General features: G+C 48.5%; 3 protein-coding genes, 3 long non-coding RNA genes and 1 other non-coding gene across 17 annotated transcripts; 2 read left to right on the forward strand and 5 right to left on the reverse strand.

Annotated features, from left to right (window-relative positions):
- The first annotated feature begins 22,505 nt into the window (after positions 1–22,505).
- Positions 22,506–160,154, forward strand: PPP2R5C (protein phosphatase 2 regulatory subunit B'gamma). Of its 8 annotated transcripts, none has more exons than XM_054715781.1 (17): positions 22,508–22,706; positions 23,643–23,708; positions 40,784–40,943; positions 109,816–110,015; positions 127,405–127,515; positions 128,487–128,579; positions 128,662–128,792; positions 133,478–133,537; positions 135,342–135,450; positions 137,074–137,127; positions 141,928–142,098; positions 144,038–144,165; positions 147,285–147,386; positions 148,622–148,694; positions 153,073–153,189; positions 156,033–156,091; positions 157,778–157,866. In XM_054715781.1, exons 1-16 carry the CDS (start codon positions 22,680–22,682, stop codon positions 156,078–156,080), a joined length of 1,650 nt encoding a protein of 549 aa, XP_054571756.1. In that variant the 5' UTR covers positions 22,508–22,679; the 3' UTR covers positions 156,081–156,091; positions 157,778–157,866. The 8 variants fall into 8 exon arrangements, with proteins under 8 accessions (XP_054571754.1, XP_054571756.1, XP_054571755.1 ...); XM_054715780.1 differs by having other exon boundaries at positions 156,033–156,104; positions 157,778–157,864; XM_054715779.1 differs by lacking the exon at positions 156,033–156,091 and having other exon boundaries at positions 22,506–22,706; positions 157,778–160,154.
- Positions 154,133–165,201, reverse strand: LOC129149094 (uncharacterized). Its single transcript, XR_008556037.1, has 3 exons — positions 165,128–165,201; positions 154,454–154,555; positions 154,133–154,254 (listed from the first exon to the last, which is right to left on the reverse strand). It is a non-coding gene; the product is annotated as an uncharacterized LOC129149094 (long non-coding RNA).
- Positions 165,202–174,849: 9,648 nt separating this feature from the next.
- On the forward strand, positions 174,850–247,432 carry DYNC1H1 (dynein cytoplasmic 1 heavy chain 1). Its single transcript, XM_054715784.1, has 78 exons — positions 174,850–175,234; positions 185,841–185,928; positions 188,441–188,614; positions 188,843–189,098; positions 189,433–189,619; positions 191,516–191,787; positions 191,878–192,105; positions 200,319–201,395; positions 202,081–202,260; positions 203,915–204,064; positions 205,549–205,695; positions 206,879–207,019; positions 207,760–207,936; positions 208,061–208,171; positions 208,249–208,368; positions 208,918–209,157; positions 210,618–210,773; positions 210,896–211,009; positions 211,206–211,316; positions 211,390–211,599; positions 211,779–211,925; positions 212,124–212,290; positions 212,371–212,544; positions 213,083–213,248; positions 213,328–213,516; positions 213,608–213,802; positions 214,371–214,653; positions 214,883–214,983; positions 215,783–215,942; positions 216,908–217,151; positions 217,307–217,490; positions 217,663–217,875; positions 219,095–219,333; positions 219,485–219,641; positions 221,288–221,515; positions 221,954–222,184; positions 222,311–222,451; positions 222,677–222,910; positions 222,990–223,196; positions 223,274–223,395; positions 223,851–224,016; positions 224,883–225,046; positions 228,109–228,238; positions 231,064–231,197; positions 231,581–231,695; positions 231,787–231,948; positions 232,032–232,246; positions 232,344–232,548; positions 233,516–233,689; positions 233,784–233,903; positions 234,107–234,227; positions 235,222–235,417; positions 235,813–235,930; positions 236,011–236,226; positions 236,776–236,988; positions 237,096–237,223; positions 238,763–238,916; positions 239,384–239,530; positions 239,622–239,772; positions 239,906–240,159; positions 240,246–240,380; positions 240,467–240,561; positions 240,695–240,869; positions 241,031–241,106; positions 241,623–241,783; positions 241,873–241,984; positions 242,087–242,147; positions 242,230–242,353; positions 242,460–242,573; positions 243,591–243,761; positions 243,913–244,130; positions 244,217–244,320; positions 244,898–245,109; positions 245,457–245,610; positions 246,142–246,284; positions 246,411–246,579; positions 246,742–246,869; positions 247,071–247,432. The coding sequence occupies exons 1-78, from the start codon at positions 174,982–174,984 to the stop codon at positions 247,197–247,199; spliced, it is 13,938 nt and encodes a 4,645-aa protein (XP_054571759.1). The 5' UTR covers positions 174,850–174,981; the 3' UTR covers positions 247,200–247,432.
- Positions 203,958–228,169, reverse strand: LOC129149095 (uncharacterized). The gene is made up of 3 exons (XR_008556038.1): positions 228,091–228,169; positions 225,323–225,507; positions 203,958–204,041 (listed from the first exon to the last, which is right to left on the reverse strand). It is a non-coding gene; the product is annotated as an uncharacterized LOC129149095 (long non-coding RNA).
- A 1,463-nt stretch (positions 247,433–248,895) lies between the features above and the next one.
- Positions 248,896–265,183, reverse strand: LOC114227495 (uncharacterized). Of its 3 annotated transcripts, none has more exons than XR_008556039.1 (8): positions 265,121–265,183; positions 264,192–264,259; positions 261,996–262,100; positions 254,535–254,690; positions 253,482–253,621; positions 252,802–252,852; positions 249,496–249,950; positions 248,896–249,020 (listed from the first exon to the last, which is right to left on the reverse strand). It is a non-coding gene; the product is annotated as an uncharacterized LOC114227495 (long non-coding RNA). The 3 variants fall into 3 exon arrangements; XR_008556040.1 differs by having other exon boundaries at positions 254,535–254,589; positions 265,121–265,181; XR_008556041.1 differs by lacking the exon at positions 265,121–265,183 and adding an exon at positions 264,985–265,043.
- LOC114227517 (U6 spliceosomal RNA) lies at positions 254,093–254,197 on the reverse strand. Its single transcript, XR_003613573.2, has one exon. It is a non-coding gene; the product is annotated as a U6 spliceosomal RNA (small nuclear RNA).
- A 5,414-nt stretch (positions 265,184–270,597) lies between the features above and the next one.
- On the reverse strand, positions 270,598–276,289 carry HSP90AA1 (heat shock protein 90 alpha family class A member 1). Of its 2 annotated transcripts, none has more exons than XM_008154763.3 (11): positions 276,208–276,289; positions 275,529–275,690; positions 275,067–275,433; positions 274,594–274,727; positions 273,677–273,997; positions 273,353–273,518; positions 273,006–273,196; positions 272,751–272,898; positions 272,262–272,530; positions 271,652–271,985; positions 270,598–271,373 (listed from the first exon to the last, which is right to left on the reverse strand). In XM_008154763.3, exons 2-11 carry the CDS (start codon positions 275,688–275,690, stop codon positions 271,264–271,266), a joined length of 2,202 nt encoding a protein of 733 aa, XP_008152985.2. In that variant the 5' UTR covers positions 276,208–276,289; the 3' UTR covers positions 270,598–271,263. The 2 variants fall into 2 exon arrangements, with proteins under 2 accessions (XP_008152985.2, XP_054571760.1); XM_054715785.1 differs by having other exon boundaries at positions 275,529–275,795; positions 276,208–276,280.
- Positions 276,290–284,715: the final 8,426 nt, after the last annotated feature.

Genomic DNA, 284,715 nt, shown 5'->3' on the forward strand with positions numbered 1-284,715 from the left:
TGTTAGAGGGCCGGCATGGTGCAACACAAAGGTCCCCTGGGTTTGGGGGCACACAGGAACCCTCCAGGCCCCCTCCTGCCCGCCAGGGTTCGCAGGGTCCTGATGGAAGGAAGGAGCGGGGAGAGGTGGAGAGAGGGAGGGAGCGAGGCCTGAGGCAGGGGGTCTCAGACGGGCAGCACGGTCCCCTTAAGGACCTGTGGGTGCTTCCAAGAAGCTGGCATGAGGTGGGGGGGGGGTATCTGTGGCCGGCAAAGGGCCTCCCAGGAAGCTATGAAGGAGCCTGGTTCCCCCCCCCCCTTTATGTTTGCAAAGCCCTCGCTTAGGACCTGGGTGACCACCACAGCGTGTGCCCACGGTGACTCCCGCACGGTGGCTCAGAGGGGGAGCCGAGGGGGCCGGGTCCACAGGAAAAGGGAGACTTGCTTCCGTGGAGGCCTTTCCGGGGTGAGTCAGGCACGGGGCGTGGACCAGGCGTGTGGGAGGAAGATGGGCTTCCCTGCGCCCTGGGCGCCCAGCGGGGACCGGCAGCGGCACCCACAGGGCTCAGGACACTGCCCTCCGGCAGCCCCGCCTCCTCGGAGAAGGCCACCTCCATAGTTTGGACTCGGCCGCCCTCACACGCTAAGACCGTGGTCCTGTCACAGAGAGACCTCGGACTTTGCATCGACGAGGCGGGTCACATTCCAGCGCTATCTGTTCCCGCCTTATCATCATTTACAGGCTCAAAGGTGCGGTGACTGCGGAGCTAACTAAGCTACCGGCGGGTCCCCCGCTCCCGGGGCCTCCCAGGCCCTGACGCCCCTTTGTCTTCTTCTTCCTTTTTTTAAAAAAAATATGTTTTATTGATTTTTTTACAGAGAGGAAGGGAGAGGGATAGAGAGTTAGAAACATAAATGATGAGAGAGAAACATCGATCAGCTGCCTCCTGCACACCCCCTACTGGGGATGTGCCCGCAACCAAGGTACATGCCCTTGACTGGAATCGAACCTGGGACCCTTCAGTCCGCAGGCCGACGCGCTATCCACTGAGCCAAACCGGTTAGGGCTGTCTTCTTCCTTTTTTTAAAATTTTCTCTTTTAGCCCAGCCACTGTGGCTCAGTGGTTGAGCATCGACCTATGAACCAAGAGGTCACCAGTTCCACTCCCAGTGAGGGCACATGCCTGGATTGCAGGCTTGATCCCCTGTATGGGGCATGCAGTAGGCAGTCAATTGATGTTTCTCTCTCATGGATGTTTCTATCTCTCTTTCCCTCTCCCTTGCTCTCTCTCTAAAATTGATTTTAAAAAAAATTCTCTTTTAAACATAGCAGGCAGCTAATATTCTGATGAATTTCAGACATCTCTTAATTAGGCTCTAGTGAATTGGGGGGACGGATACTTCTTTTTAGGTTTTATTCATTCCTGCAGCCTGGGGACTGGTATCTTCCACAAATGCTTAGGAAGTACCTTTGTTCCCAGCGTTTTGCCAGGAGGCGGGGAGATAGCTTTGAACCTCCCTGCACCTATGCAATGTATAGGCTAGTGGAGAAAACGGGTTTACCGCTCAGCAAATGTCATCTGAGATTCGAGGAATTAAAACTTCAAACCATGACTTTTTATGGTGACCATACGGGGAGGAGAAAGAAATTAGAGAAAACTGCTCGAGTGACTCCCGGTTCCATGAGCGAAAGAGAAGCCTAATGTTACACTGTCTGTTTCAGCAGGGGCTCCCGGACGGAGAGGTTACTGGGTACCGTGATTTGGCCGAGGGGGCGGCTGTCCAACTTGTTAAGTGCCTTTGTCTTCTAAAAGGTATTTTCCCTTCAGTGAGCCTCCTGGTGTGTAAGCTTCGGGGCTCAAACTGGATCCACCCCGAGGTCCGGGCCACCTCCCTGGGGTAATCATCACCATCCTGGAGGGTTGCTCTAGAGCAGTGGTCGGCAAACTCATTAGTCAACAGAGCCAAATATCAACAGCACAAAGATTGAAATTTCTTTTGAGAGCCAAATTTTTTAAACTTAAACTTCTTCTAACGCCACTTCTTCAAAATAGACTCGCCCAGGCCGTGGTATTTTGTGGAAGAGCCACACTCAAGGGGCCAAAGAGCCGCATGTGGCTCGCGAGCCGCAGTTTGCCGACCACGGCCCTAGAATGAACAAGGTTGTGAGTAACCATCGTGTCCCCGGGAGGCGTGAGCGCTGGTGTCCGGCGGGCACGGCATCACCTTGACCAAGAGCTCCTGCATCATTCGGGTTCCTCTCTCCACCAGGGGCTGAGATGGAAGTCAGGTGTCTCTGCCCGCACATCTCCACAGCTTTCTGAAGGAACGTGTTTCAATATTTGGATACTGCGGTTTTCTGATTGGTGCTGGGACGCAAACACCAAAAACTCAGCCCGCAAAGGGAGAAGAGGAGAAATCGGCAGGTTTATTATTCCACGGATCTCAGGGGAACATGCCCAGCAATGCCCGCTTAGCTACATTATGTTTGGGGCCCCAGCTCCACCATGATCTGCATGTCTGTGCACCCCACACCCTCCCACCTCAGAGAGCATCACTGTGAAGTGAGCGGGGCAGATGCAATTATGTGCCGAATATGCAATGTTGTGTGTGCGTGTTGAAGCATGTCATATGTTAACAACAATGAGAATGTCACAATAAGTATGTATTACATCACCACCACCCCCATTCTGGGGGTGCTGACTGGGCTTAGCTGGTGGTCCCTGATCGGGCCCTCTCGTGGGGTTCAGTCAGTGGCTAGGGTTAGAATCATCTGAAGACTTCCTCACTTCCACGGCTGCTCTTGCTGCTGCTGGAACACCCACACCTGGCCTCCTCGTGGGCACGGGGCTTCCTTACAGCATGGAAGCTGCGTTCCGTCCTGGTAGAAAGCCGTTTACGACCTAGTCTCAGCCGTCACATAGTTCTACACCCACCACAGTCACAGGCCTGCCGGGTTCCCAGGGGAGGGAACATATGTCTCTGCTCTAGGCAGGAGGAATGTCATTGTCACACTGTAAAAAAGAGTGTGTGGGGTGGGAGACCTTGTGGCCACCTTTGGCGCGTAACCTGACCTTTGAGCACAGAGTGAATCATTGCATTCTCCTTTATTTCATCTCTACAAGGCCTGATAGGTGGTCCTCTGAACCTGGTTGTCATTGCTGTCTGGATTATGAACTTGCAGCTAATGAGCATGCATTTCTTTGAACAATAATCTAATTCTGACTTTTTGCTATTCAAGGTCATCTTCCCACTTTCCCCCAGTAAACGCGGTTCTGCCATACGTCAAGGCACGTTCGCCCCCCAGTCATGCCGGCTGCTCCTGAGGCGGGGAGTTTTGCACCACGTACGAAGGCGGTGCCCCAGTCACATGGGTTAGCGGTTGGGGCAGGTGTCTCCATAAGCCGGGAAACCGAACACAGTTGAAGCTCAGTTGCAGTGGCCTGGGGCAGGGGCAGGATTCGGACACAGCTCACAGGTCCCTGCCCAGGCGACAGGCAGGAATGGGGCGGAGCAAAGAACAGGGACTAAGGGAGCCCAAGGAAGTTTGCCAGGCAGGTGATGGAGAAGGAGAAGCCCCCAAAGAGTTAGCCGGACGGGTGAGGGGATGGGGGGGGGGGGCAAGGATGGCCTCCGGGGCGGGTGGGGGCTTGTAGAAACCCAGGAAAGGAACTGTGGTGGGTCTATTAAGGCTGGAGTGAGGGAGTGGGGTGGGGGAGCAAGGTGGGGGTGAGGGCTGAGACTGAAGAAGTCAGTGGAAGCCAGGTGGCCAAGTGCCTGGGAAGCCGTGCCAGGGGGTTGAGCTTCATCCTGGAGGCACTAGTCAGCTCCTAAAGGGATTTCAGTAGGAAAGGGACTCCATCCGATTTGGGTTTTTATGGGTGTTTCTGGCCGCTGGGCACAGGGGGGTTGGAGGAGAGAGGAGTGAATTTTGGGGCCGTGTGATGGGCGCTGAGAAGCAGCGGATCTGTACTTTGAGAATCCTTCCCCCTGTCCCCCCCGCCCCTGCCATGTGCATCAGATCGGACGTGAAACACACCCACCAGCTACACTGGAAACGCAGTTCTGCCACGCCGGCAGGTGTGCATGGTCCCCCTCATCTGCTCTTTCAGTTCCCCACAGTCAACTGCAGTCTGAAAATACCACATGGAAAATTCCAGAAATAAACATTCCATGAGTCTTAAAGTGTGCACCATTCCCCCAGCCCATGTGAATTCTCCCTGTGCCCAGCGTCTCCGGGCTGCGGACAGTCCCTGCCCTCCGGTCACTCAGGGGCCGTCTCAGAGATGAGAGCGGCTGTCGGGATCGCATGCTTGTGCTCACGTCACCCCTCGTGTCCTGAACAAGGCCCCAAAGGCCAAGAGTGGCGATGCTGGCAATGCAGACCAGCCACAGAGAAGCCGGGAAGTGCTTCCTTTAAGTGAAAAGCTGAAAGTTCTCCACTTAATAAGGAAAGGGGGAAAAATCGTATGCCGAGGTTGCTAAGGTGTATGATAAGAATGAACCTTCTCCCCGTGAAATTGTGAGAAAGAATGTGTGCAGGACAATAAGGTGTTTTGAGGAAGAGAGAGTGACCACACTCACGTAACTTTTATTACAGTGCGAGTAGCCCTGCACACGAACCCGTGCACCAGTCGCTCTCTGCGGGGTTGGCCGCTCCGCGCCTGCTGCCCAGAGGCTCTCCACGGCCCAGAGGCCCATCTGCAGCTGGGCGTGGAATGCTTGCCTCGTCACCAGGGCGACGAAGCAAGCATTCTGCCAGGCCGCTCACGCTGCCCGCTCTCAGCAGGTGCCCACCCCCCCCCCAGGACTGGGGGACGAACTGGCGGGGCTGACAGGACTGGGCGCCACCACCTTGTGGCTATGGGCACCACCATCTTTGTGATGGAGTGATGGTTAATTTGCATATTACCCTTTTATTAGATAGGATATTGTTATAATTGTTCTGTTTTCTTATTAGTTACTGTTGTCTTTCTGTGCCTAATTTATAAATGAAACTATCATAGGTGTGTATGTATAGGGGAAAAACTAGTATATGTAGGGTTTGGTAGTTTCCGCAATTTCAGACATCCACTGGGGGTCTTAGGACATATCGCCAGTGAATAAGGTGGGGGGGAGCCTACTGTATGTGAAAGATGTTTTAAAGTTTGTTTTTGAAATTCTTTGTTTGTGAGTAGCCCGTTTCATTGACTCTGGGCTGTGACTTATTGTGTGTGCCTACAGACCCACTTCTTGTATTTGGGGGTTAGGAGCAAGAGTATAGATGGAGACTGGCCACATCTGTGAGGGCTTCGCACACGTGGCCATGGACATCCTGGCCTCCACGTCCAAGATCCACTCCCCTGCCCCTTAAACAGTTCCCTCTCCCCTTCCTTGTGCCTCTGCCCCCTGGGGCTTTCCTAATCGGACACAAGCCCTTTGCAGAGGAGAGGCAGCCTGGCATCGCAGTCTGCTGGCAGTGGAGACCAGGGAGGTGGGCAGGAGCCTCTCCCGGCAGTGTGACCAGCCCTTGGAGGGACCCTGGAAAGAGACTTAGATTAGGGTTTGGGGACAAGGTATTCCAGGATCCCAAATACCCAGAGTGTGGCCTTGAGGGGGTGGGATAGGCTGGTGGCCCTCAAAGCCAGGTGGCTATGTTGGAGGTGCTGGGCAGCGTGGAGCCCTCAAAAGCTCAAGGCCCTGGGCGTGGACCCCCCAAGAATAAGGGTAGCAATGTGTCCTGAGGGATCCTTCCAAAGTAGGAAAATCGAACCCAGCAGGCGGTTTTAAGATAGCTTTATGTGCCCTGGCCAGTGTGACTCAGTGGTTGGAGCACCGGCCTACATACAGAAGGGTTATGGGTTCGATTCCCGGCATACACCTGGGTTGCAGGTTTGATCCTTAGCCCCAATCCGGGTGTATTCGGGAGGCAACCAATAAATGTGTCTCTCTCACATCAATGTTTCTTTCTCTTTCCCTCTCTCTCTCTCTCTCTGTCTCTCTCTCTCACCCCTCCCTTTCCCTCCTTCCCTTGCACTCTCTCTAAAAATCAATGGGAAAATATCCTCAGGTGAGGATTAACAACAACAAAAGATAGCTTTATGTTAATACGCAATTTAATCGATTAATAAATTTGGCATAACTCCAACGTAGCCTATGTGTGTTTTTCTGGTCCCAGAATTTTGTGGAGGCTCCCAGTCCCTGTATCCACTGATGAGGTGGCCTGGCTGGGACCCCATGGTGCTCAGAACACCACCTGCCTCTGCCCCCTGGGGCTTTCCTAATCGGACACAAGCCCTTCGCAGAGGAGAGGCAGCCTGGCATCGCAGTCTGCTGGCAGTGGAGACCGGGGAGGTGGGCAGGAGCCTCTCCCAAAAGGCCCGGATGCCACTCAGGACGCTGGGCACACTGGGTCTCTCTGAGCTGAAGCTGCCCTTGCTAGAGGAATGGCCCACAGTCCATTCCTGCCCAGCGCTCTCGTCCTTCTGCCCCCTTTTATCACCTTCGGAAAACCTTGGTCAGCTGCCAGGTTGGCAACTTTGAACCCTTCCAAAACTCGCAACCTTCGAGATGTAGGGAGTTGCCTATTTTCTCATAAACTGCCCCCACCTCCACCTTTGGACTCCTGGAAGTCACTTTCTCCCGCACGTTCACCGCCCAGTTCTTCTTCCCCATCCCCCACGCCACGCATCGAACAGCCTGATCGCCAAGCATGTCATACCTGACAGACACCATCCCCACAACCTCAGTCTCAACATGAGCTGCCTCAGCATGTTGGGAGTGTCATGTAGACCCCACTGCCTGGACCTCCCCTCCCTGAGGTTCACGCTTCCTCCAGCCTTCTCTCTGCTCCTGGCCCTGCGCCCCTCTCCCTAGTGTGGGTGGAGGGGCCTCAAGGTTACAGTGGGAAAATCTCAGGGTCTCCAACCAAAAGACCCTGATGTAGGCTCATCATAGTCATGTGATCTAGACAAGCTGTTAACTCTCTCTGGCCCCTGGTCACAAGGTCCCCTTCTCCTGCTGTGATTGCCACCACCCCACCCCCCCAAAAAAAGATGCATTGGAGTCCTAACCCCTAGGACCTCAGAATGTGACCTATTTGGAGATGGGTCTTTATAGAGGTGATCAAGTCAAAGTGAGGTCATCAGGGTGGGCCCTAATCCAATGTGATTGGTGTCCTCAAAAAGAAGAAATTGGGACCCACGCAAGGAAGACGTTGTAGAGACACAGGGAGAACACAGCCATCTACAAGCCAAGAGCGGCCTGGGACAGACCCTTCCCTGCCGACACCTTGATTCCAGACTTCCAGCCTCCAGAACTTCCCGGCTTGTGGCACTTTGTCACAGCAGCCCTGGGACACTAATCCCTCTGCCCTGCCGACTTCCTGAAATGGAGTAACCTCGTGGAGGTGCTGTGTAGAGGACAAAGGCCAATGACTCACTCATGCTGTGAGCAATCATTGAGCACTTACAGTGTGCAGGGGCCACGCCCGAGTGCTGGGGTCAGCATGGCCAACTCGCATAAGTCCTTTCTTTGTTTCCTTTACTCTCTGGGCCACCTTTATTAAAAAAAAAAATGTTTTTATTGATTTCAGAGAGAAGAAGGGAGAGGTAGAGAGGGGGTAGAAACATCAATAATGAGAGAGAATCCCTGCACGCCCCCTACTGGGGATTGAGCCCACAACCAGGGCATGTGCCCCAACCAGGAATCAAACCGTGACCTTCTGGTTCATGGCTCAATGCTCAAACACTGAATCACACCAGCCAGGCTCGGCCACCCTTTAAGTGAAATCCATCTCCAAATGTTACAGTTTTGCAGCTCCTAGATAATCATTAAGGTGCATAGTAGGTACATAAGAAATGCCAATAGAATTGATTTCATTTAGATTTGTAATAGCTGCAAATGATCCAATGGACAAATCTGTATGTGGGCGTGCTGTATATTGTCTAGTCTTCAGCAGCATCAGGAAAACTAATCATAGTTTAGGCCCCAAATAGCCTCATTTATTTTGCACCATGATGGCCTGTCTCATTCTTTAGGGCATAGGATCTCGGGCCGTACAAGACAGCATCTATTTGCTTTCAGGGCCTCATCCCACCTTGCTGGGCACAGGTCATGGCTTTGGAGAGTGTTTTGAAGTGAAGTTACATCTTCTTGGTGTAGCCGACTGTAGATAAAAGGCATTTCACACATGAAACATGCAGAATCTTAATAATCCCAATAATCCTGTAAATCATTCTTGATAGACCTTTTAAGAGCTCTACTTTATTCTTCAGTAAGAAAGGAAGGGATGGAGGGAGGAAGAAAAAAACATACTTGGGGCAAAAGCAGTCCCTGCAGTGTGTGGACACCCAGTGATGCTGGACAGAGGGTCTTCAGCATGAAGAGATGAGCATACCCAGCACACAATTTAGACTGCCATCTTTTCCTGCAAACAGTGAGTAATTATAGATGCCGAGTGTCTCAGGGAAAATCTGCTGGGCAATGGTCCTTTTGGCCTTCATGCCACTTTTCTTTGCTCCTTCAGGGTCCAAAGAAACCATGAATTTGCAGCTGGCCACAGCATCCCAACCCATCTATACTAATAAAAGAGAAAGATGCAAATTGACCGTACCTTTGCAACGCCCACCAGCCAATCAGGAGTGAGTATGCAAATTAATCCAACAATGATGGTGGGTTAATTTGCATACACGGGCACCAAGTGTCTGGGCAAGAGGCGTCATCGCCATAGTGACAACCCAGGCGTTCTGCACCGCCCCAGCCACTCCGGGCTTCTGGGCAGCGTGGGAAGGCAGAAAGGCGGCTCCAGGCAGAGCAAAGGCAGTGCCAGCAGCCAGGGGAAGGAAGGCCCATTCTTGCACGAATCTTCGTGCATCGGGCCTCTAGTGAAAAATAAATGAGGAAACGTCTTCAAGTTCTGGGGGAACATGCTTCCATGTTCAATCCAAAACACATTTACTGAGTATATGGTGTAAGGAAGGGTCCTCATGAAAGGAGTGTGTAACCTTGCCTGACAGCCCAGCTCCACAATCATTCATCAAGTCATTACTGAATACCAGGCACTGTGCTCAGTTGTGGGATGGGGGGGGGGGGGGGGGGGGCGCGGAGACCAAGATGAATATGCCAAGATTCCTACCCCTAAAGGGGTGATAGATTCATGAAGAATATTTACAGAGTCACATATTTTCGTGCACCAGGCCTCTAGTCTATAATAATAAAAGCCGAATGACCTTCCGGACATCAGACATCATTCCAGACATCCTTCCTGACGAAGCCACAGTGGCGGGGCGAGGCAGAGGCGGTTAGGGGTGATCAGGCAAGCAGAGTGGTTAGGGGCGATCAGGCAGGCAGGCAGGCCAGCGGTTAGGAGCCAGAGTTCCCGGATTGCAAGAGGGTGCAGGCCAGGCTGAGGGACACCCCACCCACCGCATGAATTTATGAATTTCGTGCACCGGGCCTCTACTGTTGACTATAACTGTCTTATTTCCATTTCCTTTGCCCTCAACCTTGGCAATCAGACGGGGCATGTTGTAGCGATAGAACTGGTCTGACACGCTGTGGTGGACGTTTCAGACATTCTGGCTTATTAGTGGCTTTATCAATAAGATGAAGGGATCTTTGATTGCAACTTTTTGGTACCTTCTGTCTGGAGAAGAAGAGATGGCATAAACGACTGCAAGAGCTCTCGGTCTCTGACATGAAAACGTTTTCGCCACTGAGGCTGTCAGCTCCTTGCTTGTATGTGACATTCCCCCAATACAGGTACCAAGGGCTGCGCAACAGCTCGTTTTCGTCAAATAAAGACATAAACCCAACGCTGCTCGCTGGGACTGGGATGAAGTGAGGCGCGCTGGAGCCGGAGTCCGAGGAGGGGCGGCGGAGGAGGAGCTCAGCGAGCAGCGGCCCGGCAGGTGCCCAGCAGCAGGGAGGGTTGCCCAGCGACGTCCCAGGTCCACACCTTCCCCGCCAGCCAGCGGCCCTCGGAGGTCGAGGAGGCGGGGAGGACTGGAGAGGTGTGCGGGGCCGCCACCAAACGGTACACTTTTAAATGGTTAGCAATGGTGGTTTTTATGTTGTGTGTAGTTTACCACTAACATACCATGAACATTTGTTTAGCCCTGATCAGTGTGGCTCAGTTGCTTGGGCGTGGTCCCAGGCACCAAAAGGTCACTGGTTCAATTCCCAGGCAGGGTGTGCGCAGGAGGCAACCAGTCCATGTTTCTCTCTGTGTCTCCTTCTCCCTTCCTCTCTCTCTCTCTAAACTCAACAAACAACTTTAAAAAAATGAGTAGCGTAAAGTTTTTTTTGTTTTTTTTTTTAAAAAAGGCAGTCTTGTTCCCTTGCAGTTAGTTATAACCTGGGTGGCAGTTCCTGCGAAAGGCCATCTTTCTATCTCCCAGGATAGACATCACCTGGTTATCCGGGAGGGGATTGTGCTCACTGGAGCGGGGACCGCAGAGTTCCGTCCAGATGGACAATTCCTTCTTCAAGGAAGTCTGCAGGCACAGTTCTGGCCTCACACCCACTCGCTTCTGCTTTGCTCACAGTAACACAGAGGGGCAGGGTGGTGTGTCCTAGCGTTTCACGCGGTTTAGACCAGGCTTGCTCCACGCGCACTGCTGACACCTGTGGCAGGAGGAGTCTGTCGTGGGCTGTCCTGTGCACTGCAGGATGTTTAGCAGATCTAACCTCTAGATGCCAGTAGCCCCCTCAGCTGTGACAACCAAAATGTCTTCCAGGTGTCCCCTGGGAGAAAGCATCGCCCCCATTTGAGAACCATTGATTTACAGGGTTTGAGCCAAGGCCACAGCATCTGCACATAGACGGAGTCTTCTCAGTCATCTCCCATTCCTCCCACACACAGACTTATCCTCCATTAAGGCCCCCTGAGAGCCACCGCCACCCTTCTTGTCCCTGCTTCATCCAGGGAATATCGCTGGCCTCCTGGCCCTCTGGCTCCAGGTGGCTGGGCCAGTGGGAGGCACAGGTGAGAGAGGCTGGAGTATTTCCCCTCCCTCCCTCCCTGCTTCGTTCCCTCCCTGCTTCGTTCCCTCCCTGAGCACTGGGTTCTGATGGCAACTCAGCCAGGTTCTGGGAGCACCAATGCCTCCCTCTGCCCAGTTAGGCAGAGGAATGGGGCCAGTTCCCAGGCCATCAGCCCGGCGTGCTGTACCCTCTGCAATCATTTGCTTGACCCCTGCATACCTCTGCACATAGATTTTTCATTAATTTACTTCCAGTTAGACGTTCTTGACTGGGCCATCTATTTCCTGACTGTTAAAACCAATAACCCCAAACTTAGGACAAGAACTCAAACTCAACACCTAGCACGCTGCAGCTATGCATCCAGGCCTTGCTTCCAGCGAGTTTCTGCCACCTGCCCCCCAAGGAATGTGCCCTCCCCCCTCGGAAGCCTCCTGACCCTGGGTCACTAATGCTCTTATGCTCTATGCCTCCCCCCACCTCATCCTGCCTTATCCCTGCGCCTGGACTTAGTGATTTGGGAGGAAAAAGAAAGTAATTGTATTTCACCCTATATACTGAAGTATGGTAGCAACCATACTTCGGTAAAAACTGCTGTTTGAATTTTAACCCTGCTATTCTGGCTTCTGCACGCACTTACTTGCTTAAACAATAGGGTAGTTACCTCAGCTTCCAGACTGAGACCTGGAAACTCACAAAGGTAATTTTCCTGTGCCCATGGACCAGAACTGCAGGAGATTGATTCCCACTGGCTCAGTAGCTCCAGGAGTAGAAACTGTAGATAACCTTTAAAGATTACTAACTCTGCTTGACTCTGCCTCTGTAAACCTGCTTTCGCAAGATAGGGCCACATTCCAATGTCCAGCAGGACAAAGGGAAATTCTTGTGGTTTAGACCTTTAAAAGGACTGCCTACACCTGGAACGGCGCGGTCGTGAGTGTGGCCACCTGTGTGTGGTGCTCTCGCGGCCGTCCTGGCCAGTTCAATAAATCCTTGCCTGCTTTTTAATCAATCAGCAGCCTCCAGTGGTCTTATTCTGACTCCAGGGTTTGACCCCACAACATTTGGAGGCCCCAGCGAGATACCCGAGAGAGAGGAGAGAGGGACCCCTGAGAAGGGGCTGAAGGCTCTCCCTCCCGAGAGAGGAGAGAGGAACCCCCCAGAAGGGGCTGGAGGCTCTCCCTCCCGAGAGAGGAGAGAGGGACCCCCCAGAAGGGGCTGGAGGCTCTCCCTCCTTTCAGGGACCTTAGCCGGAGACAGGAGCTGCAAGGATTTATTGAAAACGGGGAGACTGGTCTCAGGAGGTAAGGCGCCCAGGTTGAGATCTCAAGGGTAAGAGTCTGTCGGAGGGCTGGACGCGGCATAACCTCCAGACTCTGGCCGGAGGACACGACGGTTTCCTCAGCCCAGTGAAGGTGTCTGGACTGGTTGTCTTGTGTTTTGTCATGTTGGTGTTGGAACTATTTGTTTTGTCTTTTTGTCTTGTGTTTGTCTGTCATATTTGGGCCCTATGTGTGTATTATTTGTTGAGTTTTGATTTGTCAAGGTTTTGTCAGTTTGTTCTCAGTTTGTTGAAATCCTCTTGGAGGACATTGAGTGGTTCTTCCCTTCCTGTTTAACCTGACTGTGTGATTGGATTACTGAGCTTTTCATCAAGGTTCCTTACAAGGTTTTGCCTCTCATAGAATAACGCTCTATGTGTAACCTGTCCCTCCCTGACTAAGCACACTTTTTCCCAGGTCAACGCCGGACTGTAGGATAACTTTCCCCTCACAGTTCCTGTAGTATTAGTCTTGTTTCCTTTGTCCAACATGAGTCGAGAATCCTGTCCTGGGATGTGGGAAAGGGAGGTCCCCATCAGGGGACTTAGAGGCAGTGTTCCTGTTATCTGCTCAGATCCCCAGACTGTAAGAGTACTTGTTTACTGAAAGGGTATAAGTACAGATGTTTGTTTGATATTTTGTTTGTCTGCCTGGGTATAATTATTTGTTCATGTTAGTGTGGAAGTCTGTAAGAAGAAAAAAGAAACAATTAATTTATTTAAGGCTGAGTGCTCTGACAGATAGCAACCCCCCCCCCCCGAGTGGCCACTGGGATTCCTTTTTCCCAGGGGTTCTTGCTCTCTGTCAGAGGGGGAATTGGCCTGCCTAACAACATTTCTGTCTATGTTTATTAATTTGAAGGTATGAAGTTGTAACAATTGTGGTCCAAAGAGGTTAAAAGCAGGGACAAAATTTTAAAGTTAACTAGTTACAAGAAGGAAGCTTGAGCTGGCAAAGTCACCAAGTCTGCCCAGCAAGCTCAAAAACTAAATGAATCTTATTTCTGACACTTGCCGCCACCCAGTCTTAATCAGTGGTGGAGGAATGATTTCAGGACTGTTTGTCTCAATTGGCCATTTAAATTTGATGTGATTAATGATTACAATACATTGTAAAACCTTCAGAAGGAAAGGAAAATATTTTGTGGGCCACTTGGTCCTTGTGTGTGTGTATCAACTCTTAAGTTATAGTTTTAAAATCAGTACTTTTTAATGGAAACACACTCAAGCAGAGGAGTTTTTCAGAAAGGTCAGGGAGTCTGATTGCAGTGTCAGGGTCACCAGTTCCACCCATGCCACCTTCGTTGGCAGGAGGTAAGTGCTTTTCCCAGTGGGAACAGAGAGTGGACTGCCAGATGAAAACGCCTCGGTGGAAGCACCTCCTTTGCCACCTGGGACCCGCGCCGCACTCCCTGCCTCCGCCCACCCAGCGTCCATCCCCTCCAGGGGTTGTTTTGAGTAGCTGGCGGCAGCGACGAGGAGGGAAATTCCCTTGTGACCCCTTGCGCCCCAATGATATCCAAGAACCCCCAGCGACTCCTGGGACACTTTTCACCGTGTTCTGTTAGGGGGCATAAAGGCGACAGCTAGAAATTCCCCCATTCCCCTTTTCAGGCTTATCAGAAACTGAGATCTTTATCTCTTAGGAAGAATGTGGCATTTTGAATGTCAAGCAGCTGGAGGCCTTGGAACAGGGTACTGGACCTGCTCCCTCCTCCCTCTGCCTTTTCTAAATATTTTAAAATAATAGAAAGTTTGAAAGTTAATTTGAAATTGTGAAGGTTTTTGTGAAGGTTGTACATGTGATGAGAAAGGGGAACAGAGAAAGGGTTAGAAGAAAGGCCAGCAGCAAATAAGAAGGAATTAGTATGCCTATTATAGGAAGCAGGGGCACTGCAAGAGAGAATGTCCTGGCAGGTTAGCTAGAGAAGCAAAAGGGAAGACTCAGACTCCAAGGATCTTTAACTTAGAGGAAGAGGACTGATAGGACCGGGGCTCCTTTCCATTAAGCCCCCAGGGTAACCTTACAAGTGGGGGGTGAACCTGTTAGTTTCCTGGTGGACACTGGGGCAGCCTATTCAGTCTTGACAGAGCCGATGAGACCCGTTACCTCTAAGAAGACACCAGTCCAGGGAGCCACCGGACAAATTGCCTGTTTTCCTTGGACATCAAAAAGGACTGTGGACCTCGGAAGGAACACGGTAATGCATTCATTTCCGGTCATGCCAGAATGCCCGTACCCCCTGCGTAGACGTGACCTCCTACAGAAACTATTTGGACGTGCTACCATATCCTTTGAGGGGGACGGAGCGGGAATTCCTAGGGGCAGTTGGATACTGCAACCTGTGGATACCGGGGTTCGCGGAAATTGCTAACCCTCTATACTCAAGTACTGGGGGAACGCAGCCGCTGAACTGGGCCGAAGTGGAACAACGGGCCTTTGAGGAGCTAAAGAAGGCTCTCGTCTCAGCACCTGCCCTAGCCTTGCCAGACGTCGCGAAGCCCTTCCACCTCTACGTGAGTGAGGTAAGGGGCATTGCCAAAGGGGTTCTCACTCAGACTCTAGATCCCTGGAAGAGACCTGTAGCCTATCTGTCTAAGAGACTAGACCCCGTGGTAGCAGGGTGGCCAGCGTGCCTCTGGGCAGTGGCCGCCACAACATTGCTGGTGAAGGAGGCAGATAAGCTGACTCTGGGTCAGGAACTAGCCCTGACAACACCCATGGTGTGGAGGCCCTCCTTCGAGGTGCTCCAGAGAGATGGATGTCAAACACCAGGATCACCCAGTGCCAAGCTCTTCTCCTGGACCAGCCCTGCATCCGGTTCCATAAGACACTGGCCATCAACCCTGCCAGCCTGCTCCCAGATGATGATCCAGAGGAACCCATTCATGATTGCATAGAGGTAACAGACACAGTACAAACAGCTCGCCCAGACCTGACAGATGCCCAGCTATCATCACCAGATGAGGTACTGTTCATGGATGGGAGCAGTTATGTTCAGGATGGCATCTGATATGCAGGGGCAGCGGTAGTCACCCTGGACTGCACCATTTGGTCGCAGTCCCTGAATAGGGGAACCACGGCACAAAAAGCCGAACTTTTGGCCTTAATCCAGGCCCTTCAATGGGGACACAGTGCCATCCACCAGGAAAGAGGGTTACCAACTTCAGCCAAAAAGGACATTAAAAATAAGGAAGAGATTTAGTCTTATTAGAGGTCATCTGGCTCCCAAAGGCAGTTGCAATAGTGCACTGCAAAGGACATCAGAAAGGGGAGACAATTGAAGCCAGAGGAAATAGAACCGCAGACCAAACTGCCAAGGAAGCCGCCCAAAAACCAGTGGGGCCTTTACAAGTTTTAGTAACCCTGCCAGACCTGGACCTACGGCAGACCCCCTCTTACACCAAACAAGAGGAGGAATTGGCAGAACAGAAGCAAGCCATCAAAGGACCAGATGGTTGGTGTACCCTACCAGATGACAGACTGTTGGTCCCAGAGGCTCTAGGTCGGACGTTAGTTACACCAGGCTACCCACTTGGCGTCACCAAGACTTCTGAACTTCTGCGAGGCAGGTACTACCAAGCTTAGATAAGGTAATTAAAAGCATAGTCACTAGAAGTACTGTCTGTTGTACACAGGTAAATGCTAAGCAAGGTAAGAGGGTCCCCCTGGGAATTCGGGCCCCAGGAAAATTCCCTAGGAGAGCATTGGGAGGTGGATTTCACAGAGATTAAGCCACCAGCGTCAGGGTACGAGTACATGCTAGTTCTCATAGACACCTTCTCGGGTTGGGTTGAAGCATATCTCACTAGGAGAGAAACTGCCTCTATAGTTGTCAAGAAATTACTCCAGGAGATTATACCTAGATTCGGGCTGCCAGTAGTCATAGGATCAGATAACAGCACTGCCTTTGTAGCCAAGGTATCTCAAAATATGGCTCAAGCCTTAGGACAGGCATGAGCAAGACTCTAAAAAAAAGTTTAACTAAATTTGTCCTAGAAACTGGTGAAAACTGGACCAACCTCCTGCCCTTCGCCCTCTTATGGGCCAGGTGTACCCCCTACCGGGAGGGGTTCCCCCCTTTTGAGATCATGAATGGTAGACCTCCCCCCATCCTTCCCAGGGTCAGGGAGAAACTAAAAGCTGAAATTCATAACCATTCCCTTGCTCAGGTCCTTACAGGCTCTGCAGTATACCCAGAAAGCCACCCATAAGCTTGTTCGAGATGCACTGCCAGTGCCCACCGCGGACCCTGTACATCCCTTCCAGCCCGGGGACTCGATGTGGGTAAAGAAGTTCACTGCCCAAGGACTCACCCCAACCTGGAAGGGACGCTACACTGTTATCCTGAGCACGCCCACGGATGTTGAAGTAGACGGCATCCAGACCTGGCTACACCACTCCCAGCTCCTGCACCAGGAAACGGCCTGGATCCTGGCAACCAGCGGCCTCACCCGTGAGATCCCTAGCCTGGGCTCCACGCAGGCCAGGAGGGGACTCGACGCCTGCAGGAGGGGAACTGGACTTCAGTGAGGACAGTACTGATGGGGACTGTAGTACTAGGGGCCTTAGTAACTGTAAAAACATTTTTTGCTAGCCAGTGAGAAAGTCCAGGGCTAAGTAAGGCTAGATGTGCTAGGGGACGGGAGAGCAGAAACAGAACAGAGAATGCCCTTAAAGCAGTGATGGCGAACCTATGACAAGCGTGTCAGCACTGACACGCATAGCCATTTCTGATGCCACGCGGCCGCTGAGACGGCCGCATGCCGAGGATGAAACATTTGCTGCTCCTGAGGATGAGACATTTGCGAAATAATGTTTTTTCCTCAAAGTGACACACTACCCGAGTTATGCTCAGTTTTTTGGCGAAGTTTGACACACCAAGCTCAAAAGGTTGCCCATCACTGCCTTAAAGGAAGTAGGATGAGTCCATGATTTGACTCATGCACATAAAACCAGTGGGGAATGAAGTATGGTAGCAACCATACTTAGGTAAAAACTGCTGTTTGAATTTTAACCCTGCTATTCTGGCTTCTGCACGCACTTACTTGCTTAAACAATAGGGTGGTTACCTCAGCTTCCAGACTGAGACCTGGAGACTCACAGAGGTAATTTTCCTGTGCCCATGGACCAGAACTGCAGGAGATTGATTCCCACTGGCTCAGTAGCTCCAGGAGTAGAAACTGTAGGTAACCTTTAAAGATTACTAACTCTGCTTGACTCTGCCTCTGTAAACCTGCTTTCGCAAGATAGGGCCACATTCCAATGTCCAGCAGGACAAAGGGAAATTCTTGTGGTTTAGACCTTTAAAAGGACTGCCTACACCTGGAACGGCACGGTCGTGAGGGTGGCCACCTGCATGTGGTGCTCTCGCGGCCGTCCTGGCCAGTTCAATAAATCCTTGCCTGCTTTTTAATCAATCAGCAGCCTCCGGTGGTCTTATTCTGACTCTAGGGTTCGACCCCACAACAACACATGGACATGGAATTATATTCTGTGCTCCTTCTCATTTTCTTCAATTCTTGGATATAAAACTTATTCAAATGTTTTTAAAACATTCTTTAGAACTTTCATAGGCTGTTTTAGAATACTCGATGACATTCCCTTTGTTGTTGTTTTTTTTAAATATATTTTATTGATTTTTTTACAGAGAGGAAGGGAGAGGGATCGAGAGTTAGAAACATCAATGAAACATCAATCAGCTGCCTCCTGCACACCCCCTACTGGGGATGTGCCTGCAACCAAGGTACATGCCCTTGACCGGAATCAGACCTGGGACCCTTGAGTCGGCAGGCCGACGCTCTATCCACTGAGCCAAACCGGTTAGGGCAACATTCCTGTTTTGCACCTTCATTTGGTTTTCGTAGAAAGTACGCCAGGCATGAGCTGCGGCGTCGGTGGAGTTTATTCCCAACCGGCAGGGACTGGTGCATCTTTCGAAGCTCTTCGAGGGCCAGGCAAGAGGCTTGCCTTCATGTAACAGAGCTCTATGGGTGCCCTTGGGCCTTGAGGTGGTGACTTTTGGATGTTTCCTCGAAAGTGAATAGCACATCACATCCAATCTTTGTCCACTGGAGGGCCACAAAATGCACTGAGCACTTGCCGTGAGCCAGGCACCGTGGTCAGCAGCATTTACATGGACAGTTTCAATGTAATATGACTCCAGTTGGTCCCTACTCCCTCACCCCAAATCTGCAGGCAAGTTTGTAGTGCTGAATCAATAGGCCCACATTTAATAAGAATGTGGAAATGAAACGAGGAAAAGATGAAGGGAGGAGAGCAGTGGAACTTCTCGGGTGGGGAACGCCTCCGGGGTGGCCTGGAAGAATTCACTGTCCAATCCAGGCCATGGGCAGCCCCTTTCCAGGAGAGGTGGGGCCCAGGAGCTGGGAGGCTGGTGAGGCTGGTGGCGGGGACAGAGAAGAGGGGCTTGTAAGCATCCCCCAGGCTGAGGGGGAGACAACAGCCTAAGAGAAGCAGCAGGAGGTCAGAGAGCAGTCTAAGGTGTGGGCCAAACCACAAGGAGCAGCAGAATCAGTTGCTTCCACAATTGCCAAGCACCAGGATGCATACAGGAGAGCGGTTCTCTGGTTGAGGAGACCACAGCAGGCAGGGCTGGGTTTGACTTGGCCCTGGAAGAGACACCTATAAAGGTAAGTGTTAAAAAAAAAAAAAAAAAAAAAGCCTGGCTGGTGTTGCTCAGTGGTTGAGCATCGATCTATGAACTGGAAGGTCAAGGTTCGATTCCCAGACAGGACACATGCCCCGGTTGTGGGCTCAGTCCCCAGTAGGGGGTGTGTAGGAGGCAGCAGTTCGATGATTCTCTCTCATCATAGATAGTTCTATCTCTCTCTCCCTCTCCCTTCCTTTCTGAAATCAATAAAAATATATTTTAGCCCTAACCGGTTTGGCTCAGTGGATAGAGCATCGGCCTGCAGACTCAAGGGTCCCAGGTCTGATTCCGGTCAAGGGCATGTACCTTGGTTGCGGGCACATCCCCAGTAGGGGGTGTGCAGGAGGCAGCTGATTGATGTTTCTCTCTCATCAATGTTTCTAACTCTCTCTCCCTCTCCTTTCCTCTCTGTAAAAAATCAATAAAATATATATTTTTAAATATATATATATTTTTTTAAAAAAAACATGTTTTAAAAAAATGAGCAAGTGGGAAGAAGGTAGGCACAGGGAGGGCACGAGTGTGGGTCCAGGGCCATCTTCTCTCTGCCCTCCTTTGATGGACCACTTCTGCTCCCCAGAGTGAAGGAGCAGGACTCGACAGGTCTGTGGCTGTAGCTACAGTGCAACCAAAGACCTAGATCCTCTGGGGACCTTCCTGGTCCTCCAGAGAGACCTCAGAGCATAGAGGAAGCAATCTACTGTACAGAGAAGCCAAACATGGGAAAAGTATGGCTAGATTACTTGGGGCTATCTCAGAAAAGTGTTCTAGAAGGGTGAGGGAGGGGTCTGTAAAACAGGGGTGGTCTTGCCTTTAAGAACATGGGAGGTGGGGCATCTCAGAAGAGGCAGGCACACGTGTACATGTGCACACACACATGCACACACGAGTATGAACCCACATACACTCTATCCCATTAACAGCCTAATTTGTATCCCTTCTTATGAGAGCAGGAGCTCCACCTATCTTTAATGTTCCTGTAAAAATGCCACAGCGGCCAGGACACTGCACCATACCCAGTGTCCCCTGTGAATGTCCCATAACTGATGTTGGCCATGGGATGGCCCTCTCTAATGTGGGCAAATACAAAACAGGTCAGTGGCCAGTGCGGAGCACATGTGCCGTGTGATGGGGTTGGTTCTAATTTCTCTGACTACTATGGTTTCAAGTCATTGGGTGGTAACTAGGCAGCTTTCCTGGTATCTTGTCCCTACACTTCCCCTCAAACTCAAATTGACCTGATAAACACCTAGCCTGACATGCACTGGCACTCTACCCTGAGGATCAGATCTGTATTTCCGTTTGGCACCTAACACACTTCTATCGGCATGTGGCAGACACAGCGCAAACTCAACTTGTCCCAGGAGTTGACATTTCCTCAAAAACTTGCCATCTGCTTGAATCCCTTTGTCATCAGTTTGTTGCCCAAACTACAAACATGGGCATTAGCTTTGTATCCTGCATTCTGGCTCTCTCCCGCCTGAGCAAGTCTACCTCCTGGGTATTTGTGATCCTCCCTCTTCTTACTGCCAGAGTTGCCTCTCACGCACACACCTGAACCATAACCAGATCCTGGTTCTCTCCTGGCCTCCTACCTTCACCCCTAATCCCCACATTCCTGCCACGGATGTCTTCTAAAGTGCAAATGTGAGTATGTTTAATATCCTTCAAGTACCCTGAATTGCATCCAAAAAGAGGTGCAATTCCTTAGTAAGGCCTCCTAGAATCTTAATTGGGAGCCTTTGTTCCTTCATTCTAATCTCCAGCAGTAACAAAATACTCGTGTGTACACAGTGCTCTTTCATGCTTCCAAGCCAGACCACCCTCACCCCAGTCCTTGGCGACTTGCCACATGTCATGTTCTTCTGATTGCGCCCTGTTCACCACGGGATCCCTTGCACTGTGCTTTGCATATTGTGGGCATCCAACAAATGTCTGATGAAGGAAGAAGGAAGGAAGGAAGGAAGGAAGGAAGGAAGGAAGGAAGGAAGGAAGGGAGGGAGGGAGGGAGGGAGGGAGGGAGGGAGGGAGGAAGGGCTGCATCAGGGGCTGTGTTGCAAGAGTACTGGAGGCATGGACTTGTCTCTTGAGAAGCTCCCAGCCCCCTTAGAGCTTTGTGATCATAGTTTTAGAACTACTTCTTTTTTATATGGATTTATACTGGGTTTATTATATTGATAACATGCATTTTATTTTTAAATGAAATATTATTTAATTAACGAGGGCATTGCTCTGCACGTCCTATTTTTTAACTACTTGTTTTGGAGAAACTATTAACCCACTTAAAAGACTAATCAAAACCCATTTCTTCTGCACATATAGCTGTTCGAGGTTGTGCAGTTCATCGGCAATTATTTCTCTGAAAGCCCACATTTAGACACCTGCAGGCGGAACTTACTTTCAGGACCTCCTACACACTCCTCACTTTAGGTCCCCCCCACCCCCGCCCCTTTTCTGCCTCTTAGCTTTCCCATTGCAGAGCAGCACAGAATAACCCAAAATGCTCTGCCTGGCAACTTTCAATGAAAAACGAAAACCGGGACCTCAGAGAACGCAATGAATTCCAAGTGCCCAGTTAAGATCCGGCTCCTTAATCATCGCGGGTGATGCTCCAATACGTCTCAGAAGTGAAATCCGTTCACTGCTGGATCTTACCGCCTCCTGTTTCTTCAATCGCCATGCCTGTCATCGGGTCTCCAGTAAGTTTTGGCACTGGACAGAATGTGGAAGTAAACAGTATGCACAGCATAGTAAACTCATCTCCTCAGAGTCAATAGCGAGGTAAGAGAATCTTGTGACCAGTGGTCATAATATAGAGGTTTCCTCGCATGGCTGCCAATTAAAGAATTGAAGTACACTGGCGCTGCTGGAGCCAAAGGGATGGGCATCGGTGGGCGGGGCCTACGCTGGAGGAGGCGTGGCTGACGCTGGAGGAGGCGGAACGGATACAGGTGGGCGGGGCCTAACGGGGCCCCGCGAAACCGCCGCTCCGGCGATTTCCGGGCCTCCCTGCCGCCCCGTGCACTCGCGCGGGCGCCTTCGAGTGCGGCGAGCACCACAGCGAGGGGGCGAGGCCAGGAGGCCGCTGTTCGCGCCGGTCCGCGCCCCGCCGACTGCGCTAGTTGTTGCCATCCGTTTCAAACGTGCTCTTTCCACGCCTTATCTGCCCCCTGCCCTCTCCATCCCGCACCTCCACCGTGAGCACCGGTCTGTCCCTGCAGCCGCAGCCCCACGCCCCCTCCTCTGACTCGGCTCGGCTCTCCGGGCCGGAACCTCGCTGCTGCCGCCGCCGCCGCCGCCGCCGCCACCCGGCCTGAGACTGACGTGAGCCGGAGCGCGACAGAGAAGAGTGAGACGAGGCCCAGCTCAGGGAGCAGGGATGCGGGAGAACGTTAGGGCACGTGAGGGCGCCTTGGCCAATGGTAGGCCGCCTAGCGGGAGGGGCGTGGCCTAGCGGGGGCGGGGCGGGCGGCCCGGGCTCCGCGGGCTGGGAAGGGGCGGGGCCGCCCGGGGGAGGGGAGGGAGGGGTGGCCCGGGGAAGGGGCGGAGAGACGCCGCCGCCGCCGCCGCCGCGGCTGCCGCAGCCTCTGGGAGCCTGGAAAAGGGGAAGCGGGAGCGAGCGAACGGCTCAGTCCCCGGGGCGGCGGCGGCGGCGGCCGGGAGGGCGCGACGGCCGGGGCGGGGGCGCTACTGCTGCTGAGGGGCCGGCAGCAGGAGCGGCAGCGGCGGCGGCCCGCACCAGCCATGCCGAATAAAAACAAGAAGGAGAAAGTGAGTCGGGGCCCGGGTCACGGGACGGGCCGGCGGGAAGGGGATGGGGCCGCGCGGGAGGGCGGCAGGGAACTGCCCGGGAGCGGGGCGCGGCGAGGCTCGGGGTCCTGCGCCTTGACCCCCCCGACGCCGGAGTCCTGAGGGCTCTGGGGGCGCCGCTCTGCCCACTCCCGGGGTGGGGGCGGGGGCGGGGGCGGGTCGCGCCGGGGCGGCGGTGCCCAGGCGGGGGCGGGGGTCCTGACGGCCGGCGTGGGCACCCGGGGCGGCGCGCGCGGTGGGCGTGAGGGGGCAGGTGCGGTCGCGGAGGTGGTTGACCCAGCCTCGCACACCTGGAGTGGGGCTTCGGGGTGGGGGCTGCAGACGCCTCTGAGGGACCCCGGCCGAGGAGAAGGGGAGCGGATGGACCCCGTTTAATGCTTACGAAGAGCGGTCTGCTCGCCAGAGGGCCGCCCTGGACTCTGGAATACTACCCTTATCGGGGTGGCGGCGGGGACGGCTGTGAGCGTGTGTGCTGCGTGTGCATGGGGGGGTGGCGGGGTGTTTCTGCTTCAGGTGGAGCTCTAGCGTTTCGGTGTCACCCCAGAAATCCCCGCTCACGGGGCTTATCTGGGAGGGAAGAAAGGGATCAGATGGGGATCTTTCAAAACGCCGACGGCGCTGTATAAATGTGGGTTTATCTGTTTCTGCTTAAAGTTTTCAACCCAAGTACGCAAAACCAGGGGAATCTGAAAATGAGTGTGTGTGTGTGTGGGGGGGGGGTGGTGGCGTCGCAATACTGTATTTCTAATGAAACAATATGATGGAGAATTTCTAGACGGTGTTGATTAAACCCATTGTCATTGTATGGATCCGTTTTTAAACTGCATTTTGATTTGTCTGTTGTTTAGCAGTCCAAAACTTTGAGAAGCCCAATTAATTCTGCTTGATGTTTCCCAGGAAGTACCAAAAGCAGGAAAAAGTGGAAGAGGTTCAAAAGAAGCACAAGACACAGTAGAACCAGAGGTAACTATTCTCGGATACTCACTTTCCGCTTTTTCGTGAACAGCTCCGAGCTCAGGATAGAAAACCCGAGGCTGATCAAACTTAGGGTTTTGTGATGTTTCCCTACGTGAGATTTTTTTTTTCTAGTGTCTTTCATCACCCTCGTTTTAAGTTACTTTGGTTTTTATTATTCTACTCTGGGTAAATATGCATGTTTCTACGGCAGTTGTGCGAATTGGTGCTGCTAGTAATTTCAGTTTCGTTCCCTCCACCTCAAATCCAGCAGCCATCCAGCAGAGACTGGTGTCATGGGCTCTCTCCAGCTGGAGTTGTGCATGTTCCTTTTAGCTTTCATCCTGCTCCTCCTTTGCAGGTGCCAGGTCCCTCTCTCAGCAGCTCCTTCTCCTCCCACCACCTTGCTGTGCCGGATGCTGCTGGCTTCCTGGGCCAGCTCTTTGATGTCTGATCCCCTTAGCCTCTTTCCCCAATAGTGGTTGCTATATTTTGGTTTATCTGGTTTGGGTATATTTAGATAGTCTTCTATCTTTCATGTTTTCTTTCTGTCTGTATTGGCCAGTTGTGACTGCTTTTGCTTTCTGACTTTGGGATCATTGTGGAACAGCTGAAATGCCCAGTGAAGGTTGTGTCCCCAGTGAAGTCAATGTATGGTCCCTGGCACAGTTGTGCTTGGAGAGCATTTGCAGAGCCAGCCCCTGGCTTTGCCTTCTCTTCCTTGTGACTAGGCTAAGGGTCCAGGGAGCGGTCTGGAGCCAGGCAGAGCTAACAGGCCCTTTTGAATCATCGGGAGCAGAGAAGCTGCTTGATGCGGTGGCCTGGTTCTCCTCCAGAGCCGGATCCGGGAGGTCTCTGGTCTTATCACAGATGGCATTAATTTGCCAATGTCAGACCCCTTCCTGTAAGCCAAATTAGAATGAGTTCAATTCTGTGTGCCCATTATTTGCAGTATCCTTTTTTTTGAGCCCCAGGTTATCTTGGATGTATTCTAAGCATTCGGCAGGTGGTTTATTTGAGCAAATCTCTTGCCCTCCCCAAATCAAAAAGCAAAAATCCTAAAGATTCCTGAACTATCTGTAGTTAGGGATTGTCTGTGCCAGTCTTTTCCTGCCCTTTCCTTATAGCAGACAATCAAGTTTTACTGTTCTTGCATTTGACTTGCTTACTTCCTCATCACTTTTGACTACATTGACTCAAATGGAATTTAGTGTCTCTGAGAGGGTGCTTTTTGTTTTCTTTTTATTAGTTTGTGGATCTTTCATTAAAACTGCTAAGACTTCCTAGTTCTCCCCAAGCCTTTCTTGCTCACATACCTGCTCCTCTCACTGTTCTCATCACAAAGCAGTATCAGTGGGTATGGTTCTTTTATTCCTGTTTTAGTGGAAAGAACCTGGCTATAAGGATGGATAATATGAAGTTTGAGCCTGAAAAAGCCATCAGTAACTGAAAGATACCAAAGCCACTAATATGTAAAATGTTTTTAAGGTGGATTGAGTTCCCAGAATGTCAGTTGAAGAAGACACTTGAGGTGTGCCCTGCATTGTCTGATGTGATGCCCCAGGTGTCCTTTTGTGTTTTTTCTGTTGCTACTGTCTTGAGAGGCGGAGCTACAGAGCTTGAAATTACCCCTACAAAACACTGACCTGCCAGGTCCTTCACTACTTCCTCATAAAGATACCAGAGGCAACATGGCATATTAAGCATGACACTAGGCAGATGACTGTGTAAATTATTTTGCAGGAATACAAATTGAGGCACTTAAGTTCATCTGAACTTTGAGTCGAACCTTACTTTTTTATTGTTGTTTTCTCCCATAAGTCTTCATCTCGCTTCTTCACATCGAGTCCCACCCACTTAGCAAACATGATTGACTCACACTCTTCCTCTCCTGCCTCTCAGTATTACCCCTGAACTTGAATATTTTCACCTGAACGATTCAAATCAGTTTGCCATTCCCATGTTGCTTTTCAAGCCTTTTTAATATCACATCCTCTTCAGTCAGCCCTTTGCTCAGGTTACCCTGTGAACGCACTTCTGTTAGGATGGTTCCCACGTTCGGGGCTACAACCTGAGAGTGTGCAGAACAGGTATCCAGCCAGGTCAGGTTGACCAGATTTGGGTATAACCCCCACAGAGAATATGCCCCAGAACGTGGCCAGCGGTTGAGTTACTACATGGATCTGAGTGTGGGAAGGTTGACACTATAGTCCTGGCTAGTTATAACCTAGCCCAGTGATGGGCAACCTTTTGAGCTTGGTGTGTCAAACTTCGCCAAAAAACTGAGCATAACTCGGGTAGTGTGTCACTTTGAGGAAAAAACATTATTTCGCAAATGTTTCATCCTCAGGAGCAGCAAATGTTTCATCCTCGGCATGCGGCCGCTGAGGCTACGCGTGTCATAGGTTCGCCATCACTGATCTAGCCTCACAGGCTTACATTGCAGAACGTTTTTGTGGTTCAAACAAGGAACATCTGATGGCCTGGGCTTTTAGTAAGGAAATGAAGTCCTGAGGTAAAGGATAGAGTGGTATAGGGGAAGCATTTCAGCCTGGGGATTGGATGATGAAAATACTGATCCCTGATGGTTGTAATCAATGACCTAACTGCTGTGGCCCTGTTTTCCTCACCTCTAAAATGACTTGGTGAGTTTCAGATTTGGCCATTTTTTTACTATATGGGACTAGGTGCGACCCCTCTTGAAACAAGTTTTCCCTGTAATATGTGTGACAAGCTATAGCTTTCAGTGCAACAAAATACCAGTCATAACTACTGCTATGCAGTTTTTGCCTGTTTCTCTTTCAAAAAGAATGTTTACATTTGACTTGCTTGTCCAGCTGTGACGTGTCCTGGAAATAAAAATTTCTGCCCAGTACCTACTGTTGGTTCATTTCATGGCACACTTTTAAGGAGTGAGGCCACAAATGGGCTCATGGACCACTTGTAGTGGGGTACTCTGGAGGTTGACGGAGAAACTCACCTTGGAACAGCTGTTCTTGGTGTAACAACTCACATCTGTGGAAACATAACTGGGGACATCTTATGCATATTTAGAATCTTAATAAGTTGCCCAGAGAGTCCTAAAGGCCATTTTGGAGGACTAGGCCATGCGATGGTGTTGTTTGTTTTTTAATTTGTGTGCTGTGCCCAGAGTTAACGATTTAAAATGCTAATGCTTTGCCCAGCTGGCATGGCTAAGTGGTTGAGTGTCATCCTATGAGCCAGGAGGTCACGGTTTGATTCCCAGTTGGAGCACACGCCTGGGTTGTGGGCTCTATCTCCAGTGTGGGGCGTGCATGAGTCAGCCAATCAATTATTCTCTCTCATCATTGATGTTTCTATCTCTTTCTCCCTCTCCCATCCTCTCTGAAATGAATAAAAAAATATAAATAAGTCCGGGTGGCGTGGCTCAGTGGTTGGACATTGACCCTTGAACTAGGAGGTCATGGTTCAATTCCCAGTCAGGGCACATGCCTGAGTTTCGGGCTCAATCCTCAGTAGGGGGCATGCAGAATGCAGCTGATCAATGATTCTCTCTCATCATTGATGTTTCTATATTTTATCTCCCTCTCCCTCTCCCTCTCTGAAATCAATAAAAATATATTTTAAAATATATATATAAATAAAGTGTTCATGTTTTTAAAGTGATTTGCTTTAAGTATTTAAGGTTGTACAAGTGTTGTTCCCTAGTTGTGCATTTGACATATCCTGCCTCAGCTTAGTTTTTGTTTGAAAGTCTCTACAGCAACTCTTACATAATATCTGTTGCTGGAAAGAAAGCTGAACAATCCATTCTCCAACTTGATTGCTCATTTTGACACTTACCTTTGGTAATAACTTCTTCCTCTTTATAATCTGTCTCTTTACATTCCCCGGCCTCCACCCCCTGGTATCCCAGAGACAGGGAGCCAGGCTAGCTTAGGCCCATAGGTGTAGGGCGTGGAGCCATGTTTTAGAAAATAACACTGAAAATTTGAAAATATGTATTAACTCATGTAATAATAGCACCTGTTACATGTTAACACAAATAACATTTTTATGGAAAATACCTTTCCAAGAAAAAGTTTTTGACTTTCTAGTCACTTGTCTCTGTAGCAGGAATTTTAACCAGAGTTGGAAGAGGACAAGGAAAGTCGTTTTGTTGGCAGGTGTGTTTTCTGGGGAGGCAGCTGTGACTGTCACCCTGGGAGAGTAGAGTCCCTGATTCCCCGCCCCAGAATACCAAAAGCCACTCTCTGTGGGCTCAGTTCTGAACTCGGGGTTCTGTTGGGGGGCCTCCCACAGCACATTTTCAATCGTTCTCTTCCCCATACAATCCTAGATTGAACTGTAGAGAAACTCAGAAATGACCCAAGGAATAGTACTTTATATATTTTTTTAAGTTCATGTGTATTTAATTCCCCATTTTTAATTGGTTCACTCCCCCCCAGCAGCTCCGTTGAGGAAAGATGAGGCTCTGCAGAGAAGAAGGTCAGGGATGGGAAGGTATTTGAGTTTGGCGGAGGGGAGCCAGGAGCTTACCTCCCTTGGGGCAATGGGGAAACAGTTCTTCCCCGAGCTGTCCCCTTTCTAGTGCCCATTCCTGTCCTGCTTCCAAGCTGGATGCTTGGTAGACCCTGGGTGCCTCCCGTGAGATCTGCTGCTCTGGGGCAAGCATCCCACCCTTGGGAACCTGTGTGGGGCCGGTGCTTCCCCGTAGTCCTGTGCTCTGTAGGAAGTTCACCAGTGTCCTTGTCCTTCCCCAGGAGATGCCAGTAGCCCCCCACCTACTCCAGTAGGACAACCACAAGTGACTTCACACATTACCGGATGCCTCCTGGAGGGCAAAATGGCCCGCTGTAGAGATCACTGCTCTAGAAAGACCCCTCCACAGAGTACCTTAGCTTATAAGTCATGCCCAGCACATATATGTCTAAGAATAATGTCTCCTTCCTTTCAAGCAGCAGTGCTCAGGCAGAAGGGGTGTCAGCACCTTTACAGTCTTAAAAGTTAGCAAGGACCCAAAGAGCTTTATTTAGTTGGTTATAGTGTCTGATAGGTTTCATATTGAAATTAAAACACATTTTAAATATTCATTAATTCATTTACTAATAATAATCACACACCCATTACATGTTATCATAAATCACATATTTTTATGAGAAATAACGATAAAATTCACTGAGAAAATGGCATTGCACTGTTTTTGCAGGTCTCTTTAATGTCTGGTTTAATAGAAGAAGCTGGCTTCTCGAGTCTGCTTCTGCATTCAGTCTGTTTTGGTCACTTGTCTTGTAGCCAGTGAAAAATCAACATGATGGTTGTAAAGGCAGATTGTGTCTTAGTACTGTCATAAAAACAATTGACCCCAGAAGGGGCCTGAGGGACCCCACTTTGAGAACCACTGTGGATCCTCTTCCAGTCCTTTGTATTGCCCATCTGAATCCTTTCATCCTCTTAGCTGCAACTCAAGTTCATTTATCCTGAGATTTGAGGGGGATTTTTCTCCCCATTTTGGGTCATATTTTTTCCATCTTTTAAATATGAGTAGCACTTATTTGTTCTGCTGATTATCATTTGTACTGCCTGGGACACCTTCATTTGTACTTCCTGGGACACCTTCATTTGTACTGCCTGGGACACCTTCATTTGTACTTCCTGGGACACCTTGATTTGCCTCGCTAACTAGATTAAGTCCTCGAAGACAGCATTTAACTTGATGCTTCTTTGCACTTGCCATTTCTGTTAGGGCCTGGAGGCAGGAGGTGTGTATGGTGGGGAGGAACCCTGCTGCATCTGTGAGAGCCACCAGCATGAGTCATGGTGACATTTTCCTAAGTCACAAGGAAATTTCATCTGAACGATTTCAGCTATAAAAAGCTCCACGATTCTCTAAAACATTGGGAACCCACCAAGGTCAGGGTACCAAGGTGTCTGCTTCGGCACAACATCATAGGTAATTGTCTTGCATTTTCTAGTCATTGTCTCAGTTTTTGTTCAGCAAAGACTGCCCCGCTTTTTTGTCAGGTTGGAGAGCAGCCTGTGCGGAAGTGCCACTTCCCAAACCCAAACCCACGCCATCTTTGTTTTCTCCACCTGGGGGAGCAAGAGAACAAGCCTAGAAAGTTAAACTCTCCTGGAAAATGCAGTATTGGTTGAGGACCTTGGATTTTTTTGTTTGTTTTCAGATGAGGTTTATTATGGCTCTAAAGGGGAGTTGCTCTGAGCTTGTGCTGTGTTTGCCAGTGGGACTGTCCAAGTGTCTGGGAGCTCTGCTGTGTTAGATCTGTGCTGTGTAAGACGTCAGCCTCTGTTTGGCACGTGTGTCTGTTGAAATCAATGAAAATTAAATGAACTTTAGAAACTCCGTTCCTTGGTCATAGGAGCCACAGTTCAAGTGCTCAGGAGCCACATGTGGCTAGTGGCTGCGCTATTGGTCAGCAAATATAGAACATTTTCTGCTTCATAGAAAGTTCGATCAGACAGAGCTGCCTTCTACCTAGCAGTGTTTTCCAAAATATTTATAATGTGAGTATATTTAACTTTGTTAGCTATCACTTTTTAATATGAAATATCAAATTTAAGGTTAAATTTAAAGGAAAAGAAGATACATTGGCAAAGGAGAAGAAAGTGGATAAAATTAGGGAACGGAGGAAGGGGAGAAGAAAAGGGAATCAGTGGTAAGATGGGAGGGAAGCCCTGTCATCACTTAGTCTGGTACCCTCTACCTTCTGAGGACCTGATATGCAGAAGATCTGCCATTCCCACAGGAGTGGGCCTAGAGACCCAAGGGAAGTGTCCCTCTCGACTTCCTTTTTAGACTTTTTGTCTTTATCAAAACACAGGGTTAAAAAATGAAATAGTTTTGCCCCAGCTGGTTTAGCTTAGTGGTTGGAGTGTCGGCCTGCAGGCTGACGGGTTCTGGGTTCGGTTCTGGGTTTGATTCTGGTCAAGGGCACATACCTCGGTTACAGGCTCAATCCCTGCCCCTGTCAGGGTGACACATTGATGTTTCTCCCTCTCTGTCTGTCTTTCTCCCTCCCTTCCACTCTGTCTATAAATCAATGAAAAAAATATCCTTGGGTGAAGATTAACAAATATATTTTAAAATTTAAAAATATGAAAAAAAGTATGAAAATTTGTAGTTCCCATGTCACCTAATCCACTGTCAGCACATGGCAGAGCAACTTCTTTCTACTGTGTGCTGATTGGCCCTACATCCAGGATCTCCTTCCTCCTCCCCCGGGAAGCAGAGTGTGTGGTAGAGGGTGGGCTCTACAGCCAGACCCTCCTGCTCATGGGTCTTTCTTTCTGCCTCTCTGTCATTCTCCCTTTATCTTGGCCTTTCGCTTTCACATTGCAGATTGTGTGCTGCATGCCATTGTGGGTGCTGGGGATTCGGTGCAGGACACAGCAGGGTGCCAGAACCCCAGTGGTTTACTTTCAGTGAGTGCTGTGTGCACTAGTTTTTCTCAGGGGCACTGGTGACATTTGGTGTGAGGGCATCTCACACTTTGCAGAGCAGTGGCTCTGGGGCTCTGGACACCAGTAGCTCCCTCTGGTCATTGTGTTATCAAAACTGTACTCAAGTTTCCAGAAACCCCTGGTAGGGCAGGACCCCCTCTGGCAGCCCCTTTGCTAGAGACCCAGGTGGTCAGAGATGGTCTCGCCAAGGTGATGATGTTAAAGGTGGGAGCAGAATGTGAAGAAGGAGCCAGTGGTGCAAAGTGTGGGAAAGGGAGGTCCAGCCAGTGGAAGCAGCTAGTGCAGAGGCCTTGCGGCACAAGGGAGCTGGGTATGTCCTCCAGAAAGAAGGCTAATTTGGCTGAAGAGAAGTGAGGGTGGCTCAAGCAGGAGGGATGAAGTCCGAGAGATGGGCAAGGCAGGGTCCAGTAAGATCTTGTCAGCAGCCATTGGCAGGGTTTTGGATTTTTATTATAAGGATGATAGGAAACCATTAAGGAATTTTGAGCAAGGAAGTGAGACAATCTGACTTAAACATTTAAAAGACCTCTGCACAGATTTCTGTGTAGGAAATAGAGGGGCAAGAATTGAAGCAAGGAGACAACTAGAAGACAAGTCCCGCTCAGATGCCTGGTATCTTGTCTGCACTTGCAAAGATGAGGCCCTGGTACAGCTGGCTGTGGGTTCTGGACTTGGGTGGCTTGTCAGCTGACTGCTTGCTTTACAGGCCTGAACTGAGAGCTGGCTTTGTGGCTTCTGACTTATAGAGACCAGAATGCAGAACTTTGCTCAAAAGGAGCAAGCTCCAGCATAGCAGCCTTAGTTTTCCCTAGACAGTCTCGTTTCTTTGAAGAATACCTTTCCTCTCCTCATAAACACCTGGTTCACCTGTTGTGCAAATGTTCAGTGGCTGTGGACAGGTCATTATTCAAACCAAAGACTAAACTCCTTTTCCATTCCATGACTTATTCCTGCCCTCCAGAGTTTCTGAGTCCTGAGCCTCTGGGGCCTCTGTGTGGGCAGATCACCTGCCTTCTACACCTAGCCACACCCACCTCTCCGTCTGCTTTCTACTCCCAGATATTTGTTGAATGCTCTAGTCCTGAGTTGCACCAACGACTCCCCATGCAGATTTTTCGTATTGGAGGTTTTAACTTCCCCATTCTTTCATTACCACTTGTAATGGGGCCTCACATGGTTTGCTGATTGGTGTGAGTGCATGGTCAGTCTTGATCAGGAAAATCCCTTATTTTCACCTCTCAGCCAGGGATTGTTGGCTTAATGTAGGGGCCAGGAAACTTTTTCTGTAAAGGGCCAGATAGTAAGTATTTTAGGCTTTGAGTGCCATACAGTCTCTGTTTCAACTACTCAACTTACTGTTGCATCAAGTGAGCAGCCATAGACAGCATGTAAACTAAGAGCCATGGCTGTGTTCCAATAGCACTTTTTTCACAAAATAGGCAAGGGGCCAGATATGGCCCATGGGCTTTAGCTTGATGACCCCTGGCCTAGTGGAATCCAAATCAGGTTCAGTACTTAGAGGAACTTTGGCAGAAGCTGGGCACTGTTGTTACTTTGTAGGTCTCTGTGTGGCCTCTTACCTGAGACGAGCAGTGGTTATGCTCTGTGAAAGAAGTATCCCTTTGTTTTGTTTTTTTACTCCATTCACCATCTGGAAGCTATTGAGAGACCAGTGGTTTGACCTGCCCAATCTATATATGTAAAAGGCTAATATGCAAAGTGTCCCCTTGGGAGTTCGACCAGGAGTTCGATCGATCGCTATAACATGCGCTGACCACCAGGGGCGGCACAGAACATGGCGGGCGACCAGCAATAGTGGCAGAGCACTGAGGGAAGGAGGAGGCGGGGAGCCGGGAGGAACCTCTTGGTGGCTGCATGGGTGGTGAGGGAAGTGGGGGGCGGTGGCACCTGATCGACCCTGATCTCCAGCCAGGCCTAGGGACCCTACCCATGTACGAATTTCGTGCACCGGGCCTCTAGTTGAACAATAAATGTCTTACATCTCATTGTGAATATTTAGACTTGCAGTGTTTGACTGGAAGGGAAGAGGTACTGCTTAGTACAGTGATCCCTTTTATGGGAAAACATATAGAAATGAGGGTTTGTCACAATTTCAGGTGCCTACTTTGTTGTTTGAAGGAAATATCTCAAAGTACAGAAAACCTCCCAAACACTTGGGATGGTTTTTTTTCACTCTGAATTTATGCAGGTGCTATTGCCTGGCTATATAGAAGGTTGGGGGATGGGGGTGACTGCCAGGCAATGGGATGTGCAGGTTTGATGCATCTTTTTAGAAAGTGCGTGGGTCACTTTTTCCTGAGAGTGAAGGAAAGCTTCTAGAATCTTGTTCTCTCTGCCTACCAATGTGCAGCCATGCACAGTGGCTGCTGTGGAAGAATTGGGAAGATGCCTGGCACCCCTTAAGCCAGGGGTAGGGAGCGTCCAGCCCACGGGCTATATAAGGCTCATGAAATCACTTGATCTGGCCCTGCCAAGGCATTAGAAATTAGTTAATTCAATGTTTGACCAAATCTAGCAGGGTTTTTTTGTGTGTGTGCGTGTTTTGGGTTTTTTTATTGATTTCAGAGAAGAAGGGAGAGGGAGAGAGATAGAAACATCAATGATGAGAATCATTGATAGGCTGCCTCCTGCATCCTCGCCCCCCCCAAACTGGGGATCAAGCCCACAACCTGGGCATGTGCCCTTGACCGGAATCGAACCTGGGACCCTCAGTCCACAGGCCGACGCTCTATCCACTGAGCCAAACTGGCTAGGGCAGGCTAATTTTTAAGTTGATAATTTGTATGGCCCACTAATCCTATATAATAGTCCTATATAATAAAAGGGTAATATGCAAATAGACCAATGGCAGAATAACTGAACAACCAATCAAAGCGTAATATTCTAATGATATGCTAAGGCTGCTCAACCGCTCACTATGAGATGCACTGACCACCAGGGGGCAGATGCTCTGACCAGTAGTTTAGCTTGCTGCTGGGGTCGGGCTGATTGGGACTGAGCAAGATGGGCTGGACATGCCCTGGAGCCATCCCGCGGTCCCTCCCCAGTCCGATTGTGCACCGGTGGGGTCCCTCAGCCTGGCCTGAGCCCTTTTGCAATCCGGGACCCCTCCAGGTATGTCGGAGAGCTGGTTTCAGCCCCATCCCGCAGGCCACTCCCTTTGGGAGGGTGCCAGACGCAGGGCTAATGGCTGGAGAGCGCTGCTGTGGCAGCTCGAGCCTCTCCTGATCAGCTCCTGATCAGGACTGATTGGGTGAGCCCGTGGCAGGCACAGTGGGGCCGCAATGAGCGGGAGTGGCAGGTAGGAGCTGCAGGCAGCGTTGGACTGTGGATTTTGGCCCGTTCCCTGCAGGCTGGCCAGAGAGACCCCACCCGTACACAAATTCGTGCACTGGGCCTCTAGAGATGTTATAAATATCCATATGGCCCTTGGCAGAAAAAAGGTTCCCCACCCCTGCCTTAGGCAGACAGTGTTTTTGCCTCTGTACCTCCCTGTGGGCCCGGCACTGTGCAGGTTGTGTACAAGTTTTTGTTTGAACACTTGTTTTTAGTTCTTTTGGGTATTTACCTAGGAGTGGGATTGCTAGGTCCAGACCTGCCAGGGATTGGCCACTTCCCCGCCCCCTCCTCTAAGACCCCACTGCCAAAGCTTCAAGGATCCCAGCGCCCCACACTGACAGACCCCTCTATGGAAGCGCACAGCTCTCACTTCATTGGGATAGCTTCAGTTTGAGTCTCAAACAGTTTTTCAGATCATCCCAAAGCCCCCACATCCTGCCTAAAAAATGCAGTTGCTTCTGAATGTGGTGGGGAGCCGCATGCTTGCTCAGAAAGTGGGGGGCTGCGACTTGCAGTGACAGGAAAAGGTCAGCCATTTTGATTTGGGATTGATACCTAATACTGACTTTGGTAAATAATTCCCCGTCACTGAGCCCAAAATAGAGGCTACAGTAGATCCTGAGCATCTGTCACTTCACCAAATGAGTAGGTAAAAACAAAACTGCCATACCCTCCATTCCAGGAGCGACAAAAAAAGGAAGACCTAAGTCCGTTTTAGATTTTACCCAAGTCAAGTAGCTAAACATGTTCATACTTTTTTGCAAAACTTTCTTGTCATCTCAGGATAGATAAGCCAGTGTCCATGCTGTGAGTAAACACCTAAACTGGAGCAGCACAGCTGTTGTTTATCACTAGTGTCCCGCTGGCGTTCATGCCTCCTCCAGGCTGGGCACAGTCCGGCCTTCGAAACAGGCATGCTCCTTGGCACCCAGGGCACCTGCTGTTTGCATCCGCCTCCAAGAATGAAGGGGGACAGAGGGTGGCACTGGTTAGCAATGGCAGGCTAGTGCTTCCTTCCTCCAGTGGTTTCCTCCCTTGCTGCTGTGTGCCTGGCACTGGCCTTGACACTGGGTTCCTAGTTGAACTTTCAACCTCCTGTCAGAGAGGAACCCACCATCCCAGTGTGAGAGCAAGAGAGCTAAGGCCACCCAGCTGGTGTGTCTCAGCGCTTGAACTTTGACCCATGAACCAAAAGGTCACCGGTTCTGGATTCCCAGTAGGGGGCGTGCAAGAGGCAGTCGATTGATATATCTCTTTCATTGATGTTTCTATCTCTCTATCCCTCTCCCTCTCTTTTTAAAATTAATAAAAACATTTTAAAAAGTGAGAGGGGAATGCCTGGCTGATGTGGCTCAGTGGTTGAGCATTGACCTATGAACAAGGAGGTCACAGTTGCAGGTTTGATCCCCAGTAGGGGGCATGGAGGAGATAGCCAAACAATGATTCTCTCATCATTGATGTTTCTATCTCGCCCTCTCCCTTTCTCTCTGAAATCAATAAAAATATATTTTTTAAAGAAAACAAAAAAACAGAGAGAGAGCTAAGGCCAATTTAGAGGTCAGAGGGGTAACAGAAGAAGGAAGCTCCTGATTGTGCCTGGGGCAGTGCGAGGCGGGGTAGGCGGGGGCTCTCCTGAACAAGCAGAGCTGGAACAGATGAAACAGATGAAACTTTTATATGCAGTGAAGTACACAGAGCACAACAGTTACCACTAGTGGCATTTAGTATGTTTACAGTATTGTGTAACCATCCCCACTGTCTAGTTCCAGGGCATTGTCCTCACCCCAAAGGAAACCCTTACCCATTAAGCAGGAACGCTTCAAGTCCTTCCCCCAGCCCCTGGCAGCCTGACTCGCCTCTTCTCTTTGTGGAGTTGCCTGTTCTGGGCATTTCATGTCAGTGGATCATACAACATGGGGCCTGTTGTGTCTGGCTTCTTTCACTCAGCATCACGTTATCAAGGTCCACACACATAGCCTATGTGAGTACTTCATTCCTTTTTATGGCTGAATAATATTCCATTGTTTGGCTGTAACACAGTTGTTTCATCAGTTGATGGACACGAGTCATTTCCATCTTTGGTTATTTTAGTACTGCTACTGTGAATATTAGCTAGGGTACGAGTTTTTGTTTGAACACCTGTTTTCAGTTCTTTGGGTATGTACCTAGGGGGAGGATTGCTGGATCCTATGGTAACTCTGTGTTAAACTACTGAGGAACTGTTCCACCATTCCGGCAGTCACACCATTTTTCGTTTCACCAGCAGTGTATAGGGTTCCAATTTCTCCACATCCTCCCCATCACTTACCTTCCATTTAAAAATATATATTATAGCCACCCTAGTGGTTGCAAAGTAGTATGTCACTGTAGTTTTCATTTTCATTTCCCTGATGGCTAATGATGGCGAGCATCTTTCCATGTGTTTATTGACCATTTGTATAACTCCTGAGTCACCACCATTCAGCATATTCAGACCCCTCTCCTCCCTAATGCACAGAGAACATCCTCTGACTCTGCTTCTTCCCCTGGTGCCCCGCCTGCTTCCTTCTCCCACCACACTTGTCTTAATCCTCACCAGAGGATATTTTTTCTATTGATTTCAAGAGAGAGTAGAAGGGAGGGGGGAGGGAGGGAGGGAAGGAGGAGGAGAGAGGAGGGAAGGGGAGAGAGAGAGACCGATGTGAATGAGACACATCGATTGGTTGCCTCCCGCATGTACCCCAACCAGGGCCAGGGGTTGAACTGTAACCCAGGTACCTGCCCTTGACTGGGAATCGAACCCATGATCCTCCGGTCCACATGCTCATGCTCTAACCACTGTTCACACCAGCCAGAGCCCTACCACACTTTTCAAAGGTGTTGTGGATCCTCTGGGTCTTCCTGCTGCGTCCTCCGCTCCCTCACTCAGCCCCCACAACCTCTGAGATATGAGTCCAGCAGACATTTGGCTTTGGTGGCATTTGGTGGAGTTGACCTTCCTTCCTTCCTGAACAGCTTCTTCCCTTGGCCTCATGATGCCCCCACCTTCGTTTGCTTCGCCAACCGGGTCTGTGCAGCTCCCTTTGTCACCTCCTCCTTCACCCCTCTCTGCTCACTGCATGCTCTTGGACTAGGCGGTCTCATTCATCCCCTGACCTCGGTGACCAGGTAGAGAGTTGACTCCAGGTTGACATCTTGGCTCAGAGGATGGTTTCCTGAGTGCCAGCTGTGCGGCACCCAAGGTGGAGAAGGCACATGAGGGCAGGCCAGTCTTGCTGTCTCCAGAGCTGGTGGGACAGACAGTAACCAAGGAGGATGACACTTGGTATAACAGACAGAGGAGGAGAAAGAGGCAGAGGAGTCCCTGGAACTCCTCATCCAGGACAGTGGCATCGCCGTGGAGGCATTTCCAACTCAGCACCTTCACAGCTTCTTTCCCCCTTTTCTTTCCTATTTCAGCGACTGTCCCACGTCCCCATTCCTGTGTCAGCCAGAGGTCTGGGAGGTCTCCCTGACTCCTCGTCCTCTTCATCCCCCACTTCTAGTCCATCCTGTCAACTAGCGCCTTGATTTTCCCACAGATTCTCTGCTCTGCCCAGTGTTCCATTTGCCATCCTCATCTCTTGTCTGGAGAACTGGAAAACCCTCCGGTGGCTCCTCTGCTTCCCTAACCATCCCGACCGGACGCCACGCTGGAGCCTTAGGGGCCTTTCCGAGGGAACAGTGTTTGTGTCATTGCCCCACTCTGACCCTTTCGCTTGGCTTCTAGTTTCCCTTGAGATAAAGGTCACATTCTTTCACCTGGGCTGGTGGCTCTGAGGCCACCCCAGCCCCAGCCTGTGCCTGCCTGACTCTCTGCTGTGACCTACGGCTGTGCCCAGCCTCTCGGCTCTCAATGACACCTGCCCGGACACTTCACGCACACGCATGCACACATGAACATACACGTGCACACGCTGTCAGAGGAGCCTCCCTGACCTTGCAAGTTCCTTGGACAGGATGTCATGTATTGGGCGGCCCTTTGTTTTTCACAGAACTGGACAGTGTGGTGTCTAGGCCAGACAGGCCTGTCCCCCAGGAGCTGACAGTCCTCACTGGGGGAAGACATCCACCTTGTAATCAGCAGGTGAGCGTAAAGTGACAGCACGTTGGTGACAAAGGAGAAGCCTGCGCTGAGAGCTCCAGGGCACAGGAGGGCCTGGCCCCACCTAACAGAATGGGGGTCATGGGGAGATGGGACCAGGTTGCCTTTTCTGGAAGTCACTCTGCCAGCCTTGAGGACGAATGCTCGGGAGGGAGACGCGGGAGGTGAGACCAGCAGGGCCCGTGGGAGAGGAGGTGTGTGGAGTCAGCAGGTCTTGGGGAGAACTTTGTTTTCTCAGGCAGTGGGAGCCTTACTCAGTGTGCCCCACGGTGGGCTGTGGATACCACAGATTTCGTTCTGTTTTACGACTTAGCCAGATTGCCACTTGTAGTGTGAATGCCATTCTGTCCAGGGAACAGCAGAGAGCTCACCTGTTCAGGTTTGACCGAGTCGGCTTCCAAGGTTGTAATGTTGGTAGCACTGGATTCGGCATTACAAAAAATAACAGGCCCACGGAAACTTCCATCTACTGGACACGTGTGTGTATCATTTAAAAGAAGAACATCTCCTGGGAGGAGCTGTTTGTGACTGGGGAGTAAGTAATACTAGGCTTTTCTGGGGCATCTGGAGAGAACCCAGCAGGAGAGTTTTAACATGGGGAAGCCCCTGGAGGAGGAATGATGGATGGGGTTTTCGAGGAGGAAAGACCCATGCTTTCATGATCATGTGAGAGAATGACAAACGTCAGGGATAGAGCCCAAGATGCCCGTATTGAGGAAGAAGCTCAGACTGTGGGCAGTCAGGGAGCCCAGGCCCTCGTCCCTGTGCAGGTTCATCTGCGTGTGGAGCTCCGACAGCTTGCAAGCATCCCGGGCCCGGCATTCTTAAGCACCTCAGTGAAAGGTAAAGCAGCGCTTGCTTCTTAGTAAAACTCCCAGTCAAGGAGGAGAGTCAATAGTTAGGGGTCTGAGTCGGTAGGTCTGCTCTCCTTGGCCCTGAGTGATTGGAGGGGCTTGTGGGTTTGTGTTTCTAGGATGAGTTTGATGGGTACAAAGTCCATTTCTCTAGGCAGACTGCAAGGTGGGAGAGTGAGCATCTTCACTGCACACATAACCTGGGTGGTCCACACTCACCAGTGCATCTGTCAGCTGTCATCGCCTTGGCCAAGCACAGCTGAGCTCCTCAGGCTCCCTGGGCCAGCCGGTCCCCCCAGGCCTCCCTGGGAGAGAGAGGGCCCGTCCTGCTGTGTGTGCCCTCAGCACTCCTCCACCTCTGCTTGAGCGCTGCTCCTCACTTGCAGGGGGGCTGTGTGTTATGGGACAGCCGAGCTGTGGTGATGCACTAGGGAGACAGGCACTGAATCTGGAGCCCGGAGGTGAATGCGAGGAGAGAGCAGCTAGAAAGCACGTTCCGCGGCTCTCCTGTAGCCTCTCCTGAGTCCTGAGGCTGAGCGGTGCGCTGGTAGGGAAACTTGTCATTTATGAGCTGCTCAGCATATTAGTTTCCTATTGCGCTGCACCAGTGACCACAAACTTACTGGCTTAAAAGATCATCAGTTTTCTATCTTACAGTTCTAGAGGTCAGTAATCTGAAATGGGGCTGAAGTTAAGGTGTTGGCATGGATAGTTCCTTCTGGAAGCTCTAGAGAAGAATTTGTTTCCTTCCCTTTCCCGACTTTTAGAAGCTGCCTACACTCCTTGACTCATGGTCCCTTCCTCCATCTTCAAAGCCAGCAGTGTGGCGCCTGCCAGCCCCTCTCTGACCTCTGCTTTGTCATCTCATGCCTTCTGTCTTGTAAAGACCTGTGTGGTTACCTGGCGTTCACCTGCTACCACAGGACCCTTCACCTCATCACATCTGCAGAGTTCATTTGCCCAATTGAGGTCCCAGGATTAGGGTGTGAACATCTTTGGAGGGTCATTATCATCAGCCTTTTTTCATACCAGTCTGTATGGTAAATATTTAAAAGTCAAAAGGAAGATAAGGAAATTAGGTAGACCCGTGATCTCTCCAAATCGAGCATTGCCAAAGGTGGACGGAGCCTCACAGTCCAGAAACTGTGAGGAATTAGATTGTTTACAGTGGAGTGGAAGACACTGTCCCAGGGTGGAACTTTTATGCATTTTTTCCATAGCCTAATGGTGCTATAAAATAAACTCATTTGACATATTTGTTTTTGTTTTTATTTTGTAAATAGATTTCCAGCAGGAAAAGCAGCCTTGGTTCTGTGTCTACAATATCTAGTAAAATTAAGGTGCCAGCCACTCAGTCCATAGTGAAGAAAGACAAACGGCAAAATTCCTCCAGGTTTAGCGCCAGCAATGATAGAGAACTTCAAAAACTACCATCTTTAAAAGGTAATTTTTATTATTTGTCTTTTAAAATTAACTTTTGCCTATTTAGGGAGGAGTAATGTTTTGATAGTTTGCTAGCTTTTTGTACCTTTACTGTGTTTATATTCTGTAGGGTCATCTTTTCTTCTTTATGGAGTTTTTGTTTAGATTGAATGCCATTAACTTATTTACTCAACCAATATTTTAAACACCAGAGCTACTTAAGATAAAAATCTAACCATAAATGTATTGTAGGTATAATATACTAAAAAGTAACAGAGGAAAGACTTAAAAGCTTCTCATATTAATTATAATTAAGCTAGCCAATTTTTCTTTTAAGTAATTCTTCTCTTTCATCTGTCTCAGAACTCTACAGCTCAGAAAGGAGCCACTCCAAGTCGAGTAATTGTGAAGACTATGGTAGAACCCCTGTGTTTTTCTGATGTTGGAGGAATGAGGTCTGGAGTATAGTCCTTGATGGACTTCTCCTAAGAGTCATTGGGCATTATTCTACCCAGAGATTTCCTGTTTGAGAGGAGTCAGGGAATGGAGCTCTTTGCTTTGAATTTCCCCCAGATGCACAGTTACCCCTTTCTACCTGAGGGTGTTCAGCCCTAAAAATGGTCCTCCAGGAGATTTTGAGATTGAAGTCCATAAAACCATATCAAAGAAAATAGGGTAAGGGCCCAAAATTCAAATGTGATTTGTGGTAGATAATATACATTCTAAGTCATTTTTGAGGAGTCTTCCCCTCCCAAATAATCCATGACTTTCTGGGGCTATTCATTCATTTAGCAAATACTGTATTGAGTAACTACAAAAACAGGCCCTGTTCTAGGTACTGGGGAACAGCATCAAACAAAAACCAGGGCCTGCTCTGCTGGAGCCAGCTTCCTGTCCCAAGGTGGGAAACAGCCAGTGAGAAAAGGAATGTGTGCCCGTGACTCCTTCCAGTACCCTTAGGACGCTGGCCACCATACATGAGATGTCTGTGGTGGAGAAGTGTCCCATAACCATTATTGAGCCTTCTCTGTCCAAGCCCCATCCCTAATAGCCATCATGAGTATTAGGCTTGGCTTCTGCCATTAGGGCCTGTGCCCGCGCTCAGGGCACCATGCAGAGGCCCAGCCCTGAGGCTTCCTTTGCTTCGTCCAAGGATTCTCTGCACAACCCTCTTTCTCTAGGTCTTAGTTTGTGATTCTCAACCTCCCTTTTCTCTTTTTTTCTTTATACCAAGTAAGAATGGCATGCAGTCTGCTTGCACTATTCTCAGAGGGATCAATTTTCTGTTGTACATCCACATATCCAGGGAATTCATACTGGTCAGGTCATTTCCCTTCACTGATTTTGTTAAATTAGTCTTTCCTGGCTATTCTGAAACGTAAGTGCTTCTGCAGATATGTTAAAATAATTTTCTCTAATTCAGAAAAATAGGAGTTGATTGGAATAATATTGAAGTTGTATGTTAATTTGGGGAAGATTGATTGACATTTTTATGATACTCTTTTCCCATCGAGGAAGATGATATATCGCTTCCATTTTTCTGGGTCTTGTGATTTTCTTTTCTTTTCTTTTCTTTTCTTTTTTTAATATATTTTATTGATTCTTTACAGAGAGGAAGAGAGAGCGATAGAGAGTTAGAAACATCGATGAGAGAGAAACATCGATCAGCTGCCTCTTGCACACCCCCTACTGGGGATGTGCCCGCAACCAAGGTACATGCCCTTGACCAGAATCGAACCTGGGACCTTTCAGTCCGCAGGCCGACACTCTGTCCACTGAGCCAAACCGTTTTCGGCGTGATTTTCTTTTAAGTTGCTACCTTTTCATTAAATTTATTCATAAGTACTTTATAGTTTTTGCTACTCTTCTGACTGGGTTATATTTTTTTCATTTCTGCCTCTAATTAGTTCTCACTAATCTAATGAAAAGCTGTTGGTTTTTTAACATTTTCTTACTCTGTTATCTTACCAAATTTTCTTATTAATCTTAGTAATTTTTTTTTACAAAAGTTTGCATATATAGTTCTGTCATTTGTAATTAGATACTTTTATCTTTCCTCCAATATTTATACCAATATATATTAGTTATTTTAACTTTAGGACCAGTAAAACATAGATATCAGAGATGAGAGCAGGCCTCCCTGTTTTCTCGCATTTTGGTAAAAGGCTTCAGCATTTCCTGTTTCTTGTGAAAATGACTCTTGGTTTCTGGTAAATGGCCTCCACCCAGAGTGTAGATGGTCCGTGGTCTACCTTCACATGGCTGTTACCGCCCCTGTGCTGGCTGGTGGGTGCCGTGCACTATTGCTGAGCTTTATCCGATGCCATATGATTTTTCTCCTTACGATGTTAACATAGTAATTGTGTGTGGATAGATTTTCTGCTTTTGAACTCTCCTTACATTACTGGGATAAATCTCAGTATTGCACAGTATATGGTGACTTTTATGTGGTTCAGTTTACTAATTTTCTGCTTCTGTATTTATCACATGGAGCTGGCCTGTTGTCTTCCTTTTTCGTGTTACTGCATTTTACCCACTCTAAGAAGTGCTGATACCGGCCCGTTGTGATCTTTCCCAGAGGTGGCCTGCAGGTGTCCTGCGTCTCTCTTACGCTGCTGTCCAAAGGCAGGGACTGTTCTGCAGTAATCAGACGTGGAATGACGTGTGTGCTCTCAAAGTCCAGAACACAGGGTTGAAGGTTGACTTAGAACTCAATGGGCCTAGTGCTTTTCTCAGTGATAAATCTGTAGATTCCTTCTGTGTTGGGTCATTTTAGAGTACATCATGTGTTACCTTGTACATTATGTTCTTAACGAATCTTTTCATGTCTTCCACATCTGAGGTGGTAATGTCTCCTTCGGAGCTCATTTGTTCTTTTGGTTATTTTGTTTTCAATATCATTCATTTTCACATATATCTTTAATTATTCTAGTTTGCTTTATTTTATTTTTCTCATTTACTAAGTTAAGTACAGAGTTCACTTATTTTAATTTGTGTTTAATAATAAAAGAATTTAAAGATGTGTATTTCTCTGAATATAACTTCAGCTGTATTCATAGATTATCTTTTTTTCCAAATTATAGACTTTTTTTAGTCCTATTGAGGCATAATTTACATGCTGTAAAATCCACTCATTATTATGCAGCCATTACCACAATTTGTTTTAGAATATTTCTATTTTAAAAAAGTCACCTTGTACCATTTGCCATCAATCCCCACTCCTATCCCCAGCTCCAAGCAATACTGATTGGCTTTTTGTCTTGGGATTTGCCTTTTCTGGCCATTTCCTATCAATGAAATCATGCAGTATGTAGTCCTTTACATCTGGTTCTTTTGCTTGGGAGGTTCCTCTATGTTGAGTGTGTTTCTTTTCTTTTCTTTTCTTTTCTTTTCTTTTCTTTTCTTTTCTTTTCTTTTCTTTTCTTTTTAATGTATTTGGGTGCTCCTGTATTGGGTGCATATATATTTACCAGAGTTATATCCTCTTGTTGTATAGATCCCTTTAGTATTATGAAGTGGCCTTCCTTATCTCTTGTTATGGCCTTCACTTTGAGGTCTATTTTGTCAGATATAAGTATTGCTACCCCAACTGTTGTTTTTTTTTTGTTGTTGTTGTTGTTTTCATTTCTGTTTGCCTGAAATTTTTTTTTCTATCCCTTCACTTTCAGTCTGTGTAAATCCTTTGTTCTGAGGTGGGTCTCTTGTAGACAGCATATATATGGGTCATGTTTTCTTATTCATTCAGCCACCCTAGAGTAGTGTTTCTTTTTTCTTTTTTCAAAACATCTTTATTGATTTCAGAGAGGGAGAGAGAGATAGAAACATCAATGATGAGAGAGAATCATTGATTGGCTGCCTCCTACACACCCCCTACTGGGGATCAAGCCTGCAGCCTGGGCATATGCCCTTGGCCAGAATAGAACCTGGGACCCTTTAGTCCGCAGGCCGACGCTCTATCCACTGAGCCAAACCAGCTAGGGCTAGTGTTTCTTTTTTAATGCTGAATAATATTCTATTATATGAACATCTCACCTTTTGTTTTTCCATTCACAAATTGATGGACATTTGAGTTGTTCTTTGGCTATAATGAATAATGCTGCTATGAACATCTGTGTACAAGTCTTTGTTTGACTATATATTTGCCTCTGTCTTGGGTTGATACCTAGAAATGGAATTGCTGGATTGAATGGTAAGTTTATGTTTCTTTCTTTTTTTCTTTTTAAAGAAATTTGCCAAACTGTTTTCCAAAGTGGTTGCACCATTTTACATTCCTACCAGCCACATCTGAAGGTTCCAGTATGTCCACATTCTTGCTAATACTTGTAATTGTATGTCTTTTGGATTATAGTCTTTCTTGTGGGTGTGTAGTGGTATCTTCTTCCTTATAGTTTAATTTGTATTACTCTAATGATTGTTAATGTTACATACCTTTTCATGTACCTGTTAGCCATTTCTATGTCTTCTTTGCTGAAATGTCTATCACAGCTTTTAAATTGGATGTCCTCTTATTATTGAACTAGGGGCCCAGTGCACGAATTTGTGCACCTTGAAAGAAACTGTGGGCTGCGAGGCTGTGGTGGGCACAGGGGCGGGTCTCAGCCCATCCTCCTCGCCCCTGCCCGACCCCTCTCGCCAAGGCCCCCAGTCCCCTATCTGCCCGCAGCCCTGCTCCCACTCGCTGACATTGCCATCCCCACTCGCACCTGCTGATGGCACAGAGCAATTGGGGCTGGCGCCAGCAGCGGGTGCAAGCAGTGGCTGCTGCCCCAATCACCCCTCAGGAGCAGGGAGAGATGGAGAAGCACTCAGGGGTGATTGGGGCTGGCAGCCGCCACTTACACCTGCTAACGGCACCGAGCCATCGGGACCGGTGCTGGGTACTGGCAGCGGGTGTGAGCAGTGGCTCCAGTGCTGGCACAGGTGCGAGTGGGGCCAGCGCCAGCAGCAGGTGTGAGTGCCGGGCAGGACTGTGGCGCGTGGGAGCAAAGAATTTTCAGTAACCACCAGAGGCTCACCCCGATAACAGCAACTGGCGCCCTGCCTTGGTCTGGCGCCCCTGCTTACCTACTCCACCATCCCGCCTGCTGCTGACGCCCGCCATGTTCCATGCGCACCCCTTGGTGATCAGCACACGTCATCGTGACCAGTTGTTCGGTTCTGCCATTTGGTCTATTTGCATATTAGGGTTTTATATATATAGATTACAGTTGATCCTTAAACAACATGGGGGTTAGGTTTGCCAACCCCCTTGTGTAGTCGAAAATCCATGGACAACTTTCGACTCCCCAAAGACTTAATTACTAATAGCCTACTGTTGACTGGAAGGAAGTCTTACCAGTAATATAAAAAGTCAATTAACATGTTATGTATTGTATACTGCATTCTTACAATAAAGTAAGCTAAAGAAAATAAAATATTAAGAAAATCATAAGAGAAAATATAGTATTTATTGAAGAAAATGTGCATATAAGTAGATCCATGCAGTTCGAACCCATGTTGTTCAGGGGTCAACTATGTAACAATTATTTATATATCCTTTATAAGGTATATGATTTACAAATACTTTATCCCAGTTTGTGACTTGTCTTTTTGCACTCTTTTGTGTGTCTTTGTAGCATAAAAGTTTTAAATTTTGATGAAGCCCAATTTATCATGATTTTCTTTTATAGATCTTGATTTTGCTGTTGTATATGAGAACTCTGCCTAACACAAGGACACAGAGTATTTTTCCTCATGTTTTCTGTAGAAGTTTTATAGTTTTATATTTAGGTCTGTGATCCACTTCCAGTATAATGTGAAGTAGAAGTACCAATTCATCTTACTGCCCGTGCATCGCCAGTTGTCCCAGCACCATTTATTGCAAAAGTGACTCTTTCCCCATGGAGTTGTCTTGGCAGCTTGTCAGAAACAAAGTGAGCATAAATGTAAAGATTGATTTCTTCCCCTTCCCCTTTTTATGGTTTTGCTCTCTGCTCATTCTGGGCTCTCAGTTTTATTCCATGGATCTGTATGCCTGCTTTATACCAGAACCACACTATTTCATTGTGCCATCTCATTGTTTTACTTTGCATTTCTGTGATGAGGTCAGGTATCTTTCAAATGCTATTTTCCACTGGGCTGCCTGACATTTTCTTAATTTTTTAAAAGAGTTTTTTGTTTATTCTGGATATGAACTCTTTGTTGGTTATATGTGTTTTGCAAATACATTTTTTCCACTATAGCTTGTCCTTTTCATTTTAGCCATTCCAGTGAGCTAGTTCAATTTCTAGTTAATTGATGATGGATGAAGTCCAACATCTCTTTAGGTGTATAGTCTGTTCAGATAACTTCTTTTGTGAAGTACCTCTTTAAGTCTTTGGGCTTATCTTTCTATTAGGTTGTACCATTTCTTAAAAATTAGATTTGTAGGAATTTAGCTATAGGTCCTTTGTAGATATAAGAATTGAAAAATTTTCTTCTACTCTATTTTGAATTTTCACTCTCAAAAACATTATCACTTTGAGAGGACTTTGTATGTCCTCTTTAATTAATCTTTGTCTGCTACAAAGTAATGAAGATGTTAGCCTGTGTCTTTTCCCCCCTTAAAACTTTATTTTACCTTTCCCATTTAGCTGTACAGTCCATATAGAATTACTTTCGTATCTGTTGTGGTGTTAGAAGTCAGATTCCGGTTTTTCCTGGTGGCTCTCTGTTTGGCACAGCACACTTGGAGGACAAGGTCCTCCTTCACTCATTGCAGTGTTACCTTTGTCTTAACTAAGTACCATTGGAGTGTGGATTCATTCCTGGGCTGTCTCACCTTGTATCAGTACAACACTAACCATCCTGGTAGGTCTTTTTAAAAAAATATATGTTTATTGATTTCAGAGAGGAAGGGAGAGTAATAAAAACATCAATGATGAGAAGAAACCAAGATGGCAGCATAAGGTAAACACCTAATTGTTGTCTACCACAACAATTTTGAAACTACAACTGGAAAACAGAGCGCACACCGTCCAGAACCACCGGAAAACTGGCAGGGTGGAAAACCTACAACTAGAGAAAAACAGAGAGGGGGACACTGAGCCTCAGGAGCTGTGGAGGTGCGGAGATCCGTGAGTGCGGAAAGGGCGGGCGGCTGAATACGCGGCAGGCTTGCTCGCAGCACGCGGAGAGGGAGGGCAGCAGACGCTGCGTGGCTAGCTTTCTCGTTTGGGAGAAAAACAAACCTCCCGACTGCACTGAAATCCAGCCGCGGTCGGGGAGAAACTGGGCTGTTTGGCAGCAGGCGAGGCTTGAGAGCAGCCTTCTCTCAGAGGCGCGCAGCCATTAATTCGGGCACGGAGAAACCGGCCCTCTTAGGGCAGCACGGACGGAAACCAAGTTTGTCTGCGCCATTCTGAGACTCCGCCCCATCCAAGCTGAGCACAGCCCTCCCAGTGACTGGATATCTCGTTCAGGAGAAAAACAAAACCTCTGGTCTGCACTGAAATTCAGCCCCAGCTGGGGAGAAACTGGTCTGTTAGGCAGCGGGAGAGGCTCGAAAGCTGCCTTCTCTCAGAGGCGCGCAGCCATTAATTCGGGCACGGAGAAACCGCCCCTCTTAGGGCAGAGCAGACAGGAAGCCAAAACTTGTCTGTGCCACCCTGAGACTCCGCCCCATCCAAGCAGAGCACAGAAGCTCTCCTAGCGGAGACACTGCTGATCCTCACAGCCAACTGGCTTGGCGATCAACTCCCGCCAGTGATACCAACAATCCCAACCACTCTGAACTCCAGTTTCTGGGGACACGCGGGGGACCCAGACGCCTACGGGACTCTCGGCCATCGGTCGGAGAGTGAGAGTGACTTTTCTATCAGTGTGGACGACACCAGATTTCAACCACTCTCATAAGGGACACATTCAAGAGACAGACTCAGTGAGCACCAAAGCCCTACTGTGTCTCCAGCACAGCAATTCTTCTGTTATAGACACAGCAGGCCCTCACAACCAATTGGACCAGAGGTCAATTCCTCCCAGTGTACCAACAGCAATCAGGGCTTTTAACTACACCAAGACTTTCCACTCAGCCCACAAAGGGGAGTACCAAGAGCAACCACCTAGGGTGATTGGGGAAACTGAGCTACCGGCCCCTATAGGTCACCGACCACACAAAGCCACTCCATCAACACAGGGAGGCAGCCAAAATGTGGAGACACCTAAGTATGTCACAAGTAGGAGAAATAGATGAAAGTAAACTAATGGATGACACAGTGTTCAGAACCATAGTTATAAGGTTACTCAAGAATCTTCTAAAAACCGCTGAGAAACTTGAAGAGACCTTCAAGGACCTAAATGAGAATACCAAAAAAATGGAAAAGGACCAGTCAGAAATTATGCATACACTGTCTGAAATAAAGAATATACAGAGTAGACCACCGCACCCGAAGAGTCAAACCAAAGATCTGGAATATGAGGAAGAAAAAAACACCCAACCAGATAGGCGGAAAGAAAGAAGAATCCAAAAGTGTGAGGATAGCATAAGGAGCCTCTGGGAAGGCTTTAAGCGTACCAATATCCGAATTTTTGGGGTGCCAGAAGAGAGAGCAAGATACTGAAAACCTATTTGAAGAAATGATGACAGAAAACTTCCCCTACCTGGTGAAAGAAATAGACTTACAGGTTCAGGGAGCACACAGAACCCCAAACAAAAGGAATCCAAAGAGGACCACACCAAGATACATCATAATTAAAATGCCAAGGGCAAAAGACAAAGAGAGAATCTTACAAGCAGCAAGAGAAAAACAGTTAATTACCTACAAGGGAGCACCCATACGACTGTCAGCTGATTTCTCAACAGAAACTATGCAGGCCAGACGGGAATGGCAAGAAATATTCAAAGTGATGAATAGCAAGAACCTACAACCAAGACTACTCTACCCAGCAAAGTTATCATTCAGAATTGAAGGGCAGATAAAGAGCTTCACAGATAAGAAAAAGCTAAAGGAGTTCATCACCACCAAACCAGTATTATATGAAATGCTGAATGGTATTCTTTAAAAAGAGGAAAAAGAAGAAAAAAGTAAAGATAAAAATTATGAACAACAAATACATATCTATCAACAAGTGATTCTAAAAATCAAGTGAATTAAAAATCTGAGGAACAGAATAAACTGGTGAACATAATAGAATCAGAGGCATAGAATGGGAGTGGATTGATAATTCTCAGGGGGAAAGGGGTGTCTGTGTGGGGGGTATGGGAAGAGACTGGACAAAAATCATACACCTATGGATAAGGACAACGCGGGGGAGGGAACCGGGTGGTGGGGAGATATGGGGGGAGAAAAGGAGAAACAATTGTAATAATCTGAACAATAAAGATTTATTTAAAAAAAAAAAAAGAATCCAGTCACAAAAGACAAAAAAAATAAAATAAAAAACAAAACATCAATGATGAGAGAGAATCATTGATCAGCTGCCTCCTGCACCCTCCCTACTGGGGATCGAGTCTGCAACCAGGGCATGTGCCCTTAACCAGCATCAAACCTGGGACCCTTCAGTCCACAGGCTGATGCTCTGTCAACCAAGCCAAACCAGCTAGGGCCCTAGTAGGTCTTGATATCTGGTAGTGTAAACCCTTCAGCTTTTCCTTCATAATTTCCTTGGCTCTTTTCATTTCCTTATAAATTTGAGAATCAGCCATTTCACTAAGTCCTGGTTTCTTTTAGTGGGGAATGGTATTTCAAGACTACAGTCTAGGTGCTAGGATTCTCATTACTATTGGAATGGTCATTTTGTACAGGCCTTTTATCTTATATCTTCTTTTTGCCACCCCAAGATTTCTGGTTCTCAAGGACATCAGAGATCATAGAACTTAAATATCGGGTAATTATTTACTTCACCCCATATTACACACAAAATATTCTCAGTAAAATAAAACCAATATAACCAGTGTGATGATTGAAAGGTTAAAATTTTTTGCATTTTTAAATGTTCTTCCCCCTCCCCTTTTTATGGTTTTGCTCTCTGCTCATTGTCAGACACTTAGCCATTGCAGACTGTTCTAGCCCTCCCATCCTGTGCAAACTTCATTCCCACATGAGTGTAGAGTTAGTGCTCACCACCAGGCTCAGTGCCGACACTGCTCCTCTGGAGTAGGCTTCAACTTCAAACTTCAAAGAATGTCTGGCTAGGAAATCCTGGGTTAATTTTTTCTTTTTATGAGAGTCTTAGGGCTGTTCCTCCATTTCCTCTGTAATAAAGCATTGCTGTCAGAAGCTGATGTCACTTAAGTTTTCTGTCTCTTACGGATTACTTGGTCTTTTTGCTTTCATGCCTAGAGAGTCCAATTTCAGAATGTATCATTCTGGGTTGGTTTTCCCACATACATGTTCTTTCTATATGGATTATTACTTTGAGGATTTGTTCTGTTTCCTTGCTTTCATTTTCTCCTGTGGCGACTCCTATTGTATAAATAGAGACTCTTCTTTGCCTCTTTTTATTCTTGTTGTTTCTCTCTTTGTGCTTTTCATTTCTTTTTCATTTAAATTATTTTTTTTCATGTACTATTCCTTGTAAGGCATTTTACATTGCATTTATTGGCTCTTGTATTTCTTGCCGTTAATTTTCATTTCTGAAATTATTTTTATTTTATTTTTAATTATTTACAGAGTTATATTACCTATTTCTGAGTTTTTCTATTGAAGATTCATGTTGTCCTTTTACACATTATATTATTCCTTTAATGTCTTTGGCTCGTCTTGAAGCATTAAGTTGTAGTTTTAATATCTTTTGTGGGATGTCTTTCTGACATGCTTTTACTGTCTGCAGAGATGTCAACCTGTTCCTTGTTCTTTTCCTTATAATCACTCTGTGTGGGACTTGACTTTGATCCCTCCTATTGAGAAGGGGGAGGGGACTAGAGAGGAGAGTTGGGTTCTAGAGCTCTAGCTTAGGTTATTTTTGTGAAATTTTCAAAAATATGGCAGCTCACCTTCTTAGTGCCCTGACTCAGTCTTTTCTATCTGGACCTACTTTTCCCATTTCCTCTCTGTCCCTGCTGCTCAGTTGGGATTCTCTTCCCAGCAGTTTCTCCCCAGAGTGGCCTCGTTCTGAAAGGGAACCTCAGCTGCTGAGTTTTGAGGGTCCTGGGCTCAGGCAGGTTCAGCCTCCTTAGACTTAGCCGTGGCCATGTTGCTCTCACCACTGGAGGGTACAGCCGCTTTTGTTTGCACTGCTGTTCTCAGGTGGGCTCACCCAGCTCTCTGTTTGAGTGTTTCTGCGCTGTTAGCTCCATAGGCATCTTCCTTGCAGACGCCGATATCACGCAGGTCTTATAGCTGCTGGTAGTCTAGCCCCATATGCTCATGTGTGTATAAGAACACATTGTCAGCTAATTCTGTTGTAGATGTTGGCCATGAGCTTCTGGTTTTGCCATCTTAGTTGCTCTGGATGATTTTATGTAAGAATTTGGAGAGATTAAAAAATTATGCCATACTTTTTTCATAATTTCCAAAATTTGGAAGCCACCCTCCAAGATATCCTTCAGGTGTTGAACGGATAAATAAGCTGTGGTCCATCCAAGTAATGGAATATTGTTCAGCAATAAAAAGAAATGAGCTATCAGGCCATGAAAAGACATGGAGGAATCTTAAATGCATATTACTAAGTGAAAGACACCAAGGCTGCATTCTGTATGATTCCAAGTATATGACATTCTGGAAAAGGCAGAACTATGGAGACAGTAAAAGGATCAGTGGCTGCCCTGGCCAGTGTGGTTCGTTTGGTTGGGGTTTTGTCCCATGTACCAAAAGGTTTTGGGTTTAATTCCCAGGTGTGAGGGGGGCGCACTGACGGCAGGCGATTGCTGTTCTCTCTCACAGCAATGTTTCTCTCTCTCCACCCCCCACCCCCCTCTCTTCCCCCTCCCTCCCTTTCTAAAATCAGTGAACATGTTCTCGGGTGAGGATTTAAAAAAAGTAAAGCCCTAACCAGTTTGGCTCAGTGGATAGAGCGTCAGCCTGGGGACTGAAGGGTCCCAGGTTCGATTCCAGTCAAGGGCATGTACCTTGGTTGCAGGCACATCCCCAGTAGGGGGTGTGCAGGAGGCAGCTGATCGGTGTTCTAACTCTCTATCCCTCTCCCTTCCTCTCTGTAAAAAAATCAATAAATATATTTTTTTTAAAAAATTAAAGATCAGTGGCTGCCAGGGGTTGGGAGGAGGGAGGAATGAACAGATATAATGCAGGAGAGGTTTAGGGCAGGGAAACTTCTCTGTGACACTATAATGGTGACTACATGGGTGGTATTTTGCATTTGTCAAAACCCACAGGATGTACAACTGGAGTGAACCCTAATTTAAATCGTTTTTAGTTAATAAAAATGTTCATGAATTACAACGAATGTACCACACTAATGTAAAGGTTAATAATAAGGGAAACAGAAGAGACCACTTTTTTTAAGTGACTTATGGGGGATTAAATTAATTATGGACTCTATTTCTTAAGGCATTCTCCCTATTTTAGAAAAGAAAGGCTTGGGAGAAGTCAGAGTTATAATAAAACAAGGTAGGACTTAATAACAGTTAACTGAAAACCATGGGACAGAAATTTAGTTGCTAAGTATTTGGTGTTTTGGGAAAGAAGTTGCCACATTGTTGGGAGAGTTTACTAGAATTTTTTTAAATTGGCTTTTGAATGGCAGTTAAAATTTTATGTTTCTCCACCCCCACACCCTTTTGTGAAAATACAATACTTCAACATCATTCAACACAACCTTTTTCTTATATAGTTGAAAGTTTTGCCACCATGTGGATTGTTTTCCTGCCTAAAAATGAATTAAAGGAACTTAGTCTCTTGCCCATTAGTTGAAGAATAACAGAAATGGAGAGAGATGTTCCCAGAGCTGACGCTGCTTTCATCCGTCTTTTCTCCTCTAGTCAAGTCATGTCTTCTATCGTGTTCTGATTTCTGTGTCTTCTCCTGACACAGGAATGAGGGGAAGGAGCCTTGGGTCTGGTGAGGCAGGTGCCAGTTCCCAGTAAATATTTACTGGCCACCTGGGTTGTGTGGAGCATGGGGAGGTGGTCAGGACAATAATGGACCTCATTCTGGCCCCTCTTTGTGTGGGATCCCTTGTCACGTCCCGCGTGTTTCAGAGATCCCGTTCGGGTCCGGTCTCTGGAGAAGGCCGCAATCAAAATGAAGAGAAGCTAGAAAAGAATCAATTTGGGAAAATGTGGGGCCAGGCGGGAGCCACCTCTAGTGGGAGGACTCCAAACTCTGGCCTTTGCTCTATCCCTTTTATTAGAGTTCTGAGATACACCCATTGCCCTTAGGCAGTTAATTCCAGTAACAGACAGATGATCTTATCAATAAGGATTTACATGATTATTTGGTGGGGAAGTTGCCTCAGTTACCATCGTCTCAATTAGATAGGGAGTGGTTGGCTCTGACCTTTAGCTTCAAGGTTGACCAGCCTTGCCGGGTTCCCTTTTCACATAACTACCAAGTAACAATATTCGGTTTCCGGCACCTCTTGACTGCTTTCTGCCAGCAGCTGGGCAGCAGAGGTGCATCCAGGGCTGCTCTTGTGAATAAGTGAGAGGTGGTCTCATGTCTGACAGCCTAGCCCAGCGGCAAGTCGCAGCCAGCCCAACCCATTCTTCTTGGGCCACAACGAGGCTGTTACTCCAGGGTGAGTCTCAGGCCTCTGCTTGTCATACTCTGCGAGACCCTGTGGGCAGAACCTGGGGTTTGGTGTCAGCTGGCAGCTGTAATCACAAATGGAATGTTTAACGCAGGCCTTCCCCAAACCTCACCTGGATTTCTCCCAGCATCTTACATTCATTCATATTCTCTCTCTCTCTCTCTCTCTCTCTCTCTCTCTCTCTCTCTCTCTCTCTCTCACACACACACACACACACGCACACACATTGTTCCTAGAATGGTCCCATCTTCTTTCCAGTCCCTCTGGGGCCCTGGGGCCCTGAGTTTCCTTGATGCCCTACCTTCCCCAATGGTGGTCTCCCCGCTGCTGGTTCTGTCTCCTCCAGTAAATATACAAAGCATAATATTTAGCATTTTTACCATTCTTATGTGTTCAGTTTAGTGGCATTAAATACATTCACAATGCCCGTCACTGTTGTCTATTCACCATCCCCACCAAAACCATGTGCTATTAATCCTCACCCCAGCCCCTGGCAGCCACCATCTGTCTCTGTGATTTTGACTCCCCTAGGTCCCTCATAAGTGGATCCTACAGTGTTTGTCCTTTGGGGAATGGCTTATTTCACTGAGCATGATGTCCACAAGGCTCATCCACGTTGTAGCATCTGTCAGAATCTCCTTCCTTTTTGAGGCTGAGTGGCATCCTCTGTGTGGATGGACCTCATTCATTGTAGACACTCAGGTTGCAGAGCACTCTGCACACGTGACTTCGCCCACCACACGTTTTCTGGAGCATCCCCATGGGCAGAGGCTGTCTGCATGTTTGCTGTGGTGCCCAGTCCAACATCTGCCAAGAGCCCCAGCAGACGTTTGATGAAGGAATGGAAAGCACTTCAGGGCCCCCTGCCTGTTCTTTTCCACAGAATTGCTGTGGTGCCCCCCTCTCATAGGTCAACTAGGACCCATCCAGGTTCATCACTCCCCCTGCCTCAGGTTCTTTGTAAAACGGATTTGTCATTGAGAGTTGACACGAAAGCACTTCAGTCGGTCACGTGTTCTCTGTCTACTCTGTGCGTTTCCCGCCTCCTCAGGACAAGGAAGGGCTATAGGGACCTGCCTGACTGCAGGTTCCCCAGCCCAGGTCCCCTCACAGCGCTCGGGAAACTTTCGTCCGTCCACTTCACTGCCTTCTGCTGGCCTGCCCTGGGGATGACCTGGTCCACCCTTCTAATCACTCGCAAGACTTTCTCCCATCAACAGGACAAATGTCTGTCCCTCTGTCCTTGCTGTTGGCATCAGGAAGTCCTCTGGCAACCTTTGAACACAGCTGAATGCCAGGTAGCTTTGATCTGCCTAAGGAAAATGTCTATTTTAAATCATAAGTGAAGCCAAAATTTTTAGGTTAGATTCTTACCCGACAAAACATATATCGCCACACTCAGAGAGTTTCCAGTTAAAGTGGTTACAGTGCCAGTGCCTGCGGTTAAGATGCCTGTTGTCTAGGTCCAAAAAGACAGCTGCCTCTTAACGAAACAGCCGTAGAACTTTTTCACTAAAATGGAGCATATTTAATTTGCCTACAGAATTACCGGGGATGTGAAAAATACAGCCTTTGCTGAATTTAGGAACGAAAATTTGAAAGTTTTATTCAGAAATGCTCCTTAGAAATAAAACCAGTGGGAGGTGTTTATAAGTCATTTGTTTTTAAATAAAGACCGAAACGAAGTGACAGAGAATGAAGGATAATTCCTTTCTTGAACTTTCATTTTGGAGCAGTACAGAGATGCTGTGTCTGTAATGTCGCGTGGGAACGCATTGAGACCTGGGACTGTTTGCCCACCTTCCTTTCTGGAAGGCGCACTGCCCTGAGCCATAAGCCCCTGTCCTCAGCGTTAGCTCAAGCCCTTCCCAGTGCGCCTGGTGAAGGAGGAGAGGGGCTGGTGTCACAGACAGGCGGTGAGGCCACAGAGGGCAAGGAGGGCCCATCACAGCGGCCGGAGTGCGCGCTGAGAGACTGGACCTGGCTTCTGTGTTGGGGGCGGTGGTTCTCCAGGTGATGAGGTGGCACATTTCTCTGAGTTCTGTGCTACAGAGAAGGCATTTAAGAGTAATAAGAGAGCTTTGTGGAGTCAGAATTGGGCATTATTGCTTGATCATTCGCTTAGTAACTTTGGTTGCACACTTCTGTGCCGAGCACTGGCCAGGGCCTGGGCAGGGAGGGAAGAGGAAGGCCTCCTGGAGGGGTTAGTCCAAGCCAAGCGCCCTTCTGTGGCTCTGCCACACCCCCCACTGAAGCCTGGGGGCTCCTTCTAAAGGGCACCAGTGTCCCCTGCTGCCTGCACTCACCTGTCATAGCCAGAGTGACCACGTGTGGTTGGATCCTGCGTGGGTCAGCTGCTTTTTTCTGAGCTCTCCATTTCACCTCAGCAGAGTCGTATACTCCTGACAAGCGAGGAGTAGGGAGATCACATAAACCCCTTTTGCAGATGAGGAAGGACCTCCAGCCCCAGGGTTTGTCAAGACGGCCTCTCCCAGTGCCAGCGAGAGGACTGCGTTCACGCCTCTCCTAGGTGGCACTGCTGAGTGCTTGCTTCATCAGGGAGGGACTGAGCCCTGACAGCCTAGGTGAGCACGTAGATTCCAAGCAGCGGTGACAGCCTTGCAGTAAAAGAAGTTGTCCATACCTGATCGATCCTTCAAGACGGAGCTGACATCCTCTAACTTGTTGGTTCAGTTTGTCACACCTGATGAGGCTAAGTTTTGTTTGTGTTTTTACATACATGATCTCCTTTGTGCATTGCAAAAGATCTTTCTATCCTGTTGCCTGGCTTCCCATCACAGTCCTTTCTCTATTATTAGCCTACTGCTGAGAGGCAGCGGACAGTGAGGGATTCTCCCTGCTGTAACTTAATCTGTGTTTTTTCAAAAATAATTACTTTTAATTTTCATTTAAGTATTATATGCTTATTTTAGCAATACTGAAAAAATATAGAGGGGTTTCAGAAAGCAGAAAACATTTCTAGCTATAACACTCAACAGTGATTACTGTCGATATTTGGCGAGTATTTTTTATGATTATACTATTCCAAAAAATTACACCTCTTCACTCATTTTCATTTTATGAATTTATAAATATTTTAAAACATTTTTAATGATTTCACAGAGGAAGGGAGAGGAAGAGAAAGATAGAAACATCAGTGATAAGAGAGAATTACCCATCAGCTGCCTCCTGCATGCCCCACACTGGGGATCCTGGACATGTGCTCTGACTGGGAATCGAACCATGACCTCCTGGTTCATGGGTCGACACTCAACCACTGAGCCACACTGGTCAGGCTAAATATTTTTTACTAGAGGCCTGGTGCATGAAATTTGTGCATGGGGAGGGTCCCCTCAGCCCAGCCTGCACCCTCTCCAATCCAGGACCCCTCAGGGGATGTCCGACTGCCGGTTTAGGCCCGATCCTAAACTGGCAGTCAGACATCCCTCTCACAATCCTGGACCGCTGGCTCCTAATGGCTCACCTGCCTGCCAGCCTTATCTCCCCTCACTGCCTCTGTGTGCCGGCCTGATCATCCCTAAATGTACCCCCTGCCAGCCTGATCACCCCTCACTGCCTCTGCGTGCCAGCCTGATTGATTGCCCCTTACTGCCCACCCTGCCAGCCTAATCACCCCCAACTGTCCCCCCAGCCAGCCTAGTCGCCTCTCACTGCCCCCCCATCAGCCTAATCACCCCCAACTGCCCCCCTGCCAGCCTGGTCACCCCCAACTGCACCCATCCCACCCCTCACAGCCCCCCACTGGCCTGGTCGCCCCACACAGCCTGATGTTCAGTTGTTTGGTCGTCCCTCACTAACCCTCCTGCCAGTCTGGTCACCCCACACAGCCTGCTTATTCAATCATTTGGTCATCCCTCACTAACCCCCCTCCTGGCCTGGTCATAGATAGCCATCTTGTGAGGGTGTGATAGTCAATTTGCATATTACCTCTTTATTATATAGGATGGGTGTAGTTTTTTACTGTTATGTAATTCCTTTTAATTAAGGTAGTTTCTGATATTTCAGAATCATAAATAAAAGTGTGATGCCCTTAAAAAGAATAAAATATTTAGGAATTAACTTAACCAAAGAGGTGAAAGACTTGGACATTGAAACCTACACAATCTTGTGAAAGATATTAAAGAAGACACAAATAAAAAGAAAGACACCTATGTTTGTGGGTCGGAAGAATGAACATTGTTCAGACATCAGTACTGCCCAAAGGAACCTATAGGCTCAATGCAATCACTGATAAAATTCTGATAGTATTTTTTTTCTAAAAATAAGAAAATCCATCCTAAAATTCACATAGAATCTCAAGGGACCCTGATAGCCAAAGCAATCTTCAAAAAAGACAAACAAAGTAGGAGATCTTACACTTTCTGATTTTAAAACTTGCATAAAGTTACAATAATAAAAACAGCATGGTACTGGCATAAAGACAGTCATGTAGAACAGCACAGTGGAATAGAGAACCCAGAAATAAACCTTCTCATATATGGTCAAATGGTTTTCAGCAAGGGTGCCACCCATTCATGAGGAAAGGACAGTCTCTTCAAGAAATGGTCTTGAGCTCAGCCAGCATGGCTCAATGGTTGAGCATTGACCCATGAACCAGGAGATTACTGGTTCAATTCCCAGTCAGGGCACATGCCCAGGTTGCAGGTTCAATCCCCAGTAACAGTGTGTAGGAGGCAGCTGATCAGTGTTTCTCTTGTCATCGATGTTTCTATCTCTCTCCCTTTCTCTAAAATCAATAAAAGCATTTTTTTTAAAGAAATGGTTTTGAGAAAATTGAGTATCCACATGCAAAAGAATGAAGTTGGACCTTTACCTTACACCACACACAAACACTAATTCAAAGTGGATCAAAGACCTAAATATAAGACTATGAACTCTTAGGGGAAAACAGAGGAAAAACTTTTTGACATTGCATTTGTCAATGATTTCTTAACTATGACACCAAAAACATAGGCAACAACAATAAAAAGGATAAATTAGACTACATCAAATTGTAAAATTTCTGTGCATCAAAGGACACAATCAACAAAGTGAAAAGGCAACCCACAGAATGGAAAAATATTTGGAAATCATTTATCTGATAAGGGATTAATATCTAGAATTTATAGAGAATTCCTACAACTCAACAATAAGAAAACAAATGATCCTATTTTAAAATGTGCAAAGGATTTGAATAGGCATTTCTCCAAAGAAGAAATACAGATGGCCAATAAGCACATGAAAAAATGATCAACATCACTAATCATTAGAAAGATGCAAATGGGGATCACAGTGAGATACTTCACACCCATTAGGTTGACTACTATAGATAGATAGATAAATAGATAGATAGATAAATACTAAATAGTACATACCAGGCACATACATGCTTTGGCAAGGATGTGGAGGAATTTGAACCCTTGTGCACTGTTGGTGGGATTGTAAAATGCTGCTGCTGCTGTGGAAAACTACATGGTAATTCATCAGAAAATTAGAAATAGAATTACCATATGATTCAGCAATTCAAGTTGTCAGAATGTACCCAAAAGAATTGGAAGCAGGGACTTAAATAGTTTTTGCATACCCATGATATAACAGCATTATTTACATTAGCCAAAAGGTGGAAGCAAACCAATGTCCATCGAGGGATGAATGGAACAAGATGTGGTCCATCCATATAATGGAATATTATTCAGCCCTAAAAAGGAAAGAAATTCTGAGAATGTGGATGAACCTTGAGGACATTGGGCTGAGTGAAATAATCCCATCACAGAAAGACAAATTCTGTATGATTCCACTCATAGGAGGTCCTTAAAATAGTCAAACTCATAGACAGACCGTGGAATGTGGGTGTGGGGCTGTGAGAGGGCATGGGGAGGTAGTATTTATTGGGGGACCAAGTTTCAGATTTTCAGGATGAAAGTGTTCTGTGGATGGATGGTGGTGATGGTTACACAACAATGTGAATGTATTTAGTGCCACTAAACTGTGTACTTAAAAATGGTTAAGATGATAAATTTTATGTTATGTGTATTTTAGCAAAAATTTTTTAAAGTTAAAAAAATGTGCTCACTCATGGCTACTGTATTTCTAGAATGGATTCCCAGAAGTAAAATTACTTAAGGAATCTTGACACATATTATCAAATTATTTTCCAGAACAGTTTATAGATTTTTTTTGGCAGGGTTATAGCTTGCTTTTACCAGTATTGCATAATTATAATTCTTAAAAATTATTGCTGATTTGATAGGCGAAGAAATATTTTTTCATACAATTCTTGATAAAAGTTCTTTTGTGAACTAAATCATTTAAACATTGAGGCCTCAGTTTTTTTCTAACCATTTATAGTATATTGTTAACTCCTTGCATTTGTAGCATTTATATTTCCTTTTGGTATTCAGAAGAAACATACAGAAATTTGAATTTTTTTAATGTGAGCAATATCTCTTAGGGGTTCAGTGTTTTTAAATTTTTGTTTCTGCTTGAAAATTGATGTTCACTTCCCTTTTCTTCTAAAGGCTATGGAGACTTAGGGTTGTCATTTCCATCTATTTAACTGCTTAACCCAATTCAGGTCTTATTTTGGTATGAAATTAAGACTTAAGTTGATTTTCCCTTACATATAGCCAACCAGTCATCTTTGATTTTAGATTAATTATATATCCTAATATTATACTTATATAAATATATTTATTGGTTTGGGACTGTTGCTTCTGTCCCATCAACTTGCCCCCTAAGCCCATATCACACTGTCATTAATTTATACACTTTATAGTTGGTAGAACTGGCCTTTTTTATTAGAAGTGTTCTCATTCTTCTTGCTTCTTATTTTTCCTGGTGAACTTAAGGATTATTTTGTCAAGTTACCAGAAAAATAAAGAGACCCAGGTGAATTTTGACTACAAACCAATTTGGGGAAGAATTAACACCAGCCTATTTATAGTATTTACTAGAGGCCTGGTGCACAAAATTCGTGCACTTGGGGTGGGGGGGTCCCTCAGCCTGGCCTGTGCCCTCTTGCAGTCTGGGAGCCCTCAGGGGATGTCTGACTGATGGCTTAGGCCCACTTCCTCTGGGAGCGGGCCTAAGCCATCAGTCGGACATCCTTAGCGCTGTAGTGGAGGCGGGAAAGGCTCCTGCCACTGCTGCTGCACTCACCAGCCATGAGCCTGGCTTCTGGCTGAGCTGACCACCAACGGGCAGCTCCTGCGTTGAGCATCTGCCCCCTGGTGGTCAATGCGCATCATAGTGACCGGTCGTTCCACCATCAGGCCAAACCAGCTCTCCAGCATCCCCCGTGGGGTCCCAGATTGTGAGAGGGCGCAGGCCAGGCCTAGGGACCCCACTGGTGCACAATTGAGGCCGGGGAGGGACATAGGAGGTTGGCCAGCAAGGGAGGGACTGCGAGAGGGCTCCAGAGTGTGTCCAGCCTGTCTCAGTCCCAGTCAGCCGGACCCCAGCAACAAGCTAACCTACGGGTCAGAGCATCTGCCCCCTGGTGGTCTGTGCACATCATAGCGACTGCTTGACTATCTGCCCCCTGGTGGTCAGTGCACGGTCATAGCAAGCAGTTGAGTGACCTTAGCATATCATTAGTATACTAGAGGCCTGGTGCACAGAATTCATGCATGGAGGGTGTGTGTCCCTCAGCCCAGCCTGCACCCTCTCCAAGCTGTGACCCCTCAGTGGGATTGGGCCTAAACGGGCAGTCGGACATCCCTCTCACAATCCAGCACTGCTGGCTCCCAAATGCTCACCTGCCTGCCTGCCTGATTGCCCCTAACCCCTTCTGCCTGTCAGCCTGATCACCCCCTAACCACTCACCTGCCAGCCTGATCGACACCTAACTGCTCCGCTGCCGGCCCAATTGCCCCTAACTGCCCTCCCCTGCCGGCCTGGTCACCCCTAACTGTCCTCCCCTGCAGGCCTGTTCACCGCTAACTGTCCTCCCCTGCAGGCCTGGTTGCCGCCAACTGCCCTCCCCTGCTGGCCCGATCACCCCTCACTTGGCCTCCCTTGCCAGCCTGGTCGCCCCTAACTGTCCTCCCCTGCAGGCCTGGTCGCCCCCAACTGACCTCCCCTGCAGGCCTGGTCCCTCCCAACTACCCTCCCTGCTGGCCTGATCGCCCACAACTGCCCTCCCCTACCAGCCATCTTGTGGCGGCCATCTTGTGTCCACATGGGGGCGGTCATCTTTGACCACATTGGGGCAGCCATCTTGTGTGTTGGAGTGATGGTCAATTTGCATATTGCCTCTTTATTATATAGGATTACGCTTTGGTTGAACAGATGACTGGACACTTAGCATATTAGGCTCTTATTATATAGGATGTTTCCAGTCCAGAAATATACCTTATCTTTACTTGTTCAGGGTTTTTTTCTTCCCTATATTACTGATTTTTTTGTTTCTATTTTAGAGTGTGTTTCATTGGTGATTTCCAGTTCACAGTCTTAGTTCTTTAAAGAACTACTTCATATGCATAAGGCTCAAAAGAGCATGTGGAGTCACTAAGAAAGTTGAGATCCTTTGATCTGAGATCATTAGGGAAAAATACATCAGGAAATGTCTTCACTTTTTCTTTGACTTCTAGTCTGAATGTTTTATATAAAGACTAGGGGCCCAGTGCACGAATTCATGCACCTTGACAGGAACTGTGGGCTGTGAGGCTGTGGTAGGCACAGGGGCAGGTCTCGACCCATCCTTCACGCCCCCACTTGGCACCTCCCGCTGCAGCCCCCTGTCCCCAATCTGCCAGCAGCCCTGCTCCCACATGCTGATGGCGCGGAGTGATTGGGGCCGGCGCCAGCAGCGGGTGTGAGTGGTGGCTGCTGCCCCAACACCCCTCAGGAGCAGGGGGAGGAGGAGAAGCTATCAGGGGTGATCAGGGCCAGCAGCCACCGCTCACACCCACTGATGGCGCCGAGCAATCGGCACTGGCACCAGAGGCCGGCAGCGGGCCCCAGCGGCAGCTCCGGCACCAGCTGTGGGTGCAAGCAGGGCCAGCGCCAGCAGTGGGTGCGAGTGGCGGTTCCGGTGTCAGCAGCGGGTGTGAGCGTGGTCATCGCCAGCAGCGGGTGCGAGAGGCAGCTGCCTGCCCCGATCGCTGCTCAGGAGCAGGGAGAGGTGGAGAAGCCTTCAAGGGCGATCGGGGCCGGCAGCCGCCACTTGCATCCACTGACGGCACCAAGTGATTGGGGCCAGTGCTGGCAGCGGGTACGAGTAGTGGCTCTGGCACCAGCAGCGGGTGTGAGCAGGGCCGGCACTGGCAGCAGGTGTGAGTGCCAGGTGGGACCACGGGGCGCCGGAGCAAAGAATTTTCAGTAACCACTAGAGGCTCGCCCAAATGACAGCTACCGGTGCCCCATCTTGGTCTGGCGCCCCCGCTCACCTGCTCCACCATCCCACCTTGGCTGGTCGATACCCACCATGTTCCATGCGTGCCCTCTGGTGGTCAGCGCATGTCGTAGTGACCGGTTGTTCGGTTGTTCCGCTGTTCAGTCTATTTGCATATTAGGGTTTTATATATATAGATTCTAAGTGGTTTTCCTCCCTTATTTCTGCATTGTGATTCATCAGCACAATCTTAGGACAGGCACTTTCCTCAGCTTGTCTCAAATAAAAAATTAAAGTATTTGAGGGCAGGTCTCTATCTTTTTAAAGTACAGACCTGCAGTAAGCATGTGCTTCTGGACCCATTACTGAGCCCCCTGTACCCCTCTTTCCTAATCGTACTTAAGTCTGAGTTCATCTGGCATCACTCTGTGGGTGAGGGGGTGATGGGGAGCCATTTCATCATGGGGAGCCATGGTGAGGGTCAGCATCCAGAATCTAAATTCACATCACCTGACTGCAAGCACAGGCTGTTTTTGTTAAGCCACGTCTGCTGTTCAAATGGCAGAGGAGCCAGGCAGGTGTGAGGCCCCCTCACCAGTGCCTGCTCCCTGTTGCTTGTTATAATTTTGTGGCCAGCTGTAGACTCCAGCAGCATCCTCAGCTCTGTGGAAAGAGGGGGTGGGGTGGGATTTGGTGTGTTTTTACTTGTTTATTTGTTTTTAATTCTCACCCGAAGATGTATTTTTATTGATTTTGAGAGAGAGAGAAACATTGATGTAAGAGAGAAACATCAATCAGTTGTCTCCCAGTCTCACCCGGACCAGAAACTGAACCCTGGTATATGTGCCCTGACTGGGAATTGATGTAACTGCTCACCCTAGTCGTGTTCTAGGTGTTTCTCCTTATTAATATAGTTAGGGACCAAAGGGTTTTTAAGTTCTTGTTCATAAGTGAGCAAGAGGGGTGGGAGAGTTGTGTGAGAAATTATAAAAAGAGGTATGTGGTTCCGACAAATTTAGTTGTACATGTGAAGAAGTGAGGAATTTCTTAAGTTCTGCCTGCCAGAGAGATTATTCTTAGAGTTTACTTGTTTTTATTTGGTGCTCATATGATATTTCTTGTGTAGGGAATCTGTCCAACCCTCCCCTACCCCCCCAGGACATTCCAATTTAGAAACTATGTCTTTCTTCTTGGAACAGCTTTTTCATTAACCTTTTTTATAAATATGAAATTAAGACCTGAGCAATAGCTTTTAATACTAGCCCCATAAAAATAATTTTAAAATATTTTTAATTTTAAATGTAAACAAAATATCTAAAACATAAAAGTATCTAATATGTTGACATCTTTAAAATACAATAAATACTGCATTTTGTTTTGTCTTTCTTAACTCCTACTTGCTAGCTATTAAAGAAGTTTTCATTTTCCATATAATTTAAATTTTAAGTTTTAACTTAATTTTTCCAATAAAAATTAGAGCTCAGGAAGAACCAGTGTTTGATGATTATAAGTTTATAACTTGGTGGTAGAAGAGGTTGACAAGAGTCCAAATTTATGAATTGGGACTGTGTAATATTTGAATACCTGTTTGCTTTAAAAAAAAAAACAAAAAAAACACCTGGATTGCCAAGATGCTAAATAAAATACAGACATTAAAGTCATTAGAACTAGAAAATAGAAGGCGGCCAGTGGGTATAAAATCCATTGACTTTGGGGTACCAATTAGGGGACTACTGAAATTTCAGGTTCCGGTACAGATACCCACACACACTGGTTTTGGTAGCTCTCAATCATGTTTACAGTCTGGCGGGGTTATGGCCTCAGACCTGCCCCCTAAGAGATGGGATCTTTGCCTAAAAGTTATTGAAATGAATACCGCAGAAAGCCAAAAATGCCCAGGCTTCCCGTGCACGCTGACAGCCAAACTGAAGGCTCTTTCCATTTGCAGGTTTTTTTTAGTGTCATTTTAAGTTGCAGCTTCCGGCCAATCGGCGGGCTCCGTGCCTGCTGACATCACGCGGCAGCCAGTTCCCTCCAGCTGCAGAGCTTCAGTTTGTCTTTTTTTTAAAACTAAAATGGAGGCTGCTTTCTTGCCTTAAGGAGTCCATTGCCTTCCCCGCCGAGTCTAGATGTTGACATGTAATAAAGCGGGGGGCAGGATGGTGGTGGATGCGGCCAACTCCAATGGGCCTTTCCAGCCCGTGGCCCTTCTCCATATTCGAGGTAAGTTATTGTGCGTTTCACTGAGTCGGAACCTTCTGTGGCTAGTTAATAAATGGCTATTGTGCTTCAGATAAGACAAGCAGGAAGTCCTTTCCAGCAGAATTCACGGTTTCACTGCAGACTTAACCAGGGGCGGCTGGGCGTGTCCCTGCAGTTTGGCTTTTTACGATCTACTCACAGAATTTGAGTCTTGAGAGAGGCCTTGCATGCATAGTTCAAAGCTGGTTTTTCTGCTTTCTGCTCGCTCTCCCATCCCCCTTTCCGAGCTGTGCTGATGTCAAAGGATGTGAAGTCACCGCCTGGGGAAGGTGTTGGGTGGGGGGAGGAAGGGGAGGCGGGTGGCAGCGCCTGGCCAAGTTGTCTGTCCGTCCGCAGAGTTTCTGTTACATCTGTGTTGCTTAATACTGCAAAGGTTTCATCGGGGACACATCCCTGAATTAAAGATGAATTGCAGTAAGAAAATGTGCAGAAACCAATAGGAAAGAACTTCCTTTGAAAGGATTGTTTTTATTCTTGCTATGGAGCCTAAAAGAGACATATACTCCTGCTCTGAAATATCAAAATCCATTGTGGGTCCTAATTTCTGAAATATTAGTGCTTTCGTAGACACCTAGGACATATTTTGCATTTAAATTGGCTCTATCTTGCCATCTGCCTTTAATATTTAACATGGCAACAAGTTTTCAATGTGTATATAGGTCACTTTTAATAATTACAGTTTGCCTCTTACAATTTATACAAAATTTGGCTTAAAAAAACAAACTTAGCTTAAAAGACAATTCCTATAGTAATTAATAATTGTAACATTAAAATGTGTCCCTGTAGTAGAATGCTTATTCTTGGTATTTTAAAATATTTGTTATGCAGATTTTTGTTTGGGTGAAATAGAACATGGATGTTAAAAGCTTCTTCAAAGCACTTCAAAATGTATATCACAGCTGTGCCTAACCATTTGACCTGTCAGAATCCCCCTCAGGAAGGGTGGGGGCACGTTTTCTAGGTGACTAAATAGTCTGTGTGACTAAAGAGCAGGGCAGGATTTTTCAGAACCCAGGGTGGACCCAGGGATGATAAATGCAATCAGTTGGAATAAAATGGGTGTTGCTGTTCTCTCCAACCCTCTTTACTGAAGCTGGTGGGAATGAGTGTCCGCAGTGACCAACGTATAGGTCAGGCTGTGAATTCGCTGTTTTGCTGTGAGCCCAGGAAAGAGCAAACGCCGCCGAGCGTGGCATGTAGATAATTCAGCTGTAAGAGCCAAGTGGGCAAAAACAAATGCAATTGTGATTGAAGTTGGCAGTACTTATTTTAAAGTATCTTATAAATAATAGACATTTTTGATTTGTGAGTTTTCTGATTTTATTAGACACTTGTGTACCAGTTATTTTTTGAACTATGAATTTATTCTGAAATGAAATAATTTTATTTTTTATCTTATACCACATTGATTTTGTTTTTTTAATTCCAAGACTTTGTTATGGCCTATTTGTACTTTCTGCTGTTGGGTGAGTGGTTGGTTGTTTGCTCTCTAACCTTCGAGGGAAAGGAGTGGTGTGCATTAACTTGAAGGGACTTGAAGGGGTCACGTGACCTTTAGGGACCTAAAACTAATTTCTAATTCAAACAGTGAGGGTGCTTTCTAATTTCAAAACTTGAAGAATGCTTCATTTACTATTAAGGACTTTAAAAGAAAAAGCATGTTAATTAGAGGTTTAGCAAAGTGTTTTATTTATATTGGCTTTGAGAGTCTTGATCAGTTTTACATCCGGTTAGCAGCTCTGCTGTGTGTTCAGTGCCGAGGGTCATTAAACATGACTGAGAGACAGCCCCACCACAGAGGAGCCCAGGTTCAGTGGAGAAAACCAGCAAGGCCCCTGGTGCAGGAGAGACACCTGAGGAGCCAGCTCTGGGCTGGTGCACTGGAGTGCGGGCCTGATGTAGTGATGCTGGGAAAGGGCCCAGGAGCAGCACCGAGAGGCTCCTCTCACCCTGGAGCACCATGGTTCCCACTTAGGGAGGAGGGTCTTCCTCAGGGACGGGAACAGAGCCTGCCCAAGGTCACATAGCCTGTAAGTGGCAGGGCCAGGCCTCAAACCTGGCTACGTTTAGATCATTAAAAAAACCCCACCTCGTTTAAAATTGAAATTCGGGGGGTTTGTAGAACCCTTGCCACAGGATTAATAGCAGTTTTTTCCAAGGCCTTATCAACATCCATCTGTTTCAGTAGCCTCTTTTGTATGACAGTTTTGTACCCAGGACTGACTTCTTCATTTATTATACAAATATTTGTCCAGTCCCTGCCTCCTCCTGCCAAGCAGGGCCCTATGAAGCAATGGCGATGGCCCAGCTTTCCTAGAGTTTACGGGAGGGGCTGGGGAGCGGGGGAGCAGACAAGTAAACAAATAAATCAATACTATCACTACACTGATTAGTTGTCCCAATTGGCTTGGTGGTTTCCTTGTATTAGATAGTCTAACATTTTCCATTAATATGGTGAATTAGCATATTCTAAAAAGTTCAAGGGTGAACGTGACATACTATTGAACATTTCTGCCTGTAGAAAGAGGGAGGTGCCTGGACCCCAATGGCTGTAAATTTAACTTCCTGATTGAAATCCTGTACTTCCAGCGCTGTCCAAGAGAACTGCTCGGTGGCAGAAATGTTCTCTGTGCTATCTATCCACTGCCGTGGCTCCTGGCCACATGTGACTGTTGAGCACTTAAAATGTGACTAGTGCAACTGAGCAGTTGAATTTTAAATTGTATTTTATTTCAAATTTAAATAGGCACATGTGTCTAGTGACTGCTGTATTGGACAGCACAGCTCTGGATGGGGATTGACAATGTTGGCAGTGTCCTGGCAGTCACTGTTTTTGGCTGTGATGAAAACAGCCACAGACAATAAGTAACAAAGGGGCGTGATGATGTTCCAGTAAAGCTCTATATACAAAAGCAGGGGGCAGCTTAGATAGGCTATTGCTTAAATTTTTTTTACTAATCCTCACCCAAGGATGTGTTTTTATTGATTTAGGGGAGTGAGAGAGAAACAGCAATATGAAAGGGAAACTAATCAGTTGCCTCCCGTACAGGCCCCAACTAGGGATCGAACCCAAAACCTTTTTGGTGTACAGGACAAAGCTTCAACCGAGCCACCCGTCTACGGCTATTGCTTGAATTTTTTAATTGCCTGTTAAGAATAGTAAAATAGCCTGGCTAGCATGGCTCAGTGGTTGAGCATCAACCTATGAACCAGGAGGTCACGGTTCGATTCCCGGTCAGGACACATGCCCAAGTTGCAGGCTTGATCCCCATTAGGGGGCATGCAGGAGGCAGCTGACCCATGATTGACTCTCATCATTGATGTTTCTCTCTCCCTCTCCCTTCTTCTCTGAAATAAATTAAAAATAAATTTTTTTTAAAAAAAGGAATAGTGAAATAGGTATCATGTGGTCTTCCCTCTACTTGATGGCTTGGTGGGGTTTGGGGAACTGGGCCCTCCATAGATAGAACCCACACTTATGTCCAGGGCTGGGCTCAAAGCAGGAAGAGCCAAGCCAAAATGACATTCATGGCCAGCGGGGAAGAAAGCTATCTGATCCTTTTCCAGGTGGCTGTTATTCTGGCCTCAAGAAAGTTGTTAACTGCTCTAATCTTGTTCTAGTCCTTAGCAAGCTCACCCATCTATGAGTCTGTCTTTGAAAGACTGGTAGGGAGCCAGAGAGCAAATTGCTCTTCCTGGGAAATGGAGGTCTGATGATAGAAAAGTTTGGTTTCTCACGAGTCTTCCTGGATCACCGGTTAAATGGAAATCTTCCCCTTAGAGAAGAGGGTGCAGGAAGGCTATGTGGAAGTGGTGTCATTTCCTGCTACACTCAATCTAATGGCTTAGCCAGTACTACTAGTAAAACCTGTACACACTCACGTGGGTTCCTAGATGGAGAACACACCTGTGTGATGTGCAGTCAGTAAAGACTAGTGAGGACGTGCCTAGGATGATCCTCACTCCCCTAAACTAGGAAGGAAAAGTGTTTCGGTGATGACCAAAAATAAAAAACTCTCCAAAAGATCAAGCCAGTGACTCATTCCCTGAATAGTGCAGCAACTCAGGATTACCTCACAAACAGCTGTATGTTGCGTAACTGTCGCACTCTGCTGTGACTTTTTAGAAATGTACCTTTGAAGCTCACTGGTAGTGACCCTCTATGTAAAGATGTTTCTTTTGTGTTCCTGAGGTGTGGAACTTAACTAAAGTACCACGGTGCAGGGGGAGTGCATGTTTGTGTAAAGCCTGCCCATCATTGTTAATTGGTCTGCCCTTGAACTTGGGTACAGTGTCTGCTCAGGTTTCTGGTCATGATTCCTGCCTTGCAGCAAAAGCTAAACTCCTAGGATTTTTTCATTAGAATATGTTACTTGTGTTGAAGAATAAATAAACAAAAGGAAGAGTTAGTAGTCAAGAAAAATGTGTACATTTTTAATCCTAGGAAAAGGCAGATACATCACAGGCAGCGTGGTTGGGATACATGCTACTTCTGGCCCCATGGCACAGTGGTTTCTCTAACCCTACAACACAGCCTACTGAGAGTGAGCAGGATGGGTCCTGCCGTCTCTCCCCAAGGTCACCAGCCTGTGCGGACGACTCTAGGCCCCAGCCCCCTACCCCAGTGGCTGTCCCAGAAGGAGAGGCAGTGTGTATGGAGCACCTTCAGTGTGCGGGGGCCAGGACCAGGCCTCCCCCTCTGTGCTATCACTGAGCCGCCAGCACTGAGACTGTGTTACTGGCCTGTTTTAGTAAAGCAGGAGCAGCTCTTTTGCCCAGGGCCACAGCGATGAATGAAGTGGGCGGCAGCCCAGCTCCCTGGGCTCCAGGGCAGGGTGTTGAGGGGTGGCTGTAAAAGCTCCGTCACGTGTACCCTCTGGTGGTTATGCTTTCTATACTGGAATATATTTCAGTGTCTGGAGTTCAAACTCGTCTCAGGTTTAAGGGAAAGTTCGTGAAGCTCCAAGCATCCATTCATGTTGTGAAGGGGAAGTTGAAGATGTCCTTCGCTGCTGTCCCATTTCACTTACCCAGTCGGCCAGGTAGTCATCACGGGTTTAATTTTATTTCCTCCATGAATCATAAGTGTCCTGGGGAAGGTCATGGTCAGCTGGTTATTTCTCATGACGTCTGAGACCACCTCTGAGTGTAAGCACTGGTGGGTTGAAAATTAAAAGTTGTCTCTCTGAATGACCACTCACTCAGAGAACAGTTACTGGTGTGTTTCTTAGCTAATTACTTGGTCAGTCAAATAGTACTTGTCAGTCTCATGAGAAGCTGTACGAGGGACCTGGTTGAAAAAGTTGACCACAGGTAACCACTCTGCCTTGCCCACCTGATCTCCTCTTCCCTGTCAGATGGAAATAGCACCACCAAGGATGTGGAGACAGGAAAACTCTAAAAAATGGGGCAAATCGCTTCTCTCGTGATGTGCTTAAAGAAAAGTCTTTTGAATCTTGAAAACACATTGGCTCAAGCGCACGAGGACCAACTGCTGCTACAGCAAGTAAGGTCTACTTTTGCTTCCAGCTCTTGAATTCATCATCCATAAATCAAAACCCTTTCAACTTAAAAAACAAAAGGGATGTAATAGTGAAATACAGTGAGCAAATCTGTATAGGATCTTTCTTCTAAAAAGACAAAATCAAAGCACAGAAGACATTGCTGGGGCAGTTGGCGGATTGTGATCCTGTTCTCTGCGCAGGTGTGGCAGGAGCTGTGCTGCCGGGCCGTCCTGCTCTGGGGCTTGCAGGAGGGTCCTAGGAGGACCTAGCATGATCTCCACAAGCACTTGAAACATCAGAGAAAATTCACCATGCCCAAGTGTGCTCAAATGCAGACACCTGCCAGTTCTAGGGCAGTGGGTATACAGGTGTCCTGTAGGTTTAAACTTTTCTGTCATGTTTGAGAGAAATATCTTTAAAATGTTCTGCTTTAGAAAAAGTGTGCAAAGGAAATGGCATTACTTAGAATTGTTTCCTTAATCGTGAGCAGCAGCCTTTTATGTTCAAAGTTCAGCCTTTCCTGTGTTTTTTATTTCAATGTTGACAAATTAGCCATCTGGGTGGGCAAGGTTGAGACCCAGCCGATGCTGGCAGCGTCCGCAGGGGTACCCCCACCTGCTGGCACAGTCTCCTCCTTGCTAACTCGAAGTGGCTGCATAGACCGCTGCACCATCTTACCAAACGGTGTTGGGGGTGTACACCTTTTTTAAATGTTTATTGGCATTTTATTGGTCTTTTAAAGGGTAACAGCCTTTAAGGCACACTCTGAGAGAAAGCTAAGGTTCCCACTGAACTTGAGAGGCAGGGTGCTTGGTGGTTGAGTGTGGGGGAGGCCTTCTGAAGCCACAGGGCTGGGGTGAGCTTCCTCACTCACCCCACCCCTGCTCTAGTCTTGGGCAAGCGACTCAGCTCTCTGGGCCTGGAAATAGGAATGACATGAGAACAAGGTGGCCCACCTCTGGGTTCTATGAAGTTTAAATGAGTGTGTGTAATCCGTGTGGAAAATGATGCTGGCCACGGTGTAAGACTCGGAGTGTTAGTAGTCGCCGAGGTCATCCCTTTTCTAGGTCATGTGTGGCACTTCAGAGCCCAGTGCCTTAACCGCACTCGCTTTATTTATTTGTATTTGTTCCTCTTGTCCTTTCACCTCCTGAAGAAATTAGCGCCATCATGGTCCTGGAGTGTGTGCTGTGTGCTGTGTGCTGCTGGTGGGTTGTGTATGGAATGTCCTCACAGGACGAGCCCAGACTCAGTCTCCAGGGCATCTCCAGAGTGTAGACTGTTCCCGCCACTTCTCTTGGGTCCATCTATTTTTTTTTTTTTTAATATATTTTATTGATTTTCCACAGAGAGGAAGGGAGAGGGATAGAGAGCTAGAAATATCAATGAGAGAGAAACATTGACCAGCTGCCTCCTGCACACCCCCCACAGGGGATGTGCCCGCAACCAATGTACATGCCCTTGACCGGAATCGAACCTGGGACCTTTCAGTCCGCAGACCGACGCTCTATCCACTGAGCCGAACCGGTTTCGGCAAGGGTCCATCTATTAAGTAAAATAAGAGACCAGTATTTATACCCATTCCTCCCCTCCCCATTTTAGCTCTTGTGAAGAAAAGAGTTTTCACATTATATGTGAAATAGACATTATATGTGATTATCACAAATAGGATGATTTCACTTGTCACATTCCTTTAGTTGTTTTTAATACAGATGTTCCTTTCCATTTGTAAGTAACTTGACTTCCTAAAACATACTGTCTTATTGTCAAACTAGAGGCCCAGTGCACAAAATTCATGCACTCGAGGGTGGGGGGAGCTCCCCTCAGCCCAGCCTGTACCCTCTTGCAGTCCGGGAGCCCTCGGGGGATGTCTGACTGATGGCTTAGGCCCACTCACCCCAGGGAGCGGGCCTAAGCCAGCAGTCAGACATCCTTAGCACTGTCGTGGAGGCGGGAGAGGTTCCCACCACCACCACTGCGCTCACCAGCCTTGAGCCTGGCTTCTGGCTGAGTGGCGCTCTCCCTGTGGGAGCGCACTGACCACCACCAGGAGGCAGCTCCTGCATTGAGTGTCTGTCCCCTGGTAGTCAGTGCGTGTCATAGCGACCGATCGTTCCATAGTTTGGTCGATTTACATATTAGACTTTTATTATATAGGATCCCATAATATTAAACTCCTGAATTCCTTTTTTGTGTTAAGATTTTTTTAATTGGGATAGTGTTTGAACTGTGTTTTTTATTTCAATGTTGACAAATTAGCCATCTGGGTGGGCAAGGTTGAGACCCAACCGATGCTGGCAGCGTCCACAGGGGTACCCCCACCTGCTGGCACAGTCTCCTTGCTAACTCGAAGTGGCTGCATAGACCGCTGCACCATCTTACCAAACGGTAAGTTACTCCCCCCTCCCCTAGTGCATGAATTTTGTGCACTGGGCCTCTAGTTTGACAATAAGACAGTATGTTTTGGGAAGTCAAGTTGCTAACAAATGGAAAGTAACATCTGTATTAAAGTGGAATCTCAACTGTAACTTTAGATCTTATTGTTTTAAGTTTTAATGCTGTGGTATTTTTCATAGAATTTGAACTTAAACACTGTTTGGGTAGGTTTTTCCGTCTCTGTCATTGATGTATGTGAACTTTTAGTGCAACATTTAGATTCTTTTTTTTATTATTGATTTTAGAGAGAGAGGAAGGGAGAGAAAGAGAAACATTGATTTGTTGTTCCATTTGTTTATACATTCATTGGTTAATTCTTGTATGTGCCCTGACCAGGGATCGAACCCACAACCTTGGAGTATCGGGATGATGCTCTAGCCAACTGAGCTACCCGGCCAGGGCACAGCATTTGGATTCTTGTCTACGGTTGTGTTACTCATGAGCAATATGCTCTAATTACAGTATTTTGACTTACAAAACTATGGAGAAGAATAATGTTTCACTCTTGGAACAAGCTCAATTCTTTCTAAGTAACTGGTCCCTGATTCTTGGTGGTGAGGATGGCACATACGTGTGTGTTGGTGGTTGTCCACCATGTCTATACATATAAAACTGGGACTGAGCCTATCCAGGGGTAGCACTTGCTGGCCATGTTCTCAACTCGGAAGCTGTGAAGGGGTCCTCAGTCTTTACATAGGGCAGCATTCACAGTAGAATCCCAGAGCCACTTTCCAGGGATCTGCAAGGCCACAACTATCTTCATAAGAATACCAAGGCCTCCGCTGCCCTTTCACTGTGTGGCCATTTGCCCGCATGGTACCAAGGCAGCAGTAGCTATGTAGGTTAGCTCCTTACATAGAGCAAGGCAGGGTGTGCAACCAGCGGCCACTGTGTGCTCCACCAGATGCATGCAGGTCTGACCTAAGAATTCTGGGTGAAGCATGAGGTGCTAGGTTTTATTAAATCTCAACCCTGCATACTCAGCTTTTCACATTATATGATAAAGGCGAAGTCCACATAAAGCCCTCAGTATGCGGGAGCACAGTGCTGTCTCCAGGGGAACTGTGCAGTTGTTTGTTTGAGTTGCAAGCTAAACTAGCCACTTTCTCAGGAACATCATTTTTACTGGAAAGAATAAAAGTCAGACAAACTGGGTATTAAGATTTAAATATTTGACAGCCATTTCCTCAAAAAGAAACCAAGTGAGGCTGTCAACTCAAGGGAAACAACAGTGACACCATTTGTTGCACATGATAAGTTCAAGCTTGCAAGAAAAAAATGTGAATTTTGGAGAACTTGAATTTGCCAATGTGAGATTGACCACTACCAGTGGTGAATGGGTGATGCTGACAAATGGGTTTCTTGACATGGACAGGGAAGGGAAATCTGCCTGACTCCACGCCAGCAACAGCCAAATGCTGCCACAAAACAGGCGTGGGCAGAGGAGACATTCAAGTGCAGGACACACCCAGGAGTTGACGTAACTGAAACACCCACCAGCACGGTTTCAGATTCCACACTGCAGCCAATCTTTGAGAAACTACCACTTGTCAAATCTTAATGTAGAAGCAAAGAACTTTTTTTTTTTTAAGCCATTGAAATACCTGCCTTTTGTAACTAAACATGTCTGTATGAGGCTGGCTTTTTACTCAGAAACTTCAACCAAGACAGCATATCAAACAGACATGCGAGTGTCCCTGTCTTCTGCCAAGTCAAACACTGAGAGATGTTCCACAGTGCAAAAGAGTGCCATTCTTCCTATTTTTTAATGAAGTTATTTTCCTAATGATACTTAGGTTAACATGAAATGAGCCTCTTCTTGTTATTTTTAATGAATTAGTAAGTAAATATTTTTGTCATAGGTATAACCCATGTAACCTAAGCTCTTCTGGCTCCTCCATACTTTTTTAGAGTACACATGGATCCTGACACCAAACACTTGAAAATCTTTGGCCCAGGAAATCTCTCTAGTGTGGGCAAGATGTGTCCCTGACCCAGTTTTCACAAGCCTCTGTATTTTTTCTCTTCCCCCCTCAAAAAAAATTGCCTAAATTCACTAGTCAGTTAATAATGCAAACAGGCCTCAGGGGCCACAGTGAGAGGCAGTACCTGGATCCGGCGCCTGTGGGGTGGGCAGTAGAGTCACCCCAGGACCCGGAGCCACCCTTTCTGCCTTAGTCAGCTGCCTTTTATCTTTTTTCGAAAATTTCTATGTGAAGATAATCACATTTAAATTTTTAAAAAATTACAAATAAAACTAAAATTCTCCCTGGCTTTATCCCCCAAATCAGTCTCCTGTCTTTCCTGGCCATCTCAAAGTGAATCGTTTAGAGTTTGCTGTGTATCATTCCAGACGTGTGTGTGTGTGTGTGTGTGTGTGTGTGTGTGTGTGTGTGTGTGTGTTTTCACATAAATATTATTTATATACATTTATTCACAGAAAGTATATAGTATTTTTTATTTCTTAAGAAAAAAATTGACAAGAGCAGTTTTCAAAACCTAACATTTTACATATTTTTAGTCTCCTGACAGTGCTCTAAAATGATTTGTGATGCTTGAGCTAATTTGTTACATTGTGTCATCCTGTAATGTGCTGTATATACACGGGCATGGCATACTAGTAAACTCTTAGTGTGTCCTCCTAAGTCTGCTAACTCGATTTAAACTCTCAGACTAAGTGGGTATCTGGGAGGAGTGGCTAGTGGAGCACCTGCTCTTGTGGCTGGGATGGTCCCAGACACTTCACTTCCACAGCCTGGCAGGAGAGAAGCTCCATGCTCAGTTTTATAGTTGTCTAAATGAGTGTCCACAAGTGGGCCTAACCAAACCGTGAGTGCCGAGGCCAGAAGAAACCTGGTGCTGTCTGGCTAAAACTTAGGCTGCTCCTGCTACACCAGGCTGTGGGGAACGCGGGGTTCTGTCCCTGTGCTTAAGACCTGGTCTTCAGGAGATTTTTTACTTCAGATAACATCAATAACCCTTCTGTACCTGCTTTTAAAAACATTTTACTACTAGGGAATATAGTCAGTAATGATGTAATTATTGTGTACAGTGTCAGGTGGGTACTAGACTTATGGGGTGATCACTTCGTAAGGTCTATAATTTGAAATCACTGTGTTACACACCTGAAAGTAATACAATATTGTGCGTCAACTATAATTGAAGAACAGATTTTAAAAATATATTTTACTAGATTTGAAAACATTGAGGTCTTGTTAATTTAGTTACCCACCTCTCCCCTACCACCTATACACACCCCTTCCTAAATTAGATTCAGTCACACCACAATCTGGAGCTGTCAGATCTGGGTTTAAGGCCTACCTAACAGTGTCCGTTATTGGGATCCTTGATTAAGTCTCAATCCCTTCCTGGACCTGTGGACATTTTATTAAATTTCTTATTTTCAAGGGAATTGAAAGGAAGAAGCTTAGATTGCCACTCCTGGTATCCCTAAGGACAAAAAGCACAGTGAGAATGCACAGATTTCTCCCTTTATTTTTTCCTTGGTTAAGAGTTAAAATGCCAGTAGAAACCTGAAGTGACTGTCCAGTGAGTGAGGGGTTCTTTGTAAGACTAATAAATTCAAAAGTTTTTTTTTCTTTGCAAATAAAGTCACAAGTGACATTGAAAAAGTAAGAAGTAACCATTTTAAAGAGAGGTTAACTTAAATTTACACTTTAAGCCACAGCTAAACTATGTTCTGAAATTTTTTACTTCCTCTCTTCCTACTTCCTTCCCTTAAGCCCTTCTTTCTTATTTTATCTCATTTATTTTCCAGGTGAGGCCTTCAGGTATTGAAACTGACCTTTTCTAAAACATGTGAACTCTCTTATTCAAATAGTGCAATGTCAGTGGTTATGAATCCTGCATTTTTATTAAGTTTTGTGCATTCATTAAATGCATATTAATCTTGAATGTTTGCATTTCTTATATGAGTTGCAATTATCGGTATCCAATTAAATGAATATAGATTGTCCTGCCTACATGAGTTAGAAAAGTATATTTGGGGGGAGTACATGTGTGTGCATGTTGTGTTTATGTGAAGCCAAATACCAACTTATAAAAACCAGTTCAGTCTGTAGTCTTATTTAGTATAATTGATGGGCTTCAGCATTGTTTATTTCAGCCTTTTCTTTATTTTTTTTTTTAAAGAAGGAAAGTCTTTAAGTAGAATGTAAGATAGATTTGGAGTCCCTAAAATGATTTTTACACTGTGCTTCATGTTTAAATGTTAAAAACAATAATAAAGGGAAATTTAAGAAGCCTGTTCAGTAAAGCGTTCTTTGGCAGGAAACAGGAACTTATCAGCCTAATAGCTTTCACTGTGGCATCCATAGTAACTACAACATGCTGCCCGAGTAAATATTTATACCAGCTCAGTTTGTGTGCAGCTGAGGCGGGCAGCCCAAGAGCTGATCAGCTCAGTGTCTGCCATCTTGCACAGATCTGCACCAAGCCTGGCCGTCACTCATGTCTTCCAGTTTTTCACAGTTGTTTGAGAAGAGCAGATTACTGGGCGCGCTTGGTACTCCCAGTCTTCAGCACAATGGACGCCCAAAGGAGAATGCTTGGACGAGTTTGTCATTAGCACCCAGGAACCTTCCTAATCTTCAAAGCTCCTTGCAAGTGTTCATTAACCATCCTCTTTCCTGTGAGTTGCAAACAGGTATTGTTAGTCCCCTTTTTACAGTTGTGGAAACCAAAGCAGAGAAGCTCCCGACTTGCCTGAGGTCCAGGAGGAATTGGTGACTGAGAGCAGGCGAGCACTGGGGTTTTCTGACTCAGGCTGTGGGCTCACACCTCTGAGCGCAAGCGCGCACCAGCTGCTCCTGCAGGTTCCTTTATCACCGAGATCTAGCCACGCAGTACTTTGTGCTCTCGGTTTGTACTGCGGTGTAGAGTGCAGTGCAGCTGAAACCAGGCTAGTTGATCTTATGGTGTCATCTAGAACAACAAGAGATGCAGATTCTGGGTCACGAAGGTAAGGCTGTACCTTGGGGGTTCGTGGTTGTGGATGAAATTAACTCAGCTGAGCCTTACATTGTCTAGCAACCCGAAGGGCCCCTTGTTCCTTAGTATAGCCCAGCAGCTCTGAAGACACACAGCCCTCATGACAGTGCTCCACTTGGGTTGAGGATTTTGGACATCTTGAGGGAGTCATGTTGAAGTTGCATTTTCAACATAGCCAAGGAGAGTATTTCAGTGCTAAACATAACCTGGCTACTACTAAAGGTTCCTCATGAGTAATCTTAGTTTGGTTAGATATATTGCCTTGTTGGTGTAAGGCAGGAGAGAGCTCTTGGGGAGTCAGAGAGAGGCATGCTTTATCTAAAAACTGGCTGTTTTAGGAGAGGCATTTATCCTAGGGGAGCCGGTACTAAACAACTATTTCTTGATGCTGTATTCAATTGAAGGGTTGTTTACACTGTAGTAAAAAAAGGTCTATGATCCTGTTTCAGATTTACATAAAGCTTTGCAAATGTTCCCCTTCCTCATTCTTTGCTTCTGCGCACTCAGCATGTGTGCTCTTGCTGATGTAAGCCCTGGTGGTATAGCAGCCCTACATTCTTTGTTGTGCCAGATAAGGTCAAAATTAAGACCCAGAATTTTTAGTTAAGCTGGTTTGACTAAGCTGGGCTGATGCTCTCAGACTGAAGAGTCCCGGGTTCCATTTTGGTCAAGGGCATGTACCTCAGTTGTAGGCTCAATCCCGGCCCCAGTCGGGGAGCGAGCCAGAGGCAACCAATCAGTGTGTCTCTCTTAGGTCAATATTTCTCTGTCTCTCCCCCTCCCTTCCACTCTCTCTAAAAATCAATGGGAAAAGTATCCTCGGGTGAGGATTAACAAAAAAAACACACAAAAACAAAAAATTTAGTTAATGAGTTCATTCAAAAGGCAGGAAAACTTTGTGTAATATACTGAACATAGAAAGGAGAACACAGTTTAGCTTTGACCTTCTGCCTTACAAAAGCCACTGAAAGCTTTGTTTCATTCCTTAAACACATATTTAGAAGTCACTGCCTTGGACGTTGGCTGTGCTCAGCGCTGAGCATCTGTGCCATCACAGGCACGGCACAGGGGTGACAGCAGCTTGTGGGCAGGGGCGGGGCCTCCCAGGAGTCCCACTCGAACAGCTCAGTGGTGGATCACCTCAGTGGTGGTCCCAGAAAGCGGTTGGGGACAGGGGTGACTCACTCAGCAGGCTGGGGAGTGTGTAGTGTGGGTGTGGCAAGAAGAAACGCTGGAAAAGGGTTTATATTGAGTAAGCGATGACTCTATGGACCTGTAGCATCAGGGAGCGACTGAGTGGAGTGGGCGGGGGGGAGTGCGGAGTGGGGACATGAGCCACCTTGTCACTACAGGGGCTGGAGGGACACAAGAAATTAAAAGTGATCCCTGAGCTGGTGGGATGGAGGGTTTTCACTGCGTGTGTATTTGGCCAGGTAAACATATTTTCTATTCATGAAAGTAAATAAGAAAGGAGAGCACTCAAAAGTGAGAGGCATGACCTGATGGCTGGTCCTCAGTCAGAGCCACAGGGTACTCTCTCTGCACCTTTGAATCATCGCTGTGCTTTCAGTCAGTTGACTGGCTAGAACACAGCATCGAAAGGCTGAGAGCTTGGGCTTGGATGTGAGACCTGGCCAAGTGTTGGTCATTTAAGAGGGCGCCATACGCAGACGCAGCGGGAGGGGGCAAGGCAGTCACCCCATAACATTGTACTCAGGGCCTCACTCAGATGGTATCATTCTGGTGAAGCTGACCTGTCATTGTGTGTCATTTAGTTGAAGGAACCAGTTTTGCTATATTTCAGACATTGTCATTCTACAGCAAGCATGTCAAACTCACGGCCCGCCAGTTTGACATACTTGCTTTACAGTCAGCCCTGTCCCTTTCTTCTCTATGAATTAAGGCTGTGAAAACCAGGTCTGCTGAAAACCGGAAATGGCCCTGAAGAGAGTCATCTTCAAGAGCTGAGAGGGTTTTCACAAATTTCTGGGGCAGGAAGGGAATTTAAAAAGGAAGTTGGTGAAGGTAGGGCCTAATTGATTTGGTTTTCCTAGTGGCACAAGAGAGGAGGCCTGTGCAGAAAATTGAGGAGGGAGGTAAGGTGGGAAGTGTGGAAAATGAAGAGGGAGCTGACCAAAGACTGGGGAGTGTGGAGTGGCCTGAAGGGCATGATCCAGGGTGGTGATCGGGACTTTGTCACAGCTAAGTCTTCAGGGTGGGGCAAACGTAGTTTACAGTTGTTTGTATAGAAAATGGTACAATAATTAATACTAATACAAGAATAAACTGTTTCATGTACTCACAGTTGTAAATCTACTTTTGCCCCACCCTTTATCTTGATGCCAGTCCCTTATAGATAAGCATAGAAAATATTTTCTCCAATCTGTGGCTTGGCTTTCACTTTCTTGATGGTATCATTTGCAGCACAAATGTTTTTAATTTGGATGAAGTCCAAATTATCTAGTTTATCTTTTGTTGCTGTGTTTTTAGTGTCATATCTAAGAAACCATTGCCTAATCCAAAGATTTGCTCTTATGTTTTCTTTCAAGAGTTTTATAATCTTAGCTTTCATATTTGCTCTTTAATCCATCTTGAGTTAATTTTTGTATATGGTGTTAGGGAAAGGTCCAAGTTCATTCTTTTGCATGTGGATATCCAGTTTTCCCAGCACCATTTGTTGAAAAGCATGTTCTTTCCCCGTGAGTGGACTTAGCACGCTTGTGGAAAATCAGTGGACCATAAATGTGCGGGTTTATTTCTGGACTCTCTTCTATTCCTCAGTCTGTATGTCTGCACCAGTCTTGATTCCTGTAGCTTGGTCAGAACTTTTAAAATCAGGCCGTGTGAATCCTCCAGCTTTGTTCTTCTTTTTCCAAATTGTTTTGGTGTTCGCTTCCCTAGCATTTCCATGTGAATTTTAGGGCCAGTTTGTCAGCACTCCTGGCCTCTTTCTGGAGCCCTGTGTGCACTCAGGTTGGATAGATGGGGACAGTGTGGCGCAGACTCTCCCTGGCAGAGCCTGACTGAGAGGAGAATCCTTGCTGTAGGGAGCCTGGGCCTTGGCCCTTTGTGGTCTATTAAGAACCCCCAGAACCTGTGTTTCTGAAATCTCAGGATTTGTCATTAAAAGCGAATTGAGCCCTGGCCAGTTTAGTTCAGTTGTCAGAGCGCCAGCTTGTGCACCGAAGGATCGCGGGCGCCATTCCCGTCAAGGGCATGTACCTTGGTTGCGGGATTGATCCCCGTCCCCAGTTGGGGCAAATGCAGGAGGCAACCTATCGATGTTATCTCTCTCACATCGATGTTTCTCTCTCTCTCCCCACCTCTTCCCTCCCTTTCACTCTATCTGAAAATCAGTGGAAAAAAATAGCCTTTGGTGAGGATTTTTTTAAAAGCGAATTGAATTTTGCATTCTATTTCATAACTATAGTTTAATGTAAAAATACTTAACATGATTGAACTGCATTGTAAAACTGGTATTCTAGGAAGTATATCACGTTTACCCTATGGCTTTATATACCCCCCAAATGCATATTCTAGTTTAAATGCCCAGCTGGGGAAACCTTCCTCTGAGAGCTCTTGTCCTTGTCAAAGTGGCTTCTGTGGCCATTGCCATCTTGCTTCTCCAGCCCCCAGGCGCACGCGGCCATACCGGCAAGTAGTAAGTCCTGACTCACACGCAGATGTTGGTGTCTCTTTCGAAGCTGCTATCTTTTCTGTGGACTCGAGATAGGCTTAGATCCTGTCAGCCTTGGCATTCAAAAAGATTTCATTCTTACGGGATAAAGTCCATTTTGTTTCAAAGTTATCTTTTTTGGAAAATCAAAGTTCTTGGCCAGGGAGCACACATACTTAGTTTGTTTAGGTGCAGAAGTCCCAGAAGCAGTCCAGGATCAGGGATTCCCAAACACCTGTGCCGCTCTGTGGCAACGCTTTTACCCATCCACAGCAAAAGTAGAGGTGATGTAGTGTGAGTTTTTCACAAAGCTAAATTTACTTCATATATAGGACTACTTTTTATTCTAAGATTGTCCTTTTTAGTCTTAAAATATCCTTTCTGTGTGTGTTTTTTAATGTTTTTATTTGTTAGGTTGGTAAACCAATGTCAGTCTTTAAGATTCTTTACAAAATTTTACTGATCTGTGAAATCCCAACTCCAGAACAAAATTTTAAACCACAAATACCAAATTTTTACCTTGTTTACATTTGGAATTACCACATAATATTTCAGATATCTTATATAACTTAAAAGCCCATTTTTTATTCCTTTTATATGAAATGTCCAAGATGGGCAAATTCATGGAGACAGAAAGCAGATTAGAGGTGTCAGGGCCTGAGGGGAGGGGAAGATGTGGAGTGATCACTTAAAGGGTACAGGGTGTTATTCTGGGATACAGAAAAAGTTTTTAAATTAGAGAGAGGTGGTGGTTATTCAACATTGTGAATGCATTAAGTGCCACTGAATTGTGCACTTAAAATAGTTTATTGTGTATTATGTGAATTTCACCTTTCTTTTTAAGCCCACTTTATTCACTAGTATAATTATATATACTAGTATATATATATGGAGTGGGAGGGGGAGTGTTTTATTCAAGTTATATATATCCAGGTGAGCACATGATACATGCTTATACACACACATTATTCATGCTACACATACATTATTCACTTGTATCTCAAACCATAACCATTAGAAGCTATTAGGTAGACAGACTTTCTGCTTTGGGATAGCAGGAAGGTTTGTTTTAACATTTTACTGAGACTCAAAGATTTCCCTGTTCTCAACCTCAGAAACAATACACATCCACCAACATTTTCCAGCCTCTTACACTGGAAGGTTGAAGTTTTGAAGTCACCTTTTGAAATCTGTAGTTTCTCTTCCCACTCTGTAGTGGATCTGTTCTTGTTTACTGGGACGCTGGCCACCAAGCTGAGGGCAGGGAGCCAGCCAGCTCTGCTCTGTAAACCCTGAAAGGCAGCATGAGCTCTCTCCTCCCCTCCCCCAAGAAAGAAAGGAATGGAAAAGAAAAAGACCCTGCATTATGTATAAGTGAGTAAAATCTTTATTATGAATTCTGAGGGCAGCATTTTTTAGACTTTCTCTCCCTGCTGCTTCCAGAAGGAACCCACAGAGGGGAAATGCTGGGTTAGGGCCCCAGCTGGACTTGGGGTTCAGGGCTGATCTGAACATTCATTACTGTTCATGTTTCTGGTTTCCTAAAATAATTGAGCTTGTCACCTTAACTTCACCTAAAATACTGACTGAGCTTTACTTTCCATAGAACATTAAGATCTCATAATATTTCATAAAGTTGGAATTTTTCAAGAAAGATGATTTTTTTCACTTAACTTGGATTGTGTTTGTGAATGTGTTATGTGTTGTCTGTGTTTAGATGGTTTTCTGTGTACAGACCCTGGTCACAGGACAGTCTTGCGTACCCTGGTCACAGGGAGGAATTCAGACACACAGCTCCGCGTGGTGGCAATTTCTGGCCCCCAAGTCCCATCCCATCACCTTCAATTGCGCCTTCAAATTGCATTTCCTCAGGGGCGAGCAGTTCAGTCCCACTTTTGTTGTTTTCCTTTTTGCAGGATTGAAATTGTGCTCCTAGAAACCGAACACTGGTTTAGTGTCCATAGTGATAAGCAGAAAAGTTTTCTGAAGTTGTCTCTTTAGTCCCCTGCTGCCACAGCTGGTTGCTTGATGTTCTTGCCTCATAAGAGCTGGAACTGAAATTAGGACATGCATGGTATTATCTGAACCTCAGAATCTGCGAGTAATAATTTTGTAAAGAACGCATCTGCTTTTTCAGGCCTGTCATTGAGACAGAAGATCTTAGTTAGATATATTTATGACCGAGAAGCACTGAAGTGTAATTCCTAACAATGCCAAAGTGTTCTCCCAGTGTTCTTTTTTTAAAATATTTTTTTATTGATTTCAGAGAGGGAGAGAGAAATAGAAACATCAGTGATGAGAGAGAATCATTGATCGGCTGCCTCCTGCAAGCCCCACATTGGGGATGGAGCCCACAACCCAGGCATGTGCCCTGCCTGGGAACCAAACCATGATCTCCTGGTTCATAAGTGGACACTCAACCACTGAGCCATGCCGGCTGCACTCTCCCATTGGTTCTTGAAGATTCGTTGTGCTTAGTCCATAGGAGAGAGAATTTCCAAATCCATCAGCCCAGGTCGCTGTTACAGCTCATATTCACAGCCCCTGCAACACGTATTTCATTGCTGTCTTCAGTTATCACAGGGGAATTGCACAGACCTCTAACTTGACACTGCTCTCACCAGAACCGGAGGCAAGTCCTCAGTTGTGACTTGAAGGTTCTGACCCGATTTGGTCCTGCTTTGAGGCTGACCCGGGTCAGCGGAAGTTGGAGCAACAGAATGTTGCCCCAACTGGGGTTCCTGATGGGGTGTGTCTGGAAGGGACCTGGCAGCAGTATGTCCGATGAGGTGGATCATTCTAGCAAAGGTACTTAGTGAAAATTCAGCATATTGTGTTATTCTGTTAAACACACGATTTCTGTTAGTTTGGCTGAAATTATAGGTACTTGAGTTTAAAGGTGTAAAAGAAAAATTCAAGAACATAAAGTAAAGAATACAAATATAAGCCAGAAAGCCTGTCCTCAGGAAGTATGCAACCCAAGTGACTAGAAGGACACAAATATCAATAGTGGAAAGTCAGATGGGAGCAACTAGAGGGGCAAGAGGCTGAAGAAATGCTAAGTGTCCCTGCAGGATTAGGCTTCGGAGGACCAGGCAGGACAACGGGTGGACGGACAGGGTGCCAGTAGTGTGGCACATTGAGCCCTTGTTGTAAATGTGTTTGTTCCACACATATTTCTGAGCACTTGGTGTCTGATAGCTGTCACACAGGTGAAAAGTGTGAGGCCCACAATCCATGTGCGGAGAAGTGTGTGTGTGTGTGTGTGTGTGTGTGTGTGTGTGTGTGTGTAGGAGAAGCAGCTTGTGCGGGGTGTGGGCCGAGCCCCAGGAGGGCGCCAAGCTGAGCTCCGCTGGGGGGCGGGGGAGGGGGACGGACGAAGTGCTGCTTCTTGTTTATTTGTTTGTTTGTTTTACCACAATTGAAATACAGTTCTTGTTGGCATCTATGATGTCTTACTGTTTAAGACATGCTATGCATTTATATAGGACATTATTCATATCTTGGCTCCTTCCACCAAAGAATTTTGATATGGCCTAAAATGTTAGAATATATGCAACATATATTAAAAGAAAAAAGCTTACTAAAAACTAGTTTGGAGGGCCAGTTGGAGTTTCAACACAGTTTCAGAAAAAGTGTATGCTGCTCATGGGCCGGTGGGCACAGCATCTTCTTGGCTCCCTTCTAGTTTGTGATGCTAAAACCCTTGCGCAAAGGAACATCCTAACCTCCTGTGTGACTCAAGATGGGACGTGCTGCCTATCATTGTACGTCCTTTATATAAGTAAAAGAATGAGCCTGTTAAAGTTGGGTTTAATTTGTCCAAAGATACTCTTAAATAGCTGCAATATTACAATGTAAATACGAAGGCAAAACTGAAAAGAACTAATTGATAGCCTGAGATTTGTGGAGAGATTCCAACACTGGGTTTCTAAACAGTTTCAGTTTATAGAACTAAAGACTGGCCAGGGGATCAGCAGACTGAGAGGAATGGTCTGTCTGGCTGTCCTCTCAGTCAGAACGTATAATAAGGGTAGAATGATCCTGCTCCTCTTTTAGGCCAGGCGAGGAGACTCCAGATCCTGCACTGTGTTGACTGGTAACAGTCAACTAGAGAAATGTATGAATTAGGGGAATTGGGGGTCCTTGTTCTTAATTCAGTAGGTGGCCCCAGATTCCCAAGCATGGGGGATGTGCACCCCACCAGAGGTACAGGAGATGATTCAGTGATCAGAGTTGAACATTGTTTTAATATTTGTCTATTGATGAATATAAAGTATATAATTAGCAAATCAAAATCATGATTCTTGGATTACTATTGCTTAGGTCAGAGCTTAGTAAAAAGTGTGTTCATTTAAAGAAAAGCACCAAGTAAATAATAGCACAACTGGTCACAGTTGTGGCAAAAATCGAGAAGCCATTGGTGAATGCCTAGTGTGGGGAGCCCTGGGGCCCCCCCTCCCGTTCACTCCTTGAAGACTGTTCTAAAGAGCCCCTCCAGTCTCCAGTTTGGTTCCAAGCACAGGAGCCCTGCAGCTGCACTTGGAGGCTGACAGCCAGGATCCTGGCAGCCTGGGGGAGGGGCACTGGCAGCGCAACTCACAGCTCCCTCCCTCTTTGTGGCCTCCATCCCTGCCCCTCCACTTCCTGGCCATTCCCCCGGTAATTTCTCTGCCTGTCTCTTCACTTCTGCTCCAAGGTATTATGGCTAGTGCCAGTTACTTAACCTGCTGAATACCTGCTGCTTCTTTTGCAAAATAGGAATAATAATTCTCCCCCTGGAATAGTTGTGTGTTTTTAATGAGATGAATGTGAGAGAGCTTGGCAGAGTCTGGAACACACTAAAATCCATAATGTTAGCAGTGACAGTGGATGATTTGATCTGCCTGATTCTTCCCATGTTTCCAAATTCAGATTCCAGTTAGTGAAAACGGGTGGTTGATAGCTTCAGTTTTCAGGAGAAAAGCTTCAATTTGGCCAAAACATTGCCCTCTAATCAAGTTGTTTGTTTACTCTTGGCCCAACCGGCCTGGTAGGGAGGTCCAGGTGTCGCAGAAACCTGCGGCTGGGCCTGCCCCTGTACGCAAGGTGGACACCACTGCTAACGGCTGGTGTTGGGGCTCTCATTAGCAATGGCAGGGAGGAGGCTTCCTGCTCCAAGGCAGCCTTCTAGTGTGGGCAGTCTTGGCCAGCTTGGTCTGGCTGGAACAGATGTTTTAAGGAGATGGGTTACTGAAGGTCAGCTAGTAGATTCCTAGACTCAGAAAGTTTTGCACAAGTTGTTACGTGATCACCAAATTGCCTAAGACAACTGATTTAATTATGTGGTTTATTCTTCAGAAACTACCACCTGTGGTAGTTTCAGAAACCCACTGTGCTTAATTTTGCATTCATTCTTGGCTCTGATCACCCAGCCCCAAAGACCACTCCTCCCTTACTTACATTTAAAGAGGACACAGGGTGATGGCGTGGGAGGACCTGAGTTTGAGCTCTGTCTCTCCCAACTATTGTCAAGTGAAGTAACTATTCCAAAACGGAGTTTTCTCATGGGCTTGTGAGGAGGATCAGGCAGCATGATGTTTGTAAACATGCTGTCTAAAGCATTGAAGTACTACAGGTAGGTTTTCTTTCAAATTTTCTAATACAGCTGGGAGTGCTTTGGCTTAACTTCTGTCTTCATTGATTCCAGAGTTTGAATGGTCTAGTCCTCTGGCTAACCAAGTGGTGCAATCAGGACGGTTATGTCACACATGAGGCTAGAAGCAGTGACAGCCATACTAAGGCCAGTTTCAGGAAGAAGAAGTGGTCTTCAGATCTATACGAAAAATAGTCTTCACAAAAAAAGGAGATGAAGAAAGATTATGACATGAAATGATCCTGATAAGGCATCTAGGTGTAGCTGTTGACGTCTGCGGCCACTAGTAATTTAACCTGGATAGGTATTTTCCTCTGTGGTTCAGGCGGCGGTTCCAGGACAAATGGCTCAAGGGAAACACACTTCCCAGACTCTTGTAGGTGAAACGTCAGTCCTGGCATCCGAGTCCCTTCAATTACAAGGTCATATAATGGCTGCTTAACCTCACAGACTGTCAGGTTGCTTCGAGCATTTGTACAAAGGATTTATGCATAAGATGCTAATTTGGTTTATCAGGAGTCTGAATGGGGATTAGAGGAGTGAATCTTGATTGTATGCTGGGAAAATCAGAAATTAACACTCTAGTAGACTGCCACTAGCCTTTCCTCTTTCAGGGTGACTAGGCTAAAAAGCTCTGAGAAAAAGTCCTCAAATCTTGGAGATTCACTTTCTTAAATTCAGCTCCTGTGAGCATGTGATAAAAAAGCCTCAGAGAGAGGTTAGGTCTGGCAGGAGCTTCTGTTTTGCTTCCCTTTCTTGCCAGATTCCTAGAGAAGCATGTTGCTCTCAGGAGTGTGTTCGACCATGTGAGCAGTGAGGAAAACATGGCCTTTGTCTTTTAGGCTTGGAAATCTCTGATTCCGCCTGCTGATGGCCTGGAACTGTTCCTTACAGTCCAGGGACCATGGCTCCTTGGCTGGGACCATCAAAGGGAGACTGCCTGGCACATGCAGGAATAGCGATGTTCTTAGCCCTGAAGACCAAAATCACAGATTCTAGAATCTCACACACGTTCATAGCTAGTTTTTGTGATGTTCAATCCTTATTGTAAACTAGTGCCCCGGTGCACGGATTCGTGCACATTGAAAGGAAATGAATTTGAAGGTGACCAGCGGGGCGGGACTGGGTGAGATGGGCTGGACACACCCTGGAGCCAACCTCACGTGGTCTCTCTCAGGCGGCTGCACCTGGAGCAGCGTGGTGGTTCGAAGGGTGTCTGCGGAGTGGGCGGGATCCCTCCGGAGTGGGCGGGGTCCCTCCGGCAGTTGGGGTCCCTTGGCCTAGCCTGTGGGATCAGGCCGAAACTGGCTCTCCGACATCCCCCGAGGGGTCCCAGATTGCGAGAGGACGTTTCTCAGGTGACACACCTTGGAATTGGGCTCCCTCCTCTCTGATTCTGGGGTGCATCACCCAAGAACCGCCACTGCAAGTCACCTCAGCTCGGCAGCTCCTGTGTTGAGCGTCTGCCCCGGGTAGTCAGTGCGTGTCATACCTACCGGACAATCGGACAGTTGCTTTGCCTTTTATATATAGATAGATGAGTCATTCTGCAATTTTGGAAATTTTTATCTCAAGGATCTGAAGATCTTTTCAAAATGCTATGTAAACTGAATAAATGTATTTAAATGTAATATCTAATGGGATATTAAATACATTTTTCTAAGGCTAGCAAAATTTAAGGATTACTTCCATAGATTTAAGTTACGTTTATCCTTATATGTGCACTACTCTATGTAACTAATTGAATAAATGTAGTTCAGACTTTGGCCTTAAATCCTAAAATGAAGTGGGTAATATGCAGAAGGGCATTAAAAAGAATATAGAAGAACTATGGAAATGAAAAAAATATGTTAAGCATGTTAACCTGAAAATAAAAGGCCTTTCATAGTGAGAGGCAACAAGTATTTATTTGAGATCAAGAAGAATGGCTTTTCCTAACACACTGACTCGGGCAGAAGGCCAAATAGTGTTCCGATGAGGAGACAAAGGCAAAGAGAGGGAAAACAATTACATCCATAGAAGAAGGCATTTCTATTGGTGTAGATAAAGCTATCCCAGTGATGCTAATTCTAAACAGTTTAATTTTCTGTCCAGTTCTCATCAATCCAGCAGTCGTAATATCTTTGCAAATGGTTCTTTGGGTCACAAGGTTGTTTTGGCCCAGTGCAAAGGTTATTTTGCCTGCTTTAACATTCTGCTGGTGTGGCAGCTCTGGCTCCATGTTAAAGTAGCCTGTGGTATTGTTGTGGTTTGTTTGACAGGCAAATGCAAAAGAAAAGCAGAGGCCAAGACCTTCATTCTGAGCAAAGGTAAATTCAAGGCAGAAAAAATGTAGGCAGTCAGGAGAGCTTCCTCACACTAAAGCACGGTCCACAGGATGACAAGACCACCATGAACATACGTGGCCTAGTGATTGAACGGCAAGAGCTGGAGGGACACAGTCCCTGAGGCCAGGGATGGAGGGAGACGTGCCCACTCCCAGAGCGGATGGTGACCAGGAGTTATTAAGTGAAACGGGGGACTTCCCAAAACAGGTGCTCACCAGGGTTTTAACATACAATCGTTCACAGAGAAAGACTACAGTTTCTCAAAATTTGAAATGAGTAGAAACCATATTCTCTCATGTAATGCAATAAAAATAGGAATAAATGCGGAAGTAGAAGCAGGCCTCCTGGTTGGTGCTGGGCTGCCTGGCTGGAGCTTCCGCGGGCATGGCCCTGCTGGTTCCTCTTTATCTTCCATGTTTCAGCCGGCACTCATCTTCAAGGACAGGCTCCCAGCCCCATCCAACCCATCACTAGGATTTCTTCTTCCCTCAAATTGTTCTGTTGGTGTTTTGGTTTTGTTTTTACTTGCTGTCTCCCCCACTTGAGTGAACCCTCCATGAAGGCAGGGACCTTTTCTGTTGGGTTGAAAGCTTTATCCTCAAAGTCTAGAACACTGCCTGGCCCTCAGTAGACTGAACAATGTTATCAGATGAACAACAGTTAGTGATAGGAACATTATGCTGTAAGGACCATCCTGTGCACTTACACTATTACCATAGCTACTCCTTACATTCACTCCGAAGGAGGCATGGCCAGTGTCCCCATCGTCCCGTTTGGAGTCGAAGCCTAAGCTCAGCCCCCCACCCACAAAGTGACAGCAGGTGAGCCAGAGGACTGAGGTCTGAGCAGGGCTGCCTGACGTGGGCTGTGCTCTCAGATCCCAGGCCACCCCTGTCTCCGTGAATGACTGTGAATTAAGGTGACGTGTCTTACAAAGGTAACATGTAAAGACAGTTACTAAATAAGGATGAGAAGAAATCATCTAAACACTTTTTTAAAAAGATAGAAAAGGACCAAAATAAATTAAAGGATTTCTGTATTCTATAAAGACAGAGGAGAAATGAATGAATTAGGAAACTGAAAACAAAGAAGGATAAAACCAAAGAGCTGCTTTGGAAGAGGGTGGGCGGTGGAGGAGGGCAAAGGCAGGCACAGAAGGCTGTGGTGGAAGTCGCCGCACTGTGTCACAGGTCAGAGGAAAAACGGGAGGGAACATCTCCATGAATCTGAAGGTGGCTTTGGTAAAATTCAACTTCCGTTCCTTAATTTTGAGGTATGATTGTTTTTAACTTTTTGAAATAATTTCAAATGTATGGAAAGTTGTTGAAAAGTACAAAAAACTTTATCAAGTTTCACCCATTTGTCAGTGTTCTGCCACATTGACTCCAAATGGGACAATGGGGATGCTGGCCATGCCCCCTTCTGCCACATTGTCCTTCCGCTCATGTACAGATTTACCTTCAGGGAGACTGGGGGTCCAAGCAGCCCCTTCAGCCTTCAAGGGCCCTGGTTCCTTTCTGCCTCAAGAAGGGCAGGGTGACCCCAGGGCTCACCCCCTTGGTTTCTTTTGTCTTATCTTCTTGAACCTATAAATCCTCACTATTTTGTGAACTTATTGGTGCCTTTAAATACATTGTTTTAAAAAATATTTTCTCAAGTTTTTCTCACTGTAGAGGAGAGACCTTATTAGCCTTTGTAATCTTAGGGAGGGGATGGAAGCCAAGAGGTCTGCGGAGGATGACTGTTAAGGACCTTTCCCCACTCTGCTGTCCGCCCCCCTGCAGCCTGCTTTGTGGGGTCTGTGACCATTCTTACCAGGGCCTTTGGGGCCTCACCAGTGTGTTCAGGTTGCTTCCCCACCATCCACAGCCACACTGTGTCTTGTACCCCTCTCCCTGCTGGCCGGCCAGCCTCCCTCCCCCACCTGCTCTCCGGCCAGCAGTCCCATTGCCTTGAAGGTGTGAGCCCTTCAGAGTTCACTGTCCTTTTTAGTGAGGTTTTAGATGGGAGCAGTACAACTAGATAAGTGAGTTCCGTCTTCCACCTGTAATCACAAATTAAAGCATTATTTGTAACCTTTTTTAAAAGAACACTGAAAAAACTGGTTTAACTTGTTAAATTATAGCACACATGTACAGTGAAATTCCAAACAATGTTGGATGATGTTGGTCTATTTATTGATCTACGGGACATTCCTGAAGCAGTTGAGGGAGGCAAAACTGGGATGTTAGGAAGCCTGATGCCCAGTAGCTTGTTGACGCAATTCAGCACGTGGCAGGTGTGGAGACCAGGTGGGCGTGGAGACGCTTCTCTGCCTTTCCCTTTTGTTGTTGTTTGCTGTTCGGGTTCTAGAGTGGTGCAGCGCGAGGGCAGCTTTATGTTTATTAATTTTAGAAAAAGAGGAAAGGCGAGGAGAGAGAGAGACAGACAGACAGACAGACACATCTATGTGAGAGAGAAACATAGATCGTTTGCCTCTGATACGCGTCCCGACCTGGATCCAGCCCGCAGTCTTTTGATGTATGGGACAATGCTCTAACCAACTGTTTAGATTTTTTAAAAATTTCACAGTGAACATGTGTCATTTTTCTGAAAACAAAATTCTTCAAAAATAGGTAATACATGTGAATATATCATATATTAGCAATTAAATATTAAGTTCCAGTTTTACTGAAAGGCCAGTTATCAACCATATGCAGAGAGAAAGATCTCACATATGGGTTTATGCCCTTGGCTTTTTATGTTTCCCGCTGTGTTACCCACTATCAGTTCCCGCCCTGGATTTAGAGAAGAAAAATCACACGGTTCTTGCCCTGTTCCTGTCTGGAGACCCTGATGTGTTTTTGTCCTGACTGCTGCCGGCACGCTGGTCTCTGAGAGGCGTTCCTTCACATCTCCTGGAGACTGAGGCCCAGAAATCTCAAGGAGCTGGTCACAACTGGGTCACCACGGTGTCTCCTGCACCCTGGTCTGCTGGCCACTTCCCAGTTTTACTGATCTTCTTATCCTGTTAGCTTCTAGCCCTACACCCCCCCCCCCAAAAAAAAAGCTCCACTATAATCCTTTATAAGCCTATCAAACTTTAAGGATATTTTTCCATTCAAATCTAGTTATGCCTCAAATTGATAGAATGGAAATGTCTGTGAATCCTCGGAGGATTGGCTCCTCGGTGACCTAGCAGACACATGTGCTGTAATTGGATTTGGTTCGCTCAGTCTCTTTCACCATGTTTAAGTAGCTGCCCTCGCACTGCACCACTCTAGAACCCGAAGAGCAAAGCGGGTCCCTATGCTCTGTGGCCAACACAGCCACGTAATTGAGTTACGCACAGCCAGACACCGCCAAATCGAAGGCCCACCTTTTGTTAGGGACAAGTGGAGTTGCTGAGTACAGTGCATTGGTGGCCTGTGTGGAAATGCCTGGGGAGGACAGATGGCGCTGCTTCCATAATGAACATGTTTTTAAGGACAGAGCATAAACAGTATTGAGTGATAGAAGCTAAGAAGTCTCCTGATGCGCAAAAGCTAAAGCCTGTAGTGTTTACTGCGGACATATTCTATCTGGGACATTGCCCTGAGCACAGCACACACATTTGTTAGTTCACAGGAACCCACTAGGGACAGCGATCCCCATTTTCCAATTGAGGAAACAGGCCCCAAAAAAGTAAAGTACCGTGCCCATGGTCACCGGAGTAGGAACAGGTGGAGCTGGGATTCCAACCCAGGTATCCCCACTTTCCCACCCAAGTTCTGACCCCTTTGTTCTGCTGCCAGTGTCTCAGGGACTCGCTTAGTGTTTGTAAGCGAAGGAGTTGGCATCAGAAACCCAGAGGCAGCTGCACCTCGTTATGGCCGCAGAGTGCCATGAGCATATGTTGTTTTGATTTAACTATAAAACTTGGGCCATAAAGAACAAGTTTTTCAGAATGCTTTTTACAGGGACATAGAATTTATAGAGGACTAGACCGTGGAGATTTCCTGAAAAGGCACCAGCTTAGATCACCACAGTCAACAGGCGGCTCCAATGTGGGGCGCAGGGTGGCATCCTGCTCCAGGTCCCATAAATGTGCTGTGTCTAGCCGGGCACTGCCACTGCTGGGTACACCAGCGTGGCGTTCGTTTGTAATAAAACCCTCCGGTTTCAAACACAGAGAGCAGTCTGGAGTAAAGGTTTCAGGGGAGGGAGAGGAGGGGAGCATGGTGGCCTGCCAAGGGGGGAAACTTGGAGACCAAGGGAGGCAGCAGGCCAGGCCAGGAGCAGGGCCCGGGATGGGCAGGTGACCCAGAAGCTGGTATTTCCCAGGAAGAGCACATTCAGTCGACCGTCATGTTGTGCCCATCGTGTCTCAAAAACCATTGTGGCTACACTCCCAGGGGAACTTCTTACGTATGGTTCCTCTTGGCACTGCTGGAAGGTTGGCACTGCCTGCAGTGGCTGCCTCTTGCCATCCCCACAAGAGAGTGGACAGTGGAGCTCCTCTTCCCAAGCCCAGGACCAGCTCACATAGCCTGAGGCGGAGCCCCGCTGTACTAGCTGACTTAACCCTTCCCAAACCCTGCCTCCTCAAGAAAGGAGGAATTGAAGGGAAGTGTGTACATATATGATTTGAAGTGTAATTTCAATTTCCTTTGCAATTAAAACAATTTATTGAATTCATTGGATGACATTGGTTAATAAAATTATATAGGTTTCAGGTGTACAATTCAATAATACATCATCTGTGTGTTGTATTGTGTGTTCACCACCCGAAGTCGTTTCCTTCCATCACCATTCATTCCCCCTTTACCCTCTTCTACCTGCCCCCACCGCCTTTCAGTTTCTTGTGCAATTTGGGATAAAATAAACAGAAAAAGAATTAGTTAAATGTCTTTCAACAGATACCAGAAAATTAGAGTATTTCTCGTTTTAACTAATAATAAAAACATCAGATGTTAAAGTGGCATGTTCTTCTCCAGGGTAGTGGGCCCTGTGGTGATGCACTAAATGAATTACAGTTGTGTGTGATTTGGGCAGCATGATGAGCTCAGGCCCTTTTATAAAGTGGCGAGAGGTGGGCGTCTCCAGGGCCAGAGTCCTTTTATCAGAGGAAGGCAGGGGCCACTACACTCCAGGCTGGTGACTTCGCTTAGTAGTTAGCTTTGTGCAGCTGGGGAGCTGCCACTGGAGAGTTTCCTAAAAAATAGCAGTGAGCTTTGCTTTTGTCCTCTCTGTGTGCTCCGTCCAAGGACCCACCTAGACTCGGCCTCAGAGCCGTGACTCCCCTTGTGACAGGGATGTCAGGGAGGGTTTCATCACAGAGCAGTGTCACCACTAATTACCCCTGCCATAAAGAGGCGTGCTCTGGGGGGTGCAGGTGGGAGTGAGCAAGGTGCTGAGTGTCTCCCCCAGAATTACCCTCCAGTTTCACAGACCTGGGACCAGGCCCTGGCCGGTCACACCTGCCGGGCAAAGGTGGACAGGCCTGCTGTGGGCTTGTCTTCCTGCCAGAGGAGCCTTGCAGTGTTTCTGTCTTACTGTATCCAAGCTCTTGAGTTTAAAGCCTTCTCTTTATAATTTATGTATTAAGATAGTAAAGTGGCAGGCGCAAGCAGTGTGAAGTTTCCCTTTAGTTTATGCTTCAGGATTCTTTCTTGCCCTCTACACTGGGCAAGGGGTGAGGGGACCTGTCTAAGAGGGATGCCTTATGCAGGAGTGTGGAAATCACTGGTTATGAACACCTGCAGTTTTGTCCCATCAGCATCATTAGTTTATGTGACACATTTGTTGAGCACCTGTCATTTGCTAGGATACAGAGGAGGTGGAGGATGCCATACCCCCTCTCAGCCTCTGTTCCGCCTAGGATTACAGTGAGAGTCAGGAGGCCCCGGGGAACGCTTGTCCAGTCCCCAGGAGGCCATAGGCCACTCCCCACCACCAGGAAGAACTATCATTTTTCTTTATTGGCTTGTATCTTTACACTGTTGGCCTCCTACCAGGATTAGTTGATGACCAGGTGAAATATAGAGTGGAACCCAGCATAGGTTAATATTAACACTATTGCCCTAGCCAGTTTGGCTCAGTGGATAGAGCGTCAGCCTGTGGATTTAAGGGTCCTGGGTTCAATTCTGGTCAAGGGCATATGCCCGGGTTGCAGGCTAGATCCCTAGTAGGGGACATGCAGGAGGCAACCGATCAATGATTCTCTCATCATTGATGTTTCTATCTCTCTCCCTCTCCCTTTCTCTCTGAAATCAATTTTTTAAAAAAATGAACACTGTTAACTAATACTAATCCCACAGGGGTGGAGATGAGGAGGTCAGCAGATTCTGGGAATGGGGACTAGAGGGATTTAGCACCAATTTTCATCTGTTCCACCTCCCCAGGAGAACACACATGGTCCCTGATTTTGTGGTTTCCTGTACGTGTCATGATGCCTGTGTCACTTTAGGGCCCTGAGTCCCAGGGTTCTCTCCCAGGTCTTGGCACACAGGCCCTGAGGCTTATTTCACTGTGTTGTCCCTTGATTCCCCCCTGCTGCAGCCCTCCAGAATTCATCATAAAAGAGCTTGTGTCCAGAAAGAACCCCTTGTATCTGTCTGAGACACAGAGAAAGGAAAGGGGGTTTAAAATAGAAACTGAAAAGAATGTGTGTATATTTTCAGCATGTCCTTCCCACAGCTCTACACTGTTCTGTCTGCTGGTAAACATTCAAATTTTCGGAATCTTCCTTGGCAGTTCCTTGTTCATCATATGTGATAAAACCAGCTATTTTTCCTGAAATGGTACCTGTTCTTATGCTTTAGATAATGAGCTATGTTGGTAATTGATCACCATTTACATACAGTAAGATTAATATTTAGTGTTTCACCAAAAGTGCTAGTCTAAGTGGAAGTTGAAATGATATGGATCCACTCAAGGTGTTGAACTCACTTGACCTAATAGGGAGTGTCTAGCTGTTCCCCACAAGGCATTCCAGAATGAGGTCTAAACAGGAAACAGGGTCCTTGTCAACAAGTCAGGCTGTTTGGGGATTTATATCTTTACTAGAGGCCCGGTGCATGGATTCATGCACCAGTGGGGTCCCTCGGCCTGGCCTATGGGGATCGGGCCAAAACCAGCTCCCCGACATCCCCCGAGGGGTTCCGGATTGTGAGAGGGCAGTTCTTGGGTGACGCACCCCGGAATCGGGCTCCCTCCTCTCTGGTTCCAGGGTGCATCACCCAAGAACCGCCGCTGCCCAGTCACTGCAGCTTGGCAGCTCCTGTGTTGAGCGTCTGCCTCCTGGTGGTCCGTGTGCATCACCAGGTCGACAGTCACTTAGGCTTTTATATATATAGATTCCTAGGAGTCTGACTCATCTTCATCTTTCCCAATAAAAAAGCCAAGGCTTCAAATTCAGCTAAGACCACTTGAATTTCTCTTACGTGTCAGCTGTCCCAGGAGATGAGGACATGTTTCTGAACGTACATGTGGGTCTACAAGAGGTCATATAGCTTAAGGAACCTGAGGCTTAGATTGTCATGACTTCACCCTGTTTGACTATAGTGGAACCTAGACTAGAAATCATTTGTTTCTTCCAGGATACTTCTTCACTGAAAAATTCACTTGCCTTAAGAGCTTTTCTGCGGAAACCAGTCTCTCCTGGCCTTCTCTTATCTCAGTGTGCCGCACTCCCTCCCCCCAGTCCCTGGTGAGGATGCCAGTTCTCAGGGGCAAAGGGCGAGGCGAGCTAGACCTTGGCTCCAGTCACTGTTTTTTTAAATGGAAGTATCTGTCTTATAAAATTACACTGTAATTTTTGAGAAAGGGGCAGTGGGTGGGAGTTGGTGGGGGTGGGGAGGGGAGTTATGAGGAAAGTGAATATCACCTCTTTCTATATGTGCAAATAAAGGTGAGCTGAAGAATCACAGAAAAGCCGAAAGGGAGGGCATCTGTAAAGGACATCTCTAATGTCCGAGGAGGGAGGAGAGATCTTCAGGTTTGGGGCAACGATCTGCTCATCCTGAGCTGGTTTCCACCCTAAACTTGGCCCCTGATGGACTACAGAGTTGGGTTTAAAGGGAACACTCAATGGATTTTTAGATACTGGTTGTCTCTAAGAAAACATTATTTTAAGACGAAAGCATCCATGTAGAAACTGCTGGCCAGCCTTACAATATTACCACATTTCTATGCAGATTAGCGTAGTAGGCAGGACACCTGGAAAAGGGGCCAGAGTGCTGGGAACGGAGGAATGCTCCCTGCTTCTGACTCTTTCTCTTGGAACACTGGCTAACAGAAGCTCCATGCAGGTAGCCAGCAATGGCGTTCTTCAATAGTGAGCACTCCAGTCTGCTTTGAGTCACCACTGTCACTCCATCTCCTTGACATTAGGTCATGTAGACGGTGCTTGGGGGCTTGGTGTTTATGAAATAACTAGAGACCTGATGCACAAAATTTGTGCAAGGGCCTTGGCCCCCACCGCTGCCGCAACCCCCGCCTGCTGAGGCTTTGTCCGGAAGGAAGGACGTTCGGTCTAATTAGCATATTACGCTTTTATTATTATAGATAACCGCTGAAGCCTAACCACAGTGTCTCCTCAAGTCTGAGTGCTACCAAGCAGAGGGCAAACCATTTTAAGGGTCACCAAGAAGGAAGGAGACAGCAGCTGTCAAGTGAAAGACACAACTTGATTTGGGGGACGTTCACTTGGAAAATGTATATGTTAGAACGGACAAACTGATACCTGCATTTTGACATTGAGAAGCTTATTGTCATTTTGAAGAACATTGAGTTAGGAACAATTGAGTTAGGAATTAACTCAAATTTGAAATTATGTGGATGCTAAGGGTCAGGGTAGAAGTTAGTCTTATTGCTTCAAATACATAAAGTGAATATTTCATTTAGTCATGTTCATCTTGCTTTCAAGTTGTAGACGTTTACATTTATAGGGTAGGAGTTCATTGTTACCAACGATGACCCATTCCTGCCGGGCCCACCCCTGAGGAACCAGAGCCCAGGCCTCGTGGTTGCCTCCTGAGAAGACTGGGAAACTGGTTTCATGGACCAGCCTTCTCTTTCAGAGTAGATCTTCGTGCTTCCGGCATCTTAATTTCAGTCCCTCAGTCCCTTCTGAGCAGATCTTTCTTATTCCCAGATCAGGTTGTATCGCTCATCTGGTAAAAGCCCTCTGTGATTCGAATCTCTCTACCCCTAGTACTGCTCACATTTCTCCATCAAAGCGCCTGTGGCTGTGAGATAGATCCAGAGTGCTAAAATGCCCGTTACCAGCAGTTTCTTTGAAGACCTTGGTTTTATCTTAAGTTTTTGTAGACTTTGCATTCTACTCTGATACTTGTGAATATAAATAGGTTTTAAATTATGCTACCTCTCAGTTAAATTACCTGAATTTGTTTCCTTCGGGTTGATTTGTTCATTCAACAAATATTTGAGGTCCCACTGTGTGCTTAGCCAGTGTTAGCTATGAAGGCTAAAGTGGTGAATAAGACAAAGGCCCTCTTCTGTGTGAATTTCTGATCAAGGATCCTGTATTATTAATTTAGGGCTTGTGAAATAGAATCAGTAGTGTCCTAATTTAAGGTTCTGTCTTTTGGGGAAGGAATTGATTTTCCAGGAAAAAGCACCCTATTTCATTTGTCCAGTAACTTCCAGGCCCTCTGGTCTGAGAAGTGGGCCCCGATAGATAATATCTTCCCCCTGAGGGGACTTTGGTGCCTCCACAGCAGGCCTCAGCCTCATGGCTCCTGCCCCCAGGAACTGCTTCCCTCAACCTGCATCCCCGTCCCCCAGCCCCTGGATCCCTACTGTACCTCACATGTCTCGGTCATAGCACTTCCCACAGATTTTAGTTGTTTTCTTTTAGATCAAGTACAGTCGCCCCTCCTTATCCACAGAGAGTATGTTCCAGTATCGCCAGTGGGTGCCTGAAACTGTGGCTAGTACTGAACCCTACCTATACTATGTTTTTCCTTACATATACCCCTATGATAAAGCTTGATTTATAAATTATGCACCCTAAGAGATTAATACTAGCGAATAATAAAATCGAACAATATACTGTAATAACTGTGAATGTGTTCTCTCGAAATATTGGTATTGTATTTTTCTCACCCTCCTTGTAATGACATGAGATGGTGCCTATGTGATGAGATGAAGTGAGAGAATGACGTGGACATTGTGACAGAGTGTTAGACTACCGTAAAGGAGACTTGAACACAAGCTACCTCGATACCACAACAGTTCATTTGATAACTGAGACAGCGCCTAAGTGACTAATGGGCTGGTAGCATGTACAGCGTGAATATGCTGGACAAAGGGATCAGTCATGTCCTGGATGGGACAGAGTGGGACAGCGCAAAATTTTATCAAACTACTCAGAATGATGCACGATTTGAAACTTATGAATTGTTTATCTCCAGAATTTTCAACAATATTTTTGGACCTCAGTCAGCCACAGGTAACTGAAACTGCAGATAAAGGGGACTACTATATCATGGTTTAATTTATCTCTGTGTTGTCAATGTCTAGTACAGTGCCTGGCATACATGTTGGATAAATTTTTTAATTCCTATGATACAGGCTACGTACTCAGGATTGGAGCCCACTCAAGCCTGTTTCCATGTCTCAGTTGCTTCACACCAGATGCATTAGCTCTGATAAGCAAGTCATACCCCCAGTTTATATTACACATTTGGGATCATAATTGCTTATCTTTTCTTAGAAAAAGAGGAAGAGGGAGAAACTTTATATAAATAGGAAATAATTAGAGATCACTTAGAACTTCATCTTGATGGGGAAATTTTTTTCATGTAAAAATAAAACACAACAATACCCAGAACTTAAATTCTTCAACATAAACACATTGTAGAGGAATGTTAGAAAATGTGTTGGGAGTGCGCGTGTGTGCATGTGTTTCAAGGTTAGTTTGGAGGTTTTCAGTGTTGAGTCATCTAGAGCATTGTGAAAAGGCTTACATGTACATGCAGTATGCCTGGGCTGTGTGCATGGAGCAGCTCTGGGGACACACCAACTGGTAACAATGGGTGCCTTTGGGAGGAAAGAGGGTGTGGGTGTTTTTTTTGCGATATGCACATTATGTAGCCTTTTTAATTTAAAATATAACTCACATACAGAAGCATATAAAACAAGTACAATGAATAATTATAAAGTAAGTGCTCGTGTAACCACCAGCCAGACCAGGCACACAAAAGCCCCCTCTTAGGTCCTGCATTGGTTTCAGGATGCCATTTCTATGCTTTATGTAAATGAAATCATACTGAATTAATCCTTTTTATCTCCCCTCTTTCACTCAACAGTGTTTTGTAAGATTTATCCTTATTATGTATAGCTGTTCTTCATTCATCTCCATCATTTTGGAATATTGTAAGATATCCACTACTGATGGACATGGGGCTGCTGTGAACACTCACTTACCTATGTTGTTGAGCACGTGTGTGTGAGCCTTATTGAGTGGGTTATGTGCCACAGAGCATGTGTCTGCCCTGCACTCCACCCGACCTGCAGCCCGCTCAGCACCTCCCAGCACTGTGCATCTTCAGACAGTTTAATAATTGTCGATCTCTTGGGTGTCTAATGGTATCTCATTGTGGTTTCCGGTTGCATTTCTCTAGTTATTAATGGGTGACGATCTTTTCATACGTGATTAGCCATTTGGGTACATTTTGTGAAGTGCCTGGTTAAGACTTTTGCCTACTTTTCTCTTGATACTCTGAATTTTTCTTACTGATTTATTGGAAAAGTTAATATATTCTTCATATGAATTTGTTGGCTATATGTATTCAGGTAGTTCCCCTACTCTGTGGTTTGTCTTTTTATTCTTGGTGGTGTCTTGATGAAAAATAAAATGTTTGATTTTATATAATTCAATTTATCAATCTTTTAAAATTCCTGTTTTTATATCTTAAGTTCTTCTCTACCTCGTCCTTTACATAATAATTTTTCTGTATTATTTTATAAAAGCATTTGAGCTCTTTTTTAGATTTAAGTCCTAACCTTCCAGGAGCTTATTTTATTTTTATATGTAACTAGAGGACTGGTGCACAAAATTCATGCACTGGAGGTGGGGGGGTCCCTCAGCCCGGCTTGTGCCCTCTTGCAGTCCGGGACCCCTTGGGGGATGTCTGCCTGCTGGATTCCCCCTGGGGATCAGGCCTAAGCTGGCAGGCGGACATCCCTCTCACAGTCCAGGGTCCCTCTCACAGTCTGAGACCCCTTGCTCCTTACCACCCGCTTGCTCGCTGCTCCTTACTGCTCAGCTCACTGTTCCTTAGCACTGCCACGGAGGCTGGAGAGGCTCCCACCACCGCCACTGCGCTCGCCAGCCATGAGCCCGGCCTCTGGCTGAGCAGCACTCTCCCTGTGGGAGCACACAGTCCTGCGTTGAGCATCTTTCCCCTGGTGGTCAGTGCGCATCATAGCAACCAGTTGTTCCGCTGGTTGGTCGATTTGCATATTAAGGTTTTATTATATAGGATGTAATCCAACTTCCTTTCCTTTTCCTTTTCCTTCTTCCCCACCCCTCACCTCTCCCTTCCCCATCCCCCTTCCTCCCCTTCTTTCTTTTCTTTTCCCTTCCTTTCTCCTTCCTTTTCATCCCTGGGTACCGGCTTGTTCCAGCATCATATATTTAAAGACTGGCCTTTTTTCGCTGCTCTGTAATCCACTTATCATAAGTCATGTATCCACATGCGCACAGGCTTGTTCTGGACTCTGTTCTCTGTGGCATTTCAGGCTTGGCTGTCTTCATTAGTGAAGCTTTACAGTTAGTCTAGATTTCTGGAACAGCAAGGTTCCCCCCCCCCCCACACCACCACACACACACACACACACACACACACACACACACACACACACACACTGTTGTTCTTCTGCCAGGGACCTGGCAAGTGTTGACCCTCTGTATTTCCATGTACGTTTTAGAAGCCACTTATCCAGTTGCATGGTCTCTGTTGAGATAGGGATTGGAATTGCACTGAATCTGTATGTCAGTCCCTTCATCTGGAAAGTGTTAATCCACAGAGCCCTAGTGCAAGCATCGAACTCAGTGGTAAAGCAGTGAGAGCTTCCCTGGAAATGGCCAAGAGGTGAGGATGCCGCTCTGGACACTTCCTCACAGCTCAGGCAAGCAGCAGAACAGCGGTGGCATTTGCAGATGAAATGACAGTATACACAGAAAACCAGAGGACTGACAGATACTTCTTAGGATTAAGGCTAAGCAAGCTAGCTGGATACAAAAGTGATAACCAAAATCATTTTTTTTTTATATTGCAGCAGCAGCTAGAAAATGGTCTTTTTAAAGATACTATGTTTACAGTAGCATCACAACGTAACAAATACCTAAGAATAAATCTAAAAAATTATGTGTTGCAAAGACCTCCACTCTCTCCAGATCGATGTGGGAAATATAAAAGCCATGAATAGCTGAGACATGGAGCAGAACAAGGCAAAGGGCAGAGTCTAACAGGCAGTGAGTCTTACTCCAAGGCTCTGTGGTGCAGGTGTGGGGAGCAGTGACCGCTACCAAAGAGTGCCCACGCCTACAGACACGTGTCTAGGCCAGAGGACACACAGGAAACGGGGGGAAGTGGTCAGTACAGTAAATGGTGGGTGAATTTTCTCTTTCATAAACAAAATCATATTGCCGAACAGTGTTTTCTTAGTGGGGGAAACATGCCATCTGCTAAGTTCCCTCATATAGGAAATCAAGTTAAGTGGAATTTAGTACATTTTAATGAAGAATACCAAATTTACTCCAGACTGTTAGTAGTTGGATATAACTTTATTCCTGTTCACTTTGTACTAAGAATAAATGTATTAGAAAAACAAGATGACACATAGCTGCAGGTTTGGCTCTGTGCTTTGGAGAGATTGCTCGTTTGTTTTCGTTTACTTTCAGAGGCCCCACACACTCAGCTCTTGGGAAGACAGAGTGAACACTCAGATGGTATGGTGACACGAGGTCTCCGTGAGAATCGAGCTGCTGCCGCTGCTTAGCCAGTAGCATGTGGGTGACCAGGCAGTAGTCTGTGCCCTCCTGAGCGTACCTGTGGACCTCTCCTGAGTTGGCATCCTCTAGGCTGTGGTGTTTGCAGCTCTGTCTCTGTTTCACTGGGGTCAGGGTTATTTGGGGAAAGCCATCATCTCTGCACCAGAACAGCCTGGTTCTGCTATCTTTGGGCAACTGTCCCGCAGAGATCTGGTCCTTTTGTATCTTGGAGTGTTTCTTTTCACCACCAAAACTCGTCATGCGGAAGTGGGCGTGGCTTTTTTTTTTTTTTTTTAATTCTTCTGTCACCAACAGAGTGCACATGGTATCTCTTGATATATACCAACAGTTCGGTAATTCAGCCTTATCATATTACGGTGTCTTATGTCATGTCTGTCAGTCCCTCTGGAAGTGTTGTACACATTGCTTGCAGCACCTGTGCAGGTGGTGTGATATGATGGGTCATTTTGAATTGCCGTGTACAAACTATGAGGCTTCTTATTGCCTCTCATGGTCTCCAGACTGATCACACATGCTTGGCTGCAGAGCAGTCTCAAGCACACACCTCCAGCATGTATCAGTTTATATAGTAAATGTTAGCACCTCTGACTTTATTCTTTGTAGCAGAAGAAAATAAAGTGGAAGTTTGTTGTCACCTTGGGTAACCGGGGCTTGCCCCCACGTTGGAGGTCAGAAGTCAGTGGAACAAGCTTGCTCGGTGCTACTGATGCACTGTGGGACCAGGAACACCTTCCGAGCCAGAAATGGGTGCTCCCTTCTGCTCTAATGGTAACCTTCACTAAGCATCCGTTCACCGTTTGTTAACTACAGGATTCCCTTTAGTAAATACGTTTTTAAAATAATATACGTACATTCTTAAATCCACCTTCTTTGTGTTATTTCCAATGCCATGGTCAGTCTTCTTCCCTTCTCCCCCTACAGCTTTTGCACAAGGATACCCATACATTTTGCTCCTGATATCATTAAGGATTGGCCTTGAAATAATTGGAAAGTATCCCAAGTTCACCATAGCAAATCAGTGAAAATGCCAGGGAGGGGTAGGAGGGTAAAGAGACTTATACAAACCTAAGATGCTTGTGGTAGTATTTGTGTAGAAGAATGTTACAGCTCTTAACTTTAAAAATAATAAGAGGAAGTATTAATGAATATTAAGACTATTAGCCTAAACTCTGTGATAGCCTCTTTAATGTTCCTCTTTCTGTAAGATCAGTAGTTTCAGCATCGTGTTGGACTTTTGGGTGGTGTCATGGGGCTTTTCCTGGCAGGTGTCCTTTTTACACCCCTTTCTAGTCCAAGAACCCTGTCCATGAGCCACTCCAACAGGCTGCACTTGAGTATGTTTTGGAACAACTGTGTCAAGGTTATTACTCTGTGTATAATTTAAAATTAAAGTAAGCCACTGTTATTCATGGGAAGAATTTAAAAAAAAATTTTTTTTTTAAATTTTGCTCCAAGAGGTAATTGGAAAAGTTGGGTCAAATCTTAAGGTCATGATTGATTATGTAAGAGTCAGGCAGTCTTGGATACCAAGCACGGAAGTGTAATATACCAAGTATCAATCCTGGTTAGTTTCTCTCATTTGGTTCCCATCACATGGGCAATCGAAGGAGTCAAGTACAGGTTATATTCTGTCGTACCTCTTTACCTCCTTCAAGATTAGCAGTGCTAATTTATAAAGACTTTATTTTTTAATTACAAAAATAACTCATTTATACTGTTAAAACATCAGAATATATTGAGGCCAAAAGCCTATTCTTTCACCACCTGCACTGGTTTTTACTCCCCAGTGGTGCAGTCCTATTAACAAAGCAGAAAGTAAGACTTTTCAGTACACTGACCAATAAGAAGCTAAATTAAGTGGCATTCAGAACACATATGGAAATATCTGACAGGGATTAGGGATGTTATTGTTGTTGTGCTCAATTTTTTTATGATGATACAGATTTTTTTTTAAATAGTGAAATTGTAAAAATAGCCAAATGAGGTTTTAAAAAGTAAAGAGAGCCCATGAGATAATAATCACAAACTTTTATAAACTATAAACAAAAATAGTACAGTAACATCTTCACTGTTTGGAACCCTGGAAGAATTTATATAATTTCTACAAATTTGATATTTTCTTGCCTTTTTTGAGGAATTTTAAATAGAAATTTTATGGGGGAAAAGAGGATTTTAATTTGCTCTTCCTTCTTAATTATAATGGATTCCTTTTCGTGTTTTGGTGACAACTGAGTCTTCTTTTGTGACTGTCGGTTACTGTCCTGTGTTTAAAGTGGCTGATGCTTTCAGGACCTTTTAGTGCATGTAAGACTTAGATGCCTGGAATGACCCCAGCATCACCTTGCCTTCCGATGCCCTCATGTTAGAGTATATTGTACAGTCACGTCTGTGCTGTGCCACTTAGCGATGCGGTGGCCGTGAGCAAGGCATTTGGGCTCTCAGTGTGTGTGTGCTCTCATCTCCACTTGGTACGGCGGTGTCTGCCTGGCACTGTCCTTACAAGGTCCATGGAGTGTGCTTAGAGGGCTCACCTGCCACTTCTTAGAAGCCACGCAGTGTCATGGTGTCAGGGTGGCCCTTCGGGGTAAATACAGACTTCCCTGCAGTGCCAAGAACGTGAGAATACCCAAAGGTTCCAAATATACAAGCTGTGACTACAAAATGAGCTCATAAGGCAGTGGTCGGCAAACTGCGGCTCGCGAGCCACATGCAGCTCTTTGGCCTCTTGAGTTTTTAGCAAAGGCCACCTTAGGAGTACCCTAATTAAGTTAATAACTTAATACCTATATAGTTTAAGTTTAAAAAATTTGGCTCTCAAAAGAAATTTCAATCGTACTGTTGATATTTGGCTCTGTTGACTAATGAGTTTGCCGACCACTGTCATAAGGTAATCCTGCAAACTGGAGGCTGAACAAAGGGTATAAAAGTGAGTGAGGGTTGAAGTCAGGCAAGGAGGCCATTCAGAAAATGAAAGCTTTTCATTGGAAAAGGCTGGATGTTTTAATGGTAAGAGACCCAAACATTATAATGACATTACTCAGTTAAAATGGTTGCATAGTCACTGAGTGATTACAGTATTTATGAATCAAATTTTGATTCCTATGGTCTCCTAAGTATCCTGTAGGCCTTAATGCCCTTGCCCTGCTACATGCAGTATAGGAAGTAAGGGAGCCAAAATTCCCCACAAAGTGGTTCAATTCAGGCTGAAAAACATCATAACCTGGCACCTGCCCTCCAAAAGTGTCTAGTCGGGGCAGATAGCTACCTGTTTAGAGCAACAGGAAGTGCCAAGTGGCCAGCTCAGAGTAACACATCTTCTCTAACTTGGAAGAAGGAAAGGCCTGTAGAAGAACCCTGAGCAGGAGGTGGACAGTTAGGGTTGGAAAGAGGAGCCAGAGGACTCAGTGGGAAAGAGGTGGTGATCCCAGCAATGGAAGCCCTGCGGGCACGCCCCAGGGGCAGGCTGGTGTGGGCCAGTGGTCTGAGCACCTTCCGTCTCAGGACCCCTTCACACTAGGAGAAAGTATATAGGACTCCACAAAGCTTTTGTGATGTGGGTTTAGCTACCAATATTGACCACATTTGAAATTAAACCACACAAAAAAGGTTTAAGCATTATTCATTAATTCATTACTAAAATGACTAACCTATTGCATGCGAACAGAAATAATATACTGTTATGAACATAGCCATGTTTTCTAAAACAACTCTAATGAGAGGGCAGCATTGATTTATTGATTTATTTGTTTGTTTGTGTATTTATTTATTTTTTCAAATCTTTAATGTCTGGCTTCATAGGAGATAGCTGGATTCTCCTGGGTGCCTCTGAGTTCCGTTTGGTTGAAGTGTAAGAAGGCATGACTGGGAAGAGGAGTATTTTAATAGCCTGTTCAGATTGTTGTGGATGTTTTCTTTGATATTACGCCAAACTTAACAATGGGTAGTTTCCTGAAGTAACCTGCAATGTGGAATCTAAAACCATATTAATAAGCTGTACATTTCATCACATTAAAATCCAGAGGACTATCTTGCACTTTGAATGGCTCTTTTGTCCTTGAACGATATTGAAACACCATTTATTGATCCCTTGGAAAATACTGGTCACTGAGTTACACAAATCTTCTAAGACAGTTGGCAAATCATGGACAGATTTCAGTTCCTGTATCAATAAACCCCATTGTTAGTATCCCCCTGATCTCATCCTTACCCCAGGGAAGCTGTCAAACTCGCCCTGGCAGATAGTTTTCCAAGCTTCCCGGAATTCTGGAAAGACATACAGAGCTCCATTACTTTCCAACTCTACATTGACCCTCTAGACCTATTTCTTAATCTTGTACCATCCTAAAGGATAAGTGAAACCAATGTGTAAATACGTGGAAAGCTTTTAGGATGGCACCTGACCCAGGTAAGCACTCAGTGAGTGTTGTTATTTGCACTTTTCTGTGTCGCTGTCAACATATGTAACATGTGTTGACCATAGCCCAAAAAGAGGAGTGAAAGGTGCTTTGTGGAGCACCAGGGTACAGGCTCCTGCTGGGTGTGTGCAGCAGCTCCTTTGGGCAAGCTTCAGACTTCCCCTGTAGGTTACAGCAGCAGCAGACCTGAGGGAACGTCTTTGTCTTCCATCTTTCGTGTGACCTTTTCTTACCTTGCCTGCACCTGTACCAGTTGTCATGTTGGTGTGAATGTCCATGCCCCTCATTTGCCTCTTGTTCCCTTGCTCACATGGTGGTGACTGGTGCTCAGATAATATTCAAATGAATGCATTTAGAGGGCATTTGTTTTGAACAGCACTCAACGTGGTTTTAGACTTAAGAAGTATAGAAATGTTATCATATGAGCATATGATCTGAGCAGTGACTAGAGTGTTTTTTTTCTTTTCATTTATTTAAGGACTATTTAACCTCTGTTCACCGCATCCCATTTCTTTTTTCTTGAATATCTATTCAGACTAAAAATAGTAGAAAACTTAAAGTGTTTCACAATAATTTGGGGTTAAACATTTTTGCGATCAATATACTTTGCTTTCTGCTTTTCAGATGTTCCTCCTGCTGAACAAGAGAAGCTTTTTATCCAGAAGTTACGTCAGTGTTGTGTCCTCTTTGACTTTGTTTCCGATCCACTAAGTGACCTAAAGTGGAAGGAAGTAAAACGAGCTGCTTTAAGTGAGATGGTGGAATATATCACCCATAATCGGAATGTGATCACAGAGCCTATCTATCCAGAAGTGGTCCATATGGTAAGTGATTGCAGCTTAACCAGCGTGTCCCAACCCTGAGCTACACCAGGACTCTGACATCTTAGAATAAGCTGAGATACTGGAGCCTAACACAGCACTTCCCACAAAAAGTCCTCCTGTTCCAGAGTTTGTGCTTGCACCTTGAAAAATGGAAATCCTTGCAATGTCCCTGGATTATCGTGATGATACCAGTGAGGGAAATCAGGTGCCTTCCTGGGACCCATTGAGGAATTAATTTATTTAATCCTCACAGTCACCAAATGGGGTAGAAATGTTAGAATTTTTATTTCTACTTATTATATTATCCTCTTTAAATTTTTGTGTGTGTTTTAACATACATAACCTTAATATAATAATGCCCATACATAATATAGAAGTAAACATGTTCTCCATACATGTACAGGAAAATTCTAGTGGTGAGTTCAGTGCAGATAGTGATGGGACCCAGCTGGTATCAGGATAGTACATCCTGATTGGCTGAGCCAGCCTCCATCTGTCAGTGCCATGTCAAGACACACCCAACTCTGTCCTACAGTTAACTCATGGCTGGTTTCATTCAGCCCCCAGATCTCAGTCTCTGCTGTTTCCTACTTTACAGCCTGTTTCAGGTTCTTTGCATGCTCTCACTGTGACCTCAGTGGGTACTACCTGGAAACATTTCATACGAGACCTCAAGTTATTAAAACTTACTGTTTGGCACTGAACCCGTTTCTCATTCTTTTTGAATTATTGATATTTTATCTGCCTTTGAAATTAGTACTCCTCAGTTATTAGGGGGTCCTTGTTGCTTAAGATAAAATTTTAAATTCTTACTTTCATTGAACTCCTTACATTCAGTGATTCTTCCCTCCCCCTGCCGAAAGCTATATATTTCAGAATTGACTAGACTTGTCCTAAAATGTGTTCATTTCTCACTTTTGTATGTTTGCTTTGGAAAAGAAGATTAAAGTAATGTTCTTTTTGTAATTCACAATCTATTATGTCAGGAATTGAGATCAACTTGATTATTTTAACATATTATTGTTAACTCTTTAAAGTTCCAAATTTACCAGTGTATTGTCAGACTAGGGCTGTGAAGACTGAATAGGTTCCTTCCCCAAACTCATACCTGAAGAATAGTCACAGGTACATATACTGAATGGTAACTACTCTAAAACCTTAACCATTTACATTAAGGAAGATTGGGGAATATCTTTTTTTCTCTTATTAATTTCAATTCTCAGTTACTTTGGAAGGCCTCCCAAATCACAAAGAAAAATCTCTGATATTTTCTCCTCATACTTCCACATTTTCTTGTTCACAATACACTTTATAATCCTCCTGGAATTTTTATTTATTTTTTTATAATACTGTGAGTTTTATTTATTTTTTTAACCTTTAACATTCTTTATTGTGGTATGTAACATACATACAAAAAAGGTAAATATAAATACATATATAGTTTAAAGAATAACAAAATAAGCATCCATGGACCTACCACCTGGCTTAAGAAGCAAAATATTGCTAGGGCTATGAAGATTCTTTTTTTTTTAATTCTTTATTGTTTAATGTATTACATATAGTATTACATATGTCTCCTTTATCCCCCATTGACCTCTTCTGGCCACCCCCACCTCCCAGCACATTCCCTCACCCCTTAATGTCTCTTCCATTGGTTATGCTTATATGCATGCATACAAGTCCTTTGGTTGATATCCTCCCCCACCCCCTCCGCCCATCCTCCCCTGCCTTCCCTCTGAAGTTTGATGGTCTGTTCGATACTCCTCTGTCTCTGTATCTATTTTTGTTCATCAGTCTATGAGTGAGATCATGTGATACTTATCCTTCTCTGACTGGCTTATTTTGCTTAGCATAATGCTCTCCAGGTCCATCCATGCTGTTGCAAATGGTAAGAGTTCTTTCTTTTACAGCAGCGTAGTATTCCATTATGTAAATGTACCACCGTTTTTTAATCCACTCATCTGCTGATGAGCACTTAGGCTATTTCCAAATCTTAGCTATTGTAAATAGTGCTGCTATGAACATAGGGGTGCATATGTCCTTTCTGATTGGTGTTTCTGGTTTCTTGGGATATATTCCTAGAAGTGGGATTACTGGGTCAAATGGGAGGTTTCCTTTTTAATTTTTTGAGGAAAGTCCATTCTGTTCTCCACAGTGGCTGCACCCATCTGCATTCCCACCAGCAATGCACGAGGGTTCCTTTTTCTCTACATCCTGACCAGCACTTGTTGTTTGTCAATTTGTTGATGATAGCCATTCTGACAGGTGTGAGATGATATCTCATTGGCATTTTGATTTGCATCTCTCGGATGATTAGTGACTTTGAGCATGTTTTCATATGTCTCTTGGCATTCTGTATGTCCACTTTCGAAAAATGTCTAAGTCCTTTGCCCATTTTTTGAATGAATTGTTTATCTTCTTTTTGTTAAGATGTATGAGTTCCCTATAAATTTTGGAGATTAGGCCCTTATCGGATATAACATTGGCAAATATGTTCTCCCAAGCAGTGGGCTTTGGCTTTATTTTTTTAAATGGAATAGAGTAGGGATTAAACTTTATCGTCTTCTAAAATAATTGAAAAATTACTCATCCCTACCCCATGTATTGAATTTTTCATTTCCCACATTGATTTAAGTTCTTTTAAATCAAATATATTAAATTTATTTTATTTTAAATAAAATTTATTAATACATTATGTATTAAATTTATAAACATATACATTTATTCTATGTTAAATCACGTGTATGCAAGTTTTTCTGTTCTTAAGGAGTCTTGGCTGCTAGCAGCCCAAGTCCCATCCTTAACCCAAGAGAGTAGATTCTGCAGAGAACAGGATTGGCTGGCCCGGTTTAGATCAGGTGCCTGCCCTTCACCCAAGTTCGGGCCCACCTGCTGCATCAGTCTTGCACTCACATTTCACGGTGGCAGTGTGCACTAGTAGAACCACTTAGGGTAGTTAAGTCCTAAAGACTTTTAGTTTTTTTTAATAATTTTTTATCACTTATTTTTTTATTCCCATTCCCACAAGACATTTCCTAGATTAAATACTCCCCACTTCTCCTCACCCTGTGAAAATCCTGTTCTAACTACTAGATTATCTTCCTGCTGTCTTCACTGTGTTCCCGACCCTGAAATTCATGCTTGATTTCGGTGTTGGACAGTTTGCCTTCCACAGCACTTAGCAGACACTCAGTGAGCACCCACCGTGGCCCAGGTGGGTGAGGAAATAGAGCAGTGGACCAGATTTCTGCCTGCCCAAAGCTTTCCTCCACGTGGAGGACAGGCCTAAAGTGAGCTACCCAACAGTGCGTCACTTAGGTTACGGTAATGCTGTGAAGAAAGTAACATGGGAAGAGGACACACGTGCAAGACTGCCATGTGTCGTGTGGGGGAAGCAGGGTGCAGAGAGAAACCTTGGGCAGGATAAATTGGATCATCGCATGAACATACGTGCTCGTGGGGTGCTTTTCTGTGTCACTGAGAGAACGGGGACAGTTCGTTCTTCCCTCCCTGCTGTGACGAGGGAATGCAAGGGAGAGCATGGCCTTTCTCTTTGGGGAGCTTCAGGGGTGAAATGAGGGATGGGGCAGATAGGATTCAGGGTTTTACTTGCTGGTGTTGTTTTGCTCTACAGACAGAAGGCATGGATGAAAGGAGAGAGTGTGGTGGGGTGGTACCGGCAGTGGTTCTGATCCTCTCAGTAGAATTTGAGCATCCAATAGGAGGATAAACTCTGGCGTGCCCGGTGGAAGAGATGTGGGACCCTCAGTTCCATTCACATACCTCGGTGTGCTGGCCTCTGAAGCCAGGCTTGCTTGAAGGAGGGAGAGAGAGAGAGAGAGAGAGAGAGAGAGAGAGAGAGAGAGAGAGAGAGAGTGTGTGTGTGTGTGTGTGTGTGTATGTGTGTGGTTTTGTTTTGTAATAGTATTTGTATGTATTTATTTTTTATTTAAATTCTTTATTGTTTAAAGTATTACATAAGTATCCATTTTCCCCCATTGACCTCTCCCCAGCCCCCCTACCCCGCAGCACATGCCCTCCCCCCTTCCCCCCCGCCCCAGTCTGTGTCCATTGGTTATGCTCATATGCATGCATGCAAGTCCTTTGGTTGATCTCCTTCTGTAATAGTATTTTTAGATATTAATTTCCACTTACTTTGAAGAATCCAAAGCTCTAAAGATATTATAATCCTTATACTTGCTTCTTACAAATGTTAAACTGGAGTGCTATATATTTTTTTCAAATATATATCTTTATTGATTTCAAAGAGGAAGGGAAAGGAAGAGAGAGATAGAAACATCAATGATGAGAGAGAATCATTGATCGGCTATCTCCTCCACGCCCCCTACTGGGGATCGAGCCCGCAACCTGGGCATATGCCCTTGACCAGAATCGAACCCGGGACCCTTCAGTCTACAGGCCGATGCACTACCCACTGAGCCAAACCAGCTAGGGCTGGAGTGCTATATTTTTAATAGATTTATTGAGAGAGAATTCACATACCATACAATACGCCCATTTAAAATGTACAGTTCCATTATTTTTAATATATTTACAGGATTGTGCCATTGTCACACCTAATTTTAATACCATTTTCATCCCCCTAAAAGAAATCCCATACCCTTAACATTATTGACATATCTTCCTAACCCGCACCCCCAGCCCCTGGCAACCACTCATCTCCTTTGTCTCTGTGGATCTGACGAACCTGGACATTTCATGTAAGTGGAATCATGCAGTATGTGGCCTTCTTTCACTTAGCATAATGTTTTCAAGGTTTATCCATGTTGTAGCGTGTGTCAGAACTTCTTTTTAATGCTAAGTAATATTCCATTATATAGATAACCACATTTGATTTATCCATTCATCCATTGATGAAGGGTATTTCTGCTGCTTGGCAGTTATGAATAATGCTGCTGTGGGCATTGGTCTACAAACTTTTGTGTGCAGATGTGTTTTCATTTCTCTTGAGTATTTACCTAGGGGTGAAACTGATGGGTTACATTAACTCTCTGTGTTTAACCTTTTGAAGAACTGCCAGGCTGTTTTCCAAAGTGGCTGCACCAATTTACAGTCCCCAACAGCGTATGAGGGTTCCAGAGTCTCCACATCATCGCCAACACATGTTATTGTCTGTCTTTTTGATGACAGCGTCATGGTGGGTGTGAAGTGGTGTCTCACAGGTCTGGATTTGCACTTCCCTCAAGGCTGTGTATTTTTATATATTATAGACTTTAGCCCTGAAGTTTTACAGAACCTTACCGATCATCTAGCCTGACCCTTTTTCCAGATTTAACAAATTTAGGTTCAGGGAGATGAGAATGAAAAAGAGCAATACCCAGAGGCGAAAACTCTTGACATCTGGATTCTCAGGCCTAAATTACACCAACTCAACTATCTCTCCATTTCAGGCACTTTTAAAATATAACCCCCATCTGTTTTTCCCCAATTAGATTATCTAGTTAATCTGTTTTTCAGACTGTCACACTTTTTTTTCTTTTTTGTTATTTTTGTTTATTTGTTAAACCTCACTAGAGGATATTTTCCTTTGGTTTTTTTAGAGAGAGTGGAAGGAAGGGGGAGATACAGAGAGAGAGGAACATGGATGTGAGGGAGACACATCAATTGGTTAACTCCTGCATGCATCCAGACTAGGACCAGAATAGCCAGCCTACAATCGAGGTATGTGCCCTTGACTGAAATCGAACCTGTGACCCTTCAGTCCACGGGCCAATGCTCTGTGCCAAACCGGCTAGGGTGCTTTCATACATTTTTTACAGTTAAAACACTGATAGCAAAACCAAGTAATAGCATAGTTGTTGTTTTTTTTACAGAATACCAGTTTTACTTAAAAGGATGACTGACAGAGAAACTGCTTATTCAGACTTGAATAATTAGCAAGCATTTTCTCAAAAATAAAATGAGAGTGTCACTTTAAGGAAAATAACTGACAGTGTTTGTGTCCATGACCAATTAATTCAAGCTTTCCAGTGAAAATTTGAATTTCGGAAAACTTTTATTCACTGATGCAAGCTTCCTGGTACCTCAGTTTTTCCTGTCGAGATTGGCAGCAACATGAATGAATGGACTCTCATAATTCAGTGACCAGTATTTTCCAGATGAGCAATTAGTGATGTTATAAAACCGGTTATGGGCCAGAGAGCCATTCAAGTGCAAGACAAGACAGGTGTAAATCACAATTACCTTATGTGATTGAGTCCAGACCCTGGTTGATAAGGTTTCAAACTCTACATAACAGTGGGCCTTTCATAAACTATCACTTGTCGAGTTTTGGTGTAATATCAAAGACGTCCACAGGGCCCCCAAATGATGTGGCTCATTGGTTGGGCATCATCCCATGCACCGAAGGGTCACCGGTTCAATTCCCAGTCAGAGTACATCCCTGTGTTGTGGGTTTGATCAGTGTGAGGTGTGCAGGAGGCAGCCGATCAGTGTTTCTCCCTCTCTCTCCCTCTCGCTTCCTCTCTTTCTAAAATCAATAAAAACATTTTTTTAAAGATAGAGAATAGTCATTACCCTCCCAAAAAAAGTGCTATATGCTACTCCTTTGTAATCAGGCCTTCCCCTTCTCCATTATCCCTGACCACCACCCATCTGTCCTCCAGTTCTGTCATTTTGTCTTTTCCAAGATGTCATATAAATGGATTTGTACAGTATGTAGCCTTTTGAGTCTGGCTTCTTTCACTTGGCATAATGTGTTTGAGGGTCATTCATATTGTTGATGTATAAATAATTCATTCCTTTTCATTGCTTGGTAGTATCTCATTTTATAGAAGTACCAGAGTTTATCCATATTCTAGTTGAGGAAAAGTTGGATTACTTAAGAGTTTTTGGCAATAAAACTATTATAAATATTTATGTATAAGTTTTGGACATAGGTTTTTATTTTACTTGGGTAAACAAGAAGGCGTGGGATTGTTGGTCATATTGTAAGTGTATGTTGAACTTTCTTAGAAACCACCAAACTGTGTCACAACGTGGCTGTCCCATCTTTGCTCTCCCACCCCCAGTGTGTGAGTTCTGGTTGCTCCACAGCCTCCTCAAAATTTGGTGTCATCAATCCATTTGTTTCAACTTGGCTTTCCTTTGCATTTCCCTATTTATTAGTGATGCTGGGCATTTTGTTCTGTGCTTATTTATCATTTGTATAGCTTCCTTGGTAAGGTGTCTATCCAGATCCTTTGCCAGGTTTTTAATTAGCTTGTTTTCTTGTTACTGAGTTTGAGACTTCTTTACATATTCTGGATAGAAATTGTTTACCATTTATGTGATTTGCAAATATTTTCTCCATCTGTGGGTTGTCTTTTTACTTTAACAGTGTCTTTTACAGAATTTTTCATTTAAATAAAGTCTAATTTATTATTTGTTTCTTTCACGGATAATACTTTTATCACATCTCAGAAGCCTTTGTCTAACCCAAGTTCACAAAGACTTTCTTCTAAAAGTGTTAACAGTTCTGTATTTCACATTTAGGTCCATGATCCACTTTGAGGTTCATTTTTTTGGTATGTGGATGTCCAAGTATTCTATTTGTGGAAAACTGTTGAAAAGATTAACCATTCTCCTTTAAATTGCTTTTGCACCTCTCTCAACAATCATTTGACCATATTTGCAAGTCTTTATTCTGTTGCATTGATCTCGGGATCTACTCACTGATACCATATTGTCTTCATTATTGTCACTTTATAGTAAATATTGAGATCAGGTAGTGTGAATTCTCTCACTCTCTTCCAAAAATGTTTGTCTATTCTAATTATTTTAACTTTCCATATAAATTTTAGAACCAACTTGTCATTGTCTACAAAATATCCATCAGGGGTTTTGATTGGATTGCATTGAATATGTAGATTTGGAGAGAATTGATAGCTTAACAATATTGAACCTTTCAGTCCATGAGCACAGTATATCTCCCCATTTTGTTCTTTGTTTTATAGTTTTCAGCATACAGATCCGACATGTATCTTTTTAGACTTATAAGTAAGTTTTTTATTTTTGGGTACTGTTGTAATTGAGGCTGTTTATTTTCTATTTCTAATTGTTTATTGTCTATTTTTTCTTAAAGTTCTAGCAGGTTTTACTTCATGTTATTTGGTATAAATATTAGTATTATTTATTAGTTGAATTAACTTCTTTATCATTATAAAATGATCTTCTTTATCCCTGGTAATATTATTTACTCCAAAATCTATTTTGTCTGATGTTACTATAGCCACTCCAGCTCTCCCTTGACTAGTGTTAGTGTGATATGTCTTTTTCCACATTTATTTTTTTGGTTGGGTGTTGGGGTTTTTTTGCTTTTTTTATTCAGTCAGACAATCTCAATCTTTTGATAAGAGCATTCAAGCCATTTACTTTCATTGAGTGTATTGATGTGTTGAGTTGAAATCTACCATCTTGCTATATTTTTTTCTATTTGTCCCATCTGTTCTCTGTTCCTTTTTTCTTTTGTTCTACTTTCTTTTAGGTCAGCTGAGTACTTCTTATGATTCCATTTTATCTCCTTTGTTGGCTTTTTAACTATAACTGTAATTGTTTGATCTCATTTATTTAACTTTCCTCAAATACATCTTTAAATTCCCTCAAGCGATAACATACTATTTCACATAGAATGTAAGTTTACAGCAGCACACTTCCATTTCTTCTCTCCCAGCCTTTTTGCTATTGTTGGCATACATTTTACTTCTTCATATATTATAAACCCCACAATATATTAATTTTTATTTTTAAATAATTATCTTTTAAAGAGATTTAAGTAATTTTTAAAATGTATTATACTTCCCCGATACTTACCTTTTCAGTGTTCTTTTATTTTTTAATATATTTTTATTGATTTTAGAGAGAGAGGAAAGGAGAGGGAAAGAAATATCGGTGAGAGAGGGAAACATCAATCGGCTGCCTCTTGTATTTCCCCTGCTGGGGATCAAGCCCGCACTCTGGGCATATGCTCTGACCAGAGATGAAACCCACAGCTCTGGGCATATTGAACCAGCCACCTCTCAGTGCACAGGACGATGCTCAACCAACTGAGCAACACTGACCATGGCTATTTTCAGTTTCTTCACTCCATTCTCTGAATCCAGAAATCCACCTGGTATTAGTTTTCCTTCTGCCTGAAGGACTTTCTTTAATATGTTCGAAAGTCTTTCTTTTGCTTTTGATTTTGAAAGGTATGCTTATCGAGTTGAGGGGGGCCTCTGCAATCTCAGTGTTCTCTCTCTGCAGCTCTTCTCTCTGGGTCTTTGCCTTGCAAGTTCTAACCACCGTTGTCTGCTGGGCTCTCCCTGGGTTCTTTCTCCCTGTGCTGCAACCTGGAAGTTCTATCCAGGCAGGAATCTGGGCAGTCGTCGGACTCACCGCACTGTTTCCCAGTTCTCAGGGTCTCTATCCTTCACCTGAAAGCCAGGGTCTTGAAAGTCATAATTCCATATATTTTTCCCAGGTTTTTGGTCAGGAAGTAGGGTAAATCCCATTCCTATTACTCACTCTTAAGTGTAAGTCTCTGTTTTACTTATAATAATCAACACAACTCCATGCAGCAATGACTCTAAAAGGATATACTGATCAAAGGCTACTTGTATAATTTGTAATTCCATAACTATATACATAGAGTATATGGTTAGGGACGTAGCATGAAAATGGTTAGCTATACATGTATGACTAGGAAATCAGTACTTGAGCTCTGAAACTTCCCTTTTCAGTTTATTTATATAATGTAGGCCACAGAATATATAGTTTTGCTATTTTAAAGCATTCCTAAACTTTCTCACATTTTACTGCAAAAAAAAAGATCAGAATATATGGTAAAGCAAATATGTTAGAGTGTAAATGTAAAATCTAACTGGTGGCTACTTAGCTATTCTCTATAAGATTAAACTTTTTTGATTGGTATTTTTCATAACAAAATATTGGGGAATATACATCATTCAGAATCTATGCGTAACTAACCTTTGGTCCAGAGTAAATCACCTAAGAGAAACTTCCAAATTGAGTGTTATCTTTACCACTAATTGAATTGAATTAAAAGTACCTTAAGTCCTCACTTAATGTCATCAATAGGTTCCTGGAAACTGACTTTAAGTGAAACAATGTAGTATAACAAAACCAGTTGTACCCTAAGCTAATGATATAAGCAAGAGTTAAGTTCCTGTGGCATATTTCTAGTCACAGAAACATCACCAGGTTTTTAAATGAAGACCCAAAACATTTCTAACATTAAATATTGAAATAAATGTGAGCTATACAGACATCTAAGAACAGTGAGTAAAAACGAGTCAGATAATCATTTTTTAACCCACCAATTTCAGTTCAGAGTCACAGGTAGCTGGAGTTTCTCCTGGCTGCTCAGGGTACAAAGATGGGTCCACTCTGGATGCCCTCCCATCGCAGGTGACCTCACACCCACTCACACTTATACTCACACTGGGACTGTGTAGACACACCATTCACCTCCCATGCATGGCTCTGTGATGCAGGAGGAAACCGAGTTCCTGGAGAAAACCCATACAGATCAGGGACACCAGGCACACTCCACAGACAGTGGCCCCGGACAGGAAACAGTGTTGTTGTTTTTACTCAAAAACATTATAACAAAACAATGTGGGGAAAAAATGATGTTATTGAGGGAACTGCTGTATTACAAGTCATTGCTTATCTTGTGTAAGTAATCTAATTTTAAACTCAAAAATTAAAATTAAAGAATAGCCCTAACCAGTTTGGCTCAGTGGATAGAGTGTCGGCCTGCGACTGAAGGGTCCCAGGTTTGATTCCGGTCAAGAGCATGTACCTTGGTTGTGGGCACATTCCCAGTAGGGAGTGTGCAGGAGGCAGCTGAATCAATGTTTCTCTCTCATTGGTGTTTCTAACTCTCTATCCCTCTCCCTTCCTCTCTATAAAAAATCAGTAAAATATTTTTTTTAAAGAATAAACATACACATAATTATAAATGACTAGCATATTTTCATGCTTATCTGAAGACTAGAGGGCCAGTGCACAGATTTGTGCACCGGTGGGGTCCCTCAGCCAGGCCTGCGGGGATTGGGTGGAAACCGGCTCTCCAACATCCCCCGAGAGGTCCCGGATTGCAAGAGGGTGGTTCTCAGGTGACACACCCCGAAATTGGACTCCTTTCTCTCTTCTCCCAATATTATGTCACTTTCTGTATCTGAATCTCTTCTTTCATCTCACTTTACCCTAAGTTTGGCCATAACTGACCACTTGTGAGCATTTAGCTGCAAAATGCAATTATTTAGCAAACAGGATTTACTTAGCCAAGAATCTAGTCAGCCTAGGGCAGGACCCTGCTCAGTGTCAGGTTCCCGCCCAGCCCTTCCGCCCAGGTGGAGTCCTGTGGTTGTGGGAACCTCCTCCTTCCCACCTGAGCTGCTCCTTCGCCTCCTTCCCCTCCCAGATTGCAAGAGGGCAGTTCTCCGGTGACACACCCCAGAGTCAGGCTCCCTCTTCTCTTTCCAGGTACGTCACCTGAGATCCCCAGCTGCCAAGTCACCACAGCTTGGCAGCTCCTGCATTGAGCATCTGCCCCCAGGTGGTCAGTGCACGTCATAGCTACTGGTCGTACGGTCCAACGGTTGCTTAGGCTTTTATATATATAGGTAGTATTGTACATTTAGTTGTGAAGTAGTCATAAAATTAAAATAGTCTTTGTTTTTAAAAAATGAGACTAAATTTTCTTTAATAGGGTTTTAGAGTTTTTTTATTTGTAGGTTTTTTATTTCCACAATATCTTTTTTTATATATATACTAGTGGCCCGGTGCATGAATTTGTGCACATTGAAAGAAAATTAATTAGAAGAAATCAAACCAGAGACCCTTCATTCCGCAGGCCGATGCTCTATCCACTGAGCAAAACTGACTAGAGCTCCACAATATCTTGAACTTTTACTTAAGAACATAGTTGAATGATTATAAAAATAAGCTATTCAAAATAAGAATTTAATAATAGTTCTTTCCTTAAATATCACACTCTGGCATCTACTTGGAGATAAGCTATGTGATTTGATGGCTCTTGCCCAGTAATTTGTTATGAAACATACCAATCAAAAATTGGCCATGTTGCTTTAGGGAAAGGGGGACCCTGCTTAACCCCCTGTTTACTGAGTGCCCGTCTGTGCCACTCGGGCAGTGTGATGACCTGGGAGGTGGCACTGGAGAAAGACGTTAAACCAAGAATGACCCAGCCATCCAGTTATATTTGAGACAAATATCAGGAAGAAAATGTACTGCCTAACAGGTGAGCTTAAAATCAGAGACCCAATTACATCTGGGCTCGGGCCTGCAACAGGGATCTCAGGTGTCAGCGGAAAGTGGTCACAGGTTTTAGTAATTATGTGGCATTGCATTTAATAAGGTGAGTGGCAGCAGGTATTGAGGACCTCGAGGGTGACACCCTGCTGCAGGTGCTGGAGAGTAGGCAGTGAGTGAATTGTGGCACGTGTCCTCAGGATGAGAGCTAAACTTGGCCGGGAAAGCAGATTTGGTCTAAGTTTACAACTAAGAAAGAGACAGTCTCTCTCTCTCTTTAAGATTGCCGCTAAGACTTTTATTATCCACCTAGAGTTTAAATTACATCCATTGAGTTCATTAAAAAACCTCAATAAGAATTGTGTTTCAGATTGTATTTGGTGTATGAGCTACCTCGTGGAGAAGCGGCATCCCCCACCCTAGAGAATGGCCAGTCCCGTCACCAGTCGGGGAGCTCTTCAGTGCCCGTCGCTAGGGTTGGTAACTAACTGGCCATTGTAGTGGCTGTGTACCTAGATACTCCTATCGGCTATGTTTTCATGTTGCTTATTAGAGGTGAGGTTGTTGCCATTAGGTTTGTATTTTTGGTTTTTGTTGGGTTTGCATCCGTGGCCATGCTGAGATATTCTGTCTGTTACCTCTGTTGGTTTTTACACATACATTGTAGTATTTATAAGTAAATATAATTTTTTTTATATATAGATTTTATTGATTTTTTTACAGAGAGGAAGAGAGAGGGAATAGAGAGTCAGAAACATCCATCAGCTGCCTCCTGCACACCCCACACTGGGGATGTGCCCGCAACCAAGGTACATGCCCTTGACCGGAATCGAACCTGGGACCCTTCAGTCCGTAGGCCGATGCTCTATCCACTGAGCCAAACCGGTTAGGGCTAAATATAATTTTTTATTTAAAAAAATTGTAGATGGGCTTCCACTGCTCCCCACCCCAAATGTGTCTCTTAGCAGCCTGACTCGGAGCTTAGAATTTCTATTACAGCAGGAAGAGTGTCTGGAGGAACTATAATTTGGCCTTTGGTGAACTCACCTTTATAAATCCTACTCACATGCATAAAACAGCATCACTGTCATAGTCTTGTGGTTGTGAGCAAAGAACTGAATAATCAACCTTTCTTTCCTCTTCATCTCTGAAATTCGATTATCAGTGTTCTCTGGAGTGAATCCCTTTATAATTTACACCTCTACCTGTCCCCTGTGCTGCAGTGACCTCTGATCTGAATGTGTTAGTACTTCCCCCTGGTAGTGACTATTACAGTGATAGAAAGGCTTCATGATACTACAGAATCATGAGGATTTTCCATAATTTGGTTTCATCTAATTCAGTAAATGTAGCAATTTGGTACTGATTTTAAGTACTGAAAGTGGGAGTGTCAAGAAAGCTGTAAAAGCAGGTGCTTCCTCATATTACAGTCAGTCCACGCCACCACAGTGGCCGTGTAGACCACAGGCATGCGCCCACCCATGTGGTGACTCTATGCTTAGTGCTTTTCCACTTCACCTGTGCCCAGTGCAAAGAGGATTTACCTTCTTTCAACAGATGAGGAAACTGAGGCTTGGAGTGCAGGATTTTCAGTCTAGGGTCCTGCTTCTGGGTGGGAAGAAGCCTGGGGAGGCTGCCCCCCGAGTCCATGCTGCTCTGTGTGACCTGACTAGCTGCATCAGAGCCCCTCAGCTGAGCGGGACAGTGGACCTGTATGATCCCACCAGACTTCTCAGACCAACAGTGACACAAGGTTCCCTTTGGCTTCCGTGGCATGACATTGACAAAGGTCACCTGTGTTTCCCTCAGACAGAACTCCACGCATCTGGACAGCACGCTCCCTTCGAGCACATGGACATCAGCACCACGGCACTCAACAGTATTTGACCCCGTAGCTCTTGTGCTAAGAAATGTTGCTAGGATAGAAACCCAAGAGTAACTCCAAGTGGCCTCCTGTTTGCCTTCTTCTCTCCTAACCTTTTCTAGATATGAGAATTAAGTTAATGCAATGTACTGTGGTCGGGAAAGTGGGTGGAAATTACGGTGTGAGTGAGATTTGTTGCCTAAAATAAATAACTTTTTATCAGTTAGAGTTGGCTAATAATGACACTTCCTGGATCTAGGGTGATCATCCTTCAAGAATACCGAAATGGGGACTTCTGCATTAAAAGCAATTTGGTCCACATCCCCTTGCAGCCTCCTAGCTCAGCATCTAGAATTCACTGAAGGTACAGGTGCTGGGGATGGGCCAAGGCTGTCAGAATGCTGGGCATGGGGCTTCACCCTGAAACTAGAGCCAGCCCACCGCTGAGTCTGTCAGAGTGCTGCCAGAGAGCAGACCAGTGGGGTAGAGAGAGAGAGAGGTTGATGGAGCATTCAGGGAACTGTCTTCTACCTGTGGAGGTAACTGGGCGAGGCAAACGCCGTGGGGCAGGGCTGACAGCTGTTCACATGGGATTCCTTCTTCCTCAGGGACCACAGTGTCACTCCTAAGGTGTTTCAACTGACTGGGTGAGGCTCACCCATATTCATAAGGGTGATCTCCTTAAAGTCAGCTAATTGGATGTTAACTACTACCTACCTTCACAGTGACGCTCACATTACTGCTTGATTGGATAACGGGGTACTCTAAAACTGACCATTGTCTTTAACCATGACTTGTGGAGTCTTCCTTTCCTGCCCCTTTTTGTCATCTTGGTTATAGCTGTCCTACCTAGCTTAACGCTTTAACCCCAGACTCCAGCCTCATCTGTGCCCTCCGGTGAGCAGCTTGGCAGGTGAGGCACCTAAAGTGGGTGAGGCAAGGAGTGGGCACTAGCCCAGGTCCAGCAGCGGGGCAGCGGCTGTGTGTGTGCTGCATGCTATCTAGGCTTCTACCCATGTGGTGGTCCTTCCTGCACATGATGTCTGTGCTCCGGAGACCCCCCCAGAGGGGCAGCCTTCTCCCCTTTTCTTCAGACCTCTAGCCCCCATCTGGGTGAACTGACCGCTCCCTAGGCAGTTCCTGGGCATCCCCACTGCTCCTCTTATCCCTCCACCCGTGTGTTCCTCTCCAGGTGCAGTGCACCCCGGAGTCACAGGCTGCTTCAGCACATCTCTTGCCTCTGAAGGCTTTGAGAGGCAGGCAGTGTGTGTTCATAGACACCTCTGCCACCAGGGACACTGAGCTTACGGCTGTCATCCACCAGCCCCCAATCTCTGAGTGACTCTCTTGGAGTCCCCCAATCATTTGGCCTTGAGGGAGAGGTTAGAAAACCCCAGATCACAAATGACACACTCCTCATGAAGGCCACAGCCTCTGCCTCTCCTCTGTGCTTTCTTAGCCCTGGAAGGCACCCCCTGGAGGTGACGGTGCCCACCCAGGGTGTGGCCTTTGCTTTGTGGGGGGGTCCTCTCCACTGTCTTGTATGGGCTTTGGGATCAGGGTGCCTGGAGGAGTGCCCTGGGGCCAGTGATTGAGGACGTGCCCACTACCTGGTAACACCTGTCACAACCTCTGTTCGTTAATCACCTGTTGTCTGGGAGGTCCTTCCCTAGTGAACCCTGTACACAACCTGTTCACAGGTTCCAGACTTCTTTCGCTTTCTACTGTGTCTTAGGAGCATTACTCATATTTTTACTACAAGTGTTTTTCAACTATTGGTTTCTGGATTTCCAACCATTTTTTTCCTCCCTCCCCTCACCTCCTGTCCTGTCTCTGTGCCCCATCAGTTGCTCTGCCAGAGCCCATCCTCCAGATGACACAGAGAACTAACTTGGTGCTCGGGGCTGTTACAGCAATGGCTAAAAGAGCAGACATTTTTCTTCATGAAAAATGATGTTACCGTTTGGGGTTCAGAATCAGTAACAGTGAAGACAGGATGAGCTGGATGGTGGCACATGCTGGCCTCTCCTCCACAGATACATTCTAATTGTTGTCATGGAGTTGGGCTCTGGTGCTTTGGGGAGTGATGGGGCCAGGGCTTTTTCTGATCACCTGTAAGAGCCCAACTCTGTAACTGGCAGGTGGTAGGCTCAGACTCAGTAAGGTAGCTGGTCATATTTTAACTTACTGAACTTTTTATTTATATCACGAATGTGTCAATTATGTTGTGCTTTATTTAGAGAACTAACTTTTCATATTAACCATACAGGCATTAAAACACCTGTGCTCCAAATAACCCTAGACTTAATGCAGAAAACCTCTGTTCTAAAACACATTGATTCATTTTCATGAAGTTGAAAATAAACGAAGCCGGAATGGGGGACTGGTGAAGGGTGATATAAAGATGGGGATCCAAGAAAGGGGTTAGGAGTCCTATGAGGAAACCATCCTAATCCCAGAGAATTTTCTTCTTAGCTGTCGGGTCTCTGGGCACTCAGCCGGGCTGTCCTGTGATGATTCTTGCAGCCTGTCTCTGGGAATGACATTCTAGCCGCCCACTCAGAAGTTCTCCGTCTTAACTGTCTCGGTCGGTGTTGATTGCAGAGGCTCTGTGTCAGTCACAGGATGTCCCAGCACCAAGTGGCATTTGCCATGTACCACTGTCTTCAGTCCTTAACCCCTGCTCTTTCCTTGGTAATCTCACCCTTTTCTTGCTAGACTGTGAACGTTCTTTTTGCTTTTGCTCTGACGACATGATAAAGGCCATCACTGCCCATCAACATTTGTAGGTGCTGTTTGTCTGTGAAAGTCGACAGCTCAGAGTCAAGCGGGAATCTTGGATCGCCTGTCCACAGCCATGTTTCCTGCTGCAGGTGTTTTGTTTGTTTTTTAATCCTCATTGATTTTTAGAGAGAGAGGGGAAGACAGAGAGAAATATCGATGTGAGAGAAACACATCAATTGGTTGCATCCTGCACGAGCCCTGACCAGAGCCCGTGCCCGGGAGGAGCCTGCAACTGAGGTACATGCCCTTTGGTCCTCAGGCTGACACTCTATCCACTGAGCCAAACTAGCTAGGGCTCCTGCTGCAGTTTTGACCAGAATCTCATTAGGGGCCCACGCTGCTTCTGAATTTTGAGAATTCCACTGGAATCAGCTCTCTTTAGAATTACTTAAGATTATTTTTAATGTTCTTTGTAAATATTTTTAATGTCCTGGTTATAATTATAGACTATGTGGATTTTAGTTTGCAGTTAATATGTTTCGAACATTACCACCTTCCTCCAATCCTACGGGAGCAGAATTTGACCCTGAGGAAGACGAACCAACGTTAGAAGCAGCCTGGCCTCACCTACAGGTACCGAACTGCGGAATGGGTCAGAAACCGGCCTAAATGAGATGTTAATGTCCGAGGGGTCTTCTGGCACAGGTGCACCGGCCTGAGGGCCTCATCCCAGCTGGTTGCAGGGGGACCTCTGATCATACTGGCATAGGCCTTGCACACCTCTGTGTACATGAAAATGTTTTAGCAGAAGAACGTTCAATGGCTTTTCTTTGTGTAGATACTGTATATCAACTACAGAGATATGGAATTGTCGGTATGTCTTTGATGGAAATGATTACTTTGCTGACAGCCATTGAATTGAGACCTGGAGGACTCACACGGCATTTCCCAGTTTGGGGTACTTTGATTTAATGTGCACCTGCTATGTGCCCCAAAGCTCACCTGCTGGCAAATGCCTTTCTCAGAGCATTTGTAGAGCAAGAGGTTGATTGGGATCATGCCTGTGGAAAGGCACTGAGCCCACCCTGAGCAGAGCACTGGATTGGGAGGTCTGGGCGGTCCGAAGAGGGGAGATGGAGAGATGAGAAACCCAGCAAGGAGCCAGGCGGGGAACAGACGGAAAAGGAGGGCTGTCTCGGCAGCAGAGCATCTGGGACATCTGCTCGCCAGCCAGTCCCAGCTTCTGTCGGCCTGCCTCTCCCAGGGCACTTGGAGGTGACAGGCTACAAATCCACCCAGAGCTTGGTCTCAGCCCAGCTGTGGCTGCTGTGCATTGGGGTCTCTGAGCAGCATGATTGAAGCTTTGGTGACATCCTTTTGTTTAAATGCCATTTAAGGAGATAGTCTATGGTTCTTAGCAAAACCAAACAGTTACCACCATCAGTTACAATTAAATTAAGCCATGTAATTTAGCATTAAATCTACAGATACATGACTTTTGTAAGGCTAATATACAAAGACAAAGATTCAACTCATGGTGTATTTTTAATCTCCATTTAGTAAAATACCATGTTTTTTGACTCATTGTTCTTTTTTCCTCCTAGCTTGTTTATGAATTTTTCCTAAGATTTTTAGAGTCTCCAGATTTCCAACCTAATATAGCAAAGAAATATATTGATCAGAAGTTTGTATTGCAGGTAAGGCACAAATTAGCTGAAACCACAAAAGCCCTACTTTACAGAGAATTCCAGGTCACTAAGTGTCTTTTTCTTCTTGAAGCTTTTAGAGCTCTTTGACAGTGAAGATCCTCGAGAGAGAGATTTTCTTAAAACTACCCTTCACAGAATCTACGGAAAATTCTTAGGCTTAAGAGCTTACATCAGAAAACAGATAAATAATATATTTTATAGGTAAGTCAGCATGGGTGACATTTCTCTCTTCGCGTGGTGATGTTTCTTTGCATACTTAATGCCCCCACTTCATCATTCCTTTGACAAGTGACCAAAGAGCACTAGTGGCTGTTTCTGAGCAGCCAGCTGGTCATGTCCAGGTGGCTCCAGTCTGCACCTGCGTCTCCGTGCCAGGCTGGGGCTGGCCCGTCCCCCTTCTCCACCCCACCCCATGGCTCACTCCCAGCATCCCACCACACACCCTCCTTTATTTCGGTTTTTACTAAAACGAGTGGTTCCCTCTGGAATGCGGACAGAGTGATCTGTCCAAAGCTGGCTGTTCTTTCCCCCTGCCTTTCCTTCATTCTTCCCCATTGCATCTCAGTGAAAGCAGGAGTGAGGAGTGGATCTGGAGGAAATCTGAGACTTACATTAGAGGTTTGGGAATTGCCCTGTGCACCCAGGGAAAAGGTGGCCCTGCTGGGAGCAGCATATGATGAGGCGGCAGCTTTTAGCAGTCACAGCCACCCCACCCCTAGGCCTGTAGGACCATGGAAACTGGGAAGTTGGTCACAAGAGTTTACAAGGAGGAGAGCACAGCCCCATGGCTCACGAGAGAATGTTCCAAGTACAGTGTTCACCTTGACCCCAAACCCTTCCCATCCCAGTTTCAACACCCCTCCAAACCTTCGTCTCTGCTGCTGCTGCCTCTGAGTCACCGGCTGGCCGACGCCCTTTGGGTGAACAGGTGTTAAGTCCTGGGTGGGGCCCTGGGTGTCACAGGTCTGGCTCCTCATAGTTGGCTCCCTGCTCAGCTTCAGCTCCTTCCACACCACCACCTGGCAGCCTTGTTTGATCCTCCATGACATTCTTTTCCACCAGCCCTTCTCAACCTCCCAGGCTTCTGGAAGCATCTGCTTGCCAGGAAAGCCTCCCTGGCCTGGAGGACGGGTGCGGTCTCCCTGTGAGGGCAGGCTTTGTGTCACCTGCTCTGTCACACACCCAGTACCAGCTCGTGCCCAGCCATGGTGGCACCAAATAAATGTCGATGGGTGAAATACTTAATGTAGTTTCTTATCTGGCCCTGGGAGGCTCACTAAATTAGTAGTTTGTTCTGTGAATTGTGGCTTCTCGGGAAGACTGACCCTGAGGCCCCCAACTCCAGGATGGCTCAGGGCCAGGTCCTAGTGAGGCTAGGCACAGTGTGAGAGTCTAGCAGCAGTGCCAGAGTGAGAATGCTGACCCCGCCGAGCACCGCAAAGGCCAGGCGGGCCCGTTAGACACCATGACCAAGCAGCGGGGGAGAAAAGGGCCAAGAGGGATTGGTCTGATGGAAACCAACAGCCGCTCTGGGGATTCTGTCACCGGTTCCTCTCGTTCCGTCACCAGCCTGGCCCTAGTGTACCACCCAGTCCTTGAAGTCTCGTGGCCTGCACTTCTGCAGTCATCAGGGTATAATCCTCTCCCTTACCTTCACACTCAGTACGGCACTCCGAGGTCAGAGCTTCCAGTGTGGGTGGGGCTGCCCTCTGAACTCCTTCCAGGTCCCCAGCGTCCATTTCTGTAGCAGCCCCGGGGAATGGCAACGCACCCAGGTGGTGATGTGCTTCCTGTGCATGTTCCTGGTGTATGTTCTTGGTGTCACACTCCTTGTTAACAAGATCATTACTTGGCTAGTGAACTTATCTATCAACACAATAGCCATTACTTAAACAAGAGGTGCAATTTATAGTCCAGTCTTCTAGGTTTAACAGTAAGCTCCACCGAGGTGGGTTTTTTGTCCTTAAATGTAGGTTTTGTTCGGATAACAGAATCACAAGTAACACCCACATTAAAGAATTAAAAAATGTCTCATATCTTAAAGAGTTCTAATTTAGAACTGAAATACTTAAATAGGTTATTGAAAAGTTACTACACAGTTTAGTTCAGCTCTCACTAAATGCTCAATGCAAGAGTGTGGTATATTTTTTCCCAATTATCTTTTCTATAGTTATAATTATTGATACATGCAGTCAAAAATAAGCATATCATATGGATTCCATATTGTTTGAGTCTTCACCCTCAATACCACTTCCTCGTCATTTCATGTGAGAAAACAATTAAAGAGGACCACCTTGGGAGAGAGATTCAGCTCATCGAAGTTCTTCCTAGTATCTTATAAGAAAAAGAATATGTCAAACATATTTGCTTCAACTTACTCAAATGTTAATGGAAAGTTCCTGTTTCTGTAGTTTCTCATTCTCATCAGCATTTCTAAGATGTGGTTTATAGAGAGCTCTAGATAGCGGTAACGCCTGTTTGGGCAAACAGTGGACCCGGAAGGTTAGGTGTCTATGGTGGGGCCAGGCTTCAGTCCCCTACTGCTAACAAACCACCCCACATCTGAGTGGCCAAAAACCACAGTGCATTCTTTCTCACAATTCTTACACTGGGGCGCATGGTGTCCACGAGGGCTGGGATGGCCCCCAGCAGCTCCCAGGAGAGGGAGGGGGGCTGCCAGGGTTTGAGGGTGTAGCCGGAAGTGGTTCAGACCTCCAACCTGTGTTTTGGTCCCAGCCACTCATGCCAGGACTGGACAGCACAGACTCAGGAGCAGAAAGTGGTTCCACCTCTTCACAAGAGGGCAGGACTTATCCCACAGGGAGGAGAGGAACCCATGGGTTTAGAGAGCCCTAATTCCATTGTTGCTGAAAGAGTGAGCAACCCTCTTGCCCCCTCTGCATGGATCTCCATGGCTTCCCTCCCGTTTTACACCCTGATTTTTGTCTCCCACTGGAAAAGTAAGAAGGAAAACTACTTTTCTATTTTTTATTCCAATTTCAAATTGTGTTAAAGTAATGAGAAATTAAGAACTTACCAATAAGAAAATATTGTTGACTTAGGAAAACAAAATGGCTCAAAAGTAAAAGTCATCCCTATTTAAACATTAAAGCAGGTGGGGCCAGATCAGAAGCAGTGCAGGGGCGAGGGGGTGGGCAGGCTCCTCCCAGGTCTAAGTGAGAGGAGTTGTATCAAAAGTTGCTAAGTGGTGCTATATGCAAAGCTGTAGCTTTGTGCATTTAAACTATTTTGAATATTTCAAACCAGTGACGCAGAAGGGAGCCTTCAGGTTGAGCTTCATGAGGCGGTGGCAGTGAAGGGATTTATCTACCGGTGGCTCGGCCCCTTCCTTCCCGCCCTCATTCATCCCCCAGGCTGCCATGTTCCATTCGTCACCTTCCTGCTCATCTTCGTGCCACCACTAGATCCACTTGCATGTATGTCACTGTTTTGCTGACCCTGCCACTGTGGGCTCGGATCCGAGTGGGTCTGAGCTGACCTCCAGTCTCCAAGGACCCTGCCCACCTTCCTGCCAGTTGCCCGCTACCCGGTCCAAGTTATAAATCTTTGTTCCAGCCAAATGAGTTCTCTCCCCACTCCACACCCCCGTCTTTAAAAATCTGTGGGAAGCCTACCTCAGGGCTCAGTTCAAGAACTGACCCCTCAGTAGTATACAGGTGGGCAGAAGTAGGTTTACAGTTGTTCACGTGGAAAATAATACAATAGTTAATACATAATACAAGGATAAATTGTCCTACATAATCACAACTGTGAACTTACTTCTGGCCCTGTAGATGCGTTAGGCACATCCTGCAGGATTGTTTTACATCCTGTGGGTGTTCGGCCAAGTTCCCAAACAAGGACAATAAAATTGGAGTCACATTCTTTATAAATCACAAACTCATTTTTGGCTTAGAGCAGTCTCTAAACTAGGTGTCCATCTGGTGGGCAGGAACCGTTTCTTACACCCCTTCCTTCAGCCGAATCAGCCCGCATGGTGGTGGCGAACCTTTTTTCTGCCAGGGGCCATTTGGATATTTATAACATCATTTGCGGGCCATACACAATTATCAACTTGAATGTTAGACTCTTATTTTGGTCAAACATTTAACTCTCCCCTAATGCCTTGGCAGGGCCAGACCAAATGATTTCTCAGGGCCAGCCGTTCCCCACTCCTGGTTTAGACTGACTAACCCAGGTGAGCGCGTGTGAGGCAGGGGCCGGTGGTTCCTGAGCAGATCCTTTGGGGAAGAGACGTCGTCCTGTTTTGTGTCCCTGTGCCCGCTCATTGTCCCAGTTTATTCAGTGACGTGTTTGAAGTATCTGATGGATGGATGGCAGGCTGGGTTTCAGCAAGGGGATCGAGGTCTTCAGGTTGCCCTGTGCAGGAAGCAGCGCAGGGGTGGGGCGGGGCGGTGTCAGAGGAAGCCACAAGGCGGCCCAAGTGGTCAGGAAAGAGCTTGTACCTTTGCAGAGACTAAATATTGGAGGCATCGAGATTAAGATGTCCATTTATGTTGAAATGCAGAAAAAAAAAGATGAATTATAGAGGGCTGGGTGGATGGATCTGATAAGGCAAACATCAAAATGTTCATCCTAAAGTCTGGGTGGTTGAAACACAGGTGCTTACTATAAAATTCTTCCAACTTTTTGTTTGAAAACTTTCAGAATAAAATGTTGGGGGAATTTTTGAGTGGCAGGCTACAAGGAGTTTATTGATGACAAGAAACAGTGCCCCTGGGATGGTTTTTACAAAATCGATGTGCTTATTGTTGCCTGGCTGCATGATTTTCCCCCTAAAAGCACTGTTTTCTTATTCAAAGGATTTTAGTCTTCCCAGGTGTTATTTCACTGTCTAATTCTACATGACAAATTGCCTTTCCCAGGTTTATTTATGAAACAGAGCATCACAATGGCATAGCAGAATTACTGGAAATACTGGGAAGGTGAGTCTTTGTGTTATTGATAGCGATTGGCTTTAGATGGAATTTATAGCAGAATGATCCAGTTCATTAAATTCAACCACCCCCTCCCCAAAGCAAGAAAACTTAAACCATTCTCTAGAACTTAAACAAGAGCTCACTTATGGAAGAGTTCAGGAGCTCTTGGATGAGAACATGCTAGATGACAAGTGTCTTCCATTTGTGTGGTTCAGTATGTAGACTCCACCTCCTACACTCAGGAGCATTCTGTGGAAACACAAGTTCAATTGTTTCCTCAAAGGCAATGCTAAAAATAGTCACATTAAGGTTTATATTTGACACTTAGAAGAATAGATCATTTATACATTTGAGGAACTGAGTAAATGCTAATATTTCAGATTGCTTTGATTTTATAAATTTTTCATATGTATAATTACAAAATAACATTTCAAAAACTTTTATCTTAATGCAAGTAAAGTTCTTGCTTGCTGTCATTTTTTAAATTGATGACTGTACATTTTGTGGCAGGCCTCAAGTCCTCAGGGTTCAGTGGCCGAATAAACTTGAAAGGGCTGTTTCATTGGCTCCCTTCTTGGGGATTCCATGCGCATGGACAGCTAGAGGTTCTGAGGAGTCCTGCAGTGAAAACTGCCTGGAGGTTTTTGTTTAATGGTTTCCAAAACTACTAAGAAGCTTTTCTCAAAGAATGCTGGTCATCCTGTGGCTCTCTGGTCCTGCCCCATAGTTCTGAGAAAAATTATACTTGCTGTTGTAGACATAATTTGAAAAAAATGTTAGTCCTCATGGAGATTTCTACTTCGACTAGTGTCAACACACTCAGTGGGTCTCTCTCCCTCGGTGGAGCATAGGAAGCGGATAGGTGGGTGTCCCTTACAGGTTGTATGACCTTGGGCAAGTTACTTACCACTCCGCATCTGTTTCCTTATCTGTGAAATGGGAAGATAAATTTGATTCACCTGCTGGGTTGTCGAGAGGCAAGGTGAGCTCTCTGCAGTGTCTAGCACAGTGCACACGGCCTCCTTGTCCTCCCACAGCTAGGCTTGATTACTCGATCCTTCCAGAAGAGGGATCTGATCTTGAGGGTTCCCCCAGGTGAATGAGCATATCGCCCTTGAGGGCCACTTAAGGCTAACCCTGCCTGCAGGGCCCCTGTCCCTGAGGTTTGTGAATGATGGGGGAACAATTTAGAAAATGCTTTAACTGCTTTCATAGCTCTTGGTAACATTTACCTGCAGCTGCGCAATTATAAAACCAAATGGATAAACTACTCGATGTTAGAGACAGAAACTTTGGTTTGCAGGTTAAGAGTAAGACCCTCCTTTCTTTGCAGAAGGGAACGGGTTTCTTGCTGATTTTTAACCAAAGCCGTTCTGTGCACTCAGACTCTGTTCTGCCAGCAATAGAATAATGAGCCCGACTTTCTCCTGGAAAGGGAATTCCTAAGGATGGGTGAAGGCCAAGGGAAAGTGCTGGGTGTGGGCACCCTGAAGCTGGGGGTGCCAGCTGAGCTCCCTGGTCTTCGTGGCCTAAGGAAGGAGGTTTTGTCCCCAGAGACTTACGCTGTTCCATTTAACACCCTGTAAATCCAGAAATTTAAAATTGCCCTGTAGTTACAGAGACAAAATTAACCTTGAAGGTATTTAATTTTCTTTTAAATTTCTCCTGATGCTCTCTCTTTTGTGAAATGCATCTTTTTGCTTGCTGGTTTTCATGATAAAAACTAAAACGGGGGGAAAAACAGCAAGATACTTTTATTAAATCTGGAATTTATAAATATTCAAACTGTACATGAATTCTGTTTTCACAGTATAATAAATGGATTTGCCTTACCACTAAAAGAAGAGCACAAGATTTTCTTATTGAAGGTGTTACTACCTTTGCACAAAGTGAAATCTCTGAGTGTCTACCACCCCCAGGTAAGGGCCTCAGTCGTGCCAGGGGCTCGGTAGCACGGCGGTCTTCCCTGAACATTACTGAGTGATATGAAAGAACATATCTTTCATAGGCTCTGGTGATATGAAAGAACAAGAGGGTAAAGAGATTCCTTTTAGGAGAATCAGAAAAATCTCAGGAGTGGAGAATTTCACGTGAGTTTTAAGCATAGGAAAGGGAGTGACAGGCTTGATGAAAAGGGCCAAGGAAGACTTCTCAGAGGAAGTTAGTCTGTAGTGTCATTTAAAATCTAGCCCCTTAAAGAAAGGGGACCTGTACATAGCACCTGTACATCCCCAGCCAGTGAAGTGGCCAATGAAAACATTTGTTTTTAAACTATGGATTTTTACACCTTTGTAAAAATCTAAGTACAGTCATACTGAAAAGTAGGTCCATGTGTGGTACCCAGGAGATCTGGTTTTTCCTTCACTCTTATTCTTCTAAGGTCCATGTAGACAGACCTCAGCGAGGCTGATGGCAGGGTGCTGGCTTTGGGCGCTCCCACCTTCAGTAGCCAGTGTGTTCCAGAAGCTCCGCTCTGAGGGCCCCACTCAGGGAGCTTGCAGTGAGGGATAAATTGCAGAAAGAACTGTTGACCCTTGAACAACTCAGGTTTGAACTGTGGGGGTCTCCTCAGCTTGGATTTTTTTTTTTTTTTTCAATTGAGTCACATAGTTCAGACCCATGTTTAAACTGCCACGCGTCCAAAACGGAAACCATCCGCACACGCCACGATATTTTGAATTTAATTTTTAAAAATCAATTTGCAATGAATATTACAAACATAAATACAGATTACTCACAATTCGGGTGTTCTTGAATATTTTCAGCTGAAAATTCTCATGGAAAATGATTTTAAAGTTGGTCAGGGCTGCCACTTAGGGAAAACTTTTTTTTTATAGACGCGCGGGCATGTGAGGAAGGTCCGCCTCTTGCGTCTACAGATGCTTATGGCGCACAGTGGGTAAGTAAGGTCAACTGGTAGTAGGAATCTGCGTGTGCGGAGGGCTGGCCTGAGTTACACGTGGATTTTTTGTGTGCAGGCATTGGCCCCAGCCTCTGCGTTGTTCAAGGGTCAACTATATTCTTCAGATGATTCTAACGACATTGGCCTCCTGGGAAATATTTTGCTTAGAGTTTTTTTTTTTTGTTTGTTTGTTACTAACTGGTGAGATCTTTACATTCAGCCCCGTTGATGGCATATTAATTGTTCTGTATTAGAAATCAATACTTCGGAGATTGAAGGTGGAACCAGATTTTAATTCGGTTTTTCCCATTTGTCATATTACTTGTTCATTAGTCTCCAAAAAACCACAGGAAAAATCCCCATCAGACCGGGGCTGACATATTGGTGTTAGCCCAAAAGACAGTTTCCTGATTTCCTCAACTTTCGTTGTACCCTCTGCAGTTGATGAGGGGGAAGAACCTGTGCTGGCCTGCAGTGGGGCCCGTCCCGCCTTTCTGGGACACCCCCGGGGCAGCACCTGAGCGTGTCAGATCCTTGTCTCAGCAGAGGAAAGTGTTAACCGTGATGCTAGGATCCTAGAAACGCAGCGGCACTTCCATGTTAAAATGTAACGTTAATGCTTTTCTCCTTTACTTGTCAGCTGGCGTACTGTGTTGTGCAGTTTCTGGAGAAGGACAGTACCCTCACGGAACCAGTAAGTGGTCCTGCGCTGCCCTGTCGCCAAGAGCCCCACACACACACACACAGGGTACTCGGTGTCGACACCCCACTGTCTGCTCAGCACACAGCTGTTCAGCTCTTTCCTCTTCAGCTATAGCCCTAATGACACCACTCAGTGTTACGGGTTTTCCAGGTGTAGTGCTTTAGTGACAGGTCCCTGGATTGTAGTGGATTTATGCCACAATGTCACCTTGTCCCTCACGTACTTGGAACTCAGAGTGCTGGGTAGTTGTCACCAGTAAGTTGTGTGCAGCTTAACACTCCCCGCTCTTGGTTTAGCAGCACATGTAACTGACTTCAGTCGGAGGGACTATAGTGAGGGTTCTAGTGCTGTACCGAAGAGACTTTGCTGTCAGTAATAGTCGTTCCCTGTTAGAGGGTAACTGTTTCCTGATCATTGCTTCGTAAGTGAATGTACATTGCTGCCATTCAGTGCTTAGATTTCTCAATTTCTTGGCATATTATCTCTATTAAAAATACAAAAGCTATTGTAGCCTAGATTAACAAAGTCGGGCATGTCAGGTGCCAGGGGAAGCATTTGAAGAAATTTTAACAGCTTTGTTGAGATATAATTCACCCATTTAATATGTACAGTTCAGTGGGTTTTAGTACATTATGTTATTAACTATTTTTTTATTTTTTAAATACACACACACACACACACTAGAAGCCCGGTGCACAAAATTCGTGCACTGGAGCGGGGAGTCCCTTAGCCCAGCCTGTGCCCTCTCGCAGTCTGTGATCCCTCTCACAGTCTGGGGCTCTCACAATCCAAGACCCCTCGCTCCTTACCGCCCGCCTGCAGCAGAGGCAGGAGAAGCTCCCACCACTGCCACTGCACTCTCCAGCCATGAGCCCAGCTTGTGACTGAGCAGCGCTCCCCCTGTGGGAGCGTACTGACCACCAGAGGGCAGCTCCTGCGTTGAGCATCTGCCCCCAGTGGTCAGTGTGTGTCATAGTGACTGGTCATTCCCGGTCATTCCACTGTTTGGTCAATTTGCATATTAGGGGTTTATTATATAGGATATTTTTTTTCCAGAAAAGAGAGAGGAAGAGAGAGAGAGAGAAACATCAATGATGAGAGAGAATCATTGATCAGCTGCATTCTATATGCCCCCTCCTGGGGATCAAACCTGGCATGTACCCTGAACAGGAATTGAACTGTGACCTCCTGGTTCATAGGTTGACGCTCAACCACTGAGCCACACCGGCCAGGCTGTTATTAAGTTTTTAAATTGTGGTAAAATACACATAACATAAACTTTGCTGTTTTAGGTGTATAATTCATTGGCATTAATGACATTCACAAAGTTGTGCAACTGTCACCACTGTTTCCAAAACTTTGTCATTACCCCAAACAAACTCTGCACGCACTCAATACTAACTCCCCATTCCCCTTCCCCAGCCTCTGGTGACCTCCGTTCTCCTTTTGTCTCTATGAATTCCCCACTATAGGATTTGTCCTGCTGTGAGGCGGTTTCTCTCAGCATAATGTTGTCAGGGCCCTTCCGTATTGTAGCAGGTGTCAGAATTCCATTTCTTATTATGGCTGAATAGTATTCCATTGTGTGGATGGACCACACAAATAACTCTCCAAGTGCCTGCTTTCAGTGCCTTTGGGTGTACACCCAGAAGTGGAATTGCTGGATCTTATGGTAATTCTAGGGTTAGGTTTTTGAGGAACCACCAAACTGTTCTCCACAGCGGTACACCATGTTACATTCCCATCAGCAGTTTCTCCACTGCCCATGCTTTTTTCTTTTTCTTTTTTTTTTAAATACAGATCCTGCTTTTTGTTGGGGGGAGGGTGGTTTCTGTGGTTTTTGTTGTTATTAATCCTCACCTGAGGATATGTTTTCCATTGCTTTTCAAAGAGAGTGGAAGGGAGAGGGGGGAAAGAGAGAGAGAGAAACATCTATGTGAGAGAGACACATCGACTGGTTGCCTCCCCCCACTCATCCCTACCAGAGACAGGGAGCAAACCCAAAACCCAGGTACGTGCCCTTGACCGGGAATTGAACCCACGACTCTTTGGTGCACGGGCTGATGCTCTAACCACTGAGTAACACCAGCCAGGGCCATTGCCCATTCTTTAATTGGGTTGTTGTTGCTATTGAGTAACAAAGTAAGAAGTATTAGGTGCAGTCTTTTAGTTTTCTTGTGAAAAGACGTGAAAAAATCCTAATACTGTGTCTTTGTGTGAAACTGACTTCTGATCTCTGCTTTCTTTTGAGCTTCTAAATGCTGTGTGTAGACTCCCCTACCTCACACACGAATTCAGGACCAGCTCTGATCACATCCCTCAGCTGCTGCCTGTAGAGGTGACAGGCATCCCCTTTCAGAGTGACTCTTCCCTGCGCTGTCCTCCCAGGGTCTTCTCATGCCTCTGCCTCAGCTCTGAGATTCTGGAAGCTCCCAAGGAAATGTTCAGACTCCAGAATTTTTTTTCCTTTTCTTTTGTTTTTGTTTTGGGGCTCCAGAATTCTTAAAGTACAATCCATTTAAAAGTCAATTTTTGCTCCCATTTGTAATCTGTAATAAATATTTTTTATTTGCAAACTGTATACAGTGCTCAGTGGGCACGTCGAGCACGGACAGTATTGTAAGAAGAACAGAAACTCATCAGGAAGTAAAACCATGTTCTTGTTGCCCACCTGTCTCTTTAGGCCTCTACAGCCTGGTGAGAGCTCTCTCTTTCCCTAATGTGCCAGGTCAGGAAGGGGACTCCCAGGATGCCAGGCAGGGGCCACTGGCACACACCCCAGGCTTGCCAGTCCTCTCCAGCAGCCCATTGAGTTTGCAAAGGAAAGCCCCGTTCTTGAAGTGTTCCCAGCAGCGAGCGGCCATTGTGGCCTGGTATTAGCATTCCCAGAGCAGACGTCCTCTTCTGCAAAAGGCTGTCGCACTCTGAAACAGTTGGTTGTTGATCTGCTCATCGGTGGATGCAAATAGTGTGAAGAGTCAGGGTGTGACTCTGATTCCAGAAAAAATACCTTTCCAGCGACATGAGTAGCTACATCAGTTGTTCTGCAGCTCGAATATTAATGCGTTTCTCCTATAAAATTCCATTTGTCAAATGACTAGGAGCCGTGGGCTGCGCAATGATGTGCATCTGCTGTACTCTTAACAGTGGTTCCCATACATACAGGGAGTAGTAGGTGCTTGATAAATGTCTATTAAGTTATTTTGAGCAAAAAGGAGGAGGAAAGTCATTAAGTGATGCATTTTTAAAAATAATTCCTTTTTAAGATAATTGTGTTGTAAATTATGTCAGCCATCCAAACTAGGAGTGCTTTCTTTTTTATAAATTTTGGAGTTTTATAAAGTGCAATATCAAAGATTATCCAGAAACCTAAATGCCACAAGCATCAAAACAGAATTGTTCTATATGGATGCTGCTCAGAGGCCACCATGTCTCTAACCACAGTGGTGACTTGTGTGGTCTTCAGGCTGGAAATGACTAGAGGTGGGACCACCAGCCAGTACGCACGAGCCGATATTGTGGTGACTTAGCAGCAGTCCTAACGCTAGCGGCTGGCTGGTGCTTCAGAGGCTAAACAGAGCTTCCAAGTAGTAGGTTACAGTCGTTCAAGGACATGTGCTTACATGTAAATGCTGGCTCTGCATTGTGCTGTTTTATTTTATTTATTTTTATTTTTTTTTTTTGCATTGTGCTGTTTTAGACTTAAGGTGGCTAACCTCTAGGAGCATTATTAATACTTACTGGTCTGATTGTGGTAGGAAATTTGGAAACTGTAGGAATATGATAAAAGAAAGATTGCCCAGCAGAAACTCTACCTGTCTGGCTTGGGCAAGGAATGGAACATCTGTCATCCACAAATCAGGAAGCCACTGCATGGGACTGAATGTGCCTTCAAGGGTGCTGTCTAGGTGGGGTCCTCGCTACGGCCACACCGCCGCACGCCTACGGGCCAGCAGTTCCCAGGCAGCTGTGTGGATTTTACAGTCTGCTCCCCACAGCGGCCCCAGGGCAGAGGTTGTTGTACCCCTGGTCTTTGATGAAGGCTCTGGGACACCAAGGGATTGGTGACCAGTCCAAGGTCATGTACACAGAAGGCAGTGTGGGCCCAAGCTCAGATCCCTCTGCAGCCTCATGAAGCATGAGCTAATACCAGCTCATTTTTGTCTCTTTGATATGTTTTAGCACCATTGAAAACACTATATATAACCACACACGTGTTTGTGTATAAATGTATATGAATAATCAATTAATTTGAGAAAGAAATGGATTCTGTACATGTGTCTGTGTCACCAGCAATTTTAGAACGGGCCACTTTGACACTAAAACATGTAGAATTCATGTGCTCTGTGTTTGTCCATTGGTCTTTTCTCTCTAAGCTCTCCTCACTGCCTCTTCGTTTGTTTTTACTTTTTTAAAGAAACTAACACTAAAACGGGTCAGGAAGAGTGAGTGGGTCACATACATTAAAATTGTGGTTCTAAAGTGTATAAAATGCAATGGAATGGCAAAGGTCTGGGGCAGGGTGGGAACCATGTGGAGGGGGCGGGTGGGGAGGGACATCTATAGTGCTCTCAACAGTAAGGATTAAAAATAAAATAATAAAGTGTATAAAACTTTACCTGTTTCTCTAATTATAAAAAACTCAGCTAGTAATCGACTGAATCACTGTTTCTCCTATAAGGGAAAAAGCACCACCTTATTTTGTTGCTGTGCAACAGGGACCGAAAACCGACTTAATTAACGAATGTTGGGGCACCGTGGACATCACACTGTGTTCTCTTTCTCCCATAGGTGGTCATGGCACTGCTCAAATACTGGCCAAAGACTCACAGTCCAAAAGAAGTAATGTTCTTGAATGAGTTAGAAGAAATTTTAGATGTGATTGAACCGTCAGAATTTGTCAAGGTCATGGAGCCGCTCTTCCGGCAGTTGGCCAAGTGTGTCTCCAGCCCACACTTCCAGGTATGGACTCGGGAGGGGGCAGAGGGCGGTGAGCAGCTGCAGAGTGGGCTCCTGTGGGGGTGACAGATTTCTGGGTGTGGCCACTCATGTTGTGCTTCTCATGTGATGTGAAGGTAAACTTCAAGTTTTCACTTTAATCGCACCTCAAAATAAGATGCTAAGACTTTAATTCTGTAAAATATACTTTAGTATCTTGTTCCCATCACTAACAACATTTCTCAATAAGAACAATTTTTAAAAAAAAAAAGCAATTAAAAATGGCTTCTCGCCCTGGCTGGGTGGCTCAGTTGATTGGAGCATCGTAGCAGTGCACCAAGGTTACAGGTTCAGTCCCCGGTCAGGGCATATACAGGAGTCAGCCAGTGAATGCATAAATGGGTGGAACAACAGGTTAATATCTCTCCCTCCCTCCCTTTCCTTCCCTCTCTCTTTGTGCCTCCCGCTCTCTCTCTAAAATCAATAAAAGTTTTTAAATGGCTTCTCTGTAAAACTATCTTTGTGTTCAGCATGTTCCAAAATGCATAAAACCTTGTTTTCCACAACTGACTGAGTAATCGATATTTATAGGTACTATGATGATAAAACCTTCAGCTCTGAAATTTCTCCATAAAGCTCTTTGTTTCTGACATCATATAAATTCATCACCCTTCACCCTTTAGAAAAACCTATTAGTCCTGTTTTTTGTCACTACAGAATTCTCAATCAAGTCACTTTCCGCTTTTCCATATTTCCTTCTTAAACCCTTCAAGGCTCTCAAAGGTTTTCCCCAGTAGCTTTATTCGGCTACTCTGCCAGCCCATCCTTAGTGTCGTTGAACAGACATTTATTGTAAATTCATCATGAACAAGGTAAAAATCTAGCCACAAACTGAGCAAAACCTCACAGTCTCCAGGGAGTTGGTGACCCAGCGGAGGAGGAAAAATGTGCCAGCACAGCTCCACGTGACCTGTGCACATGTTGCCCCAGCCCTTCCCATCCCTCCAGCCAGTGCCCTCACCGCCCTCGGGGACCTGCTCCATGACCACGTTTCCCCCCACACACACAGCACTCCATGTCCCCTGCCCCACCGCTGTTCACCACATGATGTGTCACTTCTAGCGGATTCAATAATTCACCCACCAATGCCTCGTCCCTGCTGAGCTGTGTGTGCATGGGCAGCGGGTGGCAGAAGGATTCATTTGACTTGTGTCCCTCAGCATATAGCCCAGGGTCTGGCATGGATGTTGAGTAAGCTGTGCCAGTGTTCTTGGTGCCCAAGGAACCATCTGCCTCTTTGTTGAAGGCTCTTTAGGGTTACAGTCTAGGGCAGCGGTTTTCAACCTTTTTCATCTTGTGGCACATAAACTAATTGCCAGAATTCTGCGGCACACCAAAAAAATGTATTTTTTGCTGATCTGACAAAAATTAGATATAATTTTGGTTGATTTACAAAAATGATTATAATAATAGTAATTGCCTACCCTTTTTGCTCCAAAGTGACGTTTTTAAGAAATCTGGTGCCTCTGTTGTATATAAGTATTTCTGGTACCAAGAATTAACCAGTCAGATGTAACTTTTTTTATATTTTACAAATTGATGAGACCAATAAGATGCAACTCTATAATATGACCTGTATACCAGTATTTATGGTTCAAGACAGGGCATTCACACTGGTGGCCACTGTTGTGTTGGCCGTTGTCTTTTTTCTTTTTTTTTTTTACCATCTAAGGGAAAAGTGGTCAATGCCCCTGACTGAATAGTCAGGTATTGTATGTTTTAAAAATTCTTGAGGCACGCTGGTTGACAATCGCTGGTCTAGGGTTTTGTGAATTTGTAAAAATAATCATAGTTTTCTAAGGCAGTATACTTCATTATCCTACTCACAGGTGTGGTAGGAGGGATATTTGCTGAATGATTTCAGTCATGACCCGGAACAAAGCGTGCACTTCCTGTCTTCCAGGTGGCAGAGCGAGCGCTGTATTACTGGAACAATGAGTACATTATGAGCCTCATCAGTGACAACGCGGCCAAGATCCTGCCCATCATGTTCCCGTCCTTGTACCGCAATTCAAAGACCCACTGGAATAAGTAAGCAGGCTGGCCATCGTCACATCTTCGTGTTTTTATTTATTTGTTTTTATTTTATTTCTCAATTACAGTTTGCATTGAACATTATTTATATGAGTTTCAGGTAGCAGTGGTTCTCAACCTTTTTAATGCCGTGACCCTTTAATACAGTTCCTCATGTTGTGGTGACCCCCGACCATAAAATTATTTTTGTTGCTACTTCATAACTGTAATTTTGCTGCTGTTATGAATCGTAATGTAAATATCTGTGTTTTCCGATGGTCTTAGGCTCTACAGCAGTGGTTCTCAACCTGTGGGTCACAACCCACAGGTTGAGAACTGCTAGCAGGGTCGCCTAAGACCATCGGAAAACACAGATATTTACATTATGATTCATTAACAGTAGCAAAATTACAGTTATGAAGTAGCAATGAAAATAATTTTATGGTCGGGGGTCACCACAACATGAGGAACTGTATTAAAGGGTCGCGGCATTACAAAGGTTAAGAACCACTGAGGTATAGTATCTATATGTTTTTACATTTGCATAGTCTGCTCATACTTCAAATCAGTTAACATTGAAATCCAAGTCTGAAGTATCAGTTAAGGAACGAGATATTGATGTCTTATTGGACTTGTAGTTAAGTGGAAGTATGGCTTTAATTTGCCTCCTTACCCCCAGTGCCCACATGTTCACAGCCACCATCCCTGGCCGTGTGAGTAGCAGCATCTTGTTAAGTTCCCTCCAGAGGAGTCAAAGGTCCCATCAGAGCTCCCTGGGCACAGCCCCGGCAGGATGGCAGTGGCCACTCCATCCGTGGGACCCTTGAGTTCTGCTGTCACACACAGTCTGTGACCTAGAACGACCCACTGTGCTCCCTGCCTGTGGAGCAGGTGATCTAAACCCAGCCTGAGGAACCTCACATTTGCTCTGCTTCTCCTGTCCTTTCAGGGAAGGGCAGGAATGGACTGATTTTCTCCAAAAAATAGAGAATATTATCACCCAGCGTAGTGTTTTGTGATGACCAATCAAGACAATGTTAGAAAACAAGCACACCTTGCTTTATTGCACTTCACAACGTGTTTTTTACACTTTGAAGGCAGGCCCTGGCCAGTGTTGCTCAGTTGTTGGATCATCAGCCCAAGCACTAAAGGGTGGCAGGTTTGATTCCCAGCCAAGGGCACATATACTGGGTTGAGGATTCATCCTTGGCCCTATTGGGGCACATGCAGGAAGCAACCAATCATCATTGTTTTTCTGTCTCTCTCCCTCTCTCTCTCTTCCCCTCCTTCCCTTCCACTTTCTCTAAAAATCAATGGAAAAAATATCCTCAGCGAGGATTAACAACAAAAATGAAGGCAGGCCGAAACCGGTTTGGCTCAGTGGATAGAGCGTCGGCCTGAGGACTGAAAGGTCCCAGGTTCGATTCCGATGAAGGGCATGTACCTTGGTTGCGGGCATATTGCCAGTGGGGTGTGTGCAGGAGGCAGCTGATTGATGTTTCTCTCTCATTGCTGTTTCTAACTCTCTATCCCTCTCCCTTCCTCTCTGTAAAAAATCAATAAAATATATATATTTTAAAAAATTAAGGCAGGACCCTCCTCCAGCAAAGAGATGATTACTTGCTCTATGGTTGTGGTCTGGAACCAAACCCACCATATCACCTAGGTGTGCCTGTACTACACAAAACACTCTGCTTTGCAGGTGACCTTCACCTTGCTGTGATGGTTAATTAAGGTGAAGTTTACAAGTCCTAGTGTCTGACCACACCCATGACCGCTCACTGCAGTCTTGGGGCTGGAATCGTCCTTGGGTAGTCTAGTCATTGTTAATGTGTTGACTTTTAACAACCTCTTTGTAAAAGGTTTTTTTCTTTTTTTATTACTTTTTCTTATATGTTTTTATTGATTTCAGAGAGAGAGAGAGAGAGGGAAAGAGAGGTAGAAACATAAAGGATGAGAGTCATTGATCAGCCACCACCTGCATGCCCCCTACTGGGGATCGAGCCGCAACCTGGTCATGTGCCCTGACCAGGAATCGAACCATGACCTCCTAGTTCATATGTCAACACTAAACCACAGGCTGGGCCCATTTTTTTAATTGAGTTTAGCGGGTGATAAAGTTCCTGTACATGATTAAGCATGATTCCTGCCCAAGGCCAAGGAAGAAAGGTTCTGCTAAGTGTTGTCTAATTATGATTTGGGTTTTATTATAAGGTGAATTAAAAAGTAGTTATGATCTGAAAGTTCAGTTTTTGGTTTGGGTTTTGGTTTAACGCCTATTTTATTGTTGCTCGCAATTCCTTGGTTTGCAAGGCTGTGCTGCGCAGTTTCTCTGCCATCACTGGAGGGTCGCTTATGTGGCTCCACAGATGGCAGCTGGGACTTGAGTCATGGGGCTCCACTGGGACGCAAAGCAGCTGGGCTCCCCTCCTGTGTGTCAGAGCCTGCAGCTGTTGGACTAAGCAGCTCTGTGGCAGTTTATGTTCTACCTACCAAAGCTCTACAGGCATTATTAAAATTAATTTTTCTGTCCTCAGTGAATAAGATGGAAAAGAAACGAACATTTATAGGAAATAAAATGCTTCCATTATTGTCTCCTATATAATTAAGCTTATCTTAGTTACACTTGTTCAAGTTTCAACATTTTTTATTCAGTTTCCAATTAAGGTGGCTTTTGGCTCCGAAGGAGGTTACAGGCTGTATGGCGGACTATAAGAAAAGGAACAAAACAAAAAAGAAAATGAACAAATGGTCTGGCTGGTGTGGCTCAGTGGTTGAGGGTCAACCCATGAACCAGGAGGTCACAGTTCAGGGCACATGTCCAGTTGCGGGCTCAATCCCCAGTAGAGCGCAATGCATGAGGCAGCTGATCAATGATTCTCATCATTGATGTTTCTAGCCCACTCTTTCTCTCCCTTCCTCTCGCTGAAATCAATTAAAAAAATATTTTTATTTTTAAATAAAAGGAGCAAATGAATCAAAAGCAGCAGCTTCTTTACTTTAAAAGTGCAGGAAACTTGTGAAATGAATATTGAAATAGCCTGATAAGTTTGGATGGAAATAGATTGTAGCCCAGGAGGAGGGAGAGGGTAAAAAAGATCATGCATTCTGAGTTTCAACGTGAGTTTTATATCTAGGACAATACATGGCTTGATATACAACGCACTGAAACTCTTCATGGAAATGAACCAAAAACTATTCGATGACTGCACCCAACAGTTTAAAGCAGAGAAGCTGAAGTAAGTGGCTCTTTTCAAAAGTTACTCTTTTAAGGATTGTTCTCCTTAACCCTGAATTAACCTCTCGCATTGGTTTGTCCTAACATGTTATCTTTCACTTTAAAGCAAAATCAATCCTTTCATACTTGGAAAGCAAATAAAAACTTCCTTATGATAACTTATTTTCAGAGAACACATTTAAAGTCAGCTATTTCCTCCATTATGCTACTAGTTTAATCATTTAACTTTCAGAATTTTTGCTTTTCTCAGGGACCCTTACCGACTAATGTGCAGTAATTTTTCATGTTTATTAGGCAGGCATTTGAATTACATTTTGTAAGGTTGGTATGAGAGAGCAAGAATCTTCCTCGCCACAGGACTTAGTTCTAATGTGGTAACGTCCGTGCAGCCGGCGTTCTCTGAACTCTCACCTCTGTCCGCAGAACCAGGGCCCTGCGCTCACGCTGCCTAGGGACAGTCTGGTGACAAGGCACTGTCCCAGTGGTTACTAGTTAGACCCCACTTCAGAGTCCAGTATAAACTATTGGCAGAGTTTATTCTTGGCTTGTCACTTGAAACTGGCTCAGGCAGATAAACTTGACTGAATGTAATTCACCTTGCAGTCTATAGAGCTGGTGGTCACGTTTGTTCTATATACAGCATGGAAGTGTTTACCTGTATGCTAGGCCCTGTCTTAGGTTCTGGCAACACAGCAGTGAGTAAAGCAAACAAGACCCTTGTCTTTGGGATTTATGTTCGGGGCAGTGTGGAAAGAGAGACAGGCAAGTATAAACACGTGAGATGTGGAGTGTGAGACGATCGTAAACAGCAGGGCAGGGCACAGGGGGCTTTCTTTACCCTTCAGGCTGCCTGGTCCCTTCTTAGCTCAGCAAACGCAGTGATCAGATGTGAAATATATAAACATCGGGCTTTGCTGATGGCACACCTTCTCATAGAGTATCACAGTCTCTAAAAGGGAACCTAAAGATCTTATAGCACATTTTCTGGATTTTCAGAAAAGTTGAGTTCAGTGATTGACTAAAGGTCATGTGACTCATTATTGGTGAACATGTTGAAGTTTTAGCATTTATTTTTATCTTTTTCCTCTAAGTCTTGTTGTTTTTGTATTTTTTCATGCCCCATGTATTGTAATTCCCCACTGTGAATGAGACAGGACTATTCAGTGTTTTCCCCTTTAACAGTTTCTTGAATTTAATTCATTTCTCTAATACCAATGACATTTTACTGTTTTTCAGAGAGAAGCTAAAAATGAAAGAACGAGAAGAAGCATGGGTTAAAATAGAAAATCTAGCCAAAGCAAACCCCCAGGTACTACAAAAGAGAGTAACATTACTTGAAGCCTTCTAGGGTGTGACTGAATGTTTTTATAAGTTAGGCCTGTGGCTTCATCATGGGAAGGAGGGGAATCGTGTTCACTAACATTGTTTATGAAAAGATCCATAATAAAAATACTTTCCAACTTTTGTACAAGTACTTCGTTTGCCCCAAAAAAGTTTTTACCACAGGATTGACACGTTTTCTTCTGCTTTTAAAATAATGTATGAAATTGATGAATAGACTGTGGTAAAAAGAAAACCAGGCTACAGGCTTTATTTGGACCAAGATTGTAATTTGCTTTCTCTTGCAAATATCATAGATGCTGTAACTCAAACTATATTTCCTTCTCTTTAATATCAAATTTTAAAAGAAATTAGATTTGGAATAGATTAAGTATAAAGTTTATGTCCTCTTCCCTAAAATTAGGTGTCTGTGGGCTGAGCCTTTTGTCCTTAAAAAATTTCCTGACTTCTGCCATGTGAGCACCTGCTCTGAGCCAGGAGGGCCCTCTCGCTCTGTTGGTGAGCACAGGTGCCCTGCCTTCCAGAGAGGCCAGCCGTGGAGCCGTATCCTACGTAGCACTAACTCTTGGGCTGGCTCCCAGGGTGCCAGGCCCTGGGGCTGGAGTTGTGGGCTCTGGCGTTCTGTCTGCGGGTCCGGGTGACTGGAGCACTGTCTCTGCAGACATTCCCCTGTCAGTCTTCACAGGGTTTGGCAGTCATCATGGGGCTGTGCTTCCTGAAAAGCGTTTGTGTGGATCTTTGCCACGTTGAGAATTCTCAGGCTTTCTCCAACTGCCCAGAAAAAAAAAAGATTTTTCTTTATGAGGAGAGCTGCTCAGCTTACCCCCCAAATCCTAGTAGCTTCAGTAAGGTGAACTAACTGATAAGCCATCTATTCCCTTTGATGAGAGGGGCACATAAGTAATTATTATCCAAATTGGTGTGTAGTTTTTAAATCTCTCACATTTAATAAAAAGCAATACATGAATACAAAGATACATTCTATTTACCCATAGAATCACATATTGATTTGTATTCCCTTTGCTAAAACTACGGTCAAGAGACTTGAGCCATAGGAAAACTAAGTGACATTCTTAAGTGAATCCTGATTCTGCCTAACACCAGCAGCCAGCCTTATTCTACCAGAATACACCCCATGCTGCTACATCGATTGCTATCTTAAGATTACTGTGGAACTGTATAGTACTTAACTTAGATAGATAGCTATGGGTATCTACTTTAAAGAATGGGATTTATGCTCTAGCCACTTTGGCTCAGTGGATAGAGCGTCAGCCTGCAGAATGAAGGGTCGCAGGTTCAATTCCGGTCAAGGGCACATGCCCTAGTTGCAGCTCAGTCCCCAGTAGGGGGGCGTGCAGGAGGCAGCCCATCAATGATTCTCTCTTATCATTGATGTTTCTCTTTTTCTCTCCCTCTCCCTTACTCCCTCTCTGAAATCAATAAAAATACATTAAAAACAAAACAAAAAAAGAATGGAATTTATGTTGAAAGTAAGGTTAAAATACATTTGTTTTAAAGCACAGGAAAACCATAATCTGGGCAGGTGTAAGTGCAAAGGGCAGTCAGTCCCAGCTGGACTGTCAGAACATAACCATAACCCTAACTGTCACATACTGGAAACCAGCACTCTGGAAACATGTAACATAGGTACAAATCAGAGTGTCTGATCTAATTGGTTTTAGCTGAAATATAGAAATAACCTCATGGGAAGTTTATGAACTTTAGCATTACGAAGGGGGCTTGCTGGTGATTGTGTTACCAAGCTGTTTTACCTCGGAGCTGTAACAGGTTTTCCTTCTGAAATATGGATTGTTCTGAACTCTCTGAGCTTTCTGACATCACATTTCTGTTCCCTGCTCTCTTTACAAATGTCTCGGTGACCAGGACAGTGCACTCACTGGGGACCCGCACTCTGGTCTGAGCACTGTCCTGACTCCTCATCTCTGTGTCAACACCATCTGTGACTCGACCCCAACAGACCTGTCTGTGTGCAAACGGAAAATACTTCATGACTAATCTCAGGGCTAGAAATCAGGGCTTTGGACTTGTTTTAATTCTCTAGAGAGAATATCTTCTGAATTCTAATCACTGCTTGCCATTCACAGCAAAATGTAAATAATTTATTTCTTATCTCTGTAACAAAAATAGTTGGGGTTTTGAAGCTTGGTTCTTGATCTCAAATCTGCCTTTTTGAGAATTGATTTAATAGCTTCCTTTTTAAAGATGGATTCCCAGTAATCCACTGTGTTTACTGACATGTATCAAGAAGTCTTCCGGACGGTCCCTATTTTTTTCAAACCATGTATTAGGAGTTCTCACCAGTGTGTGTGCCGTGGGACCCTGGGAAAGGGTTCTCAGTCTGTCTGACCTAGCAGTGGTGGCCGCTTCGTGGGGGTTTTATTGTCATACATGATTTAACTTTTTAAATCATGAGATGGTGAAGATTTCTAATATAAATGTCATTTGACTACTTATTTCTCCCTGACTTGCATGGGCCTCGTGGGAAGTGCTGACAGCATCTGAACTCTTAGTGTAGCTCTGGTGTGCGACCCTTCACCCTTTGTGAACTTGAGCCTTGATGGAGGTGTCTATCCCTAGTAAGGACCCTGTCCTGCCACGGGACATTGGTTTTGCTGTGAAGGTTTCGTAGCACCTGGTTGACACTTTTCTCTGCCTTGGGCCCAGCGAGGACCTTGCCAGGTTCCGTGGAGCACACTCCGTTTTCGCTCAGAGGAGCCAAAGCTGATGCTGGCTCAGCGCAGGCCCTGCGCCGCCTGAGTGTTACAGTTATTGTCACTTCTGTCTGGCCCAGCGGCTGCGAGCCCCGAGAGGACGAGGCACTGTGCTGTGTCACTAAGCATGGAATTTTCCCAGTACAAAGATGAGAACAGGGCACAGCCCCCGGCTTCAAGGAGCTAACGGCCATGAGGGGGCCAGGCAGGGCCAGAGTTCAGTTCAGGCGGTCAGATTGTAACATGCCGAGTGATGATGGCGGGAGGCACTTGAGGAAAAGATGCAGGGATGGAAGGCCGTAGTCCAGGGCTTGACCATTCTGAATCCATGGGAGTGTCTCAAGTCAGAGAGAGGACGGCAGGGAAGCCGAGCTGTTCAACACAGGTGGCCTCTGGGCGGTGGAGGGGGCTCTGGCTGCTGCATTCCAGGGCCAAAGCTGGAGACGGGACAGAGTGTGGGCTTTGTTTCCAGAAATGTGTGCAGGTGTTAGTGTCATGAAGAGCAAGGTGGCCCGGTCACACTTGCCGTTCAGAGACTCGTCTGGCGGCAGCGGAGCGGCCTGGAGGGCTGGGCGCTTAGGAGGGGCTCTGCTGGGCACTGAGGGGACCGGGAGCCCGCTGGTGTTGAAGAAACAGCGAGGGTGTGGCCCGAGTGAGTGAGTGAGTGAGTGAGCGGCCATTACAAGGACAGGGTCCAGGGGGACATGGAAGGCACGGTGAACAAGGTGGGGTCGAGATCCCACAGGGCGCGTGAGACAGGCCAGCACTGTCATCCAGGGACGGTGGGAAGGTAGGAGGGGAAGCTTCAGCGATGGTGGTGGACAGGTCCAGGAGGATAGAAACCACAAAGAGATGGCACCACTGACAGCCTGGTGGCCGAGGTCCCATCACAGAGCTGAGGGCTCAAAGCAGGTGGTGAACTGGGGTGGGGGGGGTGATCTTATCCCCGTGTTACACTCAGATAAACACAGGCTGGAAGACCCGTCTGCAATTCATACCAAGCCCGGAGCCCAGGGCCAGTGGGGAGGTGACAAGGGAGCCGCTGAGAAGCCTGTGGGGCTGGGCCCGGTGGACAGGAGGTCCTGGACTTGGGGGTGCACTGGTCCTTCTCTGCAGTGCCAGCTCGGGGCAGCAGCTGTGCATTCTGGGTGTGGACAAAGGATGTGGTCCATGGTGGGGCTGAAGCAAGTTAGGAAAATGGGGTAAAGGATCCAGAAAGGAAGGTGGGAGAGAAAAGGGTGCATGTCACCAATCAGCAGGTGGTGTGCAAAGGTTGGGAGGTTAGAGGTGGCGGTTTCAGTGTGCAACAGGCCCTGGTGACCAATCCAGGTTGTGCCCTCACCGCTTATGTGGGATCAGGACACCAAAGGCTGTGAGGCAGGTGTCACCACCTGTCCCCCGGCCCCAGGGGCCGGGATGGTGGAGCGACCACTGACACCAGCTCTGCCCTCCTCCTGCGTGTGACCAGAACTGTAGGCACTCCAGGTGGTCAGCAGCAGGTGGAGGCAGCAGAGGGCCGGGGAGTGTTGGTGGGAAGTCGTGCCCAGCCAGGAGGAGACCCTGGCGTCGGACTCCAGGCGCTAACAGAGAGTGATTCCACACTTTGCATTGCAGTATACAGTACATAGCCAAGCGAGCACCATGAGCATCCCGGTTGCAATGGAGACAGATGGGCCCTTATTTGAAGATGTGCAGATGCTGAGAAAGACAGTGAACGAAGAGGCTCGCCAGGTAAACGTGCGCAGAGCTCAGCTGAGAGGCGCTCGCTGTAGATTTGCTTTGAAATGCACATGATGTAGTAGGTGAGGTGCTGTCCAGCAGTCTTTGCGAGCCAGAGGTAAAAATTAAACTTTGGTAAGCTTACAGGAGACATTTATCTGTACATCCAGTGATCAGTTTACTAGAAACAGTTTTTAAGAATGAAGTATGTGCCTGCAGTTTGTCTATTCGTTTATCTTAACAGTAATCCCCACCCTTAAATGTCTTTCAATGTTAACTTGAGCAAAAAGTCAAAAGCTTCGCAGTAATGTCTTGCCACTCTTTTCCCTCCCTCCCTCCAGCTTCTCTTGGTCCCCATTAGTCATAGTTACGGCCAAGCTCAGCAGCCCAGACACCAGGGTGGAGCCTTGCCTCCCTCCCCTCGAAGAACCGTAGGGCCCGTGAGGCCTGGGCAGGGCCCGGGCTCTGTTGGAGTTCCCAGGGCTGCGGACTCTGTCGGAACCACCGCACGTACTACCTCGCTCGAGTGGTTTTGTTTCCACTATATACTGTCCAAATATAGACCCTTATTACTGAACAGGGAATACAGTATATACAACGTGGGCTACAGAGAGGTGACGCACTAGCTCCCTTCTGCGTGCGCAGAGCCTTGCGGTGCTGTGCCTCTCTGTCCACGGGAGCTGATGTGGTCCTGGCCTGGCTGGGGCTCTGGGCTGGCTCTGACTTTGAACTTGAATCCCCTCCGACCAGCAAGAGTTTCCAAAGACACCAGCACTGGGATTCTGGCACGTGAACATTGAGTGCTGGAGTGACACCGTGTCCTGTGTGCAAGTGGTTCCTAAGTGCTCGTGTCATTCGGAACGCAGTTAAACACTCGGGGCGGGGGTTAATCTGTTTGATTTTAATTCAGTTAAGTTGTATTCCCCACCTGGTCAGATAGGATCAGACGTTTCCCAGAGCATACGATCCAGACCATATAGACTGTGCTGTCCTACCCACAGCCACGTGGCTGAGCGCTGAAATGTGGCCATCAGCACTGCGTGTGCCGTCACTCAAACTCAGGAATTCCCAGGCTTACTGTGAGGGAAGGAATGTAAAAACATTTCATTTGTCATTTTTTTATTATTGATTATTTGTTGAAATTATAATATTTTTAATATTATCCTGGGTTAAATAAAACATTCAAATTAATTTCACCTATTGCTATTGCTTTTTACTTTTTTGACGTGGCTGCTAGAAAATTTGGAATTACTAGTACACACGTAGGTGGCATTACCTTTTCATTGGGCGGCCCTGGTCTGGACTCTTTTTCTTGGCGCTGCAGAAGGAGGTGCCCACGCTGACCACGGTCACGCCGCTTCCGCCAGCCAGCTCCTGGCTGTGGGTTAAAATAAAAGGCAGGTGAATTCGGGCTTTTTTCAGCTCATCAAATCTTGGAAATACTAAAAATACAGTGGTAAAATTCACTATACCCCTAGTAACTTATTTTTTTACTTAATCTAATTGCATATCATAATTTCCTCACAATTAATATTTTTATCAATGAAATAGATTTAATAAAAAGCATAAAATTCTTATATTTTTCTCCATTTGTGGGAGTATTAATTTTCTTACTTGATTTTTTTTTAGTTTGGAAGGAATTTGAGGTCCTCTTTTTGATTACCATTTTGGTTCTACGGCTTAACGTGTGCTAAGGACAGGACAGCCAGCCTGTCACCTGCAGACACCCAGAGGAGATCAAGCCAGTGCCCTCGCCCAGGGAGCCTGCCTGTGACTTGTAACCACATGTTCGTTTTGAAGTCCATACAAAGCTGAGAAGGAAACATGATTCACGAGCCAGTTCTTTCACATTAAATGTTTTAGGGTTGGAGAGTTTTTCTTTTCAGTACATTCTCTGACTTGATAATGAAAGCTGGGAAAGAGCAAACAGTGCCCAGAATGTAATGAACATAACACGTAATTGTGTGATTGACAGGCTTCTTTATGACTGAGGGCCTCCTCTGTAGCATGTTTGTTCTCATGACCCTTAAATTAGATTACACGACTCATTGTTTTGTGTGATTGACATTCTTACAAAAATTATTCCCCCACCCTTACCTTTAGGTTTCTATGGATCAGGTTGAAAGACTCGATACCATTAAGATGCCAGTTCTCCCCAAATTAACACAATTGCAGTCAGAATCCCAGCAGACTTTTTTTTTTTTTTTTTTTTTTTTTTTTTAGAAATTGATGAGCTGGTTCTAAAATTCATATGGTAATACAGAGGACCTAAAATAGCCAAATTAATGCCAATAAAAGAATAAGGTTGGAAGATTACCACTCCCCAATTTCAAGACTTATAGTTTTGTATGGATCAATTGAAACCCCCTCCCAATCTCAATCTATCTAGATGAAATATTTTTAGTGCAGTCTCTTAGGTATAATATTTGATATGATAGACCATTCTTAACTTGAAAATGTTTACAGTCCTATTCCTGAAATTCTCAAAAACACTGTTGTTAAAGCAAAGAGAAGATCCCGAGATTCAGGGGGAAAATGTATGTGGGTGATTTGGATACCAAATTGACATAAGAAGCTTTAGCTAAAAATGACTCAAGTGCTGGCTCGGCGTGACACGTGAGGCAAATGACAGCATTGTAGGAGGAAGGGGGGGTGGGTTCTAAGGCAGTGGAAGGTAACTGGTTGGAATATTGTGGAGGAAGTCAACTGTATGCTTACCTGTCAGACCATATTTGCATTTCTTTTGAGGAACTTGTATAATTCTATATAGAGCATCCTAAGAAAACTAGTAAATTTCATGTGAATGACATTTCTACCAGAGACATTTAAAATGTTTACAATTCTCATTTTAACAGTCGGTCGGGAGAAAAGCAGTGCCAGCCATGCAAATCAGGAAGGTGTAGAAAGACGGAAGGTGGGAAGTGCAGGTATTCTTTACTCAATCTATAGAGTATTAAGGCCTTTCTGTTGAGGAAAAGAAGTGACATGAAGTATTTTCCCTGTCATTCCAGCTTGTGATGGTGAAGACCAAGGAATCTGGTCCCTTAAGAAATTTTTATTAGTTCTGCCCTCATTTGAGGAGTAAAGCCATGCACAGTCTGTGCGCCCAGCCCTGGTGCTCTGTGACCACTCACTGTGTAAATGCAGGCCCTCAGCTCTGCCATATGCTGAGGAGCAGGCCGTGTCCTCCAGCTGCACCCATAGCAGGATGTCATGGTCATGTCTCTCCGTCTGTCTGTCTGTTCTGTGTGTCTTGTATGTTCTATCCACAATCAGCATGTCCGCCAGCACGTCCCCTCCACCAAGCATTACTCACCTCGGTGACCATCTGCATGGAGCCCCATGCTCTCCTGCTCCTGTTCCTCTGACCTTTTCCCCGGTGGTTTGTGCAGTTATTCTCTGCTTTACACATCAATTTACCAAGCCTGCGCGGAGCGGCCCGCTGCGCCAGCACGCCTCTGCCCTTTCCTTGCAGAAGCCCGGGTCTGCGTTCCCCGTTTGCATCTGCTGCTCCAGCGCCAAGGTGTTTGCTGGTGCCTCTTTCTCTGGAATGCCTGTCAGCAGTCAGGAATACTTCAAGTATATAAAGTCTTGGTTTTGTTTGGCTTGGCTTTGCGTTCTTTTACAGCTCACCCTGAAGTGGACATAAAACTCAGGGCAGAATTTCCCTCTGAGTTTCCCATGGGTCGAAGGCAAATCCGCTTCACAAACAAAAGCACTCTTACAAGTACTGTGACTGCGGCAGGCGGGTGCCCCTCTGTCTCTGACGTGGGTGGCTTTCCTGAGCCATCTTACACCAGTTTCCAGGAGAAACCAAAACGCCTTCCTTTACCATGAATGAATATTAATATTCATATAACATTTTAGAAATCATCTAAAATGATGTCACACAAAATTCTTTCTAAACTCTGACAGTATTGCTGTTCCCGTAGATAAATTTGCAAAGAGCCCTGAGACACGTTAGCTCTGCAAAAAATGGGAACGTTTCATGTATGACTTTTGCAGGTCCTTGAACTTTTCATTAAAGTTAAGTATACTTTACAGGCTATACTGTAAGGTATCTGGAAACTAATGAGAAGTTGTACCGTTATATTCTTTTTGTTGTCAAATTATTGACTTAACATATATTTTCTCTGGTAGACACTTGTTCACCTTTGCCAGGTGACTTATCCTCTGTACGCAATGTCTTCTTTTTGATGGAGACATTAGGTAGGAAGGAAGGCTTGGTTCAGGCTCAGGTTTCTGACCAACAGTCCTCTGCATGTACATGGTGATCGGATGAGTTAGATGGTTTATTGTCATGTTTCCCAAATACTGCTGTTAACGCAGTGGCCGTGGGCTTGACCAAACTGGCAGATTGGCAAAATAGAGGTATTGAGTAATCTGTGCAAACCTATACATTTTAAAAGACAAAACACAGTTGTGTGCACACCATCCTTCACACTGGTCCTGGGATTATTTTTAATAGACGTGGCATTTTGGGGCAGTTGCCACAAGAGGAAATACTTGCCTCTTTGCCTGTCCTTCAGAGTGCAGAGGGGCCCTGGGTGTGTGGGGACAGTGTGGTTTGTAGTCAGCGCCCCTGCGTTTGTGATTACAGGCACAGAAGGACCTGAAGAAGGACCGGGCTCTGGTGCGCCGCAAGTCCGAGCTGCCTCAGGACCTCCACACCAAGAACGCCTTGGAGGCTCACTGCAGAGCCGACGACCTGCTGTCCCAGGACGGCCGCTAGCCGCCCGCCTGCCGGCTCGGTCCTGGATTCTGTAGAAAACACATACTTTTGTGCCATACAAATCAGTTACACTCAGAGTCAGAGCTTTCTTCGCCCCCGTCCTGTAGGCAGTAACGCACTCCGTCCCCAGCTCGAGATTAGGAGTTCAAACAATGGTGACTCAGACCCAGGCAGAGCCGGCCACGGTGTCCCCGCCACGGTCCCAAATATGACAGCGAACCAAAATCAGAGCTAAGGCAGCACCCTGGTCATCACCTTCACCTTCTACCCAGATGGAATTGGTGATTGTTTAAAATAAATAGTTAAAAGAGTATCAATGTTTTTCGAATCAAAGAAACACTTAAAAAAATTGCATATTTTTAAGACTTAACAACCTTTGAAGTTGTTTCCATGTGATTGTTTACACCAGCAATGTCTTTCTGTTTTTGATGTGTGTTTTTTTCAATTTCATTGAAATGATTTTTTGCTGTCATTGTTCTAACACAGGAAAAGTGACAATCCTCAGCCGCTGTTTCTTCCTGAGGTGTCCTTCACTTTGAGCAGCGACATGTACATCATGTCTGACTTCTTTCATGTATTTCTAAAGCCATATTTGCCCGTCGGTGGTCTGGCACCAGGACTCCAGGAGTAAGCTCATAGGAGAAGTTGGTTTTACAAAGAGCTCTTTCTGCCTCGCTTGGCTAGAATTGGGATTTTTAAAACGATGTGTTCATTTTTGGGTTTGCAGATTTTCTTTTTCTGTCCTTACACGTTGTTGCCCTTTAGCAAGGCTCTTGAATTAATAAAATTAGAGTCTCTAAGAATTCCACACTTGATAGAAGGCTAGAATGAGAACATTTGAGTTAAGCCAGTTCTTGGCCGGATGCATCCTGCAGCTGCCTTTGGGCAAACAGCAACACCGTGCACGCGGGCCGCTGGCGTGACACTCATCAGTGTGTGACGAGGCTCTGAGAGCCGAGAGGGCGGGACAGGAGGATGGCTTCGGGTGAATCCCTGTGTTGAAACGAGCACACATTATATGCACTTCTGAGGAAAGTACCGTGTCTGAGTTTTCATCAAATGCTGCTATATATTTCCCAGACTTCCTTGCATGTGTTGAGCTTCTCGTTTTCGATGGAATAGCACGAGGAAAATTCTTTAAACTTAGTGCTTTGTATGTTTTATTTCTCTCAGGGTGGCCAGTATCTTGACTTATTTATCTGCTTGAAAGCTATTTGAGATGTGTACTGCTCTCCTAAACAAGTGATGATTCGAGGGTGTTTTTGTCTCCAGCATAAGATTATATAACTAATGTTAAATGTCTTTATGCATAAAAGATGCAACGTGGCTTCTTTTAGGATCTGTCTTCTATTCGAGGTCTTGGTATCCACTCAAACATTGTAAAAGCAGACTATCGTTCCCTGCCACTTAAGTCCACAGACTATGTATGTCCCGTGTCTTGGGGGGAGGGGACTCCCTGTGTGGAGCACACGTGCTGGATTCAGAGTGCCCAGCCGCGAGTGGAAAGCCCGCTGCGTGAGCAGACACACTTCCTGAGAAACTTGACAAGCATCTATCCATTTTACCATTATGAAATTTGCAATTAAAAAAAGATTAGATGCCTTCTCCTTTTGAGGGAAAAAGGGTGCTTTTTATTGTATAAAGCAGCATCTTCTGTATTTTGATATACCATTGTTTGAACTTCCGTCTTTGGCTGACAGATGCTCAGATAGCCTTGATTTTGGATGTTCAGTGTGTTTGTGAGAGAGCTTTCTGGAAGACTCTTTTGCCCTAAAAAAATAGCAACATTTCAATGTTTGGGTGATTGTGTAAAGCTCAAAGAACATCTTTTGTCTAGGTTTTATTTCTGCTCTTTATTGAAGACAAACATTCACCAAAAAAGGGAAAAAGCGTTTTGAGAGAAACTAATTTTCTTTGACAAGAGTATTATTTAATATTTTGGCCTATTAAAGTTTTCCTAGTTAGTATTCAGATGCCCTGTGCTAATTGTTCAACTTATATATTATTATATAGATACATTGTTTATTCTGTACCAACTGATTTCAAAAGTACTACATTGAAAATAAACTGGTGACTGTTTTTCTTCATAAAGTTCTGCGTTTGGCATCTTCACTCTTTCCCAGATGTACATCAGAAATGTCACTATTCCGAGTGTCTTTTTAGTGTGGCTGTAGTATGGCTTCCTTTTAATATTGTACATACATTGTATCTTTGTTTTATGGTAATAATAAAAATGTAGACTTCATATTTTGTACAAAATGTCCTATGTACAGAATAAAAAAGTTCATAGAAACAGCAAAAATAGGTAAGTGGCACAATTATTTTTCTTTAGAAAATATCTGTAACTTTATGCTTTAGTGAAATGTTAAGTACCTACATATTTTTTAACATTTTGTAACTCAAAACTTTTTGTTTTGACATTGTTTATGAAGAGAAACTTCATACACTTGCCATTTAATATGCTCTTTTATCTAATTTTTAAAAACTCTAAAAATGGTGTATTATATGGACTAAATAAAGAACATGTGAATTTTAATGCTCATCATGAAACTAAATGTAGCCATGGTGTTGGGCCAGCTGCTTCTGACCATCATCGAGTCACTGCCAGGGTCGGGCGGCCTAGCCCCGGACACTGGCTGAAGGTGGGCAGGCATCGCTGGCGCAGCTCCTGGCTGGTGCCTGCTGTGCGGCCCACGATGGCAGGTCCTGCCCCAGCGTTCTGTAAACTCATTTTCACTTCTCCTCGGGCAGAAGTAGAGGTGTTTTCATACCGACCACCTCTCTTTCAGCCAAATGTGAATTGGAACACAGTTTGTGGAAATGATCACGTTTAAAATGATTCTTGAAGCGTCTTGGAAATAAGAGTAGACTCACTGAGGATAGGAATGTGGGGACTTAGGAGACCCGCCTCCTGTGTGGTGGAGCTCACTGTCCTCACCGAGGCTGTTGCTGAGAAGCCGCGAGAGGAGGCCGGGGATGGAGGAGGCTTCACCTCCCCAGTGCGCCTGATGGCCATTCCAGCAGGTGGTGTGCGCTGTGCTCCTTAGTGGCCTCATCTACCAGGCGGGGTCTGTGACTCCTCCCAGTGGGAGAGGTCACGCTGGGAGCTGGGGTGCAGTAGAGACCGCCCCGGGCGGCAGGCGGGTGGCCCGGGACCTCCCTGAGGGTCTGTGGCCTGAACGTCTGGTAACCCTGTGGAGGAGTTTGGGAACCACACAGTCCCCGCCTCCACCCCGGAGCAGCTCCCAAAACACTGTTTCCTCCGTGCAGCGTCCTCGTCTCCCATCTTGGATTGGAGGAAGCCAAAGTGTTTAGCAACTTCTTCAGCTCAAGAAGAATTCTCCAGAGAACTTAAAATAGACGCAAGCTGCGGGTTAAGTCCAGCTTCTTGCTGTACTTGCTTCACAGTAGCAAGAGGCCTCAAAGCAAAGTTGAACTGGCCTTGTGTCTCCCTCCATGAAGATTGGTCTGACACTCAACAGTAACGACAATAACCGATTCCTTGCCACCACCTTTATGCCACAAGCTGGTGTAGGTGCCTCATTTTCCTGTGTTGGTTAATTCTCACAACGCGTTGACAAGTGAGGAAACTGAGGCACACAAGGATTAAGTCACTTTCCCAAGGTCACACAAGCACTGAATGCAGCCAGGTTTACACCCAGAGCATTTTAGGGCAAGGCCATGAACATGTGGGGCCCCAGGATCGCCAGAGAAGCCTGCAGTGTCGGGTGGCCATGAACACGGGGGGGCTTCTGACCTAGAACTAGAACCTCCGACACCATCTAGTCCAGTGGCTGCACTCACTTCAGAAGCTGTTTTTATGTCAATTACATTCTGTAATATTTTACTTAAAAAAAAAAAAACATATACCAAATTTCAACTTTGGAGACCAGCAACTCATTGGCTTCTGTTTTCATTTAACTGTTACTAATAGGAACCTATAAATTTTTCAAAAATTCAGCTCCTATTTGTTTAATAGATGAGTGGTTTATATAAGATCCATTGGGGGGGGGCAGAATGGGTTTCACTACCACAAAATTTAAAATCCACTAAGATAACACTTTTTTAGAGAAAGAAGTAGTTCCGAAGGGTGAAGAGACGAGTGTTCCCCCCACTCTGGCGTGCTGGCTCATGTTTTTCTGCTTTTTCCAAAAGCTTTATGTAAATTCTATAGACTGGGAGTGGGGAGGGGAGTAAAGAAACTAACTCATCTTTTCTGTCCAAAGCTTTTCCTGATCACATCCGGGAAAGTAGGGTGAGCCACGAGCTGGGACACGCTCCCACTCCGTAGGCATCTAGGATAGTCGGGTTGGCTCGGACATGCTGGTAAGTGTAGTGTCTCAACATACACACCCTGAAGTGATTACTACAATAAGTTTAGTTCCATAATTACCATAAAAGTTAGTTCCTGCAATAAAGCAGCCAGTAGCAGGCACTTTGGGTAACTCAGCAGTCGGGATGGAACGAGAGCAACGTGGACTGTGAGTGACTTTACCCCAGACTCAGGAGTTCCCATGGACCCCCTGGAATTATATCTGTATATCTTTTCTGCAGGAATAGCTTTTATCAAATGGGTATGTACCAGAAATTTTGCCACACACACACACACACACCATGATCCACACGCACGCACAATTAGAATACGGACTTGAGTTAGGGCGGATCCTCGCATTAAATTGTGATATCAAGAAGTCTGGTCTCACCCTAGCTGCTTTGGCTCAGGCGATAGAGTGTAAGCCTGCGGACTGAAGGGTCCCAAGTTCGATTCGGGTCAAGGACACATGCCCAGGTTTCAGGCTCAATCCCCAGTAGGTGGCGTGCAGGAGGCAGCCAATCAATGATTCTCTCTGATCTTTGATGTTTCTATCTCCCTCTTCCTCTCTGAAATCCATAAAAATATATATTTTTTTAAAAGGCTGAACTCTCAGCTGTGGTACCTTCATTAGAGTCTTCATTTCTGTCTCCAAAATGTGTCTTGTAGAATTGGCCTGAGTTAGGTGTCAAGGTCAGGGCACCAGGCCAGTGACCCTTTCCTCAGGGATCTTCTGGAGCCCCAAGTTCCCCAGACAGGTGAGTGGAGCCAGGGGCACCTGTTCATCACACACTTGTTTAGAGGGTGTTTAGACCTTATTGAAAAGGGCTCTTCCATCCAAAGTTACCCGGAGCAAGCATTATCACCAGAGAGGGAAGACCAGAGGGAGGCCAGCTCCTGAACAGAAACGGGGCCTTGCAAACCCCCATGTTGGGCAGGGGTCAGCCTGGACGTTGCCACAGACCCACACAATCCAGGCTGACCCCCGCCCCATCCCGCCACGGCCATATCACTGTCTGGTCTTGAGCTGAAAGCAAATAATACACCAAGTATGATTACTGAATGAATTGTTTTAATGCTTTTTCTCAGTGTTGTCAAAGTCCAGGTGATTCTAGAGTGAAAGTTCCTGCAAGGAAATCTAGAGGTTGCTTCTTCCAGAACTGATTATGAGTTTCAAGACTGGAACAAAAAGCCTGCTGATAGAATGAAACCAGTGAAGCCCAAACACTGGCGTGATGGGCAGAGGAGAGAAGCAGGCTTTCCAGGTGCTCTAGGGATGTCAGTGGGAAGGGGGCTGCCTAGTTCAGGGTGCCCCCAAGGCCACCCTCAGGTTCAGTAATTCCCTAGGAAGCACAGAAGTGAGCACAGCTGTTACACCTGTGGCTGCGATGCAGGAGAGGGAAAGGATGCACAGGGCAGGGTCATGGTGACCGAGACCAGGCTCAGAGCTTCCAGTTGTCCTCTCCCTGCGGAGTGTTGTCATCCAGGGAAGCACACCACAGCCCTAGTGTCCGCAGTTTTATTGGAGGTCAGTCACATTTACATGGCTGACCTTAGTGTCCAGCCCCTCCAAAAGGTGAGCTGATATTGTGCAGCCCAAGACCCAGTGGGTAAATCCCACTGTTGGCATTGACTCTCCAACATGGCCCCAGGTACACAGACACTCCTATCGGGTTCAGGGGCAACCTGCCAGAAGCTGGGAGCAAAGGGTGGCCCTCTCTGTGCAGAGTGAGTCCTTCACTGTCTAGCAACGTAGAACAGTGCCTGGGCTCGTGTGGTTCACTAGGCTCCAGTATCTGGCGCTGTGCCCGACTCCCTCACCCCAAACACATAGGCTCAATCAGTATTTGATGGAAGGACGAATGAATGAGCATTCCCGACCGAAAAGCACGACCCCGGCAGGGAGGCGTGCAATCAAGTTGCGTGCAGGTAATAGCAAGTATTCCTGCAGGAGTACATTGAGCCGAGTGCAGAGAGTAATTGGGAGAAAAAACGTTAGCATATTCTCCTCGGTCTAATAAGCACGTCTTTGAACACCTGTGCCAGGCCCTGCGCTGACAAAGCACACAGACCTCGCGGGGCCCCGATAGTCCTGTGGGGGTTCTCAGCATGAGTCTCATGGAAGCCTCTCCCACCCCAAATCCACAACTGCACCTACACACCCTATTCTGCATATAATCTGAAGGGGAGTCACAGCCCCCGGAAGCCCAGCCAAGGACCGCGGCTTAAATACCCCTAGTCTGGCAGCAACAAGAGCAAGCAAGCGAGTGCTTGGAAGGCAAGCCAGCCCACGACAGGACATGAGGAAGGAACCGAAGGTTTCAGAAGCCGCGGGGACAGGGGCCTGGAGGCAGGAAAGGTCGGCGGTGGGAGGCCCTTGCGTCCACGTTATGAAACTTGTCCCAATTTTCCATGCAATGGGAAGCCGAACCAAGGTTTCAGGACGAGAAGCGCCATTAACTCAAGGCCGACTCAGAAAGATGACGCAAGCGGCGCGCGAGACGGTGCCAATACGCGCTGCCTCACCCCTGCCCGGTGCATTGTGGGGCTTAGAGTCACCAGCCGGGCCTCGGATCTCGCGAGCGAGCGAGATTCACGCGGATGACAGCATTGGGCCGGGAGGGGCTATGTTTCCCCCTCCCCGGAGCAAAGTCCCGCCCCCTGGCTGGGATGGGCCAATCCTAAGGCTTCCCAGTCCTAGCCTTGGCGATTGGTCCGAGCGCTCACATGACCGAACGGGACACGTGACCACGGTGGCGGCTTGCTTGAAACCGGTTACTATCTGTGGCGGGAGGGGGCTGGAGAGACAAAGACCCCAAAGCGGGGCTCGGGACGGTGAAGCTCGCGGCTGCCTCCGGTTCCGGCTTCCGCACGCGGCCGTCTGCAGGGCGGGTTCGTTCACTTACAAAGTAAGAAGCCCGCCCTCTGCGTCTGGACCTCGGTTCCCTCGGCTGTGCCGTGGACACAGTGTTGCCCGAAGAACAAGGTGGCCCGAGGCCTCCGTGAGGCAAGGTGCGTGGAAATGCACTGCCGAGTGTGAAGCGGGGACCCCGCGCCAGCTGCTCAGAAAGCCGACCGTGAACCAGGTTGTTGCGCAAGGCAGAGCCCCTGCCCTCGGCTGACTTCAGCGACCCATTGTAGATAGGTACGTGGCGGTCCTGCACCCTCTGGGTGAGGGCCACTTGCCTTTTGTTACCTTAACTAAATCTACGTCAGCAGTGAGGGTTCAGTAGCGTCCGCGAGGCCCAGAGACTGGGAAGACTTTGCTGAGGCTGCACAGCCTGGGAGTGGAGGAGCCAGGATTAGACCTGCTCACCCCGCACACCGTCCGCCACTTTGCACCCTGAAAAGTGAGGGTGGGCAAACCAACTGGGAGCACACACGCCCTCTTTTCGTTCAGAGTCACCCAGGCCCCGAGGACATACCTTTTCCCTACTGCTTCCTGTTCAAAATTTGGTTGCTGGAGGATGGAGCCAACAGCTTCCCAGTCTCCCCTCCCCACCGGGCAGAACTGCCTGGTGTCTTGAGCCCATTACAGCGGGGGCAGTTGGGTGTCAGGCAGCTCCTGGAAAAGAAGGGGAAGGAGGGAGGAGCCTGGAAGCCAGAAGTGGAAAGCGGGGGGGGGGGGGGGGGGGTGGGAAATGGGACAAGGTCCAAAGAAAAACAATCACCACAGCTTGGTTCATTCAATTCAACGAGTGCCTATTAAACACCTTTCTAGGCACTGCAGATCTAGCTAAACAAGAGAAGTAGAAATCCCTGCCCTCAGAGAACTTACTGCTAGTGCAGGAAAAAGACAATAGACAAGGTCAACAATATTCATACTATGTTAGAAGTGGTAAGTGCTATTGGGGAAAAACTAAAACTGGGGAGAGAGATGGGGAAGGTCTAGGAGGTGGGGACAAATTTACATAAGGGGCAGGTGAGGCCTTACTGAGAGTTACTTTGAAGGAAGTGAGGGAAGAGCATTCAGGCAGAAAAGCACAGCACATGCAAGGGCCCTGGGGTAGGAGGGAGCCTGCAGTGGAATGGGCGTTTGAATAGTAGGAGATAGTCAAAGATACAACTGGTGGCCAGGAAAAGATTTGGAATTTAATTCTCAGTCAGATAAGGCCTTTGTAGGATTGTGAGACAGCGTCCCCACCACCATCCCCTGCAGCCTCTTTGCTGTGCTATTCTTCTTTTTTTTTTTGAAAAATTTTTAAAAATATATCTTATTGATTTTTTACAGAGAGGAAGGGAGAGGGATAGAGAGTTAGAAACATTGATGAGAGAAAAACTTCGATCAGCTGCCTCCTGCACACCCCCTACTGAGGATGTGCCCGCAACCAAGGTACATGCCCTTGACCGGAATCGAACCTGGGACCCTTCAGTCCGCAGGCCAACGCTCTATTCACTGAGCCAAACCGATTAGGGCTGCTGTGCTATTCTTAACCAAGCTAGATACATCCCAGGGCAGGAAGGCAGTATGCGCTCTCCTCCCCAAACCTCACTGGCATCTCTGTCATCTTCACCCAGAGAAAGGGAGCAGCCCCAGCTCATGACCCAGCCTCCAGCCCTCTTCCTTCCACTTTGGTTCTCCCATTCCTGATCCCCACCCCACCCTGTGGCATCTTCATGGGGAAAACCTGGCCCTGACTGGTACGTCGTCACAGCCCAGGTCTCTGCGCTGCAGGCTTCTACACAGAGTTCCCTAGGTGCTGAGATGGCCAGTGGGGATGAAATCACAGCACTGTGTGTCCTAGTGGAGCTGCTGCACACAGGTGTGTTTTCACTGCACACAGAGGGGCCTGCAGCTTTCCAGACTGGGCACAGCCAGTTCGGAACTCCCTCTCCCCAAGTCCCAAAGCTACCTGCCAGCCCCATCAGCCCCTCAGCATGTCTGGTCCTGAGGTTCCTGATCTGGCAAGTTCCTCATCAAGGGACAGAAGATGAAATCTTACCACCTGCACCTGCAACTTCTGCTACAGTTGTCAGAGGCACCCAGCACATGAAGCTGTTGGCAGGTCTCGCATTTAATGACAAGACTATATGCCACTTCAGCCCTGGCTAGTGTGGCTCAGTTGATTGAGCATCGTCCCATACACCAAAAGGTTGCCAGTTTGATTCCTGGAGTCAGCATATAACCAGGTTTCAGGTTCGATCCCCAATTGGTAACCGATGGATGTTACTCTTTCACATTGATGTTCTTTCTCTCTCTCTCTCTCAAATCAATAAAAACATATTTTGGGGGGGAAAAGCCTATATGCTGCTTCAGTATAAAAGTGAGTCAGATGCTGCATTCCAGCACTGAAACCAGTGTGTTGCCATTGCTCACACGAGGGATTTGCCGAAAGTTTATCTTTGTGCCACATCAGAGGCATGGGTGTTGGGCCCACTGGTCAGTGGAGGACTTGCCAATGGAAGTCTGAGACAACTCCATTTTCTGGCAGATGGAGTCTTGGTTCCCTTCCATCCGCAGTCCTGAAGCTTCCGTGGTTCAGGAGTCGGGGTGCTGGTCAAGTTACTAAGCTCTGTCTGGGACACCGTACTTCCATCCTCTAGGTCTGCTGTGGTAAGCTACCCCACACCGGGTGGCTCAAACAGTCCAACTTCCTCTCACAGCCCTGGAGGCTTGACCTCTGACATCCAGGTGTCGGCAGGGCCGGCTCCTTTGGAGACAGAACCTGTTCCAGGCGCCAGCCCCTGGCGTTGCCAGCAACCTTGGTGTCCTTGGCCGGTAGTGCTCTTTCTTCCCGTGTAGGCCTGTGTGTCGGGGACCACATTTCCATCTTATAAGAACACCAGTCAGAGACATGGAAGCATGCAACAGACTGACAGATTTCAGAGGGAAAGGTTAACCAAAGAACTGACATGCATATATGCATAACCCCTGGACAGACAATAGTGCAGTGAAGGTCTGGGGAGAGGGCGGGAGCGAGGAAAGGATCAAGGGGGGCGAGGGATGGGGAGACATCTGTAATACTTCCAACAATAAAGATATATTAAAAAAAAAAAAAGAACGCCAGTCATTGTATTTAGGTCCTGCACTAAATGTAATGACATCTTCATTACATCTGCAAAAACCCCTTTTATAAATAAGGTCACATTCACAGATACCAATGAAGCATAGTAATTCCTCCTTTGGAAAACTGCTGTTTGAACTACTCTGTTATTCTTAGTCTATTATTCTGTAGGTCAACTCTGTTATTTTTAGGTAGTCCCTTATTCAGTAAAATAACTTTTAGTTTAAATAATAAAAAAATATAAAAACTTAGGTGTCTAACCTTGCAAGCTAGCCATCTGATATAACAGGCTAATACTGGTACTAATAATAATTCCCATATTCTTATGCCAAGTATTGGTTCATTATGTATTCAAGGTTACAAACTGTAACAATAACCTACACAGAGCTCTTTGTGAAATCTGCAGATAAAGAAGCTCAAAAGGTATAAATACGGGAAACTTCCTCTCTGTCGGGGCTCACAAATTTGGAAAACACCTCCCTCTGGGCCTGCGCGAATAAAGACTCCTAATTAATTGGCTCATCAAGGCGTCTCGTATCTATCTCGCTGATTTACGACACAACACCAGGTGTTAGGACTTCAACATTTTGGGGGACACCATTCAGTCCACAACATGTGACATCCCAAACCCCCAGCTGTCCAATGCAGTGACTTCATGAAGGTGCATCGAGAACTTTGTACGTGTCTCCTCTTCTCAGTCTTGAGGAATGAAGGGGTGCATTGTGGCTGCCACTGCAGCAATGGATGGTGATAAACTGCAAAGGCCTGGGAAGGATTAGACGGGGATGTAATGCATGTGCCACGGGGTGCTTAGTGCAAGTCTGTAATATAGAAATAAGCCGGACCGTTTCTTTATCAATTGGCTTTGATGTGTTTATCTGTAACGGTTGCTGAATAATCTGCTCATCTTTAAAGTTCTATCCTTTTAGAATTACTCTGCAATTCACCTGGACAGGAGTACTCTGTTTACTCCTGACCCAAAGATTTATTCCACCCCCACAGCGAGCAGGACACGGGTTCAAGCAGGGACACATGCAAGATTTGGTGTGAATCAGGGGCCGTCCTGGACTGCATGGAATCACATTCCGGCTGGGGGTGCCGACCAGGAACAAGAAGCACACGTGCGTGTCGCACCAGGAAACATGCTCGGGAGGAAAACGGAGCGATGAGTAAAGGGGAGAGCGGCAAGGGCGTTACTTTGGAGAAGGCGGTCACAGAGGTCCCTTCTGAAGTGTCACACTTGAGCAGAGCTGTGACTTAGAAAAGGGGCCAGCCAGCCCATTAGGACCCTGGAGGAAGAGCATTCTGGAAAGAGGAAAAGACCCTCAGGCTGAGGTGTACCTTCTGTCATTGGTGGCAACAGGAGGTCGGCAAGCCCAGGGGACAGAAATGGGAGATGGGTCTGAGGGAGAGCCAAGGGCCAGGTCACTCAGGGCCCACGTGGGCAAGCCAAGGACGTCTTTCCCTCTGAGATGACAAAGAACAGTGGGACAAATATAAAACAAATCCAAGGTGGTGACTTAACCTGGCCATAGCAATAATTCTTCCAAATACAGGGCAGGAGTTGTTAGAAAAGGTTTTTTAAAAGCAAGAGCCAACTTTGTACACGGCCCATAAGAAGCCACTTTAAATATAAAGGCCCCAACAGGTTAAAAGTAAAGGATGGAAACGGATATATCACACTAACACGGATCAGAAGAAAGCTGGAGTGCTTGAATGAATGAATCCTTGTAGATTGGGCGTGCTAAAATGAGACAAAAATAATTATAGGGTAAATGCTGCTACTAGGAATAAAGAGAGACATTTCAAAATGGCAGAGGGGGCCCTGGCCAGGTAGCTCAGTTGGTTAGTGTCGTCCTGATATGCCAAAGTTGCTAGTTCAATCCCCAGTCAGAGCACATACAACAATCAACCAATGAATGCATAAATAAGTGGAACAACAAATCAATATTTCTCTTTGTTGCTCTCTCTAAAATCAATCAATTTTTAAAAATCATAATAAAAGGTCAGTTCATGAAAACGGCATAACAATGCCTTATGTTTATTCATCTAATAACGGCCTCAAAATGCATGGAGCAAAAACAGATTAACTACAAGGACAGAGATGAATGCTCAGTCATAATCTGCAAGTTCAGTGCCTCTCAGTGATCTATAGAACCTGTGGGTAGACAATCAGTAAGGATGTAGAGCAAGCATGTCAAATTCAAAGGCTAACACAGGCCAAATAAACGAGGTTTAAGTTTATGTGGGCCGCAAAAAAAACCCAAAAGCTTCAATTTTCATAGAAAAGTAGGTTTATTCCGATAGAGACATGCTGAATACAAAGGACTGAAATAAATGAGTAATCATTAACATAAAATAATAGAACATTTTAACAAAAATTAATATTTTTTCTTGAACATGAACTTACCAGACATTGAATAACTGCACAAATTAATAAGCGTAACACAAATAAACCTTTTTTCTTGTTCTCCGAAAGCGAAATATTTCCTGTTGCGCTCACCAAACAAGTCAGTCCAAGACTAATGACGTGGCCATCGGCTGCTAAAATATTCGCTGCTGGTATTAGTGGAGAGAAATGGTGCGCCTGCGCGGAAGGCACAGAAGGGAAATGAATGCAACACAATTATTGTAATCAGTCATTAGCGAATGTTGTAGTTCGTTATTAATAATTATAACAGATGGGGGAATAAGGACACATATGTAATACCTTAATCAAAGAAATTTTTTAAAAAATCAATATCCCCCCCAAAAAAATAATTGTAACAGGATATTGTAAAAGTTAAGTTATGAAAATTTAATTAAAATGTTTCTTACATACCATTATATTGGCTAAGCTGCAAAAATACTCGTTGTGGGCTGCATGCGGCCCGTGGGCCACGCGTTTGACATGCTTGATGTAGAGGACTTGAGCCGAACTTTCAACCAACGTGGCCTACTTGGCAATTCCTAGAACACTCCACCCAACAGCCGCAGAATGCTTCCTGGGGTGGGAGTCACGTGGAGATGTATTGAAGGTCACAGGACCAGGAGGCCCCCTGGGGAGGAACACAGATGCCATGGAACACAGCGCTGATGGAACAGGTGCCATCTGAAGACTGAACATTGGGCCCCTCCAACCTGCAGGGGTTGGAGAGAGGAGAGGATCCAGGAAAGCAGATGGAGAAGGAGCCGTGGTGAGGAGGACCACCAGGAGAATGTGGCCACCAAAAGCCAGGTGAAGAAGTGTTTGGGGCGGGGGGGAGAGGAGGGTGTTAATCCTGTCCAATAATCAGCAAGATGAGGACCAAGGGCTGCTCGCTGGATTTGGCCATGGGGAGGCGTGGTTGACCTCCACAGGAGCACCTGCTCAGGAACGTGGGGGTGGGCTCAGAGCACCCATCGGTATGTTCAAGGCTGGTGAGAGGCAGGCCCCACGCAGACTCACTTTCAAGGAGTTTTGCTGAAAAGGGCAGGAAGGTTGGGCAGGGTTTTCTCCTTTTCCTTTTGAAAGAAGGGATGCGCTGGACACCGTTGGGAAGAATTTAGGAGCGGGGAGAACATTTGGGAGCAGGAGGAGGATTTCAGAGGCGATGTCCATCCATGAGAGGGGGTGGGGTCCAGCGCTCTCAGAGCCCGCAGGGTGGCCTTGGCTGGGGACACAGTTCTTACGTAAGAGAAGGGGCCAGGGCACTGTCAGGGGTTCAGGGAGCCTTTACTAATGGGCGGGCGGTGGGATGCAGGCTGAGCCACGGGCTGGCATTGCTCTGGACGAGTGACTCGGGTGACCTTGGGAAGGTGAGCCGAGGGCGCCTCCGCCATGGATAGGGAAGCTGGCTAGGGAGGGCCCTCCTGCCCCGGGAGGAAGTGCCATTGTGGCGTGCTCCTCGGCGCCACCAGAGGGCGCCAAGACACCGCACCGTTCCGGTCGGGGTGGCTTCCCCTCCAGCCCTGCAACCTTCCGCAGCTGGTCCCAAAGCCTCCAGGGTCCCTTTTTGGTTCCAGCCTTACTTGGGGTTCTGGACTGGGAACCAAGAGAGAAAAGGGGGTGGATCCTGGGAGGAGCTTCGTAAGAAAGCACCCTGTAACCCTGTGCCCTATAGGTGGGTGGAGCCCCGCGCTGGCAGCAGCTGGGAAGGTCAAAATCCAAAGTGTGCGCTGCGGAACAGACCCTGCTGCCACCGCCAGCACCGCGTTCCCCGGGGGAGGGCATAACCAGCGCCCATGGGATGAATGAATGAATGAATGAATGAATGATAGGCCCAGCCCAATGTGGAACTTTGGGGAAGAGGAGGGGAGATCCATGGGGCAGGTCCTGAAAAGTGCTGGGCCCGCGGGGCTTGCGCTGAGGCGCTCGGGCCATCTGGGTTGGGAGCGGGGGAGGGGGAGGGAAGGTGGAGGTGAGACTGAAGGATTCGGACTTGAAGAGCCACCAGCGCAGTACTTTAAAGAGTGCATGCGGCCGCCTCCGTGTAGACAGCTCATCTCCAATTTCCGATAAAATACAAGTTCCTCCCTAGCAGCCATCATTTCCTATCAACTTAGAACGAATCCCTCCCGTCTCCGGCCCACTGCCAATTAAAGGATGATCCCAGCCCTGGCTGGTTTGGCTCAGTGGATAGAGCGTCAGCCTGCGGACTGAGGGGTCCCAGGTTCGATTCCGGTCAAGGGCATGTACCTTGGTTGCTGGCACATCCCCAGTGGGGGGGTGTGCAGGAGGCAGCTGAATGTTGTTTCTCTCTCATTGATGTTTCTGATTCTCTATCCCTCTCCCTTCCTCTCTGTAAAAAATCAATAAAATATATTTTTTTACAAAAAGATGATTCCACTAGGGACAAGAGACAGCTGAGATACCCAATCCGCTAAGCAGTGGGAGCGGCCAGGTTTGGGCTGCAAATCCGGAGGCTGTGGCCTGTTGCCCTGGCTGGGGGCCAGGTTGCAGATGCTGGAGTCGCCTGGATGCTGGAGCGGCTGTCTCCAGGTCGGTGCTGACTCACCCTGCAGCCCTCCAGCAGCCTCTCCCTCTGCCAGGTTGCTGCTGGATTTCTGGGTCTCAGATGGTGTGCAGTCAGTTCACATTCCACTGACTTGCGCCTAAAAGATTTTCCTCTGTCCCTGTCCCTACCCCCCAAGGACATGGGGTTGGGAGAGAACTCAGCAGAGTGCCCAGCACTGAGTGAGTGAGCACTCTGCTAGCTGTGGGTGGGGTGATTATCATTACCGTTGTGATCATAGTGCAGACTCGTTGCAGCTGCTCTTATTGTTCCCGGAAGGCTATTTCTATCTGCTTGGGCCTATTACCCAAGGGTGGACTGCAGGGCAGGAGGGCAGGATATTAATCTCTCCCTCCATTAGCTCCTTAACGTCAAGAATCTGTTTAGTCTTCGTGTTCCAGCAGCTGCTGGGGCCTGGCACCTGGTGATTGAGCAAGGATAATTTTATGTCTTGAAGTTTTCCAAAGATGATTTGGGGAAATCAAATCATCCCACCATCCTTCCACCAATCAGGACTCAGCTCTCTGACTGTGCACTGTGACATAAAAATAATGCCTTCGGCTTCCCTTCCTTCACGCAATTTAATAAGCAAGTTACAAATTTGAACTATCAAAGGCCAATTTAAAGAAACTGTCGTCTCTAAACCAAGAATGTGTAATACACAAACAAACAAACCAAGAATGCAGGCCACCTAGATTCTGGCCCTGATGTCATTTCAGTGTAAGGAAGGAGGTCCAGGTGGATGGGAGCCGGGGACCCTTAGCCCGCAGGCCTCTCAGCCCCACCTTGTGTGGACCCAGATGCTGAGGCCCTCGAATGACAGTACCAGCCCCCGCTGCAAGTGGAACATCACTGTTCCAGGTGGATGCTCGCACATAGGGTCTCCCTCTTGGTCCTCACAGCATCCTTGGGGGAAATTATTTTGTCATTAGCAGCCCAGAACCCACAGCTTGGCTTTACCCCGCCGCTCAGGCGTCATCTCTCAGCTTCACCTAACATTGCCCCTGCAGTCAGGGCTCCAGTTGCAACCTTCAAGCCCTCTGCCCTTGTAAAGGCTATTTTCTTTGCCGGGAGTGCCCCTCCCAACCCCCCTCCTTCCAGCCTAGCCACCTGACTCCTGTCAGGACACGCCCCTCATCTCCTCCCACCCTCTTATAAATGTCCTCACCCTCCCAAATGTATCTAGTTATACATATGTCATGACTACATATTTTAGCTCTTAACACATCGTAGTCATTCATTTGTTCAATGAGAGAACACTGGCTAAGTGCTATGTCGGGCACAAGCTCAGTGCTCAAAATACGTTAGCTCTCATCATTAACACGATTCCTTCGTTCATTTAATATTTGTGGAGAGCCTCGGCTCTACGCTGTTCGCAGCAGCCACAGCAGTAAACAAGAAAAATGGTAGCTCATGCCTACCCTACACCGACCCCTGCGCTAAGTCCCCATTCTTAAGGGCTGGAGGTGCGGAACTCTGGGTCCCGCCCAATGCTGGGACTACAAGTCCCAGAAGTCTGCGCATCCTCGCCGGGGGCACCGCCTGTGCGCATGCGCTACGTCGTGACGCCAGGGCCGCGAGCGGGCGCCAGTGGCTGCGGCGGGCGGCGGGCGAGGCGGGGCCGGCGGGCGGTGGCCTTTAGGGCGGAGCCGCTGCTTGCTGGTCTCAGTCGGCCGCGGGTTAGCGGCGGTCGGCGTCCGGTACCCGTCTCTCTGGTTCGCCAGCTCTCGCTGGAGTTCGCCCGCTTTCTCTGCACTGCCTGCGGGTCCCGAGCGCGGCGTCATGTCGGATCCCGGGGGCGGCGGCGAGGACGGCTCGGCCGGCCTGGAGGTGTCGGCCGTGCAGAACGTGGCCGACGTGTCGATGCTGCAGAAGCACCTGCGCAAGTTGGTGCCGCTGCTGCTGGAAGACGGCGGCGAGGCGCCGGCCGCGCTGGAGGCGGCGCTGGAGGAGAAGAGCGCCCTGGAGCAGATGCGCAAGTTCCTCTCGGACCCGCAGGTCCACACGGTGCTGGTGGAGCGCTCCACTCTCAAAGGTGCGGCCCGGCGGCGGCCGGCGTAGCCCGGGTGTCCCTTCCGGGTGGCGGCGGGAGGAGGGCGTCCCCGTCTCGCCGTCACCCCCAACAATGGCATCGCTTTGTCTGCCGGCCTCAAGATGGCCGAGTTGGGTGGAGACAGCGTCTCCGGGCTGAGCGCGGCGGGCGGAGGCCGCATCCCGGCCTCCAATGTCACATGAGCTTTTCGGTTTCGATTTGTGTCCAGGCGCCTGGATCTGGGGGGACGTGGGCAGCTGGGGTCTGGCCCTTTCGCTCTCCGGGCGGTCGGAGCTGGGTGAGCGGCGGCCGGCGGGCATCCCCGCCCGGGCCTGGTGCGGACCCGGACGCCGGGCCTCCCGGAGTGACAGGGCTGCGAGCCCGGCTTCACTTGTGGGTGGATGCGTGCCTGCAGCTCCGCCTCTTGGTCCTCACAGCGTCCATGCGGAGTGGGTATCTATCTCCCCATTTCACACGCGGGGAAACTGAGGCTCCGGTGAAGTGAGCCAAGGTCACCAGCCAATCCTCGTCCTTAGACGCAACGGCTCGGTTTCCAGCCCACGCTAATCATACCTTGTAATTGGTGTAATGCCTACATGATCCCAATGGTGACCCAGGGATATTTGAGTCTGTCTGACAGATTTTAAAGAAGAAAGATTCGGTTTAGGCAGCCGGGGGTGTGTGGGGGTGGGTGAGGAGGCAAATGGTGACCTTCCAACAGCCAGGCTTGATTGTCTGGAGAGGAGAGCTTGCCTTCAGGGAGGGTTTCCGGAGACCACTTGGTAGAGGACGGCGATGGCACCACGCGTATGGGTGTGGCGCCGTCCATCTGGGAACCCAGGGGTGATGTGCAGGAATCTTTGAGCGTCAGTCCCAAAGAATTGTGCTTTGTCAAAAAGCTTCCCCAGCAAGCTTCTTATAATCTCAAAAGGCTGCGTGGTCTGTTAATACGAGAACCCATGCGATTGGCCTCACCCATTTGTTTCTTTGTGATAATTTGTTTCTTTCAAAGACTAGTGTTTTCAGGAGATGCTTCATTGTGGCCCCTGCTTCTGCAGGAGGGTTGAGGGTCAGAGTGTGAAAGAATAATGTTCTTAGGTCCACAGGGAATGTTAAAGCAAAGAAGCCATTCGGGCATATTTAGGTTATTACTGTTTAGGGTTTTCTGTTATGATTGAGTTTATGTTTTACCGAATGGAAATGCACTAGTGTTTTTTAAAATATATTTTCATTGATTTCAGACAGGAAGGGAGAGAGAGAGAAACATCAATGATGAGAGAATCATCCATAGGCTGCATCCTGCACAACCCACACTGGGGATCCATCCCACAACCCGGGCATGTGCCCTGAAGGGGAATTGAACTGTGACCTGGTTCGTAGGTGGAGGCTCAACCACCAGCCATGCTGGCTGGGCCCCACTAGTGTTTTTTTATTATTATTCATTTATTTAAGGTTCCACTTATATGTGAGATCATATGGTATTTGTCTTTCCCACTAGTTTTTTAAAAAATATATATTTTATTGATTTTTTATAGAGAGGAAGGGAGAGGGAGAGAGAGTTAGAAACATCAATGAGAGAGAAACATCAATCAGCTGCCTCCTGCACCCCCCCCCCACCCCAGGGATGTGCCCGCAACCAAGGCACATGCCCCTGACCAGAATCAAACCTGGGACCCCTGAGTCCTCAGGCCGACGCTCTATCCACTGAGCCAAACCACTAGGGCCCCACTAGTGTTTTTTAATAAAATACATTTAACTCATATACTCTTTTTCAAAAAGAGCACATAGTCATGCTAGAAAAATTTAAAGATAAAGTTAGAATCACCTTCAATCCAGCTGTAACCACTATCAGCATTTTTGGTGTCCGTTCTTCTGGTCTTTTTCCATTGAATGCACATTATTTTATTAAAATATATTTTAATCTTTGTTGTTTAAGGTATTGTATTTTGAGTTGTTTGACCTTGGCTAATTCTTGATAATATTTTCATTGAACAGTTGATTAATTGAGATCAGTGATTTCCATGTTGAGTCTTTAATTTCTTTTTTGTTTTTTGATTGTGTTGTTCTTTGCTTCTAGAATGCTCACAAGTACTTCACTTTTCTCAAACATCTTAGGATTGGGCTTTGCTAATTATTAGGTGGAACCCTATTCCTCTAGGATGTGTTCTAGTTTGTGCAGATCTTGATGGGCACATTTTCTTTCAGCGAAGCGAATATCTAGGCATCCACATCTTGGCTCCATAATGACTTGCACTTTTGAACATTGACGAAAGAATGAGACAGTCTAAAATTGAAATCCTACCTCATTCCTTGTTTATAAAAATCCCTGAAGCCCTGGCTGGTGTGGCTCAATTGGTTGGAGCGTCACTCCATACACCGAAAGGTGGGGCGATTCCCAGTCAGGGCACATACCCAAGTTGCCAGTTTGATCCCGAGTCGGGACACATACAGAAGGCAATCAATCAGTGTTTTCTCTCATCTCTTTCCCTCTTTCCCTCTCTCTCTCCCTCCCCCCCTCCCTCCCCCCCCCCCTCCCTCTCTCTCTCTCTCTCATCTCTCCCCCTCCCCTTCCGCTCCCCCCTCTTTCCTCCCTCCCTCTCTCCCTTCCCCTCTGTCTAAAATCAATAAGCATATCCTCTAGTGAGGGTTAAAAAAATCCCTGAAGTATTTAAAGTAATTCAGCCTGCCTGTAATTTATTTTCCACTTACAAAAGGTCTGAGGAAAGCTATGTGATGCCATTAGTCTTAGCCATTAGCCATTTTTCTACACTAGCCTAATTGAGATAGACTATAGTCCCAGGTCACTTGGTGAGAGGGCTTTCTTCCAGGTGGTTTTGTGAGTTGGCTTTGGCATTTGTACATTTAAACAAATAGGAGCATCCTGTAATAGTGTGAAAAGGTAGGCTTGCGTTATAATATGGAAAACAACTTGGAATTATTTAAACTGAATAAAGACCACCACCAACAATGAAGTCATATAACTTATTTAATGAGGAGGACAAATTGCTTTTCTTTTACCCCTCCCCCCTTTTATGGAAGGAGTTTTCCAAACACTTGTGATTGAATATAGAAGTATTTTTATATGAAGATCTCTGTATTTTTTAACTACCCCAGCCTTATCCTATCTAATGAAGAGGGAATATGCTAATTGACCATCACTCCATCACAAAGATGGCTGCACCCACAGCTGAGGCCAAGTTCCCATGAGGAGCCTTAATGAGCAATCAGCAGGGACCTGAGGCTACACCCTCCCCCACCCTGTGGGGCTTGACAGGGGACCTCAGGCCACGCCCCCCACCCAGCGGGGCTTGATGGGAGACCTCAAGGTGTGCTTCCCGTCCTGGTGCTGGGCTAGGGGACCTCAGACGGCGCCCCCTACCAGGTGGGGCTTGACAGGGGACTTCAGGCTGCGCCCCTCACCACAGCACCAGGCTGGGGAACCTCAGGCCGCACCCCCCACCCCAGCACCGGACCAGGGGACCTGAGGCTGCGCCCCCCTGCCTGGGGGGGCTTGAAAGGGGACCTCAGGCCGTGCTCTCCACCCAGTGGGCTTGACGGGGGACCTCAAGGTGTACCTTATTGCTGGGTCAGCGGAACTCAGGCCACGCCCCCCACCCAGCAGGGCTTGATGGGGGACCTCAGGCCATGCCCCCCACCTGGCAGGGCTTAATGGGGGACCTCAAGGCACGTGCCCCGCCCTGGTCTGGGCTGGGGGACCTCAGGCCCCGCGTCTTCCCCCCCCCCCCCCCCCCCCGGCCCCTGGCCAAGGGACCTGAGGCTACGTCCCCTGCCCAGCAGGGCTTGACAAGGGTGGGACTGGCTGGGTCTGGATCTAGCCCAATTGGGGCGGGGGGGGGGGGCGCAGATCTGGGTCTCACGCGATTTTGAGGCGCATGTGGGTGGGCTGGGACTTGACTCTGGGTCCCGTGGTGCGCCCCAGACTCTGACAGGAGGAAGGTTTTCATATATGTTTTACTAATTTTCTTTTATCTCTGACACTTCTATTATAGAGAAAGGACAAATAGCAATATTAAATTATTTCCTCTAATTAATCCCCTTTTAATGTGCATGAATTTCATGTACCGGGCCACTTGTGTGTGTGTGTGTGTGTGTGTGTGTGTGTGTGTGTGTGTGTGTATACACATGTATATACTGTTGAAAATACTTTCAACAATAAAGATATACATATATATATATATATCTTTATTGTTGAAAGTATTTTTTGTTGCTGTTAAGGTAGCATTCCTTAAAATGTAAAATAAAGGCTGTGAATTAAACAGTTTATTTTGGTAGTGAAGAACTGGAGAATTTGTGGGAAAGGGACAATTAAATTGTAGCTCCTCTTTTAGAAAGAGAAATCTTTCTGTAATCTCTGGCATGTAGAACCTTGTTTTCTTTCTCTTTTAACATTGTTTTCTTCATAGTGTACTTCTTTTTTATTTTATTTTATTGATTTTTAACAGAGAGGAAGGGAGGAGATAGAGAGTTAGAAACATCGATGAGAGAGAAACATCTATCAGCTGCCTCCTGCACACCCCCTACTGGGGATGTGCCCGCAACCAAGGTACATGCCCTTGACCGGAATCGAACCTGGGACCTTTCAGTCCACAGGCCGAGGCTCTATCCACTGAGCCAAACCGGTTAGGGCTTCATAGTGTACTTCTGAAATTATGACCAGATGGAGCTCATTGCCGAACAGGCGTTCTTGGTGTGAGTGGTGTTTATAGCAGTTTTACTCAGGAGCATTTTGGGCTGTGCTCTGTCCCGTAAGAGGCGGGGTGGTGACGGAGGAGAAGGCAGCAGGTGCCCCCGTTTGCAGTGGTGGAGCTGGGGCCCGGGACCTGTGTGTTGCTCCAGCGTGTTAGTGACCAGGCCGGGATCAGGTGCTGTGTGTGTTGTTTTTAAGGTCTAAAACGTTAACTTAGAACTTGAAGACTGAAAGAGTGGCTGCCTTTAGCCAGCACTTATCCTGCGCTTAGAATTCTACTTCTCCCTGGGATACGTATCGAGGGGCCGACTCCTCTTCATTAGTGAGGAGGCAGGTAGGGGCTGGAGTCTGAAGGCAAATAGTGCCTTTTCCAGCGCTCAGCTTCTTAGAGCTGGAGCAGCCTGGAGAGTTGTGTGAGGAGTGTGTGTGTGTGTGTGTGTGTGCACGCTTAAAAATTATTTGAGGACTTAATTTCCCTAAAGCACAAAGAAATGAAGTAGATGGATGACTAAGAAGTATTTGTTTTTGGTCTTTGCTTAGCTCCCCCCCCCCCCCCCCCACCAAATGGCTAATAAAATAGTTAATAAGTTAACAGGAAGAATTGCCTATGGCACCACACTGTATTGGCACACAGGCCAGGAGTCCATCCACCTGGGCCCTTATAGATCTGCGACGCGGTAGGCGGGGCCTGCACCCGTCGTAGGGCAGACCATCTGCAGAAGATGGTGTGAATGCAGTGTAGCAGAGTAATAACGAACAGCAAAGGGAAAATGGCCAGCACTTCTTTTTAAACAGTTAAGGTGGGTGCAAGTTCTGTTTATCAGCAGAACTTGGTAAGTTGGTCCAGCCTCCTGTCTTCACTGAGAAACTGAAACCCAGGGTTTGAAGATCCATTTGAGAAAAAGATGTTTTAAGAATTCAATTCCAACCTGGGGGGCTCAGTGGTTGAGCATTGACCCATGAACCAGGAGGTCACGGTTTGATTCCCACTCAGGGCACGTGCCCGGGTTGCGGGCTGGATCCCCACTCGGGGCCATACAGGAGGCAGCCCATCGATGAGTCTCTCTCATCATTGATGTTTGTATCTCTCTTCCTCTCCCTCTCCCTTCCTCTCTGAAACCAATAAAAACATATTAAAAAATAAAGAATTCAATTCCTTGGTACCTATTGAAATAGGAGTGTTTGTTTTCCTTTATTTCATATCATTTATGTCTTTTGAATTAGTATTAGCTTAAAAATATTAAATCTTGCCACTCTCCCTCCCACCTGTGCCTTTCCCCTCTCCCAGGGTGTTGTTTTCCGTGTGTGTGTGTGTGTGTGTGTGTGTCTGTGTGTCTGTCTCTGTGTCTCTCTCTCTCTCTCTCTCTCTCTCTTTCTCTCTCTCTCTCTCTCTCCCCTAAGCTCCAAGGGCCCTTCTTTTGCTTCTGTAACTTGTTTCCTGACCCCATTTCTTCTACAGCCCAGTTTTTCTACCTCTGTAACTTTCTAAATAAACTTTCTCTTCTTTCCCTGGCTGGTGTTGCTGAGTGGTTAATGTCCGCCCAAGTACCGTGAGGTCACTGGTTTAATTCCCAGTCAAGGGTCTGTACCTGGGTTGCAGTTTGATCCCCAGTCCCAGTCAGGGCATGTGTAGGAGGCAAACAATGGATGTGTCTCTGTCACACACACCCCCCTCTCCCTCCCTCCCATCCTTCCACTCTTTCTAAAAATCAATGGAAAAAATATCCTCGGGTGAGGATTAACAAAACAAAAAGATTAAATCTTAAATCCCTTAGGCATTAGTAACTTACTAGTTTTCAGTTCCTTATTTCTCTTTTATTTTTCTGGAAATATCAAAACGAGCCCCAGTTTTACATTATGTACAATATTATGTGGGGTTTAGCCCTCCACATTCCTGTCACAAAGGGAAAGGAAGGCTTCGGGTTGAAGGAACCTCTCAGACTTCCTCCCCGGCCTTCAGCCTTGTCCCGGAGCCAGGAGTGGCTGTGGCAGGGAAGTCACAGCCCCTCCGGAGGATGGAAGGGTGGCTGTGGAGGTGACAGGAGAAAGCACCAGCGCCGGGAAAGGGGAACTAGAGCCACCGCCTGAGGGGAGGGGAGGGGAGGACGTGTGGTAGTGATGGACAGAATCACGGGGCGCTGGCACGGTTTGGTTTTAAAGGAAAAGAAGATGGAAGCCAGAGAACCAGGAACATGTACCAAGTAACTTGGTCGTGTGTGTAGGCCAAAGAGAAGGGCTGGCTTCATTCCCCCCTGGGAAAGAGACTCGTCCTGTGGCTGGAGGAGGCTGGGAGGGAAGCATGAATGCTGGGAGCCAGGCAGCCTCACCCCTCCTTCACCAGCTTAGCTTTGCTTTAACCTTTTCCAACTGTTCGTCCACCAAACTGTGGAATCATCCCGGTCTACCCACGAGAGGTAGTTTGAGTCTTAAAGGTCATTGAATTTGCACGTTTTCCTGTTCCATTAAACAAGCATAGTGCTCGCCTAATGCACAGTGTAATGTTATAAATCACTCATGGTTTGCCCAGCCGGTGTGACTCTGGTTGAGTGTTGACCCATGCCCCAAGAGGTCACCGGTTTGAGTTTGATTCCTGGTCAGGGCACGTGCCCAGGTTGGGGGCTCAATCCCCAGTAGGGGGTGTGCAGGAGGCAGCCAGTCAATGATGTGTCTCTCTTCCTCTTTCTAAAAATCAATAAAAACATGAAAAAAAAATAAAGCACATAGTTTGAAGTAAACTAGTCCTTCAATAAAAGCATACAGATTAATGCTAAATGACACTCTGAACATCTCTAGAACGTTGGCAGTCTCAGAAGTTAGGCAAAGAAATGCTCACAGCTTGCTGTTACGGGCAGCCCAGCACACCCAGGTCCTTCGGTTCTCTGTCTTCTGCTGCCTTAACTGGCAGTGCCGTGTCGGCCATTGTGTGTTAATCAGTAATACTCAGCAGTGCTAGGAAATTGACTCAAATTTGACTGACAGACATTACCTGATAAAACACAAAGTTTGTGCCGAAACCGGTTTGGCTCAGTGGATAGAGCGTAGGCCTGCGGACTCAAGGGTCCCAGGTTCAATTCCGGTCAAGGGCATGTACCTTGGTTGCGGGCACATCCCCACTAGGGGGTGTGCAGGAGGCAGCTGATCGATGTTTCTCTCTCATTGATGTTTCTAACTCTCTATCCCTCTCTCGTCCTCTCTGTAAAAAATCAATAAAATATATTTTAAAAAACCCCCACAAAGTTTGTGTTTGTATATAAGCTTCTAGATATAGCAGGATTAATAGCCTCCTTGTTATTAAGAATTAACTAGCAAGTGTCTTTCCTCCTCTGAACAATCCTATATAATAAAAGGCTAATATGCAAATTGTCCCCTTGGGAGTTCGACTGCTCGCTATGACGTGTGCTGACCACCAGGGAGCGGCGCGGAACAAAGGCAGCCTGGGGAAGGAAGATCCCAATTGGTCCTGATCGCAGGCTAGGCCTAGGGACCCTACTCTTGCATGAATTTCGTGCACTGGGCCTCTAGTTTTTAATATTTCTGCAGAAGCAAAATGTCAAATTGTTATTTAGAAGATGGAATCATTTATAGAGAGACACAAAGGTTAAGTTATTAGATGGAAGTTTATAAAAGTCATAAATTCTTTAACTCTATGGGAATCAGACATGCTCAGACTTCATTTAATCTCTGTATTTATGGGGAATGAGCATTTAAAAATGATTCCAAAATGTGTTCTGTGACTGATTAATCGCAACTTCCATTAGTTATTGTCATCAAGAGGAGGTAGGCTTTTGCAGGGCACTTGGAGAAGACCCACTTGCATGTCCGTGTCTGGGGATTACGTCAGCGGGTGTGCCTGCTGAGCCGCAGCTGCGCCCTGCCGCACTGCAGTGTCCTGTGGGAGCCGGGCGCCCGCAGAGCCCTGACTCATCCCCTGGCCTGGCCTGCTGCCCGCTTCCTGTAACCCGGCCTGCTTAGGAGGTGCAGGCAGCACCCTTAGATGCTGCAGCGTCCAGTCGAAGTCCTTTTGTTTGCATAGATGAGGAAACGTTAGCTGGGAGGAAGAAATGATTCAGAGTTAACATGAGGTGCTTGCTGTTATGTCAGTAATCTCCTTTGGTGGGTCCTAGACTGTGACTTTTCTTTTCTGTACGTGGTTTGGGTGCTTTGATAATGTGTCTTACATAAACTATAGAAGAGCATTAAGGAAAGTTCAGAAACTGAAGAGAGGAGATCCTTCAGCGTGCCGCCACCTGACAGCTGTTTGTTCCGGTGTTCCCTGCTGCTCTTGGCCCAGGTGCTCCACAGCACCGACTGAGCTACGTGTGGCTGGTGTCGGGCAGTGTGGCTCTCGTACCTGTGCCATAGCCACATTTCGGTAGTCAGAACACCCAGCTGATTTGTCTAGTTGGTTTTCTGTTTCGTTTTGTTTTCAGTTAGTCATTTTTTAAAAACAACTTGTAAGTATCTGGCATACTAGAATGTTCTGCCATTCCTCCCCTTCCTAAAATTATACCAAAAACAGTATTTTGAAAGAGTCATTGTCTTATTGACGTAGTAATATTTTATACACTTGAAGCGTGGGTTTTGTCTCATGTTAAAACTAATGAAGTAGGGCTTTTGCTCAGGCCCTATACGCTCAGCTTTCCTAGTGTTTAGCCCTTAAAGAAACGGGACATCTCATGTAGGCCTCTTGACTTACTACCCCACCCCCTGCTGCCCGCGTCACATTGTGAATTTGAAGCCCAGAGGAGGAAAAATGGCCTTCCCAAGATCACTTAGCTCCGTCTACTGCCTTTGCTGTTACATCACGGAGGTGAAAGTGAAGGCGAACCATGTTAAGTTAATTTTGGGGTAATGATTTCATATATATAATGTTAGATTAATCCTGGGATAGTGATTTCTGCTAGCACACGTTTCCGTGTAACTTATCATTGCGGAAATAATTGACTAGAGCATCCAGGCCCCTGGTGGGTTGGTGCTACACCTACAGGTTTGCGTTATTTCCATTCTTACACATTTTTTATTTTAATTTTTCTGTTTTGATTTTCAGCCATTTAGAAATTGTGCTCACATGTATATTGAGCTATCTTACTATTAAATCCAGTCAGCTTTTCTAAGGGCTCCTGGTCATCAAGAGCCCACCATAGGTGGGGGGGCGAGGGGAGTGCATCCCTAAGTCAGTCCCCCAGCAGCCCAAGAGAAGTGCTCCAGGAACAGAGGGGAAGGCGAGGGGAACACCTCTCAGGGACCCTGGGATGATGCTAGACAGCAGTTTGCCCTGGGGGCCTGGATGAGGGAGGGGCAGCCTGTGTACTGGTGAGGACACTGGGTTTAGAGTCACTGACTTCTGAATTCTTAGGTTGTCCCTTTCCAGCCACGGTCTGAGGACAATTTGCTTACATTCCTTACCTGGAAAACGGATAGTGATAGTCATGCCAGTCCCCATAGGTAGTAGTTAGTTATGTCAGTAATGTCAGAGGGTTAAAGACATGATGTACCTAAAGTGCTTAGTAAAATGCCTGTCACATAGTAAGTGCCGAGTTAGCAACTGAGCAGAATGGGGCGGGGGAGGAAGGGAAGAGGGAGGTAACTTATGTGTAGGGAGCCAAGGTGTGGGAATGGGTGGGGCCTGGAGAACTGGCTGTAAGGCACCCCGCTCCCCTAGCACAGCACACCTGCCCACCTGCAGCACTGCCCAGCAACAGCTCCTGAATGTGTCCAGCAGCCCAGGCACAGAAACGGAGGCGCAGAGAGGTCCCCCCCCACTTGCCCAGGATGATGCAGCAAAGGAGGGCCCAGGGCAGGAGTCAGAAAAAAACGGGTAGGAAGGGGAAAATAAGGAGAGCTGACTCAAAATTGGAAATGTTGACAAGAATGTGATACAATATTTATTATAATTTGTAGAGGATGTTGGTGATGAAGGAGAAGAAGAAAAAGAATTCATTTCCTATAATATCAACATAGACATTCATTATGGAGTCAAGTCCAACAGGTGAGTAGTGTTACGATAATCATAATCTCGGGTTCTGAGCTTGAGAGAATTAAACATCAGTCTTAACTGACTCAGATGAAGACGTTAAGAAAACACTCAAAGGATTTCTACTGTATAATTTCAGTATCTTACCTTTGATTTCATGAATTCAAGTTAAGAGGGTTTCCAAATTAAGATAAATTCTAAAATATTTTTACTTTAATCTCCATGTCATGGCACCCATTGTAACATATCTAATAATGCCCTCAGATTATATCTGAATCATCATTATTATAAATTAGAGGCTCGGTGCATGGATTCGTGCACTGGTGGGGTCCCTCAGCCTGGCCTGTGCCCTCTTGCAATCCGGGACCCCTAGGGGAATGTTGGACTGCTGGTTTCGGCCCAATCCCATAGGCCAAGCCGGGGATCAGGCGAAATCGGCAGTCCAACATCCCCCTTGGGATGTAGTAGTGCACGAAGCGGCAGGTGGCCAGGGAGGAGCCTGAGCCCGGGCTGGGCGCCCTTCAGTCAGCTGAGCGACCGGCGCTCCTGCTGTAGGAGCCCACTGACCACCAGGGTGCAGCTCCTGCATTGAGCATCTGCCCCCTGGTGGTCAGTGCATGTTATAGCGAATGGTCGTTCGGTCATTTAGGCTTTTATATATATAGATAACTGGTAAACACTGTTAGGTACAGGTCTGAGTCTTTGTAGGACAAATCCCTAAAAGCAGTGTCACAGGTTCAGACGTGGTGCATCTACATTTGCCTGTTAGCAGATTTTCCACCTTCCAGAAATGTTGTGCCAGTTTATACTCCAGTAGATTTATCCAGATTTAAATATACAGATGTTAAAATAGATTGTGTTGGCTTTTAAAACTTGTTATTTTGAATAATTTCAAGCTTACAGGCGTTTCATGACTAGTAAGTATATAGAACTCCCAGGTATCAGCTGTTAACATTTAGCACGTTTGTATTCTCATTTTTTCCCTGCACCACTTCAGAGTTTTTCCCTAAATACTTCAGAGTATTTCCTAAGAACAGGGACATCCCCATCCGTAGCCTCAGCCCAGTGACCAGCTTCTGGAAATGCAATATTGGAACAATACTGCCCTTCAGATCCAGTGTTCTGTGTTGGTCATGCTCCTCACAGCAGTTCTCCCGGGAACCAGAATTCAGTTCTGTGTCTGTCTGTGTTGGTCCTTTGTGTCTTTCATGACGTTGACCTTGATAGGGACAGATGGTGCTCTACGGCACATCCCTCAGTTGGGTTTGTCTGTGTTGTCCATGGTCAGATTCAGATTGTACATTGTTGGCAGGATGTTGGCAGGAATTCTGTAGCAACCTTGTTCCTCTCATGGTGTCACATCAGGAAACCTCATTGATGTTTTAGAATATTAAGTATTGTATATAAAATAATGGCCTGGGAACAGGAAAATTCAAATATTAATTTTCTTAAAGATATTAATCCAGCCACCTTTGAGCTCCTGCTGTACATAAGATACGCAGTAGGTATGTAAACCATTAAACCTGGGTCCCGTTCCCAAGAAGCCTGTGGTCTTTGGGAGGAAGGTGGTGAATACACAGCCAGCTCTACACCTGCCGGTCTTAGCGGTGCGAGCTGCCATGAAACATGGCGGTCGGCGAGGTTGCTTCTTACTAGGGAAGGCCCTGTGGAAGAAGCAACGCAGGAAGCGGTCTTCAGGGTTACTTGGAATTTCAGCAGCTGAATATCGATTTCTTAAGCAAAGACACAAAAGCACGTGACACGTTTGGAGAAAGGAGCATTTAGCTTAAGTAGTGACCCGAGGCAGGCAGGGAAGGGAAGGGGTGCACAGCAGGGATGGAACTGGGAGAGTAGTGGGGCCTGGAATGCCCACTTGCACTTGAACCTGGGAGTGACTTTGTTTATTCGAGCTGATAAGGGATTTAAGATCAGTGTAAGATCAGATTTAAGTATATTATGGCTTGTAACCTGCAGTTGCTAGGAAGGTTAGTGTTAATGAGGCCAAGGTTATGAATGTAACCCATTTATAAGACAAATGAATTTTGCTTGGTTTCACGTTCCCTTGCTATAACCATAACCTTGATTTGATTAGTTCTCATGTGAGTGAGTAAAAATAAGCACTGTTTCAATATTAGAAAAGCAACTATTTATTCTTAATAGGATTTTTAAATTGAAACATTCAAATGAAATTTTTGTTGTTAATCCTCACCATATATTTTTTTCTATTGCTTTTCAGAGAGTGGAGGGGAGGGAGGGGGAGGGAGGGAAACATCGATGTGAGATCTCACATCAATTGGTTGCCTCCCACACTGGGGAGTGGGGAGCAAACCCTAAACCAGGTACGTGCCCTTGACTGGGAATCAAACCAGAGACCTTTTGATGCACAGGTTGATGCTCTAACCACAGAGCGATACTGGCCAGGGCCAAATGAATTTTTAATTTGTATGCAACACAGAGAAGGCCACAGTTGTCAAGACCAATTAGGAATGAGATTTTGTGTTCTAATTTCTTCTTTGCTTTCTTGTAGCTTGGCGTTCATTAAACGCACTCCAGTCATTGATGCAGACAAACCAGTGTCTTCCCAGCTCCGCGTTCTCACGCTCAGCGAGGATTCCCCATATGAAACCTTGCATTCTTTCATTAGCAATGCTGTGGCTCCTTTCTTTAAGTCCTACATCAGAGAGTCTGGCAAGGCAGACAGGTAAAAACCATTTTCCCTTTGTTGGTTTGAATCATATTTCACTACGTCTTCACAAGACATTGGAAAATGATGTAAAATTCAGGAATCGGGAGGTAGAGCTAACAACCAAGAGGATGTAAATCTGTTGCGTTAATAAAATGTAGATTATTATTTGACGGACCTGAAATAAGAGCATGTCTTTGGAGACCAATAGTGCACTAAGTTTTGAGGTATTTTCTTCCTTTTTAGGGATGGTGATAAAATGGCCCCTTCAGTTGAAAAAAAGATTGCGGAACTTGAAATGGGACTCCTTCACCTGCAGCAAAACATTGAAATTCCAGAGATCAGCCTGCCAATTCATCCAATTATTACAAATGTCGCAAAACAGTGTTATGAGCGTGGAGAAAAGCCAAAAGTTACAGACTTTGGAGATAAGGTTGAAGACCCAACTTTTCTTAATCAGCTACAATCCGGAGTTAACCGCTGGATCCGAGAAATTCAGAAAGTAAGAGCACAGGCTGACAGTAGTTGTGAAGGCTTCACGCTCTTGTTATCTGTGAGATAAGTTCTTGGGTGACTGTTGGCCGTACCTGCCCTTGGTGCTGGGACTGCTCAGCAGGCCTGCCAGACCCGGGGAAGTGGGAGACGCGCACCATCACCCTGAGCCTTCGTCTGACCTCTTTCCTACCTGTGATCTCAAGTTCAACTACTTGTCATTTACAGGCTGGAAATCCACTTGTAATATGGAAATTAAATTGTAATGCATGTGTTTACTTAATGATACTTTCTCCACCTTTGTTTCAATGTGAATGCCCTTCAATGTTGTTTTATGTTTAAAGGTGACCAAACTTGACCGAGACCCCGCCTCGGGAACGGCCTTACAAGAAATCAGTTTTTGGCTGAACTTGGAACGTGCATTGTACCGCATACAGGAGAAACGCGAGAGCCCAGAGGTTCTGCTTACGCTGGATATCCTGAAACACGGCAAGCGCTTCCATGCCACCGTCAGTTTTGACACTGACACAGGTAAAACTAGACCTGATTGTCGATCAAGTAGTTAATCTGCCTTTTGTGAGATCTTGCTGGTAATTGAGATGAACGTTAATATATGCACCACCTTTTCTTTTCCTCGTGCATCTTGTCTCATATTTCCCCAGTTCTAGGTAATGAAAATGACTTTTCCACATTCCTCCCGTTTGCTCCCGGCGTTTTGAGGACACGGCCAGTTTCTAGGCCTGAGTGTTGAGAGCCGTGGGAGTTCCATCCTGTCCCTGTTGCTCAGTCCCCTGAGCAAGCTGAGCTTTCAGTGTGAAGTCAGTGTGCCCCAGACAGGCAGGCTGCGGACAGGGAGCTGCTCGGTACTTTCTCTTCCTCCCTCACCTGCTCCGTCCTGTTCTCGGCTCCCCTCCCTGTTCTGAACGGGGGGGCAAGGAGCCTTTAGTTTTCTGCGTGGGCCGCCGTGAGTGGTGTTTCGTTAGCACCCAGTGGACACATGGATGTTGGAGCGCTTGGGCACGGTTAGCACGTGTGTACGACTCCATGCCCATGAGGCCCGTTAAGGCCAGCAGCCAGACCGCAGTCGTGGCAAATGTTAGCCTTTTGCACTCGGATGTCGAGTGTGACTCGACACGGTTAGCATCGGTAGCAGCTCGTATGTCGAGCCACACTCGACTCGTAGTTTCACCGCGGGGGAGAGGGGGGATTTTTGTCTACCTTTCCAGTATCTTTTCTTGTTTTCATTAGCATGAAAGGACAAGTAAAATGTAAATGCCGTCTCAACTGATGCCACCACCTAAGCTTCACCAATGGCATCTTCAAAGGCTATTTGTTTCTAAGACACATCAGTCACGTGAAAAAGGTTAGACCAGTACACTAACTTCCAGGGGTAGATTATTATCCACTAACTTAGAGCAACGTTTAGATGGAAAGCTCCATATAATCACACCTCACCCTAACAAAAAACACAAAGATTGTGTTGTTTGTTCTAACAGAAAAATCAAAGGAGGAAGAAGAGAGACGATTTATATTTGCGAAACATGTGAATGTAAACCAGGTCTTCATGTGGGTGAATGTTTCAAAAAATATCACACCATGAAAAATTATAGAGATTAAAATTACTCTTTGAATGTATCAATAATTTGAAATATAAAAAAATCCAAATAAATAAGTTTGTATGAAAAGAAACTCCAGTTTTTTATTCTACTGCCGTGCTTTGTAAAATCTGGGGTATTTAAAAAATTAAATCCCGAGTAGGAAAAAGGAATCGAGAAAAAAGCAAGCAAGTGCAAAGGGTTAGAGGAGATTTCGGGTGGAAATCGTCCCATTACATTGATCACACTGTACACGTTACCTGGGCATTTACTAATGTGGAAAAGTATACTTGAATTTTCTGTAATACCTCCGAAACCTTTGTCTTTCTAACATGTTTTTAAATATCTCGTGCCAGAGGAAGTAGAAAACTAAACTAAACCCAGGTGTTTCTGTGATTGTGTCAATAACATACTCACCTAACTTGTGTCATGGGCATAAAATTTAAATTCTAGTGTTTTTAAATATGATAAAATTCTAGTTTTTTAAACTTGTTTTTAGTAGAACATTTAGATAATCTAGAAAGCAGAAAAAGATGAACTGTGGTGGTATCCCTAACACTCTTTAACAAGTGGAAATGAGGCTATGCTAGGATCATCCCATTAATGACAGTTTTTCCCCCCAAATATCAAATAGTTTCTTTGTCAGTAAATCTTTTGCAACATCAAACTGTCCCATCATGAGGACACATTTCAGTTTACTTTCCCAGTAGGAGGCCTGTACGGAATATCCTGTGGTTGCATTACTTTTCAGTTGAGGTAAGATTGACATCTACCATTCTGTTAGAGTTGTTTTACTTTATATGAAAACCATTAACTGTCTCTCTTAATCTAGGTCTAAAACAGGCTTTGGAAACAGTGAATGACTACAACCCTCTGATGAAAGATTTCCCTCTGAACGATTTGCTCTCTGCCACTGAGCTGGACAAGATAAGGCAGGCTCTTGTGGCGATTTTCACCCATTTGAGAAAGATCCGAAACACGAAGTATCCCATCCAGAGGGCCCTGCGCTTGGTGGAGGCCATTTCAAGAGACTTGAGTTCCCAGTTACTCAAAGTGTTGGGCACTAGAAAACTAATGCACGTTGCTTATGAAGAATTTGAAAAGGTACATTTTACTATATCAGAAACCAGCCTCGGGGCATTGAGACCAAACTGTGCTGTAATAACAAGCTTCCTTTCTTAAATTACATCCTAGGTTATGGTTGCGTGCTTTGAAGTGTTTCAGACTTGGGATGATGAATACGAGAAACTTCAGGTGTTGTTGAGAGACATTGTCAAACGGAAAAGGGAAGAAAATCTGAAGATGGTGTGGCGAATCAACCCTGCCCACAGGAAGCTTCAAGCTCGCCTAGACCAGATGAGGAAGTTTCGACGGCAGCACGAACAGCTGAGAGCGGTCATCGTCAGGGTCCTGAGGCCACAGGTGTGATTCCCATTCCAGAAATTCACGCGTGATGGTTTGAGAATGAACTACTTGTTTCTGTTTTGCAATGTTATTACTTCTTTAGCTCCGTCTTGTGGCTGTCATCTTTAGGATCTAGTGATTCTGTATTATATTATTTCAGTCCAAATCTTTAATGTTCTCCACCCATTCATTCCTACCCTCAAATTACATGGACCCTAGAGCCAGAACCTGCAACCCACCGCTGAACTACCTGTGTGACTTGGACACATTATTTAACCTTTTCTCCAGATTCCTCGTCTGCAAAATGTGAATAACAATTACATATGCCTGAGAGTTGTCAAAATAATTAAATGACTCATTTTCTTCATACATTCTTTTTTCCCTTCTCAGTTCAACTTTCCCTTCTCTTCATCAGTGCTATTCTTCCCTTAAAAAACCCAGTCCAGAAATATAAGGTGCACTGAGATATATAGGTAGAAGGATTGGTAAATGGATCGATATGATAAAGCCAATATATAGCAAATGTTAATTGGCTGAATATTAATTAATGCTAGACGGGTATATAGATAAATCTTTTCAACCCTCCTGTAGTTTGAAAATCTTGCAAAAAAACACACCAAAAAACAAAAAACGTTACGGGGGCTCCACTCTGGAAATTGTGCAGTCCAGGAGGCTTCACCACTGACCGCGGTGCCTGCTGTTGGGGGTTGAGTGCTTGTTAATAGTGAGTCCTCAGCAGCTTTTTTTTTTTTTTTTTAGTTGACCAAATCTCTTTTTCTTTTATTCCCATTTTTTTAAGTATTACATGTGTACCTATCTTCCCGCCCCCAACTCCCTTACATGCCCTCACCCCCCAGTGTCTTGCGTCCATTGGTTATGCTTATAGGCATGCATACAGGTCCTTTGGTTGATCTCTTATCTCCCCCACCTCTCCCTAACCTTCCCCCTGTAATTTGACAGTCTGTTTGATGCTTTACTGCCTCTGTATCTATCTTTTTGTTTATCAGTTTGTAATGTTCTTTATTATCCACAAGTGAGTGAGATCATGTGGTATTTTTCTTTCATTGACTGGCTTATTTCACTTAGCATAATGTTCTCCAGTTCCATCCAGGTTGCTGCAAATGGTAAGAATTCCTTCTTTTTTATGGCAGCATAGTATTCCATTGTGTAGATGTACCACAGTTTTCTGATCCAGTCATCTGCTGACAGGCACCTAGGCTGTTTCCAAATCTTAGCTATTGTAAATTGTGCTGCTATGAACATAGGGGTGCATATATCCTTTCTGATAGGTGTTTCTAGTTTCTTAGGATATATTCCTAGGAATGGGATTACTGGGTCAAATGGGAGTTCCATTTTCAGTTTTTTGAGGAAACTCCATACTGTTCTCCACAGTGGCTGCACCAGTCTGCATTCCCACCAGCAGTGCACGAGGGTTCCTTTTTCTCCGCATCCTCGCTAGCACTTGTCGTTTGTTGATTTGTTGATGATAGCCATTCTGACAGGTGTGAGATGGTACCGCATTGTCATTTTGATTTGCATCTCTCGGATAATTAGTGATTTTGAGCATGTTTTCATATGTCTCTTGGCCTTCCTTCTGTCTTCTTTCGAAAAGATTCTATTTAGGTCCGTTGCCCATTTTTTTATTGGATCATTTATCTTCCTTTTATTAAGTTGTATAAGTTGCCTGTAGATGTTGGAGATTAAATCTTTATCAGTGATAACATTTGCAAATACCGTATTTTCTGGCGTATAAGACGGCTTTTTAACCCAGGAAAATCTTATACGCCCAGTCGTCTTATATGCCAGAAAATACTGTATGTTCTCCCATACAGTGGGCTTTCTTTTTGTTTTGTTGATGGTTTCTTTTGCTGTGAAAAAGCTTCTTATTTTGATAAAAATAAAAAGTCCCATTTATTTTCTCTTTAGCTTCCATTGCCCTAGGAGCAGTATCAGTGAAGAAGTTCTTTCAGCATATGTCTGAGATTTTGCTGCCTGTGGATTCCTCTAGTATTTTTATGGTTTCCCGTCTTATGTTTAAGTCCTGTATCCATTTTGAGTTTATTTTTGTGTATGGTAAAAGTTGGTGATCTAGTTTCATTTTTTGCATCTATCTGTCCAATTTTCCCAACACCATTTATTAAAGAGTCTGTCTTGACTCCATTGTATGTTCATGCCTCCTTTGTCAAATATTAATTGAGCATAGTGGTTTGGGTCGATATCTGGATTCTCTATTCTATTCCATTGGTCTATATGTCTGTTCTTGTGCCAGTACCAGGCTGTTTTGAGAACAGTGGCTTTGTAATACAGCTTGAGATTTGGTATTGAGATCCCACCTACTTTATTCTTCTTTCTCAGGATTGCTGTGGCTATTTAGGGTCTTTTTTTTATTCCAGATGAATTTTTGGAGAGTTCTTTCTAGGTCTGTGAAATATGCCATTGGTATTTTAATGGGGAGTGCATTGAATCTGTAGATTGCTTTGGGTAGTATAGACATTTTAATGATGTTGATTCTACCAATCCATGAACATGGTATGTTCTTCCATCTGTTTACGTCTTCCTCTATCTCTTTTTTCAGTGTCCTGTAGTTTTCCCGTATAGGTCTTTTACGTCCTTAGTTAAGTTTATTCCTAGGTGTCTTAATTTTTTTGGTGCGATGGTAAATGGGATTGCTTTTTTTAGTCTCTCTTTCTATAAGTTCACTGTTGGTGTATAGAAATGCCATAGATTTCTTGGCGTTAATTTTGTATCCTGCTACATTGTCGAACTCATTTATTAAGTCTGTTCGTTTTTTGATGGAGTCTTTCGGGTTTTTTATGTACAATATCATATCGCCTGCAAATAAGGACAGCTTTACTTCTTCTTTTCCAATTTGGATGCCTTTTTTTTCTTCTTCTTGTCTAATTGCAATGGCTAATACTTCCAGTACTATGTCAAACAGGAGTGGTGAGAGTGGGCATCCCTGTCTTGTTCTGTTCTTAGGGGAAATGGTTTTAGTTTTTGCCCATTGAGTATGATGTTAGCTGTGGGTTTATCATATATAGCTTTTATTATGTTGAGGTATTATCCTTCTATTCCCACCTTGTTGAGAGTTTTTATAAAGAAAGGGTGTTGGATTTTGTCAAATGCTTTTTCTGCATCAATTGATATGACTATGTGATTTTTAAAAAAATATATTTTATTGATTTTTTACAGAGAGGAAGGGAGAGGGATAGAAAGCTAGAAACATCAATGAGAGAGAAACATCGACCAGCTGACTCCTGCACACCCCCTACCGGGGATGTGCCCGCAACCAACGTACATGCCCTTGACCAGAATCGAACCTGGGACCTTTCAGTCCACAGGCCGACACTCTATCCACTGAGCCAAACCAGTTTTGGCGACTATGTGATTTTTATCTCTCAATTTGTTTATGTGATGTATCACGTTTATTGATTTGCGGATATTGTACCATCCTTGCATTCCTGGGATAAATCCTACTTGGTCATGGTGTATGATCTTTCTGATGTACTGCTGGAGCCGATTTGCTAGAATTTTGTTGAGGATTTTGGCATCTGTGTTCATGAGGGATATTGGCCTGTAATTCTCTTTCATTGTGTTGTCGTTATCTGGTTTTGGTATTAGGGTGATGCTGGCTTCATAGAAGGAGCTTGGGAGTGTTCCTTCCTCTTGAATTTTTTGGAATAGTCTGAGGAAGATAGGTTTTAGTTCTTCCTTGAATGTTTGGTAAAACTCTCCTGTGAAGCCGTCTGGCCCCGGGCTTTTGTTTGCCGGGAGCTTTTTGATGACTGCTTCAATTTCTTCCATAGTTATTGGCCTATTGAGCTGTTTAGATTCTTCCTGATTGAGTTTTGGAAGGTTATATTTTTCTAGGAATATGTCCATTTCCTCCAGGTTTTCCAGTTTGTTGGAATAGAGTTGTTCGTAGTATTTTTTAACAATCCTTTGTATTTCAGTGGGGTCTGTTGTTATTTTACCTCTTTCATTTTTGATTTTGTTTATTTGGGTCCTCTCTCTTTGCTTCTCGGTGAGCCTGTCTAGAGGTTCATCAATCTTGTTTATCCTTTCAAAGAATCAGCTCTTGGTTTTGTTGATCTTTTGTATTGTTTTTTTGGTCTCTATGTCTTTTATCTCTGCTCTGATCTTTATTATTTCCTTCCTTCTGCTTACACTGGGCTTTTCTTGTTGCTCTCTTTCTAACTCTTTGAGTTGTAGGGTTAGGTGATTTATTACCATTGTTTCTTGTTTTTTACAGTAGGCTTGTAGAGCTATGAACTTCCCTTTAAGACTGCTTTAGCTGTGTCCCATAGATTTGTGGATTGTTGTGTTTTCATTGCCATTTGTTGCCATGATGTTTTGTTTGTTTGGTTGGTTTTTTAATATATTTTATTGATTTTTTTACAGAGAGGAAGGGGGGAGGATAGAGAGTTAGAAACATCGATGAGAGAGAAACATCGATGAGCTGCCTCCTGCACACCCCCTACTGGGAATGTGCCTGCAACCAAGGCACATGCCCCTGACCGGAATCAAACCTGGGACCTTTTGTTCCACAGGCCGATGCTCTATCCACTGAACCAAACCGGTTAGGGCTGTTGCTATGATGTTTTTTATTTCTTCCTTGATCTCTCTGGTAACCCAGTCATTGTTTTTTTTTGTGTGTGTGTGTGTGTTTTTTAATATATTTTATTGATTTTTCACAGAGAGGAGGGGAGAGGGAGAGAGAGCCAGAAACATCGATGAGAGAGAAACATCAATCAGCCGCCTCCTGCACACCCCCCACTGAGGATGTGCCCGCAACCAAGGTATACGCCCCCGACCGGAATCGAACCTGGGACCCTTGAGTCCACAGGCTGACGCTATATCCACTGAGCCAAATGGATCAGGGTCCAGTCATTGTTTAATAGCATGCTGTTTAGTCTCCATGTGTTTGATTTTTTTTGGATTGTTTTTATGGTAGTTGATTTCCAGTTTTATGCCACTGTGATCTGAGAAGATGCTTGATATGATTCCTATCTTCTTGAGTTTGAAGAGACTTTGCCTATGACCCAACATGTGGTCTATCTTTGAAAATGACCCATGTGCACTTGAGAAGAATGTATATTCTGTGGCTTTGGGGTGAAATGTTCTGAAGATGTCAATTAATTCCATATGGTCTAGTGAGTCATTTAGGATTGATGTTTCTTTGCTGATTTTTTTGTTTAGAGGATTTGTCAAATGGTGATAGTGGGGTATTAAAGTCTCCTACTATGATTATATTGCTATCAATCTCTCCCTTGATATCCTCCAGAATTTGTTTTATGTATTTGGGTGCTCCTGTATTGGGTGCATATATGTATACCAGAGTTATTTCTTCTTGTTGGATTGCTCCCTTTAGTATTATGAAGTGGCCTTCCTTATCTCTAGTTATGTCCTTCACTTTGAGATCTAATTTGTCACATATAAATATTGCTACCCCAGCTTTTTTTTCATTTCCATTTGCCTGAAAAACCTTTTTCCATCCTTTCACCCTCAGTCTGTGTGCGTCTTTTTTTCTGAGGTGAGTTTCTTGTAGACAGCAGATATATGGGTCATGTTTTCTTATCCAATCTGTTACCCTATGTCTTTTGATTGGGGCATTTAATCCATTTACATTTAAAGTTATTATTGATAGGTACTTATTTGTCGCCATTTTTATTCTTTATCCCTGTGTTCCTTCTTCACTTCCTTTTTTTTTTTTTTTTTTTTTTTTTTACAGCAGACCCTTTAGCATTTCTTGCATTGCTGGTTTGGTGGTAATAAATTCCCTTAGTCCTTTTTTGTCTGTGAAGTTCCTGATTTCACCTTCAATTTTGATTGATAGCCTCGCTGGGTACAGTATTCTTGGATTCAAACCCTTCCTTTGCATGACTTTGTATATTTCATTCCATTCCCTTCTGGCCTGATGAGTTTCTGTTGAGAAATCAGTTGCTAGTCTGATGGGAGTTCCTTTAGAGGTAACTTTCTGTCTCTCTCTGGCCATTTTTAAGATTCTTACTTTGTCGTTGGTGTTTGCCAATTTAATTATAATGTGCCTTGGCATCGGTCTTTTGGGGTTCATTTTGCTTGGAACTCTGTGAGCTTCTTGGATTTGTGTGGGTTTTTTCTTTCCTATATCAGGAAAGTTTTCTGTCATTATTTCTTCAAACAGGTTTTCTATTCCTTGCTCAGTTTCCTCTCCTTCTGGAAGCCCTATTATGCAGTTGTTGTTTTGTTTCGTGTTGTCCCAAAGTTCCCTTAGGCTCTTCTCCTGCTTTTTAATTTTTTTTCTAGAAGCTGCTCTGCTTGGGTATTTTTTCTACCTTGTCTTCTAGCTCACTGATGCAGTCCTCTGCTTCTTCTAGTCTACTCTTGATGCTTTCTATTGCGTTCTTTACAGCAGCGATGTCATTTTTCATTTCTTCTTGTTTCTTCTTCATTTCCTCTTGTTTCTTACTCATATTGTCAAATTTGTCTTCCATTCTTTTCAGCCTCCTTATGACCATTTCTCTGAATTCTTTCTCTGATAGGTTGCTTGCCTTCATTTCGTTTACTTCCTTTTCTGGTGATGCCTGCTTTTCTTTCATATGCAGGTAGTTTCTTTGTCTCCCATGGTCTCTCTTCTCCGGGTGTCTGGTTATGTAGTTCTCTCTCTCCTTTCCGTGGTGGAGTGTAGAGCTCCTCTGAATCCGTGTGTTTGCGCCAACTGGGGACCAGTGTTCTGGGGTTCGCAGCTGTTCGGTGGTCGCCGCTGTTGTAGATTTTCAGGCTTCCAATAACATCCACTTTCCCCTTCAAGATGGCGCGGTCTCCGAGTCCGAGCCGGTGGCTCCGGGAGGGAATCCAGCAGCAGTGGGGGCTGTCTGGTCAGGGGAGCCCCGTCCAGCAGTCCCCCACCTTCTCCTGGAGTATAGCTGTCCCTTAACTCGCCAACAAACACTCCCCGTGCGACCCTCAGCTGTTCTTTCTATCTGCTCCGGGACAAGGCTTGGGACACCTCTGTCTATTCCACCGCCATTTTTTTCTCCCCCAATTCCTCAGCAGCTTTTCACTCGGCATGGTACTAGTGTGTGCACATGTGTGTTGGCATTTAACGTTCACCCTTTATTTTACCCGGAGAGTTTTGAGAATAGTGCCGAGTCCTTCTAGTCTAAGATTTCTTAACTTTTGCCAAGTATCTCCTCTCATATATCATTTGTTAAAGAGCATTGTATGTTTTCTTTTTGTGTCATCATGTGGTCCACATCCTTCAGCTCAGTAGAGTGTGTAATAAATGTGTGTATGTTGCGTTCTCAGCATGTTTTATCACTATGTGTAGTCTGTTCACTCAGTGCAGTTATCGATGTGGTTAGACTCACACCTGCCGTTTGCTCTTGTCCACTTGTTTCATTCTTGTTCCTCCCTTCCTGACGGCCCTCCTTGTGCTGTTTGTAGTATATCACTTTAATTCCTCTATAGACTTGTAGCTGTAGTTCTTTGACTTCTTTTTCTTAGAGATTACTCTTCGGATTACAATGTTCATCTTTAATGTATTGTGACATACTCACACTGACTTCCAGCAGCACATTGGGAGAGAACTGAATGGAGGTTCTGATGTTACTCTCCCACTTTAGCCGTTCCTCTGCTGTGTGCTTCCTGTGGGCTATAACCTAGAGTTTTAAGACTAAGAAAGGAAAACTGTGTTGGACACTGAGTTTGTACGTAGCACTCCTGTGAATTACTACACTCTCATACACAGTTCTAACTGCCGATTAAACATTGAAAAGGGAAGTGCCCCAAATCCAGGTCTAACACATGTTAATTTCGTGCTTAAGCAGAGAGACTACATTGTCAGAAGGTCTGTGCAGTGCAGAGTTAAAATGTACTGTGCCGTGTTTTACTTGGCTTTGCTCAGTCAGGGCTATAAAATGTTTAACTAGTCTTGCTGGGGTGGCTCAGTGGTTGAGTAATGACCTGAGCATCAAGAGGTTACTGGTTTGATTCCTGATCAGGGCACTTGCCCAGTTTGCAGGCTTCATCCCCAGTAAGGAGCATGCAGGAGGCAGCCAATGGATGGTGTTTCTCTCTCATCGATGTATCTCTCCCTCTCCCTTCCTCTCTCTTAAAAATGTTTTTTAAGTGTTTGACTAGAGCCAAGCAAGCGTTACCGAGGCTGACTGGTAATTTGTGTGTGTGCTCTGCTGGTGTACAACAGAATACAGCCTTCATTGGTAACCTTGTCATGAATCCTTCCCTTTCAGGTCACAGCGGTTGCACAGCAGAATCAAGGGGAGGTCCCTGAACCCCAGGATATGAAAGTAGCTGAGGTTCTCTTTGATGCCGCCGATGCGAATGCTATTGAGGAGGTAAACCTCGCCTACGAGAATGTCAAGGAAGTGGACGGACTGGATGTTTCCAAAGAAGGCACAGAGGCATGGGAGGCCGCGATGAAGAGATACGACGAGAGGATTGACAGGGTGGAGACCCGAATCACTGCTCGCCTTCGGGATCAGCTCGGCACAGCCAAGAATGCTAACGAGATGTTTAGGATTTTCTCCAGGTTCAATGCACTGTTTGTCAGGCCTCACATCCGCGGGGCCATCCGTGAATACCAGACCCAGCTAATCCAGCGCGTGAAAGACGACATCGAGTCTCTTCACGACAAGTTCAAAGTCCAGTACCCACAGAGTCAGTCGTGTAAGATGAGCCACGTGCGCGATCTGCCGCCTGTGTCCGGGTCCATCATCTGGGCGAAGCAGATTGACAGACAGCTGACCGCCTACATGAAGCGTGTGGAGGACGTCCTGGGCAAGGGCTGGGAGAACCACGTGGAGGGGCAGAAGCTGAAGCAGGATGGTGACAGTTTCCGCATGAAGCTCAACACCCAGGAAATATTTGACGACTGGGCCCGGAAGGTGCAGCAGCGGAACCTGGGCGTCTCGGGGCGCATCTTCACCATCGAAAGTACCCGGGTTCGTGGCCGATCTGGGAACGTCCTCAAGCTTAAGGTCAACTTCCTCCCTGAGATTATCACACTTTCAAAAGAAGTTCGAAACCTCAAGTGGCTTGGTTTTCGAGTCCCTCTGGCGATTGTGAACAAGGCTCATCAGGCCAACCAGCTCTACCCGTTTGCCATCTCCCTGATTGAAAGCGTGCGCACCTACGAGCGCACCTGTGAGAAGGTGGAGGAACGGAATACCATTTCTCTGCTGGTGGCCGGCCTGAAGAAGGAGGTGCAGGCCCTGATCGCAGAGGGCATCGCCTTGGTGTGGGAATCCTACAAACTCGACCCGTACGTGCAGCGGCTAGCAGAGACTGTCTTCAACTTCCAGGAAAAGGTGTGTTCCGAGTCAGTCCTCCCATGGCCCGGGAACAGCTGGCTCACCATGTCGGTCTCCCGTGGCATGCGGGATTGATACACAGGAGGCATGGGAGCTGAAAGGGAGAGGAGGACCACTGGGCTGCTGGACGTGATCAGGGCTTTAGGGAGGCCTTTGAATAACTGACACCTGAGTTTAGAAATCAGTAGAGAGATGACAGGCACAGGAGTCAAACAGCGAAACGAGAGCTTTCTTCCTGATAAAGCTGCCTGGAGAGCGTGGCTCTCCATCTGCAGCCAAGCCGCTTGCTGTCGCTCCGCTCTGACCTAGACTTGCGCCCAGGCTCCCGCGCATCTGGCCAGTGTAGGCCTGCTGGTCCTGCACCTGCCGCTGCAAGCAGGCCAGAGTGCGTGCGTCTGGTGCACGCTGGTTCCTGAGGAGAGGGTGGAAGCCAGAACGGAGCCCATCTTACTTCTGCTCCCAGACTTATCAAGCAGAGGCCGTTCCTCCCGTGAGCAGGAGGGAGGAGGGGCAAGATGACAAGTCTCCATACATTTCCCTTCCCTCTCACCCAGTAGGATTAGCTGTTTATGGAAAAACTTCTCTGCCTCGAGCATTTGTTAATTGAGAAGAATGTACATAAAAATTAAGGGATGGAGTAGAGTGAGTAGATGTTTTAAATATTAAATATACTTCCCTTTAGGTGGATGATCTGCTGATTATTGAAGAAAAAATAGACCTGGAAGTGCGTTCCCTGGAAACCTGTATGTACGATCACAAGACTTTCTCAGAGATCCTGAACAGGGTCCAGAAAGCTGTGGACGACCTGAACCTGCACTCGTACTCCAACCTGCCCATCTGGGTCAACAAGCTGGACATGGAGGTGAGGCTGGGCGCTGAGTGGGTCCACACTGATATGGAGGTGAGGCGAAGAGACAGAGAGAGACAGACACATCGATTGGTTGCCTCCCACACACAAGATCGAGCCTGCAACCGAGGTACGTGCCCTTGATGGGCATGTAACCCAGGACCCTTCAGTCCATGGGCCAACGCTCTATCCGCTGTGCCAAACTGGCTAGGGCTTTCCTTCCCTTATTTTCATTCTTTTATTTTTAAACATATTTCTATTTATCTCTGAGAGTAAGGGAGAGGGAGATAGAAACATTAATGATGAGAGAGAATCATTCGTCAGCTGCCTCCTGCACACCCCACACTGTGACCTGGTTCATAGGTCGATGTTCAACCACTGAACCATGCATGCCGGGCATGCTTTCTATCCCTTTTAAAAGGGTAAATCAGTGGCGGTATATTCACACAAAGGGAGACCAACAGAGGGAAAGCTGACAAAGCCCGCTCTACTGAATCCACTGAAAGTCCCAGCCTTCCTCACGGCCACCCTCACAGCATCCCAGGTGGTCCCATGGCCAATGCCAACTTTTCACAAAGACACACAGGCTTTCTGTTCGCAGAAACTTACTTGTCTCATTCTAGGTTAGAGAGAAGATTTTGTTCTTTACTTGTAACAAAGTGGTCATCATGGAGATGTTGACTAGACTATTGTGATCATTTTGCAACATACATAAATATCTAATCACTAGTGGCCCGGTGCATGGATTCGTGCACATTGAAAGGAAATTCATTAGAAGGTGGCAGGTGGGGCGGGACTGGGCAAGATGGGCCAGACACGCCCTGGAGCCAACCTCCCTGGGTCCCTACCTGGCCATCCGCACCTGGGGCAGTGCTGCGGCTCGAAGGGCATCTTCGGAGTGAGCAGGGTCCCTCCAGCAGATGGGGTCCCTCAGCCTGGCCTGCAGGGATCAAGCTGAAACCAGCTCTCTGACATCCCCCAAGGGATCCCAGATTGTGAGAGGGCAGTTCTTGGGTTCTCACCGAGAACCACTGCTGCCAAGTCACCGCAGCTCGGCAGCTCCTGCATTGAGCATCTGCCCCCTGGTGGTCATTGTGGTCATAGCTACCAGTCTGGCGGTTGGACAGTCGCTTAGCCTTTTTTATATATAGATTATACTGTGCCTGAAACTAATGTAACATATATGACAATAATACCTGAACAACAAGAAAAAGAAAATGTTTTAATTTTCAAATTATAGTTTTCTAGTTTTATCTCTGAGGCGACCAGGAAAACACTTTTGTGAGTTTTCTATTATATTAAACAGTATCAAGACCTTAATTGCATGTCTGAGTTTGTGTTAGTCTCCTTACCACATGTATTGGCGACTCGGCCCTCAGTGGGACAACACACTGAGCCTAATGGAGACAGTTACCGGAGGCTGGGAGAAAGCGCCGGAAGCGAGACTCAGAATAGAGGGAGGAGGGTTGTAATTAACTCTTTATCTTTGACCTAAAGCCTCTGGGTTTTTTTTGTTTTTTGGGTTTGTTTGTTTGTTTGTTTTTGGGGGGTTTTTTTTGGAGTAAGGAAAGGTTTATTGATCAAGAAGGTTCCTCTGCTTTCTATTTAATGTGCTCGGTCAGCTCCAGTTAGGAAGACTCACTGTTCTGCAACACTGCCTTCTCTGTAGATTGAAAGAATACTGGGTGTCCGCCTACAAGCTGGCCTCAGAGCTTGGACCCAGGTGCTTCTTGGACAAGCTGAAGATAAGTCGGAAGTCGACATGGACACAGACGCGCCACAAGTTAGTCACAAACCTGGTGGAGAGCCAAAGATCAAGGTGAGTATTTCCCAGAGCATCCCATGCAAGTAAATGAACTTCTGCCCTGAAACGTACCAATGAACAAACCTTCACCATGGAGAAACTGACAGACATCACCTCACCCGGTGACCCAGGTCAGCATCCCCTGTTGGTGTGGGACCATGTGCGGTGTGATCAGAGGGTGCCTGGCCCCCAGGATCTCTCCCAAATCACTCCGCTGCATTGAGGGTCATTTTGCACACCTGGCCCGTACTCTCCAAGTGCCAAGGTCAGGAGAGGAAGAAAGGGAAGACTGGGAAAAGTCGTGTGATGGGCTCTGGACGAGAGCCTGCACGTGACTGAGCCTGTGTAAAGGTCGTGGTGCTGGGTCAGTGTTAACTTCTTTGCTGTGGTCATCGTGCCGTGGCCGGCGTCACGTCAGAGCAGGCTGGTGAAGGGCGCTTGGAAACCTCCTGCTTTCCTGGTGACTCTCCTGAAAGTCTAAACTTAGTTCAAAAACAAGTTCTTAACAAATGAAAAATAAATTTACGCAGAAAAATATAACCCTCTGCTTTCCAAGCACACGTGCAAGAAATCATTTCAGGGACTGAATGCAATCTCCAAGTGGAGTTCAGGCTATGACACTGACCCGTCCCTGTCTTCACACGAATCTGAGTGGGAACTGCATGGACGAGTCGGTAATAACTCGGTGGTCACGCCCTGGGCACAGTCTGTCTCCAAGCGCCTGTTCACATTCCTGCGACGATGTGGTCAGTGGATCCTAACCAGCTTCCTGGAAAATTCTGTTAATTCAAACTGTGCAAATAGGCCCTGTCTCCTGATGTGGGAGGTGGTCAGAGAGATGCGCACCTCACAGGAATCTCCTAAGTGCCGCGTTGTTTTATGTAGTTTGTGTAATTAGCAGTAAGAAAGGTATCACGGATCAGAAGCCTACAAGAACTGCAAGTAAAACTGATCTGGGAGAAACATTTGGCTTTTTTTTTTCCTTCCCAGACTTGATCTTCTCAGGTTTTTTTTTCTCTTAATGCTTGAAAAATGTTTTCACTTTTGAATATTACAGGTCTGTATCCCCAGAGCATATTTTTTAAATACTGAGATTCAGGAAAGCAAATGAGTGTGTCCAAGTGATAGAGTCAGGTGGAGATGGGATGGGAGTTCCTGACCAGCTCCCAGCCCGAGCAGGTGGCACAGGCAGACCTGCACCAGTGAGCGGGAGCCCAACCGTGAATGCCAGCTCATGTCCCTGCTGCAGCCGCGCTGGTCTCGGGTGCACGGCCCAGCGGGTGGTGCCTCACTGGGCACCCAGGCCTGAGGGACCCATGGGGAGCCTCGGCCTGCCCTCCGACTTGCATCCCTGGGGGAGGGCCCACACTGCAAGCATGGCACTGCAGAAGGTCGTGGTTCAGACAGCAGCAGCTTAGTAACTTAGAGAAAGGGTGACGCATCAGAACCATTTTGTTGAAGCAGATCGTGGAGTAAGACATGAAATCTTTCCTTTTCAGAATGTTGTTCACGAGCTCAGAATAACCAATCAGGTCATCTACTTGAACCCGCCCATCGAAGAGTGCAGGTACAAGCTGTATCAGGAAATGTTTGCCTGGAAGATGATCGTGCTGTCTCTCCCCAGGATCCAGAGTCAGAGGTACCAGGTGAGTCTCCTGGCCAGGCCACCCAGTCTCTGCGACCACCTCGCCCGGTCTCCTTAAATACAGCTCTGGGCGTCTTTCCAGCTCCCAACTTGAGGCCCAGCTCTCAGGGGAGAAGCTTGTGTGCCTGACTTTTCTCGCAGCAGCTCCTTTTCCCAGGAGTTGTGTTTGCAGCTCAGGTCTCAGTGGCTCTTAGAAAGTCCCTCCATGAACTTGGAGAATTTTACATCCTGCTTCTTTCCTCCACCCCCACTTTTTATTATGGAAGTTTGCAAACATCCACAGAAGTAGAGGGAATTTACATCACCTTGCTTTATCAACATGTGGCCAATTTTGTTTCATTTGCATTCCCCTGCACACACCCCACCGGATTATTTTAAGACAACGCCCAGGTGTAACATAATCTTCTAGAGCAAAAGGAAAACTCTGCTGACCACTTGGTCCCGCCTGGGCCTCTAGGCACATTACTTCGAAACAGGACTGGTGCTGTCAGATGAGCAGCTCCCACAGCCTCTGCTTTGACAGGCTTGTCTAGAGCGTACTGGTCCTCTTAGGAAGTGTATCTCTTTCCTAACTTTGAACACTGACTCAGTTCTTGAGAGATTTTTCTGCAGTAGCAGCTGCCCATGGGCTCACAGTCGTGGCAGTGTGAGCCCAGACGTGGCAGCGTGCACCTGGTAGGAACGAGCTGTGGGTGGTGCCTGCCCCTCGGGTCTGTGCCATCTTCCCATGTTTCCCCTGCCTCTTGCCAGCACACTTGTGTTTGCAGTTCTCCTGTTTGTCTCCCCTGGAACGAACTAAAGCCAGCCCCTCTTGAGCACTGATCCCCGCACCGTGTGGCCCAGCAGTTCCTCCCTCTCTTCTCAGTCTTCCTGTCAGTGAATAAATTTGACCTCGACCCCCTCCAGCCACCTAATTTCCCTGCTCCTCTTGGCAAACATGGAAGAGCTGCCTACGTGGCTGCTCCTGGGCCCCTGCCCCTCAGACGTGGTTGATCTCTTCCTTTGAGTGGCTTGACGAATTAAATATAAGTAGGCTTCTGGTCGCTTGTGACTGGTGAGTGGATGTTGTCCCTTAAATGCCATTTTCATCGTGGGCTGGACTTTCAGTTCACTTTTACTGAGAGGTGCCCCTGAGATGAACAGTGTTGCACACGCTGCGTTCACATCCGGCTTTGCTTGGTTAGGTGGGCGTACATTACGAACTGACGGAAGAGGAGAAGTTCTATCGGAATGCTTTGACACGGATGCCGGATGGCCCCATGGCCCTGGAAGAGTCCTACTCTGCAGTCATGGGCATCGTAACTGAAGTCGAGCAGTACGTCAAGGTAAGAGGCTCCCAATTTCCATCTTAGACACTTAGGAGCAAGAGACAGAAGAATATGCCGAAACCGGTTTGGCTCAGTGGATAGAGCGTCGGCCTTCGGACTGAAAGGTCCCGGGTTCGATTCCGGTCAAGGGCATGTACCTTGGTTGTGGGCACATCTGTGCAGGAGGCAGCTGATCGATGTTTCTCTCACATCGATGTTTCTGACTATCTATCTCCCTTCCTCTCTGTAAAAAATCAATAAAATATTTAAAAAAAAGAAAAAGAAAAAAAGAGAGACAGAAGAATATGAAGCTAAAAGGTCTTGACTAAATGTAATATGATTCAGTAGATATTTGCTATTTTAATGCAAAGAAAAATATTGGACAAATCTTATGAGGTATTATCATTTTGGAGGATTGTAAATTATATTAGTTTTTAAAAAATATATTTTTATTGATTTCAGAGCAGGGAGAGAGAGACAGAAACATCGATTATGAGAGAGAATTATTGATTGGCTGCCCACACTGGGCATGTGCCCTGACCGGGAATCTAACTGTGACCTCCTGGTTCATAGGTCAACGCTCAACCACTGAGCCAAGCTGGCTGGGCAGATTTTATTTTTTGTGTGTGTGAGAATTTGAAGTGGGAATTTTTTTAATGGTAATGAATGGACGTGAACCTTTTTAACAAAACATGAAGATATATATCAACATTCTCCGGAATGAAAGGCCAAACTGTAGTCTATGTTCTTGTCTGCAGGTTTGGCTTCAGTACCAGTGCTTGTGGGACATGCAGGCCGAAAACATCTATAACAGACTCGGGGAAGACCTCAACAAGTGGCAAGCTCTGTTGGTTCAGATAAGGAAGGCCAGGGGGACCTTTGACAACGCGGAAACCAAGAAAGAGTTTGGGCCCGTGGTTATCGATTACGGCAAGGTGAGCCCTGCTGGCTTGTTGAAGGTGCTGGTCGCGCTGAGGCGGCATCTGGGTCTGGCTGAAATGAAGTGGGAGTGCAGCATGCCCTGAGGCGGACGCTCTGTCTTGTGCTCGCTCACTGCAGGTGCAGTCCAAGGTGAACTTGAAGTACGACTCCTGGCATAAGGAGGTTCTCAGCAAATTTGGGCAGATGCTTGGATCCAACATGACAGAATTCCACTCGCAGATCTCCAAGGTGAGGGGACAGGACCTGTCGGCGCAGGGGTCTGCGGGTTGACCTCGGCTCCAGCTAAGCGCTGTGCTCTCTCGCAGTCTCGCCAAGAGCTGGAGCAGCACTCGGTGGACACCGCCAGCACCTCGGACGCCGTCACCTTCATCACCTACGTGCAGTCTTTGAAACGGAAGATCAAGCAGTTTGAGAAGCAAGTTGAGGTGAGTTCTAGGAGCAATTAAAATTCTCACCGAGGGCTCTGACTCACCACCAGCTCTTTAGGTGCGGCCGCCGGTCACCTGTGTTGTCACACCTGCTGCGCTGTTGATGTGCACATGTGGCATCCAGGCATCTGCATTTTAGCTCTGCAGGTGGTTCCTCTGCACACCGAGGTCTGAGAACCACTGGCTGTTGACTTATAAGATCTGTTATTTTAGTTGTTGATCTTCAAGTCATCAAACTTGAATTTCCTTTTTATAATTTGGGAGGGGGTGGGGTGAAGCAGCATGCAGAGGGCCTCTCCAGGGCTTTCGGGATGCAGCGAGGTACATAGCAGGACTGCCAGGGAGGCTCTCGGGGCACTGCCGCTGACCACAGCACCCAGGTGACCGCACACTCGGGGCGGGAGGCTTCTAGAGAAGGGCAAACGTATCGATGTTTTATATTCTGTTACCACCGTGACTTCTCTACCATAGACCCTGACGGTAGAGACGGTAGTTTCTATTATTGTTATGGAAGGAAAAATTCAATTTACTTCTTACCTCTCAAAGCTCTACCGCAATGGTCAGCGCTTGCTGGAAAAGCAGAGGTTCCAGTTCCCGCCCTCCTGGCTTTATATTGACAACATCGAGGGCGAGTGGGGGGCCTTCAATGACATCATGCGGCGGAAGGACTCTGCCATTCAGCAGCAGGTGGCAAACCTGCAGATGAAGATCGTCCAGGAGGACCGGGCCGTGGAAAGCCGCACCACCGACCTGCTGACCGACTGGGAGAAGACCAAGCCTGTCACGGTGAGTCTGGCCCTGCGAACCCTTAAGCCAGCAGCATGAGCTGGTGTCTGTCTGTCAGACGAAAAGGCCTGGCTCTGGCTGCTTTCTGGTGATGAAGACTTTCTCTTCTGTAATTAAGAAAGCAGAACTTACCGATAGAGCCGTTGGGAAACTCGAGTGCCCGCTTCCATCTCTCGACCGAGAACCCTCCCTCGTGACAGTCCCTTCAGTCAGGAGATGGTTTTAAAGGTTTTCTGTTCTCACGTTATCCTCTTAAACAAACTCAAAAATGGGAATTTAATTTCTCGTGGACGCAGGTCGAGCCTCATGCTGCTGCAGGCTCTCTGTCATCGACGTCACGTTAGTGACTTCTGCTCCCAGGACCTGCCATCTCTGGTCCTCTTGGCTCGTCCAGTATTTGTCGAGGTCCCTGTGTTCCGGCGTCATGTGGGCGTCGGGGTACAGCAGTAAACAGGAAGACAGCGGCCTCCCTCTCGGAGCCACGCTCCGGGGGGAGAGAGATGATCAATACGGGCAAGCATGTACTTAGTCTGGTGCCATGTGCTGTGGGAAGGTGGGCCCATGGGAGAGGGTGTGGGTGGTGTGCTGCTGTCAGGGGAGGTGCCATCTGCGGGGAGCCCAGACGAGGGGAGCTGGCAAGTCCTGCAGGCGCCTGAGGGGCAGGGGGTCCGGGCCGAGGGGAGCGCGTGTGAGGCTGGGTGAGAGGGTCGCGTCGGCGATGAAATCTCACTCGTTGAGGGATGTAATGTAAGCATAGACAAGAAGGGTGTTAAAGTGCCCTGAATGTTAACCTGGTCTTGTGTTTGAGGATACAGGTTTTCCACAGCAGGCCTGCCAGGTGGCCGAGGTAACCTCCCACCATCCATCAGACAGGGCTCTGCCTGCCCTCAGCCCTGTCCCAGTGGATGGGCCCAGACATCCTTGCTTATGTTTGACTGGTTCAAGGAGCCCTTGTTCTGAGGTCTAGTGAGGAAGTGAGCACTGGTCACCAACACCTGAATGGCTCTCGTCCTCACCTTGCTGGTGATGTGTCGTAGTCAGGATGGTAATGGACGTTTCAGTCATTCCCAAGGTCATTAACGTGGGAGGAAGTGTGTGGAGGGTGTGAATGCTGAGCGGAGGCCGTCCCAGGGAGAGCCGTGCGTGGTTTCTTGGGCTTCTCTCAGGAACCGATGGGACAGCTGCGTGATGGGGACGGTGTGGCTGCAGGCCCCTCAGATCCAGTGTCCCCGGGTCACTCTTCTCTCCCGTCCCCCAGGGCACGTCATGAGCCGATGGCTGAACTGAGAGGTGCCCCACTTTCCTTACTTATATTTTTATTTGTCAGATGTGGGTGTAAGCATGGCACTCGGAAGTATAACCACAACGTCCAGGACTCCAGCAGGCTCCTGCCCCCCTTGGAGCCGCAGTGTCCATCTGTCCTGGACACAGCCCTGCAACTCTCTGCCCTGTGCTTTTAGGGCAATCTCCGCCCGGAGGAGGCGCTGCAGGCTCTCACCATCTACGAGGGCAAGTTCGGCAGGCTGAAGGACGACCGGGAGAAGTGTGCGAAGGCCAAGGAGGCGCTGGAACTGACGGACACGGGACTCCTGAGTGGCAGTGAAGAGCGTGTCCAGGTATGAGCCACCTGCGGAGAGGCAGGGACGCGGCTCCTCGTCCTGTCTCTGCCCTTGACCTGCTGCATTCTGACGTGGTCTGTGTTTCCACAGTCTCACTGCCTTACTGTTCTGACTCACAGGTGGCCCTCGAGGAATTACAGGACCTCAAGGGCGTTTGGTCGGAACTCTCCAAGGTCTGGGAGCAGATTGATCAGATGAAGGAGCAGCCGTGGGTGTCGGTGCAGCCTCGGAAGGTACGTCTCAGTAGTGTCCGTGTGTGCCTTCAGGCCCTGGAGTTACAGGTTTCCCGAGAGACCCACCGAATGTCACCTAACCCCCGTGTGTCTTTTGCACTGCTCCTCCACCCTAATCTGACATTTCTTTTACAACCGTTTTTTAACACGTGGAGGAAGGCTGGCTAACTGGGGACCATGGTTTTTCTCACAACAGCTTCGACAGAATTTAGACGGCCTCCTGAACCAGCTGAAAAACTTCCCCGCCCGCTTGCGGCAGTACGCGTCCTACGAGTTCGTCCAGCGGCTCCTGAAAGGCTACCTGAAGGTGGGTGCCTGGCGCTGCAGTCGGGGGGCCCACTGGGAAGCGCTGCTCCGGGTGACTTGCTGGCTCTCCACAGATCAACATGCTGGTGATCGAGCTGAAGTCCGAGGCCCTGAAGGATCGTCACTGGAAGCAGCTGATGAAGAGGCTGCACGTGAACTGGGTGGTGTCTGAGCTCACCCTCGGGCAGATCTGGGACGTCGACCTGCAGAAGAACGAAGCCATCGTGAAGGACGTGCTGCTCGTGGCGCAAGGAGAGATGGCATTGGAAGAGTTTTTGAAGCAGGTGAGTGAATACTGGGACGGGCCGCGCCTCCGGGTCACGTTTCAGGCTGCCGCGTAGACTCGCGCCGTGTAACAACGGAGCCCCATGCGGGGTCCTCTGTGTCCCTGTCAGCACGTGGTAGCCGTGCAGGCGGTGAGTGCCACACAGTGATGACCTGCATCTCTCTGGTTTTGATGCAGATAAGAGAAGTGTGGAACACGTACGAGTTAGACTTGGTTAACTATCAGAACAAGTGTCGCTTGATTCGCGGCTGGGACGACCTCTTCAACAAGGTCAAAGAGCACATCAACAGCGTCTCTGCCATGAAGCTGTCTCCGTACTACAAGGTACCATGTGGGGGAACATCCCCTCCCCCTCGGGGCTTCCCCTGCTCTGGCCCTGCAATGCCTCAGAGGGCAGTCCTGGCCTGCTTGTACATGTGAGCCAGGTAACCTGGCAGTTCTTGCCCTGCGTTCTCCCTGAGGCTGCATGTCTGCTGGGAATGGAAGTGAGTGGTTGAGCTCTTCCTTCCGCCTGTCCACCAGGTTTTTGAGGAGGACGCCCTGAGCTGGGAAGACAAGCTGAATCGCATCATGGCCCTCTTTGACGTGTGGATCGACGTGCAGAGGCGCTGGGTCTACCTGGAAGGCATCTTCACGGGCAGCGCGGATATCAAGCACCTGCTGCCCGTGGAAACCCAGCGGTTCCAGAGGTAGGGCCTCCCCACGGGTGAGGCGGGGCTGGGAGCCACTCCTCACACCAAGGCTGACCTCGGCTTCAACCCGACTTTAGCATCAGCACGGAGTTTTTGGCGCTCATGAAAAAAGTATCCAAGTCTCCTCTGGTGATGGATGTGCTCAACATCCAGGGGGTGCAGAGGTCTCTGGAGAGGCTGGCAGACCTGCTGGGGAAGATCCAGAAAGCACTGGGCGAGTACCTGGAAAGGGAGCGGTCGTCTTTCCCCAGGTAAGACTTCTGCCGGGCTGCTGCCGGCCCTCCCCTCCCTCCCGGGCCTGTGTCCGTCACTTTTGACATGAAGGGTTTTGTCACTGATCACCCATTTAATCAGTGCCATTTCCCTTTCACGCACTGATTCCTAAGTGTAACAGATAGTCCTTAATTTCCTACCTGGATTTGTTTACCAGGCTTCCTTTAAACGCCCCCACCCTCCAGGCAGCTTGCGTCGCTTACAGATTTAGCGATGATTATTTTCTAAGTGGCATCGCTTTTCTGAATAATTTGCTTAGCGTAAATCAGACAGGTTTTTAAAACCTGAGTTTGTGAAGTAAGGTGCGTGGTGTCAGACTTACTGAGTTCCTCTTTGGCGTCTTATTAGGTGAGGGTGGACGTTTGCTGGGGGCTGGGGAGTTTGGGTGTGACGAGTCCAGGCTGAGGCTGGGCAGCACCTGCAGACGCACCTGCAATCTGGCCTTGTTCCCGGCTGCCCCTTATCTGTCTCTGTGTAACAAACATCTGAGGAATATGGGTGCTGTTTCCATTCTAGGTTCTATTTTGTGGGTGACGAAGATTTGCTTGAAATCATTGGAAACAGCAAGAATGTAGCTAAGTTACAGAAGCACTTCAAGAAAATGTTCGCCGGTGTGTCCAGCATTATCCTGAACGAGGACAACTCTGTCGTCTTGGGCATTTCATCCCGCGAAGGAGAGGAGGTATTCGCTGGGGCTTGCCTCTTAGAAAGTTTCTGTCCCGTTTTTGCACATCTTAATTCTTAGATTTCACTTACTTCAGGTTATATTTAAAACTCCCGTGTCGATTACCGAGCATCCCAAAATCAACGAGTGGCTCACGCTGGTGGAGAAGGAGATGAGAGTCACGTTGGCCAAGCTCCTGGCTGAGTCTGTGACGGAGGTGGAGATTTTTGGTAAAGCCACTTCCATCGACCCCAATACCTACATCACTTGGATCGATAAATACCAGGTAACACGGTGTAGACGTGGGGTGGGCTATAGGTGAGGGCAGGCTGATCTCTAAAACACCCCTCTTGGACCTTGTGTCTCGTGTCTTTCAGGCCCAGCTTGTGGTTTTGTCGGCCCAGATCGCCTGGTCTGAAAATGTGGAGACAGCGCTGAGCAGCACGGGCGGGAACGGGGACACAGCAACCCTGCAGTCTGTGCTGAGCAACGTGGAGGTCACCCTCAACGTGCTGGCCGACTCGGTCCTCATGGAGCAGCCCCCGCTCCGCCGGCGGAAGCTGGAGCACTTGGTCAGTCCCATGCCCGACTCATTCCCTGCCCGTTAGACTCTGTGCCTTCAACTCGGGCAGTTGAATCCTTTTTGGAAAATATTCTATGTGCACTAGGGAGAACAGTAGGTAGCAGACAGATAGGCCCTGGGGTGGGTTGGGGCTCTGTGTCCCCCCCGAAAAGAATGTGGGTGGAGCACAGGTTACATATGCGACATCCTCCTGGTGAAAGGGAGGTGGTGCCCTTGACCTGGGCCTTGCACTCCTCATCGTCTCCTTCCAAGGAGGCGCGGGGGCAGTGTCGGCAGGCCCGGTGAGGTGGGCACGGCTCTGCGCCCCCAGTGCCGCCGAGACTGCGGGGACAGGGGAGCTGCTCTCCCGTTGGGGTGTCTGCTGGCTGCAGAGTTTGTACTTAGCAGGTGTTTCGTGTTGGTTGCCACTTTTGACTCTAATCACACTGCACGGCCAGCGTTTCTGAAAGTGAATGAGCACCGTGGAGTGTAGTGAAGGCAAACTCCCAAATAATCCACACGCCCACAGGGCACAGCACTGCTCAGCCATGACGAGCTCTCCCGGGCTCTCTCTGCAGATTACAGAGCTGGTTCACCAGAGAGACGTCACCCGGGCCCTGATCAAAAGCAAGATCGACAACAGCAAGTCTTTTGAATGGCTCCGCCAGATGCGGTTTTACTTCGACCCTAAGCAGACAGACGTGTTACAGCAGTTGTCCATCCAAATGGCAAACGCCAAGTTTAACTACGGCTTTGAGTACCTGGGAGTCCAGGACAAGCTGGTGCAGACGCCCCTCACTGACCGCTGCTACTTGACCATGACGCAGGCCCTGGAGGCCAGGCTGGGCGGGTCCCCGTTTGGTAAGTGACCACCCTCCTGGACGTCATTTTTAAAGATGGAATCGTTTCAATGTATTTAAATCACATCTATTTCCTAATCACATGACTGCTGTGTTCTAAAAACTAAACTTGTCTTCATTTTTTACATCTACTTTTTAAAATGAATTGCTTTTTACAGTTGTCTTAAAGCTAACGCTGAGTCCCACTGAGTGATGGACTCAGGCATTGAGTCACCTTCTTCCTGTAACAGGGCCTGCTGGGACTGGGAAGACTGAGTCTGTCAAGGCCCTTGGCCATCAGCTGGGACGCTTTGTTTTGGTTTTCAACTGTGACGAAACCTTTGATTTCCAGGTGAGAAGCTTTGTGGGGTCCACGCAAAATTGGATGGCCTGAGAGGGTCAGGTGGGGATACCGTGCTTGTGCCTCTCAAAGCCGACGTCCTTGTCCCCCAGCGGAGCCTCCGAGGCCTTTGGGGACGGGTGCTTGCGGTACCCACCTGTGCTTCGACACTGAGCTTCATGTTTTCACAGTTCCCTCACTAATGCAGCATTCCGCTTTTCTTAAAGAAGGGGCCCTAAACGTTATGCAGAAAGTTCTTTAAGTCCTGGCTGGCTTGGCTCAGTGAATAGAGCGTCGGCCTGAGGACTGAATGTTCCCGGGTTCGATTCCAGTCAAGGGCACATGCCTGAGTTGCAGGCTCGATCCCCAGTGTGGGGCGTGCAGGAGGCAGCCTCTCATCATTGATGTTTCTCTCTCTCCCCCCTCTCCCTTCCTCTGAAATCAATAAAAATATCTTTTTTTAAAAAAAAAAAAAAAGGTTTTTAACCAACAGAAAGTGATAGAATACAAATGACAGCTTTGACATTAGGCCTTGGGCACAAGAGGAAAAGGTGTGATGGCCCCTCTGTCCACTAAGGACCCCTCTTGGTGATGAAGCTCTTGCTGTGGTGGGCGGGCCCTCGCCTCACCTGTGAACATGATTACACCTTCACAGCCACCTGGGACGGAGGTGCTCTTAGTCCCACATCACAGATGAGCAGACGGGGTTCCCAGATGGCACTGGCCCAGGATCGGGTGGGACAGGTCACCGCAGGCAGGATTGGAGCCAGCGCCGGGGCAGCTGGTTTTAGCGCCTTTGTTTCTGCTTCAGGCGATGGGACGCATCTTTGTGGGCCTTTGCCAAGTGGGAGCGTGGGGCTGCTTTGACGAGTTCAACCGCCTGGAGGAGCGGATGCTGTCGGCCGTGTCCCAGCAGGTGCAGTGCATCCAGGAAGCGCTGCGGGAGCACTCCAACCCCAACTTCGATAAGAGTAAGGCTTCCCTCCTCCATGGCCACTCGGAATGTGGGGGGAATGCCACTGGGGACTGGCTTTGATCAGAAGTGAGGGAGCATTTCATTAGCTCCCAGGACTCACTGTTGCAGGCAGGTGTGAGTCCTGAGTGCAGATGGAAGGGAAGCCCAGGATATCTCTGCATCAGCAGTTTGCACGGCTTGTCCCAGAGCAGCCCCAACCCAAGCATCCCTGTGCCCGCCCACAGCGTGTGCCTGTGTGAACCCTGGGTGCTCCCCCTCCCTCCCCGAAGCCAGCCTTCCTCGCCACCTGTCTGGCCAGGTTTCCGTGGAGCGTGGGGAATGAGGTCACGATAGGAGCGCCTGCAGAGAGCTCCGAGGGCTGCGTCACCGCGAAGGGAGAGGCACATTGGGGTGAATCCACCCACGTGGCTATGTTGGGTGGTTCGTGTGCACAGTTCAACTTCCAGTGTTTCCTTTTATCCCAGAGTAATAGTAACTTGTCCTAGGAAACCATGTCCAGACCTCCTAGAGAAAGCAGGTAGAATCAGCGAAATCAGTACCGGTGTGCTCGCTGCTCAGGAGCAGGTGCATGCCACCCCGCAAGGCTCAGTGTGGGGTGTTTTTAACCATCCTCAGGAAGGGTAACCCGTGGTCGAAGCCAGCCAGTCGTGTCACTTGGGTTGGTTTCATTTCTGCAACCATCCTTAGACTGCATCTCTAGCCTAGCGTTGGCCTGTGACACACGGTGTCGCACACCCAGGGCAAGGCTTCCTGCCCGGGGGTCGATCTTTTCCATGGTCGGGCACCTCCGTGGGTGAGGTGTGGGGAGGTGGTGCCTGCGGAGAGGCCAGGAGCGGCTCCCTGCACCTCTGGGCTGTGGGCTTTGAGGCCGGGTTGGGGGAGATGGTGCTTTGTAATTTAGAGAGATTTTTAGATAGTTTTTGAACATCCTGAGTCTTGACGCTGTCACCCGATTTTCAGCCTCTGCCCCCATTACTTGTGAGCTGCTGAACAAACAAGTCAAGGTGAGCCCGGACATGGCCATCTTCATCACCATGAACCCTGGCTACGCGGGCAGGTCCAACCTCCCAGACAACTTGAAGAAGCTGTTCCGGAGCTTGGCCATGACCAAGCCCGACCGGCAGCTCATTGCCCAGGTCATGCTGTACTCACAGGGCTTCCGCACGGCCGAAGTCCTTGCCAACAAAATCGTCCCCTTCTTTAAGTGAGTAACTCGGTTATTCATCATCGCGTTTCTAGCTGGTGCCCAGAGTGCCGTTGACCTCCAATGACGTGCATCTTGCATAGTATTCTCACGTTTCCTGCCTCGGCTCTCGCTGCGTCAAGTGCACGGTTTTTAGAAGACGCTCTCTTTTCTAGGCTGTGTGATGAGCAGCTCTCCTCCCAGAGCCATTACGACTTTGGGCTTCGAGCTTTGAAGAGTGTGCTGGTGAGTGCGGGTAACGTGAAGAGGGAGAGGATTCAGAAGATAAAGAGGGAGAAGGAAGAACGAGGCGAAGTAGTGGATGAAGGCGAGATTGCAGAGAATCTACCTGAACAGGAGGTTTGTGCACATGTCCTCTCGGCCACTGAAACCCGGGCCCTGGTTAAACTTCCCTCCCGCAGTGAACCACGCGGGGGCGCTCGGTGCGATGCAGGTGCACTGGGGGCCGCCGTTCACAGGGCGCATGGCTCAGCCAGACGTGCAGTGCGACGTGCTCGCCCTTCTCCCACAGATTCTGATCCAGAGCGTCTGTGAGACGATGGTGCCAAAGCTGGTGGCGGAAGACATCCCGCTGCTCTTCAGCCTCCTGTCGGACGTGTTCCCCGGCGTCCAGTACCACCGCGGGGAGATGACGGCGCTCCGGGAGGAGCTGAAGAAAGTGTGTCAGGAGATGTATCTGACGTATGGAGACGGGGAAGAAGTTGGCGGAATGTGGGTTGAAAAGGTACCTGGGACTGTTCTGTTGGGGGGCGGCTGCAGCCATGACAACTGCGGGCCGCCGCACGCGAAGAGAACGTTAGAGCTGCCAAGGCCGGGCCTGCTGCTTTATGTTGGCCCCCACGCCTGTGTGGACTGTTTTCTTTTTTTAGATTTATGTTTACTGACTTTTAGAGAAAGGAACGGGGGGAGAGAGAGAGAAACAACAATCACCTTCCTCCTGCTGTCTGGGCCTGTGGGGACTGAGCCGCAACCCAGGCACGTCAGGATTGAGCCTTTCGGTTTACGGGACGAGGCCCAACCCACTGAGCCACACCCGCCAGGACTGTACTCTTTTTTTTTTTTTTTTTAAATATATTTTATTGATTTTTCACAGAGAGGAAGGGAGAGGGATAGAGAGCTAGAAACATCGATGAGAGAGAGACATCGACCAGCTGCTTCCTGCACGCTCCCCACCGGGGGACGTGCCCGCAACCAATGCACATGCCCTTTGACCGGAATCGAACCTGGGACCTTCCAGTCCGCAGACCGACGCTCTATCCACTGAGCCAAACCAGTCTCGGCTGTACTCTTTTCTTAAATGTAGAGAGGGCAAAACTTACCTGAGAATTTTACTTACGTGAGATAGTTCATTCTCTGAAAATGCTGGCTAAGGGTGTGATTTATAACAGAAAATGTTTACGCCAATGAGTTTTATTTACAAGACTTTCTAGCACCAGGCACTGACAGCGTATGTCTCTAACCAACTCACGGCTGACATACTGCATTGGCCTCTTCCCTTCCTCTGGGAGGCTCACGTAAGGAAAAGTGTATTGCTCACAGCTGTGTGCACTGCGTCTGCGAGCGCTGCCTGCATTGAACACCCGCGGTCTCCCCTCCTGGAGCGGGTAGTGGGGGGGCTTACATGTCTGTCAGGCACCTGGGTCAGTGTCTCCCATTCCACTGGCTCCCACCTTCCTCACTCACGGAGGGGCTCTCCACAGTGTAGTTACAGCCCTTGTGAAGTAGTTTTGTAGGTGTGGCCCGTGTGAAGTGTCTCTGGTTAAAAAGTTTCAGTGCCGCCCTAGCTGGTTCAGTGGATAGAGCGTTGGCCTGTGGACTGAAGGGTTCCGGGTTCGATTCCAGTAGAGGGCACATGCCTGGGTTGCAGGCTCAATTCCCAGTAAGGAGGGCGTGCAAGAGGCAGCCAATCGATGATAGGTCACGTGCTGTGTGTCTGCCCACAGGTCCTCCAACTCTACCAGATCACCCAGATCAACCACGGCCTGATGATGGTGGGACCCTCGGGGAGCGGGAAGAGCATGGCCTGGCGCGTTCTTCTCAAGGCTTTGGAGAGACTCGAGGGGGTGGAAGGCGTGGCCCACATCATCGACCCCAAGGCCATCAGCAAAGACCACCTGTACGGAACCCTGGACCCCAACACCAGGGAATGGACCGATGGGCTGTTCACACATGTTCTGAGAAAGTAAGTCGCTCGGTCAGTGAGTTCCAGTGGGACCTGGCGCTCTGTCTAGCCCGAGTCTGAGCCAGTTACACAGTCAGCTGAGAAACCCTTGCAGGGCGAGCATTTAAAATCTTAAAGCCTCGAGTGAGTCCCAGCTGTGACCCTCCCACAGGATCATCGACAACGTGCGGGGCGAGCTGCAGAAGCGCCAGTGGGTCATCTTCGACGGCGACGTGGACCCGGAGTGGGTGGAGAACCTGAACTCGGTGCTGGATGACAACAAGCTCCTGACTCTGCCCAACGGCGAGCGCCTCAGCCTCCCGCCCAACGTAGGCACTTCCTCTGTCGCGGCCCGGCCCGGCCCAACTGCAGGCCGAGTGCCCGCGGAGCCCGGCCCTGGCTTCCGGGGGGAGCAGCTGGTTGTGCAGATACCTCTCAGTCAGCCTGCACACTGGGTTATTCACGCCCAGGGCTAGTGAGAAGCGTTTCATAGGCTTATAAGCAACTCTCCACTATGAATACTAAGCACCTCAGCCCTTCCCACGACCCCGTGAGTGGGGTTGGAGGTAGGGTTTCTGAAGCTCCTGTGTATGAGAAGCTGGCACCTGAGGGATTCAGATAGCGGCGTTGTCGTGGCTGTCCCTGGGGGTGGGCATTGGATCAGGCCCTGAACACACCGCCTGCAGACGCGGAAACGTGGGCAGGCCTGGCGTGGGTTCGCATCATTCTTGACCCAGCGTTTTTGGAGCCGTTGTGTGCGGCCCGTTCTCGATGCTGGACGTGCAGGAATAACGAGCACAGACAGAACCCTTGCTGTCCTGGGGCTCAAGGTCGCTGGGAAGACAGATGGGCAAGATAAGAGCGATGGTGTGAGCAGAAAGGATGCTGGGAGAGGGCGGGCTGTGTTGGTGGCAGGTGGAGGTTGCCCTGTCGGCTGGGGCGGCCAAGGCATCACTGGGAAGGTGGGTCTTAGTGGGGATTGAGGGGTGGGGGAGCCCTATGGGCTTCTGGGCGTTCTGGGTGAAGGGACATGGCAGAAGGAGAAGTGGCAGGTGCCAGTGTGTGCGAGGAAAGCAAGGGGCAGCGGCTGGTGTGGAAGAACGAGGGGAGAAGGCAGTGAGATCACAGAGGACATGGGCCTCGGGGTCCTTGTGGGGACGGAGCCTGCCCGCTGGGTGAGCTGGAAGCATGGGAGAGTGTCTGGACAGTGCCACTGGTTGTTGCCAAAGACCCCTCTGGCTGCTGGTTGGAGGACAGGCTGGAAGCAAGGGGACCTTTGGAGGCTGCCTGGCACCCCAGGCGGGACCGTGGGGGTGGGTCAGAAGCGAAGGTGTAGGGAGTGGCTGATGGACCACCCGTGGCGGGTGTGAGAAAGGAGGAGCGGAGCACGACAGGTACTTGGCTGCCACAGCTGTGCCCGCTCAGACGCGTCTGGATTTGACCGGTCGGGTGCTTTCTCAGTGCGTTGTCCAGTAGAGGCCAACTGTTGTCGGAGAGAGCGCTCTCCTGGAGGCACGTGAGCACCCAGGTGGGGCTCCGGAGTCCGGGCATCTGGTCCGAATCTCCGCCTTGCCATCTGGTGGCTGTGGGACCTGGGAAAGCCCCAGCCCGTCTAACGTGGAGACGCTGCGCGCCTGCCCCGGGCACTGGCGAGGGCCGAGCAGGTTCTGGCGGGAGCTTGGGCCCGATGAGCAGGGGTGCTCACTGCTGGCGTCCCCTTCCTGGAGCCGTGGCTTCTCCTCCAAGGGCCCGTTTTGTCGGTGTCACTGCTCTCACCACACTTCCTGCCCAGATTCTCAGGGGAGAGGTTAGTGGAGGTTGTAGTGATGCGAACGAACTGCAGTTATTCTTTTAAACTAATGCAGAAAAATTGGATAGAAATCACTCTTTCAGGGCATACATAGGAAAAAGAATGGTAACATCCAGGTTTCTACCAGACCTGCATCGTTGAACCTGCTTGATGTTTTCCCTCCAGGTGCGAATAATGTTTGAGGTGCAGGACCTGAAGTACGCCACCCTGGCCACAGTGTCGCGCTGCGGCATGGTCTGGTTCAGTGAGGACGTGCTCAGCACAGACATGATCTTCAACAACTTCCTGGCCCGGCTGCGCAGCATCCCCCTGGACGAAGGGGAGGACGAGGCCCAGCGCCGGCGCAAGGGCAAGGAGGACGAGGGGGAGGAGGCTGCGTCCCCGATGCTGCAGGTAGGCACAGCGAGCTCGGGTCCGAGGGTTGTGTGTCTCCCCGCCTCCCCACGCACACATGTGCACATGCGCACAGCGGAAGCCAGGCACTCTCTTGAGGTTTGTGTTACCCCAGCCCCTGAGGAGGCCCAGCCGCTGCAGCTGCCAAAGTTAAGGCCCGCGGGAGAGCGAGAAGAGCCGTGTTTGCTTCCTTCCCGCCGCAGACTGATGGACGTCTGCCCTTTCACGTCGGTGGTGGGAACCAGTGTTCCCAGGGAACGTGGTTTTTGAGAACCATCAGGATGAAGGGATGAGGATTGGTCATTTAAGCTCATCCTTCATTTTTTAATCCAAAACATATTCTCCCCAGGTCAAGTGACCCTCCTGGGCCTAGGTTAGAAGCGCTGAAAATGCCCAGACTCTTGAAATGAGTTACGCGGCATTTTCTTCCTCTCGCAGATCCAAAGGGACGCGGCCACCATCATGCAGCCGTACTTCACGTCCAACGGCCTGGTCACCAAGGCCCTGGAGCACGCCTTCAAGCTGGAGCACATCATGGACCTGACCCGCCTGCGCTGCCTGGGCTCCCTCTTCTCCATGCTGCACCAGGCCTGCCGCAACGTGGCCCAGTACAACGCCAACCACCCCGACTTCCCCATGCAGATCGAGCAGCTGGAGCGCTACATCCAGGTCGGGGCGACGGGCCGTGCGTGTGCTCTGGGCGGCCAGGAGCCACTCTCGGGGTTAACGTTGCGTGGACGTCTGCTTTGTTGTTGTGGGAACTTCATAGAAAACGAGTGGTTTCTCTTTCCACAGCGGTATCTGGTCTATGCCATTCTCTGGTCCTTGTCTGGGGACAGTCGGCTGAAAATGAGGGCCGAGCTGGGCGAGTACATCAGAAGGATCACGACCGTGCCCCTGCCCGCTGCACCCAACATCCCCATCATCGATTACGAGGTCAGTGCGCCGAGGCGCGGCCTTCCCCCGTCGGCGCGGCCTTCCCCCGTCAGCACGGCCTCACTGTGGACTCGGACTCCCCTCTCCACTTCTAGAAGCAGCTTCTCCTCTTAGATTCATGCTGTATAAGGAGCGCAGACTAGCTTGAAAGTTCTGATTTGTGTGAAACGGAGCGTGTCTTGTGAGGAGGCACGGGGCCGCGGGTGATTGTCCCCGTCTCTGTAGGTGTCCATCAGTGGAGAGTGGTCACCGTGGCAGGCCAAGGTGCCTCAGATTGAAGTGGAGACCCACAAGGTGGCGGCCCCAGACGTCGTCGTGCCGACCCTGGACACGGTCCGCCACGAAGCCCTCCTGTACACCTGGCTGGCCGAGCACAAGCCACTGGTCTTGTGTGGCCCCCCCGGGTCCGGCAAAACCATGACGCTCTTCAGTGCCCTGCGGGCCCTGCCCGACATGGAGGTAACGAGGCGGGAGGTGGACCGGAGGCTGGCGTGGTTGGGTTGGCCCTACGATACGGATTGTGTCGTCCTGTCTGCAGGTTGTGGGTCTGAACTTCTCGAGCGCCACAACTCCAGAGCTGCTGCTGAAGACCTTCGACCACTACTGCGAGTACCGGCGCACGCCCAACGGCGTCGTCCTGGCTCCCGTCCAGCTGGGCAAGTGGCTGGTGCTGTTCTGTGACGAGATCAACTTGCCAGACATGGACAAGTACGGGACGCAGAGGGTCATTTCCTTCATCAGACAGGTTTGTTTACGCCCGCGGGCCCTGCTCCCCAGGTTCGCGCGCATGCTCCTGACGTGTCACCCTCCTGCTTCCCTCAGATGGTGGAACATGGAGGCTTTTACCGAACCTCGGATCAAACCTGGGTGAAGCTGGAGAGGATCCAGTTTGTCGGGGCTTGTAATCCGCCCACAGATCCAGGGAGAAAGCCTCTCTCTCACAGGTAATGCCCAGCTCTGCCACCTCACTTGGCCTGACACGCGAATTCCAGGGTGGCTTTACAGGTGGCACAACAAACACCTGGGTTTAACTGTAAAAAGGTAACAAAGGCTGACATCCTGGGGCCCCCCCGGGCTCCTGCACTGCGGTGCGCTGGGAAGCACTGGCGGGTAGAAGCATCGACTCCTCGGGCAGCAGTGATCTGCCCAGGCCTGCCTGCAGGGCCAGGAAGAGGTTGAAATGAGCCCGCGCTGTTTTCCCGTCTTTAATTCTTTCTCCAGTGCTTTGCACCTGCTATTAGGTGTCAGACTCAGGCCTGAGCTGTGTGGTGTGACCTCAGGTGACTGGCGTGAAGCCTGTGTAGGTGGGTTAGGGAGCAGCTTGGGGTCCGGCCCAGGACGGGCGCCGCGCTGGGGCACCGCTCCTCACCGGGAGGCTGAGCCCGCTGTCTTTGCACAGATTCTTGCGTCACGTGCCTGTGGTGTACGTCGATTACCCGGGACCCGCCTCCCTGACGCAGATCTACGGCACCTTCAACCGGGCCATGCTGCGGCTCATCCCATCGCTGCGCACGTACGCGGAGCCGCTCACCGCCGCCATGGTGGAGTTCTACACCATGTCGCAGGTACGCGGGCTTCCCCACCCCTCTGGTCATGGGAGGGCTCTGCTAGAAGACAGAGCTTTATTCCGAGTCCTCGTTTAGCCAGGAGCCTTTCTCCAGAGTCAGCATTCCCCACGCAGGTCGTGACTGCAGAGGTTTCTGTGCTGCTTGCCCTGCACTTTCCCTGTGAGGCTGGGCTGTGAACAGTGCAGCCGGAGCCTGACTGTGCCGCAGTGTCTGAGGGGCACCTGCTGTCACTGCTCTCGGCTGGACTCTCACCCCCACCTGCAAGGCCTCGGCCTGTGTCCTCGTTGGCATCTTAATGTTTATTAGAAGCGTCACTGCCACTGGATGAGCACAGTGGTTCTCCCCTCATCCCTGGGGAAGCCTTCCGTGCCTGCCTTTCCCAGGGCCGTGAGAGAAGGCCCGTTTCCGGCCATCGGCCATCTTGGCTCCAGGCCTTCGGGAGCGCTGCTGGGCATGCAACAACTTCCCCAGTTTTTAAATTGTTTTCATTTGTGTATAATTGTAGTTTTTTCCTACAGAATTATTATTGTCATCATTGTAAATCTTTTTCTTTGTTTCAGTTATGGTTTTAATGAAAATCATGCCTAGAAAGGCTCAACTTAGGAATTTCATTTTTTAAAAATATTTTTAGAAGAATATTTTGTAGGTTGGTTTTTTTTTCCCCAACATAAAATGAGCAACTTGGATCTAACTTTGTTCTGGACAGTTGTCCAGTTGCTCCAACACTATTTAATCCATCCTTAAGTGTTCCTGGGGCTAGATTCTTTACTTTTAATAAAGAATTTTATACAGCATTTGACCTTTTGACCACTTTTCGTGTTTTAAGATATTCACATGTAACTCCATTCTCCCGGTTCCCGCAGGAGAGGTTCACCCAGGACACACAGCCCCACTACATCTACTCACCCCGTGAGATGACGAGGTGGGTGCGGGGCATCTTTGAGGCCCTGAGGCCCCTGGAGACTCTGCCTGTGGAAGGGCTCATTAGAATCTGGGCCCATGAAGCCCTGCGCCTCTTCCAGGACAGGTAAGGCCAAGGATCCGGGTAGCACCGTGCCCCCACTTTGAGTCCCTCTGACCCTCTGAGTGGGTTCAGTGAGGCTTGCCTGCCCCTGTGAGCCAGGCTGAGCTGGGGATGGAAGGAACAGAGGCGGCCAGGGCAGCCTTGTGTCTGGGATTCATCATGCCTACCCCCAACAGAATGGGTCACAGCACACAATGGCTGCCCACCCCCGGTTGCCTGTGACCTTGGGGAGGCATCTTAACCTCTTTCGAGTGGGCACCACACAAGGTAGTTAGTTACCTGTGATAACCTGTCCAAGCGCCGAGTTCACTGGTGAGTTCAAGTGCCTTCTAACACGATGTGGCGTGTGGCCTCCACAGCCACCACCCCTTCCTTGTCCCCAGTCTTGATTCTCCTCAAGGGGTTGCAGCTGTGTCTGAGGCATTGGTTTTCTCTTTCCCTGTTGGCCACTTGTGTCAGGTATCCTATATAATAAAGAGCCAACATGCAAATGGTCCTCATGCCCTCACGCCGTCTCACTGTAATGGCTCAGACACTCAACACTGGGGAGAGAGAAATGGGGACCAGCCAGGCTGCAGCCCGGGAGGGACAAGCCGCCTGCCCAGCAGTCCCAGGCACCTGTGGCAGCGGCCCGGGTGAAGCTGCCCGTCCACAGTCCCCTGCGGCTGCAGCCAGCCCAGGTCTGGGTGCCTGCGGCCAGCCAGAGGAGGGAATCCTGGGTCTGGGTGCGGGGCGAGGCAGAGGCAGTTAGGGGACAATCAGGCTGGTAGGGGAGCAGTTAGGGGCGATCAGGCAGGCAGGCAGAGGTGGTTGGGGGCGATCAGGCAGGCAGGCGAGCAGTTAGGAGCCAGCGGTCCTGGATTGCGAGAGGCAGTCGGACATTCCCTGAGGGGTCCCAGATTGGAGAGGGTGCAGGCTGGGCTGAGGGACACCCCCCTCCCGCCCTCCCATGCACAAATTTAATGCACTGGGCCTCTAGTTGTCTTAGAAGTTTTGCGTTTTCCTTGTTACTTCGAGTAGGGAATTGCTAATGACTGTGGGGATTAGTATATGTCATAGCGTGTTTGTGGTCTGAATCAGACAGAAGTGTCACAGTAAAAAGTTGAGTCTTTTTCTCATTTAAGGAATCTTGAAAGTTATTGACCTTGTAAAATCAGGACCTTTTTCTTGCCTTATAATTCCGTGCAACCTTTGTTTTACAACAAATTCCTGTTTGTGTCAGTTTTTTCTTCTTAGAGTTTTAACTTTATGTATTTCAACACTGTAGTTCTTCACAGAATTTTAGGCTCATTTTAGGTTAGTGAGAAAAAGTTAAATTTGTGTTGCCTTAACTAAACACTTAGTAAACAATAGATCTTAACTGACTTGGTATTTAATGCAGCACTAAGTTTCCTATTGCACGTCATTTGGGGAAATGTGCCCATGAGTCAGATCTCAGAACGGGCGGGGAGGGCTCAGAGCGGACGCACACAGGGCCAGGCCCTCACCCTCCCAGGTGGCCATCTGCAGCAGGACCAGGTGAGCTCCTCTGGCCACTGCTAATCTCAGCTGCAGGGAGTCGCTTGCAGCTAGTTAGCAGTTACTCCCCTGGGACAGCCCGGCCAATGGCTGCCTCCAGACTGACAGACTGAGAAAGAAGCGTTTGGCAATTACTCCTGGAGACCAGGTATCCTGCCCCCAGGCAACTGTTCTCATCCCAGCTTGTTGGGGTCTCAGTGCTGCCTTGTAGATCCATGGTGTTCAGGCCAGGCTGCATGGCGTCTCTGGGGCCCACGGGCTGCCTTGCTGAGAGCCTGGAGCGAGGTGTGTGAGCCAGGGCCGTGGAAGGAGCACATGAGCCCTGGCAGCCTGTGGTTTAAAAATGCAGTCTTTTTGTTGTTATGTGAGCTACCTTCACTCTCCCCTTTTTTTAAAAAAAAAAAAAAAAGTATTTTTATTGATTGCAGAGAGGAAGGGAGAGGGAGAGAGAGAAAGAAACATGAATGATGAGAGAGAATCATTGATTGGCTGTCTCCTGCACACCCCCTGGAATTGAACCCGGAACCCTTCAGTCCGCAGGCTGACACTTTATCCACTGAGCCACACCAGCCAGGGCTCACTTTCCCTTTTTTAAGTTAAAAAATGAATTTTGAGTGCTAGCCAGTTTGGCTCAGTGGGTAGAGTGTTGGCCTGCGGATTGAAGGGTCCTGGGTTTGATTATGGTCAAGGGCATTAATGCCCAGGTTGCGGGAGCATGCAGGAGGCAGCCGGTCAATGATTCTCTCTCATCATTGATGTTTCTATTTCTCTCTCTTCCTTTCTGAAATCAGTAAAAATATTTTTTAAATGGATTTTGAGCTATAGTGTAGTTTTCACAGCTTTCCCAAAATACCAGAGAAAAGGTTTTGTTTAGATTTGAATGTAGGCATAGCCACCGTGCATCTCAGTTCTGATTGACTGCATAACTCCATCATGCCTGCTCAGTGTAGTCACCTCCCAAGGTCCTCCCCTCACAGCTGTAGGGACAGGCACAGCTCACCTGCTTGCTGTTTTCTCCACGAGCCTGTGCCTCCAGAGCTACACACTGCCGTTCCCCTCTGTCCTCAGCGCAGGTGTTAGAACACGTTCAGCAAGCTGAGACCCTGAACCACGGTTTTCTCTTAAACCACTGTGATTAAGCCTTTTAAGGGAGTTGTTTTCAGTGTGGTGCCATACGTCTCAGTGTTGTATATTTAACTAGAGGCCCGGGGCATGAATTCAGGCATGGGTGGGGTCTGGCCGGCCAGGGGGAGGGGCCGAGGGTGGTTGGCAGGCCGCCCCCGCCTCCTGGTGGTACTCCTGGTCAAGGGGACAATTTGCATATTAGCCTTTTATTATATAGGATAGGATGTTAAAACTTTGGATTGCTTAAGCATCTCAAGTTCAGATTCTCAGCTTTTTCCATTTGTAGAAAATGAAAATTTCTGGTAAAGACTGATCTCAGCCCATGGAGTCACCCCAACACACACAACCTAATGTCCCGTCCCGTCCCACCTCCCACCCCCACCCCAATTGGTCTCCGGACTCACACGCTGCTCTCCCGACAGGCTTGTGGAGGACGAGGAGCGGCGCTGGACCGATGAGAACATCGACATGGTGGCTCTGAAGCACTTCCCCAACATCGACAAGGAGAGAGCCATGAGCCGGCCCATCCTATACAGCAACTGGCTGTCCAAGGTGACCAGGCCCTGCAGTCAGCCATGTCCCCTCCTCTGTGACCTGTCAGTCAGCCCTGACCCCTCCTCTGTGACCAGGCCCTGCAGTCAGCCATGTCCCTTCTTCTGTGACCTGTCAGTCAGCCCTTCTCCCTCCTCTGTGACCCCCAGACCTCTCTGTGACCAGGCCCTGCAGTCAGTCATGTCCCCTCCTCTATGACCTGTCAGTCATCCCTGACCCCTCCTCTGTGTCCAGGCCCTGCAGTCAGCCATGTCCCCTCTTCTGTGACCTGTTAGTCAGCCCTGACCCCTCCTCTGTGACCTGTCAGTCAGCCCTGACCCCTCCTCTGTGACCAGGCCCTGCAGTCAGCCATGTCCCCTCTTCTGTGACCTGTTAGTCAGCCCTGACCCCTCCTCTGTGACCTGTCAGTCAGCCCTGACCCCTCCTCTGTGACCAGGCCCTGCAGTCAGCCATGTCCCCTCTATGACCTGTCAGTCATCCCTGACCCCTCCTCTGTGACCCGGCCCTGCAGTCGCCCTGCTCCCTCCTCTATGACCTGTCAGTCAGCCCTTCTCCCTCTTCTGTGACCTGTCAGTCAGCCCTGACCCCTCCTCTGTGACCTGGCCCTGCAGTCAGCCATGCCCTCTCCTCTGCCTTCCTGTCAGTTGGAATGAGCCTCTGACCAAAAAGGTGTCTGTCTGGAAGTGCGCTGTCAACGAAGGTGGTTACACGCATGACGATGACCGCGTCTCTGCAGCCACTGATCACTTAGGGGTTTAGGGTAGAGTCCCAGGAGTGTGGCTGGACGGCTGTTTCTATCTCCATGCGATAGTTGCCCCGACCAGCAGATGTGGCTTCTGCGTGTTTGCGGGGAAAGCCTCTGCTTCCCCTTTGCTCTCACTTTCCTCACACTAACAAGGGGGAGCTCTCTTGGGCGGAAGTCTCCTACACGGAGATACTGCACAGAGGAGGCGTTCCAGCACAGCTGCGAGCGTCCTTTTCTCTGGAAAGGAGGTCGGGACGCTTTAGTGAGTTGTCGTCTTCCTGTGCACGTCATTTGGTAGCGCCTGATTCGGGGACGTGTCAGGGTCACAGTCTAAAAGGGGCGAGGCAGGGACGTGGCCTGTCTGGGAGAGGTCTTGGCGTCGGGTCTTCACAGGCTCATGCGCCTCTTGAGTGTCAGGAAGGGCTTGCCAGACAGAGGGCCTGACAGGAGCAAAAGCAGCGGGCCAGTATGTTCATTGTGCCAGAACAAGCATGTCAAACTCAAAGGCTAACACGGACCAAATAAGGTTTAAGTGTATGTGGCTGCAAAAAAAACAAACGCTTCAATTTTCATAGAAACGTAGGTTTATTCCGATAGAGACATGCTGAACACAAAGGGCTGAAATAAATGAGTAATCATTAACATACAATAGAACATTTTAATAAAAATTAATATTTTTTCTTGAACATTAACTTACCAGACATGAATAACTGCACAAATTAATAAGCGTAACACAAATAAACCTACTTTTCTTGTTCTCCGAAAGCAAAATATTTCCTGTTGCGCACACCAAACAAGTCAGTCCAAGACTAATGACGTGACCATTGGCTGCTAAAATATTCGCTGCTGGTATTAGTGGAGAGAAATGGTGCACCTGTGCGTAAGGCGCGTAAGGGAAATGAATGCAACACGATTATAGTAATCAGTCATTAACGATCGTTGTAGTTCATTATTAATAATTATGTATAACAGGATATTGTAAAAATTAAGCCAACGAAATTTTTGTTAAACCATTTCTTACATACCGTTATATTGGCTGGGGAGTTAGACATGCTTGTACTAGAATCTCCTATTTACTTCCAGACTTGAGATGCTAATCCTTCAGTTATAGGCAGTAGCTCCTCCCAGTGGCTTGTCTTTTCACTCTTTGGTGATTTTTGAAAAACAAATGTTTTTTGTTGTTTTTAATACATTTTTATTGATTTTAGAGAGGAAGGGAGAAAGATAGAAACAGCAATAGTGAGAATCATTGATCAGTTGCCTCTTGCATGCCCCCTACTGGGGATCGAGCCACAACCCAGGCATGTGCCCTGACTGTGAATTGAACTGGGACCTCCTGGTTCATAGGTCGAAGTTCAACCACTGAGCCACACTGGCTAGGTGAAAAACAAATGTTCTTAAAGAAATACTATTTAAATCCATAATTCATCAGTAGTTTTGCTTGTGTATGGAGTGAGCTATGGACGCATTTTCTTTCCTGTGAACATCCACGGTCCCAGCACTGTTTGTTGAATGACCTCTACTATGCAGTGTCACTATCAAAATGGACTTCCTGTGTGCATGGGTCTGTTTCAGAGCTCCGTCCTGTCCACGGCTCGGTTTGTCGCTTCCTGTGCACATCCTCCTGATGACAGTGATAAGTCTGTCTGATGGGCTAGGTCCTCACCCCTGGCTCTTCTGTAGGGAGGTCCTGACCCTTTGGGCCTCTCCTCTCCAAATGTCACTTAGAATCGGTTTGTCAGTTTGTAGCAAACTGCCACCCACTGCTGTGATTCCATTGATTGTCTGTGGATGGACGTGACCTGTGCACGGCCGGGGGCTTTGTCTGCAGGACCATGATTCTCTACGTTCACACAGGTCTCCTCGTGTCTTCAGGGAGTCGGCCTTCTCTGTGCAGATTCTCCATGTCTCCAGATCTGGTCCCAGTTACCTTGTATTTTTTCTTTGCTGTGTTGTAAATGACATCTTTTATTGCATTTTTAACAGTGGGTCATTCAATAATAGGGAAATATGATTGACTTTGGTATAATAACTAAGATCGTTTCTTCTTAGTAATTTGGGTCTCACCTTCTTTCTACAGGACTACATCCCAGTAGACCAAGAAGAGTTGAGAGATTATGTCAAAGCGAGGCTGAAAGTCTTCTATGAAGAAGAACTGGACGTCCCCCTGGTCCTGTTTAATGAAGTGCTGGACCACGTGCTCCGGATCGACCGGTGCGCTTCTTGTTGTCACTGCTCCCCACTCACCTGAGCTGCTCTGGGGGGCGGGGATTGGCACAGGGACTGGTGCTCTTCTCCCGACTGACCCTCCAAGTCCCACCTGAGCGCCCCCTGCCAAGGGACACCCCCCCCCCCCCGCCTTCTTTCTAAGTCCAGCTTTTCTGTCCCACACTGGCCTGCTAAGCAGACCTCCATCAGCTGATCTTTTCATCCCACTGGACCTGGCAAATAAAAATGTTCAATTGTTATTGAACAAATTCAAGTTAAAACACATTAGAAATGTTGTAGACTGAATCCTAGAAAAGTCCAGGACACGAGTATCAAAAGGGGAATGCAGCGTAAAGCCTTAAAATGTATTCTTTCTGGTACCGTTTCAGAATATTCCGCCAGCCTCAAGGCCACTTGCTTCTGATTGGGGTCAGTGGAGCAGGAAAAACCACCCTGTCCCGATTCGTGGCCTGGATGAACGGGTTGAGTGTGTACCAGATCAAGGTGGGTCTCCGTAGGCTCTCCATCCAGCAGGGGTCTGGTTCCTGCACGGAGCTCCCGGGTGAGAGGGCCTAACCTGCCGCTGCCCCCGCAGGTCCACAGGAAGTACACGGGGGAAGACTTTGATGAAGACCTTCGGACAGTGCTGAGACGTTCTGGCTGCAAAAATGAAAAGATAGCTTTTATAATGGACGAATCCAACGTGTTGGATTCTGGATTCCTGGAGCGAATGAATACGCTTCTGGCCAACGGAGAGGTGAGGCAGTGACCTGTCGCACTGGTGGCTGCTCCGTGGTCGCGTCACCAGGACCAGTCGGGCATGTGCCGTTTATCTCCTAGGTCCCTGGTCTGTTCGAAGGCGATGAGTACGCCACCTTGATGACCCAGTGCAAAGAGGGGGCCCAGAAGGAGGGCCTGATGCTGGACTCGCACGAGGAGCTGTACAAGTGGTTCACCAGCCAGGTCATCCGCAACCTCCATGTCGTCTTCACCATGAACCCGTCCTCAGAGGGACTCAAGGACCGCGCGGCCACGTCCCCGGCTCTCTTCAACAGGTACACGGTCTGCGCTCAGCTCTGGGTCAGCACCTGGGTTTCCCTCCGGGGCCAAACCCTGCCTTGGCCGCTGTCTGAGACGCGGGCATTTCCGCAGGTGTGTGTTGAACTGGTTTGGGGACTGGTCCACGGAAGCGCTCTATCAAGTTGGCAAAGAATTCACCAGCAAGATGGACCTGGAGAAGCCGAATTACATTGTGCCCGACTACATGCCGGTCGTGTATGACAAACTGCCGCAGCCACCGTCACACCGAGAGGCCATCGTGAACAGCTGCGTGTTTGTCCACCAGACACTTCACCAGGTGGGTCACAGAGCGGGGCCCTACGGCACGTCACGGTTGCCCCTGCGCCGTCACCTGCAACAGAGATACCCTGCTCGTCTGCTTCCTGACCTCTGTCAACATCTCTTTGTCACCGCCCTTTCCTGCCCCCGATTCTACCCAAAGAGTTCCCTCCTGTGCTCACTGACGCCCTGTGTCCGGGCCTGAGCCCTCCTCGCCCAGCGATCTGCACGCTGTTTCTGTAAAGGCCAGACGGGTCTCTGGCTCTGCCCTTGTAGCACAGAAGCCCCGCAGTTCCCGTGTGGACGATGGGCGTGCTGTGCCGCCCCGCTTCCTGCACAGGAATGTGCGGTGGCAGGGCTGGCCTGGGCCTGGCTGCTGACCTTGCTCCTGACTCTGGTAGAAGCGTCCAGTCCGCTTGCACCTGAAAAGCCTGTAACAACTACTCTGAGCTTGTGGGGGTTCTGGCGGCCACTGCCCTGCCCTCCACACCCCCATCACACCTGTGGGCACCTCCCTGGCTTCCAGAATGCCGTCCAGCCCTGGCTTCCTGCTGGCTGCAGGTCCCGCCACTGTGCGTCACACATCCCCCTCTGGCAGAGGGGCAGCGTGGTGACAGGGAACCTGTGCTGCCTTGCCCAGGGCTGGCTCGTGGTGGTGCCCACAGAAAGCAAGCAGAGGCGGCATAACGAGCCGTAGCAATCCCGTTTGTAGTTGCATAGCGACTACACCGCCATGACCCGCCCCAGGAAGCACGTCTGAGGTTGTCAGAATCCCCTTCCTGTCTTAGAGGAGCTGGAGGAGGAAGCTTAGGTTTCAAGACCTCGCAGGAGGCTGAGCCAAGGCCCAGCTCAAGTGTTGTGGCCCCTGAGGGCTGGGTACATGCCATGTGTCACACCGTAGCCAACGGGAAGAACAGGAGGAGCCTTGGAGGCTAAATCGCAGAGAACGCCCTGAAGAGTGAAAGGTTTAACTTTATTTTGAAAAGGCTAATGCTCGGCTCGCCAAGCGGGGCGGCAGGACGATGGCCATCACGCCTCGCCACTACCTGGACTTCATCAACCACTATGCCAACCTGTTCAACGAGAAGCGGAGCGAGCTGGAGGAGCAGCAGATGCACTTGAACGTCGGGCTCAGGAAGATCAAGGAGACTGTCGACCAGGTACTCGCCGCTCCGCCATGCTCCACGGGGCACAGCAGTGAGGGCCTCCAAGTAGTTACCCACGGTTCTCCCCTGGCGTGGATCTGTGTTTCAGGTAGAAGAGCTGCGTCGTGACTTGAGGATAAAGAGCCAGGAGCTGGAGGTGAAGAATGCGGCGGCCAATGACAAGCTGAAGAAGATGGTGAAGGACCAGCAAGAGGCCGAGAAGAAAAAGGTGAGTTTTATTTCAGGATCTGCAGCCCTCGTGGGCCGGCGTTTCAGTCTCCGAGGAGGGTGGGAACTGCGACTGAGGTGGCTTTCGGGGTTTAACAGGTTAAGGGGGGGTGGTGCTTGGGGCAGGGTGAGGAGTGCGGCTCTAGGAGCCACTCGGCAGGTTACCCATCCGTAGTCCAGCGCTGAGCCGGCCTTCCCTTCCAGGTCATGAGCCAGGAAATCCAGGAGCAGCTGCACAAGCAGCAGGAGGTCATCGCAGACAAGCAGATGAGCGTCAAGGAGGACCTGGACAAGGTGGAGCCCGCCGTCATCGAGGCCCAGAACGGTACGGGCGGTCTTCGGCCCTTAAAGCAGCGCTCCGTGCAGCGAGGCTGCTTCCGCCTTAGCGAGGCCCTGCTCATGAGACAACTGACGAAACAAGCTTCATGCTGATACACACTTCCTAACAATCTGGGCATTCTTAAATAGGCCCTTTGTAATTCTGGCTTGAATTGCAGCAAGAAATACTCTGCAGTGTGCAGTGTTGCCCTCTTGTGGTCATGTCTGAGAGTGCTCTGGTCATGGCCGGTGGCGGCTGATTTAAGTGGTGACCACAGTGCTTCCCGTTCCTTCCACCGTGGCTCGCGCCCTGTGAACGGTGGCTGCAGGGGGCAGACCTGCTTTGTTGGCAGTCTACACAGTACTTAGTGGCCTCACCCTGTGCCCCTGCCTGCTCGCTAACATTGAACTCCGTTCCAGTAACTCATATGTTGTCTCCACATCACACAAGATAAACAGGCACCATCCAAACTGTACATTTTTACTCACAGTTGGACGTAGGCGGGAATTTAATTTAGTTCTCATCTGCTGAGTAATCGCTTAAAAAGTGTTTTAAATCAAGTTTAGGCTGAAAACTGCCTTTCAGCGTGTGGAAGGCACTGACCATTTCGGAGGCCTGTTGGGTCCATGTCCTCACGCAGCCAGTCAGACAGCTTCTAGACTGGCCGGTCGAAAGCCTCTTTGTTTAAACTGTATGAAATGCACAGTTACGTTACGTTTAAAAACATTTCTAAAATAGTTCCAATCCTTCGTGAGGCAGTTTTAAAGGTGAGAGCCTGCTTTTCATACAGTGTTGCAGCTTGTGCTAGTTCAGTAAGCTCTCCACGACTGTTTAAAAGACCGGCTGCTGAAGCTGTTCTGGGGTTTAAGCACAGAAACTCGGCTGTTCCTGAGCAGTTGTCCTGCTGTGATTGGAGTCCAAGTGTCTGGCTCTGGTTTGCTCCCTTCTCACTGTCATGCTGTCTCTCCCCCCAAACCTCTTCCGCCTCCACCGCACTCAGCCGTGAAGTCGATAAAGAAGCAGCACCTGGTGGAGGTGCGGTCCATGGCCAACCCCCCTGCCGCCGTGAAGCTGGCGCTCGAGTCCATCTGTCTGCTGCTGGGCGAGAGCACCACGGACTGGAAGCAGATCCGCTCCATCATCATGCGGGAGAACTTCATCCCCACCATCGTCAACTTCTCTGCCGAGGAGATCAGGTGAGCGGTGCGGGGCCGAGGGAACTGCGGGGGTCGAGGTGGTGGCTGTCTCTGGCGTAAGTTGTGTTAGTCACAGAGCTGCCTTTCCAGGCCACTTCCACCCACAGGAGTCAGGTTTTCCCCACGTTCCTGCCGGGTTTTCTGGTCCCTTCACCCCTGCGAGCCAAGCCCGGCTGCAGAGCTGGCCCCAGCCTGTCTCCTGTCAGGGAGGCGAGAGGCCGAAGGTCAGAGTCCTCAGCAGCAGCGTCCACTGTCACCTAGAATGAGGGTCGGAGTGGCTCATCCTCCGTGGTCACTGGGGCAGCAGATGGGAACTGGCCATTCCATTTGGATTTCCTAAGAGCTCTGCTTCCCTTTGCCTGGCACGTCCTTAGCAGCACACCTCTCTGTTGCAGTGACGCCATAAGGGAGAAGATGAAGAAGAACTACATGTCCAACCCGAGCTACAACTATGAGATTGTGAACCGGGCTTCCCTGGCCTGCGGGCCGATGGTGAAGTGGGCCATCGCACAGGTAAGGAGCCCAGGAGCTCCCGTGCGCGGTGACCTCCTGTGCCGTTGCTGGTGAGTAAGCGTTCCGTCCGCCCTCCTCAGCTCAACTACGCAGACATGCTGAAGCGCGTGGAGCCTCTGCGCAACGAGCTGCAGAAGCTGGAGGACGACGCCAAGGACAACCAGCAGAAGGCCAACGAGGTGGAGCAGATGATCCGGGACCTGGAGGCCAGCATCGCCCGCTACAAGGAGGAGTACGCGGTGCTCATCTCCGAGGCCCAGGCCATCAAAGCAGACCTGGCCGCCGTGGAGGCGAAAGTGAGTCCTGGGGACCCGCGCCCTCTGCCCACGCCCGGGTTCTGCCTCTTGCCGTTAACATGCGGGGCTTGCTGGCCTCACTTGGCAGAGGCCGTCAGCACCATGAGCACGTGCTGCACGCACCGCCTTTGTCTCAGCCAGTTAGCTCTGTCGTGGCTGAGAGGATGCTGGGGCGCTGAGTGGCATGTAGGTAGATGCCCCTGGGCGGGCTGAAGCCAGTGCACCCCCCCCAGCTCCCAGCCTGTTTGTTCTCCAGTCACCGAGGGCCTCCTTGTCAGGGCCTCCCGTCCACTGTGTCCCCGTCATTGCTCACACCCGCCTCTGAGTCCTCAGAATACTCTAATCTCTGCCCCGCGTCTTCCCTGCAGGCCAGCCCTTTCCCAGCTGTCCCACCTTCCTTCTTCCTGCCCCGTCTCTGCTCACGCAGGGCTGATAGCCCGTCCCTTCGGGCTGTGACCTGGAGCCTGTTTGCATTTCCAGCCGCCCCCAAGCCTGCAGTGTGGGGAACGGCGTGCACGTCCTGTGTAGACCCTGCTGCTTGTCCTCTAGGTAAACCGGAGCACTGCCCTCCTGAAGAGTCTGTCTGCGGAACGCGAACGCTGGGAAAAAACAAGCGAAACCTTCAAAAACCAGATGTCGACCATCGCCGGGGACTGTCTCCTGTCGGCGGCGTTCATTGCTTACGCGGGTTACTTCGACCAGCAGATGCGGCAGAACCTGTTCACCACGTGGTCCCATCACCTGCAGCAGGCCAATATCCAGGTACAGTCCCAGGAGCTTCCGGGGAGGGGGCGAGCCTAACCGGGTCCAGGAAACTGGCCCCGCCCAGCAGCGTGCAGGCGAGGAGCCCTAACCGCCCCGCCCCTCAGTTCCGCACAGACATCGCCAGGACGGAGTACCTCTCCAATGCTGACGAGCGCCTCCGCTGGCAGGCCAGCTCCTTACCTGCCGACGACCTGTGCACAGAAAACGCCATCATGCTCAAACGCTTCAACAGGTATGCCGGTTGCCAGGCGGTGTGCAGACCCCATTTCCAACACTCCTCCGTGGGCAGGGTGGACGGGACGTTGGCCGTGGGCAGGCAGTGCTGACCGGGTCTGCTCACCTCTGATGGAGGGGGCATGTCCTTCTGTTCGGGCTCAGCGTCTGAATCCTCTGCAGCGACCGTTTCTGTCTAACCTTTTGAAACCGAATGGCCGAGTTGTGTGTCGGGGTGGACATTAAACAGACCAGACCCTCTTGAAATGTTAGAACTAAAAATATTCAGCTTGAAGTAGTGTTACAGGGGAAATTGCTGCCAGAGTGAGACATGGACTGACTCCACGAAGGTGGGCTAGACACTGCCGGTCACAGGGTCCTCGGGACGGACCGTGGCGGCACCCAGCTCTCGGGTCGGCCCTCTGCAGCAGCGCTCACACCCGGTGTCCTTGCTGTTTTCTTTTGGGATTTTTAAAATCGATTTTTAGTGAGAGAGAGAAGCATCAATGTGAGAGCGCTAAACATCTATAGAGTCTGTAACCCGGACATGTACCCCAACCGGGAATCAAACTGGTAACCTTTTGTAGTACCAGACACCGCCCAACCGCGCCACGCCGGCCCGGGGTACCACCTCACCCTCAGGTTTATTTTTAACCTCACCGGAGCGTGTCGGAGCCTGGGAGCCCTTGGTGAGCCACTGTTCCAGGGACACGGACAGTGGGACTGCCAGTGTTGGAGTTCGGGCGCAAACCCTCAGGTCCCAGAGCAGATGAGCAGCTCGCCTGTGGTGCTGGCGAGAGGGTTGCTCCGTCGGTGGTGTGTGGAGCTGGACCCGTCTCCTGGAAAGCACGCACTTCTGGGCGCTGATTCGACAGCTGGCGCGTGGGCCAGAGTGCACCAGGTGCCCTCGTTAGGCCCGTGCACGGGGCGGCCGGGGGTCCTCGCCAGCCCGCTGTCCACACAGAGCCGTGCACGCACCAAGAGGGCTCGGCAGAGGGCGTGAGGCCAGGTGCTGAGCAGGGGGGTGCGCTCCCCCTCGGACACACATGTCTATAAACGCCTCAGCCTTCTCCACACAGACCGACCAGAAACGGGGGGCCGCGGGGGGATTCTTCGTTTTGTAGTTTCTGAGCTTTAGAGAAGCATGTGTGTATATATTACGTTTTAAACTTTGTCTTAATTGGCTGTGTGACCCTGAACAGATTTTAGCCTCTTGGTTCCTCATTTATAAAAACGGGTGTGAGAACATGCCTGGTGGGACTATTGCTGAAAGGTGCAGCCGTAGCACTGACATTCCTACCCACGAAGGGCCGTGACTCGTACACGGAACAAGCATTCTGCCGTGTGCTCTGCTGAGAGAGGGGTTTCACTGCAGCCCTGCTCAGCGTCTCTGTTCGGTCATGATTGTCATTAGTATTTGCAAGCCACACCTGAGCGGCAGCACTGCCTGCCCACGGCCAACGTCCCTCCACCTGCCTTGTCCGGCTCGGCCCCCCGCCCCCCATGTTCTTGTCCTTCCGGTTGCCTTCCCTGACCGGCTCCTCCGCCTCGTCCTCAGGTACCCGCTGATCATCGACCCCTCGGGACAGGCCACGGAGTTCATCATGAACGAGTACAAGGACCGCAAGATCACGCGGACCAGCTTCCTGGACGACGCCTTCAGGAAGAACCTGGAGAGCGCGCTGCGGTTCGGGAACCCGCTGCTGGTCCAGGTCTGTGCGCCTCTGAGCTCCTCACATCCTGCTTCCGAGAGTCAAGTCCTTTCAGGGCGACGCTTAGTTGTTTCAAACACAGGAAGTCCATGTGAGATACACCTGACTGACGTGGTACAAAGGGGCAGATTGTGAGCCTTCCTGTAGCAGAGCAGGGAAAGCTCAGAGGTTGTTGTTAGAAAACAAACCCAACAAAAGCAGTGCTTGCACGGAGATTCCACTTAGCTGGACCCGTCCCCTGGCAGTGACGGAGGGGCCCGGCAGTCGTGGGCACGTCTGGCTAACGTGACTAAGGGACGGGGTGTTTTCTAAAGCAGCCACTGTGGCTCTGGCTGCCGTATGGCCAGTGCTGGTCTGAACGGCTGGTGCGCTGGGAAGGTGTGCTTACCCGGAGCAGGACGTCTGTCGGTGCACCCTTACCCGGGTGCACACAGTACTCACCCCGCCAACTGCACGTGTGTCTGCAGGACGTGGAAAGCTACGACCCGGTGTTGAATCCGGTGCTGAACCGCGAGGTGCGGCGCACGGGAGGGAGAGTGCTCATCACCCTCGGGGACCAGGACATTGACCTGTCCCCCTCCTTCGTCATCTTCCTGTCCACCCGCGATCCAACCGTAAGGAGCGAGGCCCTTCCCGTAGGAACATGGCTTGTTGGGGTCGAGGCTGATGCACCCAAACAGAGGGTCCCATTACCCCTTCCGGCAGGTGGAGTTCCCGCCAGACCTCTGCTCCCGGGTCACCTTCGTCAACTTCACCGTCACCCGCAGCAGTTTACAGAGCCAGTGTCTCAATGAGGTGCTCAAAGCAGAGAGACCGGACGTGGACGAGAAACGCTCCGACCTTCTTAAGCTCCAAGGTACTTTTCTGGGTGGGGCCGAGGGCCAGAGGCTGGGCTTCGAGGGGCCGATGTTTCGGGCGTGCGCCGGGCTCGCAGAGCGCATCCCTTAGCAAGGGAGCGCTGCCGCAGCCCCCCGTGTCGGTGGTTCCAGGGGAGTTCCAGCTCCGCCTGCGGCAGCTGGAGAAGTCCCTGCTGCAGGCGCTCAACGAGGTGAAGGGGCGCATCCTGGACGACGACACCATCATCACGACGCTGGAGAACCTCAAGCGGGAGGCCGCCGAGGTGACGCGCAAGGTCGAGGAGACGGACATCGTGATGCAGGAGGTGGAGACGGTGTCCCAGCAGTACCTGCCGCTGTCCACCGCCTGCAGCAGCATCTACTTCACCATGGAGTCCCTGAAGCAGGTGACTGCGCGGCAGGCAGGGGCCTCGGCCGGGCGAGGGCACGCGGTGCCGGGTGGGTGCTGACGGCCGCGTCCCCTCCTCGGCAGATCCACTTCCTGTACCAGTACTCGCTGCAGTTCTTCCTGGACATCTACCACAACGTCCTGTACGAGAACCCCAACCTGAAGGGCATCACGGACCACACGCAGCGCCTCTCCATCATCACCAAGGACCTCTTCCAGGTGCGGCCGCTGGCTCTCGGGCGGGGCGGGGCGGGGCGGGCAGAGGGGGCTCCTCGGAGCAGCAGCATTTCCGCTTTGGCCCCCAGGTGGCGTTCAACCGGGTGGCCAGGGGCATGCTGCACCAGGACCACATCACCTTCGCCATGCTGCTGGCCAGGATCAAGCTGAAGGGCACCCTCGGGTAAGGGCGCGCCGGCCCACTCCATCCCAGGCGGCAGGTTTTGTAGGTCGCTGCGGGCACTGTCCTGTCAGTCATGGCGCTGTCGTCGTGACAGTGGAGTCTAAGACACCCACTGGCCCACCATCCTTTGCAGGGAGCCCACCTACGATGCGGAGTTCCAGCACTTCCTGAGAGGGAAGGAGATCGTGTTGACGGCCGGCTCCACGCCCACCATCCAGGGCCTGACCGTGGAGCAGGCGGAAGCCGTTGTGAGGCTGAGCTGCCTCCCTGCGTTCAGAGACCTGATCGCCAAGGTTCAGGCCGACGAGGTGGGTGCTGGCGTTCCCTCCCCGGGAGACGCATTAGGAGTGTGTGTCATGAGAACCAGAGCCTCCTGCTTGTGCGCCTGTGTCACACGTCTGGTCCAGGGCCACCCTGTGCCCACGAACATGGCTCTGCTCCCGTGACGCTCCCACTGTTGTCTCCACAGCAATTTGGCATCTGGCTGGACAGCAGCTCCCCCGAGCAGACGGTGCCCTACCTCTGGAGCGAAGAGAGCCCCGCAAGTGAGCCCCGCCAGGCCCGGCACGCCCCCTGGGCTTCACAGCCACTGGTTCCCGAAGGCAGTGTGTCTGTCTGAAGCTTTAGGAGTCGGCTTAGCAGAGGGAGAGCAAACCCTTGCTCATGCCTGTCCCCTCTCATGCTTCAAGACCCACCAAGAAATGATAGGAAGGCCCTGGCCCAGCACAGAGGGGAGACGGGCTGTTCCTCAGTGTGTGGCCAGCCAGGCTCCTAGCGGTGGGGATGAGCACCAGCCGCAGGCCACGGGGAGGGCTGGTGACTGCCCCGTTCTGTAGACTGAGGATTCAGGGTGCTATCTACCCAGTGATCGGGTACAGTGGGTCACAAAATCCTAAGTGTACCCAGGGGCTCACTGAGGACCCAGGACGGGCGGTTCTCCCGGGCAGAGAGGACCAGAGCAGTGTGCTGACTTCCGAGACGCCTCCCGAGAAAGTCCCGGCGGGGCGTCAGCTCAATCAGTGCTGTCACCAACCCCAGCCCTTCGCCCGGCCTCGTTTCAGCGCCCATCGGGCAAGCCATCCACCGCCTGCTCCTGATCCAGGCTTTCCGCCCCGACCGCCTGCTGGCCATGGCCCACGTGTTTGTCTCCACGAACCTCGGCGAGTCCTTCATGTCCATCATGGAGCAGCCGCTCGACCTGACGCACATCGTGGACACGGAGGTGGGCCTGGGCGCAGGGCTCTCCTCGCTCCGCACGGGGCCACGCTGTCCGCTGGACGCCGAGCTGAATCCTGACTTCTTCATCTGCAGGTGAAGCCGAACACGCCTGTCCTCATGTGCTCCGTGCCTGGTTATGATGCCAGCGGGCACGTGGAAGACCTGGCGGCCGAGCAGAACACGCAGATCACGTCCATCGCGATCGGTAAGGGTGAGGGTGCGGGTGCGGGTGCCTGATCACGTTCTGGGCGGAAGCCCCACAGAGCTCCCACCTGCGACCTGGTGCTGACTCAGCTTCTGGCCCCAGGCTCAGCAGAAGGCTTCAACCAAGCAGACAAGGCGATCAACACGGCGGTGAAGTCGGGCAGGTAGGCCTGCTGTGCTTGTTCAGGACCCGGGCTCCCAGGGGCTGACGGGAGACTGAGGTGGCGGCTCTCGCTCTGCCTGCAGGTGGGTGATGCTGAAGAACGTGCACCTGGCCCCGGGGTGGCTGATGCAGCTCGAGAAGAAGCTGCACTCCCTGCAGCCGCACGCCTGCTTCCGGCTCTTCCTCACCATGGAGATCAACCCCAAGGTGGGCGCGGGGTGAGACGCTGGTGGACGCCTCTGCCCAGGTGGGGTGTGGGTGCCTGAGCCACAGCGCCCAGCACACCAGAGCGGTGACAGGCCCGTCTTCCCAGGTGCCCGTGAACCTGCTCCGAGCTGGCCGCATCTTCGTGTTTGAGCCGCCCCCGGGGGTGAAGGCCAACATGCTGAGGACCTTCAGCAGCATCCCCGTCTCGCGGATATGCAAGGTGAGGCCGCATCGTCCGTCTCAGCCAAAGGCAGGCCCTTTGCCGAATTCAGGCCCAACCTCCATGCTCCCCACAAACACCAGAGGGGCCCGTCATGCAGGTGGTTTCCTAACTGCAGGCAAAGGTACACGCGGTAAAAGGTTGGAAGGCCCATGCACTCAGGGTCTGGGCAGGGCTGTGACATGCCCACAGTAAAGTTCTGGAACCCAGGTTTGTATCCCAGACGTTGGGGAATCCATTGCTCCCGTCATGGGCGCCCCGAGGGTGTGGGCAGGAGGAGGGCATTCTTAATGCTGCAGTTGACCCTGGAACAATGTGACCTCTGCAATCAAAAGCCCACATGTAGCCCTGACCGGTTTGGCTCAGTGGATCGAGCGTCCGCCTGCGGACTGGGGGGTCCCAGGTTCGATTCCGGTCAAGGGCATGTACCTTGGTTGCGGGCACATCCCCAGTGAGGGGTGTGCAGGAGGCAACTGATCCATGTTTCTCTCTCATCGATGTTTCTGGCTCTCTATCCCTCTCCCTTCCTCTCTGTAAAAAAAAAATAAAAAAAAAAAAGCCCACATGTAACCTTTGACTCCCCAAAAACCTTTGCAGTCAGGGGCTGTGGGTTGGTTCCAGGGTTCCGGTGGATACCAAATTCCCTGCTACTCCAGTCCCCTGTGTACATGGCGCAGAACAATGCATGTAATCAGCCCAACAATAGGAAGAGCTGTCTATTTATTGAAAACAGTGCAGTCCAAACCCACGTAGCTGGAGGCCAGCTGTGTTGTGTGTGTGCCAGTGCGCACCTTTCGGACACTGGGAGAGCATCGTCTTCTATCTCAGCAGTGTCACTGACCACACCTCACGTTTGTGTTAACTTGCACGTAGTAAGCCCTGCAGCTCACGGTGGTTCGGGGTTCGGATGTGGGAAGCTCTTTTCAAAGCCTCGATTCCCACGAGGATCGGCACTCCTTTCCTAGACCGAAAGGGGCTGCTCTCTGGTGACCTGTCCCTGTAACTTTCCTCCCGCAGTCTCCCAACGAGCGTGCTCGCTTGTACTTCCTGCTGGCCTGGTTCCACGCCATCATCCAGGAACGCTTACGATACGCTCCCCTGGGCTGGTCAAAGAAGTACGAGTTTGGGGAGTCTGACCTGCGGTCGGCCTGCGACACCGTGGACACGTGGCTGGACGACACGGCGAAGGCAAGTGTGGGCTGTACCTTGGAGGGAGGGGAAGCCTAGAAACACGGTGGGCCGCGCCGACGACCTGTTAGGTGTGAGTGTGAGGAAGGACCCTGGAGACGGGGACCCAGGGCGTGCCCCCACCCCCACTGACCAGCCTTTGCTCGCCCAGGGGCGGCAGAACATCTCGCCGGACAAGATCCCCTGGTCCGCGCTGAAGACCTTGATGGCCCAGTCCATCTACGGCGGGCGCGTGGACAACGAGTTTGACCAGCGTCTGCTCAACACCTTCCTGGAGCGCCTGTTCACCACGAAGAGTTTCGACAGCGAGTTCAAGCTGGCCTGCAAGGTCGACGGGCACAAGGACATCCAAATGCCGGATGGCATCAGGTACGGCCGCTCCCTGCCCGCACGGTTGGGGCGCCAGGCGGTTCCCCGTCACGCGTGACGGCGTGTTCCCTGTGCTGGCTTTCCAGGCGAGAGGAGTTCGTGCAGTGGGTGGAGCTGCTCCCCGACACCCAGACGCCCTCCTGGCTGGGCCTGCCCAACAACGCCGAGAGAGTCCTCCTCACCACCCAGGGTGAGTGCCGGCCTCCTCCGGCGCCCACCCCTGCGCCCGGGGGCAGCGACTGCACCCGCAGGGTCCTGTAGCTCAGGCTGGGCCGGGCAGGCTGTGTCTGTGCGAGTGAGGGGGTCATTTCACCTTGTCGTCTGAGAGTTGGCAAGTACCTGGTATCAAGTGGTGTTTTTAAACCATCAGCCTCTTATTGGAATGTTTTTTAGAACTTTTTCTTTTAACTTGCCAGATGTTTTTTCCCAATAAGCATCTGATCCAGTGGTTTTCCAAGTGTGGTCCCCAGACCAGCATGCGCCTCCCCTGCACATTCTTAGAAAGGCAGGTTCTCAGGCCCACCCCACACCTCCGGACTCAGAACTGGCTGCTGGGGGGCCAGCCATCTGTTTTGGGGAGGGAGGTTGGTTTTTAATTAATTTTTAGAGAGAGAAGGAGAAAGAAACATCGATGTGAGAGTGCAACATGGACGGGCTGCCTCCTGCACGCCCTGTGGGTAACTCACTCTGGCCTCACATTGAAGTCCTTTCTTCTCTGCTCTCCCTGTTGCCTCGCTGCCCCCTCCGCTGCTGGGACGGTGGCCCAGGCGTGGACATGATCAGCAAGATGCTGAAGATGCAGATGCTGGAGGACGAGGACGACCTGGCCTACGCGGAGACGGAGAAGAAGGCGCGGGCGGACTCCACGTCCGACGGGCGCCCCGCCTGGATGAGGACGCTGCACACCACCGCCTCCAACTGGCTGCACCTCATCCCCCAGACGCTGAGCCATCTCAAGCGGACCGTGGACAACATCAAGGTGGCCGGCGGGAGGGGCGAGGCCACCCGAGTCCAGGGGCTCGAGATGCTTAGCCGGGTGGGAGACTGTGCTCAGTGCTGTCTCAGAGGCTCTCGCCCAAGCCAGACAGGAGGGCTGCCCTCACTGAACTGCGAGTCCCGAAGGCTGTCCATCTCCCAGGAGCTGGGTCCGGGCTGCTGCCTGTCAGTAGGACCGTCGGGTCCAACCAGCGTCATGGAGGTCGGGCCCAGATGGTGCTCAGGCAGCCGTGGGCACCCGCACGGTGCTGTGGTCTTGGGCTGGTTATCGGGGAGGGTCCTCTTCTAAACCCGCTCCCCTCCTCTCTGCCTTCGTGCGAACAACCTTAGGACCCCCTGTTCCGGTTCTTCGAGAGAGAAGTGAAGATGGGCGCCAAGTTGCTGCAGGATGTCCGCCAGGATCTCGCTGACGTCGTCCAAGTGTGCGAAGGGAAGAAGAAGCAGACCAACTACCTGCGCACGCTCATCAACGAGCTGGTGAAAGGTGTGCCCGGGAGCTGGGCGGCGGGCCTGTGCTCAGGGCAGGTCCCCCAGGTCTCGCACCACGGCCTCTGCGCCGGCTTCTCCTCCGGCCGCTGGGCCCCTCACTTGGGCAGCCTTAGGGAGGCAGGCCAAAGGCATTTGCTTTCCTTTTATGCTGGTCCGTCGAACAGTAACTAAAAGCTTTATGCAACTTCTGCAGTATATCGGGGTGGGGGCAGGACAGGAAAAGGGGGGGTGCCGTGGGTTAGAGGCTGCAACCCCAAGAGCCCGAATCACCAGAGGCCCTCCAGGCAGAGCTGTGGGTTAGAGGCTGTGGCTGTGGTGTCGGGTCCTCCAGACACGCACCCTCTGGTGCACTGACTGCTGTTGAGCAGGCGGAGCCCTGGCCAGGGCGCGTGCGGTGCCGCTGGGGACGGGGGTGGAGTTGCGCCTCTGTGGACACACTCGGGGACCCACGTGAGTGCCAGCAGGTTGGCCCAGTCTGTGCTGGGGATTGTGGGAACTGACGCCGGCAGCCTGGGTCTCCTTGCAGGGATCTTGCCGCGCAGCTGGTCCCACTACACGGTACCTGCGGGCATGACCGTCATCCAGTGGGTGTCCGACTTCAGCGAGAGGATCAAACAGCTGCAGAACATTTCTCTGGCGGCGGCGTCTGGCGGCGCCAAGGAGCTGAAGGTGGTGACGGCGCTCCCGAGAGGCTGGGGGAGGGGTGGCAGCCGCGGGTGGGGGGTGGAGGGGGCCCAGCTGTGACCCGGGAGGACGCGTGGGGCGTGCGCCTCACCGGGGCTGCTTCTCCCCCAGAACATCCACGTGTGCCTGGGCGGCCTGTTTGTGCCCGAGGCGTACATCACCGCCACCCGGCAGTACGTGGCCCAGGCCAACAGCTGGTCCCTGGAGGAGCTCTGCCTGGAGGTCAACGTCACCACTTCGCAGAACACCACCCTGGACGCCTGCAGCTTTGGGGTCACGGGTGAGTTGAGGGTCCCGCGCACAGAAGCTGGGCACGTGTCGCTCCCAAAGTGTTGAAGGTGGTCAGAGGGCAGGAGCTTGAGCTGGGCCGTGGTTAGCCGCGAGCACCCCGCCGTGGATTCTCGGGCTCTTCCCACTCTTCACGGGCCGGTCCTTCCTCCAGGTTTGAAGCTGCAGGGAGCCACGTGCAGCAACAACAAGCTCTCGCTCTCCAACGCCATCTCCACGGTCCTGCCGCTCACACAGCTGCGCTGGGTCAAGCAGACCAACGCGGAGAAAAAGGCTAACGTGGTAGGTGGCGTCTCCTGGCCTTGGTGGTCGGGGAGACACGACCCCGTAGCCAGAGCGAAGTCACCTCCCCTGTCCACCCCGGGAGCGGGACCTGCACCTGGTCAGCAGTCCAGGAGGAGCCCCCCTTCCCTCAGGAAGGCCCGCGGCCCCTGCAGCCTCTCCGCCTCTCCCTCCGAGCACTGACCCCGCCTCTCCTCGCAGGTGACCTTACCCGTCTACCTGAACTTCACCCGGGCAGACCTCATCTTCACAGTAGACTTTGAAATCGCCACCAAGGAAGACCCTCGCAGCTTCTACGAGCGTGGGGTCGCCGTCCTGTGCACGGAGTGAGCGACGTCTCCCAGCTCCCCGTCTGCAGGGGAAGATGCAATATTTAACACGTACTCATTCTTAAAACCTTCGAAAGGCATGCACTTGTCAAAGCCAAGTCGCCGGTTTGAGGCTGGAGGAGCGTGAGTGAGGACGACCGTCAGGACTGGTGGGAGGTGAGGTGGACGGGCCCAGGCACGTGTGTTGAGGGTCGATGGCATGGCTTGTTTTATTAAATAAAACACTAAGCATGACCCGGCTCCCGCTTCTTCTGTCTCAGCACCGCCTCGGGACACCGAGCAGCCAGGTGTCCTGGATCCATCAACCGATACCTGAGCCCGGCCAGCATGGCTCAGTGGTTGATACCAACCTGTGAACCAAGAGGTCACGGTCAGGGCACATGCCCAGGTTGCGGGCTTGATCACCAGTGTGGAGCATGCAGGGGGCAGCCGATCAGTGATTCCCTCTCATCGATGTTTTTATCTTTCCCTCTCCCTTCCTCTCTGAAGTCAATAAAAATAAATAACCGATACCTTAGCTTGTGCAGCCCCTCGTGGGGGGGCCGGGTGTGAGACCCTTGTCCAGCTCTGCCACCCATCCGTCTCTTCCCAGCGTCTCAGTCCCGCAGATCCTAGGGGCGGCGGGGAGAGGCGGCCGGCAGTCCGAGTGCTGCTCCTGTTCAGGGGAACGTGAAGGGGACGTGAGGGCGACGTGGGGGGTGTGGCCTCCCTTCCGGACAGGCTCTGACCTTCCGGGTCCCCATGAGAGTCCCAGGTTTGAGTGGCGAAGCCCCAGCAGTGGGAGTGGAGTCCTGCCTGGACACTCAGGCCCTGACCCCCAACCCAGGGGCTTCAGTGGAGCTGCTCCCCATCCCGGGGGCCTGAGACTGGAGCCAGAGCTGATGCTTGCCCACTTCTGGAACGTTCTCCAGAGGTTCAGGGGTGGCTGACTGCAGTCCAGAGCTGTAGTCCACTGAAAACTGAGGCCCGTTTTAATGTATTTCCCTGAACCAACAAGAGGACCCTCAGCGTGTGCAGTGGGAGCCCTGGAGGTGTGCAGGCTCGCACCCGGGAAGAGTCCACAGAAAGGCCATGTGGGGGAGCGTTCCCGCCCAACCCTCCAGCCCACCCCACTTCACCCCACTTACAGGCGAGGGTCTCGTGCACAGAAGCTGACGTGGCGCCATGTGAGGGTCCAGAACAGGAGAGGAACTCGCCCGTGATCCGGAGGCCCCGCTGGGAGGGAGCGCAGAGCAGCTCCCCACAGGGCGGACTTGGCTGCAGCAACTCAGTTACCAGCCACCCCTGAGACTGCATCCCCCGCCTCAGCCTGGGGCCGTCCCCGCAGGTCCAGGGTCCCAGCTCCCCCACTGAGGACTGCCCATGAGGCGTGCCCAAAGCGCTACGGCCTCCCAACCCCACGCCCGAGGTGACGCCACCAGGCCAGGGCCTCCTCCAGCCTCACCCCACCGGCCCCTCGCCGACCCGTCCATAGGGCCTGAGGGGACCTAATCTCTGGGACCACGACTGGCCCTGCCCCTGGAGGTCCGGCTGGACAGTGGCCACAGCCCCACCTGTCCTCACAGGCAGAGCTGGCAGAAGGGGGACCTGAGGGGCCAGGGGGCAGAGCCAGCTCACCACACAGGCCACCAGCCCAGGGTGCCCTGGAGGAGAAGCGACTCCCAGGGCCCGGGCGCCAAAGGACACTCAGCCCTGTCCTCGGGGGACCCCTTTTATTGGCACTGGGAACAGCGTGGTCCCGGGGCTGCGGACAGCGGCCACGGCAGAGGGCTTGGAGGGCGTTGGCTGCGGACAGAGGGCTCGGAGGGCGTTTGGTCCTTGCCTGCGAGGAATGGAACACTGTGAATCGCAGAAGCAGGAGAGCTGCCGCCCTGACGTGTTCAGATGTCACTGCCTTGGGACCATGCTCCCCCCGAATGAGCCAAAGCCAGTGCTCAGCCGGGCTGGGGTGGCTCAGTGGTTGAGCCTCGACCTATGAACCCAGAGGCCATGATTCGATTCCCAGTCAGGGCACAGGCCCAGGTTGCAGGCTCGATCCCCAGTAGGAGGTGTGCAGGAGGCAACCGATCAAGGATTCTCTCTCATCATTCATGTTGCTCCCTCTCTCTCTCTCTCTCTCCCTCTCCCTTCCTCTCTGAAATCAATCAAAATACATTTTTTAAATGTTTGCCAAAAAATAAAGCCATCGGCTCAGAGGTCCCTGGCGCGGCCCCAGTGGGACAGGAGCAGGATGAGATGGGGCTGTGTTCCTCCTCCCAACAGCGGGAGCTCTGCCTGGGTCCCGCCCACGGTCTCACCTGGTCTAGGCCACGTACTGCTTCCTCCTCTTCCTCTTCTCGGGCTCCGACAGCAAAAGCTCCAGCTTCCTCTTGGACAGTGAGAGCTTCGGCGCCTTGTCCTTCTCACTCCCGAGTCTGGGTGGCGGCCGTGACACTCTGGCCCTGCCCTGCATGCGCCGACCAGTCTCAGGGGGCTCCCCGGCAGGGAGGAGGGGCCCCCAGTCTTCCTCCGTCATTTCTGCGGGCTGCATGTCCACGTCGTTGTCCCCCAGGGACGCGGGAGCCCCGCCGGTGGGGGTGGCTTTCACGGCGGGACCTTCTGACGAGAGAGGGTCTCCCGAGTGGACTTCTGGGCTCCTGGGCGTCGGTGAGTGCGCAGGCCCGCGGCAGGTCACGTCACCTGGAGAACAGTCCTTGAAGCCACAGGCCAGGTGGGCGGGGGTGTCCTCCAAACCCGCATACGGATCTAAAAACTGACGCCAAAGCCACTGAGCCCCTCCCAGCAGCGGGGCAGGTGAGTTCCTGGTCTACACAGTCATGCTTCCCTCACCGATGCCGGCAAAGTTGGCGTGATCTGCCTCGCAAATAGATCTTTTAAAATGCATTAGTCACATGGCACCCAGCACGCCTGAGGGACCACTGTCGCTGGGGCCCTGCCAGACAGAGCCCTGTGATTAAAGCCCTCGTCCAGCACTGGGTCAGGCCCCCTGCTGGCTCTGTCCACGTGGCCGGGCTACCACCAGGGGGCCTGAGCCCATCCCCTCCCCACCTCCCCTCCAGGGCACAGTGTCTCTGGTGCAGGATAAACTCGGCCCTTCCTGCGCCCTGACCAGGCCTGCGCAGACCCCCTCGCTGCCCACTGCCCTCGCTGCCCGCTGCCCTCGCTGCCCTCACTGCCCTCTGCCCTCGCTGCCCTCGCTGCCCGCTGCCCTCGCTGCCCTCACTGCCCTCACTGTCCTCACTGCCCTCACTGCCCACTGCCCTCACTGCCCTCGCTGCCCTCGCTGCCCTCGCTGCCCTCACTGCCCTCGCTGCCCGCTGCCCTCGCTGCCCACTGCCCTCGCTGCCCGCTACCCGCTGCCCTCGCTGCCCCCTGCCCTCGCTGCCCGCTGCCCTCGCTGCCCTCACTGCCCACTGCCCTCTGCCCTCACTGCCCTCGCTGCCCGCTGCCCTCTGCCCTCACTGCCCTCACTGCCCTCGCTGCCCGCTGCCCTCTGCCCTCACTGCCCACTGCCCACTGCCCTCACTGCCCTCGCTGCCCGCTGCCCTCTGCCCTCACTGCCCACTGCCCTCGCTGCCCGCTGCCCGCTGCCCTCACTGCCCGCTGCCCTCACTGCCCGCTGCCCTCACTGTCCGCTGCCCTCGCTGCCCTCACTGCCCGCTGTCCTCACTGCCCGCTGCCCTCACTGCCCTCGCTGCCCGCTGCCCTCACTGCCCGCTGCCCTCACTGCCCCCTGCCCTCACTGCCCTCGCTGCCCGCTGCCCTCTGCCCTCACTGCCCACTGCCCTTGCTGCCCTCACTGCCCTCGCTGCCCACTGCCCTCGCTGCCCGCTGCCCTCGCTGCCCGCTGCCCTCGCTGCCCGCTGCCCTCACTGCCCCCTGCCCTCACTGCCCGCTGCCCTCGCTGCCCGCTGCCCTCGCTGCCCGCTGCCCTCGCTGCCCACTGCCCTCGCTGCCCGCTGCCCTCGCTGCCCGCTGCCCTCACTGCCCGCTGCCCTCGCTGCCCTCACTGCCCGCTGCCCTCGCTGCCCACTGCCCTCGCTGCCCACTGCCCTCGCTGCCCACTGCCCTCACTGCCCTCATTGCCCTCGCTGCCCTCGCTGCCGGCTGCCCTCGCTGCCCACTGCCCTCACTGCCCTCGCTGCCCGCTGCCCTCTGCCCTCGCTGCCCGCTGCCCTCACTGCCCGCTGCCCTCGCTGCCCGCTGCCCTCGCTGCCCACTGTCCTCACTGCCCTCGCTGCCCTCTGCCCTCACTGCCCACTGCCCGCTGCCCTCGCTGCCCTCGCTGCCCTTGCTGCCCTTGCTGCCCACTGCCCTCACTGCCCTCGCTGCCCGCTGCCCTCGCTGCCCTCGCTGCCCGCTGCCCTCGCTGCCCGCTGCCCTCGCTGCCCGCTGCCCTCACTGCCCGCTGCCCTCGCTGCCCGCTGCCCTCGCACAGGTGACTGAAAGAAGCTGAAATGAGCCCTCAGGTCCAATGGCTCCCTATTTTGAAAGGTGCTGTGGTCTGTTCTCCACGCCACCTGTGAGGACCTGTGAACACCAGGGTGAGCCGCAGTGCGGGCGCCACCCCCATTCCCACCCCCACCCCAGGGCAGCGACCACGGACAAAGGCTTTGGAGCTTTTTGGATGTCTAGTAACAGCCCTCCTCACCCCTGACCTTTGGAATTCATTTTAATTTTGATTGAGAATTTTGAAATTGATGAATTGTAAGCTGATAGTCTTGTCAATTGTCCAGACAAAAATACTTTGGGCCTTTTTTTTTCTTATTTAAAAACTAGAGGCCCGGTGCAGGGTGGGGGGGGGGAGTCCCCCCTCAGCCCAGCCTGCACCCTCTCCAATCCAGGATCCCTCTCACAATCCGGGACCACTGGCTCCTAACTGCTCACCTGCCTGATCACTCCTAACCGCCTCTAACTGCCCCCTCTGCCGGCCTGGTTGCCTCCAACTGCCCCCACCCACCAGCCTGGTTGCCCCTAACTGCCCCCTCCCACTGACGTGGTTGCCCCTTACTGGCCGCCAGCCTGGTCGCCCCCAACTCTCCCCCCCCCCACCCCGCACTGGCCTGGTTGCCCTCAACTGCTCCCCCTGCCGGCCTGGTCACCCCACGCAGCCTGCTGTTCAGTCGTTACTGTGACGGCATATTCTTCTATTATTAGTATAGATTTTTTGAAAGAGTAAAAATAATTTAAATATCAGAATGAAGTTTTTCCTAAAATATGTCACCAGCACCGTGTAGGAAGAGTCTGCAGAGCAGGCGGGAGACTGCTCCCCAGGTCAGCTGGCAAGGCTGGCCCTTGGCTCACCCTGGGGACTTGGGTTTCGGGACGGCTCCCATCATTCCCTACATAAGAGGGGCTGCTGGCGGCCCTGGCCAGGTGGCTCAGTTGGTTAGAGCATCCTCCCAATACGGCAACATTGTGGGCTTGGTCCCGGCCAGGGCACATACAACCAATGAATGCATAAACAAGCGGAACAACAAATTGATGTTTCTCTCTCTCACTCTTCCTCTCTCTCTCTCACTCTCCTCTCTCTCTCTCAAATTAATAAAAAATTAAAAATAAATAAAACTTAAGAGTGGCTGCCAGCTCACGGTCTACCGTACCTCTCTCCAGATCCCTTCAACGAAGTCCGCATGGCTCTTTCTGTGGTTGACCTGGGGAAAGGGTTGAACAAGCTTCCAATCACGGGGAGCAGGCGGCTGCTTCACGTGCAGAGGCTAGAGCCAATGGTCTCTGCCGGGGCGGGGCTGGCGAGGAGGAGCCGGAGCAGGGGCAGCAGCCCTTAGAGGTTTGGCCGAGGGACTGAACGCAAAGCTGGGCCTCCGCGGACCAGGAACCAGGGGCGCAGCAGACAGACCTGGCGGCGGAGGACCCAAAAATGCCCCCCGCCCCCTGGGACCGACAGGGCGGCTTCACTCGCTCGGGGAGAACCAGGGTCCACCCAACCCTTCCCTGGGAGGCAGACGCTGAGGTCTGGACACGGCCAGGCCTTGCTCGGCAGACATTCTAGAACCCTCCCCAGCAAACCCAGGCTGCCAGGAAAAGCAACTCTTCTGTTTCTTTTCTTAATCAAAAGACAGACTCCCTGAGGACAGGGATGTGAACACCTCTGATTCGGGGAAGAGAAAAAGGCCTGGAAGGATGACGCCAAGCACCTGTTTCCGAGGAGGCCGGGGCCCAGGGCAGGGGTTCCTGGTCTCAAGCACACAGGGTCTGTTCACCCTCTGCCTGGCCCCCCCCCCCCATTCCCAGGGAGAGGGAAAGGGCTGCGAGCGGGAAGCACCTTGAGGCGATGGAGCGCGTTCCTCTGCCTCCTCCGCAGGCCGGCCCTGGTGCTGGGGGCGCTGAACGCGGCCCGGATGCAGCTGGGGCGGCTGGACCTCACGCTGGCCATGGCTCCGGGCGGTGATGCTGCTCACTTCACTGCAAACATCCCGTTCACGGGGACAGAGCACAGGTCAGTGGGTACAAGGCGGGCGAAGAGCTGACCACAAAAGACGAGGGAACTTTCTGGAAGGAGGAAACGGTCCTGCCTACGGTGGTGGTCGCTCCACGGGGTACATTTGTCAAAGGTCAGAGCTGTGGGCCCAAAGGGTGGGCTTCACCGTAAGGTATGCTTCGGTCAGACAAACCTAGTTTTCAAAAAGTTTTAGTCAAAAGAAAACCCACAGGCAGCTGGTGGCCTGGGAAAATCCCACGCGCATTAACATGGAAGGTTCTAGAACCCTGGAGTGCAGAGGGGACCACCATCCAGCTCAAAAGTCCCCGCTGCTTTGCTTTGTTTTTTAACAGATAAAGAAATTTAAGCCCAGGCTGGGGACGGACTCGGCCAAGGTGACATAAACTCAGAGCTTTTCCTAAAATGGTTGAAGTTGTTAAAAAAAATATATTTTTTTTAATGTGAAATGCTTGATGAATTTGCGTCATCCTTGCACAGGCGCCATGCTAATCTTCTCTGTATCGTTCAATGTTTTTTTTTTTTAGTGTATGTGCTACTGAAGCAAGCACAAAACAAAACAAAACAAAACACTATATACCCAAAGAACAGAGAGAACATCCACTCTAAAAACAAACAGCCTGGCTCAGTGGTTGAGTGTCGACCTATGAACCAGGAGGTCACGGTTCGATTCCCCGTCACACATGCCCAGTTGCGGGCTCGATCCCCAGTAGGGGACCTGCAGAAGGCAGCTGATCAATGATTCTCATCATTGACGTTTCTCTCTCTCTCTCTCTCTGTCCCTTTCCCTTCTTCTCTGAAATCAATAAAAATAAATGAAACAAAACAAAAATAAATAAATGAAATAAAAACAAACCACGAGAAGAAGAGACCACCCACCTCCGTGGAGTTTCATGTCACGGTTTCCTCGAGAATCCCGGGGGCTCCGCTGGGCCTGCGGGAAAGTGTCCGTCACGGAAGGCACCACCGCCACAGGCTTTGCCCGATAAGCGCAGGCTTCCCAAACTGGGCTCCTTGGAACACCAGTTCCCAGGCCTGGAAAGCAAATGTCCAGAGAACATGAAACTCTACACTCCAGACCCGAAGGCAGCGATTTTCAACCTTTTTCATCTCATGGCACATAAACTAATTACTAACATTCTGCAGCACACCAAAAATACATCTTTTCTTGCTGATCTGACAAAAAAAAAAAAAAGGTCTAATTTTGATTCGTTCACACCAGACAGCTCTTGCTGTGTTGGCTGTTATCATTTTTGTATTTGACAATCCAAGGGAAAAGAGGTCAGTGCCCCTGGCTACATAGTCAGGCACTGCCTGTTGTAAAAACCCTCCCGGCAGTGGGCCAGGGGGCGGGGTGGGCAGGGGCCCAGGCACACCCTCCCGTGCTGGGGCGGGGTGGCTGCAGCTGTGCTGTTGGGTTGGATACCAGTCCTGCCTCCTGCCGCGAGCTAGCCTGGGCTGGTGTCGCCCTGGGCAGGTCAGAGTGTTGGGAAGAGCAGTGATGGCTGATTAAAACTTCAGCTCAGGGAGGCCCTCTTGGGCCGGGGATTGCTTTAGTCAGTTCCCTTGGGGAGAGCCCCTAACTGGGCCTCTGGGCCAGAGTAATGAGGCAAGCTCACCAGGCAGAGGCTAACAGCAAGGTGGGTGGGCGGGGGGGGGGAGAGAGAAAGAGGGGAGGAAACAGGTTGGCAAAAAAATAACTCCCTCCCCTTGTGAGGGTAGAGACTTGGGAGTCCCCAAACTTTTTAAACAGGGGCCAGTTCACTGTCCCTCAGACCATTGGAGGGCCGGGCTATAGTTTAAAAAAAAAACTATGAACAAATTCCTATGCACACTGCACATATCTTATTTTGAAGTAAAAAACCAAAACGGCAAAAACACCCGCATGTGGCCCGCGGGCCGTAGTTTGAGGACGCCTGCCCCAGATTGTCACTTAATTGCTGTGTAACAGGTGTACCGGTTAATAATGCGGATTTTTTTCAATAGCTGGAGTTACACATATGTTGATATATATGCCATTTGATATGTATGCTATTTTGTTGTATTGACAACAATCTTCAAAACTTCATATATCAAATTTGCTGAAGGTGTTAACATCATAGATATTTTTACGCTTAAAAATGTCGAATTTCGTGCCAAAAAAAGAGCATTTGCGGGAAGTTTTAATTCATTATTTTGAAGAAAAAGTTATTGTATACTTCGGGAAGCTTATGGTGAAGATACTCCATCTCAAGATACTTGTGAACGCTGGTTTAAACGCTTTAAAAGTGATGATTTCGATGTGAAAGACAAAGAACGTCCAGGTCAACCGAAAAAGTTTGAAAACCAACAATTACAAGCATTATTGGAGGAAGATGTGTGTCAAACTCAAAAACAACTTGCAGAAAGATTAACCCTTTGCACTCGCTTGCTTTTTTCTTGATTCCTTTATTCTACTCGGGATTTAATGCTAACCATGTTGAGTCACACTCGACATCCGAGTGCAAAAGGTTAAACGTTGCTCAGCAAACCATTTCCAATCGTTTTCAAGCAATGGGAAAGATTTTAAAGGAAGGAAAATGGGTGCCACATCAACTGATTGAAAGACAAATGGAAAACCCAAAAGTCATCAGTAAAATGTTGCTTCAACGGCACGAAAGAAAGAATTTTTTGCATCGAATTGTGACTGGCGGTGAAAAGTGGATTTGAGAATCCCAAATGCACAAAATCACCGGTTGATCCAGGTCAACCATCAACATCGACTGCAAGGCCAAATCGCTTCAGAAAGAAGACAATGCTCTGAGTTTGGTGGGATCAGGAAGGTGTGGTGTACTATGAGCTTCTAAAACCAGGTGAAACCATTAATACTGATCGCTACTGACAACAAATAATCAATTTGAACCACACTTTGATTGTGAAACTATCAGAATGGGCCAGAAGACACGGCAAAGTAATTTCACTTCATGATGACGCACCATCACACACTTCAAAACCAGTTAAAGACACGTTAACAGATCTTGCCTGGGAAGTATTAACCCACCTGCCGTATTCACCAGACTTTGCTCCTTCAGATGACCACTTGTTCCGATCGATGGCACACGCACTTTCTGAGCAGCACTTAAAAATTGGGTCTCTGAATGGTCTGCCTCAAAACAAGAAAAGTTCTATTGGGATGGTATCCACAAATTACCTCAAAGATGGGGGAAATGTGTAGCTAGCGATGGACATTACTTTAAATAAAGCACTTTTGATGTTTCTCCTGAAATGATCGTGTTTTCTTTGATTACAAAAGCTGCCATTACTACCCGGTACACCTAGTAACTTTGGGTTAGTTCCTCGGCTTCTCTGAGCCTCCATTTCCTCATTGAAAAGTGGAGATAATAAAAACTCAGCCCTGGAGGGTTGTTGTGAGAGGTATGCATGAGCCTGCACAGTGTGGCTTAGTGGTTGACTGTCCATCAGTGATTCTCTCTCATCATTGATGTTTCTATCTCTCTCTCCCAAAAAATCAATTAAAACAAAATACATTTTTTAAAGTATGCATGAAAAGTACCTAGCACAATGCCTGGCTCAGGATTAGGGATTCATGCCTGGCTGGTGTGGCTCAGTGGTTGAGCATCGATCCAGGAACCAAGAGGTCATGGTTTGATTCCTGATCAAGGCACATGCCGGGTTGGGGGCTGGATCCCCAGTAGGAGGCGTGCAGGAGGCAGCTGACTCTGCCTCTCTCTCATCATTGATGTTTCCATCCCTCCCTCTCTTTCCTCTCTGAAATCAATAAAACATATTTAAAAAAAGAAGTGGGGATTAAAACAAATCCTCATGGCACACAGGTTGAAGATTGCTGCCCTAAGGCACCCTCACTGTGGGCAATACACATCATCAGTTTATTTTTTTTTTTATTTTTGTTCTTCTCTTTTTTTAAAATATATCTTTATTGATTTGAGGGGGGAAGGGAGAGGGAGAGGGAGGGGGAGGGGAGGAGCAGGGGGAGGGGAAGGGGAAGGTGACCAGATGTCCCGCTTTTGCCGGACAGTCCCGTTTTTAACAATTTGTCCCGCGTCCCGCGGCGTTTTAAAAAAGTCCCGATTTTTGGAAAGAATGCATGACAAGCTAGGGAACGGCAGGAGAACGGGAAGGGAATATACGGTTTTTGGCGGCCATGTGGCTATTTAGCCAGGATATGAGTTTTATATTATTTTTGTTAATTTTATAATGTTAAACTTTAATAATAACAAATAATTGTTGAGAACTGATTATCGAGAACTGCTTATCAAAGTTCGCATTGTTGATCAGTTGTTAGAATTCGACCACCATTGTTTGGACTTAATGAACAATGGCATTTTTTGGGATTGGCAACGACGAAAACATTTTATAACTGTCTCTCAGACGATACGCATCGTACTGCGTGCTAGTAAGCTAGTTAAACAAGTGATGTCATTACAAATCAGCTATTCAGATAATTTAGGTAAGTAATTTATTTATTTATTTCATAAATACATAAATTTTCTTGAATTTAGCAGACAGTACTCGTATTATTTATATTTTATAGTGGCGGCAAAAAGCCTAGCGCCGGCCTTGAAAGTGACACGACTTACGTTACGGCAAATTCATGACCTTTTAAACAACGACAGCAATCTACTAAAAAAAATTCACTCAAATGAGAAATATGCCAAAGAATAAAATAATACTATACATAATTTTTATTTATTATATTTGTAAATTGTACTTATGTTGAAATTAAAAAAAATATATTACAATACTATTTTTGCATTCTATGAAAATTTTTGTTGCTCCATATAGACCAAATTTTTAATCAAGAACCCCCCCTTGCCAAAACCGGTTTGGCTCAGTGGACAGAGCGTCGGCCTGCGGACCGAAGGGTCCCAGGTTCGATTCCCGGTCAAGGGCATGTACATTGGTTGCGGGCATATCCCCAGTAGGGGGCATGCAGGAGGCAGCTGATCGATGTTTCTCTCATCGATGTTTCTAACTCTCTATCCCTCTCTCTTCCTCTCTGTAAAAAATCAATAAAATATATTAACAAAAAAAAAAAAACCTTCCCCCCAGTCAATGGTGTCCCGCTTTACCAATGTTAAAATCTGGTCACCTTAGGGAAGGGGGAGGGGAGGGGGAGAGAGAGAGAGAGAGAGACCCTCTCCCTCGGTGCGTCCGTCCTCTGTGGGAAGACGGCGCCCTGCAGCCCACACCAGGAGCAGAGAGGGCCCCGTGGAGGGAGCGGGACCTCTGTCCCCCTCACAGCGGCGGGGACTCCCATGTGTCTTGCACTTGGGCTACGACCCAGGACAGCGTTATTTCCTCCTCCTGCTTTGGCTGGAACGTGCTCGGTCGGCTCCCAGGTCCCTTTAACGAGCCCCAACGGACTGACCTGGGGTCTCCAGGAGCACGTGTGCAGGCTTAGTCCTCTCCCCAGGCCGAGTTTAGGCGAAAGCACCAAAACGGTGATGTTACAACCAGCAGAGGACCCTGACCCACCGGGTTTGGCCCAAAGTCAGTACCAACGCCAGGTTTCCTAGACCAGGGGGTGGGCACCCGGTTAAAGGACTTCTTACACACTTTTCAACCACAGGCATTCCACACACCTGGTTAAACAAACTCTTCAGCCCGGGCCGGGTAGCTCAGTTGGTTGAGCGTCATTCCATTCACCAAAAGGTTGCGGGTTCGAGTCCCAGTCAGGGCTCATACCCAGGTCTCAGGTTCAGCTCCTGGTCAGGCCGCATATGGGAGGCAACCGATTGATGTTTCTCTCTTGTCCTTTCTCTAAACATATCCTTGGGTGACGGTTAAAAATAAACCAAACTATTCAATCGTACACAGTTACGAGACCCCCAGCCCCCGCTGTGCCCAGTGCCCCTGGTGCTTGCTCTGGGGACCACACTGGCTTGTGCTCCCGCAGAAAGTCCTCAACCCCAAGGGGCTGCAGCGGCTTCTCCGGCCCCCACGGCTCTAGGGCAGCTCAGCCAAGGCCAGTGCCCAAGGGGCCGAAGTTCCAGGTGAGCACCTGAGGCTGATGAGGGAGGCAGGGGGGCGGGGGGGAAGAGACTGAGGCCGGGGAATGCCGGTCCTTGAGGCTGGGAGCACGGTGCACGGTTCCCTGCTGCTGTATGTTTGAAATGCTCCAATGAAGAGTTCAGACGTCACCACCTCAGCCCGAAAGCCACCAAATCTCTACCTTCAAGCCAGTTCGTCCATGAAGCTCTAACCCTGAGTGCCACTGAACTTCATCCAGCCCATGCACAGGTGCACAGGTGAGCATATACATGCACGTGCACACACACGCACACACAGCCATGTGAACACACAGTGCACACCCACGTGTCATCCGGCCCCCAGGCTCCACCCACCACCTCTGATGACCCAGGTGTCATCTCCCAGCTCCACGCCCCCGACCCACGGGGGTCCCTAGTAGGTTCTTCAACAGCAGAGTTCTGGAACAGACTCTCCCTCGGGGCCTCGGGAGGGCCCCCCAACACCTGGACCTCAAACGCTGGCCTCCAGGCCCGGGAGAGGGAATCTCCGCTGTTGGAAGCCACCCAGCTGGCGGGCTCTGAGGGCGGCCTCGGAAAAGGAATACGTCCTAAGTACAGGGCTGGTTCTGAGAAAAGGGACGTGATCTTAAAGAACTCCGCTCTTCCCGTCTGAACCACAAAGGAACAGGAGCAGGTCCCGGCGCCGTTTACTTTGTGAGGATGGGAGACCCGCCAGTCTGGGCTGGAGGCTGGGATCTGACATTTAAGCACCAAGGACGGCCAAGGGCCAGGCTGGACACAAAATCACCCTGAACTCAATGTTGGCCACCAGAACGTCAACCATTTAAAGTGACACTATTTCCAATACGTGGGGAGAAATACCCCAACTGGTAGGAAACACAGAAAAAAAAAAGTTATATTTTTAAAGGTATCATTCCCCAATGTTATATTTGAGCTTTAGATAGTAAAAAACCAGAAACAACCCCCGCCACCCACCCTCCCAACCTGGGAAAAAGTCATTGTCAGACTGACCTCACAGGTGTCAAGAAGTCATAACCTGCCTGGCCAGTGTTGCTCAGTGGTTAAGCATTCGACCTACGAACCAGGCGGTCACAGTTTGATTTCTGGTCAGGGCACATGCCTGGGTTTGCGGGCTCAATCCCCAGTGCGGGGGGGCTGGGTGCAGGAGGCAGCCGATGGGTGATTCTCTCTCATCATTGATGTTTCAATTTCTCTCCCTTCCTCTCTGAAATCAATAAAAGTATAATTTTAGCCCAGCCACATAGCTCTGTGGTTGAGCATCCACCTATGAACCAGGAGGTCAGGGTTCGATTCCCATTCGGGGCATATGCCCAGGTTGCAGGCTCAGTCCCCAGTGGGGGGCTTGCAGGAGGCAGCCGATCGGTGACTCTCTCTCATCATTGATGTTTCTATCCCTCTATCCCTTTCTCTTCCTCTCTGAAATCAATAAAAATATATTTTAAAATGATGCCCTGGCCAGTTTGGCTCAGTGGATAGAGCGTCGGCCTGCGGACTGAAGGGTCCCAGGTTCGATTCCGGTCAGGGGCATGTACCTTGGTTGCGGGCACATCCCCAGTGGGAGGTGTGCAGGAGGCAGCTAATCGATGTTTCTCTCTCATCGATGTTTCTGACTCTTTATCCCTCTCCCTTCCTCTCTGTGAAAATCAATAAAATATATTTTAAAAAATATATATTTAAAAATGAAATAAATAAAATAAAAGTATATTAAAAATTTTTTTTTAAGAAGTCATAACCTGGTAACCTGAAGTTTTACAATAGGAAAGTTAGGGAGCAGCAAACCAACTTCTGGCCAGTCCGTGGTTGTGTCCCTGTCCATCCGGGCCCCACCCCTGTCCATCCTGACTCGCAGCTTCAGGCGGCTGTGATTCTGCAGCAGGAGGATCAAAAGCCCAAAGCAAAACAGAAACGGAAGGCAGAGCGTGCACTGTCACTCATCACCTGGCCAGTTCAGTGTGCTAGATGGCAAAGGGTCGATGTGAACTTGACACAAGTTTAAATGAAGGTGAACATTTGGTCAATTTTCCTAGTGAAGTCTTTTAAACTTCATGTTGTAAATGGAACGTTTAACGCATTAGGAAAACACTGGATAACAGCAAAAACATTTTTAAAAAAAGTAACAGACTGAACGCCTGCTCACAAGGCAAGTCCAAACAGTCCAAATCCCCAGGGCCAGGGCGGCCTCCTCCGTCCCGGGGAGGGAATGGCCAGGCCTGAGAACCCATAGCTCCGCCGGGGGACCTGCCCCAGCCTCCACGCTGGAGCCAGGCCGAGGAGGGTGGCCCTGAGGGAATAAGCCAGCTCCCCAAAGAGCCGCTCTGGAGGTTCCTACCTGGAGTCCGGGAGCCTCCAAGGGCAGGGGCTACAAACAGGAGGTGCAGGTGGAGTCCAGAGAGCCCGCTGCCGAGAGCAGGGGAGTGGGCGGAGAGCCGCTGGCCTGAGGACAAAGGAGGAATCAGGGCAGACACAAAGCGTCTTTGCAGAAAGCCGGCTTAGCAAACCTCCTCTCAGAGCCGGACAACAGGAGAGAGCATGCGGAGCCGCCTCTTTGTCAGAGAAAACTGCCCAGGCCCCGCCGCCCAGGAAGAGACCTGTGGGGTGTGTGTGTGTGTGTGTGTGTGTGTGTCTGTGTGTGTCTGTGTTTGTGTGTGTGTGTGTGTGTGGGGGTGTGTGTGTGTGTGTGGGGGTGTGTGGGTGGTGTGTGTGTGGGTGTGTGTGTGTGTGTGTGTGTGTGTGTGGGGGGTGTGGGGGGTGTGTGGGGGTGTATGTGTGTGTGTGTGTGTGTCTGTGTGTGTGTCACAACAGGTTGCCTCTAGGCTGGCCTCCGTGCTTTACTCATCTTGGCATTTTCACTTTAAAGGAAAACCACACTAAAAAATTTCTCTTAGCCCAGCCAGCATGGTTCAGTGGTTGAGCGTCGACACATGAACCAGGAGGTCTCAGTTCCATTCCCAGTCAGGACACATGCCCGGGCTGCAGACTCCATCCCCAGTAGGGTGTGCAGGAGGCAGCCAATCAATGATTCTCTCTCATTACTGATGTTTCTCTCTCTCTCTCCCTCTCCCTTCTTCTCTGAAATCAATACAAATATATTTTTAAAATTTTTCTCTTGCCCTAGCCAGTTTTGCTCAGTGGATAGAGCATTTTAACATTCAACAATTAACCAACGGTTCTAGTGCAGGAACCGATGTCCTTTCCTCGCAGGAACTGTGAGCTGAAGGATCATCTCTTCAACTCCTCTTCCCCAAAGCGGTTTCGAAGAGGACTCGCTTTGTTCAGGGGAGAGTGGGCCGTCCCGAAAAGGCCCGTCGTTCCACAGGACTTTTCCTCAGCTCTCTCTGCCCACGGACACGCAGACCCCTTCCAACAGCTGACCCCTTCCTGGGCCAGGAGCCGGGAGAGCAGGGCGCTTGTGAGGACGGCGTTCCCAAGGAGACACACAGAGACCACACAGACATATACACACACACCACACACACAGACACACTCAGACACACACAGAGACACATACACAGACACATACACACACACCACAAAGACATACTCAGAGACCACACAGACACATACACACACACCACACACACAGACACATACACACACCACACACACAGACACATACACAGACACATACACACACCACAAAGACATACTCACAGAGACCACACATACACACACACACACCACACACACACACAAACCACACTCACAGACACACCACACACACCACACATACACACACACCCACCACACACACATACACAGACACATACATACACACACAGAGACCACACAGACACATACACACACACCACACACACAGACACACACACACACAAACTCACACTCACACCACACACACACCACAAACATACTAGTACACACACAGACAGGCACACACGCACACACACACACAGAGACATACACACACACACACCACAGACACACAACACAGAGACACACAGAGACATACACAGACACACACGCAGACACACACACATACACACAGACACACAAAGACACGCACACACGCGCTACGTCCTTCACACACACGCTTGTAACAAGAACCCACCCTGACGTGAACACCTTCGTCGTCTCCACAGCCAGGGGCCAGGGCCGTGCTCAGGACATGTTCACGTGTGACTGCCCCAGGGGAAGTGGGGACTGAACCCGACCCTGCCCGACTGCAGGGGGACGCCCCAGGAGAACGGGAACACACCAGTCCGGGGACAGCGAGGCCTGGATTGTGGTGCACAAATCACAGGTTCTTCCTTCCTCCCGCTCGTCCTGGGGCTGGTTTTTAAGGGGAACACCTTCATATCAGACTTGGTGTTATTTTGACCACACACATTTTTGTACAATTATTCTGAGATATAACAAGTTAAAAAAGAATCAACAGTGAATTTTCCCCCCCAATTCTGCAATCTCCTGTCCCTACGCCACTGAAAAAAAGTCCAACCGTGTAACATGTTCCAGACGGTGTGGGCCGCGCTTCAAAGGGAAAACCCGCTCGGCTCCGGCCTGGTTTTACCTGGTGTTTGTGGGCGGACCTCTCCTCAGTGCCTGGGCTCCTGGCAGAATCCATCAGCTCACAGAGTTCTACACCCAAACCCAAAACAGAGGGGCCCCGTTTGGCGGGGGGAGGCCACAGGACACAGGAGCACCGCAGGGGGTCATTGCTTGTTTCCAATCCCTTTGCTTTGGAGGAAACCGCAGGTTAAACTAATGTTCCGGAGAACTCCGGGGCGGCGTGGCCAGCAGATGCTGACTAACCGCCCTGGGCCCCGGGTGCCAGGCATTCTGCTGCGGTTTGGGGGGCGGGTGGGGTGGGGGAGGCCACGCCGCCCAGCGCCGGCGGCTGTGAGGGCAAAGCAGGGGCAGCCGGCGGCCCCGTGCCCGCTCCCGGGGCAGAGCCGGCCCGGCCGCCCCGGGTTGGAAGCTCAGTCCCTCACGCCTCACACCTGTCACATCAGCCCCCCCTCACACCAGGGTCACCGAAGCGGGGACCCCAGCGACAGGGGGTGGGCGCCACCCTCACTCCTCACTGCTCAGGCAGGGACGCCCCGCACCGGGTGGGAGTGGTGGCCACGTCCTCACTCTCCAAGGGCAGGGACACCCCCCCCTTCTGGGGGGGACGTCCTCACTCCCACGGTAGGGGCTGGGCGGCCTCAGGACCCCTTCTTTCTGGAGGAGGCACCCCTCTCCTATCCCGGCCAGCGCCCCCCTGTGGGGCCAGCAGCCCCGGAAAAGGCGCCACAGGTGGCAGCACTTCGGCGGGGCGGGCGCACGTGGCCCGCGCACCTGGCCCGGCACGCGGCGCCCACCTGTCCGAGCCTGGAGCTGGGGGGTGGCAAGGAACTGGGGCGCGAGGGTGACTCCGAATAGGGGTGCTGTCACTCAAGTTGGGGGCCCCGGGATGCTGACTCAGAGCAGCGGGGGGCGGGCCGCCACCGCACCTACCTTCGGAACGGCATGTCCCTTTGTGCCCAGAGGGAACCTTCCTGGGTCCGGAAGGAAGGTCTGGCGGGCCAGACCGGTGCTGTGTGACGTCACAGGCGTCTCCATGGCGACGGAGTCCGGCCCGCACCCTGGGGAGGGCGGAGTGCCTCCCGCCGCTTCACCGGTCCCTCCGCGAAGCTCCAGATCCTTCCTCCCACCGGGCCCAGCCGTCGGTGCTCCCCGCGGGGCCAGCGAGGCCTTTTTTAGGACCTAGTTTTCCCACAAAACCTTGAGCGACTCCCTCGTGCCCTGGGCGGTCCAAGCCCCTTCCCTTGGCCTCGCGCTCGCCTCCCGAGAACCGGCCCGCGCCAGGGCGGCAGCCGCGCCCACTCCTCCTAAACCGGGGGGGGGCTCCGAGCCCCTCCTCTCCCACTGCCCACAGCCCTGACTTCACCCCGCCGCCATCCCCGCTAGCTTAACCTTAGCGGCTTCGTTTGACACCGCCTCCAGGAAGCCTTCCTGGCTTCCAGAATCCCGGTTTGGAGCCGCTCCCCCGAGCGCCCCCTGCAGGCCAGACCAGCCTCCCTAGAAGTTGCCTGTTGGTTTCTACGCGGCTCTTTAGACTGAGCATCCCAGGGATGTTCACTCTCCTCCACCTCCCCGCACGGTAACTGCTCAACGACATATTTTGAATGAGGGGTGAACTGGCGAACTAAAGATGCCACATACAGTGTTAGCTGCTCCGTCACATTATTATTATTATTACCAAATTTTGAAGTCAGGAAGTGTGGCTCCTCCAACTTTGTTTTCAAGATGGTTTGGTTCCTCTGGGTCCCTTGCGTTTCCATGTGGATTTTAGAATCAGCAGGGATTTTGATAAGGGTTGTGTTGAATCTGTAGCACACACAGACACACACACACACGGAATGTCTTTTCTTTTATTTGGTCTTCTTTTAACACATTTTTGTGGCTTTTAGAGCATGAGTCACACATTTCTTTTGTTAAATTTATTTCTAAGTATTTTTTTTTTTTTTGCTATTGTAAAAATAGAACTGTTTTATTTTTGGATTGCTCCTTGTTAGTGTATAGAAATACAACTGATTTTTAAAATGTTTTTATTGATTTTAGAGAGAGAAAGGAAGAGGGAGAGATAGAAACATCGATGATGAGAAACATCGGCTGCCTTCTGCGTGCCCCCTACTGGGGATCGAGCCTGCAACCCAGGCATATGCCCTGACTGGACCTCTTGGTGCATGGAATGATGCTCAATCCACTGAGCAACACTGGCTGGACAATACAACTGATTTTTAAATATTGATCTTGTATCCTGCAACCTTATTGAACTTGTTCTAATAGAGGAGTGATTGTGTGTGTGTGTGTGTGTGTGTGTGTGTGTGTGTGTGGAGTCCTTATGATTTTCTCTATAAAAGATCATGTCATCCACAGATATACTTTTTACTCCTTCCTGTCCAATCAGGATGCCTTCTTTTCCTTTCTCTTGACTAATGGCCCTGGCTCCAACGTCCAGTGAGTGTTGAGAACTGGTGAGAATGAACATCCTTATTCTGACTTGTGCATTTCATCATACAAGCACCTGGTGTATGTCTGAGTTACTAAGGAACAGATGAAAACGTGACAAAATCCAGGAGGCACTTCAGAGAGCCAGGAGGGGGTTTTAGGGGCTGTGTCTCCATCCATTCAGCCATGTAACAAGCGGGTAGCTGACCTATCAATTCTTTTTCATTCTGACTTGTTAGGGTGGTTGTTTTTCTAATCTGGAATTTAAAAAAAAACAGTACTTCTTTTGGGACCCCTGTCCCAGCTCTAGAACACGCATTGGTCAAGCGTTGAGGCCCTAATGAACTTGCAGAAGATGCTGTGTGTGTGGAGCAGGCCGACACCCTTGGTGGACGATCTGCTCGGCTGGCTGGTTCTGCATATCACCATGGGATCTTCGTTCAGACTTGAATGCTGCTATTTATACGCCGTGACTCACTGAGAGCCGGGCTTCCTGGAACGTTCTTCCCAGGGAGGTGAAGTGATGTTCCTTCCTACAGAGCAATCTGGAATCACACTTTCAAAGGTTGGAGCAGATCGTGAAGGCTTAGAAAAGGGAACAAAAGCTTCCCAAATTACACCAAGTTATTTAAGCAAATGGCCATCCCCGTAGGAAGGGGGAAATACAACAGTTACATATACCAGTTATTCATCCAATTCCACAAATAAGTCCCAGGTGCACTGGGCTTGCGTGGGGACAGGCAGTAGGGAGGCAGGAGGGACCTAAAATGAGTCACCCCAGGACAATTGTGAGAAATACCACAAAGGTAGAGGCTACAGGGGTCTTTGGGAAACTGAGGCCAGACAATGGGAGGATTTAGCCTGGTCCTGGGGGCATGAGGCCCATCACAGGCAAGTTACTGCTTAATGAGTAGATTTCTGTTTGGGATATGAAAAAGTTCTGGAAATAGGCCCTGGCTGGGTAGCTCAGTTGGTTAGAGCGTCCTCCCAATACACCAAGGCTGTGGGTTTGATTCCCAGTCAGGGCACATGCAAGAAGCAACCAATGAATACATGAATAAGTGGAACAACAAATCTACCTCTGCCGGAAACTGATCATTGTCACTAACAAAGAGATGTGAACAGGGAATCTGGAAGGCTGGTCAACCTTAATTGCTCTGAAAGGTCGGAGCTCATCACTCATTGTTTAGTTGAGACATTGGTAAAGCAGCCTCCACCTGTCACTCTTTTGTAAATTCTTGCTGATTGGCTATTAATTGGAATTTCCTGCCTAAAGGATATGGGTGTAGCTCATAACCTTAATAAAAGGGATAGCAAAGCCAGAGCAGGGGGTAGTCCTCCCACTAGAGGTGGGCTCCAGCCTGGCCCCTAATTTTCCCAAATTAATACTTTTCTAGTCTCTTCATTTGTGTGCGGCCTTCTTCAGAACCCGAACTCTGAACCGGAACCCTGAACCACGTGGGACGTGAAAGGGGTTCTCACAAATCTCTCTCCTGCCCCCTTTCCCCTCCTCTCTCAGATCCATTTTTTTTTTTTTTTTAAGTTCTGGAAATAGATACCAATGATGACTGCACAACATTTTAAATGCAGTTAATGCCACTGAACTGTACACTTAAAATGGTAAAATGTGTTTACTGGGGCTAATGTTCAAGACACAGTGATTTCTACCCTCCAGCTCTCTCTCTCATCAGACCGTCCACTTGTTCCTTCCCAAGAACGAACCCTCCAGGCTCTCCAGCCTGGCGATGGCCCCTCCCTCATCCTGGAGGCGCCCTGCTCCCCTGTTGAAATGAGGTCAGCTTCCTGTCAGCCATTGGCGCCTCCCAGGAGCTTGCCCACACCTGGCCCCTCCTTGCTGGGGTCCTCAGGGCCTCAGTGCAGCTGCCATCACTGTTTGGCTCTGCCCCCCTTCCCCAGTGGTGCCCCCCATCCCCACCCCTCAACGGAACTGGGCTGGTTCTGTTGGATGTTCCCTGGAAGTCTAGGAAAACTTCCTGGCGGAGTGAGGCTTAGACTGGGGCTTGCAGGAGGTTACACTCCAGGACGTTATCTGTGGCAGAAGTGAACCTGAGTAAGTGACCTCATAGGATGACAGGGAGGAAAGTCCCACCTGAGGGGAGTCTTGGGAAGTAATAGCTGTCCATTAGTGAGCACTTGGTAATGGCAGGCACCTGCTAAGAAAATGGCAGAACAGTCTTGAAGGTCCGGTCTCATTTACAAATGAGGTAAGGATGAAGGGGTCCGGCGACTTGCTCGTCACTTTTGAATGCCAGTAGACTTTCTTTTTCTCATTTGCTATTACACCATTAAATTCACCCATTTTAAGCTCTATGGATTTTAATATACACACCCATGTGATCACTGAAGTTTTTGGACACTTCCAAATGTTCCCTTGCGCCCCTCGACAATCAATCCCACTAGGCCTTCTGGCCCCAGCCACCCACTTATCCACTTTCTGATGCACTTTTGCTGAAATCACATAGTAGGTAGCTTTTTATGACTGGCTCATTTCACTTAATGCTTTTCAGAACCCTTACCTTAACACTAGCGTTTTCCAACATGGAGCCGGTATGTTTACCTAGGTCTCAAATATTTTGTTGTGTCCAGGTGTTACAAAGCCTTTTTGTAAATTTCCATTTAGTATGCTACTGTGAATGAACACTTAAAGATTTATTGAACAAGTGTTGCTAACACATTCAATTGGTCTTTGTATATTGATCTTCTATCCTAGGACTGTGCTAAATTCAGGTATTAGTTCTCAGACCATTTTTGTGAATCAATTTTACCTTTTCCAGTCTGCCTCTGCTTTTTCAGCATCATTACCCTCCTCCTCAGCAGGATGGGGCTGACAGGTGTGAAGTCACATTGGGTTTTAAAGCAGGTGTAGACTCCTGGTGGTGGCTTCCTGGGAAGCCAGCAGGGTGTATGCCCGTTGGGTGAGTGACCCTTGTGGGCAGTCCCCTCTCCAGCACAGGGGTTCCTGGGGACAGTGGAGACAGTACTTGCCTACTTGCCATAAATGCTCTGGGGCAGGTCCTGTTAGAGTCCTCAGTTGGCAGATTCCCTCAAGCGCCTGCTGCTTTGATTTGAATTCAGTCTTGAACATTCTTAGGAGACATTGTAACCTCCCTGTTGCCCTAGCTCCAGCAAGTACACCCACTTCCTCCAGCTGGTAACCTCACTAAACACAACAACAGAAAGACTATGGGGTGTGGAGTGAAATGTGAGCTCAAATACTGACACCTCAAGTAATTCCTAAGAACCTCTGCCTCAGAGGACTTTAAGGAGTAAATGCGATTAGTGTTCACCAGGCCACTAAGAACCTGCTGAGCACTAGGGCACTGGCCTTTCCCAGGGTATGGAATCCCACGCTCCTCTCCCCATCAGTTACCAACACCCTTTATAGGTGGTCTTAGACTACAAACCCAAGTCCTGCATGGACCTACCACCAATTCTTCTAAAAACAAAAATAATCAGCTTCAGGACTGGAAGACTATTAGCTATCACTGTCCCTAGTACCTAGAAGGGACCCTAGGTGTTTCCTTTGAGACCAATGGTCACCCTCCTCCTCCTGATACCAGCAGCTTTGGCCACCTAGACATGCCTCTTACCTGAGGCTCAATAAAGCAACAGAAAAAAACATGGCAAGATATTGGGGGGGAATGACAGATTTATAAAAGAACTTTGAGATACTAAGGCCAAGGTTTTAAGGGGCTCTTTTTAGACTGCAATGTGTTCCAGTAATGCCACTAACATGCCGCTTGGACATACCAACCCTAAAGTACAATGCTCAATGAGAGACTGTATCAGACAAAGGGCATGTTGCCTGATGACACCCTGAAACCTGGGTCCCTGGGAAGTCGAAGACGACTTGGGGCAGTCCATGTGAACCATCAATTATTCCCTCCCCTTGTCTAGGCAAGATGTGCATACCCAGTGCTGTTACATCAGCAACAGCCCCCAAATAAGACACTTCCACATAACTTTTCTTTTTGTCTGTATTTGCCATAACTTTTTAAAGCAGAATGTGATGAACACTGCACTTCTATTCACAAAACTTGCCGAGTTACTTTCAAACGGCTTTACAACATGCCTAGGTAGCTTGTATTTCTGCTATGCTACACAATCCTTTTCTTTGGAGACAAACCCTATGGACAGTTACTACCATCGTGTTGGTCAGCTTAGCATACTAACTTCTAGAGGCCATACATGCATTTGATAACTACAGGGGATGTCAGGCTCAAAAAGTAGATCTTAGGGGATGAAGGTTGTTTTAACCACGCATCTCAGAACACTTTAGCAACAAAGATTTGGTCTACTTAGGAATCTGCTTGAGAGATAAACACTTCAGACCACAAAGCTAACAAACATTAGGCTACACGTATCTTACAACAGAGATAACCCCATTCTGGTAAAACAGGCCAACATGGAACTAGGAAAGAAAAACGAGCCCGGCTTCAGTGCCTGAATCTCACAGTCTCACACACAGAGGAGGAAAGGAACCCGGTCTTCCCTTTAAGTAGTTGCCATGCCATACATATTTTTAAAATGTTAACAAAAATAAAGGAAAAAGTCCTTGAAAATATATCATCCAAGGGAATGAAGGGAAAGAACTGAACACGTGTGCAGGTGTTCTCCAGGTGAGCTTAGTCTACTTCCTCCATGCGTGAGGTGTCGTCGTCTCCTTCCAGGGGCGGCATCTCTTCGGTCACGGCAGCACTGCTCTCGTCAGCAGTGGGGTCATCTTCATCGATACCTTTTTGGAGGTAAAAGCCACGTATTAGATTTCTTTAAACCAACTAATTAGCCTAATACTACTGCTGGCTTATAACCGCTCAACACTAAGCAATTATAGGATATTTGAGTCTCAGTTCCATTTCTTTGCCTTTATGGACTAGGGACCTGTTTATCCACCCCTTCAACACGTTACTTTAGTTTCTCAAGTGATATGGCATAATCCCAATTGTAAGTTACTACCCCCCGCCCCAAACAATCATGTGGCAAGTTTCTCTTTGACAACACAGGCTTGCTTACCCAGACCAAGTTTGATCATCCTGTAGATCCTGTTAGCGTGTGTCTGGGGGTCTTCCAGACTGAAGCCAGAGGACAGGAGCGCGGTCTCATAGAGCAGGATGACCAGGTCCTTCACAGACTTGTCATTCTTGTCTGCCTCCGCCTTCTGCCTTAAGGTCTCGATGATGGAATGGTCTGGGTTTATCTCCAGGTGTTTCTTCGCGGCCATGTAACCCATTGTGGAGTTGTCTCTCAGGGCTTGAGCCTTCATGATTCTCTCCATGTTTGCTGTCCAGCCGTATGTGCTTGTGACAATGCAGCATGGGGATGTCACCAACCGGTTTGATACGACCACCTGTAATCAAAGTATTAAGCATTAAGATGTCCAGGGCAACTTCTCAGCACCTATGCCAGCTTTATTGTGAAGGGAAATCTAAGGAGTCTGAAATATGATGTACTTGCAAACTTAAATATCCCAATGAACAGAAAGGTTAAAAGTTTTCTATCCTAAGTTTGCAAGTACATTGTATGGCTTAAAATTTGGGGGGGGGGGGGGGGGGCAGGGGGATGGGATCTAACACCACTTCTAAGAAGTGTCAAAAATTAGCAAATGTAGGTAGAATTAACACACCTTTTCTACTTTTTTCTCCAAGATGTCCTTCATGATTTTGCACAGGTTTTCAAACTTGGTTTTTTTCTCTTCCTGTTTCTTCTTCTCTTCTTCATCTTCTGGCAGTTCCAAGCCCTCTTTGGTGACTGACACTAAGGTCTTCCCCTCGAACTCCTTCAGCTGCTGCACACAGTACTCATCAATAGGCTCGATCATATAGATCACCTCTAGGCCGTGCTTCCGCAGACGCTCCACGAAGGCCGAGTTAGCGACCTGGTCCTTGGTCTCCCCTGTGTTGAAGAATTACTTTTAGACCTTCCACAAGGTGTCACCTCCCTTGGCTTTTCTTATCTAGTCAGAACCAACCACCACCGATAAGGCCAGCTCAGTTAACTACCTTGCCTAGATCAACACCTACTACTGTACAGAGAGAGCCACACAGGGGGAAAACACCCAGCTCCTGTGAGGTTCCAAGCACCATGGGTGACATGACCACTTATCAGCCATTACCTGTGATGTAGTAGATGTGCTTCTGGTTCTCCTTCATCCTTGTGCAGTAGTCCTTGAGGGAGACCATCTCATCACCAGACGCGGATGTGTAGTATCTTAATAGCTCAGAGAGCTTCTTCCGATTTTGAGAATCTTCATGAATTCCAAGCTGAAACATAACATTAGCTTTAGAAAAACTTTCTGCATTAAAAAAAAAAATTAAAATTTGAGAAGCCAGTTTTATTATTACTAATGCTCAAATGTGTTTATACCAACCTTAATATTTTTAGAGAACTGCTCATAAAACTTTTTGTAGTTCTCCTTATCTTCTGCCAGTTCAGTGAAGAGTTCTAAGCATTTTTTGACCAAATTCTTTCTGATAACTTTCAAAATTTTGCTTTGTTGCAACATCTCCCGGGAAATATTTAGAGGGAGGTCCTCAGAGTCCACCACACCTCTAATGAAGTCTGAAAGAATATAAAGACCAAAGTCACTCTAAGGACAAAAATCAATCAAATATGAGCAAGCCCCAAAAACCAAAGATGAATTATCCCCCGCCCCTGTGCTTAAATTAATGACTTTAACCATGATAATGGTCATTCTTTATACTCAGCTCTACTTACTCAGGTATTCAGGGATCAGCTCCTCACAGTTATCCATGATGAAAACTCTGCGAACATACAACTTAATGTTGTTCTTTTTCTTTCTGTTTTCAAACAGGTCAAAGGGAGCACGTCTTGGGACAAAAAGAAGGGCTCTGAATTCCAATTGTCCTTCAACTGAAAAATGCTGTAATAAAACACATGCTAAGTCATAATCAGTGGATAAACACTTGTAGTTCCCTATCTCAAAGCACTATGGGAGAAGGGCTGGGATGAGAAAAGATAACTGCTTCAGACAGAACCTGTAGAGGCAGACTGGCCTGGCCGCACTCGGCAGTCACTCACCTTCACTGCCAAGTGATCCTCCCAGTCATTAGTCAGGCTCTTGTAGAATTCCCCATATTCTTCATTAGTAATGTCATCAGGATTTCTGGTCCAAATTGGCTTTGTTTTGTTCAGTTCTTCTTGATCGATGTACTTCTCCTTGATCTTCTTTTTCTTCTTCTTGTCACCATCCTTCTTTTCTTCTTCTTCTTCGTCAGAACCAACATCTTCGATTTCAGGCTTGTCTTCGGACTCCTTTTCTTCTTTTTCTTTCTCTTCCTCTTTCTCTTCCTTTTCTTCAGCCTCATCATCACTGACTTCTTTATCACGTTCCTTCTCCACCTGCAAAAAAAGACAGTCACTTTCTAGAATGAAAAAATTAACAAAATGAAGGTAGACTCCATACCAAAGCCTAAATTTGCTGAGAAACATTAACCAAGCAACTTCTCATGAATATTTGATGTTTTTAACTAAATATTAGAGGCCTGATGCATGAAATTTGTGCAAGAGTAGGCCTTCCTGGAATGTTCTGTGGACCATTTGGTTCTTTTGTGTGTGTGTGGCAGTTTTTAAGTTATTAGTTTTTAAAATCAGTACTTTTTAATGGAAACAACATGACCAAAAACCTGTCACAGAATTTTGAGACCCATTAAAATAACAAAGTTTAATTGGGGGTGGGGAGAGTAAGGCCTTCCTTCCCTCGGCTGCGGGCACCAGCTTCCCTTTGGCACCCGGGACCCAGACTTCCCTCATAGCAGAAGGTCCCATCTAATTAGCATATTATGCTTTTATTATTATAGATAGCTCTGGGTACCCTGGCAATAAGAAAGAACTTCAGACTAGTCCAGTAACTACTGACAGTTTGGGTCTTTGCCTTAAATCTTAAAGGACTAAACATTTTATATTCAGTCCCTTTGGTTATCTACATAGAAACTTACAAAGAGAGTAATGGGGTAGCCGATAAATTGAGAGTGTTTCTTCACGATCTCTTTGATTCTTCTCTCCTCCAAGTACTCCGTCTGGTCCTCTTTCAGGTGCAGGATAACCTTTGTTCCACGACCCATGGGTTCCCCTGGAAGAGAAGCAGGGAAACCAATTCAATTTCAATCTCAATGGCCAAATCAGGGTAAAAAACTACAATCTATTCAGCTCTCAACGTCCATACCTAACACTTTTTAAACAAATTTACAAAGCAAGCTTTACTGTTCCTGGATGGAGTCCGTCCCACAGCAGTTAACTGCCTCGCCCAAGATAAATTACCTCGATGTTAGGCTATTACACTATCGCTGCTCACCAGCTCTCACCCCCCAACGTCAGGCAAATTTCACAGCCTCTTTGGGGTCCACTGCCCACGCACCCCTACCTCCAAGGCCACTGGCTTACCCAGCAAATTATGCCATCAGATGCCTACCTACGTCAGTCCTAACTGTGAAGGATCCTCCTGCAGAAGACTCCCAGGCATACTGCTCATCATCGTTGTGTTTGGTGATCACAGTCACTTTCTCAGCAACCAAATAGGCTGAATAGAACCCGACACCAAACTGGCCAATCATGGAGATATCTGCACCAGCCTGCAGAGCTTCCATGAACGCCTTGGTCCCAGACTTGGCGATAGTGCCCAGGTTATTGATCAAATCGGCCTTGGTCATCCCGATTCCAGTATCCACAATAGTGAGGGTTCGGTCTTGCTTGTTTGGAATGAGATTGATGTGCAGCTCTTTCCCAGAGTCTAGTTTACTGGGATCTGTCAAACTTTCGTATCTGATCTTGTCCAGAGCCTATCAAGAAAATACACGTTGTTAAAACACAAGAGCCCCAGATGGTGAAATTATGCCCACACCAAAACCCAACTCTGCAGGAAAAGGCCACTTACATCGGATGAGTTTGAAATAAGCTCCCTCAGAAAGATCTCTTTATTCGAGTAGAAAGTATTGATGATCAGTGACATCAACTGGGCAATTTCTGCCTGGAAGGCAAACGTCTCCACTTCCTCCTCCTCCATCGGTTGGTCGTGGGTCTGGGTTTCCTCAGGCATCTGCAAACGACCCCGCAGCCCGTTGGAACCGCGCGCAACAACACGTCCCCGGCAGCGCTTCGGCCGCCCAGTGTGTTTGGGGCTTTATTTCAGGGACACGCGAGACTACGGGGAAACGCAAACAGCAGGCTGCCGACAAAGGGATGACCTCATTCCGAGCCGCGCAGCTTGCAGGGGCGCGCGCCACCCGAGCCCAAGTCGCTTGCAGGCCGCGGGCAACGGGCGCCGCCTCGCTGCGACTCGAACCCGCGGGCCGGGTCCCGGGAGAGGCCTTCCGGGCGGGGGGAGGCCCGCCCTCCCTCCCGCAGGATCCCCCGCCGCACCGCCCTTCCCGAGGGGGGTGCGGGCCCGCAGCAGGCCAAGGCCTCCGCCGCGCACCGAGCCTGCCCTGCACCCGCGGGGCCGAGGGGCTCCGGGTCGGGCCCCCGCTGCCCGCCGCCCCGCGCGCGCGCCTGATCACCCCGAGCCCCACGTCCTTCGCCCCCGCCCCCCAAGAGGCCCCCAGACGCCCCCTCACCTTGGCTTAGGAGTCCGCAAAGGATCCGCAGCAACACCGCACGAGGACGCAGAATCAACTGGCGCACGGCGCCCGCTCCTCCTTATATAGACGCGGGCCCGCCCTGCGCGCGCGGCGCCTTTCCAGAAGCCTCCGGAACCTTCCGGAAGAGCCCTCCCCAACTGCTGCCGCGGCCGCGCGCCTGCGCCTGCGCCCTGGCCGCCGCCAGCGCCACCCCCAACCGCCGCCGCAGCGCGCCTGCGCGGCCCGGAACTCTCGGGAAGGTCTCGCGCCCGCGGGGCCGCCGGCCCAGCCCTGCCCCGCCCCCTCCGTTCAGCGCGCGCGGGCGGGCGGTAACCCGCAGGCCCGGAGCGGGGGGCGGGGTGCCGGGGGGGCCCGCGCTCGCGCGTCGGTGATGTCCGAGAAAGTGAACTTGTGGTTTTAGGGTGTCCCCACGGTGTCGGCTGCGTGCACTAAAGGCAGGGCAGACCCTCAGGTTCCTGCAGGCGGTCCTCGCGGCCCCAGAACCGGGACCCCGGCCTCAGGGGCCCGGTGCCAGGTCCAGGGCCTTGAGACCGTGGGTAGGGGTGAGGGGCGCTGACTGGAGGGTCCGGGGCACGTTTAGAGCCTTGGGGGACGGGGCAGCCATGGGGGGTCCAGGGCCGGCGTTGGGAGCGAGTGTGGGTTCAGGCCCCTGGAATTGGGACACGTGTCTGCAGAGCCTCGTGGTGCGGGGCCAGCCCGCGAGGTGTACGTGGGCGGTGACCAGGGCATGTGCCCCGGGAGGCAATGGGCCCCTGGTTTCTGCCTTCACAGAAGGGTGCCCCCGCCCTCCCGGCGCCCCGAGGTAATGCTGGGGGCCCGCCCGTCCCCCTAGAATCTGGGGACGCAGGCCAATGCCCGGTTTCGGGGCTGGTCCTGTCCCGGCTACCGGCTGTGCACAGGGAACCTGCTGAAGGGGGCGCGTTCACAGCCCCGAATCCCCCCAACCAGTGGTCGGCAAACTGCGGCTCAAGAGCCACATGCGGCTCTTTGGCCCCTTGAGTGTGGCTCTTCCACAAAAGACATTTCCATCGTTGTATGGTTGATATTTGGCTCTGTTGACTGATGAGTTTGCCGACCACTGCCCCAAACCCAACCCCGGCGTCTCCCTGAGCCACAGCCTTCACACCGAGGGCCCGCGCTGCGGCATTCCAGCGCTTGGTGACAGAAATGCTGCGCCCCAGCTACACTTATCGATAAAGCACCTGTTTCTTTTAAATTGTTAATTTACATAATTCCAGGAATCCTCTTAATTAAAGTGGTTCCCGGCGTGGTGATTAACTGGCGCCCAAAGCCCATTTCTAAACGGCCATTCTCAGAGAGGGTGGAGCCAGGCCGGGAGAGGAGTTCTGGCCCTCGGCCAGCTCCACAGCTGGGGGTTCCTCGGGGTGAGGAACCTGAGCACCCCTGCCCCGCCCCAGCCCTTCCAGCAACCCACACGCCCGGCTCCTTTGTTTCTAGCTCCCCCCTCTGCTGGCCCTCCTCCTCCTCCTCCCCCTCCCCACACCCGGGGCCTTCCGGGAACAGTCCGGAAACGTCTTAGGAAGTAAGCAAACTTGACCGAACATCCCCTCCCCTGCCTGACCCGGTTTCTCTGAGGTCGGGATTTTTAACCTGGGGCTTGAGACCCATTAGAAGGGTGTGACATCAACGCGGGGCGTCCCGAGTCACGTTAAAACGGAAAAAACAGGATGGAAAGGACCACCACGCGGTGGGGTTGTGAGGCATTGGCTGGGGTGCGTTGCAGGATGTGTCTCTGGCCCCAGCTGTGTCTCCTGCTCTCAGCCTGGGTTTCCCCAGCGGCCTGGGCTGGGGGCGGGCGATGAGGAGGAAGAGGGAGGAGAAGCAACTGAAGCGGCAACTCCCCTGTCACCACGTGCCTCCCCACCTCCACCTGCTCTCCAGACTTGGCGCCTGGCCCACTTCTGCAGCGGCCCAGGAGGGTTAAGATTTCCTGTAGAGGAGCCATTCCAAACCCCCCCCCCCCCCCCATGAAACTCTGTTCTGGAGCCTTCACCTCCCCTCCCCTGCAGAGAACTTGCCCCGAGGCCATGGGGAACCTTTGTTTTTCAGCAAGCTCCAACTCTACTGTCCCTCCCACCTTCCAAATGCTTCTGCCTTCCAGCTCACCCTGCCTGACCTCTTTGACCTCTGGGTAACCACCATTGCCTGCCGTCCCCCCCCCCCCCCCCCCCCACATACACACACACACACCAGTCTCCTCTGCAGATTCACCCTCTCCCGGGCCTATTGCTGGAGCTCCCGAACAGTACCTGTGCAGGTGATTCACAGAACAGCCCAGATCGGGACTCCAGACCTGGAGGCTGAGGCCACTTCCCCCACCTACCTGGCATTCTTCCAGGGCTCACTAGCCAGGTGATGGTCCCCCGCCCCCACCCCCAGCTTTTAGAACCCCAAGCATCCCTACAGGGGATCTGGGTGAGCCCTGCCATTTATGCCTCTTAAATACCTCTTGAATCCCCCCAGTTCTCTCCACTGCCCTCCCCACCCCCCTAGGTCCCTCACCACTGTCCACACAAGCATCAGCTCACCTGGAAGACCTCTGTAGCCACCTGACTGCTCCTAGCATCTGCTCAGCTCTGTCTCCACCCTGTAGCCAGAGCGAGCTTTGAGAACACAGATCTAACCCTGCCAATCCCCTCCTCCACACACTCCCCAAACGCTCACTGACACCCATCACTCCCACAGCTCCTTCACCAGGGCCGTGAGCACCGCAGGGCACCCCGCCTGCCCATGTGTCCTCAGTTCCCACGGTGCTCCCTGTCACTGTTTTAAGCCCCACTCCATGATCACCCCACAGGACTGTCCGCGTGGAGTCCCTCCAGCCGGGAACACCATCCCCCTCTTTGTCTTCTAATTATGTCCTAATGGTACCTTCAGCTCAGTGTTTCCTTAGGGACCCCTTCCCACCCCCACCTTGCCCTGAGATGAAAAGCTTCTCAGTACTTGGGCGCCTCCTTCCCAGCATGCACCACATGGCTCACCCACTTCACTGAACCTTCCAACTCCCACTTGTCCACTCCCCCCGCACTTCCTTTGCTGCCCAGCCTCTTCCTGCCTCCTCAACTCTGTGTTTCTAACGCCTCTGCAAGTCCTGCAGACATAGCTCCTACGTTTTGTTGAACTTGTCCCTAAGTGATCTTACTGTCGGGGAAGCTGACATTTGAAACCTCCTCCATTTGAAACCTCCAGTGTCCCTCCATTAACCTGAGACATGAGGCACAGACTCTAGATCCACGTGCCCTGAATCCCAGCTCGGCCACTTCCTTTCTGTGTGACCCAGGCAAGTCACTTCCCCTCGCAGTGCCTCAGGCTCAGCATCTGTGAAATGGGCATGAGATTATCTTCCTCATAGGGTTGTTATGAGGCTTAAATGAGCTACTCCTGGTTTTGGAAATGGCCAGGACAGGGTCTGGCATACAGTAACTGCTCTGTCCATGTCTATTAAAGTAAATAACTTCCTAATTTCCCTTTCGACTTCTTCTCTGACCCATGGGCAATTTACAAATGTGTTAGTTTCCATATATTTGGAGGTTTTCAAGGTATCTTTTACTGGTTTCTAATATTTGATCCCATTGTGATCAGAGATCACCTTGCATGATCTAAATTCTTTCAGATTTATTGAGAGTTATGTTGGTAACTGTTCTGTGCACAAGTTAATTATGCTGAGGGAAAGATGCCAGTCATTTATACAACATTTTAGAAAATGCAGACTAATCTCTCGTGTCAGAAGGCAGGTCAGTGGCTGTGTGTGCTGCCCACACGCCAGGGGCAGGGTGACGGGGCCAGGAGGGCGGGCGACAGGGCAGAGGACACGGTGGGTGATGAAGCTGCTCACTAGGTGATGGTTCGCAGGTGCCTGCCTGTGCTGACACGTACCAAACATGCCCAGTTTGTAGCATATGCCAATTATAGCTCATAAAGCTGTTCTTTAAAAATGGATGTTGTTTAGCAAAGACTTGGAGGTGTGTTCAGTCGAGTCATACAGGACAGTTCAGTGGTGCATACTTTGGAAAGAGGCACAGTCGACTCAGAGGAGGTGGCGGCCGTGAAAGCACAGTGCGCTGGGCCAGGGTCTTGCCGTGTGGCCTGAGGGTCATAGGAGACGTTGGAGGCCTTCCCAGGAGCCCCAGTCAGACCCGCAGACACCCTGACCGTGGTGTGGGTGGCGTTGGGACCAGTGAGACCCGGAAAGGCCTGCAACTGCAGAGCTGGTGTGTGGAGCGGGGGGTAGGCTCGGGAGAGACCATCGAGATAGCAGGCTGGGTGAGGCCACAGAGCCCGCAGGATCCTACATGGGTGGGGCTGTGGTCACCATGGTGTGGCAGGTGACTGTTCGGTGTCATCCATGTTGGGCCTAAACGTCTGTGGGGCATCCAAGTGGATGGGTGCCCGGGAAACAGGGTGCTGGGGATGTGAGCAAGAACTGGTGGAAGGGATGGATGGGAAGGAAGGGACCTGTGCGTGCCTGGACAGGTGCAGGACGGCGGTCTCTGTAAAGCCCACGGGCTGGAAACTGGGAGGGAGAGGGAACTGGGAACAGGAGGCTGGCCTTCGAGGGGGATGCAGGGTGGGGGCGCCTGGGTGGCAGGACTCTCCCTCCCCGTCCCTTTCCCACCTCCCCAGTTTCTGGTGGAAGCCCCATCGGCGGGGCCTGCTCTGAGTCAGGCAGTGGACAGGTGTGCTGAGCCCCGCCCCGCCCAGCTGGAGGAATCTCGGGCAGCACCCTCAGGGGCTTGCATTCCAGTGTGTGTGTGTGTGTGTGTGTGTGTGTGTGTGTGTGTGTGTGTGTGTGTGTGTGTTGGGGGGGGGGCAGGGGGGTCGGTGCAAACTATAAACATGCAAACAAGGAATGGGCCCAGTTCAGGTAGTTCTTCAATCCTAAAGGAACCAGCAGTCCTGGCCACGAACATGAACTTCCTGGAGGCACCATCATTTCCCCTTGAACTCACCTCCAAACCTCCTGAGTCATCTGACTCATCCTTCAACCTCCACGTTCTGCCAGCTGCCAAGTCTGGTGGATTTTCCCTTTCAAGTGTCCTGTCTCTTCATGCTCAGGGTCCCAAGTAATGGCCACCTTCATCTGGCTCTTTCTGGATTTGTCTGTCCTGTGTTCCTGTTTTCATCTGTCCCCTTCCCAGAGCAGGACTCCCAGGACACCAAACTAGCAGGCCCTGGCAAGGCGGCAACGCCCAGGGCCCAGCTGCCCAGCCCATCCTTCCCTTGGGCTCCTCATTCTTCCAGCCTCATCCTCCCCATCTGCATGCCTGACCTCTGACCTCGGTGCTCTCAGATCTGGAACGCCGGCTGCAGACACCCACATGTCACCCAGGCCCCACAGGCCCTGCTCACAACCCCTCCCAAGGTGGAGGAACCACTGTCAGCCCTGACCAGGTGGCCTGGAATTTAAGAATATAGCAGAGAAATTGGTAGGAAGGGAGGAAGAATAGAACATGGAAGTGTGTGTGTGTGTGTGTGTGTGTGTGAGTGTGTGTGTGTGTGTGTGTGTGGCGGGGTGGGATGGGGTGGGGGGGGCACCAAGAATATGCTGCTGCATTGTTTCCTGGTCTTCCTCCTCCATCCTCTCAGCGCCTCACCCCACCTGATTATTGCAGCGATGCAAGGTCTGGCCCTGATCTTCTCTCAGGACGTTTATCTGTCCACTCTCAGTTGCTCCCCAAATGTGCCTGGAACCTCAGAGCAATTCCTCCACCTCCAACACCCTTCACCGCTTCTGCAGGTTGACACTTGCCTACCAAGCTCAGCTCAACTTGGAGATTTCTCCAGCTGTGTGGGGGAGGGGCTCTGTGGCCAAACTCGCTCCAGGTGCCTCCTCCACAGCTCTTAGCCCAGGGGGCCCAACTGAAATGAGACTTTGTCTTTCTCACCTCTTTGGCCCAAGACCAGCTCAGGACCAGGCCCATGGCAGGTGGCCGCCTAACATGGGAAATGAAGGAGTACATAAGCCCTCAGTTAACATTGATGATAGATTCTAGGAAACTTCGACTTCAAGCAAAACATCGTAGCATAACAAAACCAGTTGTACCCTAGGCTAATTGATATAAGGAAGAGTTAAGCTTCTACAGCATATTTCTGGCCACAGAAACATCACCAAACGTATAACGAAGACCCAAAACATTTCTGACATTAAATATTGAAATAAATTGAGCTATACAGACATCTAAGAATGGTGAATAAAAACAAGCCAGGTAATGGTTTTCCAACCCGCTGATTCCAGTTCAGGGTCCCAGGGGCCTGGAGCCTCTCCTGGCTGCTCAAGGCGCAGGATGAGACCACCCTGGATGCCCTCCCATCCAGGTGACCCCACACCCAGTAACACCCTGGGACGGTGTAGACAGGCCGTTCACTTCCTGTGCACGGCTCTGTGATGTGGGAGGAAGTCCACGGGGACACCGGCACACTTCCTGGACAGTGGTCCCACATAGGAAACGTGTTCCCCCTCCCCCATCATGTTAAAATGAAGCCACCTCCAAGGAAAAGACCCATCAAGGACCTGCTGTATGTGAAGGCACAGGTTGGAACCCTTCAGCCCAAAGGCAGTGATGGACCTTTGGCGCCATCTAGTGGCCAGTTGGTTAGTTGTATTTGGGCCTCCAACTGGAAAAGGCTTTGGGGCACAAGGTGAACAGGGGAATGGGGAAGAGATAATTATGGGAACTCCGATCTAGGTCACCAGCATTAATGTCTCACCCTGAAACGTTCGTGGCAAAGCTTCCGGCCTTTCACTGAGTAGGAACAAAACTGTCTTTGTAAGAGAACAGAAGGAAGCAATTTTTTATATTAAAAAATATGTGTGTTTGTGTCAGGGGTCCAAGGAGGGAATCCTGGGCCAGGACTGGCTCTGGCACAGCCAGTCGCCGTGGGACCTGTCTTGGGGAAAGGCTGGCTTGTGCAGAGGCCAACAGAGCAGCTCCCTGGGACTGGGGAGACAGGGTGGGATGTGAATGGCCCCCATGGAGCGAGGTCCGCTGGAGGGATGCCTTAGCCACATCCTGAGGACTCACCACTCGGAACGCCGTGAGGACAGAGCCCCGCTCACCCCGAGTCTGCAGTCCGCTGGTCCGCTATGCAATAGCTCGGGCACATGGGCCCTCCGGCCCCCCATCCCACGGGCTGTTAGGGTTTCAGGAGCAGTGGTGAGGCAGCAGGGGAATGAGGCCTGTGGGCCTAAAGCTTGGAGGGCGGTCACCCCCCAGCGTGGTGAGGCTTCTGTGGGCCCAGCACTGGCACCTTCTCTTCTTACCCTTGTTTCTTGGTGAGGTGGCCAATAGCACCCCACCCCCCACTGTTGGGCACCTGCCTCAGGGGTCATTTGCAGTACTGCATCATGGGACATGGAGACTGGTTCAGGACAGACACCATCATCCCTTCCCTGGAGTGTTCGAACTAGAATTGGTGGGGAAGAGTGGACGTTCCCTTTCAGAGTCAAGGTTATAGGGTGTGGATTTGGTGTGTGGAGGCCTCCGGGGGGAGAGGTGAGAGGTGGACAGTGAGGCGCTTTCAGGAGCTAGCATGGAAGCCATACTCCTCTCCCTGCACCTCCCGATTGGCTCTGGAGCCAACCCTCCGTCTGTCATTAGGCTACTGAGAGCTGGGTTCCCGTGTTCTGCAGCCAAAGGAGAGCTGAGGCCCGCCGTGAAGCATCCTTCAGCGTCCCCAGGAAGTTCTGCCTGGGTGGGTGGGGGGCTCAGAGGAATAACGCATCTCTTACAGATCGAAGAGATGGAACCTTTGCTACTGAGGCAGGACTCCTGGGTCAGATAAGGAAAGAATGAGTGACCGCGGCAGACACTCGGTCATCTCTTCAGTCATCCCCACAGCCTCTCCCTGGACAGCACAGCGAGGCCGGAAAGCTGAGCAGCTCTGTCCTGCTCCCCGCCTCTCAGCAGGGGGGCCGGGGACCCTGTCCTGCTCCCCGCCTCTCAGCAGGGGGGCCAGGGACCCTGTCCTGGCAGAGGAGACAAAAGCACAGGCTGGTGAGGGTGGTGGTTGGGGTGGTGCGTGCAGGGGTGTGGTTTAATGGTTTGATTGTTTTCTTTTTATTATCAGTTGCCTTGTATAATATTTAGAAGTTGGTAGAGGTATAAAATAATTAAAAAGTTAAATAATGGACTTCTTAATCACAGAAATTGCTAGTTTCTTTTCATTCGGATAAAAATAAGTATAAGGAAGTATTTCAACCCTTCAAAAATAATTTATGAGGTAGATGAAAAAATAGAGAACGGGCATTGCTAATGCTCCTTCTAAGAGGCAAGAGATTTCTTTCGACCTTCACTCAGCACACAATGACCGAGGTCGGGGACTCAGACCCATAGGACCCGTCCCGGCTCTCGGGGGCTCACCGCTGGGGAGACAGACACAAGAACAGGCAGTTCGCCCTGACCGGTTTGGCTCAGTGGATAGAGCGTCGGCCTACGGACTGAAGAGTCCCAGGTTCGATTTTGG

Source organism: Eptesicus fuscus, chromosome 5, assembly GCF_027574615.1.
Source record: "Eptesicus fuscus isolate TK198812 chromosome 5, DD_ASM_mEF_20220401, whole genome shotgun sequence".
Lineage (NCBI taxonomy): Eukaryota > Metazoa > Chordata > Mammalia > Chiroptera > Vespertilionidae > Eptesicus > Eptesicus fuscus.

Bases quoted from the DNA above. Each gene is read 5' to 3' on its own strand.
- HSP90AA1 (XM_008154763.3), bottom strand. From the start codon at position 275,690: ATGCCTGAGGAAACCCAGACCCACGACCAACCGATGGAGGAGGAGGAA. The intron at 274,728-275,066 runs GTAGGCATCTGA...CTTCTCTTCCAG, and splicing joins CACAGTTAGGACTGACGTAG to GGGAACCCATGGGTCGTGGA. The intron at 271,986-272,261 runs GTGTGTTAATTC...CTTTGATTACAG, and splicing joins TGGAGAAAAAAGTAGAAAAG to GTGGTCGTATCAAACCGGTT.
- DYNC1H1 (XM_054715784.1), top strand. From the start codon at position 174,982: ATGTCGGATCCCGGGGGCGGCGGCGAGGACGGCTCGGCCGGCCTGGAG. The intron at 219,642-221,287 runs GTAGGCACTTCC...TTTTCCCTCCAG, and splicing joins GCCTCAGCCTCCCGCCCAAC to GTGCGAATAATGTTTGAGGT. The intron at 246,870-247,070 runs GTAGGTGGCGTC...CTCTCCTCGCAG, and splicing joins CGGAGAAAAAGGCTAACGTG to GTGACCTTACCCGTCTACCT.
- PPP2R5C (XM_054715779.1), top strand. From the start codon at position 22,680: ATGCCGAATAAAAACAAGAAGGAGAAA. The intron at 22,707-23,642 runs GTGAGTCGGGGC...GATGTTTCCCAG, and splicing joins ATAAAAACAAGAAGGAGAAA to GAAGTACCAAAAGCAGGAAA. The intron at 127,516-128,486 runs GTACCGAACTGC...TTTTCCTCCTAG, and splicing joins CAGCCTGGCCTCACCTACAG to CTTGTTTATGAATTTTTCCT.